The 233,119-nt window shown below is 43.6% G+C and overlaps 3 protein-coding genes across 4 annotated transcripts; 2 read left to right on the plus strand and 1 right to left on the minus strand.

Moving 5' to 3' along the window:
• The first annotated feature begins 41,247 nt into the window (after nt 1–41,247).
• LOC139372589 (proton-coupled zinc antiporter SLC30A8-like) lies at nt 41,248–51,503 on the plus strand. 2 transcript variants are annotated; one of them, XM_071112332.1, is made up of 8 exons: nt 41,248–41,321; nt 44,333–44,499; nt 44,997–45,143; nt 45,848–46,001; nt 46,822–47,173; nt 50,057–50,162; nt 50,407–50,541; nt 50,798–51,133. In XM_071112332.1, the coding sequence occupies exons 1-8, from the start codon at nt 41,248–41,250 to the stop codon at nt 50,941–50,943; spliced, it is 1,281 nt and encodes a 426-aa protein (XP_070968433.1). In that variant the 3' UTR covers nt 50,944–51,133. The 2 variants fall into 2 exon arrangements, with proteins under 2 accessions (XP_070968433.1, XP_070968434.1); XM_071112333.1 differs by lacking the exon at nt 41,248–41,321 and adding an exon at nt 41,794–41,937 and having other exon boundaries at nt 50,798–51,503.
• Nucleotides 51,504–58,120: 6,617 nt separating this feature from the next.
• Nucleotides 58,121–89,724, plus strand: LOC139373382 (mediator complex subunit 30). Its single transcript, XM_071113829.1, has 5 exons — nt 58,121–58,223; nt 60,963–61,184; nt 62,591–62,749; nt 68,289–68,396; nt 85,162–89,724. Exons 2-5 carry the CDS (start codon nt 61,032–61,034, stop codon nt 85,255–85,257), a joined length of 516 nt encoding a protein of 171 aa, XP_070969930.1. The 5' UTR covers nt 58,121–58,223; nt 60,963–61,031; the 3' UTR covers nt 85,258–89,724.
• Nucleotides 88,473–200,717, minus strand: LOC139373381 (exostosin-1b). Its single transcript, XM_071113828.1, has 11 exons — nt 198,873–200,717; nt 134,405–134,498; nt 130,192–130,299; nt 129,568–129,687; nt 125,319–125,451; nt 123,584–123,702; nt 117,100–117,195; nt 111,665–111,754; nt 102,711–102,871; nt 101,783–101,954; nt 88,473–92,761 (listed from the first exon to the last, which is right to left on the minus strand). Exons 1-11 carry the CDS (start codon nt 199,814–199,816, stop codon nt 92,576–92,578), a joined length of 2,223 nt encoding a protein of 740 aa, XP_070969929.1. The 5' UTR covers nt 199,817–200,717; the 3' UTR covers nt 88,473–92,575.
• Between the last annotated feature and the right edge of the window lie 32,402 nt (nt 200,718–233,119).

Genomic DNA, 233,119 nt, shown 5'->3' on the forward strand with positions numbered 1-233,119 from the left:
TGCAGTACTAGCTAGCTGTAGCTTATGCTTTCAGTACTAGATTCATTCTCTGGTCCTTTGATTGGGTGGACAACATGTCAGTTCATGCTACAAGATAGGTTGGAGGACTTCCTCCGGAAGTTGTCATAATTTCTGTGTAAGTCTATGGAAGGGGGTGAGAACCATGAGCCTCCTAGGTTTTGTATTGAAGGCAATGTACCAAGAGGAGGATGGAAGCTACATACAGAGTGCTTTTGCTGTAGACTACTGTAGACCTTTGCAAAATAATGTTTTGTCATGACTGTCACCCACAGAGTGGGGAGGAGGAAACTGCTGGAGGTTAACACCTCACACCCTGTTGCAAATCAAGGAGAGAACACTCAGAAATCCCTCTACAAATTCACCCATGTGTTTTGTTTTAAGAATACTTTTCTCGCTGAAACTCTAACACGTTTAAATATGACTACTGGAACAATATTTATTGGGGAATGTTCAGAGACGACCTAAAAGAACACTAATGTCGTTTTGGGTGTCATTTTGTGAGGTCATTAAAAATGCTATTAAGGAAATACTGTAACTTGAAAAATATACACACTACATGTACAAAGTTTCCATTCTCTGGTATGTGCATGCTATATGGAAAAATTATGAAAGTATTTTTTTGAGAGAGGGATGTTATTTTAGAAACTATAAGAGGAAATTGTTTATATAACTGTGCACAGTAAGTAATCATCGCCCCCTTGCGCAACGATGTGCGCTGAGAGTCGGGAAGCAAGTTCAGGGAATAAGTGTTTTAGTAAAATAAACTGAATTTAATACAAAACAAAAAACACTAACAGTACACAGACATGAAACTGAAACAGAAACAATACGCCTGGGGAAGGAACCAAAGGGAGTGACAATAGGGAATGTAATCAGGGAAGTGACAGAGTCCAGATGAGTCTGATGACACGCAGGTGCGCGTAATGATGGTGACAGGTGTGCGCCATAACGAGCAGCCTGGTGACCTAGAGGCTGGAGAGGGAGCATACGTGACAGTACCTCCTCCCCGACGCGCGGCTCCAGCCGCAGGACGCCGATGAAAATGACAATCCCGGGGATCAGGAGCGGACCGGTCACCTCTACTGAGGCGTGAGAAAATCTGTCAGTCCGGGTGAGACGTGGGAGCATGGCGACCTAGAATGCCGGAGAGAGTGCATACGTGACGGTACCCTATCCCCAGCGCGTTCGGCTCAAGCCACAGGACACCAGCCAAAGGGACGATCCCGGGGTTCAGGAGTGGACCAGTCACCCCTGCTGATACTCGGGAACCTGTTGCCGGCTGGAGTGCGGGAACCTGACAGACCGGCTGAGGCAGGGGAACCTGGCGATCCGGCTGAGGCATGAGAGCCTGACGATCTGTCTGACGCATGAGAGCCTGTAGCGGCTCCCAGACCCAACGTCGTTCCCACCAACAACAAAAAACACTCCCTGATGCTTCCCTTAGGTGAGGTGTCATTCTGTAACGATGTGCGCTGAGAGTCGGGAAGCAAGTTCAGGGAGTGAGTGTTTTAGTAAAATAAACCGAACATAATACAAAACAAGAAACACTAACAGCACACAGACATGAAACAGAAACAATAACGCCTGGGGGATGAACCAAAGGGAGTGACATATAGGGAAGGTAATCAGGGAAGTGACGGAGTCCAGATGAGTCTGATGACACGCAGGTGCGCATAACGATGGTGAAAGGTGTGCATCATAATGAGCAGCCTGGTGACCTAGAGGCCGGAGAGGGAGCACACGTGACACTTTCAGTGAGGTCAGAGAGCGTGTCAGCCTGATGGAACCACCCCTTATGAACAAACTGTATAAAATGATAGGTTAAGAATTAACATATTAGACCAGAGGGATGTAGAGTTGCAGCTCACGTTTAAAGTAGTTTGAACTCTGAATCTCAACACAAGGTAGAGACGATAAAGTCACCTCCTGGACAATCACTGGTACGGCTGATTAGCTGTCCTAAGTAGTATCTAAGAATGTGAATTTAAGTGGAACCATTCTATTTCCGTTTCAAACCATCATATTACGCTACTCTGCTGGCTAGCCTATCTTCAAAGAAGCAATTACATTAATTGCTATTCATTTCATGGAAGTAGAATAAACTCTGTAGTTCTGTTCAGGACTACACAACAAAACCACGGATACCGGACGACTGCAGAGGAGAACAACAGAGGAACCCCTTTTGGACATTCAAAGCCTATGTGTAGTACTGAATCACAAGTAAGGCTCAGGTTTTTGCAGATACAAGGAGGTTACGTGTCACGTTCGTTGAATGGAGGAGACCAAGGCGTAGCGTGATGTGAATACATTCTTCTATTTATTAACGAAGAAACACTAAACAAACTATACAAAACAACAAAACGAACGTGACACTTTATATAAACAAGTGCAGACACAGGCAACTAACCATAGACAATAACCCATGAAATACCCAAGGAATATGGCTGCCTAAATATGGTTCCCAATCAGAGACAACGATAAACAGCTGCCTCTAATTGAGAACCAATCTAGGCAACCATAGACATACATAAAACCTAGACTAGTAAACACCCATAGACATACAAAGCCCCTAGACAGGAACAAAAACACATACATCACCCATGTCACACCCTGACCTCAGCAAAATTATAAAGAAAATAAAGAATACTAAGGTCAGGGCGTGACATTACGACTGTTCAGAATGATGATATGATACAAGGTTATGATTAATAAGTTGACTGTTTATGGATGTGATAGGTAAAGACCTTTAGAGTTTAATTCAGGAGATGGTAACTCTTTAAATAACCTCTCTCATGGTGCCCCAGATCCCAATTAGTTCATTGTTACATGATTAATTTAATTGGGAAACAATTAAACATATTTAGGTTGAATAGATAAATAACAGTCTTCAAATTAATGTTAGAAGTCAAGTCACAACAGAGTTTTAATCAATTATTTGGTGACTTGATTATATTTAGTGTAGTGTTAGCTAAAAAGCATACATTTTTAAATGTTTACCATTTTAACTTTTATGGAATTCACTGAGGAGGATGTCCTCTTCTTCCTCCTCTGAGGAGCCTCCACGGATACAGTGCCTTGCGAAAGTATTCGGCCCCCTTGAACTTTGCGACCTTTTGCCACATTTCAGGCTTCAAACATAAAGATATAAAACTGTATTTTTTTGTGAAGAATCAACAACAAGTGGGACACAATCATGAAGTGGAACGACATTTATTGGATATTTCAAACTTTTTTAACAAATCAAAAACTGAAAAATTGGGCGTGCAAAATTATTCAGCCCCTTTACTTTCAGTGCAGCAAACTCTCTCCAGAAGTTCAGTGAGGATCTCTGAATGATCCAATGTTGACCTAAATGACTAATGATGATAAATACAATCCACCTGTGTGTAATCAAGTCTCCGTATAAATGCACCTGCACTGTGATAGTCTCAGAGGTCCGTCAAAAGCGCAGAGAGCATCATGAAGAACAAGGAACACACCAGGCAGGTCCGAGATACTGTTGTGAAGAAGTTTAAAGCCGGATTTGGATACAAAAAGATTTCCCAAGCTTTAAACATCCCAAGGAGCACTGTGCAAGCGATAATATTGAAATGGAAGGAGTATCAGACCACTGCAAATCTACCAAGACCTGGCCGTCCCTCTAAACTTTCAGCTCATACAAGGAGAAGACTGATCAAAGATGCAGCCAAGAGGCCCATGATCACTCTGGATGAACTGCAGAGATCTACAGCTGAGGTGGGAGACTCTGTCCATAGGACAACAATCAGTCGTATATTGCACAAATCTGGCCTTTATGGAAGAGTGGCAAGAAGAAAGCCATTTCTTAAAGATATCCATAAAAAGTGTTGTTTAAAGTTTGCCACAAGCCACCTGGGAGACGCACCAAACATGTGGAAGAAGGTGCCCTGGTCAGATGAAACCAATATTGAACTTTTTGGCAACAATGCAAAACGTTATGTTTGGCGTAAAAGCAACACAGCTGAACACACCATCCCCACTGTCAAACATGGTGGTGGCAGCATCATGGTTTGGGCCTGCTTTTCTTCAGCAGGGACAGGGAAGATGGCTAAAATTGATGGGAAGATGGATGGAGCCAAATACAGGACCATTCTGGAAGAAAACCTGATGGAGTCTGCAAAAGACCTGAGACTGGGACGGAGATTTGTCTTCCAACAAGACAATGATCCAAAACATAAAGCAAAATCTACAATGGAATGGTTCAAAAATAAACATATCCAGGTGTTAGAATGGCCAAGTCAAAGTCCAGACCTGAATCCAATCGAGAATCTGTGGAAAGAACTGAAAACTGCTGTTCACAAATGCTATCCATCCAACCTCACTGAGCTCGAGCTGTTTTGCAAGGAGGAATGGGAAAAAATGTCAGTCTCTCGATGTGCAAAACTGATAGAGACATACCCCAAGCGACTTACAGCTGTAATCGCAGCAAAAGGTGGCACTACAAAGTATTAACTTAAGGGGGCTGAATAATTTTGCACGCCCAATTTTTCAGTTTTTGATTTGTTAAAAAAGTTTGAAATATCCAATAAATGTCGTTCCACTTCATGATTGTGTCCCACTTGTTGTTGATTCTTCACAAAAAAATACAGTTTTATATCTTTATGTTTGAAGACTGAAATGTGGCAAAAGGTCGCGAAGTTCAAGGGGGCCGAATACTTTCGCAAGGCACTGTATATATATATTAACTGTAACCTGCTGCTTCTGACTATCAGTATTCCTTCTTAATTCGCTTGATAATGTTATGGAAAAAGAGTTTCATGGATAAATGTGGCAACTCTTCTCTTGCTGCAAATTTTTTGGGGTGCTAGTTTTCAGGCCTTCAGAGGTCATTGGGCTAGAAAATTTAAGCACAGAAGTATACCCGCACCGCTTCAATATCCTCGAGAAGCTAGCTAGATAGCCTCTCCATCTGGGTGCTCTGCTGTCTCCCCACTCGGTTTGGCTTGTGCCATCTCATTTGGGTTTTGTCCTTGTTTTTATTTGTGACAGTGTACTTATCTGGGCGATACTCAGTTTGGTCGAAGGTTTGTTTTTGTTTTGTGTGACTTGTCTCTCTACCGGATCCTTCCCTGTTTTAGCCTTCGGGTTCAGGAACTGCGCCTACACTGCAAGATCGGGAGACTGTGTATGTTTCACTCCTGCAGACTTGCAGTTCTCCCCTGAGCTGAGAGTGAGCTAGGTGTCACAAGGCGCACCACATTTTAATTTCTCACAGGTCACAGCCATCTTACCTACACTCTTGTGTATTCCACGGTGAACGAGTTATGCAAAGTAGCTATCTTAACGAGAGGTAAACATCGCAGGATTAAGCACAGTTATAAACACACTTTCCCTTACGTCCTGCCAACCTGAACCCCCACCAGTGGAGGCTCCTCAGAGGAAGAAGGGGAGGACCATCCTCCTCAGTGAATTTCATAAAAATGAAAACATTGAAAAGTTATCCTTTTTAGTTAAAACTATACTAAATATATTCACGTCACCAAATCATTGATTAAAATACACTGTTTTGCAATGAAGGTCTACAGTAGCCTCAACAGCACTCTGTAAGGTATCACCATGGTATATCCAGAGGGCAGCTAGTTTCTGTCCTCCTCTTGGTATATTGACTTCAATACAAAACCTAGGAGGCCATTGGATCTCACCCCCTTCCATAGACTTACACAGTAGTTATGGTTACTTCTGTAGGACATCCTCCAACCTATCAGCACTCTTGCAACATGAACTGACATGTTGTCCACCCAATCAAAGGATCAGAGAATTCATCTAGTACTGAAAACATAAACTGAAGCTAGCTAGCAGTGCAATGCATAAAATGTGGCGAGTAGTTGACTCAGAGAGACAAAGACATTAGTTGAAAAGTTTTCAACAAATTAATTTATTCAAAAATGAAGGAGAAGCAAGAGAGAGAAAGATTTTATCATTTTTTTTCACTTTCAGTTTCACTTACTTAGCTAGCAAAGTCAAGGTAATCTTTTGGTTTTATAAAATGTATTGCCACCAGGGCCTGCCAGTCTAACTGCTTACTGACTATACACTGTAACTTTACTGCATGATTGTAATGGATTTACTAACTTATTAGTTCTATTAGCTATGTTGATTAGGACGTTACTTTAGCTAATATGGGGACAACGATGTAGGCTGTGTCTAGCGGTTATGACACGGTAAGAGATAAAAATAACAAAATTAAATAGCAGCAGTAAAATAACAATTGCGGGGCTATATACAGGGGGTACCGGTACAGAGTCGATGTGCGGGGTGTCGAGGTAATTGAGGTAATATGTACATGTAGGTAGAGTTATTAAAGTGACTATTCAGAGATAATAACAGAGAATAGTAGCAGCATAGAAGATGGAAGGCAGGGGGGGGGGCAATACAAATAGTCTGGATAGTCATTTGATTAGATGTTCAGGAGTCTTATGACTTGAGGGTTGAAGCTGTTTAGAAGCCTCTAGGACCTAGACTTGGCGTTCCGTTACCGCTTGCAGTAGACACCGCCTGGTATAGAGGTCCTGGATGGCAGGAAGCTTGGCCCCAGTGATGTACTGGGCCGTACGCACCACCGTCTGTAGTGCCTTGTGGTCGGAGGCCGAGCAGTTGCCATACCAGGCAATGATGCAACCCGTCAGGATGCTCTCGAAAGTGCAGCTGTAAAATCTTTTGAGGGTCTGAGGAGCTGTGCCAAATATTTTCAGTCTCCTGAGGGGGAATAGGTTTTGTCGTGCCCTCTTTACGACTGTCTTGGTGTGCTTGGACCATGTCAGTTTGTTGGTGATGTGGACGCCAATGAACTTGAAGCTCTCATCCTGCTCCACTACAGCCCCGTCGATGAGAATGGGGGCGTGCTCGGTCCTCCTCCCTATAGGCTGTCTCATCGTTGTCGTGATCAGGCCTGCCACTGTTGGTCATCTGCAAACTTAATGATGGTGTGGGAGTCGTGCCTGAACATGCAGTCATGAGTGAACAGGGAGTACATGTGGGGACTGAGCACGCACCCCTGAGGGGCCTCATGTTGAGGATCAGCGTGGCAGATGTGTTGTTGCCTACCCTTACCACCTGGGAGCAGGAAGTCCAGGATCCAGTTGCAGAGGGAGGTGTTTAGTCCCAGGGTCCTTAGCTTAGTGATGAGCTTTGAGGGCACTATGGTGTTGAACGCTGAGCTGTAGTCAATTAATAGCATTCTTACATAGGTGTTCCTTTTGTCCAGGTGGGAAAGGGCAGTGTGGAGTGCAATAGAGATTACATCATCTGCAGATCTGTTGGGGCGGTATGCAAATTGGAGTGGGTCTAGGGTTTCTGGGAAAATGGTGTTGATTTGAGCATTTCATGGCTGGAGACGTTAGGCAGGTTACCTTAGTGTGCTTGGGCACAGGGACTATGGTGGTCTGCTTGAAACATGTTGGTATTACAGACTCAGACAGGGAGAGGTTGAAAGTGAAGACACTTGCCAGTTGGTCTGCGTATGCTCATAGTACACGTCCTGGTAATCCATCTGGCCTTGTGAATGTTGACCTGTTTAAAGGTCTTACTCACATTGGCTGCGGAGAGCGTGATCACACAGTTGTCCAGAACAGCAGATGCTCTCATGCATGTTTCAGTGTTACTTGCCTCGAAGCAAGCATATAAGTTATTTAGCTCATCTGGTAAGCTTCCGAGTTAGTGTCCCTCTCTTTGAAAGCGGCAGCTTTACCCTTTAGCTCAGTGCGAATGTTGCCTGTATTCCATGGCATCTGGTTGGGGTATGTACGTACAGTCACTGTGGGGACGACGTCATCAATGCACTTATTGATGAAGCCAGTGTACTCCTCAATGCCATCAGAAGAATCCCGGAACATATTCCAGTCTGTGCTAGCAAAATAGTCCTGTAGTTTAGCATCTGCTTCATCTGATCACTTTTTTATCGACCGAGTCACTGGTGCTTCCTGCTTTAATTTTAGCTTGTAAGCAAGAATCAGGAGGATATAATTATGGTCAGATTTGCCAAATGGAGAGTGAGGGAGAGCTTTGTACGCGTCTCTGTGTGTGGAGTAAAGGTGGTCTAGAGTTTTTTTCCCCTCTGGTTGCACATTTAACATGCTGATAGAAATGAGGTAAAACTGATTTAAGTTTCCCTGTATTAAAGTCCCCGGCCACTAGGAGCGCCGCCTCCGGATGAGTGTTTTCCTGTTTGCTTATGGTGGATGCAGCTGATTGAGTGCGGTCTGTGGTGGTATGTAGACAGCTACGGAAAATACAGATTAAAACTCTCTAGGTAGATAGTGTGGTCTACAGCTTATCATGAGATACTCTACCTCAGGTGAGCAAAACCTTGAAACTTCCTTAGATATCGTGCACCAGCTGTTGTTTACATAGGCCGCCGCCCCGTGTTTTACCAGATGCTGCTGTTCTACCCTGCCGATAGAGTGTATAACCCGCCAGCTATATGTTATTAATGTCGTTGTTCAGCCACGACTTGGTGAAACAGAAGATATTACAGTTGGTAGGATATACGTGCTTTCAGTTCATCCCATTTATTTTCCAGCGATTGAACGTTGGCTAACAGTACGGATGGCCAAGACAGATTAGCCACTCATTGCTAGATCCTCACAAGGCACCCCAATCTCTTTCTGCAAAATCTCAGTTTCTTTCTCCTGCAAATGATGGGGATGAGGGCCTGTTCAGGTGTTTGGAGTATATCCTTCCCGTCTGACTCATTAAAGAAAAATTATTTGTCCAATTTGAGGTGAGTAATTGCTGTCTAGAAGCTCTTTTCGGTCATAAGAGACAGTAGCAGCAACATTATGTACAAAATGAGTTACAAACAATGCGAAAAAACAAACAAAATAACACGGTTGGTTAAGAGACGGCAGCCATCCTCTTCTTTACGAATGGCGCTTCACATAGTATATGAGGCTGATACTGTAGGTCCGTATTGATCTATATTATTATACAGTATTGCACAGTGTTTACTATAGACCGGTAGTAGTGTGTTGGTAAAATCACTGGGGGAGCCAGAAAAAAGCCATATTACAACCTATGTATTGTGATAATTGCGTTGTTTGCTCTATAACCTGTTAGTTCATATGCCTTGCGACCATGATATACAGTATAGGCCTAAAGGTCAAGACGATAAGAAGACATAGTGGCAGAATAAATTCAACCACACCTTTGTTTCATCACAAAACCGTAGAGTAACCTCTGTCAGTCCACAAAGCATATATTGAATGTAACAAACAAGCTACATAACCTACAGCATGGTCAAGCAAGTTTCCGACATTTTCGAACCACTAAACATATTGATTTAGAACCACAGAGAGTTAATGCAAGTCGCAAATAAAACAGGAGCTGCCTTCACTATTCCAGCACCATTTCAACTTCAACATTTCAACATCCTCAAATAACCTATGCTTGTGACAACTAAAAGATACAAAGAAAATGATTTTGTCCAATTAACGTAAATTAAATACTGTATGATGTGGCCCTCCATGATTCTGATTTCTGTGTGCTTGTGTATGCGTGCGCGTAGTAGTAGAAAAAGTAGAAAAAACATGTTGACTAAACCCTACTTGTAGAGAAACACCAATGCAATCCTCCTCTCTTTCATGTTGACGAAATGGTCTATCACTCTGTCAAACAAGTACACGCTTTTATTTTTTGTTGTCTTAGGCTACCTGGCTAAAATGCTTGCTCGCTAGCCTAACTTTATTTCAAGGGCAACGTTAGCTAGTTAACATTAGCCTTCTACATCTAGCTACATATTGAAATGTCGTCCTCTCAGGCCAGGGACACAATGTATTAATTAATGGTTGGATCAGAATTGCCGTTATAATCATTGTCCAGTACAGAGAATTAAGTAAAACCACAGGTCCAATTCCCTATCTCTATCCATGGCTAATTTAGGAAAGGGACAATTTTAGCTAGCTAGCTAGCCACCGGAGGACAACCACACAATGAAATGCAACAATTCAAGTTGTTTCTGTCAATGACGTATGCTCTTGATCTGATTTGATAGGGGTGACGCCAAATCCAAACTGTCTTCCCTTGACACTTTTTTTTGGTGCACCAGGACCATTTACAGTTGAGCTCACTCAGTTTAGCTCAATGCTGATTGGCTGTTATTTTTTAAACAATTTTTTTATCAAGAGAGGCCAAATGCTCGCTTCAATGCTATGGGTGGCAACTATTTCATACTCTTTTGGACCAGATAGTATCAGCTAGACTACACATCGCTCTGATGTTTTCTCCGGTGAGATACATTCAGGAAAATTATGAAATACAGAGAAACGAAAGATACGTAATTTTTTTGAGGAAGCCTGGCTTCCCTTGGCATCCATGAATACACACCACTGCCATAGACATAGTATATTACACGGTTGGCTTAATTAATTAAGGAAAAGCTACAGCCATTCATGTCTCCTCTCCTTCATTCAAATAGTGTATGAGACAAAGGCTGATACTGTAAGTCCATAGTATAATCTTTACTATTATATAGCATTGTGCAGTGTTTACTACAGACATTGTATATTACACTGTTGACTTAATTATTTTTCCACAAGGAAAAGCTACAGCCTTTCATGTCTCCTCTCTTTCAGATAGTGTAAGAGACAAAGGCTGATACTGGGTCTGTAGTAATCTTTACTATTATACAGTATTGCGAAGTGTATACTATAGGCACAGTAAGTGAGTTTATGCTAGCCTCACCATAGTGAGATTACACATTTGTTTTTGTTTTCACACAGTTGCTGGGTGGTGATAGTTTTCTGTTACTATTTTACAGTACAGAAAATAACTATCAGTTTCCCATGGAAACTCAAATCTCAGCTCTATAACACTGAGGGTTTCAGTGTGTAGCTGGGTTCACTATAGTTCTGTTGCACTACTTTACAGTACAGACAACAACTATTCCTTACTTGGAAACTGACAGCTCTGTTACTACTGTTCTTTTTCGCAGTGTGTAGCTGGGTTTACTAGTTTTTGTGTGTAGCTGGGTTTACTAGTTTTTGAGTGTAGCTGGGTTTACTAGTTTTTGTGTGTAGCTGGGTTTACTAGTTTTTGTGTGTAGCTGGGTTTACTAGTTTTTGTGTGTAGCTGAGTTTACTAGTTTTTGTGTGTAGCTGGGTTTACTAGTTTTTGTGTGTAGCTGGGTTTACTAGTTTTTGTGTGTAGCTGGGTTTACTAGATTTTGTGTGTAGCTGGGTTTACTAGATTTTGTGTGTAGCTGGGTTTACTAGTTTTTGTGTGTAGCTGGGTTTACTAGATTTTGTGTGTAGCTGGGTTTACTAGTTTTTGTGTGTAGCTGGGTTTACTAGTTTTTGTGTGTAGCTGGGTTTACTAGTTTTTGTGTGTAGCTGGGTTTACTAGTTTTTGTGTGTAGCTGGGTTTACTAGTTTTTGTGTGTAGCTGGGTTTACTAGATTTTGTGTGTAGCTGGGTTTACTAGATTTTCTGTTGCACTACTTAAGGTAACTATGCTAGTTTTCAGTGACTATCCTAGTTTTCCCTTTGAAACTCACTTTTCATTTATTACACTGTGGTCTTGCACAGTGTGTAGCTGGGGTTACTAGTTTTCTGTTGTACATACAGTAAAACAGAAACTATCTTAGTTTCCCTTGGAAACTCACATCTCAGCTCTATTACACTGAGAGTTTCAGTGTGTAGCTGTGTTTACTATAGTTATGTTGCACAGTACAGACAGTAAATATCCTAGTTTCCAATAACTATCCTGGTTTTCCTTGGAAACTTACTTTTCTGCTATATTACACTGCAGTATTGCACTGTGTGTAGCTGGGTTTACTATAGTTCTGTTGCACTAGTTTACAGTACAGACAGTAAATATCCTAGTTTCCAGTAACCATCCTGGTTTTCCTTGGAAAGGTACTTTTCTGCTATATTACACTGCAGTATTGCACTGTGTGTAGCTGGGTTTACTATAGTTCTGTTGCACTAGTTTACAGTACAGACAGTAAATATCCTAGTTTCCAGTAACCATCCTGGTTTTCCTTGGAAAGGTACTTTTCTGCTATATTACACTGCAGTATTGCACTGTGTGTAGCTGGGTTTACTATAGTTCTGTTGCACTAGTTTACAGTACAGACAGTAAATATCCTAGTTTCCAGTAACCATCCTGGTTTTCCTTGGAAAGGTACTTTTCTGCTATATTACACTGCAGTATTGCACTGTGTGTAGCTGGGTTTACTATATTTTTTTTGTTGCACTACTTTACTTGTACAGACAGTAACTATACTAGTTTCCATTGGAAAGTCACATTACAGGTCTATTACACTGCTGTTGTTCACACAGTGCGTAGCTGGGTTGGTGTTCAACAGTTTTTCTGTTACACTACTTTACAGTACATACATTAACTATACTAGCTAATTTCCTTTGTAAACTCACAACTCAGATCTATTACACTGTATAGCATGGCAGCGGTACCGGAATGCCAAGTCTAGGTCCAAAAGGCTCCTTAACAGCTTCTACCCCCAAGCCATAAGACTGCTGAACAGTTAATCAAATGGCTACCCGGACTATTTGCATTGATCCCCCTTTTTTTCTGCTGCTGGTACATTACTCCTACCTACTTGTACAGTTGAAGTTGGAAGTTTACATACACCTTAGCCAAATACATTTAAACTCAATTTTTCACAATTCCTGACATTTAATCCCAGTAAAAATTCCCTGTGTCAGTTAGTATCACCACTTTATTTTAAGAATGTGAAATGTCAGAATAACAGTAGAGAGAATTCTTTATTTCAGCTTTTATTTCTTTCATCACATTCCCAGTGGGTCTGAAGTTTACATACACTCAAGTAGTATTTGGTAGCATTGCCTTTAAATTGTTTAACTTGGGTCAAATGTTTTGGGTAGCCTTCCACAAGCTTCCCAATAAGTTGGGTGAATTTTGGCCCATTCCTCCTGACAGAGCTGGTGTAACTGAGTCAGGTTTGTAGGCCACCTTGCTCGCACACGCTTTTTAAGTTCTGCCCACAACTTTTCTATAGGATTGAGGTCAGAGCTTTGTGATGGCCACTCCAATACCTTGACTTTGTTGTCCTTAAGCCATTTTGCCATAACTTTGGAAGTATGCTTGGCGTCATTGTCCATTTGGAAGACCCATTTGCGACCAAGCTTTAACTTTCTGACTGATGTCTTGAGATGTTGCTTAAATATATCCACATAATTTTCCTACCTCATGATGCCATCTATTTTGTGAAGTGCACCACTCCTGCGACAAAGCACCCCCACAACATGATGCTGCCACCCCTGTGCTTCACGGTTGGGATGGTGTTCTTCAGCTTGCAAGCCTCCCCCTTTTTCCTCCAAACATAACGCTAGTCATTATGGCCAAACAGTTCTATTTTTGTTTCATCAGACCAGAGGACATTTCTCCAAAAAGTACGATCTTTGTCCCCATGTGCAGTTGCAAACCGTAGTCTGGCTTTTTTATGGCGGTTTTGGAGCAGTGGCTTCTTCCTTGCTGAGCGGCCTTTCAGGTTATGTCGGTTATGTCGATATAGGACTCGTTTTACTGTGGATATAGATACTTTTGTACCTGTTTCCTCCAGCATCTTCACAAGGTCCTTTGCTGTTATTCTGGGATTGATTTGCACTTTTCGCACCAAAGTACGTTAATCTCTAGGAGACAGCACGCGTCTCCTTCCTGAGCGGTATGACGGCTTCGTGGTCCTATGGTGTTTACACTTGCGTACTATTGTTTGTATAGATGAACGTGGTACCTTCAAGCGTTTGGAAATTGCTCCCAAGGATGAACCAGACTTGTGGAGGTCTACAATTCTTTTTCTGAGGTCTTGGCTGATTTCTTTTGATATTCCCATGATGTCAAGCAAAGAGGCACTGAGTTTGAAGGTAGGCCTTGAAATACATCCACAGGTACACCTCCAATTGACTCAATGTATGTCAATTAGCCTATCAGAAGCTTCTAAAGCATGACATCATTTTCTGGAATTTACCAAGCTGCTTAAAGGGACAGTCAACTTAGCATATGTAAACTTCTGACCCACTGGAATTGTGATACAGTGAATTATAAGTGAAATAATCTGTCTGTAAACAATTGTTGGAAAAATGACTTGTGTCATGCACAAAGTAGATGTCCTAACCGACTTGCCAAAACTATAGTTTCTTAACAAGACATTTGTGGAGTGGTTGAAAAACAAGTTTTAATGACTCCAACCTAAGTGTATGTAAAATTCCGACTTCAACTGTAGATGGAGCCATAACCTGGCTAAGATCTGAACTGGTGAATTATCTGCAGTGTCAAATGTTGTTGTACGGCATTATAGAGTTGAGCATTGTTGGATTGTTTACTGTAGATGTGCAACCCAAGGCTAAGAATGAATTTGTGTTTTATGTATTGTTCCTGTGATTCTGCACAGTTTCAGTCATCTAGCCCTCAGTGAACAAAATACCTGAAATGTCAGTGTTGCAAAGGAGGGATTCCTCACAAAACCAGGACAAAAAAAAAGGACATGCTTTTGGGGATTTTTCATGAGATTTAATCCATAGAAGGATCCTTTGGAGGAAGGTTGACATATATTTGACATAAAAGCCTAATTAAGAAATAATTCATCAAAGTTGGCATATTTATGACATTTTGGTCTTACCCAGGCCTTCTTTAAGACTGTAATGTTTCATCTGTAGGATATAAAAATGTGTCTTATGAAGCTTTACCGCTTGCTCTGTAATATGAGTAGTATTTTGACGTCTTTATCTATTTTATTACATTAATTTATGAATATTGAATAATATAAACAAGATTAAAGAAAATACTGTATATATTGGAAGTGTGTAACGACGTTCGTCTGTAGGAGGAGAAGCGGACCAAAAAGCAGCGTGGTGGTTACTCATGTTCTTTAATGGAAAACTGAACGATACATGAAATAACTCAAATCTACAAAACAACAAACGGAACGTGAAAACCTATACAGCCTATCCTGTGACAACAAACACAGAGACAGGAACAATCACCCACCAACACACAGTGAAACCCAGGCTACCTAAGTATGATTCTCAATCAGAGACAACCAATGACACCTGCCTCTGATTGAGAACCATACTAGGCCGAAACATAGAAAAGCCCCAAAACATAGAAAAACAAACATAGACTGCCCACCCAACTCACGCCCTGACCATACTAAATAAATACAAAACAACGGAAATCAAGGTCAGAACGTGACAGTTCTGGTGCGGACTCCGGCCGCAAAACCTTGAACTATAGGGGAGGGTCTGGGTGGGCGTCTGTCCGCGGTGGCGGCTCTGGCGCGGGACGCGGACTCCACTTCATCATTGTCTTAGTCCGCCTTATTGTCCGCCTCCGTGGCTTTCTCACCATGGCTACCCCTCTCAATGACCCCACTGGACAGAGGGGCTGCTTGGGACAGAGGGGCAGCTCGGGACAGAGGTGAAGCAGCTGCTCGGGACAGAGGGACAACTGCTCGGGACAGAGGGGCAGCTGCTCGGGACAGAGGAGCAGCTGCTCGGGACAGAGGGGCGGCAGCTGCTCGGGACAGAGGGGCAGCTGCTCGGGACAGAGGGGCGGCAGCAGCTTGGGACAGAGGGGCGATAGCAGCTCGGGACAGAGGGGCGGCAACTGCTCTGGACAGAGGGGCAGCTGCTCGGGCGGCCCCTGGCTGACTGGCGGCACTGGCGGCCCCTGGCTGACTGGCGGCACTGGCGGCCCCTGGCTGACTGGCGGCCCCTGGCTGACTGGCGGCACTGGCGGCCCCTGGCTGACTGGCGGCACTGGGGGCCCCTGGCTGACTGGCGGCACTGGCGGCCCCTGGCTGACTGGCGGCACTGGCGGCCCCTGGCTGACTGGCGGCACTGGCGGCCCCTGGCTGACTGGCGGCACTGGCGGCCCCTGGCTGACTGGCGGCACTGGCGGCCCCTGGCTGACTGGCGGCACTGGCGGCCCCTGGCTGACTGGCGGCACTGGCGGCCCCTGGTTGACTGGCGGCACTGGCGGCCCCTGGCTGACTGGCGGCCCCTGGCTGACTGGCGGCACTGGCGGACCCTGGCTGACTGGCGGCACTGGCGGCCCCTGGCAGACGGGCGGCACTGGCGGCTCCTGGCAGACGGGCGGCACTGGCGGCTCCTGGCAGACGGGCGGCACTGGCGGCTCCTGGCAGACGGGCGGCACTGGCGGCGCTGGGCAGACGGGCGGCACTGGCGGCACTGGAGAGGAGGAAGGCTCTGGAAGCGCCGGACTGAGTAGCTCTCGTAGCGCCGAACAGGCGGGAGACTCCGGCAGCGCTGGACAGGGGGAAGGCTCTGGTAGCGCCGGAGAGGCGGGAGACTACGGCAGCGCTGGAGAGGAGGAAGCCCCTGTAAGGATGGGCCGGAGAGACAGCCTGGTGCGGGGAGCTGCCACCGGAGGGCTGGTGCGTGGAGGTGGTGACGGATAGACCGGACCGTGAAGGCGTACTGGAGATCTTGAGAGCAGGGCTGGCACCAACCGCCCTGGCTGGATCTTCACCCTAGCCCGGCAGATGTGGGGAGCTGGGATGTAGCGCACCGGGCTAAGCACGCGTACTGGGGACACTGTGCGAACAACTGCATAACACGGTGCCTGACCAGCACCACGCCCGCCACAGTTAGCACTGCTAGGAGCACTGTAGTGCTGAGATGGCACAGGACGTGCAAGGCTAGGGAGATGCACAGGAGGCCTGGTGCGTGAGGCTGGCACAGTCTTCACCAGACCCCTCGCACCTCAGGATGAGTATGGAGAGCTGACCCCAGGGCCATTAAATCCCTGACACGCTCCGTCGGGCGAATGTCGTGCCTCATGCACCAAGCCAGCAACTCCCTCATATCTCTCTCCTCCAATTTCCCCATTAACTCCTTCACAGTCTCTGCTTCGCTCACCTCCAACACCAGCTCTGGTTCTGAGCTCCTCCTTGGCTCCTCACGATAAACGGGGGGAGTTGGCTCAGATCTGACTCCTGACTCTGCCACACTCCCCCTGTGCCCCCCCCCCCCCCAAGAAATGTTTGGGGCTGACTCTCGGGCTTCCGTCCGCGCCGCCGTGCTTGCTTCGCCAACCTCATTCTCCTGTAACCTTCCGCGCACTGTTCCATCGAATCCCAGGCGGGCTCCGGCACTCTCCCTGGGTCGACCGCCCACCTGTCTATCTCCTCCAAAGTTGTGTAGTCCAGATTCTGCTCCCATGTCCCAAAATCCTGATCTCGCTGTTGCTGTTCCTGCTGCTGCTGCCTCTGTTCCTTCTCCTGCTGCTGCTGTTGCTGTTGCCCGTTACCACGCCGCTTGGTCCTGTTGTGGTGGGTGATTCTGTAACGACGTTCGTCTGTAGGAGGAGAAGCGGACCAAAAAGCAGCGTGGTGGTTACTCATGTTCTTTAATGGAAAACTGAACGATACATGAAATAACTCAAATCTACAAAACAACAAACGGAACGTGAAAACCTATACAGCCTATCCTGTGACAACAAACACAGAGACAGGAACAATCACCCACCAACACACAGTGAAACCCAGGCTACCTAAGTATGATTCTCAATCAGAGACAACCAATGACACCTGCCTCTGATTGAGAACCATACTAGGCCGAAACATAGAAAAGCCCCAAAACATAGAAAAACAAACATAGACTGCCCACCCAACTCACGCCCTGACCATACTAAATAAATACAAAACAACGGAAATCAAGGTCAGAACGTGACAAAGTGTTTCAACATATTGTTGAACATAATATTATCTACGGGCATATCAAAGTTCCAGAGTGGGATCTCTACTACTTTTAGAGTTTGTAAATATTAACAACAGAGTGAATGTGAAAATGGATTCAAAATGGTCGCCTTCTGCTGGTAATTTGTAGGATGTGCAATGATACAGGTAAAAGGAGGACTGTGATTGGCTGCATTGCCTACTATGCCAATTTATTTTTATAAAATGGGCCATAACTTTAAAACTATCAGAGATCCCACTCTGGAACTTTGATATGCCCGTAGAGTACAGTGGGGCAAAAAAGTATTTAGTCAGCCACCAATTGTGAAAGTTCTCCCACTTAAAAAGATGAGAGAGGCCTATAATTTTCATCATAGGTATACTTCAACTATGACAGACAAAATGAGGGAAAAAAAGAAAATCACATTGTAGGATTTTTAATGAATTTATTTGCAAATTATGATGGAAAATAAGTATTTGGTCACCTACAAACAAGCAAGAAATCTGGTTCTCACAGACCTGTAACGTCTTCTTTAAGAGGCTCCTCTGTCCTCCACTCGTTACCTGTATTAATGGCACCTGTTTGAACTTGTTATCAGTATAAAAGACACCTGTCCACAACCTCAAACAATCACACTCCAAACTCCACTATGGCCAAGACCAAAGAGCTGTCAAAGGACACCAGAAACAAAATTATAGACCTGCACCAGGCTGGGAAGACTGAATCTGCAATATGTAAGCAGCTTGGTTTGAAGAAATCAACTGTGGAAGCAATTATTAGGAAATGGAAGACATACAAGACCACTGATAATCTCCCTCGATCTGGGGCTCCACGCAAGATCTCACCCCGTGGGGTCAAAAGGATCACAAGAACGGTGAGCAAAAATCCCAGAACCACACGGAGGGACCTAGTGAATGACCTGCAGAGAGCTGGGACAAAAGTAACAAAGCCTACCATCAGTAACACACTACGCCGCCAGGGACTCAAATCCTGCAGTGCCAGACGTGTCCCCCTGCTTAAGCCAGTACATGTCCAGGCCCGTCTGAAGTTTGCTAGAGAGCATTTGGATGATCCAGAAAAAGATTGGGAGAATGTCATATGGTCAGATGAAACCAAAATATAACTTTTTGGTAAAAACTCAACTCATCGTGTTTGGAGGACAAAGAATGCTGAGTTGCATCCAAAGAACACCATACCTACTGTGAAGCATGGGGGTGGAAACATCATGCTTTGGGGCTGTTTTTCTGCAAAGGGACCAGGACGACTGATCCGTGTAAAGGAAAGAATGAATGGGGCCATGTATCGTGAGATTTTGAGTGAAAACCTCCTTCCATCAGCAAGGGCATTGAAGATGAAATGTGGCTGGGACTTTCAGCATGACAATGATCCCAAACACACCGCCCGGGCAACGAAGGAGTGGCTTCATAAGAAGCATTTCAAGGTCCTGGAGTGGCCTAGCCAGTCTCCAGATCTCAACCCCATAGAAAATCTTTGGAGGGAGTTGAAAGTCCATGTTGCCCATCAACAGCCCCAAAACATCACTGCTCTAGAGGAGATCTGCATGGAGGAATGGGCCAAAATACCAGCAACAGTGTATGAAAACCTTGTGAAGACTTGTGAAAACGTGTGACCTCTGTCATTGCCAACAAAGGGTATATAACAAAGTATTGAGATAAACTTTTGTTATTGACCAAATACTTATTTTCCACCATAATTTGCAAATAGATTAATTAAAAATCCTACAATGTGATTTTCTGGATTTTTTTTTCTCATTTTGTTTGACATAGTTGAAGTGTACCTATGATGAAAATTACAGGCCTCTCATCTTTTTAAGTGGGAGAACTTGCACAATTGGTGGCTGACTAAATACTTTTTTGCCCCACTGTACATTATGTTCAACAATGTAAAGAAAACTCTGCCATATCCAAAATGTGATGTTTAAAAATGTTATGTTTGCAAGAAAATTGTTATTGAAATCAAAATACTACTCATGTTACAGAGCAAGCGGTAAAGCTTCAAATGACGTTGATTTTTTGCTTTTTAGCACCTACAGATGAAACACTATGGGGTCTTAAAGGAGGACTGGGTAAGGCCACATTGTCACTATTATGCCAACTTTGATTAATTCATTCTCAATTATGCTTTTAGATACAAACGTCAAATATATGTCAACAATCCTTCTTCCGAAGTACCATTCTATTGATTAAATCTCATGATTATCCAAACAAATCCTGGTCTTTTTTTGTCTTTGTTTTGTGAGGAATCATTTATAGGCATTATTAAAGTGTACCAATGTAATGTAAATAAAGCAACAACATACCAATGAATCAGTCTGACTATTTTATCTGAATGAACTATTCTTCACCTTCACGTCTGAATATGTGTGTTGGATATGAAAAGCTGATCTGTTCTGCCATCATTACCATGGAGCTTAAGATGTGCTCTCTCGGACCAACAGCTGGCCCAGACCCTGCTGGGACTCATCAATGATATCCAGAGGCGGGAGACTATGTCTGGGGCTCTGGAGCCCGAGGGGGATGAACACCACTAACCATCCCCAACCAGTACACCTTCCTTGGGGGAAACAGAGAGTGAGGGTGGGGGTATGTTGCTGGATGTTCATGGAACCCTGTGTGAACCCATGACCAGACTGTCCTTTGGCATTTCTAAGACAGATACGGGGAAGTGCTATACAAAAGAGACCTTGCTGGATGGAATGAGGATTCCCTTGAAAAGGTCACATTGCATGTTTGATGTTGGCTGTGAGGGACCCAATGGACTGGATATGATGTGATGAGTAATAGTCAAAAGATTGTTTCAAACTCGTGAGGTGGTGTTCAATGTTGCCCGCAAAATTGCACATTTGAAAACCCAATTTTGATGTAAACAATTGGACAAATGGGGTTTGATCTTTTAATATTGCTGTGTGGCTCCAGACCCTGAGGAATGAGGAGCAATGTACTGGATGATCAGCGGTCACTGAAGGGTTTGACACATTGTGATGATGTCCCAGCTTCTGTATGGACCCCAGGAAGAGTAGCTGCTGCTTTTGCAACAGCTAATGGGGATCCTAATAAAATCCTAAATGTACTGTTCAAGGCAGGCTGTGATGTTACAGACACCTATGAAGACTTATATGAAATGCACTTCGTTTGCAAATTAAATTGTAGGCCTACTGAATGTTTGTGCACTGGATAGATCAATGATACACACTGCAGTAAACACTGTTCAATTGTCTATATGGGTCCACACGTTTCAGTGTTAAATTAACACACTGCTAAGTGTAAAACCTTATTTGCATATTTCCCAGAGTGCCTTCCCTTCGAGTGAATTGTAGAGTTAACACCCATTACTGTATTTGCTAGTGATAGAAATGGTTGTTGCATTCATTCATTTTCAGTCCTGTGGCCTCCACTAAGTGAGATCCTGAGTGAATTTGTTATCATTAAAATGTTATTATTTAAGACAATACAATACCTATTTCATAAGACCTTATTTTGAGGGCCTAGTTTTACCCTAATACAGTGGCCTGTAACTTACGCTGGTTTGCAAAGTGATGTGTAATTCCTATTGGAATCCAGCCAGGGTGGGGATATGCAACATTTAGATGTTTTATTCACCCGCAAACTGCATTCAGAATGACTGCCAGTGTTGGGAAGACTAAGGCTGTTAAACACCGAATTGGCTTGGAACAGGTTTTTTTCGAACTCCGGTGCGTTTACCCCCTTAGTTCGATTAGTTTGGACTGGTGTGAACACTATCCGCACTAAACAATGCACCATGGTTCGCTCAAAAAGGGTGGTCTCTGTGCGATTCAATTTGTGCCATGGTGCAGTTCACTGCAGGTAAGAATGCAGTCCGGACCAAACACGCAGTATTATTGGTTGTTTGACAGCAAGCATTTGATGAAATGCACTGCACACAACCTCATAACTTGACATCTCTGAAACATTCTGTGAGTAGCAGCGCATCCGATGCAGATTAAAGGAGATGGGGGCTATACTGGGGATATAGGCCTATTCACGTCGCAGTAGGAGTGGCTATTGTGCTGTTTCCTCCCACATGTTGTTGGAAGACCAAAGCAAATAAGTGATATAAAGATTGGGACACACAAGTGACGCTTCATGATAATCAGAGATGGATTTAACGTAACCAATGTGGAATAGATGTTGAATTTAGGTCTGTGCCCAGGGGGTAGTTTTGTTGATGAATTTCAGTTCATTTGACATTTGGCAATCTGAAACCTAGCGGACCAAATAAATAAAAAATACAATGTAACAAATAATCAAACTCTGATTCGAACTAACCTATGTGTGAAAACACCCTAAGATATGAGACTACCTAAAGCATCTAAACTGTAAAAAAAACATTTCAGTAATGGGTGCAATAAGTAATAGATTGGATTAGTTTAGAAAAATGTATGTAATTTATATTTGAGTAGCATAAGATTAATGAATCAATAAAAAAACATAGATATTGAAACAAACCTGCAATAGAGTATGCTGGGAAATATGATAATGATGGGCGTGGCTTTGCTTTAATGCTGGATATTAACACCAACACTTTTACACCAATGAGTGTTAATTTTACACTTACAGAGTTAATTTAACTGTTTGGACCAAGTTAACAGGTAACTTATTAGATACTTTGTAGTCATGTTGGGCGAGTTGGAACCGGTGTATTTCTGAATCAAACGCGCCAAATAAATTGACATTTTGGGGATATAAAGAAGGACATTATCGAACAAAATGACCATTTGTGATGTTTCTGCGACATTCTGGAGTGCCAACAGAAGAAGATCTTTAAAGGTAAGGCATTTATTATATCGTTATTTCTGACTTTTGTGTCGCCACCTACCTGGTTGAAAATTATTTTCATGTATTTGTATGCGGGTCGCTGTCCTCAGATAATCGCATGGTCTGCTTTCGCCGTAAAGCCTTTTTGAAATCTGACACTGCGGCTGGATTAACAAGAAGTTAAGCTTTATTTTGATGTATTACACTTATATTTTCGGTTATCTTGAATATTGATATTTCTGTCGTTTGAATTTGGCGTTCTGCAAATTCACTGGATGTTGTCAAATCGATCCCGCTAAAGGGATTGGCGCACGAAGGGATCACTAACAGGTTAAACATTATATCCATAATCTTGTTCACTTTGATGCCCTTTGTTCAAAAAAACATTTTACTTGACCCTTCATTGTATTGTATGATTCTGCTGGATCAGCCAACTTGATATTACTCCAATAGGCCAACCTGTGTGTCATCAATGAACACAGACACATAATCTCAATCTAAGGTGCGTTGTCATTCATTATAGTAAGTATATACGCTGTATGTTACTGACATTCATGTTTTAGTCTGTAAACATCGGTGTGCAATTACAGTGTTGTACAACAAATCAATATATACAGCATGTGGGTGGATGATACAAACTGCATATTAATTTGACCTTCTAAAAATACTGTATTTCAGTAACAACAGACCATTTCAAGTAATATGGAAGAGTATTAGACCTTATTGGAATGCAGTCATGAAATTGAAATTGTTGAATTGTTGAGACATTACAGGCAATATGCTACCATAAGTAATGGTTATTCTCTCTTAAATGTACTATGATATCTTTTTGACCTTTGTACAGTGATAGCAGCTGTTGTTGTTTCTTCCATCTAGTTAGAGTTTAAAATTACACAGTTTACTTAAACTCTGCAGTCTGTCATTTGTCTCAGACGTTGCATTATTCTCTCATGCGCATGCGCATAGATGATATTGTGGTATATGCCTGACATTGACTATGTGGTCAGTCCATAAGATAATATTTGTTGTAGTTTTTATTAAGGCACAGAGCTTCTTCTGCTGAAAGTCCTTCTAGGTAGAGATGGTGTCATTCTAGTGGACAGACAGGATATGGAAAAACCCACTTCCCCTGAGCTGGAGTAAACACTACTACCACTGCCCCCTGCCTCGCTCTCAAAGTCCCAGCTCCTATCTTCCTCTGTCTCCTCATCCTCCTTTTCCTTTTCTTCCTACTTCTCCTTCTCCTCCTCTTCTTCCTGGCGGTCCATCAGCTGTTGTATCAAGGCCTGGTCCTGAGATTGCATCTCCATCTGCACAAAAGAGTTAGGATTTTAAACAGAGAGAAAAAAGACACAGACACATCAAATAAAGAAATAAGAATAGACATAAAAGAGAACGACAGACACAGACGTAACATACACTGAAACAGACACAAGCAAATGTAAAATACTGTTAGTCGGCTGTGACATATAGTATTCACAGGCAAATACTAACTATTACAGAGAAAGAAATAGATAGCAGAAACAATTGTCAAGTAGTATAGAAAAATTGTTCAAAAGACAGAACCAAATGTCACGTAACAAAAATAACCAGTGCAGGACACATCTGTAAGCTACTGATTTACAGGCCTACATCTCTCTTTTCGAACAGCGCTGCGGCTTCCTCTAGTCTCTTTTAGCTAATGAAGTTCATGTCCTTTCCCTGACATGAGGCCTGGTTAAACCATTTCAGTTGAGCGCTGCCTCTTTCAGATGCAAATGCCCCCCCCCTCTCTCTCTCTCGTTCTCTCTCTCTCTTCTCTATTCATGAGAGCCAGTCTAATTGCCCTCATTGTGAGAATAGAATATTCGTAATTCCCCTGAATCGCCAAGTCCAAGTTTGTCCCAGGGAGAGGAATGTTCAAACAAAAACCGACCATGATCAGATCTGCATTTCTTTCTCTGTTAATTACAGCATCAGACTGGGATTGGGCTCCGACTGAAAGGATGTGATGTGGCTTTAAACACTTTAGAAAAAGAAACATGAACTTTCCTTTGAGTGAAGTATGAACAGTGGGCTCCCTGTGGGATGATATCCCCCTTGACGTGTGTGTGTTTTCTGTGTTTTGTGGCAGATCAAACTATGCCTAATATCCCATGGAGGATACACAGTAAACAAGCGCTTGTTCCTGCTGGAGTTCTTGCTTTTTCTTTTAAGAGAACCGCTGAATATTGGGCCATAAAACTTGATGAGAGGCGAGGGTTCTAATTGGTGGAGTGTCACTTCTATTTGTGCTGTGTTGCAGCTATGGCACAATGATTGTCTGAATACTGGACACAGGGACTGGAACTGGGCCGGTCCCACTGCATCTGCACAAACCATTGTCTCATGACATCAAAGGCCAGCAATCATTGGTCACTGGGAGGTGGAAGTAATTGGATAGACTTTACGTGGGTGTCTTATGTGTTGGTGGTCTGAAAATGAAAGAGGACGAAGACCTGCAGTGGATCTGACAGTGTAGATGGTTTTATAACATGGTCTCTTTATGTACCAGTGGATCTATATAAAATGTTTTGGCCATTGGGCAGCAGGTAGCCTAGCGATTAAGAGCATTGGGCCAGTAACCAGAAGGTTGATGGTTCAAATCCCAGAGCTGACTAGGTGAACAATCTGCCAATCAATACATTCATATAGTAAATGTTGCTGAGTATATGTTTAGTCATCTAAGCCCATGGAGACGGACTACATGTTTGATCAGTTCTAGAGAGACGTAGTCATTCGGATTTCACAATCTAAGACTTCAGTCAATTGTCCAGTCTTACCAGTTCCCTGTGCAGCCAGGCCAGTGCACTCTCAATGTCCAGTTTGTAGGGTCAGCTGCCCTCTTCTCCGGGAATGCAGCCCTCCATCTGGAGGTCTTCCTCCAGGCAGGGGTCTCTGGTGGTCCGTGGGTCCCTGGACACAACGGGCCCGGTTGACTTACACGCATCAAAGGTGGCGTCCTTAGAGGAGAAATCTCTCAGTCTAGTCAGGACCACTTCCATCATGATAGGCTTCAAGTTCTACAATCTGAGCTAAAAAACCATCAGTGTCCCTATAGAATCTATGTTTGGTCTAAGCTTCTCTCGGCTGTAGCAAGACACAGCGTTTTTTGGAGAATTCTTCTCTTTCTGCTTCACTGCTCTCACTTCCTTGTGTCCTCTCTCATATCAGTGGTAGTTCTGTACTGGACTGGAAACTTAAGAGGTTCTCCTCTGTTTTCCTCCCCCTCCTCTGTGGGACAGTGGAGTGCCGTCAGTCATGTGTTAGTATGATGCAGCAGGAGTGATATCTTTGACCAGAGCTTGTTTATCATTTGACGGTCTCTTTTTAACACACACACTCCACCTATGGAGGAGGAAGAAGGAGGAGGAGGAGAAAAAGGAGGCACGCACGCGCACACACACACACAGACTCTGTCTTAGCTAGCAACCCTTACAAACAAAGCTGCAAATCCAGACAAATTTACAAAAATAGTTTTGACATGTCTGCACCTATACTTAGAATTGCATTCACAACACTTGTAGACCATCAAACAACATAGGCATCTCCAGACTAAAAAAAAGTCAACATTTTCTTGTGAGTAACATGAGGCAGATGTACCGTTGTTCAGATATGAGATGATAGACCATCCCACTCCTGACGGACTGTCAGTCCAACACCTTTTACCCATTACACCAAGAGGCTCCAACCTCTTGATAAGGTTGGTAGGTGTTGTACTAATGTCACTACAATGTGAATGTGAGATCACCAGGGACATATTGTGTAATATGAAGAACTAAGCTATTGCAAGTCACTGAACCATATTGAAACCCACCCTCATGCCCTCAAATGTGTTGCTTAACTCTGTTCTGGACTCTTACAGAACAAATACAGGATATAACAAGATAGCCTACAGTTTTACAGGATACAAGGGATTCTGTTTGATTAAACTAAAGCTGTGGTCCTGCACTGGTGAACAGGATCTATTGAAATGTTAAGACCCTGGTTCTCCCATCTAATCTGACAGAAATTACTAGGATCTTGAGGAGGTGTAGAGTCTAGCTGCAGACAGCAGAACGCTTGCTTGGTGAGAGTACTGAAGAGTTTTATCGCCACCTTTTGGTCATTTCTTGCTTTACACACAGGAAAATATAATTCTGGTTCCATTTCATTCAACAAACTACAATTTATAAAGGCTTTATATACACTGTATGTCCAAATGTCTGTGGACACCCCTTCAAAATAGTGGATTCAGCTATATAAAATCGAGCACACAGCCATGGAATCTCCATAGACAAACATTGGCAGTAGTACTGAAGAGCTCAGTGACTTTCAACGTGGCACAGTCATAGGATGCCACCATTCCAACAAGTCAGTTCATCAAATTTCTGCCCTGTTATAGAGCTGCCCTGGTCAACTGTAAGGGCTGTTTTTGTGAAGTGGAAACGTCTAGGAGCAACAACGGCTCAGCAACAAAGTGGTAGGCCACACAAACTCACAGAACGGGACCACCGAGTGCTGTAGCTCGTAAAAATCGTCTGGCCTCAGTTGCAACACTCAACACTCATCACAGAAACTGTTAGTTGGGAGCAAAATTAAATGGGTTTCCATGGCCGAGCAGCCGCACACAAGCCTAAGATCACCATGCGCAATGCCAAGTGTCGGTGGGAGTGGTGTAAAGCTTGCCGCCATTGGCCTCTGCAGCAGAGGAAACACGTTCTCTGGAGTGACGCTTCACCATCTGGCAGTCAGACGGATGCCAGGAGAACTTTACCTCCCCAAGTGCATAGTGCCAACTGTCAAATTTGGTGGAGGAGGAATAATGGTTTGGGGCTGTTTTTCATGGTTCGGGCTAGGCCCCTTAGTTCCAATGAAGGGAAATTTTAACGCTACAACATAAGATTACATTATAGACAGTTCTGTGCTTCCAACTTTGCTGCAACATTTTGGGGAAGATCCTTTCCTGTTTCAGCATGGCAATTCCCCCGTGCACAAAGCAAGGTCCATGGTTTGTCAAAATCGGTGTGGAAGAACACCTTTGGGATGAATTGGAAAGCCGACTACAAGCCAAGGCCTAATCGCCCACCATCAGTGGCCTGCTTTACTAATGCTCTTGTGGCTGAGTCCCGCAGCAATGTTCCAACATCTAGTGGAAAGCCTTCTCAGAAGAGTAGAGGCAGTTATAGCAGCAATGTTCCAACATCTAGTGGAAAGCCTTCTCAGAAGAGTAGAGGCAGTTATAGCAGCAATGTTCCAACATCTAGTGGAAAGCCTTCTCAGAAGAGTAGAGGCAGTTATAGCAGCACAGGGGGGACCAACTCCATATTAATGCCCATGATTTTGGAATGAGATGTTCGACAAACAGATGTCCACATACTTTTGGTCATTTAGTGTAGCATACATTACCAATAACAGGGGAGGTTATGTCTTGGGGGTATGATCTTTGACCATCTGTAATTTACTCACTCATTAATATTCACAATTCATTCAGGATGATCTGTAGTCATGGTAACATGCTAGCATCCACATTTTCTTACTTACAATGAAAGTGACTCCAAAATGACACAATACATTATTTACCATTCATTTCAATTGGGCACAAAATAATCTGAAACACAACCAAAACGTACTGCAAATGCATCCAAGTGTGTAGCTTCACAAGCTTGATGTAGTTAATGCGTGCTAGGAATATGGGATCAAATACAAAACCTTTTGACTACTTTATTTATAATAATCTTTAGGGCTGTCAATAATTTTGAGCCTTACCTTTTTTGAGAAAAATATTTAGTAATTGTTAAACAAAAACTCTTTCTCTGAGCAATTGTATTAGTATATTTTTGTTGCATACAATATAGCTCAGTATTAGATTTTTTTTTTTACAGTTATTACTGCTCATTTTTTATCAGGGGTATCAATCATTCAGACCCCACAGTATATACAGAAGCTTAGCAAATGATCTATAAGCTTATGTCATACTTTTCTTTTTTTGTAAGGACTCATTATTATTACACTGTATTTACAGCAGTAACCCTAACCGTAGCTTGGTGTCCACATTCCCAGTTCAACTCGAACTGTCACGTTGCATAAGGGTTGGAGACAGGCTCAGGAATACGAAATATATATATATTTTTTTCTCCACCCTAATAAAAGAGCAAAGTGTAAACCTCTAAGTAATACACGGGACGAAACCCGTAAAACAAGTGCACAATAACACGTAGCATGGAAGCGGATACTACATCACAGGTACTCACTAGAACAACGGTCATGGTAACAATAACCGACAAGGACAATGGGGAACAGAGGGCTCATATATACACATACTAATCAGGGGAATGGGAACCAGGTGTGCGTAATGAGACAAGACAGTCTGGGGTTGGTGTTAGTGAATCCAGTTCAGTGACGCCTAGAAGGCCGGTGGCGTAGACCTCCGGAGCTGGTGAATGAATTGAGCAGCAGTACCGTGTAACTGGCAAGGGAAGGAGCTTTCGATAAGGGAGGTGTCTGGGTGTCTTAAACTGGGCACAGCTGGAGCAGAAAGAGACATAAACCTGGCCGTCCCTAGCCAAGGTGGGCCAGTACTTCTCAGTCAGGCAGGCGATGGTACGGCTTATCCAAGGATGAATCGACACACCCGCACAGCTGTGGGCACATAGACACGGTTATCCGGGCACTGTGCAGGTGCGGGTTCCGTGCGCAGGGCCTGTATGTCGGCGTCCACGTCCCACACCACTGGCGTGATGATACGGGACAGAGGGATGATGGGGGTCTCCTCTCCCTCCCTCTCCTCTGCGTCATAGAGGCGAGACAGGGCGTCCGCCTTCACGTTCTTTGAGACTGGCCTATAAGAATGCGTGAATTAGAACCTGGCGAAGAATAGAGGCCACCTGGCCTGTCTCGGGTTTAACCTCTTCGCTGCCCTAATGTACTCCAGGTTGCAGTGGTCCGTCCACACCAGGAAAGGGCTTTTGGACACCTCCAGCCAGTGCCTCCACGCCTTCAGAGCCTTCTTGACCGCCAAGAGTTCCCGGTCCCCTACATAGTAGTTCCTCTGGGAGGGGCTCAGCTGCTTGGAGTAGAAGGCGCAGGGCCGCAGCTTTGGAGTGGTTCCGGTGCTCTGGTACAGTACTGCCCCGACTCCTACTTCGGAGGCATCCACCTCAATGATGAAGTGAAGGGGGTCGGGATGTGCCAGCACGGGAGGAGTGGTGAAGCAGGCCTTCAGCGTCTCCAACGTCCTCTCCGCCTCTGCCGTCCAACGAAGCCGCTGGGGACCTGCTCTCAGCAGGGAGGTAAGAGGCACGACCACCATTACTGAAGCCCCGGATGAACCTCCGGAAATAGTTGGCAAACCCCAGGAATCACTGGACTACTTTCACAGAGTTGGGGAGGGGCCTTGACCTGACTGTGCTGAGGTGTTGCTCCTCCACCTCCACTGCCTCTGTGGATATGATGTAGCCCAGAAAGGACACGGACCACTGGAAAAACAAACACTTCTCTTGTTTAACATATAGATCATGCTCCAACAGTCTTCCTGCACAGACCTGCCTAACAAGACATGCTGGGCGCATTCAGCAGAATAGACCAAAATGTTGTTTATATAAACCATTACGCCCCTTCCCAGCATGTCCCAAAACACTTCGTTAATAAAGGCCTGGAAGACTGAAGGAGCATTAGACAGGCCAAAAGGCCCGTGGTCATGTGTAACCGATGTGAAATGGCTAGCTAGTTAGCGGTTGTGCGCTCTAATAGCGTTTCTGTCGATGACTTCAATCTGAGACCTGAAGTAGTTCCCCTTGCTCTGCAAGGGCCGTGGCTTTTGTGGCGCGGTGGGTAAATATGCTTTGTGGGAGGCAGTTGTTGATGTGTGCAGAAGGTCCCTGGTTCGAGCCCGTGTCGGGGCGAGGGGACAGATGATACAGTTATACTGTTACACATGGAAACTATGCTGTTTTCTATTCGTCGCCTGCACAAATGCGCACCAGACTGTAGGCGCTCCTCAAGTCCAGTTTCATGAAATACTGCGCACTTGTGCATTTGTTCAATGATAGTTGGGATTATTCAGAGTTCCATAATCAATGCAAGTCCCCCATCTTTCTTTTCTTTTTCTTTTTCTATATTTTCTTTTTTCATTTTCCAATTAAGAACATTCAAAACAAAAGTAAAAAGATATTAGACAACAATATGACAAAGTGACAGTAACAGACTAGCATACATTAAAAAAAAATATATATATAATTATATATACAAACATACAATAAATAAGTCATAATAAAGAGTAAAATAAATCATAATAATAATGAGACATTGGATCAAATGGTCACCTGCCGTAAGCTACATATTATACATTACGTGTGAAATGTTATATAAGGATTATGTAGAGATTCAATCAATGTGTAATGAGGGGAGATTTTCCATATAGTCAATAAAAGGTTGCCAAATTCTGTAAAATGTTTCTAACTTATTCCTCAAGCAGTAAGTGATTTTCTCCAATGGGATACAACTATTAACTTCCGATAGCCACATTGCAACTGGCAGGGGGAATCCGATTTCCATTTCAAGGCAGTACATTTCTTGGCAATCGCTAGCAATATTTCTGTTAGCTTTATAGTATGGCTTTGCCTAAGATTGGCGTTAGTACCCATCTTTCTTTTTAACAAAAAGAAGCTTGAGGAGGATGGTGACGTAGAGGGGCGGATAAAACCCTGCTGGAGGCTCTCCTGTACGTAGGTCTCCATGGCCTTGGTCTCCGCATAGAAGGGGATAGACGTGTCTTCTCGGGAGGGCAGCGTCAGACAGTAGGTCAATGGCACAGTCCCAGGGGCGATGAGGAGGCAGGCGTGTAGCCTGGGTCTTAGAGAAAACCTGGTGCAGATCCTGGTATTCCTCTGGTAACTCCACTTGAGGTGTGTGGTCCGGCCTTTCCACCGTAGTTGTGTTGACAGACACTGCGAGACACCACCCCTGACACTCCTGCGACCAACCCAGCAGTCTCCTCTCAGACCAAGAAATAACGGGGTTATGCCAACTCAACCAGGGGAGACCTAAAACAATGGGGTGCGTGGGGGTGTCTATAATCAAAAAGGTGATCTGTCATAAATGGGTGTCATGGGTCAGCAGAGAAATGGGAATAGTGATGTGATGTTTGAGCCCTGTCCCTATTGGACCGGAATGGGTGACTGTAGGGGAACGAAAGGAATTGCGTAATGCAGTGGCCAGTGCACTATCTAACAGATTCCCGGCAGCTCTGGAATAAATCAGCGCTAACGGAAGTGAGGGGCTAGGGTATTCTGGGAATTTAATGGGAAAACACACTGGTTGAGTTGACAGAAAAGGAAGGGAAATCTTACATCCTAACTTGGCTGGAGCAGGAGAATTCCCTAGCTTGTCACCTCCTCGTCTATTAGTAGATAGAGGGCAGGTCAGAGAGAAATGACCCCTTTCTCCACAATAGGAGCAGAGGCCCAGATGTCTCCTTCTCCTATGCTCTGCCTCTGGCAAACATGCAGAGCCCACCTCCATCGGCTCTGGCCACGGAGAAGGTGTAGCCATGGGCTCCGGATTCCGCGCAGGTCTTCATCGGGACAGCAGGAGGTTGTCCAAACGAATCGCCATGCTGATGAGCTGATCGAGTGACAGGTTGTCATCATGACAGGTTAACCCCATCTGTGCCTCCTCCCGCAGTCCACTGCGGGAACACGGTGACCAGAGCTGACTCATTCCATCCGGGGGGAGGCCGCAATGGTCTGGAACTCCAGGGCGAACTCCAAGGCAGTCCTTGATCTCTGGCGTAGTCATAGTAGGTGCTCACCCCCCTCTCGGCCCTCCACAGGATGTTCAAACGCAGAGCGGAAAAGGAGAGGGAAGCGCTGGTAGGACTCTACCTCGGGTCTGCCCGTTTCCCAGACCACGGCACCCCAGTCCAGGGCCCGTCCAGTCAGTGCCGAGATGACGGTGGCAACCCTGTCTCTCCGTTGCTGTTGTCGTAGCAAGCGAGGTACAGGTCACATTGCAGAAGGAATCCCTTGCATCTCGCTGGCGCTCAGTCAAAGCGCTCCAGGAGGGCCAGGGGTATTCCGCGGACCGGCTCAGATGGGATGGAGGCAGGTAGTGGTGTGGGGGCTGGTGCCGGAACCGGTGCTGGAGACCGGAGGGACTGCACATTCCCCTCCAAACACAGGATGGTTGCCAACACACTGTCCATGGCGCTGCCGAGTCTGGAGAGACAGTCCAATTGATGCTGGACTGTCTCTACGATGGTCAACAGCTCGGTCTTTCCTGCTGTCTACATTTACCATTTAGTGGGTTGGTTATTTTGCCACGTTGTATAATGATTGGAGACAGGCGCAGGAATATGATATAGTTTTTTTTATTTTCTCCACCCAAATAAAAAAGAGAGGTGTAAAACCTCTAAATAATACACTGGACGAGACCTGGAAATCAAGTGCACAATAACACGTAGTATGGAAGCCGATACAACAGCACAGGTACTCACTAGAACAACGGTCATGGTAACAATAACCGACAAGGACAATGGGGAACTGAGGGCATATATAAAACAGACGGGATTGGTGGTAATGAATCCAGTTCAGTGATGGCTAGAAGGCCGGTGACGTAGACCAACCTTACCTTCATGCCCACATCCCGGTTTAACTCTCACTCAAACTAACACTATCTCTAACCATACTGTAGCTTCATGTCCACATCCTTGTGCAACCATAACCCAAGCATTAACCACAACCCAAACCCTAGCTTCATGTCCATATCACAGTTCAACCCTCACCATGGGGAAATTCTCAATTGGGCAAAAGTCCGTCCTCTCCTCTCTTCAGTGACCTTGAATCTGATAAGTGGTTGCCATATGTAGGAGAGCGTCAATTTGTTAATATGCATACGGAGCCATACCATGACATGCATTGGAATTGTGCCATAAATGCATTTGGAAACTAAACAAAACCCAAGCATGTGTTACAGGTCCCAGGTGGTGAGGACTAATGTATAAATCATTTTGTGTTTTCTGTTTAACACAAGAAATAAAATGGAGACAGGAGGAAATGGTTCAAATTGTCACAGACGTCTTTCCCTAGTGTTTATAATTTTTTCATTTGATAAAGCACTCAATCATATTTTCTTTACAAAAAAATCACGTGTACAAATTACTATTCCAATATTCTAATACAAATTCACATATACTGTATGAAAAACCACAATGAAATACATTCAACTTGTCTGTTTTCCTTTTAGAAACTCATGAGACCTTCATCAATGTAAAAACTAGAAAGTACCGTAAGTGCAGAAATATAATACATCCTCCATATTTAAAATAGGCCTACTAAAACAGTGACTTGTGTTATAAAATAAAATAAAATAAAACATGCACTAAGTTTAAATAAAAATTCATCTAAAAATAAGCAAGTCTGTTTTTAACCTTTAAGTAGCTAGCCTTTAGAAAGTATTCATACCCCTCAACTTACTCCACATTTTGTTGTGTTACAGCCTGAATTCAAAATGGATTCAATATTTTGAAAACGAAATACAGAAATATAAATTGACATAAGTACTCACACCCCTGAGTCAATACAGATTAGAATCACCTTTGGCAGTGATTACGACCCTATTTTGATATCTGAAAATTCTGGTGACCCCAACCATGTAAAAAATGATTATGTAATTAACAGCCAATGTTTACTTTTGTAATTGGCAGTACATTTCAAAACATTATAACAGTATTTCTGAACTCACAATCAAATACTTTTAAATGTGGGGCTATGACACTCAATTGAAAATGAGTCTGATATAATTTCTCTTATCTCACCACCACTGAGTGGCTGTTACCCAGCAGTCAAGAGTCCACTTGACTAAGGTAATTAGGCTTCTCCAAGCTCTGATGCTGCTGATGGTCATTAGTAGCCTATCAAACGTGCCAACTGCCTGGTACTCAGCACTCTATTGTCCTTCTAATCACTCTGATAGCAATGCAAATGTGATCGTCAAATCTAATCAAACACTTAATGAGAGCCCATGAGCTCATGCCCAACATTTTTATAGGCTATGCAATTGCGTGAGAAAACAGAATGATTGCTTCTATTAAAAAGAGGAGGATCCCATCAGCTTTCTATAGGTTAGGCCTACTATATTTATTTATCAAACTTCCTAATATTAAGCACATTGTTTGTCTTTACAACAGGAGTACTGCCTACCCGGCTGTCATAAAAATAAACCGCGGGAAAAGCATCCTCCATTTGCTATTTAAGTGCATATTTATTTTACCTTTATTTAACTAGGCAAGTCAGTTAAGAACAAATTTGAACTTGCAACCTTCCGGTTACTAGTCCAATGCTCTAACTAGGCTACCCTGCCGCCCCATATACAATGGGGCAAAAAAGTATTTAGTCAGCCACCAATTGTGCAAGTTCTCCCACTTAAAAAGATGAGAGAGGCCTGTAATTTTCATCATAGGTACACTTCAACTATGACAGACAAAATGAGAAAAAAATTCCAGAAAATCACATTGTAGGATTTTTAATGAATTTATTTGCAAATTATGCCCCTGTTTCGAGACAGGTGCATGATAATGGTCCATTCTAAACCAAAACAAATAAAGAATGATGGAGGCCACTGTGTTCTTGGGGACCTTCAGTGCTACAGACATTTTTTGGTATCTTTCCCCAGGTCTGTGCCTGGACACAATCCTGTCTCAGAGCTTTACGGACAATCCCTTCGACCTCATGGCTTGGCTTTTGCACTGACATGCAATGTCAGCTGTGGGATCTTATATACACTACATGTCAAAAGTTTTTGAACACCCACTCATTCAAGGGTTTTTTTGTCATTTTTGCTATTTTCTCATTGTAGAATAATAGTGAAGACATCAAAACTATGAAATAACACATGGAATCATGTCGTAACGAAAAAGTGTTAAACAAATCTAAATATATGTTATATTTGAGATTCTTCAAATAGCCACCCCTTTACCTTGATGACAGCTTTGCACACTCTTGGCATTCTCTCAACCATCTTTACCTGGAATTGTAGTGGAAATTTCCTGTATTACCAAATCATGAGAGCAAACCACTCACAAGTCAGAGTTATCATAAAGTCCATCTTTAATTATATGAGCTCCATCACAACCCTGTGACTCTCAGATTAATTCAGTGTCTATAAATTAATTCTCTGAGAGTGCTTACACATTGCAACTGAGATCCTTTATAACAAAGACACACATAGCCAGACAGCATTGGCTATAAATTATCGTTCAGCTTTGTCTCCTAAACTATGTTCTTATCTCGCTCTTGGTACCACTCAGGACCAAAAACAAAACCTCATCCACTAGCATATATCAAATACACCCCTCCTGGACAAGATCACAGAGACACAGTGACTGGCACACAGACATTGTGGAGCCAAGAAATAATTGGTTCCCCCTCAATCACCCCTTCACATGGTTTAAAAGATATGTTTACATATGAAGACAAGCTTGACCTCTCCCCTCTCCGCTGCCCAAGTAACTGAACCCAGGACAGAGAAAGGATAACTGCAAATGGCCACCACTATAGTACAACAAGATACATTCTAAATGAGAAGTAACTCACAAGCATATAATGAAAATAAAACATCTTATCTATGTTACCCATCTATTCGGATTCATCCCCAACAGAATGCTTTTCCAACAGTCTTGAAGGAGTTCCCACATATGCTGAGCACCTGTTGGCTGCTTTTCCTTCACTCTGTGGTCCGACTCATCCCAAAATATCCCAAATTCCTAATGAGTTAATTGTTACATGATTAATTTAATCGGGTAACTATTAAACATAGTTAGTTGATTCGATAAATAACAGTCATCAGATTAATGAAAGTAAACTCATGACAGATGATCAATGGAAACAGGATGCACCTGAGCTCAATTTCGAGTCTCATAGCAAAGGGTCTGAATTTTTATGTAAAGAAGGTATTTCTGTTTTTAATAAAAAAATATGGGGTATTGTGTGTAGATAGGAAAAAACGGAATCCATTTTAGAATAAGGCTGTAATGTAACAAAATGTGGAAAAAGTCAACGGGTCGTAATACTTTCCGAATGCACTGTAGTTAAATAGTTAACCAATAGGTACCCAGACGAACTATTTAGCAGTCATATGGCTTGGGGGTAGAAGCCGGTCAGGGTTCTGTTGGTTCTAGACTTGGTGCATCGGTACCGCTTGCCATGTGGTAGCAGAGAACAGTCTGACTCGGGTGGCTCGAGTAGGGCCTTCCTCTGACACTGCCTGGTAATAGAGGTCCTGGATGGCAGGGAACTTGGTCCCAGTGATGTACTGGGACGTACGCTCTACCCTATGTAGCACTTTGCGGGCGGATTCCAAGCAGTTGCCATCAATAGTGCAGCTGATGAAGTTTTTGAGGATCTGAGGGCCCATGCCAAATCTTTTCAACCTCCTGAGGGGGAATAGATGCTGTGCTGCCTTCTTCATGACTCTGTTGGTGTGTGTGGACCAAGATAATGCCTTGGTGATGTGGACATGATTGTGGGGACGCCTACCACCTGGTGCGGATACAAGAGGGGGACGAGTGGAAGACCACCTTCAACATGGCCAGCGTCCACCACGAGCATCTGGTCATGCATTTTGGCCTCACCAACGCCCCTGCTGTGTTCCAGGCTCTGGTAAATTATGCTCTCCACGACACGTTGAACTGGTTCATCTTTGTCTACATTGATGACATTCTCCCCCCAAGAACACGTGCTCCACGTCCTGGCAGGTTCTTCAACGCCTTCTGGAGAATCAGCTGTTTGTGAAGGCGGAGAAGTACGAGTTCCATCGCTCCACCATCCCCTTTCTGGGTTACATCATCTCTGCTGGGAGTGTCCAGATGGATCCCGGGAAGGTGAGAGCGGTGGTGGATTGGCCTCAGCCTATGTCCAGGGTGCAGCTGCAACGTTTCCTGGGGTTCACCAACTTTTATCGCCACTTTATCCAGGGTTACAGCACCCTGGCTTCCCCCATGTCTACACTCACCTCAACCAAGGTTCCGTTCATGTGGTCCTCTGCCGCTGACCAGGCGTTCCAGGACCTGAAACACCGCTTCACCACTGCTACTTTCTTGGTTCATCCTGACCCTTCCTGTCAGTTTGTGATGGAGGCAGATGCTTCGGATTTTGGAGTGGGGGCTGCCCTGGGATGCAGCTTAAGGTCCAGGGTAGAACGTTCTACCATGGACCTTAAGCTGCATCCCTGTGCCTTCTTCTCCCACCGCCTCAATGCCATGGTGAAGATGGCATTGGAGGAATGGAGGCACTGGCTGGAAGGGGCGGAACATCTGTTCATTGTGTGGACCGACCACAAAAACCTGGAGCATCTTCGCACTGCCATGCGCCGCAACTCCAGGCAAGCGAGGTGGGCTCTGCTGTTTACCGGGTTCAACTTTTCCCTCTCTTACCGGCCGGGGTCCAAGAATGTCAACTTGGATGCCCTGTCTCACCGATATAGCCCCACGGTTACCACCCCAGAGTCCGAGACAGTCCTTCCCACCTCGTACCTGGTGACGGCACTCACCAGGCACGAGCTGGGGTATAGGGAACCAGGTCCGGGAGATGCAGTGGTCCCAGCCGAACCCTGGGTTTCGTATGTTTGTGCCTAATGCTGTCCTCTCCGCGGTCCTGGAGTGGGACCATTCCTCCAGGCTTGCCGTGCACCCAACGCTTTTGGAGGCCTACTATGGTTCCAGATGTCACCGTGTTTGTCACCGCCTGCACGGTCTGTGCTCAGAACAAGACTCATTGGCAAGTTCTGGCTGGTCTTCTGCAACCACTGCCTGTCCCTCATCGTCCCTGGACCCACATATCCCTGGATTTCATCACGGGTCTCCCCCCATCCGAGGGCAACTCTGCCATCCTGACTGTGGTCGACCGGTTTTCCAAAGCCACCCACTTCATTCCTCTCCCCAAACTACCCTCGGCCAAGTAGACGGCACAGCTCATGGTGCAGCACATCTTCTGGATCCATGGACTATCTGTGGACATGGTCTCCTACAGGGGCCCTCAGTTCTCGTCCCGGTTGTGGAAGGCGTTCTGCCAGCCTGTCCTCTGGGTTCCACCCCTGGTTTCGATGGCCAGTCGGAGCGAGCCAACCAGGACCTTGAGACTACTCTGCCCTGCCTGGTCTCCGCCAACCCCACCATCTGGAGCCAGCAGCTTGTGTGGGTGGAATACGCCCGCAACACCCTTCCCTGCTCTGCCTATTGCCATTTGAGTGTTCCCTGGGGTTTCAGGCCCCGCTCTTCCCCGAGCAGGAAGAATTAGAGAGAGCATACTTGAATTCACACAGGACACCGGATAAGACAGGAGAAGTACTCCAGATATAACAAACTGACCCTAGCCCCCGACACATAAACTACCGCAGCATAAATACTGGAGGCTGAGACAGGAGGGTCAGGAGACACTGTGGCCCCATCCGATGATACCCCCGGACAGGGCCAAACAGGAAGGATATAACCCCACCCTCTTTGCCAAAGCACAGCCCCCACACCACTAGAGGGATATCTTCAACCACCAACTTACCATCCTGAGACAAGGCCGAGTATAGCCCACAAAGATCTCTGCCACGGCACAACCCAAGGGGGAGCGCCAACCCAGACAGAAAGATCACATCAGTGACTCAACCCACTCAAGTGACACACCCCTCCTAGGGACGGCATGAAAGAGCACCAGTAAGCCAGTGACTCAGCCCCTGTAATAGGGTTAGAGGCAGAGAATCCCAGTGGAAAGAGGGGAACCAGCCAGACAGGGACAGCAAGGGCTGCATGAGGTTGTACTGACTATCCTACCGATCCTTGAATTCGGCGATGTCATTTACAAAACAGTCTCCAACACTCTACTCAGCAAATTAGAGGTAGTCTATCACAGTGCCATCCGTTTTGTCACCAAATCCCCATATACCACCCACCACTGCAACCTGTATGCACTCGTTGGCTGGCCCTCGCTTCATATTCGTCGCCAAATGTGTTAATGCTAAATTGTAATTATTTCACCACTATGGTCTATTTATTGCCTTACCTCCCTAATCTTACTACATTTGCACACACTGTATATAGATTTTTCTATTGTGTTATTGACTGTACGTTTGTTTATCCCATGTGTGTTGTTGCTTTTGTCGCACTGCTTTGCTTTATCTTGGCCAGGTCGCAGTTGTAAATAAGAACTTGTTCACAACTGGCCTACCTGGTTAAATAAAGGTTAAATAAAATTTAAAAAATAAATAATAATATGTATATCCTTGCTTCAGGGCCTGAGCTACAGGCAGTTAGATTTGGGTATGTAATTTTAGGCAAACATTTTAGAAAAGGGGCCTGATCCTTAATTAAGAGGTTTTAATTAAACCCATGTTACAGCCCTTTGTCTCCTGTTTCCAGGCCTACCCCTCTACCCGTCTCATCGATGGCCAACCGGCATACACAGTGAGGCGTCTCATGAAGGTTCGACCTCAGGGCAAGGGGTTTCCAGTACCTGGTTGACTGGGAGGGTTATGGCCCGAAGGAGAGGTGCTGGGTCCCTGCCAGGGACATCCTGGACACAGGCCACATTACGGAATTCCAACGCCGACACCCCGGTCAACCGGGTATGCGCCCAGGTAGTACGCCAGGTGGCGCCCCTAGAGTGTGTGTGTGTGTGTGTGTGTGGGGGGGGGGGGGGGGTACTGTCACACCCTGATCTGTTTCACCTGTCTTTGTGATTGTCTCCACCCCCCTCCAGGTGTCACCCATCTTCCCCATTATCCCCTGTGTATTTATACCTGTGTTCTCAGTTTGTCTGTTGCCAGTTCGTTTTGTTTCGTCAAGCTGACCAGCATTTTTCCTTCTGTTCCTGTCTCACAATTGTTCCTGTTTTCTAGTTTTCCCGGTTTTGACCTTTTCTGCCTCCCCTGACCCTGAGCCTGCCTGCTGTCCTGTACCTTTGCCCCACCTATCTGGAGTACTGACCTCTGCCTACCCTTAGCCTGCCTGCCGTCCTGTACCTTTGCCCCACCTATCTGGAGAACTGACCTCTGCCTACCCTGAGCCTGCCTGCCGTCCTGTACCTTTGCCCCACCTATCTGGAGTACTGACATCTGCCTACCCTGAGCCTGCCTGCCATCCTGTACCTTTGCCCCACCTATCTGGATTACTGACCCCTGCCTGCCCTTGACCTGTCATTTTGCCTGCCCCTGTCGGATTAATAAACTGTTGTTAATTCGACTCTGTCTGTATCTGGGTCTTACCTTGAAACATGATAGTAATTTTCAATTAAGGTATCTTTACTTTTACTCAAGTATGACAATTTAGTATTTTTTTCCACCACTGCCTATTTTACTGAATCTTACCTTTTCGAAACAGAATATATCTTATTCAAATTCCTACCCTCTCTCCGAATGAGAAACTTTTGCCTAAAGATGTTGCTGCAAGAGGCTACATTTGCACACGGTGCTTGGTCACAAGGCTTCAAATACTAACACTGCTTGCATTGTCACTCAAACAATATTTGAAGATGCATGGAACTTGTTCTCTTTTATGAGGAGATCTAGATGATGATAACACTAGAAATGTGCCTATTTGTTTTACATTAGTCAATTTAAAAAAAGAAAATTACATTTTTATTTTGTCTGTTTTTATTTCTCCATCTAAATATATTGGCTGGGTGTTAATAGTTTAACAAGTTTTATATTGTTTACTGTAACCAGTTGTATATTGTTTGTTGTCGTACCTGAAGCACTCAATCATGTTCAGAAAGGATCCAGAGAAAACTCAACTGGTCACCGAGAAAGGCACCATGTATAGCATCACCATGGAAAGGTAAAGTAGCCCGTTTATTTATTGTCTGAAAGTGTCAGTCTGTTGTTTTCAATTATGTAATTAACATTTATGATATCTGAAAACAAAATGACATCGAAATATGACTGGATAAGGGCGTCTGATAAATAACCAAAATGGAAATGTAAACTTTAGCCTATAATTTGATAAGTAGGGGTTATTTATTTGAATTTGTTCCTCCATTTCCACAGCAACAATTAGTTTATATTTTTTTCACTTGAAGCATATGCACATGATTAGAACGATATGATTGTTGAATTATGCTAATGAGTGATTGGGCCTAGTTCTCACATTTCATACGCTGCAGTCACATTTATTTCACATTTATTTTAGTCTGTTTAATGTGACAGTTTGTTTTATAATGTTTTCTATACAGCAGACAGCCTTGAGATCACCTTATTAGGCGTCATCTGTCCTCAAGCTCAGCCTCGCCTCCTGCAAGGCTGCGTGGGTTATAGCCTACAATATTGTACACACGGGTCTGGTTCTGGCTGGCTGTAGTGTTGCGCAAACTTGGAGGTTCGAGACCGCTTGTGATGTTGTAAAATAAACTTTGGAAGATGTAATTGATGTACGAGGAGGGTGTTGAGCACCCATGGTGAGTTATTTGAATTGGTATTTTCATGTATAGAATTTAAAAAACTTTTTTGAAAATCTTAGACAGCCTAATACTCCAGTCATGCGAGAGAAAAAAGATTTGCGCACGGGTTCTAATTCTGGGTTTGCAATTGCCCCACAGTAAGGATGATAGGAGCTCAGCTGAGAAAACTCAGAAGTGTCTCACCCCACCAGTGCTCTGCTATCGTGGTAATAACGTACTGTCAGTTCACCGTCCTTCTGCCTCCGATGTTAAACGTAGCTTAGACCCAATTGTCATGCTAAAGTGCGCGGTGTCTTTCCTTATTTCATAGCATTCTCACCAAATGTGGTATTAACGCTCTCCCACAGTGTTGGGAAAGCTACTCTGAAAATATAGTTGACCAATTACTTAACACTGGCAGAAGTTAAGCTACACCGAAGCCTCGCTTAAGAAAATATAGTTTACTTAAAGGGGCAATCGGCAGTTGTTACATCCATGTTTGGATTTATAAATGAATGATATATTGATTCTTATAACTTATAAATACCTAATGAGCTCAGTTTAACTGTCATACCCCATCAGAACCCCAAATATAAGCTTGTTTTACTCCAATTTTAGTAAACAAAGTAAATATAAACAAACACTATATAGCCCCAAAACATGGTTAAAACTATAATTTTGATATCATTGATGGTCATTCCCTGCATCCATAGCTCAGCTTTTTACTGAAACAGTATGCTTTGTTATTGTTTCTACTGCTGATCGCCACTTTAACTAACATTACTTTGAAAAGCGAGTTCACTACATCCAAACTACTTTACGATAAATTATCATATCTAAATATGAAATGTCCTAGACTACAAATTGCAAGAACAGACTTCTCTGGAGTCAGATGTTAACAGAATGTGTAAATTGTCCTATTGAACACACAAACTATGTTTCAAGTGAGAATTAGGAAAGAAAGGACATTTCCTACTTCAACCATATTTTAGTGTGTAGTTCCAGTAGTTAGCTACATCACTACATGGGAAAAAAGTCATTAACTCCCACCAAGCTACAAAATGTATTTAATTACTAATTAAACTACTCACTACTCCCCAACACTGCTCTCTCATCACATCCATTATCTGGTCCCTAGTTGGGGATTTGAAGGAAGGATAGCTCTGGAGCTACAAGGTTGAACAAACAGAGACACGTCAGTTAGCCTAACAGATGGAACTGGTTCAGTGTTCAAGGCATGGCCCCAGTGTACCAATGTATGACTCTCATAAGGCCCCTAGCTATGGATATAACCCAAATAATGTAAATTATCAACATTGTAGCTAATAAGGCCCCCTACCAACCTGGTTTTCCTGATAGGTTTCCTTTCATGTACCAAACAGGCTCTGAAATGGAGGTGCTCTGTATATGCTGGTGACTGTATATGGTACAGCAGTATTCTCCCTGGGGTGTTGGAAAGAACACACTGTTGACAAGACACAGTAAAAACACACAGTAAAAACACACTGGGCATACTACAACTTGTAGCCACAACATACAAAATTGTTACAGTTTTAATGACCCTCACTCACTTAAATGCGACAGACACTGGGCATACTACAACTTGTAGCCACAGCATACAACATTGTTACAGTTTTAATGACCCTCACTCACTTAAATGCGACAGACACTGGGCATACTACAACTTGTAGCCACAACATACAACATTGTTACAGTTTTAATGACCCTCACTCACTTAAATGCGACAGACACTGGGCATACTACAACTTGTAGCCACAACATACAACATTGTTACAGTTTTAATGAGCCTCACTCACTTAAATGCGACAGACAAATATAAACATATTACTAAAAAAGATGTATGTCATGCTTAATGCATACAATGTAATTAACATCACAGACAATGTAATTAACATCACAGATGTAGAATTTACATTTTGAGAAAAAAACACCCGCAGTGACATTTTCTTTCTCTCTGCCTCATGGCAACGTGTAGAATTGCAGGAAATTAGCTTTAAAACAGCAACATTTTCTCTTAGCCACATGTACACCTGTGCACAACTCGAGAGGACCATCCTTTCTTACAAACTCTGCTCAGCCTGTCTTTCTCTCTTCTTTCCATTCCCCCTCCTCCCCCTCCCCCTCCTCCTAATTCTTGGATGATTTTCATGACATCCATCTCGCTTGTCTGGTCTTTCTGGGCACAACTTGAGAGGGACAGCCATTCTTACAGGCTCTGCCTCAGTCTTTTCTCTGCCTACTGTCCCCCCTCCTCCTCCTCCTTCTTGGACAAAGTTCATGATGTTCATCTATCTTGTCTTCCCTTTCAGTCTCCTTTTCACCCCCCTCTTCTCCTCCTTTTTGGATAATCCATATGTCTGTTGTCTTCCCTTCCTGCCCCCCCCCCCTACAGTGTGTCCACAGATGAGATAATGCAGATGGAGAAGGACAGAAACATCAATCATTGCCATGACAACAGCCAGGCTACGGAGGACAGGGAGCGGGAGAAGCAGTTGGCCAGGAAGAGGCTCTATGTGGTCTCGGCTGTTTGCTTGGTCTTCATGATCGGAGAGATCCTGGGTGAGGGGTAAAATGACACATGACTATTGGTTAGCCTGTCGATTAGTTAGTCAGGGACTCTATGTGTCTGTCTGTCAGTCAGTCAGTCAGTCAGTCAGTCATTCATTCATTCACTCACTCACTCACTCACTCACTCACTCACTCACTCACTCACTCACTCACTCACTCACACTCTCACTCACTCACACTCTCACTCACTCACTCTCACTCACTCACTCACTCACTCACTCACTCACTCACTCACTCACTCACTCACTCACTCACTCACTCACTCACTCACTCACTCTCACTCACTCACTCACTCACTCACTCACTCACTCACTCTCACTCACTCACTCTCACTCACTCACTCACTCACTCACTCACTCACTCACTCACTCACTCACTCACTCACTCACTCACTCACTCAGTTACTTCTCTCTCTCTCTCTCTCTCTCTCTCTCTCTCTCTCTCTCTCTCTTTCTCTCTCTCTCTCTCACTCCTCTATCTGTCTGTAGGTGGTTACTTTGCGGGGAGTCTGGCGGTGATGACAGACGCCGCCCACCTGCTGGTAGACTTCGCCAGTTTCATCATCAGCCTGGTGTCTCTGTGGCTCTCGTCCAGACCCGCCACACGCACACTCAGCTACGGCTGGCATCGTGCAGGTGAGATCATCATCCTCATCATCATTGTTGTCATCATTGTCATCATTTGTCTTTATTGTCATTATTCATCAACATCATCATCACCTTCATCTTCATCATGATCATCATTATCATCATAATATGCTCATCCTCATCATCACTACCATCTTCATCAATAATCAATACTTGATGTATCCCAATATCATGAGCCAGCGAATGTTGAAAGATACTATAAGCCGTCGATAGTATACTCAATGCGTGTGCTTTATACTCTCACATGCTTTCTGGGACAAATAAGTTGAAGTGGAGGGATTTAGTATGTCTATAGAAGAGCATACCTAATGGTTGTTTTAGCGTTGTGATTGTGTATCTTGGTCTTTTACAATAGGAACCTGACAAATCATACTTTAAAAAAATCACATGCATCAATTCCCTTTCAGGTGAATAGTACCATGGTTCACTTTTCAACGGGAGTTTTGTAAAACTAGGCTACCTGTGTCTCTTATTGGAGACCTTTCCTCTTGGCTCTCACTATGTGGTACGTCTTGTGCCGGGGACTGCTGGCAAGATCAAATGGGTTTTCCTGCATCTCTTTACTATAATATATCTATCTGTCCATGACATTTCTATCATTTCTATCTCTGCCTTTCCCTTGATTTAAACATGATGTGTTCTCTTTTTCTCCTCTCCTGTGTGTGTGTGTGTCCTCTCCCTCTATCCTCTAGAGATCCTGGGCGCTCTCCTCTCGGTGGTGACCATCTGGCTTGTGACAGGTGTGTTGGTCTACCTGGCCGTGCAGCGGCTCATCAGAGATAATTACGAGATCGAGGGGACCATCATGCTCATTACCTCAGGCTGCGCTGTGCTTGCAAACATCATGTGAGTCCACCGACCCAAAACGCAGCCCATTTCTTCACCATTCATGAACTGAAATGTTCGTGGAGACATTCAATTCCATTCATGAATTGACTTCTAATTCATCTTCTGGAATTGACGTGGTTTGCTGTTACCATGACTAATATAGTGTTTACAATTGACGACTACTGATGACAGACAAGCTAAGAAACTGACGTGGATTGCCGTGGGTTTTATTCCTAGTGAATAGTATTTTCGGGTTGTTAACGGTTCCCGCTTAGGACTAGATATTAGTGACTCACAAGAGAAAATCAAACCACAATATGTCACACTTTATTTGGATAGTCTGTATTTTCATACTGTCAACAAACTATCTGTTAATAAGCAACTGCTTGCTAAGGTTACTATTACGGTTAGGGTTAGGTTTAGAATAATGGTTAGGGTAAGGGTTAAGGTTTGGGAAAGGGTTAGGATAAGTGTTAAGGTTAGTGTTAAGGTTAGGGTTAGAGCTACGTTTAGGGTTAATAGATATAGTAATTAGTTGAAATATTACTGGTAGTCTAGATAGTCCATCTATAGATGCTCTACAGACTATCCAAATAAAGTGTTACCCAACAGTAGCAAGTAGATGTGACAGTAGCAAGTAGATGTGACAGTAGCAAGGATATACAAGTATTGTCATGTAAACAGCCTACAGATATCTTCCACAGTATGAAGAGTCAATGTTGCAGTAATGCATCCAGGTATAATGCTTTATAACGTGTTGTAAGCATATATGAACATTTATAATGCCTAATAACAAGGCTTTTAATATGTTATGTCTTTCTGAACGTCCTGTGGGCAGTATGGCTTTCACCTTGCACCAGTCCGGGCATGGGCACAGCCACGGGGGCCTCAGTAGCGGGCACAGCCACGGCAACAACGACAAGGGCAACCACGGTCACAGCCACGTGGTGAGTGATAGGCACTGGCACAGCGGCAAAAGTAACCACTCACACGGTAACGGTAACCAGGAAAACCATTCCCATGGAAACGGCGATTTGGAGCAGCATGGTGGGGTGGACGTTCAGCAGTATGAGTTGTCGGAGTCACGACCTCAGGCCAACGCCAGCGTGCGTGCTGCCTTCGTGCACGTGGTGGGAGACCTGCTCCAGAGCATCAGCGTGCTGGTCAGCGCCATCATCATCTTCTTCAAGGTCAGTGGTGAGAGAACAACTGGGGTGATATGGGAGGTAGTGGTCAACTGGAGTGATGGTGGAGATAGTGGTCAACTGGGGTGATGTGGGAGATAGTTGTCAAGTGGGGTGATGTGGGAGATAGTGGTCAACTGGGGGGATGGGAGGGGTAGTGGTCAACTGGGGTGATGGGAGGGGTAGTGGTCAGCTGGGGTGATGGGGAGATAGGGGTCAACATTGGTGATGGAAGGGGTAGTGATCAACTGGGGTGATGTGGGAGGTAGTGGTCAATGGGGGTGATGGGGGAGATAGTGGTCAACTGGGGTGATGGTGGGGTAGTGGTTAATTGGTTTCATGTGGGAGGTAGTGGTCAACTGGGGTGATGGGGAGAAAGTGGTTAACTGGGGTCATGTGTTAGGCATTGGTCAACCGGGGTGATGGTGGAGATAGTGGTCAACTGGGGTTATGTGGGAGGTAGTGGTCAACTGGGGTCATGTGAGAGGTAGTGGTCAACTGGGTGATGGGGAGAAAGTGGTTAACTGGGGTCATGTGGGAGCAGGGGCGTTCGGTGACATTTAAAAGGAGGGAGGATGATCATTTTTTATTATTATTTCTATTAAAGCATATTGGATGACTGTCATTTATATTCCATTCACCCAGTTCAATGTAACATTGCTAGGTTTAGGCTACTACATGATACTAAAATTTTCCCTATACCCATCATAAGGTTGCTACAACCTAGCTTATGAATAAACATTTACAACTTAGGTTCACAGGTCAAGAGACAGATTTGTGTAATCAAGGTGACATACAGTGACACATTACCGTCTTGCACACTCTTGCCTGCATCTAGCTGATCTAGCGTGTTATCATTAGTCCAACAGTTGCAAACGAGAGTTTCTATTGGACAAATTCAGATATGTTTTGTTCCGTTTGCTTCCATTTAAGACACGTTTTTCAACAGAATCGGAAGAATGAATATACCACTGATCACACGCAAACACAGCTCATTTTCAAAGCAGCCACATGCAAACAGCATGATCATATTGCTCGTTGTATAATTCCTTCTCGCATCTACGCACTCTCCTCCTTTCTCCTTTCTTGGCTTGTGGACAGCACAACAGCTGTCTGTGACCAGGCAAAAAAACCTTTCCAAGCCAAACCTTCATATAATAACCATTAACCGCTACCCACAGCTTACATCATTGTCACCATATTAGCTAACGTCATAGTCAACATAGCTACTAGAACTAACGCGTTAGTAAACCCGCTCCAATCATGGTAGCTAGTACAGTCAGCAAGCAATTTAGCAGTTACATCGGTGGCCACTGTGGCAATAAATTAATAAAAGCAACAAAAAAATAACACAAAATCTCTCTCTCTCTCTTACAGATAAATACATTTGTTCAAAACTGTTGCTCAAAATATGTTATGTAATGCTAGCTTGCTGTAACAAAATTAATGTATCTGATCCTTTGATTGGGTGGACAACAGGCTGCAAGAGCTCTGATAGGTTGGAGGATGTCTTCTGGAAGTTGTCAAAATGACTGTGTAAGTCTATGGTGGGCGGTGAGAACCATGAGCATTCTAGGTTTTGTATTGGAGTCAGTGTACCCAGAGGAGGACGGAAACTAGCTGTCCTCCGGCTACAACATGGTGCTACCCTACAGAGTGCTGTTGAGGCTACCATAGTCGTTCATTGCAAAGCAGTGTGTTTTAATCAATTATTTGGTAACATGTTTAAAAAAAAAAAAATTCACTGAGGAGAATGGTCCTACCCTTCTTCCTCTGAGGAGCCTTCACTTTGTGGGAGGTAGTGGTCAACTGAGGTGGAGAGGGCGATGGGGTGAGGAGATTAGGGCCAAGGGAAAATGGGCAGGCTAGATAAGGATGTTAGTGTTGACTCACTCTCCCTGGCTTTCGTAAGATGTAATTTTGATCTGATCATTTAGATAGCTGAATACTCTGCATTAGAATGAAACACAGTAGTGTCCCAAATAGTGTCATGACAATATTAGGTATTTAGTCTAATTTCATAGATTCAGTTAAAAGTCCTTTTGAATTTGCATAAATTTAGCATAAATACTATTGAAAACTCTCAGCAAAACACAATGATTCAAGCAGTAATTGATGGAAGATCCATATACTGTAACTACTATTTCTAGTTAGCTACGTTTTATTATAAATTGTTGACTATCACCTTCGCGATTTATTAGCCTGCGCAAACAAATTAAGTGTCTCTGCAGTACATAATGTACCACCCGGTCACAGAAGTTTACAGGTTCATTTCACAGTAAACCCAGTGTGACTTTTAGACTCTTCCCCCTCTTCCTTCCTGTGTGTGATAATCTCTCACTATCTTCATGTGCTGAGCATGCACCCCCGTAGGCATTAAAATCTACCGTGTCATGTTCTCAAATGGAACTTTTGAGCATGGTGTATTTTTTTTGACTGACATTGCGGCAATTTTCAATATAATTATCCCTTTTATGATGCTGTACGAGCACAAGCTTTACGTGTTTCAATGTGCGATTGGGATGTCATAGATTTCCTCAAGTATGTCTTGACTAAAGTCAAATATATTGGGGGGAAAGATGTAAAGATAATGTAAGATAATGCTCCCAAGTGGCGCAGCGGTCTAAGGCACTGCATCTCAGTGCTAGAGGTATCACTACAGACACCCTAAATCAAATCCAGGCTGTATCACAAACGGCTGTGATTGGGAGTCCCATAGGGCGGTGTAAATTGGCCCAGCGTCGTCCGGGTTTGACCCTTGTAGGACGTCATTGTAAATAAGAATTTGTTCTAAACTGACTTGCCTAGTTAAATAAAGGCAAAAAAATATATAATATTAAACTATGTAATGATTATGGTCCTTAATCACTCTTTCTCTGATTCCCACAGCCCGAGTATAAGATAGCTGACCCTATCTGTACGTTCCTGTTTTCCATATTTGTCCTGGGAACCACCATCACCATTCTGAGAGACATCCTGATAGTCCTCATGGAAGGTAAAACATGGAATTCCCTCTAACATCCCTGTTTCGGGATTATGTCAAAGTGGCCGTCTTACTATAGACTAGGAATGACTTATATTGACGACAGCCACGAGGATATGTTTTTGCGCAAGAGTTGATGATTGTAACATGTCTAAAAGGGACCTAATTTGTCAAACTTTTGTGACCAGTCCCTCCTCTGTGCGTGTGTGCGTGTAATGAAATCCATATCTTTCCCTCCCTCTCGATCTCTTCCCAGGCACCCCAGCTGGAGTGAAGCACGGTGAGGTGAGGGATCGGCTGCTGGCAGTGAAGGGGGTGAAGTCTATCCATAGCCTCCATATCTGGGCCCTGACTATGAACCAGACGGTGCTGTCAGCACACGTGGCTATAGGTGAGTGTAGCTGGACCAGGCTGTCAGTAATCTACTGTTATGTTACATCTCTCATATATAATAATGATGATGATGATGGCTTTATTGTATTCATTACCATTTATTATTTTTTGCCATATATCAGAGTGTTACACTTTCTGTGGAAATACCACTGCCGTTTCCACTATCTATGACTTGACTTGATCAGACCATAGTGACTTGCAGAATTGTGATTTGGTCAGTGTCATCATACTTGCATTTCCCTTTCCCTCCACAGATGACTTAGTGGATGCCCAGCCAGTTCTAAGGGAGATGACCCAAACTTGCTTCTCCAACTACAACTTCCATTCAGTCACCATACAGCTGGAACAACAGGCCGACCAGAAGCCTGGGTGTAGCCTGTGTGACGACCCCAAAATATAGACGTCTGTTTAAGCCCATGGGAGAGGCCAGGAGCCCAGAGGAATAAGCTACCAAACCAGGATTTAGTTGTAACCTGGACAGGCTTTTGGCCAGTGCTTGACTTGGCCAGGAACATGCTGGAACTGAGTTATAGCACCTCACATATTCTACTGCTTGAGTTCCTGCACCTCTTAGAGAATATTGGCTTAAAATATTCCGTGGTGTAAAGTACTTATTTGAAAATATATTTTAAGTACTTATGTTGTTTTTTGGGGTTATCTGTACTTTACTTTACTATTTATATTTTTGACAACTTTAAGTTTTACTGCACTACATTCCTAAAGAAAATAATGTACTTCTTACGCCTTGCATTTCCCCTGACATCCAAAAGTTCTTGTTACATTTTGAATGCTTAGCAGGAAAGAACAATTGTCTAATTCATGCACTTATCAAGAGAACATCCCTGGTCATCTCTACAGCCTCTGATCTGGCAGAATCACTAAACACAAATGCTTCGTTTGTAACTTCTAAGTGTTGAACTGTGACCCTGGCCATCTGTAAATTAAAAAACCAAGAAAATCGTATTGTCTGGTTTGCTTAAAATAAGACATTTTAAATGATTTATGCTTTTACTTTTGATACATAAGTATATTTAAAACCAAATACTTTTAGACTTTTACTCAAGTAGTATTTTACTGGGTGACTTTTACTTTTACTTGAGTCATTGTCTTTGAAGGTATCTCTGCTTTTACTCAAGTATGAAAATTGGGTACTTTTTCCACCACGGAAAATATTGTGGAGTTCCTGCACCTTAATATAAACAGTACCCAAAATAGGATACAACTTTATTGTCCATGTGTTACAGCAAAAGACATGCAGTGCAGCCCCCCTGGATGTGTACCGGCACCTATTTCAGCCCACTTCAAGCACTGCTTTTGGCGGATCTATCATGGATATTGGACCAGAGGGGTATACTACAAAGCAGGATCATTGAGTTAGCCAGCTATTTTTTAAATGTATTTTTTTTAAATCTTTTTTTAATGTCACCTTTATTTAACCAGGTAGGCCAGTTGAGAACAAGTTCTCATTCACAACTGCAACCTGGCCAAGATAAAGCAAAGCAGTGCGACAAAAAACGACAACAAAGAGTTACACGTGGGATAAACAAAAGCACAGTTGATAACACAATAGAAAAATGTTTTTACAGTGTGTGCAAATGGAGTAAGGAGATAAGGCAATAAATAGCCCATAGTAGAGAAGTATTGCCTAAATAGTAGCTAACTTGCCTAAATATTCTGAAATAACTTTTAGTTTTTAACAAATTCCATGCAATTCTTCTACTCACTGTGTCATGGTTCGGGGATATTTTTATGCCGTTTTACAGCTCGAATTTCCTGCAATACTACACATAGGGTGGAGATAAATGTTTGCAGTTTTAAATATGATATCTGATTGAGAGTGATTACGACAAGTTTAGATAACTGGCTAGACTCATTTACCAATCTAAAAAATATTTGCTGAAATTTGCCGAACCAAATTTCTAAATTGCACCTTGTGTATTATACTATTCTAACTTTCACACAGTAAGTTGAGACACCGACTGAGTTCCCCTCCATCCCTGGTCTAATTGACTCAACAAAAACACATATCTATGTTTCTTAATGAACCAGAAAATCAATAGTTATTTGGGATAGCTGGCTAACTCATTGATCCTGCATTGTAGTTTACCCATCTGTTGTGTGATTAGTTTGTTTATCTCTGAAATCAGAGGTGGTCATTCTACACTCACAAGAAAGTGCCTCTGTGCCAACATTCTCAAAGACGTAAAGATTGAAGAGATCAAGGATGGAGTGCCTTACCCGATTACAGGCTCGAAAAATGTTGCACACACCATATATTATATTTATATACACCACCTGTCAAAAGTTTTAGAACACCCACTCATTCAAGGGTTTTTCTTTATTTTTGACTATTTTCTACATTGTAGAATAATAGTGAAGACATCAAAACTATGAAATAACACATATGGAATCATGTAGTAACCAAAAAAGTGTTAAACAATTCAAAATATATGTTATATTTGAGATTTTTCAAATAGCCACCCTTTGCATTGATGACAGCTTTGCACAGTCATGGCATTCTCTCAACCAGCTTCATGAGGTAGTCACCTGGAATGCATTTCAATTAACAGGTGTGCCTTGTTAAAAGTTAATTTGTGGAAGTTCTTTCCTTCTTAATGCATTTGAGCCAGTCAGTGGTGCAGCGGTCTAAGGCACTGCATCTCAGTGCTAGAGGTGTCACTACAGACACCCTGGTTTGAATCCAGGCTGTATTACAACTGGCCGTGATTGGGAGTCCCATAGAGCAGCGCACAATTGGCCCAGCATCGTCCGGGTTTGGCCGGTGTAGGCCGTCATTGTAAATAAGAATTTGTTCTTAACTGACATGCCTAGTTAAATAAAGGAAAAAATAAAACATCTCAACATCAACTGTTCAGAGGAGACTGTGTGAATCAGGCCTTCATGGTCGAATTGTTGCAAAGAAACCACTACTAAAGGACACCAAGAAGAAGAGACTTGCTTGGGCCAAGAAAGAAACACGAGCAATAAGACTGGTGGAAATTTGTCCTTTGGTCTGGAGTCCAAATTGGAGAATTTTGGTTCCAACCTCAGTGTCATTGTGAGACGCGGTGTTGGTGAACGGACGATCTCTGCATGTGTATTTCCCACCGTAAAGCATGGAGGAGGAGGTGTTATGGTGTGGTGGTGCTTTGCTGGTGACACCGTCTGTGATTTATTTAGAATTCAAGGCACACTTAACCAGCATGGCTACCACAGCATTCTGCAGCAATACGCCATCCCATCTGGTTTGTATCTTTTGTTATCTTTTGTTTTTTGACAGGACAATGACCCAAAATACACCTCCAGGCTGTGTAAGGGCTATTTTATCAAGAAGGAGAGTGATGGAGTGCTGCATCAGATGACCTGGCCTCCACAATCAAATTGAGATGGTTTGGGATGAGTTGGGCGGCAGAGTGAAGGAAAAGCAGCCAACAAGTGCTCAGCATATGTGGGAACTCCTTCAAGACTGTTGGAAAAGCATTCTAGGCGAAGCTGGTTGAGAGAATGCCAAGAGTGTGCAAAGCTGTCATCGAGGCAAAGGGTTGCTATTTGAAGAATCTCAAATATAAAATAAATTTTGATTTGTTCAAAAACTTTTGACCGGTAGTGTATATATTTTTCTCTTATTGTAAGTATACGTTTTAAAATGTAATTTGACTGTTTAATGGTTTAGGTTTCTATATCGTTGTATTTTAAAATACTGATGTGAATAAAATCACTTGTCAACAGTCATGTTTTCCTTTTTCTTTTTGCCATAGCTCCTCACAAGGATAAGGGTTGCTCGGCAACAGGCGCACAATGGATCCATTGTCTCTTTGCACACACTGATCCCTTTTAATAACAGTTTCCCTGTCCCCTCACTGACCTTCAGCCAGTCTGGTGCAGCTGTGGGCCGTCAATGCAATATATCTGCCATCTTGGGTGTCAAGGGTCCCTTAGTGTTACTGACCCAGTAGCATTTACACCTCTCTGGTTTGGCCTCATCCTTCCGTAAAGGACACTTCAATCAGACAATCTTGTGCCCCCATGGTCATGGACTGTCGAAAATCGGACCCTGATGTTAATTTGTCAAATGTAGCCAGAGGGCAGTTTCAGTGTCAGTGTACTGACAGTTATAAGGGGGTATTTGAAACTTGTAAAGAAGTAAATGAAAGAAGAGAAAGTAACGAAGTTTCCATTTTGTTTTGCAGTTCTTTGCTGTTGTTTGTAAGGTTATTAGTTGTTTTGTGAAATTATGATTTCACAGCTAACTTGTTTTGTTGTAGCATACCATTTCAGCTTGGCTATTACAAGCTCTCTAGAACGTGTGTGGATAAACATTTAACCTATGGCTTTGCACTCTGTGGGATGTGTGAGCATGACTCTGCAGATTAGTGCAGTGTGTGTGTGTGTGTGTGTGTGTGTGTGTGTGTGTGTGTGTGTGTGTGTGTGTGTGTGTGTGTGTGTGTGTGTGTGTGTGTGTGTGTGTGTGTGTGTGTGTGTGCGTTTAACATCTGATTGATGGATTGTGCTTCCCTGAATCCAGCTTATCTCAGGCAGCATCCCAGCTCCTGTGCACCCCGTCCTATTTGCACCCTGCTTTAGTCTGCTCTACATTACCCTCAATAACACACACACACACATTCATACACACACACTTTGCACCCCACCCCACTCTACTCAGCTCTCTCTCTCACACACACACACACACTTTGCACCCCACTCTACTCAGCTCACACACACAAACACACACACACACTCACACACACACACACACACACACACACACACACACACACACACACACACACACACACACACACACACACACACACACACACACACACACAAACACACACACACACACACACACACACAAACACACACAGAGAAAGCTAAGCCCTTTATCCGACGGCTGCTGCTCTGGCAGTCACTGTATGGCTGTAATTTACACAGGAATGCACACGAGGCAGAGGGGCACAGAACCATGCGGTTAGACGTCCTCCTGTATTAAAAAGACACACTCCGTCCGTATCTCTCTCTCTGTCTATACCTTGGTCCATTCTCTCCTTTAATCCTCTTCAACGTGAGACACTGTCCTGATTGAAGTGGGAGCTGTGAGATGAGGAATGGACTTTGTATGGTACTCGCAGAGCTGGCTCCTGAACCCAACCCTTGAGGAACAAGATCAGTGTTTTTAATTAAAACACGAAAGGGCTGATTACTGTCGATAATCCAACCTAGAGCGATATCCCTCAGCAGTCATTATACGGTTTACGTTTCCTCTCCCCTCACTGGGAATTTTCCCTTCCTACACTCTGGGGCCTTCAATCAGTCCATTGTGGAGGCTCTCTGCTGGTTTGGGGAAGGTGATACTGCCCAATACTGTACTGTACACCCTGGCATCACACCAAGGTCATCAATGTCAGCCATCTTAAATTTAAGAAGCTTCTAAGTGGTTAGAATATGTATTTCATAGAGCAAGTCTCTCATCTTAAATACAGTAGCCTATTTATTCAATGCTTGTATAATTAATGGTAATTAAGACTGTATTTGAGAAGACATCTTTCAACTATGTTCTTGAGCTCTATCTGTGCTTGAGGGTGTTAAGGTACGGTCATTGGACACATATCAATAATCTGATACGGTATCCTTACTTAATGAGTACTATAATTTGTCTTAATCTTTATGGACTTTGTGTAAGGAACGACACTGGTAGAGGAGAAGCAAGTACAGGGAGTTAACATTTAATTAGCAAAGGACATGGAAGAGGACAGGACAGTGGACATGAACACATAACAACATTAATGCTGACACATGGAACAAACGGGGGAGCAGACAGAAATAGGGAAGGCAAGGGGTCCAGGTGAGTCCAGTGAGCGCTAATGCGCGTCATGATGGTGACAGGTGTGCGTACTGAAGGGCAGCCTGGCGCACTCGAGCTCCAGAGAGGGAGAGCAGGAGCAGGCTTGACACTTTGGATATTTGTAATTTTGATATAGGAGCCATAAACACTACAGACACAAGAGAACCAGAATGATGTCTACATACCACGTGCAAATGCTTCAAATTAGAGCAGGCCTCAGTTATTCGGTATTCATATGTGGGAAACAGATCCTGATGTCCTGGGTCATAATTTAACAAGCTGAGATGAGTCTGATGATCATGGAAACCCTCATTTCCAAATTGGAATGCCTCAATTGGTCTTGCATATGCACACTGGAAGAGCAGCATATGAACTCATTCATTGCGGTGAACTAAACAGCACTCTTTTTTTGCAATTAAGAAGTTGTGGGCAGCCAAGTGAACTGACATGGCGTTTCTGTGTCAGAAGCTTACACAGAGGGCTTTGGAGAGATGAAAAAAATACCTGTCACAAGGTTTACTATTACCCAACTCAGCCTCCCAGACTAGATACATTGAAATTTAAATCCATCCTGTAGCCGTATAACCCCACATTTGAATGAATAATATAAATAAAGTAATAGGCATTCTATTCTAGCTTCAGCTTCACTCAAGCCTGAAGGCAGAAGAAGCCTTTCATTTTTTCAATAAAACCATCTCTTATTCCCCTTGTCGCTCAGAACAGCAATTTAGCACGGCAGGGCGCACAGGATGAGTAAGTATCTATTTCAGGCGCCTCTTGTATTTGATACTTTAATTTAAATTAAGATAGCTCACAAAGCAGTATGTGCCGAGTAATGAATGTTAAAAGGATAGGAAACCTATCAAAAGGTGGTCCTCTCTTTGCAGAGCATTATAGTTTTTGTCCAGTCTATCATTAATGTAGCCTTAGGGGCTCACACAAGTTTGAATGTTGTTGTTTTTTATCCAAAGAGGGAGATTATGATGACACATGACACATTAGGGATGATCCAGCAAACGTTTATACAAATACAGTAAACCACTGTACCAAAAAGTATAAAAAGACCAGAGGGTCCAAAGATAAATATTTCTTGGTACTTTTTCTCGCAAAATGTCCACCAGGTGTCGCTTTCACACAGGTGAACTTGCAGTGGAGCTCGGCTCTACCGTAACATCATGAGTGGGGTCGTATTCAGACGAGTAACACCTATATTTGATGTACATATCTGCTGCTATAAGATAATGAGAAAGTCTTTTTTGTCTTAGAGTTGGTGTTGTATTCATAGTCATGAATCTATTTCAGTACAACCAATGGTAGCAACAATAATACACATTTTTAAAGCTGGAATCCTTAATTGAAACGATAACAAAGTGGTCACCTTGCCTGTGTTTTGATAGAAATCTGAGGGATGTGCCTGGTTAAATGGAACCACTCTCAAATTTAAAGCAAAAGCTATATACGCAAGGACTGACCATCCATGATATCAACATTTTAGTTTATGTCATGTTTTCAGGATATACAGTGTTAGTTACATTTACTTTGGTTACAAACATTGGAGTAAAACAAGCTTATATTTTGGGTTCTGATGAGGTACGACAGTTAAACTACGCCCATGAGGCACTTTTCTAAGTTATATTCTTCAAGAATCAATGTTTAATAGGTAGCTAGCAACTAAGGAGTATAGCTTTAATGAAACGCTCATACTTCATGCTTTACGGTTGAGATAATAATCGGTGTATGGTCTCGCGATGTTTGACGGTTAAGCGCTCCTGCAGAAAAAGGACTTGACACACATGTCAACAAATAAGATAAATTAATACTAGCTAGCAACACAGGTAAGTTTAGGTCTTGCGTGTTTAGTCATTTGGACAATATCAATGGCGCCAAGGTTAACTTTTTGGTTTGTATAGCAAGAGGACAAATGCATACTAAAACAGTTTGAAAGAAAACTATCGTCTCGTTTGCTAACACAGCTAGCTAGCTAATTTTGTATTTTTTTTATTTTTATTTCGCCTTTGTTTAACCAGATTGGCCAGTTGAGAATCATTTCTCATTTACGTCTGCGACCTGGCCAAGATAAAGGAAAGCAGTGCGACAAAAAAAACTAACAACAACAGAGTTACACATAAACACACGTACAGTCAATAACACAATAGAAAAACATCTATGTACAGTGTGTGCAAATGTAGAAGAGTGGGGAGGTAGGCAATACATAGGCATAGAGGCGAAATAATTACAATTTAGCATTAACAATGTTAGCTAGCTAACTTACTGTACAGTAGCAAGCAACGTTAGCTAGCCATCTAGCCACCCGTTTTTACGTTAAATTTGGCATAATCAGTTGGGGTGCAACGTTGCAGATATAATGCATAAAGCTCACATGTGGCTATTACTGTACTGGCAGGTTAAAGTGATGTAAGTGTTCATGCCTTCCAGTACTGTACAGTTCGTGTTATGAAGGTTTGCTACCCATGCATTATTGCGTAATTAAATTTGGCCTATGCCATTTTGGTACTCATGCATTGCATCATAATTCATTTTGGTTTATGATGAAACAAAATATGACGTCACGCTATTGACAGGGTATAATAAGGTCTGAAACAGGGTTTAAATGTGACCTTTTATTTATTTTTTTACAATAAATTCTCTTTTTTTGATGTAAATGGCATGTTATAGAAGGGTCCAGACAATTTTTCTTGTGATTTCAGTTGTTTTTGCAAAACTTAACCCCAAACAGCAAATCACTTCCTCATCCTCCTTGTGTGTAGTATGCCCCCCACAAAAAAATAAGTCCTTTTAGAAACGGCAAAGCTGTCAGTATAGTGATAGGGGAAACGTCTTGAGTTGCACAAAGGGAATATAACGTTGGGGATAAAGTTTGGAATGAAAACATTGCATGTGTACAACATCTAAAGACCTGCATCACTATACTGAGAGCCATGCCTTTTTGGAGTCGCTGTTCATTTTTTTCAGGGCCCCCATACTACACAATGAGGATGAGGAAGTGATTTACTGTTTGGGGTAAGTTTCTCAAAAGCAAGTGAAATCACTAAAACGGTGTCGGGACCCTTCTATGACATGCCATTTACATCAAAAACAGAGATTTAAGTTCATTCAACTTCAGTTGCAACTTGATAGTTATTATTAATCTAATATTCATGATTTACAGTTCACTAGAGCCTTAGCTTGTAGACGATTATGCCATGGACTTATGGTCACTAGTAATAAATTAGGAATGTGATGGGCCTCTTCCACCCCTAGCCAAGTCTGCATGGGGTAAGGACGAGGTAGAGGAGGCTGATCCCTACTCTGGTAATGTAAACTACTGGCCCTTTGCTATTTTCCCCATGTGCGAAATGGTGGTCGCCCTGCATGGAGTAGTTCCTGTATTGCAGACTACCTCCAGCACCATGGGGAGTAACAAAGACAAGGAGCAGACAGCAACTGTGGCTTCCCCCAGAGCGATAACCTTGTTAGCGTTGAAGAGACTGCCTCAAAGCCTGAAGGCTGCGAGGCTTTCGCTGACACAAAGCCAAAGGTCTCAGCCTGGAAGAGGTTTCGCTGCTATCTGAGAAAGAAGATGAGATCCTCCTCAGAGCCCATATTGTGTGTGTGTATGCACACACAGGCTCCCGAGTGGCGCAGCGGTCTAAGGCACTGCATCTCAGTGCTAGAGGCGTCACTACAGACCCTGGTTAGATTCTGGGCTGTATCACAACCAGCTGTGATCGGGAGTCCCATAGGGCGGAACACAATTGGCCCAGCGTCGTCCGGGTTTGGCCAGGGTAGGTCGTCATTGTAAAATTAGAATTTGTTCTTAACTGACTTGCCTAGTTAAATAAAAATACATATATATAGCCACTTTAATTTTGTAAAAATAAATTAATGTTTCATTAATTTATTTAAGGGTTAAATATTAATGTATTTAACCCTTATTTTACCAGGTAAGTTGACTAAGAACGCGTTCTCATTTACAGCATTGACCTGGGGAATAGTTACAGGGAGAGGAGGGGGAATGAATGAGCCAATTGGAAGACAGGGATGATTAGGTGGCCATGATGGCATGAGGACCAGATTGGGAATTTAGCCAGGACACCGGGCTTAACATCCCTACTCTTACGATAATTGCCATGGACACTTTAGTGACCACAGAGAGTCAGGACATCTGTTTAACTTTCCATTCGAAAGACAACAGCACCCTACACAGGGCAATGTCCCCAATCACTGTCCTGGGGCATTGGCATATTTTTTTAGACCAGAGGAAAGAGTGCCTCCTACTGATTTTCCAACACCACTTTCAGCAGCGTCTGGTCTCCCATCCAGGACCAAACCTACTTAGCCTCAGAGGAAAGCCAGCAGAGGGATGCAGGGTGGTATGCTGCTGACCAATACAGGCATTCACATTTCCCTATGGGAAAATAAAGTATTAAACCATCAACACATATTATTGTGAATGTAACATCAAGAAATTAACCAGTCTGTTTCTCTTTCCCTGTCTCCCCTGCTTTCTCTTCCTCCATATTCCTCTATCCCCAACCCTTCCCTTTTCCATCCTTCCAATATCATACAACCAGGCATGCCAAGGTGTGCCAGTGTAGAATAGGCTGACTCCTCGCTGCACCTATAGGTCCTCTGCTGTCTCCATGACCACCCCTCCCATAGTGGCGTTCGCCGGGCAGCAGGCTCAGGCTGCCCGTGATGTCAACACGGCGTCGCTCTGTCGCATCGGCCAGGAGACGGTGCAGGATATCGTCTTACGCACCATGGAGATCTTCCAGCTGTTGAGGAACATGCAGGTAAGTGTTTCTTGTGACTTTTTTGTGTTGGGACGGGTATGAAGGCTGAACAAAGTTCGAAGTCTTGCCTTTTATTATGGATGGTGCTTGTCTGTCAACCACCTTTAATACACGCAAAGCATTGTTTGCATGTGCTCCTCTTCCCTTTTACACACACACACACACACACACACACACACACACACACACACACACACACACGCACACACGATTCAGCCTTATTTGACCCCAGACCGACAGCATTACATAAACTGACAGCACAACATTGATTCATTGTCATCCATTTCCTCACAGTTATATCTAATAACAGTAACACAATATGACATGCATTGTCCCTCTGGTGTGAATGGATGGATATGGGCCTAAGAGCAGAAATCTGGGCCAACTAAGACTGCTTTTATTCTTGCCCAAGGAAGGCATGTCCCATGGTGCAATCCTGTCTCGCGCTTGTTTTTAAACATGGAGGATGATATAATTGGTTGTGAAAAGGCCTTTATTTGATCATTAGATAGTCACCATCTGTTTATACCTCTTCTAGACCTTCTGTTGACACGTTGGAAAGATCAGACTGAGCCCTTAAGATGGGTTCAGGAGAAGTTGTGTGTGTGTGTCCCAAATGGCACCCTATTCCCTATGTAGTTCACTACTTTTGACCAGGACTCATACTAGGACTCTCAAAAGTAGTGCACTATATAGGGAATATGGTGCCATTTAGGACACAACAAGATGTTGTCTTTCTCGGTCTGTGTGTCTCAGAGAAGATCCTTCTGCAGCTCATTAAAACAACAACGGTGTAAGACAAAAGAAGAAGACCGCAAAGCAAGCCGTGCTGCCTCGCTGCAGAATGTACAAACAGCACTGTTGTGACTTGTTTCACAGATCACAGACTCTGTGTGGGGAAAGAAAGATCACTCTGTTTACAGAGTGGTATGCATGTATACAGGTATATGTATACACCCTACCTACCCTCATGCAGGGAATAGTTTCAGGCTGTACAGGATGTTTACTATCAGTTAAAAATGCCTAAAGCTAGTTAGCGTAAAGCTCAGGTGAAACAGTCCGGAGCTTTTCTAAGTCATACACATATCATGTAGTTAGTTATATGTAAGCTTCTCCTCTCAATGGAATGCCATGTAACCGCACATTTAAATAAATACATGTAAAACCGTTTTTTTTGGTCTACATTGCAATAATTCAGTCGTTATTTTACAAACCATCTACACTTCAGTTACCACCATAAACATTTGAGAAATTACACGCTGGCTATTAGTAGTCAAGGAGTAACTGATCAAGGAGGTACTAGTCGCGTAAACAGGAGGCCCTGAAATGACCCATAGCTATTAGTACAATGTTATTACATTACTAGGAAAGAAGTGTTACATACTCTTCTATGTCATCTCCCCCAGCTGCCAAATGGAGTGACGTACCACCCCAGCACCCACCAGGACAGGCTGGGCAAACTGCAGGAGCACCTGCGTATGCTCTCTGTACTCTTCCGCAAGCTGCGCCTCGTCTACGACAAATGTAACGAAAACTGCACCGGTCTGGACCCCGTACCCCCAGAGGTGAGTTGCCACTGTGCCAGGACCACTCTGTGTATCACAATCAATATATAACCAGTGAGCCGGACATAGTGTACTTTACCACAGTTGACGCCATTTTGGCTCGGTGTACAAACCTACACAAACCACTAATGCAGATTTATGGACATTTCGGTTCTTGCCAGAGAGATTGGATTACAGTTTCCTCATACAAAATGTCTGAATGTAGTGAGGGGATCCACCGTGGCTGTGAAGAAAGTTCAGAGGAACCCCTGGTGCCTGCGGGATTCTTATCTCTCCCACTCTATCAGGTCTACCTCGGGACAGACACCCTATTTCCTATATAGTGCACTACTTTTGCGCAGGCCAGTAGTGCACTCTACAGGGAATATGTTTCCATTTGAGACACAACACTCGGCTCAGCTCCACATTCAATTCAATGGCCGCTTTGTGTTTGTCCCGAGGGCCTCCTTAGTGGCTGTTATGGACACCCACCTCTAAATACCCACCACTTTATTTTACTGAGCTACTCGGTTGGCTACTGTTTTAGACCTCGTGCTGGGCGATTCCACTTTTTTATTGGTGGTTTCATTGTTGCAGTCTTTTCTCCTATTGATTTGGAGACAATTGGTTGTAAAATCAGTGTTTTAGAACTGACATTGCATGCACACGTTTATTTAGGCTTTCAAACATACAGTACCAGTCAAAAGTTTGGACACACCTACTCAAGGGTTTTTCTTTATATTTTATTATTTTCTACATTGTAGACTAATAGTGAAGACATCAAAACTGTGAAATAACACATGGAATCGTGTAGTAACCAAAAAAGTCTTAAACAAGTCTAAATATATTTTAGATTTAGATTCTTCAATGTAGCCACCCTTTGGCATTCTCTCAATCATCTTCATACGGAATGCTTTTCCAACATTCTTGAAGGAGTTCCCACATATGCTGAGCACTTGTTGGCTGCTTTTCATTCACTCTGCGGTCCAACTCATCCCGAACCATCTCAATTGGGTTGAGGTCAGGTGATTGTGGAGGCCAGGTCATCTGATGTAGCACTCCATCATTCTCCTTCTTGTTCAAATATCCCTTACACAGCCTGGAGGTGTGTTGGGTCATTGTGTTGTTGAAAAACAAATGTTAGTCCCACTAAGCGCAAACCAGATGGGATGGCGTATCGCTGCAGAATGCTGTGGTAGCCATGCTGGTTAAGTGTGCCTTGAATTCTAAATAAAATCACTGACAGTGTAACCAGCAAAGCACCCACACACCATCCCATCTCCTCTTCCATGCTTCACGGTGGGAACTAGACATGCTGAACAGTGACAATTATGAGACAGCCTATAGGGAGGAGGTCAGAGACCTGGCCGTGTGGTGCCAGGATAATAACCTCTCCCTAAACGTGATCAAGACAAAGGAGATGATTGTGGACTACAGGAAAAGGAGGACCGAGCACGCCCCCATTCTCATCGACAGGGCTGTAGCGGAGCAGGTTGTGAGCTTAAAGTTCCATCACCAACAAACTATCATGGTCCAAACACACCAAGATAGTCGTGAAGAGGGCACGACACAGCCTAATCCCTCTCAGGAGACTGAAAAGATTTGGTATGGGTCCTCAGATCCTCAAAAGGTTCCACAGCTGCACCGTCGAGAGCATGGTTGAATCACTGACTGGTATGGCAACTGCTCGGCCTCCGACCGCAAGGCACTACAGAGTGTGTACGGCCCAGTACATCACAAATTGTCAAAGACTCCAGCCACCCTAGTCATAGACTGTTCTCTGCTACAGCAAGGTACCGGAGTGCCAAGTCTAGGTCCAAAAGGCTTCTTAACAACTTCTACCCCCAAGCCATAAGACTCCTGAACAGCTCATCAAATGGCTAGCCAGACTATTTGCATTGTCCCCCCAACCTCTTTTACACGGCAGCTACTCTGTTTATTATCTATGCAATGTCACTTTACCCCTACCTAACCTGTGCCCCCGCTGTCACGTTCTGACCTTAGTTTCTTTGTTTTTGTCTTTGTTATAGTATGGTCAGGGCGTGAGTTGGGGTGGACAGTCTATGTTTGTTTTTCTATGTTGGTTTTTGAGTTCGGCCTAGTATGGTTCTCAATCAGAGGCAGCTGTCAATTGTTGTCCCTGATTGAGAATCATACTTAGGTAGCCTTTTTTCCACCTGGGTGTTGTGGGTGTTTATTTTCAGTCTAGTGTGTGTTGTCACCTTACAGAACTGTTTCGGTTTCATTGATTCACATTTGTTATTTTGTTCCAGTGTTCAGTTGTGTTTTTTTAATAAATCAATATGGGCAATTACCACGCTGCGTTTTGTTCCGATCCTTACTACTCCTCAGACGAAGAGGAGGAAATCCGTTACACCCGCACATTGACTCTATACCGGTACCCCCTGTTTTTAGCCTCGCTAGTGTTATTTTTCTGCTGCTCTCTAATTATTTGTTATTAAAAATTTTTTTTAAAAAATGAACACTTTATTTTTTCTTAACTGCATTGTTGGTTAAGGGCTTGTAAGTAAGCATTCACTGTAATATCTACACCTGTTGTATTTGGCGCATGTGACAAATACAATTTCATTTGATTTGAAAAGGAAAGCAATTCCACAAATGATCTTTTAACAAGGCACCCTGTTAATTGAAATGCATTCCAGGTGACTACCTCATCAAGCTGGTTGAGAGAATGCCAAGAGTGTGCAAAGCTGTCATCAAGGCAAAGGGTGGCTACTTTGAAGAATCTCAAATATAAAATATATTTTGATTTAACACTTTATTGGTTACTACATGATTCAATATGTGTTATTTCATAGTTTTAATGTCTTCACTATTATTCTACAATGTAGAAAAAAGTAAAAATAAAGAAAAACCCTTGAATGAGTAGGTGTCCAAACTGTTGACTGGTACTGTATACAGTACATTTGTTTTATGTATGGGCCATGGTGACGGAATTACGCTGAGACTCAGATTGTTCACTAAAATGTATACCAAACAAAAACCATAGATTTCAAAGTTTAACAAACCGTGTAACTCTATGCACAATGACTATTTTTAACAATTCCTACTGAACATTTTACAAACACACATTTACAGGAAGAACTGTGCAGATACAAAGTTTGTGAACAGAATGAAACTGAACATCTTCAAAGTTTTTTCAGTAAATGTTAATTTTTGATAATGTACAGTGTATTCATTGTGCATAGAGTGCTATAGTTTGTTAAACTTTGAAATGAATGTTTTTTGTTTGGCATACGTTTTGAAAGTCTCAGTATAATTCAGTTACTGTAGAATTGCCCTTATGGCATATTGGCTTGCTGTATTTCTCTCTCAGGGGGGAAAAGTTACACTTTTATTTGTAATTCTGGTCATATGTAAACCTCACTGTCCATTACACTCCACAGTTGTACCACTTCATTTAAAATGTTTACCTATCCCCCAGAGCAAACTACTTACTGTGCTGATCAACCAATACTTCACTGTAACATGTTGTCTGGAGGGAGTTGATTTTGGCCCACCGAACGCCGCCGTTTATCATCCCCTGAAACTCAAGTGGCTGACAAGCCTGCCGGCCGCAGTCCTGACAATCATGCTATTGGCTGGCCGCTGACCGGGCTTTCCCCAAACAGGAAGTGGAATCAATGACTAAGCCAGCGTGACCTCATCGCGTTCCTATTTAGCAGCAGGCCTGGTAATGAACAACTGGGGAAGGCTTCCCACATAAGCCGTTTTCTGTTTTTTCCCAGAGACTGGGGTTATGACTCACACCCACAGTCACGGAGACAAACACACACTCTTTCTCTCTCGCCCTCTCTTTCTACCCCGCACATTTTCCCCCTTCTGGACTGCCAATAACAGCTCTTACCTTTAAATTCAATATGTGTTTGGCTCATAGCTGGTATTATAGAAGTAGAAAAAAGTTTTTCCGCCCCTAACAATCACAGTTGGCCTAATATAATATCCAGCATGTCTTCTGTCTTCTCTCCAACACAAGTCAGACAGCTTAGGGTTTGGCATCGGTCTCTCTGACTGACTAGAGAGAACTGCCAGAGCTGTCTCTTGTTTTTCTCATGTGATTCTCTCTCTGCCTGTCTTCTGGCCTGGCCCTATCCAGCCCTGCAGTAATGCTTTGGTCACAGCCTGCTTTAATCATTGTCTACACTGGCCTCTGCCAGTTGCTAATCCTCAGGTCATTGACTGCAATGAAATGTGATCAACTACTAGGTTATTTAGAATGTTGAATAGCACTCAGCCTCATATTTGTGTTGGACTTGACTGTGTTTTCACGCCTGCTAAGGCTTTTGGTTGGCTCTTGTACCTAATCTTTATGTATTTATTTATTTAGTTATTTATGAGTTATGAGAAGGATGCTGTAGCCGTTAATGTTGTTTATTTTCTCAAATCATTACCTCGTTCCTACATAACCGTTTAAACAATCTCACCTTACACAGCCATGTATGATAATAGGAATCCAGTAGACGACAAGTGTTAACGCTAGTATAATGGTACCATTTAAGATAAGCCCGTTGATCTTGATGCAGTGCAATAGAGAACAATGTGTTCCATACAGCACTGCTTATTATCCTGCAGACCAGCAGATGTCAGTGTGATTTAAAGCAGAGTAGGCGGTGTAGTGTCAGCCAGACAACGTCAAGCACAGAGAGCGCTTAAAAAGGAAATAAGCACTTGGGTATGGACTGTGGAGAAGTCCTGATTCTGAATTGGTGGTGGTGGTATAGAACTGTTTGTAGATTAGATTATATTTAAAGTGTTTTTGTGATCTACACAAAATCCCTATTTTCTGCTCATGCAGTTCTAATTCAGTATAACGGGAGGGAATGACATAGAAATCTCTTTTATACAAGCTTAGTAGGGAGAGTTTGTGCTCACGCAAGCAGTATAGATAGACCTATTGTAATGGAGGACTTGGTGGACTATATATTCTTAGGTTTTAATATTGCCTAATGCAGGGTTTCCCAAACTCTGTCCTCTAGACCATCAGGGGTGCACTTTTAGTTTTTTTGCCCAAGCAGGACACAGCTGATTCAAATAATCAACGAATCATCAAGCTTTGATCATTTGAACCAGCTGTGTGGTGTTAGGGCAAAAACCCAAAACGTGCACCCCTTGGGGTCCCAAGGACCGAGTTTGGGAAACGCTGGCGTAAGGTGTTCGCTTCCAAGTGTTGAGCTACAGCTCTGTTATGATTAACTACTATGTATCGGTATGATAACGACTGTTTCTTTACAGCATTTCATACACCTATACATAGAGTATGGAGACTTTAGAGAAGGGAGTGAGTCTATATTTGTCACGTTTGTATTTCTTTGTTTGATGAGATATATAAGCCAATTAATGTTTTTTTTCCCTCCTTTTTTAAATAGATCTTTATTTAACCAGGCGACTCCCATTGAAATGGTAATCTCTTTTACAAGGGAGTCAAATGTATTTTCCTATTGCAAACCAAAGCACCAAACTACTTATCAATTTACCATCCCCTCATTGAACGCCTGTGGTCATTGTATTTGTTTATATCCACCACCTCTCCCCCACACAGCAACTCATCCCCTACGTGGAGGACGACAGCTCCAAACACGATGAACGCTTGGCCAGCCAGGCCCGTCCGGCAACAGAGGAGAGGAGAGAAATCCTGGAGGTTAACAAGGTGAGCTGCCCACTGGGGATTTATAGATATAAATGTACAGTATGCTGGGCTTTAGAGAGCACAGCCCTTTATATAAAAAGTAACCCAAATAGAGATTCCAGGAGGAGAGAGGCCAAAAGAGAGAGAGAACAGATGCTACAAAGAGAAAAAAAGATCTATGACAAAATATATTGTGAAGACATAAGCTACATGTTGTACACAATACTCCCAGTACTCTTGTGTACTGTATCTTACTTAAAGTATTAATAGCCTGTCTATGACTGTTGAAAAACGTTTTTGGTAAAAACACAACATGCATTATTTGGTAGCGTTGCAGCTTTTATTAGCCCCTGGTCATTGTGTGTGTGTGTATGTATGTATGTATGTAAGTATGTATGTATGTGTGTGTGTGTGTGTGTGTGTGTTCCTCTGTGCATGCTTGCCTGTCTGAGTGTGCTGAATCATAATGGAGTTCACAGAAGTCACAGATGAGTATTGGTTATTTTTAAGAGCTCTATCTCCCTCACTGCTCTCAAAGGTAACCACTACAGTAAAACATGGGCTGAACACTGAGCTTAACTAAACTTAGGTGCATGCCAAACAAATGGTGTATCCGCTGCATGCACACAAACCATAAGCATCAATATCAGCATTCTAGCTGACCCGTGTTGCTATGAAACATACCACCACTGAAAGGAGAGTAGCCACGCACATCCAAACAAAACAGGCCCAAGACACATTGAACGCAGAGTAACTACGAACATCCAAACGTAGCCTAGGAGCTGGACAAAAATATAGCAATGAAAACAATAAAAATACTCATTTTAAATGTGGGAGCACTGAGCACTGCAGCAGCCATCCCCTCCACTTCACACTGCTCCACTTGGAGCCCAAATTCCCAGCTGCATATTAAAGCTACAATGAGGAGAACATATTTTGGGGAGTTAAAGGGGTTACCTCATCAGGAGGGGAGTGATGTGGCAGAATGCGGAAAGCAGATGTTTAGGAGGCCCGGCTGCATCTGCTGCAGCGAACCGAGCCAGATAGATCGAGCCAGGTTAACATGTAACCGGATGGGATAAATGGGAAGATTTTAGTGTGAAGACATGCCACATATTGAACCAAATACCAGATTCCACAGGACGAGAGAGAAAAGAGGGAGAAGAGAAGCTACAGAGAAAGAGGAAAAATGGATGGATTACTGGACCGGATGGATAAAGGAGATTTTAGTGTGAAGACATATTGAGACATAGGATTCCAGTCATTCCAGAGGAGGAGAGATGGAGGGAAAAGAGGGAACACTGAGAGAGAGAAAAAAAAGAGCGAGAAGACAGATGACTGGATGAACCGATATGTAGACAAAGGGAAGATGTCAGAGGGAAGTTCTGCATATCGAGCCAGAGAAGATTCTCCAGTAGAAGAGAGAGAGAAAAAGAAGAGACACTTGAAGGAAAGAGAGAAGACCGATAGATGGAAGTCTACAACAGACAGATAGACGGATAGATAGATATGTAGACAGTTGGAATGATACTGGCTTCTAAAAGAGAGCAAAGACTGATGGAATTTCTCTAGAAGACAAATACAATGACATATACTGCACTGTAAATCAATGACAAACACAATATAAGATTGAGAAATACGATTATAAAAAGAAAATAGATTGATGTCGAACTGAATTGATAGATATGTCCCCAGAAGGGAAAGTAAAACAAAAGGGTAATTGACACCTGTATACAGTAATATCCCCATAGAACAAACAGATGGGAAGGCAAACAACTATAGCCTGGTCCCAGATCTGTTTATGCTGCCTTGACAACTCGTATGGCCAAACAGATGTAGGACCAGGCTAGCCCTGTCGTTTGTCTTTTGCTCCAACCCAGCAGGAAAGGTAGGTAAAGAGTAGAGTATGCTAGGTTAAAGGAGGTTCACTGGAGGAGCTCCAAGATAAATGACTCCTCCATGGTAATGTCTTGCTGCTTTATGGGCCGCCCTGTGTGTGAGTGATAGCCTGTTCTCGTTATCTGTCGATTTGGGTAATTGCTGTTTGTCGGAGGCGCGTTGACTGATGGTGATGCAATCTGTCGAGGGAGGGAGAGAAGAAGGGAGAGAGAGATGGTGTGCATGCAGCCGATAGTGTGTGCTTTGGTGTAAGTATGAGTGAAATATGTGTGTGTGAGTTAATTTGAGCATGTAACCTCTGTATGAGCAAGTATGGTGTTTGCATAAATGTTTAAGATGCATCAGCTATAATTTATTGCCACCTAATGGTCTGAGATTGCTCTGAGCTGCAGACCGATTGTGCATATCAATTTCCCTTTCCTCACTTTCTCCTCTGCTCTAACGAGAAACACAAACTCTGAAGCGCCCAAGTGACCCCAAATTAGAGCCTTAATGAATGCCTCGCATTAGTGGTCACACACCAATTAATGGGAGGAAACAATGAAAATGACAAACCGACAACCTGATTCCCTTTTATCGAATTGAAATTCTGAAGATGTTTTGCTGATAAGCATTTTCGTCCCATCTGTGTCGCCTTTTACGTCCAAGAAGGACCCCTGACTGACTGTGTTTTCTGCAGAACGCATGATGATGATGATGATGATTTCACTGGGCTCTCAAGAGTATTTGATAATCATTCCATCTGGGATATGAAGCTTCTGCATTGTCATCTCCCCATCACTCTTTCTCTTCCCTACTTCACCCTCCTTCCTTTCCTCCATCCTTCCTTCTCTTCTTACCCTCTTGGGTCTTAACTGATGACCAGCTCCTTCGGGAGTGTCACAGGCAGTACCTTCCCCGTGATACCGGAGGGGACCTGGGACCATCCCGAGTGCTTCTCCGTTGCAGCCCTGCCATCAACACTCGGCCAGCGTTTGATTTAATACCAGCCTAAGTGAGAATAAATTCCTGTCATAGCCCATTAAGGAGGCCTTGGAGAGATCTGGCCTGTTATTAATTCTCCACAGCTCCTCTCTTCCTCTCTCCGTCTCTCCTCTCTCTCCTCCCCCTCCCCTCATTCCCTCCCTCGCACACACTCCCTTGCTTTTTTAATATCCTGTTAATTACCGCGTCTGTCCTCTTTATTCAAATGAAAAAGTGAGAAATTAAAAGCAAAGGCAGTTTGTAATTTCAAATCGGGGAAATGTGTGTGTGGGGGGGGGGGGGGTGCCTCTCCAATGGCGGTGCAGTCGTGGATAATGAATTGCAGTGACATTGGCCGGTTAGCAGTGTTCTCTGACGAGCAGGCCGGGGTCTGTGGAGGCCTAATGATAAACAAACAGAGACCCAGATGATAATGAGACTCACTCGGAGAGAGGGATACGGATGGCTTTATGTAGCGCTCTCTCTCTCTTCCTCCCTCAACTACTCCCTCTCTTTCTCCCCCTCTGCCTCTTTCTCCCCCTCTGCCTCGTTCTCTCTCCCCCTCCCTCTCTCTTTCTCCCCCTCCCTCTCTCTTTCTCCCCCTCCCTCTCTCTCTCTCTCCCCCTCCCTCTCTCCCTACACACTCCAGCATTAGCAGGCTGTTCACAGGAGGCGCACAAACCTCCATGTTATTATCAGGCTCATATGTAGCCCATTAGACCAGTGTGTTGGCCAGGAGCTTTTTAATTGGTGAGCAGGAGGTCAGAGGGGAAATGCAGCACAACTCATGTTGTTGGAAGATCAGGGGGCTGTTTTTAGAATGAGAACGTATTTCGAGTGAATTCTCTGATATATTTTCTATTTTGTATATGTTATATTTAGGAATATGTAACCATTTAGACTAGAGTGTTTTTACATTTTCAAAATGTTTTTTTAAATTCTCAAAATGGATTCGTTAACTACATCAAGGCAGGCTGAAAGTCTTACTGGCTTGAAAGAGGAAGGATTAGGTGTACAGCAGTATGTCTATTGTGACCATGGTGACGCCACCAGGTTGACGGGTTCGCTGTGAATCCCACCTGTTTAGAAATGGATCCCATGAACTTGAGATATGTTGGTGTGTAGGGCTGTTACGGTGACTGTATTACCACCACACCGGTGGTCACAAGTCATGACCGCAGTCAAATTCCACGTGACCGTTTAGTCAAGTTATCTAGTCTTTTCCGAGCTTTTTTTTTTGGTAACCTTTTATTTAACTAGGCAAGTCAGTTAAGAACACATTTTTATTTACCATGACGGCCTACTCCGGCCAAACCCTAACCCGGACGACACTGGGCCAATTTTGCACCACCCTATGGGACTCTCACGTCTAGTTGTGATACAGCCCAGGGTCGAACCAGGGTCTGTAGGGATGCCTCTAGCACTGAGATGCAGTGCCTTGTGCCACTCGGGAGCCCCCAAACACACTAATTAAACACTTAATTAGAGCCCATGAGTTCATGTTGCGCAACATTTCTATAGGCTATGCAATTGTGTGAGAAAAAAAAGAGTTTTGATGGTCTCAATTAAAACGTTGATTCCATCAGCTTTCTATAGGCTAGACCTACTATATTTATTTATCAACCTTCCTAACACTAAGCACATTGCTTGTCTTTACAACAGGAGTATAGCCTACCGGGCTGGCATGAAAATGACTTGAGGCTGTAATTGCTGCCAAAGGTGCTTCAACAAAGTACTGAGTAAAGGTTCTGACAATTTCTAAACCTGTTTTTTGTCTTCATGGGGTATAGTGATGATTGATGAGGGAAAAAATGGTTTTAATCCATTTTAGAATAAGGCTGTAACGTAACAACAACGTAACAAAGTCAAGGGGTCTGAGTACTTTCCGAATGCACTGTATATTATTTAGAATATTTAAAGGCAAGATTTAAATAAGAATAGTCTGATGGGTGACAATATTAGCTTATCACTTGTGAATGATATATCATCACTTGTGAATTATGTATCATCACTTGTGAATTATATATCATTATTAATACAGTAAGGCATGAAAGAGAGCATGCCTTTTGTTGTTGACTTTAAAAAAATCATAGTTGCACACACATGTAGCCCATAGGCCAACATGTTTTGATAAGGTTTGTATCACTACTAAAGTGGCCAAATAACTTCTTAAAATGAAGCACATTCATCCGCTTTACAAGGGGTGTAGAGCCTAACTGGCATACATAAGCAACGCGTGAGCTTCAAGTTTGGGGAAGATAATTTTCACCATAAAAATGCACCAATTGCATTTGCAGTCACTTTTGATAATGGTGTTTTCCCACTAATGGCATTTTGGAACATTCGCGCTTATAGCCTACTGCCGTGAGCACATTGCTGCGCTTATAATATGAAGAAATAGCCTAATAGTTTATCAACATTCCGATCTGTTGAATTCAGCCTCGTTGCTTTTAAAAGGTTTTTTGATGCTAGTGGTTGTATTAATTTGGAATCTATTGCATCCCACAATTGTCCCAGACTATGTTTGGAATATTTATTTCTCACACAGAAGGACAAGTTGACCAGTAGAATAAGTCGACATAAACTAGTGCTTTTGCTGTTTGTTAGGCCTACTCATCTTGTTGGCTGATGAAAAGTACATTTGGACAGTTCTTCCAATATGTGCCTCTGAATTCAATTTTAAAGGTATAAGCGCAGTTGTGTCCCCGATGTGTCTCTTTATTTGTAGCTTGTGAGGACCTGAGATGCTGTGAGAAGGACCCGATCACGTGACGGGCATTGGCTAATAAGAATTACGTTTTTCTGAGAGAGCCATGAGAGTGGGGAATTCTAATTATTATATTCAGCCCAAGAGCACAACGGCGACTGACCAGGGGGCATTACGGCCACACAAATGCCGCTGGGAAATTCGAGTCATTATCAAGTGCTTGTCAAATTGTGAGAGACTGATGAAGTGTGTGCAGACTGTGCAAATTAACAATGCAGATGCAATACCTTTAAAATAAAATGAGAATTTCTAAGCAAATCTTTTCTGCTAAATTAACTAGTGTAGCCCACAGCCATATGTCATAGCCAGATCAGGACTATGATCAGGGCTAACATAAAGATAACTCAAGAGTATGCTATTCTGTTCTTCTAAAATAGACCACATATCATGTTTCTTTAGACCTGTCTAAAATAAATATTGGATTTATTGTGATGGTGTAGGCTATATTAAATGGATTTATTAGACTATTTAAAATGTAGATGTTCCAAAGGTCTGCATCAGTGGCTTGTAGGAAGCCAGGAGATGCTAAATGTGTTTATGTTAATTAACGGTCAATTACCGTGAGACCGACAGTTATTTGCTTGACAATCACCAGCTGACAAAATTTCATTACCGCTTACAGCCCTATTGGTGTGAAGAGTAAATCAGGCCGACGACTGGAATCTGCTGCACCAACAAAACAAGTGACACTTTGCCACTCTCCCCAAACACCAAACCTTGTTCTTGCTCCCCTCGTGTAAAAAGAGCAAAAATAACATCTCCAATCGGTGGAGACTTTAGTGGAATTACACCGCCTTTCATCTTCCCAGATATCTATCTGCCTGCCTCATTTTCTCTCCACGGTTGCATATGAGATCTGGGCTGGACCCATATGCTCTAATCCCCTGACAGCTGAGGCAGAGATGAAAGAGCCCTTCTCGTTGGCCCTGAGATAGAGAGGGAGGCATCACCGAGCAAATGCAGTCTAAAGCCCCCTATACCTCACACTACACCCGAGTTCTCCAAGCTAACCTTCTCTACTGCACCCTTTCTCTCTAAACTACCCCTCCACCATTACACCCTATACACTCTCTCTCCCAAGTTAACCATCCCCACACCCTCACTCTCCAAGCTGCCCCTCCAAAACACCTTACACTTTCTCTTTACAAGCTACCCCACCACCTCCCACCCTCTCACTCACTCTCTCCAAGTTAACCTCCAAGTTAACATCATTACAAGTCTTCCCTTCCCTCACCTCGTCTGCTTCCTCATGTCTCCATTGTCCCTTTTATCTATACTGAACAAAAATATAAAAGCAACATGTAAAATGTTGGTCCCATGTTTCATGAGCTGAAATAAAAGATCCCAGAAATGTTCCATATGCACAAAAAGCTTATTTCTATCAAATGTGCACAAATTTGTTTACATACGTGTTAGTGAGAAATTCTCCTTTGCCAAGATAATTCATCCACCTGACGGGTGTGGCATATCAAGAAGTTGATTAAACAGTATGATCATTACACAGGTGCACCTTGTACTGGGGACAATAAAAGGCCACTCTAAAATGTGCAGTTTTGTCACACAACACAATGTCATAGATGTCTCAAGTTTTGAGGGAGCGTGCAATTGGCATGCTGACAGCCGGAATGTCCACCAGAGCTGTTGGCAGAGAATTAGTTAATTTCTCTACCATAAGCCGCCTCAAACTTCATTTTAGAGAATTTGGCAGTACGTCCAACTGGCCTCACAATCACAGACCATGTGTAATCACGCTAGCCCAGGTACCCACATCTGGCTTCTTCACCTGCGGGATCATCTGAGACCAGCTACCTGGACAGCTGATGAAACTGAGTCTTTCTGTCTGTAATAAAGCCCTTTTGTGGGGAAAACGAATGCTGATTGGCTGAGCCTGGCTCCCCAGTGGTTCCCACTGTCGTGACTTGACTTAAACATTAATCTGAAGACGGTTATTTATCTAATTACCTAACTATGTTTAATTATTACCCAATTCAATGAATCATGTAACAATTAACTCATTAGGATCTGGGGCACCACGAGAGAGTTTCTTTAAAGAGTTACCATCTCCCGAATTAAATTTATCACATTCATAAACAGTCAACTTATTAATCAGAACCTCATATCATATCCTCATTCGGAACTGTCATAATCTCCTTGCATCTGCAAAAAAAAACAGCCTTATGATTCAGTACTACACAAATTGTTTTACTTATTTATTTACTAGCTAATTAAATTGGAACACTGGATAAACATACACACTTGCATTTGTTATTGACTGGGGACTTAATATGCTGAAAACAGGTCCCTAGAGAAATGACAACAACATGGCTGCTTATTAAATAAGAGACAGAGAGGGAGAGAGAGGGACAGAGACACTTAATATTGGTACATTCAGATTTTTTTTGCTGATTGTCTGAAATGGTTCCGACAAGTCTTCTACGGTTGTCCTTCTCTGTAGTTGTACGGTATCTGGTGACTTGTCGTGTAGTCCTGAACAACTACACAGGTGACTTTCCTTCCATTCACTCTTGAAGATGCTTCTTTGAAGATAGGCTAGACAGCCGTTTTGATGGTTTGAGTAGAGTAACAGGATGGTCCTACTTAAATTAGCTTTCGAAGATACTTTACTTAGGACAGCTAATCAGCCATACCAGTGATTGTCCGGGAGGTGAGTTTCTCATCTCTACCTCGTGTTTAGATTCAAAGCTCAAACCACTTTAAACGTGCAGCTGCAGCTTCACTTCTTTCTAGTCTGATAAGTTAATTTCTTAACCCATCATTTATTCAGTTTGTTCGAAAGGGGCGGTTCCGTCAAGCTGACACGCTCTCTGACCTCACTTCGGGGCGGTGACTACTCACGGTGTAAAGTTATGTAAAACAATGATCTTTTATAGCTCCTCAAATTACATCCCTCACTTATCAAAAACACTCATAATTTTTCAAATTGCATTCACAACACATAGTATGGACACTTCATACATGTAGTGGGTATACTTTCCAAGTTACAGTATTTCCTTTATAACGTTTTTATTGACATTATAAAATCAGAAACAAAATGATATTAGTGTTTTATAGATCGCCTCTGGTCATTCCCCATGGTCAATATTAGAAATGTTGTTCCAGTATTTGCTTTTGAACTTGTTAAGAGTTTCGGCGGGAAAAGTATATTTGCAACAAAGAACATTCCTTTTGGGTAATCTTGGGGAGGGAGACCTGAATCTTCTCCCCTTGATTTATAACAGGATGTGAGTTATTAATCCTCACAAGTTCTTTCCTCCCCCTCAACGGGTGAGAGGGGGTCTGTTTGAAGTTATTCATTGCAAACCTGATCTATTTGGATCCTCGTGGACAGTCATGTGAAATCCATAGATTAGTGTCTAATGAGTTTATTTCAATTGACTGATTTCCTTACATAAACTGTAATTTAATAAAATTGTTGAATGTTGTGTTTATTTTTGTTCAGTATACTTTCTAAACTGCCTGGTCACTGTGCAGAAGCTTTTATTTCAGGGAACTTGTTGTGAACCCACAACTTTGGGGTTACACCTAGTTTCCTAGCACAATTCTCCAACCAATTGCGCCCTCTGAACCCTACATACAAGCTAATCCTCTCAAAGACCCCAATTGCAACAGGACAGGTTTATTTTTGTGCTTCTAATTTAATTCTTGCTTATCAATTCCCATGTCACCACGCCCCCATGCCAAAGCCAACACTACCCTCATCAGCATACTCTAGCTTTAAATCCTAAACGGCGCTTTCAAGATGGGATGAACTTTTAAACTCTGGGATTACAGATTTACTGTACTGAAAACTTGTGCCTCCTTGACTGTAAAGCAACTTACATGCGAGAGGGGATCCCCTGGTGTTAAAGCTAATGTTTAGTGTTTGCCAAAGGACGCATTCATCGTCCAAGTGCTTAGGACAGATGAAATAGGCCTACTCACCTCTGTTATGTGGTGCACACGTTATCCAGCACAAAACGGGTTCTACAAGGAATATTGAATACATTGAACACCTTCCTAATATTGAGTTGCACCCCCCCCCCCCCTTAGAACAACCTACATTTTTCGGGGGATAGACACAAGGTGTCTAAAGCGATCATGTTGACTCCAATTCTTCCCACAGTTGTCAAGTTCACTGGATGTCCTTTTGGTGGTGGACCATTCTTGATACACGCAGGAAACATTTGAGCGTGAAAAACTCTGCAGTTGTTGACACAAACCGGTATGCCTGTCACCTTGTTCAAAGGCACTTAAATATTTTGTATTACCCATTCACGCTTTGAATGGCACACATACACAATCTATGTCTCAATTGCCTCAAGGCTTAAAAATCCTTATTTAACCTGTCTCCTCACCTTTATCTACACTTATTGAAGTGGATTTAGCAAGTGACATCAATAACAGATCATAGCTTTCACCTGGATTCACCTGATCAGTCTATGTCATGGAAAGAGTTCTTAATGTTTTGTATACTCATTGTTTGGCCCAACCATTGGTTTTAAAGAGAGGGTGTGAAATGGCAGTTTAGCCTCTGTGCCCCTTTATATATAATCACTGTGAACAAAATCCCAAAGCAGAGCCCAATCAACTCCGTTACCTGGCTGCAAGTCAAGTGCTGAAGAGGGCTGGGCAGGGAGAAGATGGAAAAAAAGCACCAGCAGCACTGCTACTTGTAAAGCAGCAGAATCAATGGGAACTGTTCTGCAACAGTTGGCTGCACTGCAAGCTTTCCAGCTCAGTGCTGAGGACATATTGAAAGGCGGGGTGTATGCAGAGGATGACAACATGTCTATTGTATTTCTGCCAGTGAGCGGTGGAAGGCTTTATCTCCCTCACCAAACTTTGGGCCTTTGTTCTCCTGGGAGGCCCATGTCAACTAGTTGGGCAGTTAAATTCTCCCTTTAAAAAAGCCATAAAGTTTATAAAGTCAATTAAGGCTATTAAAGCAATGTCAGACAAATTAAGGTTGCTTCGCCGAGCTCCCCAAAGGCCGCTGTCAACTGCAAAGCCCACTTAGCATCAGAAGGCTCCTCAAGCAGGTCGCAGTGCTGGCTTATCACCTCAGTTCAGTTAGCACTGTGCTTACTGAGGAGGGAACTTGCCCGGTGACCAACCCGAACAATAGACTTCTACAAAAAAATCAACCAGCCACTATGGTGGCACTAGATAGTCTGCACTCGTCATATAACATAGTATACAGATATGCTACATGATGCATGCCATTGAGAGAGTGCCTTTTCTTGACCAACCCCTCTCTTGACGAGGGCATGCCCACCATAACAGAACACCAAATACAGTGCATTCGGGAAGTATTCAGACCCCTTCCCCTTTTCCACATTTTGTTACATTGCAATCTCATTCTAAAATGGATTAAATAGAAATTGTTCCTCATCAATCTACACAAAATACCCCACAATGACAAAGCAAAAACATTTTTTTTTAAATGTTTGCAAATGTATAAAAAATAAAACAAATACCTTATGTACATAAGGATTCAAACCCTTTGCTATGAGACTTGAAATTGAGCATCCTGTTTCCATTGATCATCCTTGAGATATTTCTACAACTTGATTGGAGTCCACCTGTGGTAAATTCAATTGATTGAACATGATTTGGAAAGGCACACACCTGTCCAACAGTTGACAGTGCATGCCAGAGTAAAAACCAAGCCATGAAGTTGAAGGAATTGTCTGTAGAGCTCCGAAACAGGATTGTGTCGAGGCACAGATCTGGGGAAGGGTACCAAAAAATGTCTGCAGCATTGAAGATCCCCAAGAACACAGTGGCCTCCATCATTCTTAAATGGAAGAAGTTTGGAATCACCAAGAATCTTTCTTGAGCTGGCCGCCTAGCCATACTGAGTAATCGGGGAACAAGGGCCTAGGTGACCAAGAACCCGGTGGTCACTCTGACAGAGCTCCAGAGTTCCTCTGTGGAGATGGTTGTCCTTCTGGAAGGTTCTCCCAGCTCTGCAGCTCTTCACCGATCAGGCCTTTATGGTGGAGTGGCCATACGGAGGCCACTCTTCAGTAAAATGCACATGACAGCCCGCTTTGGAGTTTGCCAAAAGGCACCTAAAGAAACAAGATTCTCTGGTCTGATGAAACCAATATTGAACTATTTTAGCCTGAATGCCAAGAGTCACGTCTGGAGGAAACCTGGTACCATCCCTATGGTGAATCATGGTGGTGACAGCATCATGCTCTGGGGATGTTTTTCAGCGGCAGGGACTGGATGACTAGTCGGGATCGAGGGAAAGATGAATGGAGCAAAGTACAGAGAGATCCTTGCTCCAGAGCAGGACCTCAGACTGGGGTGAAGGTTCACCTTCCAACAGGACAATGACCCTAAGCACATAGCCAAGACAACGCAGGAGTGGCTTCGGAACAAGTCTCTGAATGTCCTTGAGCGGCCCAGCCAGAGCCCAAACTTGAACCTGATCGAATATCTCTGGAGAGACCTGAATATAGCTGTGCAGCAACGCTCCCCATTCAACCTGACAGAGCTTGGGAGGATCTGCAGAGAAGAATGGGTGAAACTCCACAAATACAGGTGTGCCAAGCTTGTAATGTCTTACCCAAGAATACTCAAGGCTGTAATTGCTGTCAAAGGTGCTTCAAGAAAGTACTGAGTAAAGGGTCTGAATACTTTTGTAAATGTGATTATTATAATTTTTTTTAAATTAAATTTGAGAGAAAAAAGTCTAATCTTGTTTTTGCTTTGTCATTATATGTTATTGTGTGTAGATCCATGAGGGGGAAAAAACATTTGATTACATTTTAGAATAAGGCTGTAATGTAACAATGTGTAAAAAGTCAAGGGGTCTGAATAGTTCCCAAATGCACTCAAGATTGTGAGTTTGGGGATGTGAGAGCATTTGAATGTATTTTGGACAATGGACAAGGCCCACTCAGTCATGACACTCCAAATCTTTATCTTCATGATGGACAGACCATTCTCTTCTCACGAAGACAAGTTTCAGAACCGACGACTCCTCGGCTGCCAATGACAGCGAGGTGGCACCGATAGATTATGGAGAAGAGTGCTATCGCAGCAATACGAGTTCTTTCTCTTCTCCTTTTCTCTCCTCCTCTCAATCTCCCTAATCCCCTCGCCTCACTCACTTACACTTGTAATTCCCAGCCAGATCCACCGGAGTGAAAGCAGCGACAGGGCGGATAAGCCGAACGGAATCCTGAGTGAAGGCACATTTTTTTGCACGACTTGCTATTCTCGACTTTGGCTGGCAACTTTAAATCACGGTGAAGCCGTTCGCCAGTTATCGTCGAAATCCGCTCAATGAAAAAGCAACCGGGCTCCGGAAACGATTGTTGATGGAATGTCAAAAAGGATGAAAAGGAGTAATCTCTTGTCTATTTATATCATATCAAGATTAGTTTTGTTTTAGTTTTGTCTAATTAATCAAAATCCTGAATGTTTCTAATGGGGCAAAATAATAAATTAACACAGAAATGTCAATTGTTTAAGATAATAGACTGTCTGCTGTTTGTACTTTCGGGACTATACCAGGCTGTTTGAAAATAATAGAAATTACAGTGTGAGGGTGGCTGAGATGTTCCCTCCAAATGTGATAGGGTTTGCTCTTAGCACGTCGTCACTCAGCCAAGAGAGAAATATTTGAATGAAACTGAATTTTAAAAATAAGAGGTTTTGATCTAAAATTCCGTCTCTCGCCCCATTATTGAGGACGGCTCCTTTTTATCTCACTTTGAGATGAGGGTTGAAGAGAATCAGATGAAGGGAGTGGAGAGAGCGGGAGAAGAAAAAGTGTGAGAGAGAGAGAGAGAGCCCAGCCCCAACGCTTCCGGCTCAACGTTCACTCAGTTCACACTCAGGTGTTCTGTATGATAAACCATCACCACTCAGATATCAAAGTTCTCTCACTTCCAATTGTTCTCCTTTAAAGACGCGACTAATGACAAAGTTATTCTGTTCAAAGTCTCCTCCTGTAAATCTAACCGCCCTTCAGATATGCATAACCACTTTGTCTAATCTTTGCTATTTTAACACACTGATTTGACTTGAGAGGAACCCTTTAAAGTCAGACTAAGAAAGGCGAAGATGACTGAAGCTGTCAAGATAAAACTTCTGGGGTATTAATGAGTCATTGGTATCATATTGAATTGCTCGTCTTCTATCACTAAGTGGCCCGAAACTATAGTGCTGTCTTTTAGATAATTTGAAAGGACAAAGAGAACGTACATAGGAAAGGAGATATGCTGACATGAGGATTGCCGATGCCCTGGAGCACTCCAACATCTGCCTGGGCAAAACTGCCTCTGTCCTGCCCAGGTGTGCCATGAAAGCACCTTAGAGAGAAAGGCAGGATCCTCAGCGGTTGGCTGGCCATATCAAATGAAGCTTTATTTGTACAGCACATTTCAGACATGGAATGCAAGTCAATGTGCTTAAAAAAACAAATAAAAGCTGAAATATTTACTACACAACAAACACAAGATAAAAAAAAACCTAAAGAATGACAAAAACTGAATGACTAAAAAGCAACCTGAGGAAAAGCTAAGCTAAAAAGTTGTTTTAAGATCTCTTTTAAATATGTCCACAGTTTTGACACCCCTCAGGTTCTCCGGCAGGCTATTCCAGAGGCTGGGAGCATAATAACTAAAGGCTGCTTCTCCATGCCTCTTGGTCCTAGGCTTTGGGATAGTTAAAAGGCCAGTGCCAGAGGACCTGAGGGACCTACTGGGTACATAACTTAAAAGCATGTCCGACATGTATTGGGGTGCACAATCGTAAATTGATTTAAAAACCAATAGAATAATCTTAAAATGAATTCTAAAACTAACAGGGAGCCATTGCAGAGACCTTAAATCCGGTGTAATGCGTGCTCTCCGTCTGGTCTTGGTCAGTACCCATGCTGCAGCATTCTGTATGCTTTGCTGTTGACCAATGGCTTTCGTGGGTAAACCAGAACGTAGACCATTACAGTAGTCAAGGTTGCTTGTAATAAAAGCATGGATGAGTCTCTATCAGTCTGAGAGAGAAACGGCCGCACCTTGGCAATGTTTCTCAGGTGGTAAAAAGCTTTTTTGGTCACATTCCTAATGTGTGATTTGAAATTTAGTTCCGAATCTAAAACAAAACCTAGGTTTTTTACCTGGTATTTTATCTTTATTGTCTGTGAATTAAAATGTGCGGCCATATTCTCTCTCTGTGCTTTGGCTCCAACAATAAGTACCTCGGTCTTGTCTTGATTTAGCTGGAGGAAGTTGTGAGCCATCCAAGTATATAAATCACTATTACAGTTTAATAATTTATCAGTGGAGCTAAAATACTCTGGTACCTTGTCACGTTCACCTCACACCCTGAAAATGCTTTCATCCCCCAACTGAATCCTGCATGCACGTACACACGGATGCACACACACACACCTCTGTCAGTCCACTGTAGTGTACTGTATTAAGCTGTGTCTATGCTCAGGTAGCCATTTTCTCCCCCACAAACCTGCTTATTGTCTGCGGGAGGCCTCTACAGACGGAAACTCAAACCCCAATTCTTTGTTTACTTTCACGATTTGTTGAACAGCCTACCTGCTATGCCCTACACAATGTCAGACCGTGTCAAAGGGAACAAACGTTGACGAAAACGGTCTTGAGTGGCAGGCGAGGAAATGAGAGAGTGCATCCCCATGATCCCTGAAGAGAAAGAGTGAGTGAGGGAGGGAGTCGGACCCTTCAGCGGCATGCAGGCTAAGCTTGTCAGAGGTGCGGAAGGCAAAGCAGTTCTCTCAGGTTTGGCCGACCAGTCAGAACTGTCAGAGCCATCACTTTCCATCAGCATTGGGATCGTTCATAGACCTGCAGCTCTGAAATATGAGTGTTAAAAACACATTCCACTGTCTTCTCTTCTGTTTCTCTCCCAACGGTATTGAAATGTTACGCCACAAGCATTTCGTTACACCCGCAATAACATCTGCTAAATATGTGTGTGTGACCAATACGATTGGATTTGAATGTTGGAGTAGCAGTTAATTCATTCAACTGAGTTTTTTTTTTTAAAGAAGGATTTCAGATTTGTTTGTTGGTATTTGTTATCTCAGAAAAAAATCCATATATGTAGAGTATATAGAGGGACCACTGCACGTTTGTGACATTTCATTGTGTGCAACAGTACTTATGTATGACTCAACAGTATATCAGAGGCTGAACTGAAATTCCAAAGATTGGCTGATAGATCTCTCAGCTCATGAATAGAAAGATAAAGGACGTCTTTATTTAAAGAGTCGCTGGTGGGGTTCATGAGGTGCATCCTGTATAGTACAGTACACGCTCCTCCCTCCCGGTGACTCAAAATGAAACCCTGGTGGCAAAAGAGAGAGAAGAACCCCCTAGACACACAATGGAACTGTTCCAAATGTTCCAATCCGGAATATCTTCAAGGACAATCAGCTAAATAGTTTACATTAAGAGGGGCTGTGTGAAATCGATTGCTGAAGGTGTTATCTGCGATCGCAAAAATGGCTGGTAATTAGTCACGGCTAAAGGAGCATTAGTGAGAGAGCAAGATGGATTTAATCTTTAATACATTTTCTCTGCACTGCAGATACAGTAGCCTCATGAGTGTCTGTCTCTCCCTCTTCCTCTACATGCTATATTCAGCTAGCTAGTCAGACCACTATCTTAAGGCATACCTAGCTAGACTTCTCTAACACTGGTGCTAGGCCTGGGCCTGACTGAAGTCCTATAAGGACACTGTTAGCAGGTGTGCTTTTGGAGCAGCTTAGGCTCTGCCATTATTTGTTTGTGCATAAACCTCAGCAATAAGGCACTTGAGTAAACTGCAGCTGTTGACTTTGAGTTTGGACTTGTGTGTTCAAAGGTAATCTGCAGGCAAACTGGCTGTGAGTGGCCGATTCTGTCCAGATGTGTGTGTGTTTAGAGATTAAACTACTGCAGGGATTGATAATGTCAGCCAATCAGCTCTGCTTGTTCAAAAACAAAAGGAAAATCCTCACATGGAAAAACTACTGTGTTCTTTCAGTTGAGGCTCTTGAACCTAATGCCCCTTTCAAAGCTTTTCAAAGGCATCTTATCAACCAACCACCACTGTTTAAATACTTGTATGTCTACGGCTTGTTTGATGGGCTCTGACAATGTGATTCCATGTGCTTTATTACAGAAGCTCAAACAGAAGAACCAACAGCTGAAGCAGATAATGGACCAGCTCAGAAACCTCATCTGGGAGATAAACTCCATGCTGGCTGTTAGGAGTTGAACGGCAAACACGGCGACACAGAGAGAGAGACACACAGGCGCAGGCGCGCATACATACACACACACACACACACCACAGACTGGAAGACATGGTTGTTAACTGGATATCTGACAGGGTCCCTCTGAGGCTGATGCTGACGCTGCACTTTAGAAATGCAGGCTTTTGCAATATACAACCCTCAGTCCCAGAAAAAGAGGGTGAAGAAAGCAAAGAAGAACAAAGAGAAGTTTTGCGATGGAGAAATGCTGATATACACTCACCGTACAGTTTATTAGGTACACCCATTTAGTAACAGGTCGGACCCTCCTTTGTCTCCAGAACAACCTGAATTCTTTGGCGTATTCTACAAGTTGTCTGGAAACGTTCCACAGGGATTTTAGTACATGCTGACGCGATGGCATCATGCAGTTGCTGCTGATTGAATGGCGGTACATTCATTGTACATAATAAACTGTCCGATGAGTGTAGTTGTCGCTTACAACATGGTTATTAAGAGGACTTTAAGAGTTATAGTTTATTTAATATCCTAAGATATTTGACAAATACTACATTTACCCATTTAGAGTGGTTTTGAAGTTCGATTTCCTTCAAGATGTGTTTATACATTCCTAAACCATTTTAACTCAAATGATATACATGATGACATGTTTGTGGTGAAGAAGAGCACAGATCTGTGCAAAAATACCATAAAACAAATCATAAGGCACATTGCTGAAAAAAGGTTTTAAATGAAATCACTGCTAGCTAGATCTGTTCTCTTTTGCACCATGAACATGGTACAGTGTAGTGAAACGAAAGAGTTTTGTGCTTCTGCTTTTCATGTGTGGTTGGCTGCTTGATGTTGACGTGTCAATGCAGTATCTTCTGGACTTTATGATTATCACAATGTCTGGTTAACTTTAGGAATTCTATGGCACTATAAATCCTGCTGTGATTTAGACCACTGTTTCTTTCTGTTCTATTTTCATATCTGTGGGGCTCACTGCTCACGAGAACAGCCAGATCCAAGTAGGGACGTCCGTGGTCTTTGTGGTCTTTTTGGATTGTCCCCAGGCTTGAAACACTTGTTTTTATTACAGGCAGAAACAGTGACAGCCCAGCCAATAAGAGACATAAGCAGCTGATTAGGGCCCCGCGGTTGCTAGGGGCCCCCGACCCTTGGATTGAATGCCAGTGTTATGATACTGATGATTTGACGGGACAGATGGTTTGTTTACAAAGCTGATGGTTTCGACGGTTGTGGCTAGATGGAATAGGTGAAGCTCCGCCTCAAGGGCAGAACTAACTTGACTGGTTGGATGAAAGCTCAGGGGGTGGAGTTTTCAGGGGGGAAATCCTGTTGCCATTTCAAATACCGATTGCGACTTTTGTTTTCCAACCTTACCTAAAGTTCTTAACTAATGATATTTCTAATCTATTGACTTAAAGCGGTTCAGTCAGACACTTAAATACGTGAAAATACCAGAGCAGTGGATTGGGCAATGGGGTAGGGACCAGAAGGTCATAGGTTTGAATCTTTCCAATCAAATGGCCTTTTCTCAAAGATTTATTGTTGCCTTTCCCTAGTAGGGAATTCTCACCCTCAACACCCAAACCATGTTTCAACTGGTTGGAGAATATTCTCTAATGTTTTCGATTGGGATTTCAATTTGATGGGTGAATCTCATTTGTTGCTCTCCGATTCCTATCTCCTTGCCTCCTCAAAATGCACTAGAGGAGAATATACAAGGGCAGGAACTGCAGATATTCAAGGAAATACAATGAGATTCACGCCGACCCGTTCCCAAAATATTGTTGTTCAAGTTAATATCGCAAACATACCAAATCAAAAATATAAACCGTATAATCAAGGAGATTTGATGAGCCAAAGAAATGAATAACCCAGTGTGCTAGTGCATGGTGCCTGCTACATCAGGGATGTGGCTTTGATTCCTATAAGAGACGCATAAATGCAAGGACATAGCCAAAGGTTGACCACACAAATGAACCATGAATAGGCAAGGAGATCACAATTCAAAGGTTCAGGAGGCAGGTTTCAGGCAAAATAAAGGCTTTTAATTATTAACAGTACTGACAAACTCCGTGTCGGAGAGCTCTCAGTGCAGGCCAGGTGCTGCCTATTTAAACCATAATTAGAACAGGTACCCTGAAGAGCAGGGGGTTCTGGGCCTTGTAGTCTTTACCATGATGGCCATCTTAAGGCAGACCCCCTGTGGATCCCGGATAGCACGGACCATCGGTGGAAGGGCTTGTCACATCACGTAAGTGTGGTAGTGCATCAATATGAGACAGGGGCTATAAGCAATTAAAATAGTACTTTAATAAGAATGTTACAGGGAATAGAAACCGTAAAAAGCATGACAAAAACTCATCAGGAATGTGGGATAGGTAGCCCAGGTAGTCTTCTTAAAGTCACAATAAACCCGTCACATTTTTTAGATGGCTGTCTAGACTAACTTGCCTAGCAATCTAAACATTATGGCCAAATTACCAACTAGGTAAGCAGGGAACGTGCCCAGGAGCCTTGACCTCCAGGAGGCCTTCATTGATTTTGTTAGTCATGCAGATGGCATAAGTCACGGCAAAATGTATAGAATTGCAGGAAATTGGCTTGTAAAACGGCAAACTTTTCTATCAAACCCATGGCAAAACTGCACATTTTCTCTCCACCGCCAAGAGGGCAGCACTAAAAAGTTGCCAGCAAGGTTGTTTTGTTTTGCCCATAAGGCTAGGGACGGCCCTGGGCGGAAAAGAGGAGACTGGAGCCGACAACAGAGAAAGGGCATGCCGCGGGCTATCAGGTCTCGGGTATTTATATCAATATCAGCTTCAGATACGATTCCGATTAATAATTTAGAAGCTGGTTTGGGTCCTATCCAAGTCGTGTTATGAGGTTATTGTCCACAGGGAGATGGTAGAGGACATAGGATGCATCCCAAATGGCACCCTGTTCCCGATATAGTGCACTACTTTTGACCAGAGCCTATGGGTCTCCGGTCAAAAACAGTGCATTATGTAGGGAATATGGTGCCATTTGGGATGTGCACATAGCGAGAAAAGCAAAGATGCTCTTCCACAAAGTAAAAATCAATCGCTGGATAGTGGATCATAATTTCTCTTCAATGGTATAATTCCAACCTGGTTATGGTTGAGGACAATGGTGAAGGACTATCATTGTATGGTACACAAGGAATACATTCTCATTCGGTTGAAAGTACAGTATATTGATTTGTCTGTTTATTGTAATAATGGGCCTCCTTGTTTCTGCACCACTCAAAACAAATCATTTGCCGACATTACTATGCTTATGTTAAACAGAAGGATACACCTCGCATCAAAGCAAATGAAGACACACTCACGCATCTATGATCAAATGTTTTTTTTTTATATAAATCATTCTTACAAAATCTTCATTTTTCTATTTCATTTATTACCCCTATAAAATTAATTTGTTAATTACAAGGTAGGAGGGAGGAAGGCATCAGGACAGCTGGAAATTAAGTCATTAAAAATAGCTTGTCTGTTTGTGATACAGTTAAGTACTGATAAATAATTCCATAGAAAAAGTGGTCATGCAGGCGCGTTGTTGGCCGTCAACACAGTTTGGTATCCAACAGAGAACAGAGGTGTCGTGGATGAAACAAAGTGGTGATGAAACTCCAGTGTATGTCGAGATTAACGAGACCCTTATATGGTGCTCCTCTTCTGACTAATGGTCAAAATGGCAGTGTGTGTGTTATCATGAGCTAACAAACCAACATTTTTTTTTATTTAAAGGCACAATCAAGGACAGTAACCATCCTGCACATCCAACCAACCACACTGATAGAGGCCATGCATTGCTAAACCATTAGAATGTCTGGTATCTTATTGTATTAATGGAAGGATTGGTTTAACTGAGACAATCTAGTGTTGTATTACAAGGTCTATTTCATTCAACATTACCATTTTGAGTAGACTATATTTGTACCAGATATGGTCAGAGAGTTGCCAGTTTCCCCAGAAGCATCAATGAGTATGCAGACGTGGACAGTGACACACATTACAGTGAATCTGAGAAGACACATATTACAGCAACAAAAGAAAATCCTTGATCAGACATGAGACCCAGCTGCATATTGCAATACAGTTCACAGAATCTAAATGCTCACAGCAAATCTAATTCTAGATGATTGGTATCATCTCATCTCCTTGGTGATTCTGAATTAAATTACATGGAAACTTTATTTCTATAATGGTTGCAATTGCTCTACATAGGGATGTTTTTATTCAGTGGAAATGAAAAAATATATATTGACAACAATGTGGGAAAAAATAAATGTACAACTTACAAAATCAGAATCTTTTTGCTCATCAACTGTTCCCTCAGCCAAGAAATCCTGTTTATTTCCCCCTGTCTATTTCATACTATACACTGTCTGGTTTTGTTCACATATGAAAATAAATATACATGTTTATGTACAGAAATGAGTTAAGATCTCCTGAAATGTCTCTGGTTTCACCTATGAAGTCAATGTGCAAGGCTGGGTGACTTTCTCTTTTGAGATGATAACAAGTTCAGACAATCCTAAGAAGGCTTGACATGAATTCAAACAAAGATGGCTTACTGAACTTCAAAACGGGGACCAACGCTTTTCATAATCATTGAGATGCATGTCTAGTGCCAAGAGATCCAAGTCAGCACCAAATACAACGTAAATCTCTCTTGGCCAATATCAAATCATACAAGTTCATTCCAAACTCCTTCTCCCAGAGTACATTTCCTGAAAGAAAATACAAACATATGCAAAAATGTAGTGAAAAAACTATATGCTGACAATATACCAGCTACTAAATCTAATCTGTACTGGAGTATTACATGTTGATGATGATAATATCATATATGACATTGTGAGAACCGCAAGAGTAGATAGCCCAGGCCCACCGATGACAATATCAACTCATTGGCCATGTATAAACCTGGTGGACACTGACCTTCATTGATTGTATCCCGATATGAAAACGAAATCAAATGTGAAGGAGTCAATAACGACCTCAATAAGAAATGACAGAGATACAACGAAGGGTTGAAGAAAATGTATAGTTGAGCTTTGGCTCACAGCTGACACACTATTGTCTGGTTTCCCTGAGCCAGCTCCAGCATAGTCCTGAACTAACATTACTTTCGATGGAACATCATTGAGAAAATGTTTGTTTTTTGTGCCCAGGACTAGGTTTAATCTGTGTCTGGGAAACAGGCCCTTTAAGTTCAGTCACCTTCACAATAAAAAGGTCACTAAAGCACACTACACTACTTCAAGTCTTCAGACATTCAAGTACCTGTTCAAGTTGACTGGCAGGGCTCTGGCGTGGCACACAGGCAAAAGCCTCTTCACAATAGGATATCACTCTACAAGCCATGAACTTCCACATTTCTTGAAGCCATTTCCTTGAAATCGCTCAATAAAATATACAGTTGTTTTTTCCTATTTGACCACAATACACCTGTTACCAATGACTGGCAAAAACAAATGGTCAGGACAAATGTAGTTGAGCTGGGATGAGTTAGTATTGTGAGTACAACAGCATCACAGGAAGACTTGGCGCAACAGAAATGATGAACAAGGAGGGTAGTGAAAAACATTACAACGACAAGGCTAGGTGAGGGGGAGCTGGTTGTCTTTTCTCTGTACACCTGGAGCCAAAGGGTCAAGGTTGTGGGTCACTGCATCCAGAGCAGAGTCAGACATGATTGGAAATATAGAGACAGAAGGTTTCATCAAGGGCTGCTCCCCAGGGAAACCCAACACTTCAAATGAAATGGCTTTCTCTAATTGAACACAAAACATATGTCCCCTGACGAATGGTGTAGGAGACGGCTATGTCTATCGAATGGCTTTGGGGCTTATATTTCAACCAGCATCATTATGATGTGGTGAATCTAGGAAGAATAACAAATATTACAGAGGGCATTTCAACTATATCGTATCTTCTACTGCTTTTGATATCGATTTATGGGAAATATGTGCAATAAGCAGTTTAAAAAAGGCAGCACTAATGTGAATTTCGGGGACATGGCACAACAGACATGTTTCACATTCACATCTCCAAAATCTCTTAACACTACTGTGGAAATGACGCAGGCAACTAAAGAACTGGTTAGGTTCTAAATTTAGCATACACTCCTTCTGCCACGGTAGTGCTCGTAAGCAATAAAGGGGAAATAAATGGGTGAAAAGGGTTAGGTTTAGAAGGCAGTGTTCTGCTCCATTTCATCGAGAAATGTTCATTTTGCTCATTCCGACGGAGGGAAAGTACTCTGTTTGGGCTTATGGTTGGATGAGCTTACTTTTAGCCTCTGTACACACACTGGAGCTGAACTTTTGAGGAGAAAATAAACACACGAGAAGAAAAGTAACACTGCTTTTGAGAGTTTTGAAGGAAAAAAAGGCTTATCATTGCGATAAATCTGACAGAAATAGAATCAGAATCAGAAATTCAAGGAATGAGCATAGAGTTCATGTTTCTGTGGGTTTTGTGACTGCCGCATGGCAATACGAGTGGCACCATTTCAAAATGGCCGCTTTTAATCTGTCCTTCCAGTAAAAGGATAACAAAACTCTACTTTCTCGACCTTGACCGCCAAATGCTGAATTTGATTAAATCACGGAACAGTTCTTAGGAAGATAAGACGCCCCCAACGCTTCAAACCCCAGCGAACACATGGGAGGGAAGTATGGATCGAAAAATAAGGAAAGAAATAGTTAAGGTTTTCCCAGGGTCCAGAGAAGGGGCTGGTGGTGAATGCGTCAGGGGTTCTGATGCAGACATAGGGAGGTCATGAAGGGGTCAAGGTGAGGTTAGGAAGGGTTGCATTGAGTCTAGGTTACCAGTCCGTGGCGGATATGATCTGTGGTTGGGTTGTCATGTTGGACACCTTCCTTCCTCTACCATCCTGCACATGAGTCACAGGAAAGTCTGTCATCATTCGCTCCTTTGTGGCATTCATACAAAAAAAATATTATATCTAAGAGTCTCATTGTCAGTAGTTTTGTGTGTTTATGTGAACATACTATAGATCTGTATATCCTTTGTGTGTGTGTATGCGCATAGTTCTCCAGAGACCGCAATTTCCCTTGTTTCACTTGTCAAGTCCTGTGGTCATTGGCAATGTGCTGATTGGAAGACAGAGCTGTAGCGCCCCCTAGGATCAGGCTCCAGGTTGGCTGACTGTCCTACTGCCACTGTCGTGGTCCTCCTACGGCTGCTCTCCAGCGAGTCTGTCTGTTACTACCGCTAACGCCTCCCCCGGCCTCTCCAGCAGGGGGCGCACGTCCTGTCAGAGCCTCTCGATGTCCCTGTATTTTTTGCGCAGGATGGAGACCTGGTCCTTGAACAGCACCGGGTCCAGCCTCATTTGGGAGTGGACCAGGGGCATGCCGCCAAACCAGCTGGCGAACTTGTTCATGCACGTCTGCCGCTGGGCGAAGTGGTCCGGGTCAGCCCAGCGTGACGCCCGCGACGACTGCATGGCGGGAGGAGGGAGAAAGACAAAGGAAAGATAAGTTATTGTATGATCATAGCAGCACGTCATGACACTAAATCATATCAGGGTTTCTCAAAATGCTGGATGGGGTCTAGTGCTGGGCGATATGACCAAAAATCCATAGTGATAAACTGACCCATTTCTTTTTGTTTTAATGATATTTCAGCGATAAATACATATTTGGGATGGTGCGAGAGCTGGGCAATATGGACAAAAGGTAATATTGGCCATGAATGTAACTATTTCTATATCCTTCTTTTTTTATGGACAGTTAATTTACATTAGCGGCAGGGCTCTAGACAATTATTTTTCTGTGCCAAGTAAGACAACTGAGATTGTAGCCATGATTGATATGCAACCTGCCAAAATAGGATCCAGAATTATTAGATTTATTTTTTGGGCTGATCAGAGAATTTGCCGACATCTTATTAGCCTTTAGGCTATATTATTCACCACATGAGGAGAGTGGGAACTCAAAACACTTAGCTAGATTACTAACTGTAAATATGATGGCTGCTAGTGCGCTAATTGATAATATATTAGTAACATTTAGGCTAATGTCCTACAAAAACTGTCACAACCATACTAACTACAGCCTACTCTGGTTTTAAAGTGATTTTCAAAACCGGCAGTGACTTTCGAGCCCAAGGCAGGGGCATTTTCTTGGACCCCAAGGCACCGCAAATCTAGGTGTTTATAATGTTTCAACTTTTAAAGATATCATAGTTTTAACTTGATATATTTTTTTTCTACAAAACGTATATGCTGACACTGGTATTGTGCTGGAGATGATGAAAATGAGTGTTGAAAAGTGGTGGAGTTGAACCCTTGAACTTTTCCTAACCAAACCATCAGTCCTAGCTTGCTATAATGAAAAATTTATTCAACAACGCCAATAAAGTTTCCAATTCGATCTTTGCTTTCAAAAGCAGCTCAAACATGTAAGAATGAACTTCATAGCCATCTAATTATTCTGCGAATCAGGGGCACAACTTTCACTGGGGAAGGGCGGAACCCACATTCTGAAATGGCATTTTTGTCCCTCTCAGTTTTATTATTGGAATGTGACACAAAACGAGGCACCAGTGTGCTTTAGGACCACGCAGACGCCTCCCGAGCGTTAGGCTAGGCTGTTTGGCGTATTTAGACGGACTGGATTTAGGACCCCCACCGACACCACAGAGCGGGCTGACAAGGCGTGTGAAGGCAAAGCCTCTGGAAGGCTGGTTGTACCTGCACGGGAGAGTTGATTAGAGTTCAGCAGTTACCTTTCCAGCTACACCACCGAGTTCTAACAGGAATAGAAACTGGCTACTCTTTAGTTGCGTGATGTAGCTGGCAAGGTAACTGCTGTTTAACATTTAAAAAAAGCTAGTATTGTAACCGACATGTAACGTTAGCTAATGTTTCATCCCCTCTCAAGTGAGGTGAATGAATAAGCTACGCTAGTGAGTAACGTTAGCTAATGTTTCATCCCCTCTCAAGTGAGGTGAATGAATAAGCTACGCTAGTGAGTAACGTTAGCTAATGTTTCATCCCCTCTCAAGTGAGGTGAATGAATACGCTACGCTAGTGAGTAACGTTAGCTACCACAGCCAGGTCAGCTCTGAGCCCCTAGTTATCTGTCAGATAGCGATATGAGGTGGCTATTATTACTATCTAGCAGTTGTTTGTATGTACATGTTTTGTAGCCTTTGTTGTGTCACGTTTCAGAAGTAAATTAAACTGGCAAGTTTTTGCCAGTTGATGTACCGTTAGAGAGAGCTGGCCAAAAGTTGGCTTACAGTAGCTATCAAACTAGACCTGAACACAAACGTTGAAACCATCGGCCAAACAATAGAAGATTGATATTCTGAAGTTGTTTCAGTGCAATGGGAGTTGTATTAGTCAGTATGTCAATGTAACGCTATTGATCTATCAGTTTCCCGAGCAAAAGTCCCTACTTTTCACACTGACACAGTCATAAACAACTTTAACGTTACAGGTTTCACTGTCATGGTGCACAGTGGAGGTCTGTGCGGCTTTCTGTCCGACTCCCACCCGCTAACTTACCGCAAGAACTGGTCCCAAACCCAACCACAATGTTACTTTAGGCGTATTTTAGGCATGGCAGCTCACTTGCCAGCCATGGTCCCAGCAATTTGGCACCCCATAGGCAATATAAAAATGAATAAAAATAATTTAAGAAATAGGTTAAATTACCAGAGATTCTCACATGGCCCTTCCATTGTATTACTGGGCTATATCAGCCAATATGCTCGATGTAGTTTGAAGAGAGCATTTGTTGGAGACTTTTGCACTTTCTCTTGAGCTATTTGTATAGCCTACCTTTAAAGGAGTGGGAAGACAGAGAAATATGGGTGATCAATATTTATCCATATTTCTACGCAATGTAGTAAAGTATAGCCTAATCATAGGTCTATTTAGGAAGCCCATTTCCATGGAAAGATAACTGTCCCGTGTTTCTCCGACCATGTATACATAGACGGCTCTATTTAATCGAGACCACAGGCGCACTTGACCTCGCAGATATGGCTACTGAACTGGAGGCAGCAAGAATGATGACTGACACTGATTTGCAGGCAGAGACAAATAAATGATAACTTGTTTAATTGTTTTTATTTTTTAAAGGCAACGCTGGCACATAGTCTAACCTATGTGCGTGCTGTGCTTTTTCCCTTTTCAAATTATGATGACCATTTTTTTTATTACACTTCGACTCACGTTGGTTGAGCGCCCTTCACTTCTTTTCATTATCAATATTTATTTACAGACACTACACTACAGTCTAATCAGATTGAAGTTCATTTCATATTCAAGTTAACTGCCATGTGATTCTCTGCCCATGTGGGCAGCCTACTCTATTTCAATGAGACCACACATACTGTACTAGGGACACTAGAACTCTCACGCCCAACTAGGAGAGGTAGGCTACTGAAGTTGAGGCGGCGAATTCTGAGTGTGAATAATGCACACAAAAAAGTGCTTTTAATACAATAGGTAGGCTAACGCGTACAAAGCAGAAAGAGGGCTGTTTCCAAATAATCTGTGGGACAACAAAAATATTTTCATCCCAAAGTCATCTGTCTGACTGCCAGCAGCATGAAAAATGCCAACCGCATCACAATGATCTCTGTTGGGACCCGCAGGTCCCGCAGGCATCCCGTGGGAATGTTGCTCTCAAGTGCTTATTAGCTGGATCAGATGGTGACAGGGGTCCCAGCAGGGTCAGACAGCCACGGAGGACCAGTCTACGGAGCTCGGGGGAATTTTGCAGTATATTTAGTGAATGATACAAAGTTCTATCTTGAATTGACCTACAGTAGCTACAGGGCAACAGTTTTAAGTTTAAAGCTACAGTCTGGGATCTGGGAATCATGGTTATTTCAATTATTGAACCGTTGATTCTATTCTTGGACAATATAATGTATACATGTACATGGAGGTAATTCTTTGCCGTGCCTCATTTTTAGGAGGATCAGATGGTGACAGGGGTCTCAGCAGAATCAGGCAGCCAGGGAAGACTAGTCTGTGACAGAGGCGAGGTGAATTTTTGAAGACACAACACTTTATTATCTCTGTCCAGCAAACAATGGATGCTATTTTAAGGCAGTCTGACAAACCTCAAAAGTTGATTTCCAAACTGTATCAAAGGGCTTTTCCCGATGACACAAAACATAAATGTGAGGAAGGCCTGGGAGACGATGATGATGAATGATATGTTAGAATGCCCAGTCATGTTCATATAATCACAGACCATTCGTAGAACCTACTATATGCCAGTGAAATGGAATATCATGCACAGGTGTTTATTTAAAAATATATATATATATATATATTTGACCTTTATTTAACTAGGCACGTCGGTTTAAGAACAAATTCTTATTTTCAATGACTGCCTAGGAACAGTGGGTTAAATGCCTTGTTCAGGGGCAGAACGACAGATTTGTACCTTGTCAGCTCAGGGATTCGAACTTGCAAGCTTTCAGTTACTAGTCCAACGCTCTAACCACTAGGCTACGCTGCCGCCCCTATTTGCATATGTTGGGGTCTTGAAGGCTGTCTGAATTCTAGCAAAGAGTATGTTCTTTTATCTAAGCATGTCTTCAGATTCTCCTTCTCCCTGTTTTTGTTTGCTAGGAAATGTTGATACTGGAGACTTATCAGAAGAAACTTGTGTAACCAAGCATTTATAATGGCTAATAAATTCATTGCCATTATTTGGACGGTTGGTTATCCTCCCACAATGTATGGAAGAAATGAAAAGTTATGCACAGTATCACTAGATGTGTTTTAAGATTAAGGGTATACTGTGCAACTTTCATAAGGTCTGGATGCCTTATATGGAATATTTCACGACAAAAGGGAGTCTGTACTGAAAACATGCCTACTTCAGGGGAGATTTAGGCAATCCCTAGCTGCTGGGCTGCACAGTCCTGACCCTGGGGATCTGCTGTACTGTTGTCGCCTTGGCCTAATGAATGAATGTTTCACTAAGATCCTAAAGCTGAGTGGGGTGTGTTGGGTTGGAGCGCTACAGGGCCGTGGACCCCTAGGGACAGAACGGGGTGACCCAGCTATTTTGTGTGCAAGTAAAGAGCTCAACAGTACTATTAGGCCTATGATGTGAATTATATGGAGGGTGTACTGTTTCTATGTGTTAATGTGTAGGTGTATGTGTGTTTTCAAATAGTCATAGTCAATCGATCAATAGTATAACACTCTTTGCAAAATGTTTTTTTTATTTTTATTTACAATATGTAGAATCTATGAGAATAGAATGGTTCAGAACTTTTGTGAAACATCACAGCACAGTCAAAAAATATATGGCAAATAGAAATCCAATATGGATGGTGTTAAGAGGTAGATAGATGGGGGGGGTTGAATGGAGCTGAAGGATGGGACTAAAAACAAAAGACAACTATTGTAAACTATACTGTGTCCGTAAAATGTATATAGTATGTATAAGCTAGAAGTAGTAGCCTAAGTGTTGTTGTCCATTAGTTTACTCCAATTAGGGTTAGGGGAAAATATATATATACACACTACCGCTTAAAAGTTTGTGGTCACCTAGAAATTTCCTTGTTTTTGAAAGAAAAGCAAAAAAATGTGTCCATTAAAATAATATCAAACTGATCAGAAATACAGTGTAGGCATTGTTAATGTTTTAAATGACTATTGTAGCTGGAAATGGCTGATTTTTTAAATGGAATGTCTACATAGGCGTACAGAGGCCCATTATCAGCAACCGTCACTCCTGTGTTCCAATGGCACGTTATGTTAGCTAATCCAAGTTTCTCATTTTAAAAGACTAATTGATCATTAGAAAACCCATTTGCAATTATGTTAGCACAGCTGAAAACTGTTGTTCTGATTAAAGAAGCAATAAAACTGGCCTTCTTTAGACTAGTTGAGTATCTGGAGCATCAGCATTTGTGGGTTCGATGACAGGCTCAAAATGGCCAGAAACAAAGACCTTTATTCTGAAACTCATCAGTCTATTCTTGTTCTGAGGATATTCAACGTGAGAAATTGCCAACAAACTGAAGATCTCGTACAACGCTGTGTACTACTCCCTTCACAGAACAGAGCAAACTGGTTCTAACCAGAAAAGATAGAGGGAGGCCCCAGTGCACAACTGAGCAAGAGGACAAGTACATTAGTGTCTAGTTTGAGAAATAGATGCCTCAAGTCCATAGTTCATAGTACCCGCAAAACACCAACGTCAACAGTGAAGAGGTGACTCCGGGATGCTGGCCATCTAGGCAGAGTTCCTCTGTCCAGTGCCTGTTCTTTTGCCCATCCTAATCTTTTCTTTGTATTGGCCAGTCTGAGATATGGCTTTTTCTTTGCAACTCTTTGCCTAGAAAGCCAGCATCACTGTTCTCTTCACGTTGAGACTGGCGTTTTGCGGGTACTATTTAATGAAGCTGCCAGTTCAGTGTCTAGTTTCTCAAACTAGACACTTGTCCTCTTGCTTGGTTGTGCACCAGGGCCTCCCGCTCCTCTTTCCATTCTGATTAGAGCCAGTTTGCATTCTTCTGTTACCACCTGTTAATGTTAAAATGCCTATTTACTCTGTTCCATCTGACTGTTCCATCACCCCAGCCAGGCAATTTATAAACTTGATCTCCACTAGACATTATCTTACATTTCTTTTCGACTAACATTTAGTTTTCAATAGCGGAGATTTGTATAAAGCTTGCGGTCTGCCTCTGACATTTTCAACATTGTTCCAAGCGGTCCCATAGTAATGAACGTGTCGGGAGTCGGGACGAGACAGACAGGCAGAAATTCTCAGCCATTCAAAATCACGAATCAGCTGGCATCATTTTTATGGCTATATACAAATAAATTATTGGTTCTCGGGCAAACGAACCGATAGAACGAACGACCAGCCGGCTTGGGAAGCAACTCTAGATTTGTGTCGGGACTATATCAGCAAAAAAAGAAACGTCCCTTTTTTAGTACCCTGTCTTTCAAAGATAATTCGTAAAAAATCTAAATAACTTCACAGATCTTCATTGTAAAAGCTCTAAACACTGTTTCCCATGCTTGTTCAATGAACCATAAACAATTAATGAACATGCACCTGTGGAACGGTCGTTAAGACACTAACAGCATACAGACGGTAGGCAATTAAGGTCACAGTTATGAAAACTTAGGACACTAAAAAGGCCTTTCTACTGACTGAAAAACACCAAATGAAAGATGCCTGCTCATCTGTGTGAACGTGCCTTAGTCATGCTGGAAGGAGGCATGAGGACTGCAGATGTGGCCAGGGCAATAAATTGCAATGTCTGTAATGTGAGACGCCTAAGACAGAGCTACAGGGAGACAGGACAGATAGCTGATCGTCCTTGCAGTGGCAGACCACGTGTAACACCTGCACAGGATCGGTACATCCGAACATCACACCTGCGGGACAGGTACAGGATGGCAACAACAACTGCCCGAGTTACACCAGGAACGCACAATCCCTCCATCAGTGCTCAGACTGTCCGCAATAGGCTGAAAGAGGCTGGACTGATGGCTTGCAGGCCTGTTGTAAGGCAGGTCCTGACCAGACATCACCGACAACAACGTCACCTATGGGCACAAACCCACCGTCGCTGGACCAGACAGGACTGGCAAAAAGTGCTCTTCACTGACAAGTCGTGGTTTTTGTCTCACCAGGGGTGATTGTCGGATTCACGTTTATCATCTAAGGAATGAGCGTTACACCAAGGCCTGTTCCCTGGAGCGGGATCGATTTGGAGGTGGAGGGTCTGTCATGGTCTGGGGCGGTGTGTCACAGCATCATCGTACTGAGCTTGTTGTCATTGCAGGCAATCTCAACGCTGTGCGTTACAGGGAAGACATCCTCCTCCCTCATGTGGTACCCTTCCTGCAGGCTCATCCTGACATGACCCTCCAGCATGACAATGCCACCAGCCATAATGCTCGTTCTGTGCGTGATTTCCTGCAAGACAGGAATGTCAGTGTTCTGCCATGGGCAGCAAAGAGCCCGGATCTCAATCCCATTGAGCACGTCTGGGACCTGTTGGATCGGACGGTGAGGGCTAGGGCCATTACCCCCAGAAATGTCCGGGAACTTGCGGACCTTGGCGGAAGAGTGGGGTAACATCTCACAGCAAGAACTGGCAAATCTGGTGCAGTCCATGAGGAGATGCACTGCAGTACTTAATGCAGCTGGTGGCCACACCAGATACTAACTGTTACTTTTGATTTTGACCCCCCCTTTGTTCAGGGACACATTATTCAATTTATGTTAGTCACATGTCTGTGGAACTTGTTCAGTTTCTCAGTTGTGTAAATATTTGCATGAACGTAAGATTCAACATGTTAAGTTTTCTGAAAATAAACATTGCAAGTTCTTTCAGTCACCCATTTTCAGCCTTATTATTTATTTAATCAATTCTAGATAGTGAGAGGATGTTTTTTGTTGTTGCTGAGTTTAGTATGAATAAATTCATCAAAGTAACATTTTTTTATGAAAATATGTCAATCATTATTTGAATATGTTGGTAACCTGTTGTATAAAAGTGACACGTGCCAATATATCCGCCAAACACCGGCTTCGAGGGCATTATCACTTAAATAATGCACGCTCTAGACTACCTTTGAAGCCAATCAGAAATTAGCATTCAACAATGTCATGCTATAACTGAGCAATAAGGCCCAAGGGGTAAATGTGGTAAATGGCCAGTATACCACACAGTGGAGTGTCTGGATACAGCCCTTAGCCGTGGTATATTGGTCATATACAACAAACCCCTGAGGTGCCTTATTGCTGTTATAAACTGGTTACCAATGTAATTAGAGCAGTAAAAAGAAAATGCCTCATACTCGTGGTATACGGTCTGACATACCATTCTGGGCTCGAACCATCCATTTTATAATTAAGCAATAAAGCATGAGGGCGTGTGGTATATGGCCAATATGCCACTGCTAAGGGCTGTTTTTAGGCACGATGCAAGCAAGTTCTGAGCCATGAATGTTGAAAGCCGTGGTATATTAGACCATATGACAAAAACATTTAATTACATCAAATTTTGTTGGTAACCAGTTTATAATTAGAATAACACACAAGGGGTGTGGTATATGGCCAATATACCATGGCTAAGGGCTGTATCCAAGCACTGTGTGTTGTGTCGTGCCTAAGAACAGTCCTTAGCCATGTATATTGGGCCTTATTGCTTAAATATACCACGGCTGAGGGTATATTTTTGTTCTGAGGGTATATTATTGTTCTTACTCACAACGAGAAGCGGAGTGCCCGGATGCAGCCCGTAGCCATATTATATTGGCCATATACCACAAACCCTTGAGATGTCGTATTGCTATTATAAACTGGTCACAAACATAAATTAAACAGCAAACTAGTATTTTTGCGTCATAGTCGTGGTATATTGTCAGATATACACAGCTGAAATGCTGTTTCAGCAATCAGCATCTAGTACCCAAACTACCCAGTCTGTAATGTCGTATAATACATACCTGTCCCATCATGGTCTCTTTGTACTGCTTCTTCTGGGTGACCTTGATGGGCGGCAGCTTGGTGACGGCTGACACCAGGAAGTTCATGAGGATGTCCTCACAGTTAGCCAGCTGGTCCACCATGCCCTTCAGGCTGGCAGGCAGGAAATTGGTGTACAGGAAGTGGTAATATCTGAGGAGGAAGAATAAGTTAGTGAACAGGAAGTGGTAATATTTGGAGAGGGAGAAGAAGAGTTGAGAGGAAGATTTGGAGGTATTTGGAAAGACCTGGGACTCATTCTAAATTAGAGTTTGGATCGATTGATTGATTTGATTGAGTTAAAAGCTAATCAAGCAGTTCAATGTAAGTTTGATAACAGTGCTGACATGAGTCTTTGTTGAACTGAATTAAAAAGAATGCAATGAGGGTTGGGACAGGATCCACGATGCACCACTCAACATGACTGATGTACAGTATGTGGCCTCAAGTCTACTTCCTACAGTAGTGTTCAGTGGAGGTTTATGTCACTTTCAATTGTGTTTGATACCTTGTCCATTACAGCCATTACAATAAGCCCGTCATCCGATTTCTTAATCCACCAGCCTCCACTGGTAGTCAATGCTTGTCTTGGGCACGAGCTCACCAGAAAAGAGTACTGGCACCTCAAATGCTCTACTGCTTGAGTTCCTGCACCTGTTATAGAATATTAGCTCAGAAAGTATTGTGAAGCTCCTGTACCTAAATATAAACACTACCAGCCCCCAAAATAAGTACCGACAACTATTTCAGTCCAAGTACTGCTGGTAGTGTAATACTGTTGAACAGGGTGAAGTTGCACCTATACACTGATCTTGGGTCAGTTTTACATTCTGGGGGGAGGGGAAGCTGATCCTAGATCTGTGCCTAGGGGAAACTTCACCCTGGAGCTTGTACTGTAGCCTACTGTACCTGTGGTAAATGGCAGCTCCGGTCAGCACCATGGAGTAGTCGTTGGTCCACTTGGAAGTGTAGCCCCAGCGCTCTTTGTTGCTGTCCCAGAAGTGGCTACGGGCCGGGTAGCCCACCAACCTCTCTGGGAAGCTCTGCCACACCGTGAAGGCAAAGTCCACCTGAGGAGGAAGACAAAAACCGCTAGCAGACACGCATGGATTCCAGTCATTGCACTAGCGCTAGTTAGCAACTTCCTTCAAACTGCACGCAGACAGAAAAATGGTATCCAAGAGTTCATCTGACTCTGGGGAAGTAGACAAAGGGCCTCATTGTCAAAATCCCAAAGTATCCATTTAATACACATTTTTACACTCACTGAATGCACACTGCCCATGTATTTCTATTTAACTTGGCAAGTCAGTTAAAGAACAAATTATTATTTACAATGCCGGCCTACCCCGGCCAAACCCTCCCCTAACCCGAACGATGCTGGGCCAATTGTGCGCCGCCCTATGGGACCGAGGCATAGACAGATACGCGCCCTCTCTCGAATGCCGCATCACACAAACTTATTACACCAACGTGTTTTCAAAAGCTCTCTGCAGTTGGCTGACCTCTCGTTGGTTGATCAAAGCATTTAAATAAATAATTAGAGAAAACAGACAGGGTCAGCCTGGTTCCGGCAGCAGCCAGACAGAGCCTGCGTTCCAAATAACACATTCCTCCCAATAGAGCACACTGCTTTTGACCAGGCCCCATAGGGGAAAAGCAGTCAAAAGTGGTGCACTATGTAGAGAATAGGGTGCCATTTGGGACACAGACAGCGCCTCCACCAGAAACGGAATTAAGAGTGTGTAATAACAGCCACAGGGTCATCACAAAAACAGCCTTTATGGGCTCCCACTCAAAACCTCGTCTCGGCGACATCTGTGTTCTCACGGTGCTATGCCAAACTGTGTGCCTGGCTCAGCTCGAGGAATGAAGAGAAAAGCCACCCCAGGAAGCAGAAATTAAACCCTTATTAAAACAGTCACAATGGTGGTTTCCTCAATATGCAGGGGATTCGCGACGTGATAAAAGATGCCAATTAAACAGAGAGATGGGGAGAGCAAGAAATTGAGAAAAAGAGTGAACATGAGAAAGGTGTAAGGAGTGGGAGGGATAGAGAAAGAGTATGAGAAATTGCTAGAGATAAAGAGGGCAAAATAAAGGAGAAAGATGGATCCCTAAGTACTATATAAGAGAGGGGGAGAAGAGAAAGTTGCATGCGGGACAACAGTGAGGCAGTGAAAGAGGTAGGTTTGGAGCTCACTATACTTTCACTCTCTTTCTCCCCATTTCTGTACTGTAGGCTTGGTCTCTGTCAGGCGTGTAGTGCTGCCTGGAGCGTGGAGAAGTGGAGCTCCCTCACTTTTTTCAATTTGAGAATACACAAAGCTGGTGAAACTATTTCTGGAATATGTTATAAATTACACTGAACAAAAATATAAAATGCAACATGTAAAGCGCTAGTCCCATGTTTCATGAACTGAAATAAAAGATCCCAGACATTTTCCATAGGCACAAAACATTTATTACTCTCACATTTTGTGCACAAATTTGTTTACATCCCTGTTTGTGAGCATTTCTCCTTTGCCAAGATAATCCATCCACCTGACAGGTGTGGCATATCAAGAAGCTGATTAAACACAGGTGCACCTTGTGCCGTGGACAATAAAAGGCCACTAAAATGTGCTGTTTTGTCACACAACACAAGGCCACAGATGTCTCAAGTTGAGGGAGCGTGCAATTATACTGACAGGAATGTCCACCAGAGCTGTTGACAGATAATTTAATGTTCATTTCTCTACCATAAGTCACCTCAAATGTTGTTTTAAAGAATTTGGCAGTACCTCCAACTAGCCTCTTAAATGCAGACCACATGTATGGCGTTGTGTGGGCGAGCGGTTTGCTGATGTCAACGTTATGAACAGAGTGCCTCATGGTGGCGGTGGGGTTATGGTATGGGCAGGCATAAGCTACGGACAACTAACGCAATTGCATTTTATCGATGGCAATTTGAATGCACAGAAATACCGCGATGAGATCCTGAGGCCCATTGTGAGGCTCATTTTTTAAGGTATCTGTGACGAACAGATGTATATCTGTATTCCCAGTCATGTGTAGGCTGTCATTGTAAATAAGAATTTGTTCTTAACTGACTTACCTAGATAAATAAAACATTTATGTGAAATGCATAGATTAGGGCCTAATGAATTTCTTTCAATTGACTGATTTCCTAATATGAACTGTAACTCAGTAAAATATTTGAAATTGTAGCATGTTGCATTTCTATATTTTCCTCAAGTTATATTTAAATTAGCACAATATAATGACAAACCAAATTAAAATGTATAGCAGCCGAGAGGTATATAAATTGTGGTTTCTTCCCCGTCTTCTCTCTGGTGGTGGCGAGAATGATGAAGAACTATACTGCGTAGTGCGTACTGCAGAGTCCAGTCAGAGGCTTGACCACTTTGGCCAATCAGAACGTTGGATAAAAAAATACAAAAATGTAATCACTGTGTCTGCCTTGACATTCATAAAACTCCACAGACGCCCTCGCCCAGTGGAACCCTGAACGATATATGACCATATGGTTCCAGCAAAACCGCTCTGCGCCGAGGACACCCAAACCAGAGTGGACACAGCAAATCCCATGGAGCCGGACCCTCTCTGAAAGTTTCTGTAGCCCTTCTTGGGATATATTTAGCCTACATTGGCTATTGGTTGAGACGCAGGGCTCGATCTGGCTTGGTATGTCAGGGTGGGCAATTGGAAATGTAAATTTGGGCCAAGTAGGAGGTAATAATGCATTTAGGTTACAGTTTATTGTGATGCATGAATTAATAAGCACTCCAAAATATAGAAAACGAATATTCTGCAATTCTACGTAGTAATGATTTACGTTCACTACTTGGTCAATTGATTTGATAGCATGTTTAATCTACCAAATAAATTCTATGAATTGATAGTTCACCTGTTTTATTTTATTCTGTAATAGGGTATATTGTAACCATGTGTTCAAGCTAAACAAATCAAAGTTTATGATACAGTGTGCAAGCTAGACAAACTGAAATGCCTACTCGCAAAAAAAGCTCTCCTCTCCAACAGTGCAATGATATTCAGCTATGTGTATTTACTAATGTCTACAAATAGCTATACCAAGCAGTCGTAGGCCTATCAGGCAATAGGCCAAATGAAAATGGTTGTTTTTTTGTTCCTGAACTGGCCAAATGGCAGAGGTATCCTTCAGCACCACAAGTTAAAGGTTAAAAAGTTGGTTCAACTTCAACATCACAGTGCAATCCTGGCGCTGTCCTTTCAGCACCACGAAGGACGCTCCAATCGCTTAAAATGACATATCGTCCAGATCTGTTGCCTACGCCTAATAGTCCTACGCATCACTTATAATAATAATAATAAGTGATGCACCGATATGACATTTTTGGCCGATACCGATATCCAATATTTTCCTTGCCAAAAAATGATACAGATAACCAATATAAAAAAATGTTGCAGCCTTTTAAGCATTCTAGTACATAGTTAAACACACACATGGATGCAGCGGTGTAAGGACTGTATCTCAGTGCAAGAGGCGTCACTACAGCCCCTGGTTCGAATCCAGGTGTATCACATCCGGACGTGATTGGGAGTCCCATAGGGCGGTGCACAAATGGCCCAGCGTCGTCCGGGGTAGGCCATCATTGTAAATAAGAATTTGTTCTTAACTGACAATCAACACCTATTTCCTTCACTTACTTGCTGTGCTGTTTCGTTGGTCATTTGTTCAGTCGTTTCATTCTCACCCAGGATTTCTATGGAACACCGTTTGGGTCTTTATGTGTCAAAAAATATACTATTTAACACCATTTGACGTGTCAATTAAGCTTGTTGACCAATCAGGACCTGATTATGACTGCAGGTCACATAATAATTGAATGCGTTCATACATTTTTACGTAGTTATTATACATTGATTACACTATCACTTGTATTTCATATGTCACATGTGTATGCTATGATACTGGTAAAGTTGTCTCGTGCACCTACTGTGCTGGTCATAACAAAAGCTAGCAAGCTCATGGATGCAAACAATGTTCTTCCACAAAAACATAGCAAAACGACAATCTGTTTCAGTGGCTATAATTAGCTAGCTAACTATATAGCTGGGTGTCATCATCTAATATAACCCTAATTTATAAGACAGTTCTTATTTGATTAATGGTGGTCGGACCCATTTATGTGAAGCTAGCCACAATAAGGATTAACCACAACAGTGTACTTTACGGCTAGCCTTCAAAATAAAAGTATGGCATAATTCTACTTTCTGTATTCATTTGCATCACTGTCAATGACATACTTTTATTTTGAAGGCAAACCTCAAATTCCACTATTGTGTCTAATTCTTATGGTTGCTAGCTTCACAACACAACCTGGTCGAGCCTCACTAGCCAGATGAAGCTAGCTGGCTGCTTATAACGTTAGCTTTGGGCAACAGGGTTAAGTCGCTGGCTAGCAATTTATTTTCATGAACTAAAGTTCAATTTCAATAGGCGAACAACAAGTGGAAACCTAGCTAATACTTACTCACAAGGATTCCTAAATCATTGCTAAGAATAATGAAAATGACTGCAGTTTCTACTGCTCATTCTACAGCTCAGGCTGGTTGTATTGGTGTTAGCTAGGTACCAAGCTAAAGCTAGCTACCCCAGAAGTTGCGGTCGAACAAATGATGCCTTATTACCAACGCGGTATTGAAAACACATCGTTCGTGGCCGGTGTTTGCTTGTTTGCAGACTTTTTTGTACAGTTTTGACAGTGCAACTGTATATTTTTTGACACGCAAAGACCCAAAATGCCGTTCCATAGTATGTATGTTGTAAAGCTAATAGCAGTGACTCTATTACTGTGTAACTCCAGTGGGGCAACACCTGTCTTGGCCATTGTGGTCTTGGCCATTGTGGAGAGGTTGGAGTCTGTTTGATTGAGTGTGTGGACAGGTGTATTTTATACAGGTGACGAGTTCAAACAGGTGCAGTTAATACAGGTAATGAGTGGAGAACAGGAGGGCTTCTTAAAGAAAAACTAACAGGTCTGTGAGAGACGGAATTCTTACTGGTTGGTAGGTGATCAAACACTTATGTCATGCAATAAAATGCAAATGAATTACTTAAAAATCATACAATGTGATTTTCTGGATTTTTGGATTCCGTCTCTCACAGTTGAAGTGTACAGTGCCTTGCGAAAGTATTCGGCCCCCTTGAACTTTGCGACCTTTTGCCACATTTCAGGCTTCAAACATAAAGATATAAAACTGTATTTTTTTGTGAAGAATCAACAACAAGTGGGACACAATCATGAAGTGGAACGACATTTATTGGATATTTCAAACTTTTTTAACAAATCAAAAACTGAAAAATTGGGCGTGCAAAATTATTCAGCCCCCTTAAGTTAATACTTTGTAGCGCCACCTTTTGCTGCGATTACAGCTGTAAGTCGCTTGGGGTATGTCTCGATCAGTTTTGCACATCGAGAGACTGACATTTTTTCCCATTCCTCCTTGCAAAACAGCTCGAGCTCAGTGAGGTTGGATGGAGAGCATTTGTGAACAGCAGTTTTCAGTTCTTTCCACAGATTCTCGATTGGATTCAGGTCTGGACTCTGACTTGGCCATTCTAACACCTGGATATGTTTATTTTTGAACCATTCCATTGTAGATTTTGCTTTATGTTTTGGATCATTGTCTTGTTGGAAGACAAATCTCCGTCCCAGTCTCAGGTCTTTTGCAGACTCCATCAGGTTTTCTTCCAGAATGGTCCTGTATTTGGCTCCATCCATCTTCCCATAAATTTTAACCATCTTCCCTGTCCCTGCTGAAGGTTTCATCTGACCAGAGCACCTTCTTCCACATGTTTGGTGTGTCTCCCAGGTGGCTTGTGGCAAACTTTAAACAGCACTTTTTATGGATATCTTTAAGAAATGGCTTTCTTCTTGCCACTCTTCCATAAAGGCCAGATTTGTGCAATATACGACTGATTGTTGTCCTATGGACAGAGTCTCCCACCTCAGCTGTAGATCTCTGCAGTTCATCCAGAGTGATCATGGGCCTCTTGGCTGCATCTCTGATCAGTCTTCTCCTTGTATGAGCTGAAAGTTTAGAGGGACGGCCAGGTCTTGGTAGATTTGCAGTGGTCTGATACTCCTTCCATTTCAATATTATCGCTTGCACAGTGCTCCTTGGGATGTTTAAAGCTTGGGAAATCTTTTTGTATCCAAATCCGGCTTTAAACTTCTTCACAACAGTATCTCGGACCTGCCTGGTGTGTTCCTTGTTCTTCATGATGCTCTCTGCGCTTTTAACGGACCTCTGAGACTATCACAGTGCAGGTGCATTTATACGGAGACTTGATTACACACAGGTGGATTGTATTTATCATCATTAGTCATTTAGGTCAACATTGGATCATTCAGAGATCCTCACTGAACTTCCGGAGAGAGTTTGCTGCACTGAAAGTAAAGGGGCTGAATAATTTTGCACGCCCAATTTTTCAGTTTTTGATTTGTTAAAAAAGTTTGAAATATCCAATAAATGTCGTTCCACTTCATGATTGTGTCCCACTTGTTGTTGATTCTTCACAAAAAAATACAGTTTTATATCTTTATGTTGGAAGCCTGAAATGTGGCAAAAGGTTGCAAAGTTCAAGGGGGCCGAATACTTTCGCAAGGCACTGTACCTATGATAAAAATTACAGACCTCTACATGCTTTGTAAGTAGGAAAACCTGCAAAATCGGCAGTGTATCAAATACTTGTTCTCCCCACTATAGGTATGCACGTCAGTTTTGACATTGGTTTTGCACATCGGCGTTAAACCAGACATTGGCCGCGATTTCACCAATGGTAATTTTAAACCAGTTACAGAGTTAAATGTCTGTGATGGAAAACTGAGGATGGATCGAAATGGTAGTTACTCCACAACACTAACCTAAATTACAGTGTGAAAAGAAGGAAGCCTGTACAGAATAAAAACATTCCGAAACGTGCAGCCTGTTTGCAATAACATGCTGACCAAACCGTATGTCCGCCTGTGCCATCGCGCACAAGTTGATTTTGTTCATCCACACCAGAAGCAATCAGGACACGCAGGTTGAAATATCAAAACAAACTCTGAACCAATTATATTAATTTGGGGAAGATCCATAAACACATTACCAATACTATCATCAGATCTTAGAATGTGCCAATGTTTGTGAATAATTCCCTTCATTTGTTCAGAGCACTCTGAATAGCGGGTAGTTAGAACGCAAGAATGCTTCTTTTTGCGAGACTGACCTTGAAAAAGGTCATATCTCGTTTCGTTTTGAATTCTCTCAATGGCAGTATTAATCTGACAATTTTTGTACCACAACTGAGTACCACTCTTCATATTTTCAAGCATGGTGTGGTTGCATCATGTTATGGGTATGCTTGCCATCGGCAAGGACTAGGCAGTCTTTTAGGATAAAAAGAAACAGAATAGAGCTAAGCACAGGCAAAATCCTAGAGAAAAACAAATTCACCTTTCAGCTGGACACTAAGCTAAAACACAAGGCCAAATATACACTGGAGTTAGTTACCAAGATAACATTGAATGTTCCGGAGTGGCTTAGTTACAGTTTTGACTTAAATAGGCTTGAAAATGTATGGCAAGACTTGAAAATGGCTGTCTAGCAACAACAACAAATGAAAGAGCTTGAAGAATTTTAAAAAGAATGAGCAAATATTCTACAATATATTTGCAATAATCTTAGACTTTACCCAGCAAGACTCACAACGGTAATCGCTGCCAGAAGGTGATTCCAACATGTATTGACTCAAGGGATCGAATACTTATCTAAATATATGTTGTTGTTTATTGAAGTTAGAATTTTTCTTCCACTGAGTATTTTGTGTAGATCATTAAAAAAATGAAGACAATTTAATCCATTTCAATCTTACTTTTGTAAATACAAACTGTGGAAAAAGTCAAGGGGTGTGAAGAATTTCTTAAAAGGCACTGTTATCCTACAAGGCAGGCTAACAGTTTGTTAACGCCATCTGCTCTGATTCGCTCACGAAACTGCCACTCAAGAAGATTCTGAATCCATATTCCAATGAAACTGATTGAGATCAATCAAATGACTGGCATGGAGATGCAGTTTGGACGTTTCACCGGTAAAACGTGAAGAATTATCATTCACGACAAACAGTAATGGCCTATTTTGAAAAGATGTAGCCTACACCTAAACTTGGACTTGGAGGCTATTAAAACATAAAACGTGTTCTTTAGACAATATGTGTGGCAGACGTTGCAATTGGAGGATGCATTTTATGCATATCCTATAAATGATAAGCTATTTCATTGGCTTCATCTGTCAGTATAAACTTTGAGGAAATGATATCGTCATAAAAATAAAAATAAATATTTTTTTAAAAGCGCTCCCTCGCTAAAATAGCACTACACCACTGGTCCCTGTGCTGACACAGCACCACACAAAGCACCGAGGGCCCTGGAGTAATGCCAACACTGACATCATCATTATCCCTCCCATCAGCAGAACAGAGGCCACAGCAGCTTGGTGTGCCACTACACTGACAGGGTGGGAGGGAGGGAAAAGAGGGGAAGGGAAGCGAGAGAGAGAGAGACAGACAGAGCGTTGAGAGATGATCATAGAGATAGGGGGAGAGATACAGAGATACAGCGAGAATGGGGGGGAGGGGGAAAGCTTACATGGGGAGAGAGTGGCCATTAAAAAAAAACAGCATGAGGTGGAGTGTGGTGAGGTTAGAAAAGCAAGGAGTTAAAGGGTAGAGGAAAAGCAGGGGAGCGCACCAGAGCTCGGGAGAGAAAGTAGTCCCCCATTCCAATACAGTAGTAGGCAGTATCCTTAGTGATGTGTGGAGGAACACTAACCTCTGTGGTTGAGAGTACAGTGTCCTCATCCAGGCTGAGCACGGCGTCGGTGACAATGGTCTCGTAGGGCAGGAAGCGACTGCTCATCACCTGCATGGGGAGACAGAGTACACAGGGTCAGTACACTGTCCTCTGTAGCTCAGTTGGTAGATGATGGCGGTTGCACCATCCAAGATAGTGGGCTTGATTCCCGGGACCACCCGTACGTAAAATGTATGCACGCATGACTAAGTTACTTTGAATAAAAGCTTCTGCTAAATGGCATATATTATTATATACTGAACAAAGATCTAAACGTAACCATTTCAACTAATTTACTGAGTTACACTTCATATAAAGAAATCAGTCAATTGAAATAATTCCTTAGGCCCTAATCTATGGATTTCACATGACTGAGCACAGGTGCAGCCATTGGTGGGCCTGGTAGGGCATTAGTCCACCCACTGGGGAGCCAGGCCTAGCCAATCAGAATGAGTTTTTCGCCACAAAAGAGCTTTATTACAGAGAGAAATATTCCTGTTTCATCAGCTGTCCAGGTGGCTGGCCTCAGACGATCCCGCAGGTGAAGAAGCCGGATGTGGAGGTCCTGGGCTGGCGTGATTACACGTGGTCTGAGGTTGTGAGGCCGGTTGGACGTACTGCCAAATTCGCTAAAACAAGGTTGGAGGTGGCTTATGGTAGAGAAAGGAACATTAAATTCTCTGGAAACAGTTCTGGTGGACAATTCCTACAGTCAGTATGCGAATTGCACACTCCCTCAAATCTTGAGACATCTGTGGCATTGTGTTGTGACAAAACTGCACATTTTAGAGTGGCCTTTTATTGTCCCCAGCACACGGTCCACCTGTGTAATGATCACGCTGTTTAATCAGCTTCTTGATATGCCACACCTGTCAGGTGGATGGATTATCTTGGCAAACGAGACATGTTCACTAACAGTGTTACGTTGGCATAAATTATTCTGGAGACAGGCGCAGGAATGCCTAATAGGGTTTTTTATTCAGCCCAAATTACGGCGTGCCGTGTAAAGACACGGGAACGAAGACCGAACAAACACGTAACAAAACACAGGGTAGAAACCCAAAACAAAAGAGCGAGGAGTACCTTGAATAAATAACACATGCAGAATGATTATCACATGGGGCGAGACCCGTAATCATCTGCGCAATCCACAATGGCACGAAAGCCCAAAACACACAGCACAGGTACTCACACGCACCAACGGACATAGTAACAATAATGGACCGGACATTATAACAATAATATGGACCGCCCAATGGAAACCAAAGGGCACAAGTACTAATCAGTGGGAATAGGGGACAGGTGTGCGTAATGAAAGTTCCGGAGTGATCCGTGACAAACAGGGTTGTAAACAAATTTGTGCACAAAATTAACTAAGCTTTTTGTGTGTATGGAAAAATTCTGGGATATATTATTTCAGCTCATAAAACATGGGACCAACACTTTTCAGGTTGAGTTTATATTTTTGTTCAGTATATTTTACAACGGCACAGCACAAGGGTGGGATGCCATAACATCAAGCACTGGAAAAGACATGTCCCAATAGACATGAAGGGGTTTCTTTAGTCTTCTACTCTCCTTTCGTGACCAGCTAGGAATATGGTAACAATATGGCAGAAACCTTACTATAGATTGGATTGAGATTATCTGCTTGAATGTTGTGAAACCCTACAAAACACACACTAGCTGAAGTAGCCCTCGTCTTACACATGACACAATTTCCCCTTTCCTGATTGTGACAAACCCGTATTTTCAATGTCTACCATACCATCCATACCATACCATACCATCCATCCAATCCATCCATACATCTATCCCATACCACCCATACATCTATCCCATACTATACAGCTATCCCATACCATACCATCCATCCCATACCATACCATCCATCCATCCATCCATCCCATCCATCCATCCATACCATACCATCCATCCAATACCATCCATCCATCCATCCATACATACATTTACTGACTGAGCTGAAAGCCAAGGGTGGAGAAACACACACGCAAGTCTGTGTATCATGTATATTCACTAGAAATCAAACCCACTAGAAATCACCCCACAAGTACACACAGCCTCACGCACTCATTCAGCCACGGAACCACACACATGCATGGAACACAGACACTTCACACACCCCCCTCCTTTCAAACACTCCGTATAACAGCCACACACTTCCTTGTAACCTTTTCTCTGGAGACAACACTCAGCTCTGAAGGTCGGGTCATTGCAGGAATCCCTGTTCTTTCGAAAAGCTACTGCTTACATTAAAGAATGTGTGTGTGTGTGTGTGTGTGTATGTATACTGCATAAAGCATTTGGTAGAGAGACTAGAGAACAGAGGCTGATTAGTCAAAACAACACTTCGTACCCGCCGACCTCTGCCACAAAGTGCCCTAAATGGAACACATCTTGAATGACTCAGATTGCCGAGAAGTGCGACAAAAACAACTAACAAATAACACAAATGACTCCAAATGTCTACAATTCCCAGCCACGTTTTAGTCGCTCAGAGAGAGCGATTTGCACATCACAACAACACTATACATAATGATATTTGCAATGCCTATTATTTTGGAACTTCTGTGAGTGTAACGTTTACTGTTAATTTGTATTGTTCATTTCACTTTTGTTTATTACCTACTTCACTTGCATTGGCAATGTTAACATGTTTCCCATGCCAATAAAGCCCTTAAATTGAGAGAGAGGGGGAGGATAAGATGAGGGGGGGATAAGATGAGGATGCGATTTCATTCCCCATCACAGATGGTTTTAATGTTAGAAGTGTGACATGTTTACCTGGGGGGGAGGGGCTTGTACGCGCTAGGAATGTGAGCTCTTAGAGAAGGAATCAGCCTCCCACATTCCTCAGAGAGGGAGGAAGAGAGAAACAGGAAAAAAAGAGAGAGGGAGAGAGAGAAACAGTGAAGTATAGCGAGAGAGGGTAAAGAAAGACTGTGCAAGAGAAAGAGACACACAAAGACAGAGAGCGAGAGCCAACAAAATGTGTGGTGCAGACCACAATAACACTGTTGGGTGACCCAGCGGGAGAACCTGGGTCTCGAGCCCCCCCCCCCCCCCCCCTTCAAAGTAATGAGCAGTCATTCTGAGTGCAACAATCTAACAGTGTAATTAATACATTTCATAATCATCCCCCCCCACAACAACAAAAAATTAAGTGTTGAATAAACCATTTTTGTGGAATGCCTTTGTTACAACTATGAAGCAAAAGTGTTGGAACACGGTAACAGCTTCTTTTTATAACGATAATGAGAAGACAAAATATACACCAACCACCAAGACCAGAGGTCAAATGGTGAAAACCGTAGCCTAAACATCATTATAAGCGCCAAGTGGACTTAGTCACGATCAGCACAAAAAAAGGAATTATAGTGTATACAAGTGTTGATATGACTGCAGTAAAAAAGATATATATTGTCAGCTCGTGCTTATGTTGTGTGCGTCTTCACGCAAATGGCATCGGTTGGATTTTGTTTAGCTGTTACTCCTTGTCCCAACAGTTAACGCAAATCTTCATAACACTCACTTGGCTTGACACACAAACATACTTTTGTCTGGTTGTAAGTGCGTAGTAGTCGCCCGTTTTCTCTTGGTTGTGTTCCCGTGGTCTTGTCATTCTTCAGCCCGTGTTGTGGAGTACAACAGCTGTGCAGGTGCCTTATTTTGTGCAGAGGGAGGGAGCTCCCGTCTCACTTTGTTCATGGTGCCGGCCAGACTTGTTTTCTTTGCAAGCAACTTGTTCGCCAATGACAGTGAAGAAATAGTCCACGGTGACACTGCTCCCATGGCCAACGTAAGGTTCCACAAGCCTCAAGACCACATCTTCTGACACTCGCTCGCTTGTGGCTATTTTCCCAGATATTGAAAGACGTTCAGCGTATACAATAAGGCACGCTCTCACTGTGCAGCCTACTCCAAAGTAGGCCAGAGTAGACTGATATGATACGCTTGGATTCAGTGGATTGATATGGGGTAGATACCATTTTAAGATTAGAATTAGAATGGATCAATACAACAGAATGGCCCGCCCTGTTCTTCATTCACTATTGGCGATGACATAATTATGCATGACATGACCTCCTAAAACTGGTTGTAAACTCCAGTTCTGTTTGTGATATTAAGATTCTAACGACGATACGGTGTTATATAGACTTATTTAGGAAAGGTCAAGGACGGGGGAGCGAGACTTTTAAAAAATGGCAGAGTAAGAAAACAATTAAACTCATGCAGTCAAAATGACTGATTTAGCGGTTCTAGTGTTAAGCTGAAGAGTCGTAAAGCAGTGCCCACATGGCCACCATGCCAGCCCAGAGGCGCCAGAAATAGCGCTCCTCTCCTTCTGTGCCCCCACTACCAACCGCCAGGCTGGTGGCTCAGAGAGGCTCGCCACGTTTGGCTGGGTCCGCCACAGTAAACAACCAGCCAGCCGCAAGCACAACAAACCACAGACCCGGCTGTACTCAACTCTGCCTGTTGTCGCCGACCCACAGCCCAAAACCACGCTCCCTTTGTGATTGACAGCGTAAGAAAACCACTCAGGGATGTGGAGAAAAACCAAAACCTCGCCCACTCTGTTGTGACTGACGAGCGAGAGAAACCACTTGGGTTGATTGACAGCTCAGCAAACGTTTTTGTGGCGTTAGAGTGAAGCAATGCTACAGGCTCTCAAACTACTGCCTCAGATCACGCTTCCTGTGTCAACTTTGACCTCTCACGATGTGAGACACTTTAGTCGAACCCCCTACGGAATACTGACTGACTACAAAGCGTTGCAAAGATGAGGTTATTTCCTTGACAACTTACTTTACCTAAACAGTGGTCTGTGGCATGGAATTGCAAAGTAAGTTGTCAGCTTATGACATATGCTATGTCATGCATATGACAGCGTTACGCAGCTCCAAAGTCAGAAGGTTAAGTCAAAGAAAGTACAGTATGTCAATGCCTAGAAACTGCTTCTCCAATAGAAATCCCTGATCACACTTGAAGGCGATGCCATGGCGACGTTAGCCAGCTAAGCTCATGCCTAGGAACACGTCATTGGGTCTAAGGGTTGTGTCGCGCCGAACTGCACATGTGTAGGCCGTCAAATCATGGGAGTAAACAACATGCTCAGCTACTTAAGACATTAACCCCAAACCTCGTTCTTGTTTGTCGAGTCGGCTTCGCGAAGCGTTCCCGGAAGTATCGCAATGTTGGGCTTCTGGGTTCAGAAATTCTGTGGTCAAGTTGTCAAATGATCAAAGCATAGATATACGCCAAAATGATGGCACTGAACAAGGCTTAGGGGCACAGTAAAGCCAAAATGAAGACATTTTATTTGAGGGTGTGTAGAGAAACCAAAATGGCAGCCCAGCTCTTGAAAGGACATGTGTGCGAGGCAGGCTCACCTTGTTTTCTCCCTCGATGACAATGACGGGCACGGAGGTTGCAGGCCAGCGGTGCTTAGCAGGGAGAGGCTTGTCACAGTTCCACAGCACAATGATCTGAGACAGGAGAGAGACAGAGAGAGACAGAGAGAGTTGGTGAGAAAGGAAGTGACATGGAGACAGAAACGGAAATTGAGATTATAGAAGGGGTGGGGGAGTTAAAGGAGAGAGCAGGAGAAAGAGATCTCATGAGAATCACAGATATGACATTCTAAAATTACACTTCATTTTAATTTACTAACCACATCACATCACATTCCCCCATCGTACGTCTTCAACATTTCATTATCCAATTCAAAACATCTGACATTTAAATCCATCCAACCACCCCACAATTGAGAGCTTAAATAGGATTCATATTATTAATATTTGGTAGCATTGCCTTTAAATTGTTTAATTTGGGTCAATGTTTCGGGAAGCCTTCCACTAGCTTCCTACAATAAGTTGGGTGAATTTTGGGCCATTCCTCCTGACAGAGCTGGTGTAATTGAGTCAGGTTTGTAGGCCTCCTTGCTCGCACACGGTTTCTCAGTTCTGCCTACAATCTATAGGATTGAGGTCAGGGCTTTGTGATGGCCACTCCAATACCTTGACTTTGTTGTCCTTAAGCCATTTTGCCACAACTTTGGAAGTATGCTTGGGGTCATTGTCCATTTGGAAGACCCATTTGCGACCAATTTTTAACTTCATGACTGATGTCTTGAGATGTTGCTTCAATATATCCACATCGTTTTCCTACCTCATGATGCCATCTATTTTGTGAAGTGCACCAGTCCCTCCTGCAGCAAAGCACCCCCACAACATGATGTTGCCACCACCGTGCTTCACCTTGCAGGACTCCCATTTTTCCTCCAAACATAACGATGGTCATTATGGCAAAACAGTTCTATTTTTGTTTCAACAGACCAGAGGACATTTCCCCAAAAAGGCAAATCTTTGTTCCCATGTGCAGTTGCAAACCGTAGTCTGGCTTTTTTAAGGCGGTTTTGGAGCAGTGGCTTTTTCCATGCTGAGCGACCTTCCAGCTTATGTCGATATAGGACTCGTTTTACTGTGAAAATAGATACTTTTGTACCCGTTTCCTCCAGCATCTTCACAAGGTCCTTTGCTGTTGTTCTGGGATTGATTTGCACTTTTCACACTAAAGTAAGTTCATCTCTAAGAGACAGAAAGCGTCTCCTTCCTGAGCGGTATGACGGCTGCGTGGTCCCATGGTGTTTATACTTGCGTACTATTGTTTGTACAGATGAACGTGGTACCTTCAGGCGTTTGGAAATTGCTCCTAAGGATGAACCAGACTTGTGGAGGTCCACCATTTTTTTCTGTAGTCTTGGCTGATTTCTTTAGATTTTCCCATGATGTCGATCAAAGAGGCACTGAGTTTCAAGGTAGGCATCCACAGGTACACCTCCAATTGACTCAAATGATGTCAATTAGCCTATCAGAAGCTTCTAAAGCCATAACATAATTTTCTGGAATTTTCCAAGCTGTTTAAAGGCACAGTCAACTAAGTGTATGTAAATGTCTGACCCACTGCAATTGTGATCCAGTGAATTATAAGTGAAATAATTTGTCTGTAAACAATTGTTGGAAAAATTACTTGTGTCATGCTCAAAGTAGATGTCCTAACCGACTTGCCAAAACTATAGTTTGTTCACAAGAAATATGTAGAGTGGTTGAAAAACAAGTTTTAAAGCCTCCAACCTAAGTGCATGTAAACTTCCGACTTCAAATGTAGATGCATAATGATCTGCATGTCATTGTGGCAGAAAACACTGCATGAAACCCTATACACTTCAGTTAACACAGACACACACTCCCTCACACACTTTCTCTCCCCCTCTCACACAAAACACACACGCCTCTCTCCCAAACGTACACCCTGCTCCCGACTTTAAAGTTAGGCACCAAACAGAATGTAAGGGGCACCAGAAAGAGACCCATTTTTTTTATATATAGTTAGGTCTCTATGAATCCTTTGACGCGTCTCATGAGTAGCAGACCTTTTTCCTTTCTTAATGACTAAAACAACGTTGTTTGTTGTCAAACCAATCATTTGTGGGCCGGGATGAGGTTAAAACGCCCCGCTCACATGGTTTGCGAAATGATATAAAATGCGCGCGGGAAAAAAAAAAAAAAAACACATCTGAGCTAGAGACCAGCCGTTTCCTTTGCTCTAAAGTTGCAAGCATGCCTGTTGCAAAGCTGTTTTTAAACCCTCTGGCACTGCTGCGTGACAGGGAACTTGCAAAGCCTGTACTCAGCTGGCCTGTGCTCTTGGTTATATCAAGGATGAAATGATATACAATGTATTAATGTAGCTCACTCTGCACACTGCTCCAATGTATCAAATGTACAAATGTAACAGAAGACTGATCAAGGCTCCATCCCCGCTCGCCATCAAGGCTAAATTATATTTTAATAGATGTGCAGGAAGAGCGGGTGGAGAGAAGCAGGTGAATGAGGGCTGGTGGGGGATAGTGCCGTGGCAGTCATTCAATCTTGTCAAAACATTGATTGTCAAGCAAATAACTGCCAGCCTCACGGTAATTGACCGTTAATTGACATAAACACATTTAGCATCTCCTGTAGTCCATTTCAGAAGAACAGAATAGCATACTCTGATTTGTACTTATGTTCGGCCCTGATATGGCTATGCCATATGGACGTGGGCTACACTAGTTCATTTAGCAGAATTTAATATTATTTTATCGTATGAAGAATCAAATTGAACATCGTTGAAGAGAAAGGATATTGTCTCCAAACAATTTGAGGAAGTGCGCACCTGCGTTTTTTCCCGTGTTGAGCGGTTAGAGAAACAGGTCCTCCCTATATGCTTAATTTAGAGTTATTTATGCAAATTTAGTTGTGATACAAACGTTGGGCTATATATGTTTTAATACATTCGAAGGCTCCAATGATGATTTGAAAAAAGTCGCATGAAAGGCATGAGCTCTGCTTTGTTGTTTTTTTGTGTGCAGGCTACACACACTTCATTAGTCTCTCATTCACAATTTGACAAGCACTTGAAAATGACTCAAATTTCCCAGCGGCATCCCCTTCGTGGCCGTAAAGCTCCTAAAATAAATCCATGCCTTTTGAGGCCAGTGGCCGTTGTGCTCTTGGGCTGAGTATAATCATTACAATTCCCTTCTCCTGTCAGGGTGCTCCGAAGCACCTCTCACTCACATGGCTCTCTCAAATATCTAAATTCTTATTAGCCAAAGCCCGTCACGTAACTGGGCCCTTCTCACAAGCTACAAGTAAAGACAGACACATTTGGGACGCAACTGCGCGTATTCTTATTCGAATTCCGAGGTGCATAATGAAGACGTTGGAATAACTGTCCACATTTACTTTGGTCAGCCAGCAAGATGAGTAGGCCTGACGGACAACAAAAGCACGAGCCTATGTCAATCTACTATCCCCAATAGTACAACATAGTTTGGGACAGTTGTGGAATGCAATAGATCCCAAATGAATACAAGCATCAAAACACCTTTTGAAAGCGAATGAGGCTGATGTAACAGATCAGAGCATTTAGCTTAAAATGTTGATAACCTATTAAGGCTATTTCTTCACATTAAAACCGCAGCAATGCTAAATGCAATCAATTAGCGGGAAAACACCATTCTCAGAAGTGACCGCAAATGCGATTATGCGTGTAATTATAAAGGTGCATTGTTATGGTGAAAAGGATCTTCCCCAAACTCGAAACTCACGAGCTGCGTACAGTGCCTTTGGAAAGTATTCAGACCCCTTGACTTTCTCCACATTGTTATGTTACATCCTTATTCTAAAATGTATTAAATTGTCTCCCCCCTCATCAATCTACACACAATACCCCATAATGACAAACCAAAAACAGGATTTTTTTTTTTTTTTTTTTAAGTACTCAGACCCTTTACTTTGTTGAAGCACCTTTGTCAGCGATTACAGCCTTGGGTATGAGTTTATTTCATTATTCTCTGTAGATCCTCTCAAGCTCTGTCAGGTTGGATGGCGAGCGTTGCTGCACAGCTATTTTCAGTTCTCTCCAGAGATGTTTGATCGGGTTCAAGTCCGGGCTCTTGCTGGGCCAATCAAGGACATTCAGAGACTTGTACTGAAGCCACTCCTGCGTTGTCTTAGCTGTGTGCTTAGGGTCGTTGTTCTGTTAGAAGGTGAACCTTTTCCCCAGTCTAAGTTCCTGAGCGCTCTGGAGCAGGATTTCATCAAGGATCTCACTGTACCTTGCTTAGTTCGTTTTTCCCTCGATCCTGACTAGTCTCCCAGTCCCTGCCACTGAAAAACATCCCCACAGCATGATGCTGCCACCACCATGCTTCCCTGTAGGGATGGTGCCAGGTTTCCTCCAGACGTGTTGCTTGGCATTCAGGCCAAAGAGGTCAATCTTGGTTTCATCAGACCAGAGAATCTTGTTCCTCATGGTCTGAGAGTCTGTAGGAGCCTTTTGGCAAACTCCAAGCGGGCTGTCATGTGCCTTTTACTGAGATGTGGCTTCCGTCTGGCCACTCTACCATAAAGGCCTGATTGGTGGAGCGCTGCAGAGATGGTTGTCTTTCTGGAAGGTTCACCCATCTCCACAGAGGAACTCCAGAGCTCTGTGAGAGTGACCATCAGGTTCTCGGTCACTTCCCTGACCAAGGCTCTTCTCCCTCGATTTCGCAGTTTGGCCGGGCAGCCAGCTCTAGGAAGAGTCATGTGGTTCCAAACTTCTTCCATTTAAGAATGATGGACGCCACTGTGTTCTTGGGGAACTTCAATGCTGCAGAAATGTTTTAGTACCCTTCCCCAGATCTGTGCCTTGGCACAATCCTGTCAGAGCTCTACGGAGAATTCCTTCGACCTCATGCACTGTCAATTGTGGGACCTTACATAGACAGGTGTGTGCCTGTCCAAATCATGTCCAATCAATTGAATTTACCACAGGTGGACTCCAATCAAGTTGTAGAAACATCTCAAGGATGATCAATGGAAACAGGGTGCACCTGATCTCAACATATTTCAAGTCTCAAAGCAAAGGGTCTGAATAGTTTTTATTTGTCATAAATGTGCAAAATGTCTAAAAACCTGTTTTTGCTTTGTCATCATGGGGTATTGTAACATAACATTGTATGAGTCAAGGGGTCTGAATACTTTCCGAAGGCACTGCCAGTTAGGCTCTGCACCCGGTGCAAAGCAGATTAATGTGCTTAATTTTAAGAAGTCAAATTCATCCCAAAAGTGTTCGATAGGGTTGAGGTCAGGGCTCTTTGCAGGCCAGTCAAGTTCTTCCACACCGCCGGTGTGGTGGTAATACGGTCACCTTAACAGTACGGAATGCAGCTGATATGCACATGAAAGCGAAGTGGACATTATTGGATCGGTGAATATAAGAGACTAGTAGTTGCTGTTGCTTAAAACATTTACTGAATTTATAAACAACTGACTTAATAACCATTTTTTTAAACAGGCGCCAGTGGGTTATTTAGCTCGGTAGGGGCGAAAATGTTGGTAGTATCAAATCATATTTTATTTGTCACATACACAAGCAGATGTTAATGCGAGTGTAGCGAAATGCTTGTGCTTCTAGATCCGACACATGAAATGAAAAAATTCTAACATGTTGGTATCATAAGTTCAGTGTATCGTGTATGTGTGTTTCAGTATGAGTGTGTGTATATGTGTGCCAGTGATGTGAGCGACAGACACAGTTCCTCTGTAAAACTGTGGAACACGCGCACTCACAGCAGGAAGTCCACAATCTCTGCATGCATGTCTCTGCCAGCGCCGTCTCAAAAGCTTTTTTGCTCCCAATTCTCTCCCCACCCTCTCTCTCTCTCTCTCCCCCTTTTCTCTCTTTCATTCTCTCTCTCCCTCCCATTCATTTATTTATATCCCTCTTCTCTACTTCCCGTCCCCCTCAACATGGAAGTCTTTGTGGGCTGAGAGTGAGATGATGTAAATGTTGATACTTTTCTTATGTACCTGGCTCTCCGCTTTGCATAGGGAGCCTGCAATCTAGAATACAAAGCATTTCTATACAGAAAGTAGGGTTGCACACCTCCCTACACAATTAAGATGCATTAGGGGGTGTGTAACACACTATAGTAGACACAGCTATCGAACTTTGGTTTAATTCCCCCAGCCCTGGTTAAAACCAATACCTCTTGTATCCAGCTGGCCCACGGCACTTTCAGACACGCACACAGACAGAGAGAGAGAGAGAGAGAGATGACCAATCGGTACAGATTGTAATTCAATCCACGTGAGTTAACTCTGAGGTGGTAGAGAGAGAGAGGTTGGTTATCCACTGGTGCTTGAGAAGATGTCCTTTTGTCTCGGCAATGATGCTACGAAATCCCTCACAGTTGGGAGTAATATTGGGTTTCGGGAGAGTTCCGACAATTGGAGGACATGAGCAGGAATGTGCACACACACAAACACGTTTGTGGCTTCTTACCTGTGCACAATACGGTGATTTGGCAACAGCCACCAGGAGCTTGAGGATGGGCTGGGATTGGGAGACCAGGGGGGTGACTGCATGGATGACAGCCGTGAACTTGGGGTACGGTTTTATACCTGGAACATAAAACAGGTCAAAACGTACAGTATTACTGGTAAGGTTTGATACCTACAATACAGACAAACATGATATTTGTTAAAGTTGGATGGCTGGAACACAGACAAACAAAGTAGGATATTGACATCACTCGATCTGTAGCTGAACAAAGGGACAAAACTATTGGTGATTCTCAGAAGTTTCGCCTCTAGGTACATTTCTTTTGGCATCGCCAAATCATCAGTTTGTTCAAAGTCATTATCCTCAATTACAGCAGGCATAAAATAAAATACACATTTCTATGAGAAACCATTCGAAACTAGACCTAAAAATGGTTCATTCTCTGTATGTTTTCACATTGTAGTTATTGGTGACGAGGCTTTAGTATTTACTTGTAGGCCATGCTTACACAAACAGCTGATTTATGACGTTATTATTTACGAGATGAAAGGGGACTCCTTATTAAATGATTGATCTCACTAGGTGTCCAATTCATATCCAGAACACCAAATCATTTTTAAGGGGTAGAGGCATTGGCTCCTCATAATAACAGATTGGATTCGGAGTGTCATTACGAGATCGATTCTCCTGTTTTATCGGTCTCATTTAGTCCTCCAACACTCCAACTTGTCTCTTTAAAAACCTCCACATGCTTAATTGGTTGACTCCGTGAAAAACAAATAAAACTCACCGCAGGGTAATCAATGCTCGTCACCCCGCGATAATTGTAATATTTGCGCCTCGCACCGAGGTGCTCGATCAAAAGGGTTGTGTATTGAGGGAGCCGACTACCTGACTTCATCGACGAGATGACAATAGAGTTAGAGGAGAAGAATCCCAAATAGCACCCTATCCCATTTATAGTGCACTAGTTTTGAGCTGGGTCTATAGGGCTCTGGGTCAGAAGTAGTGCACCACATAGGGAATAGGCAGCCATTTGGGACGCACTAAAAAAGGCCTTTGAGGTCACAGATTGTTACAGAGGCGCCGTTTGTGTTGGTGAACCGGCGCAGCGGTATATGCCGTGCTCACTGAGTGAAACGAACGACTGACTGACCATTAGGCGTGTCAGCGGGCCTAATGCGAGCATCAATCAAGGGTCAATCGAGTAACACGTTGTTATAGCCACTGTAACAAGTCAATTGATCTAGTGGGACAGCGTCTTGGCTACGTAGTCATTTAAGACTCTGTCACAGCTGGAATCCAAGGTTCTAAAAACAGACGCTTCTCATTTAAAAAACAACAACATTTGGACGGGGGTTAGCAGTATATCATAGGCTAAGGGAAATGTTCAAGAAGACACAAGGACTCTACCCATAACATAGATAGCATGTACCTACGACTTGACCAAACACACAACAAAATGTGATATTCTGGTGTGGCAAGGTAACTTCCCTTGTGTAGCCCTAGTATATCTATAGCTCAAGACAATCGGTAAAGGACTGCTGTTACACAGATACGGAACGACTGGTGCTACCATGGAGTTTTTCCCGAGCCAAATGTGTTCCTGCTTGGGCTTGCTCTATGGGATCTAGAACAGGTAACTAACTGTAAAATGCACTTTGTGACAACAGCTGGTGTGAAAAGGCCATACAAATACATTTGATTTGAGTGGTCGATTGAGAGGGGGGCTCACCTAGGGTGGCGTAGTAGAAGGGGAAGTCTCCCAAGTGGGCAGAGTACTGTGGTAGGGCGAAGAGCCCCCCGGGGTGGCTGTTCCACATCAAGGTGCTCCTGGACTCCTGCTGCAGCACCCGGTCCTGGATGATCTGGGGGGCAAGAGGAGATGGGCAGAGGTTAAACCTGTCCCTCCAACAGAACATTCATAGACCCTAAAACACCAGTCACTCAAAAACAGATACACTGAGGTTCTGTTATTCATTCATATACCACTATATTATTTGCATTAGGTGTGTGTCCAGTAGAGATAAACATTCTGAACGTCGCAGACAGCTGTATAATGCAATAAACCAGAGCTCCCCAGCCCTCTTCCCGGAGAGCTCACCGTCCTGTAGGTGTTCACGCCGACGCTAATCTAGCGCACCTCATTCTAATAATTGGCTGGTTGATGAAGCTGAATCAGGTTCGTTACAACTGGGGTTGGAGTGAAAACCTACAGGAGGGCAGCTCTCCAGGAACAGGGATGGAGAACCCTATAGTAGACTGACCCTGTTTAGTACTCTTTACATTAGGGTTTCCCAAACGTGGATTTATAGACTTTATTTCTTGACATTATTTCTTGCCTTCATTTATACCCGCAACGCTCAAATGTTTCAGCCACTCGACGAAGCCCCACCAATACAGCGAGACCTCTAACAGGAGCCGCTTACATACGAGACATCCAGATGAACCTGTAACTCGGGACCAGTACGGGCAGCAGTCAGTCATACAAATAGAAGCTGTGTCCAAAACATACTTCACGCACGAAAGAACAAACCAGTTCAGTGGTACATACAGTCAAACACCAGCCACTCCAATGAGGAGTCCACTCATTCATTCCCCTTACAAATAGACCCCAAATAGTCCCTCACACATCCAAACGCCAAACTGGCCATTTTCCCCTGTTGCTTGCTGAGGTGGGGGATGCAATTTTGCTGCTGCTGTGGTATCGAGGCACGACAGAAAGCGATATTACCGCTGCGCTAAATTGCGTCCGTAAAACATGCGCAGGTTTGCAGTCGTGTTTTTAGGCTCTCTATTGAATCCTGCGGTGGCGGAATAGGTGGCGGGGGGTGGGTGACTTGGCCGTTGGCTTGGTAACAACGCGTAACATCTCGGGTGGTTGTGGATGGAAAGCGACGGTGGGCGGCTGGAGAAGGCAGCTAATAACACCGCTGGAGGGGTCTGGCTTTGTTCGTTTAGCTCCCCGTTAGCTTTCGCAGAAGCAACTCGTCCCCAGGGTCCACAAAAAACCTAAACATGACAAGTAACAAAACACTTACCCACCGACAGACGAGGACAGTCACAAATTTGAAATAAAACTACATGCAAACGATACAAAAAAAAATGATACAAACAATAAAACAAAAAGGTGTGTTAAGAGAGTGTGTGTGTGTGTCCCCTCACAGTCCCCCCACTGTTCCATGAGATGTTGCTTAATCTGTTTTTCAAAGGTATTTTGCTGTTTGCTTGAGTAATAGGAGATGGAAGGGAGTTCCATGTGATCATGGCGCTGTAGAATACTTTAATAATATTGACAAAGCAATATAAAAATGAATCTGCAGAGGTGGGGATAAGAAACGAGAGGCAGTTTTCCACTGCTACGGCCCCTCAGGCCAGTCAATAACCATTTGCCTCAGCCCAACAGATTAACTTGGAATCCTTTAGCCTCTCAATAAAAAGCACTCACCACCTTCAAACGAGGGTCTTAAGACCTTCTGAAGGGCTATTTCTCTTGCATGGCTGAACTCCTTCCCCTTGAGCGTCCTAGCTGAGCATGATGGACGACTCAATCTAGCCTCCCAACAGCTAAAATCAGCCAATTAGGAGAATAATAGATAAATCCGCTCTGTTTTGGAAACACACTGTAATTCCGTTTAATAGGTGTGCCGGGAATCGACAGGAACAGAGAAGGCTCCATTGGCTTTGTGATTGGTCAAAACTTCTCAACTTCGTGGCAGGAAACGCAACGTGATTGGTTGGCTTGTTCTCTTGCTTGTTTACTCGCTCGCCAACTCAGCCGCAACGGCATTAACATACACTACACAAAGAAAAGTATGTGGACACCTGCTCGTCGGAACATCTCATTCCAAAATCATGGGCAATAATATGGAGTTGGTCTCCCCTTTGCTGCTATAACAGCCTCCACTTTTCTAGGAAGGCTTTCTACTGGATGTTGGAACATTGCTGCGGGGACTTGCTTCCATTCAGCCACAAGAGCATTAGTGAGGTCAGGCACTGATGTTGGGCAATTAGGCCTGGCTCGCAGTCTGTGTTCCAATTCATCCCAAAGGTGTTCGATGGGGTTGAGGTCAGGGCTCTGTGCTGGAGCATTAAGATTTCCCTTTACTGGAACTAAGGGGCCTAGCCCGAACCATGAAAAAAACAGTTCCAGACCATTTTCCCTCCTCCACCAAACCTTATAGTTGGCACTATGCATTAGGGCAGGTAGTGTTCTCTTGGCATCCAACCAAACCCAGACTCGTCCATGGTGAAGTGTGATTCATCACTCCAGAGAACATGTTTCCACTGCTCCAGTCCAATGGTGGCGAGCTTTACACCACTCCGGCCGACGCTTGGCATTGCGCATGGTGATCTTGGGCTTTGGTGCGCGTGCTCGGCCATGGAAACCCGTTTTATGAAGATCCTGACGAACAGTTGTTGTGCTGACGTTGCTTCCAGAGGCAGTTTGGAACTCGGTAGTGAGTGTTGCAACCGAGGACAGACGATTCTTATGCGCTATGCGCTTCAACACTCGGCGGTCCCGTTCTGTGAATTTGTGCGGCCTACCACTTCGTGGCTGAACCGTTGTTGCTCCTAGACGTTTCCACTTCACAGTAACAGCGCTAACAGTTGACCAGGGCAGCTCTAGCAGGGCAGAAATTTGGCAAACTGACTTGTTGGAAAGGTGGCATCCTATGACGGTGCCACGCTGAAAGTCACTGAGCTCTTCAATAAGGCCATTCTAATGTCAATGTTTGTCTATGGAGATTGCATGGCGGTGTGCTCGATTTTATACACCTCTCGGCAACAGGTGTGGCTGAAATAGCCGAAGCGACTAATTTGAAGGTGTGTTCACATACTTTTGTATATAAACCACAAAACGGTAAGTCACTCGGGCTGTGCCGTGTTACAATGTCCCCCGCCCTCCTCCCCACCTTAGCACAGAGTGACAGCACGTCAGTGGGGTTAAGCCTGGGTGCCACCGCCGAGCTGGTGCCCAAACACTGAGACGGATGGAGACCTGTGTGTGAGATGGCAGCAATCCCAGGTTGAGGCTAGTAGAGATAAAGGTGATTGGCACGACAGACTAAAGATGTCCATCAGGTTGGTGCGGCTAGCATAAATACTCAGATTGACGATATGGATGAGATTGTGGGGCACGAGGCTAGTTTTGCTCCAAGGCTGTGTAGAAAATAGAGATACATTTGAGATTGGTGCCAAGCTATGTCGTAGACCAGGGGGTAGGCAATTAGATTCAGCTGCGGGCTGAATTTGCCCGAGCGGATTGTCGGGGGGGAACGGAGCATAATTATAATCATTTGTACACTGCAAATTGACACCAACTAACCCCAAAAAGAGACTGTAATAACTACCATTTCATACCTTGATTACATTGAGACACAATCACACTTTTTTAAATTCATGGGAATACTTTCATTTTTTTTTGCTGAATTCCTGGTGATTCTAGTCTTTTTTTACCCCCTAAAAAAAATTGCTTGCCGGATGGTTTTGGCATGCTGGCCGCCTGTTGCCGACCCCTGGTGTAGACTGTGCCCTATGAGCGCAAGACGTTGAAAAGACGTTGTAGACGTAAATTAGGTTGAAAAGACATTATTTTTTAATATATTTTTTAAAAGTATTTTCAACGTCTTGTGATCATAGGATGATGCATTTGCAATCGTAGTGTGAGGTGTGCGGATGGCTGGTGGTGTGAGGATGGCTGGTGGTGTGAGGATGGCTGGTAGTGTGTGGATGGCTGGTGGTGTAAGGTCAGTCTAGCATGAAATAGACACTTGGGAATAAACAGAGAGATTGCGGTGAGGCTAGCGTGACATTGGAACTCTGGAAGACAGAGGGAGATTGATAGCCGAGGAGACTGAGAGAGAAAATGAGAAAGAAAGTGTGTGTGTGTTGTGTGAGTGTGAGTTTTCTGTGTATCTGTGTGTGCATGTGTCTGTGTGTGTGTCTGTGTGTGCGCGTGTGTCTGTGTGTGTGTGTCTCACCTCCAGAGTAGTCAGCACAATCTTCTCCATGGAGGAGAAGTAGGCCTCCCACAGGAACTGGGTCTGCTGCCTCAGAGCTAGGATCTTATCCTGATGGATGGAGCGCACCGTGGACGGGATCTGGAGGAGGACAGGAGGGGGACATTGTTAGACAGAGGGGCTGGAGAGAGGAGTGGGGGGGGACAACGCACCATGGTTGGGTCAGAGAGAGGGGGATGGAGGAGGAAGGAGGACAGCAGGGTCAGTCAGAGAGAGGGGAGGGATAGAGGGAGGGAGGAAGACAGCAGGGTCAGTCAGAGAGAGGGGAGGGATAGAGGAGGGAAACGGAGCGAGAAACGACCGTTTGAATTTTCTGTTGCAAAATGTTTTTTTAAGGTGTGTCTAGCCTCTAATGAATACGATCCCGGGCTGAGAGACACAGTCAGTGAGTGGACTCTCTGATTGCGTTAACGCTAGTTATCATTGGCTTGCGAAACTAACTCCAAACTTCCTTCAAACGGCCCGCAGAGACATATAAATGCTATCCTCGAGTTCATCTGACTCTTGGTAAGTAGAATCTGTCAGTGTCCCTTTTAGGGACGGTTAAGGGACGGAGGTGGTGGTTGCGAGGGGTGTGTGTCGTACCTGCAGCAGGAGCCTCTCGTCCCCGATGACGGCCGCCGTGTTCCAGTTGATGATCTCAGAGAAGGGCAGCTCCCAACCGTTACTCAGCATCACAGGCACACAGGCTGCCTAAAGACAGAGATACACAGCCCAGGGAGAGAGAGAAGAATAGATTAGGGACACAGAGAAGCATGGAACAGATATATAATTTTTGTTTTAAACAGACTTGGAAATCGATACAATAAAACAGCACACAGAGAGAGAGAGAGAGAAAAAAGTGGGAGAGGTAACCAAGCGGAGGCTGGCCTTCGGCAGTGGCGAAGTAGTGGAGACTTAATGGAGAGGTAGAGGAATGGCGAGAAGAGGAGAACAGCTGGTGCAGTGTGATGAGAGGTTGACGTAATGACAGCCCTGTCAATCAGGGGTCATAAAAGTATCAGCTAAAACAGCATTGGCCCCCGGGCCCTGCTTTCGCTCTCACACTCTGACTCTCTCCTACAAACACTAATACCAGTGGAGGCTCTTGCATTCACACTCACCAAGGTAGTCAGATTCTCTCTCTCTCTCTCTCTCTCTCTCTCTCTCTCTCTCTCTCTCTCTCTCTCTCTCTCTCTCTCTCTCTCTCTCTCTCTCTCTCTCTCTCTCTCTCTCTCTCTCTCTCTCTCTCTCTCTCTCTCTCTCTCTCTCTCTCTCTCTCTCTCTCTCTCTCTCTCTCTCTCTCTCTCTCTCTCTCTCTCTCTCTCTCTCTCTCTCTCTTTTCTGTGGAGAAGTGTGCACTAACATTAGAGGTGCTGAGTGTGGGAGATGCACAGGTGTGCGACAGGTGTGAGAGGTATAGGTTATGAAGTTGCACCGGTTGGCTCGACTCTGACAAGTGGATACGCTGTACAGTGCCTTGCGAAAGTATTCGGCCCCCTTGAACTTTGCGACCTTTTGCCACATTTCAGGCTTCAAACAAAGATATAAAACTGTATTTTTTTTGTGAAGAATCAACAACAAGTGGGACACAATTATGAAGTGGAACGACATTTATTGGATATTTCAAACTTTTTTAACAAATCAAAAACTGAAAAATTGGGCGTGCAAAATTATTCAGCCCCTTTACTTTCAGTGCAGCAAACTCTCTCCAGAAGTTCAGTGAGGATCTCTGAATGATCCAATGTTTACCTAAATGACTAATGATGATAAATACAATCCACCTGTGTGTAATCAAGTCTCCGTATAAATGCACCTGCACTGTGATAGTCTCAGAGGTCCGTTAAAAGCGCAGAGAGCATCATGAAGAACAAGGAAAACACCAGGCAGGTCCGATATACTGTTGTGAAGAAGTTTAAAGCCGGATTTAGATACAAAAAGATTTCCCAAGCTTTAAACATCCCAAGGAGCACTGTGCAAGCGATAATATTGAAATGGAAGGAGTATCAGACCACTGCAAATCTACCAAGACCTGGCCGTCCCTCTAAACTTTCAGCTCATACAAGGAGAAGACTGATCAGAGATGCAGCCAAGAGGCCCATGATCACTCTGGATGAACTGCAGAGATCTACAGCTGAGGTGGGAGACTCTGTCCATAGGACAACAATCAGTCGTATATTGCACAAATCTGGCCTTTATGGAAGAGTGGCAAGAAGAAAGCCATTTCTTAAAGATATCCATAAAAAGTGTTGTTTAAAGTTTGCCACAAGCCACCTGGGAGACACACCAAACATGTGGAAGAAGGTGCTCTGGTCAGATGAAACCAAAATTGAACTTTTTGGCAACAATGCAAAACGTTATGTTTGGCGTAAAAGCAACACAGCTCATCACCCTGAACACACCATCCCCACTGTCAAACATGGTGGTGGCAGCATCATGGTTTGGGCCTGCTTTTCTTCAGCAGGGACAGGGAAGATGGTTAAAATTGATGGGAAGATGGATGGAGCCAAATACAGGATCATTCTGGAAGAAAACCTGATGGAGTCTGCAAAAGACCTGAGACTGGGACGGAGATTTGTCTTCCAACAAGACAATGATCCAAAACATAAAGCAAAATCTACAATGGAATGGTTCAAAAATAAACATATCCAGGTGTTAGAATGGCCAAGTCAAAGTCCAGACCTGAATCCAATTGAGAATCTGTGGAAAGAACTGAAAACTGCTGTTCACAAATGCTCTCCATCCAACCTCACTGAGCTCGAGCTGTTTTGCAAGGAGGAATGGGAAAACATTTCAGTCTCTCGATGTGCAAAACTGATAGAGACATACCCCAAGCGACTTACAGCTGTAATCGCAGCAAAAGGTGGCGCTACAAAGTATTAACTTAAGGGGGCTGAATAATTTTGCACGCCCAATTTTTCAGTTTTTGATTTGTTAAAAAAGTTTGAAATATCCAATAAATGTCGTTCCACTTCATGATTGTGTCCCACTTGTTGTTGATTCTTCACAAAAAAATACAGTTTTATATCTTTATGTTTGAAGCCTGAAATGTCGCAAAGTTCAAGGGGGCCGAATACTTTCGCAAGACACTGTAGGTTGGGATTGAAGGGCACAGGTATGCAGCTGTTGAGTGGTCCCTGGAAAGGTGCTTCAAAGGTGTGTGGTAAGCGTGTGGTAAGCGTGTGGTAAGCGTGTGGTACAGGAGAGGTTATGAGCGTTCTGGGGTTGGGCAATACATTGAGGAGACGTATGGAGTGGGAGTACGTAACGAAGACTATATATAGAGAGTGTAAGGGTTCTGTGATACTTGGAGGAGATTAAATGGAGTGGGTAGGACAGAGGGAGTAGAAATGCATTTGCTGTGTAAAGAGTGAAGTTGCGGTGTATGGGGTTTCACTGTGTGAGAAAGACTGCGTGGGAACGAAACTCATGCATAACACAGTGACGGGTGGAGGAAAACAATGTGATAGTTACATACCACAATATCATATACATATATAGATACTTTGACTCCACCTATAGATTTGTAAAGTGGCATTAGCTTGAGCTAGTCTGCTGTACACACGTCACAAATTCCAGGATTTTTTTTCATCATATAGCTCGTTCTCCATCTTCTTTTTAAATAGCGAGCCAACATGTTGTCAGCACTTTCATTTCCATGACTGATCACAACAAATATTTTTTTTTAACTTCAATATCGTATTCAGACGCTTTGCTCGGTACTTTGTTGAAGCACCTTTTGGCAGTGATTACAGCCTAGAGTCTTCTTGGATATGACGCTACAAGCTTGGCACACCTGTATTTTGGGGAGTTTCTCTCATTCTTCTCTGCAGATCCTCTCAAGCTCTGTCAGGTTGGATGGGGAGTCCGGACTCTGGTCGGGCCACTCAAGGACAGTAAGAGACTTATCTCGAAGCCACTCCTGTGTTGTCTTGGCTGTGTGCTTAGGGCCGTTGTCCTGTTGGAAGGTGAACTTTTACCCCCAGCCTGAGGTCTTGAGTGCACTGGAGCAGGTATTCATCAAGGAGCTCTACTTTGCTCCGTTCATCTTTGCCTCGATCCTGACTAGTCTCCCAGTCCCTGCCGCTGAAAAACATCCCCAAAGCATGATTCTGCCACCACCATGCTTCACCGTAGGGATAGTTCCAGGTTTCTCCAAATTGGGACGTTTGGCATTCAGGTCAAAGAGTTCAATTTTGGTTTCATCAGACCAGAGAATCTTGTTTCTCATGGTCAGAGTCTTTAGGTGCCTTTTGGCAAACTCAAAGCGGGCTGTCATGTACCTTTCACGGAGAAAAGGCCCTCTACCATAAAGGCCTAATTGACGGAGTGCTCAGGGCTTGGTTTTTGCTCTGACATGCACTGTCAACTGTGGGACCTTATATAGACAGCTGCCTTTCCAAATCATGTCCAATCAATTGAATTTACCACCAGTGGCCTCCAATCAAGTTATAGAAACATCTCAAGGATGAATAATGGAAACAGGATGCACCTGAACTACATTTTTAGTCTCATAGCAAAGGGTCTGAACACTTATGTAAATATGATATGTTTTTAGTTTTTAATACATTTACAAACATTTTTTAAAAAAAATCTGTTTTCGCTTCGTCATTATGGGGTATTGCGTGTAGATTCATGAGGAGACTGTTTAATTTAATCCATTTTTGAATGTAACAAAATGTGGAAAAAGGTCAAGGGGTCTGAATACTTTCCGACGGCACTGTCGGCGTGTGTCGAAGCCCACTCAACTGCAGTGCCTCCGGGAATCTTAAGGAGTCAATCTCTGTGCGTGTGTGCCTGTGTGTATGGGCCCACTCACTTGCAGTGCCTCCAGGAAGCGAAAGGATCCCAGGCGTCTGCCCCGAGGCACCAGGCAGAAAGTGGAGTTGTGCAGCATCTCTCTGTAGTCATATCTGTGGAGAAACACACATCATCATTACATGTCACACACACACACACACACACACACACACACACACACACACAAAGTAGAGGCTGTCAGGTTTCTCTCCTATAATCATACACCCTCAGGACCACATGTATACACAGTGCTAGCTATGCTCACCTTCCGGAACACACTCACATAACAGATCGCAGCCCAGTATACAGTAAGTCCCTCAGCTGCATCATGTAACATCATTCATAGACAGGTACGGACAGAAGACAAATCTATTTCTCCATCACAAGCACACAATTTTCTAGGGTTTCTCACTGCAGTGCAATTCCTCATCTCCCTCTCCCGCTTGCTTGCTCTCTCCATGCCACTCTCTCCCCCTCCCAGTGAGGTGTGCCTTATTGCCATCCAAACGGAATGATCAACCCTGCCAGGGGTAACGAGCTGTGAGTGACACCTGCTACCAAGAGGCAAGCTCCTGCTGTGGTGGGTGTGTGTGGTTAAATCAGCCACAGAAGGGGGGGGGGGGGGGGGGGGGGGGGGGGGGGGGGGGGGGGTTGTGTACACACTACAGGACTGTCTGTGTCTGTCCGCACGCTCTTAATCATGCCCAGACAGAGGGAGTAGTGTACACACTACAGGTGAAGTCACACAGGGTAGCAGAGAGTAGGTAACACAGATGGGATGAGAATATGAAGCTGTTTTCCCATTTCACACAGACAGCCGTTTACTGGGGCTTTAACCTCTACTAGGCCCAGGAGAAAGACTTTCTGCCCATCTTTCTCTCTCTCCTCTCCTGTCATTGGGAGAATCTCAATTGCATTTCCGTGACTCCACTTCTCTCCACTCTGACCTTCTCATCCAATAGGTTTTGAGGAGGCGGAGAGAGAGAGAGCTCGCGAGGGATCAAGGAAATGCAATCGAGTTTCTTCCATTGCCTTTCAGTCCAATTCGCTCTTAATCACATTCATAAAGCCCTTTTTTTACATCTTCAGTTGTCACAGAGTGCTTTTCAACTCTCTTTTCTATTCTCTTTCTCCCCCTTCTCTCCCACTGACCCTCCTAACTCACTCCCCCCTCCCCTCTCCCTTCCATTCTAGCCACTACTGCAGAGCTTGCAAGGGAGAGTCAGCTAAAGACAGGTCCTTTAGGTTAGGAGGTTAAAAGAGTGGAGGCGGTACATCATCTCATTTAGGTCTATATGGTGTGAAGGTGAAAGGGCAGTCATTCTCTATCCCGGTCTCTCTCTCTCTCCATGGTGTATGCAGAGGGCTGCTGCTGTTTACCGACACTAACGGAAGGGTGTGTGTGTTTTTGCGTACTCAATCCGCACATAGGCTCACGTAACATTGGAGGGCAATAGCCGGGACACGTCTACCGCTAGGATTCAAAGCACAAACGGGTACACACACACACACACACAGTCACTCTCGCACACGGCAACAACTAATAAAATGGCCTGCGCGCCGCACTAGTCGGTGCTGAAAGTCACATATGTAATATATAGTTAGAACACAACTTGCATCACACACACACACACACCTCGGTGGCCACGTTTGCAGGGGACATACATATTTCTGCACCAGCTGTCTCCCAGTGCAGCGCGGACACCCTCGTGTCCCTCCTTGCCTTAATGCCACAGAATATCAAATGAGACAGACTGCCCTAAGTAGCTGTAGCATCTCCCTCCCGAGCACATCTGGTGTTTGGGTTAATGCTCAAGACAAGATGTGCCCTTGGCATCAGGGCGTGCTCAGAGAAAGCAATGCCTCAGTAGAGCAAGGACGTGCTGCTCCATATGACAGGCTGGTCAGTTTTCCATACATCCTGAAATGTATGACAGTGTATTCTTATTTTGTGCGTGACGGGCGGGTGCTGCTGGGAGTGAGTGGGGCGCGGGGAACGGAAATGCAAAACAAGTGCATGAGAACCGGAGGAAACTCCGAGGAGGGGACTTGATTCATTTTATGGATACGTCCAAAGTCCATGCACACTATAGCTTAGCTAACCCTTTACAGGCGGTAGACTGCAAACGGTTGCAACATACTCCATTTAACCGTTTAACAAGGCTTAGTTCATTGGTTTAGCTCATTTCTGTGCACTATACAGGGCGAAGGACGTAAGTGAAGCTCCTCCGCTGGATCTCTAAAAATATCCACATGACAACTGTGGTTGGCGCCTTGGCTGGAGGAATTGTTGCATTTCCATTGCGTTCAGTAACATCTATGAACAACATTGTTAGGAATAGTATTGACGTCAAAACGGGAGAACCAAGGACACGGGCGGTTCCTAATGCTGTGGGATTCTCGCTAGTGTTTACAGAACACGATTAGGATAAGGACCTGCGATTGTAACAGCAAGCAAATAACAAAAATAGATGACCGCAGTGTAGCCGTAATTATGAGTACATGTTGCATGGATGGATAAGTCATAAGAATATAAAAATGTGCATTTGTTCTTAGAAATGTATGTAGATCTGTACCTGTCTATTCATGCTATGTGTTGTCTTTTCTTTATGTTTATTTAGTAAATGTAGTTCTGTACCTGTCCATTAAATGTTATGCATGCCGTTTTACATAATTATGTCCTTCAGCTGTAATTGTCTATGAGTGGCTACGGATACAGAGTTTGTATCCCAATTAGCGCAGGTTAAAAATACGGATATATCCCCCCCATCCTCATTGCAAACGTTAGCTAAACTGCGCAGGAGGCAGACAGGCAGTCAACTTATGTTATTTTTCCCCCCCCAGGAACTATGATATGGCAGCAACTATAAAGATTAGCCTCCGCCATCAGACAAAATATGTCCAAAGTGTAGGGACAGCGTCCTGGCTTGTGCAACATCCCGTTAAAACAGACAGAAGATTGTGGCCTTCATAATGTGTGTTTTGGGAATGTTCTCTCAAATCGCCGCAGGCTTTTCGTTTCAGCTGTTCAGAAATATGAGGCAGCTATACAGCATCATGGTTCAGAAGAGGGTCAGTAAAGCGCGAAACGTGAAGGGAGTGGGAGTTTGAGCAGCGGCTTCGTTAGAAAAACAAATGTGTGCGAAAAAAATAACACGTGCAGTACGTGATCCGGATCCTTCGCTTCAAGAAAGAGGTTCCTGGAGGGTCGCGCAAGGTGTGGGCGGAAAACGCTGTATCCGTAGCCACGGCCTTAATGTTATGTATTATGTCATGTTTTAGGCTTTGTGTGGACGCCAGGATGAGTAGCTGCAGCTCTGACAGTAGCTAAATGGGGATCCTAATAAAATACTAATTCTAGACACAGCTAGATAGACATACCTACAGCAGACAGCCGATTAGTGAAAAATCTCGCGATGTTCCCTAGAGCAAGGCACTTAACCATAATTGCTCCTGTAAATCGCTCTGGATAAGAGCGTCTCCTAAATGACTCAAATGTAAAACGTTTCAATTTTTTAAAAAAACTGTCATGACAGCTAGTGTCAGCTTATGACAACTGATTTATGGATCTATGTATGGTGATAATGGTTAGATTACACAACATGATTACAGACCTGTGCAAACAGTAGGTGCATGTCTAATTCCATCTAAATCAATACATTACCACCCTTGTACCATCTTGATATACGTACCAGTCAAGTTTGGACACACCGACTCATTCAAGAGTTTTCCTTTATTTTGACTATTTTCTACATTGTATTTAATAGTGAAGACATCAATACTATGAAATAACACATATGGAATCATGTAGTAACCAAAAAAGTGTTAAATAAAAACATTTTATATTTGAGATTCTTCAAAGTAGCCACCCTTTGCCTTGATGACAGCTTTGCACACTCTTGGCATTCTCTCAACCAGCTTCATGAGGTAGTTGGAATGCCTTTCAATGGAATGCCTTTCAATTAACAGATGTGCCGTGTTAAAAGTCCATGAGTACTTTATGACACAAAGGTCAGTCAATATGGACCATTTCAAGAACTTTGAAAGTTTGAAAGTTCATTAGAGTTACCAGCCTCAGATTGCAGCCCAAATAAATTCACAGAGTTCAAGTAACAGACACATCTCAACATCAACTGTTCAGAGGACACCGTGTCAGGCCTTCATGGTCGAATTGCTGCGAAGAAACCACTACTAAAGGACACCAATAAGAAGAAGAGACTTGCTTGGGCAAAGGAACACAAGCAATGGACATTAGACTGGTGAAAATCTGCCCTTTGGTCTGATGAGTCCAAATTTGCCAAGTGTGCAAAGCTGTCATCAAGGCAAAGGGTGGCTACTTTGAATAATCTCAAATAGTTTGACTTGATTCCATGTGTTATTTCATGGTTTTGATGTCTTCACTATATTGTTCTACAATGTAGAAAACAGTAAAATAAAATAAGAAAAACCCCTGAATGAGTAGGTGTCCAAACTTTTGACTGGTACTGTACGTGTCATCTGTATGCATGGACCCACTCTGACTTTAATACAAGAACAGGGTAAAATACTAAGTTCTAGGATATAAAGGGTTTTACCCTCTGTCTCTTCTACTGTCTCATTGAGAGCCAGAGGATGGGCCCTGACCCCTGACTTGTCCACTGCTTGCCCCTTCAGTCTGCTAGCTGGGGCACTTAGAAGGGTCACTGGTCCCCGGCTGAGGGATACAGTAGAGATCACTCTCCTTTCTCCATCTCTCGTTTTTTCCCTCTCCTCCTCTCCATTTTCATTTCTCTCAAACAGCAGAGCTCTGTCTTCCTGCTGACCTTGAGCTGCCGAGGAGGAAACCAACAGCTGAGCGAACCGAGGAGCCCACAGGCGGTGTGAGTGTGTGTTGTTTTGGTGTGTGTGTGTGAAAGTGTTTATGTGTGAGGGATAGATAGATAAATAAAGAGAAAGACCGTGAGAGAGGGAGAAAGAGTAGGCTATTGTAAAGAATGCCGTGCTTTGAGTGAAAACATTGGAAAATGAAGTCAACATAGCATAATGCTGAGGAAATATAATTCAGATGAGATGGACTGAGAATTAGGCCTTTTATGAAATAAATTGTGTCTTTTACAGGTCTGATGCAATTAGGTGACCCTCTCAACCAGACCCACCGGCAACAACTTTCAGTTGCCATTGCAACACCCTTTTAGTGCCTCCGCTAAGAAGAGTGACTTAATTACATCCAGATGGATTTTTTATATTTTTAAAATCTACTTTCTTTTAATATTTATTTTTATTTTTAGGAAACTCTCAGAATCAAAGCTCTTTCCTTAGTCCCCCTTAGCCAGGTTTCTCAGAGGGAGGAGGTGGGACTTTCCTGGGCAAGGAGCCAGCAGTGCACTGCCGTCAGGCTTGATGCAGTATGGGTATCTGACAGACGCTAGCTAGAGCAAACCCTCCCTCCGGGCCCGCTCGTTCTAAAGTGATGAAAACACAAAACCGCAAACAACCTCGATGTTCTCCAAAAACACAGAAAGTGATCAAAGTTAGGACTTTGATGAGGTTGTCACATTAGCCCAAGAGATCTCTTGTCTCTCCCAGTGTGTGTGTGTGTGTGTGTGTGTGTGTGTGTGTGTGTTATTACCGTGTATGTATTGCCTGAAGAGGGCCAAGATGTGCTTTCGTCTGTCTGAAGACGCAAAGACGGTGAGGACCGGAGCTGTGTGGATTACCCGTAACAAAGGAGACGGGATGGAAGGAACACCGTACCACGGAGGATTAGGGCCACTGTGATACTGTCATGCCTGGGAGCTAGCTGTATGCTACAGTCAGAACTGCATGACTCAAGGCCATGGGAGGTGTACGCGCGCCTGCATGCATGCGAGAAAGAGAGCGCGCGCGCACGAGAGAGAGAGTGTGATAGTGAATTAATAAAGAGCGATTAAGACTGAGCGTATGGTAAGAGTAGGGCTGTTGCGGTGACCGTATTACCTGCCACACCTGCAGTCAAGACGACAGTAAAATGCCACGTGACTGTTGAGTCATGGTAATCTCCTTTTATGCACTCTAGACGTGTGTTGTTGGTAGTACCCAATGGCCTGGTACTCAGGGCTCTATTGTCCCTCTAACCACTCTGACATCAATGCAAATGCTATCGAAAATCACATCAAAACATATCAAAACTGTAGTGTGCTTTTAAAAGAAAGAAGTTCAACAACAGGTTGAAACTGAGTGGAAAATATGGTTGTTGTGCATGTCGTTTCAAAGCCTAACACAACGACTGGGTTACCTTATGCTACGCTCCAAATGTTCTATCCATGAGTCTGGGAGAGAATATATAGGCCTAGGTGATGCTGTTGATTCAGTGCAGGGCAGCTTACAGAGTTAGTTTACAATTATAGTGAATCTTTGTATTTGATTTTGAATAGCCTAGTAATAGGGCATTTTTTATATTTTCATACGTAAATTAGGCTGACATTACTTTCAGCTACATCTCTCCACCATGTTTCCATCTCCTCCTCTTTCTCCCTTATTCCTTTCTCGAGGGCACAGAGAGAGGGGCTGTCAACAGTTTAATGAAATAGGTTTTTGTTGTGAAAACATGTTACTATCGATGTTCCTGAACAGATTTCACTTGGTTTCCCAAATTAAGCTCTGGGTAGCTGCAGGAACAGGGTTGGAGAGCCCATGTCATTTGGACGGAATAGGACCTGTTGCGCAGCGAGGCTGCATTCTCCTCAAACAGTGGATGGAGCCTGGAGTGAAATAACCGGAGTAGCCTACCCAGGATATAACTGAAAAAGAATAGGCAGCCTACACTATTCCAGTGCATACTTGCGCAAGCTTTCTTTAGTGACTTTCTCAAATCAAATAGCCTGTAGTCACAGATTAATCTAACGTATCCCTTTTACGCTAAACAGAACCATTAAAAAAAGAGAAAATTGAAAAATAAGTGTCTATTATTTATATTTAGGGGGTAGATCAGCTGCCATAATCAACATTCACCTCTTCGGGGCCACTGTGCTGTGATGTGTAAAAAAAAAGTTCTGAACCTTTTTATTCTCATTGTTCCTACAGATTGTAAATTTAAAATCAACATTTTTTTCTAAAAGTATTATTATATTATTGATCGGTTGACTATGACTTATCAGATCGCCCAGTAGTGCTATCTGCAGGGTTAGCTCCAGGTAAATATTTGAATTCTTCAGCCATTCCTGAACCTGTGACCAAAAACAAGCTACATATGGACAGTACCAAAGCAAATGATCTAATGATTCTGCCTCTTCGCAGTAAAATGCAGAGCTAGTATGGTTGTACCCCATATAAATAACAATCTGTTGGTTGCAAGAATTCTATAGAATAATTTAAATGGAAAAATTAAAAGTTTTGAATCCAGCGTAATTTTGCGTGTCAATTCATAAACCATGTGACATCGAATCAATACGTCAAAAATATCTTTCTTTATCCAATTATGGTCTTTAATGGAGGGCCGACAGACAAGTTCCTTACTTTAACCCCCTTCCACTTCTTCCAGTTTTGTGGTAATGCTGCAATTCGTTGGTTGTAATTTGGTGTAGAGCAGACATTTCCATATGTTTTTGTTAGCTGCATGTATTGACATAACTCCACCAGTCCTATATATGATATTTACGAAGATTATAATTTTTTGAATTTAAAATTTTTATTTTTTATCAATTAGTACATTTGAATTAAACCACAATATTTGTTGTATTAGTTCTGTATTTTCTGGTCGATTAAATTGAAATCGCAACCAACTTTCTATGGCTTGTTTTAAAAATAGCGATATTTGGGAGAGGATTTCCTTTTTGAATAACAAAGTGAGAGGTTGTAATCTGAATAAAGGGAAAAGGGCCTTTCGTGAACATGTTAGAGAACCAGTTCGGATTTAAGTATAACTTTTGTATGACTGACACCTTTAGTGAGAGGTCTAATGCTATAATATTTAGTCATTTCTGCCCTCCGAATTAATATTAATTATAGAAATAGGCCCATTTAATTTTGTCTGGCTTGCCATTCCAAATAAAAGAAAATACATTACTCATATAATAACAAAAAAAACTGTTCACTAGGTGAGGCAAGACTATAAGCAAATAGGTAAACTGGGATATGACTAGAGTTAATCAGGGTGATTTTTCCACAAATAGACAGGTATCGTCCTTTCCATGGTAGCAAGATCTTATCTATTTTTGTTAACTTTCTATAAAAATTTATTGGAGAGATAATTTATTATTTTGGGATATGTATACAGAGTATGTCCACATCACCGTCAGACCACGTTATTGGTAAACTACACAGGATGGGAAAGTTGTATACGCAATACTTATAGTACACTCATAATTTAGTTGTATGCCAGAGAGGTTAGAAAAATTATCTAGATCCTCTATGAGGCTGTGGAGGGATACAAGTTGTGGATTTAAAAGAAAACACGAATCAGTGTACAATGACACCTTTGTTTTTTAGACTAGTATTTCTAATCCCTTGATATTATTGTTGGATCTGATTTTAATAACTAACATTTTGATGGCCATAAGAAATAGATATGCAGATAGTGGACAACCTTGTTTTACTCCTCTTGACAGTTTAAAACCTTGAGAAGTAGCCATTATTTACTATTTTACACCTAGGGTTACTATACATTATTTTAACCAATTTTATAAGAGATTCTCCAAAATTGAAATGTTCCAGGCATTTACAGTGCCTTGCGAAAGTATTCGGCCCCCTTGAACTTTGCGACCTTTTGCCATATTTCAAGCTTCAAACATAAAGATATAAAACTGTATTTTTTTGTGAAGAATCAACAACAAGTGGGACACAATCATGAAGTGGAACGACATTTATTGGATATTTCAAACTTTTTTAACAAATCAAAAACTGAAAAATTGGGTGTGCAAAATTATTCAGCCCCCTTAAGTTAATACTTTGTAGCGCCACCTTTTGCTGCGATTACAGCTGTAAGTCGCTTGGGGTATGTCTCTATCAGTTTTGCACATCGAGAGACTGACATTTTTTCCCATTCCTCCTTGCAAAACAGCTCGAGCTCAGTGAGGTTGGATGGAGAGCATTTGTGAACAGCAGTTTTCAGTTCTTTCCACAGATTCTCGATTGGATTCAGGTCTGGATTCTAACACCTGGATATGTTTATTTTTGAACCATTCCATTGTAGATTTTGCTTTATGTTTTGGATCATTGTCTTGTTGGAAGACAAATCTCCGTCCCAGTCTCAGGTCTTTTGCAGACTCCATCAGGTTCTTCCAGAATGGTCCTGTATTTGGCTCCATCCATCTTCCCATCAATTTTAACCATCTTCCCTGTCCCTGCTGAAGAAAAGCAGGCCCAAACCATGATGCTGCCACCACCGTGTTTGACAGTGGGGATGGTGTGTTCATGGTGATGAGCTGTGTTGCTTTTACGCCAAACATAACGTTTTGCATTGTTGCCAAAAAGTTCAATTTTGGTTTCATCTGACCAGAGCACCTTCTTCCACATGTTTGGTGTGTCTCCCAGGTGGCTTGTGGCAAACTTTAAACAACACTTTTTATGGATATCTTTAAGAAATGGCTTTCTTCTTGCCACTCTTCCATAAAGGCCAGATTTGTGCAATATACGACTAATTGTTGTCCTATGGACAGAGTCTCCCACCTCAGCTGTAGATCTCTGCAGTTCATCCAGAGTGATCATGGGCCTCTTGGCTGCATCTCTGATCAGTCTTCTCCTTGTATGAGCTGAAAGTTTAGAGGGACGGCCAGGTCTTGGTAGATTTGCAGTGGTCTGATACTCCTTCCATTTCAATATTATCGCTTGCACAGTGCTCCTTGGGATGTTTAAAGCTTGGGAAATATTTTTGTATCCAAATCCGGCTTTAAACTTCTTCACAACAGTATATCGGACCTGCCTGGTGTTTTCCTTGTTCTTCATGATGCTCTCTGCGCTTTTAACGGACCTCTGAGACTATCACAGTGCAGGTGCATTTATACGGAGACTTGATTACACACAGGTGGATTGTATTTATCATCATTAGTCATTTAGGTAAACATTGGATCATTCAGAGATCCTCACTGAACTTCTGGAGAGAGTTTGCTGCACTGAAAGTAAAGGGGCTGAATAATTTTGCACGCCCAATTTTTCAGTTTTTGATTTGTTAAAAAAGTTTGAAATATCCAATAAATGTCGTTCCACTTCATGATTGTGTCCCACTTGTTGTTGATTCTTCACAAAAAAATACAGTTTTATATCTTTATGTTTGAAGCCTGAAATGTGGCAAAAGGTCGCAAAGTTCAAGGGGGCCGAATACTTTCGCAAGGCACTGTATATATAAACTGCAGTCGTACTTTATCAAAAGCCTTTTCAAAGTACGCTATGAATAGCAGGCCTGGTTTCCCAGATATTTCATGGTGTTCTATTGTTTCCAGTACTTGTCTGATATTATCTCCAATGTATCGTCTATGTAAAAAAAATCTGTCTGATTAGAATGAATGTCTGACAATATTTTTATAATTATGTTTTCCCAGACTTAAAGGCTTTAACTGCATCAATAAGTTCCTCCTCTAATTTCACCTTCACATGAGTCTCTGTATGGCTGTTCATTTGACACTATTATTTTTAGAAATCCATACAATTAGCTTCGGTGAGAGGAGACAAACGAAAACATATGTTTAAAGTACTTTGCTTCCTTTTTCAAAATATCATTTGGTGAATCATAGATGACTCTGAGCCACTTATGTGCATCCGCTTCGGAATGGGAAAAATATCCTTTCTATTTTATTATATTCTCCTTACTATAAAATCATATAATAAAAATAACGACACAGCTACTTAAGCATACCTTGTCTGCTAAGTGAACAAGCCTACAGCCTATGGCATAGCGCATAGCCAGATAACATACAGTAAAGAAAACTCATTCTGGTCTGAAATACATTTTATTCATATCATGTTTCTTTAGACCTGGCAAAAATAAATAATGGATTTATGGTTCATATTAAATTGATTTATTAAGGAAAAAAGGACGATGTTCCAAAAGGCGAGCATCAGTGGCTTGTATGCATGGAGGCCTGGAGATGCTAAACGTGTTTATGTTAATTAACGGTCATTTACCGTGAGACCGGCAGTCTTTTGCATGACAATAACCTGCTGACAAAATGTCATGACCGCCACAGCCCTAGTGTGTGAGTGAATGCCTATGAGTGAGTCAGACGTGCTGCATGGTACAGTTTGACTGATTAACACAGGCAGTGTACTTGTGTGCTGTAAATCAGGAACATATGTTATTGTGTATTTGCATGGGAACGATTATCTGTGCGCACATGCGTGTGGCTGTAAATATGAGGGACTGACAAGCAGTGAGGTGTGACTGACTAGTGTGTGTGTGTGTGTGTGTGTGCACGTGCATGCGTGGCCCCGTAACCATCACCCCTTGTACTCCCCACCCATCATCCCTGCGGCTGGATGCCCTGCCCCTGTGGTGTGTGTCCGGTCTTCTCTAACTCCTCGCTCACCGAGCCTGCACGCTCTCCTTCACAACTAATTAATTACCCTAATAGGGCCTCATTAGCTAGCTTATGCTAGTTCCAATTAGCATCCTAGCATAACGGAACCCTTAGGTCCGCTTCCCCAAACAAACACACAGGCTGTGTGCAGGATCCCATGACGGCCATGAGGAACGGCTACACATGCAGGAATCCGATTACGGTCACTTGCTGTCCAGAATCCAGTATTAGACCAACACTCCACTTACAAACCAACTGGCTTTCAGAGAGGTGTCCCTTCCTAAATAGGCTAAAACGTATTTAACTGAGACAAGACAGTTCGCTCTTGTTATCAGACGGCACCTAGATCTTGACAAAAAGGTGTGGTACACGTTTTGAGTTATTCTGATTCCATCAAGAGATACAGGGTTGTCTTTAGGAAAAGGTAATAAAGTTCTGGTTATTCTTAGTATTCAAGGATCAAAGTGGAGCAAAAGGTGATAGTATAGCATTAGCTTGTTTTGACTGGATAGGCTGAGTAACTCCAAACAAGGACTCAAAACCACAACAGGTACCTCAGGACAGTCTTGTCAAGGTGCTAGCTAGATTAGCATAACTTTATAAGGCTCTACTACCATAAAGAAAAACACTCAAGCTAAGAGCAGTGAAGTGAGCGACACAGCCGTATGGCATGCTAACTTCTAGACAGCCCAATGAATCAGCTTCCCAGTCATACCTCGTAGCTCCCCCCCAGCACTTTCTCCTAGCCTACTATCCCCCTGTCACGTCTAAGCCCGAATATTTTAGAAATACCCAGATAACAAGGGTCCCTTCTGCCGAGATACTAATTCGCTGTGATGGCTTTATCTAATGCAATCTTTTCAATTTGTCCTCTACGATTTCTTTCTCGCTGTTTTCCACAGCAAGGTAGATTGAGTCCATTGTTTCTGTTACATTTAGCGTCTGCACAGAACTCGGATTCCCTGATGCCTACTGTAACTCTCCCTCCAGAGGACAAGGGTAGACCTTTAGAGGGACTCTCAACTCCCCCAGACGTACTTGTGTACACAGTCACGCACACATGCACGATATAGTCGCATAGCACCAAGGCAGTTCACGTGTACTGTCTTACACACACTTCAGAGCCCGTGTGATTGGCTCCCTGTTCCACGCCTCGAGTCAGGTCAGAGGTCCAGAACGTACACACACACACTGGAGACCAGCTGTGTCTCATACGGCAGTGCACTTCATTTCCAGATGGCCCTCACGATAATGCAGTGTTGTATGTGTGTTGGGGTGCATGTGTGCCATCCGAGTGTGAGTATACGTGTGTGTGATAGTGAGTGTCTCGGAGTTTGACATGTCAGCACGTGCTTTGCTGCTGCCTCCTTTAAAACTCATACATTTGTCATCAGAGCTGCTGGAATAGATGGCACAGAGCAGACCATATTTATCCATTGAGCCATGGCCATTTATCTGCAGCACACAACAACCATACCAATATGGAAAAGCTTGGGCCGCCGAGAAATTAACTAACTGAGCGTTTGCAATGCGCATGCACATAACTAATGTGCAGAACATGGGTAGCTAGTAAAATCCCAATGCATATGGCCCTGGTCCCATCTGCCTCCCAGGCCCAGCTCAGCCCCTCAGGCCCTCCACTCCTCCAAAAAGTGACTGGAAACCTAATGAACTCAAATAACTTGCAAACATATTCTAATTTATTCCCTCTAAAAGGCTAAAACCACAATAAACTCAGGGCCATATGGGTCCCAGGTCGCAGCACAGCATGAGATAAAGTACAATAAAACACAGACTGACAAATAAAAAGATAAATGGGCGAATTAATAAAGATGGCCTGGTTCGAATGGGGATGTGGTGGGAGGCTGATCGCTAAAGGTTTCAGGGAGTGGGATGATTCCCTAGCTCACACAGTCACAGTACAGTATTTAGACTCTCTGCTCGCTCTTCAAACACACACACAAACCAACACAAATAATTTCTCACCTCACACCAACCCTAGCAATCAAGCTCAGCGCGAGTCTGACATATCCAAAAGGCGAAGCAGCAAACCCTCACATCACATGACAAGAGGAGAGCTGCACAGGGGATAATGCCTGGCCAGATAGAGATTTTGATGGAACAGCTGCAGTGAGGGTGAATGAGAGCGGAGTGCTGTGTGTGTGTGTGTGTGTGTGTGTGTGTGTGTGTGTGCGCGCCCGTCCGTACACTTGAGAGGCTAACAAGGAAACAAAAACACAGGAGCAGCATGAATCAGAAAACAAGAGGGGGGGAAAAGACGTCAGTACGACAATAATGCAATTATTGTTCAATTAAGAATGATTACTAAAAATCTAATTCTATACAAAATGAACCAACTGTTTTTTATAAATGGTAGGGGGTCCACCCACTCTGCCCAGGGTTGGTGAAAAGACAGTTGGTGATGAAATGTCACTCGTTATAAAATGCATAGAAAATCTTTATAAAAAAATTAATGTTCTGAATCGTTTAGTGGGGTCTAACATATCATAAACATTTGATTTTGAAAAAGATCTTAAGGAAAGACAAGAACCAAACTTATAGAGCGGTGTGAGTCGTGATGATTTTACATGTTGTGATGGTCATCTGCAAAATTGTTTCGAAGGGGTCTAAAAAAAAATATAAATTTAACACGAGCTGAATTAAATGTAAAGGGCTTTGAAAATAAAACGCTTGACATTTCGCAGAGATAAGCTTGTTCTTGTCAGAACAGGAATTTCACATTTATATGAAAGTGTATACTAAAATACTACATGTCGTGTCTCAAAATTGATATCCATCTTACCTCTTACATTGTTTTATGTCCTCCGGATTAGAGAAGAAAGAGGAGTTCAACGGTGAGCCTGTCAGTTAGCCGCCGTTTTCGCACAGCATCCTGCCTAGCTGACGCAATGCTATTTTAATGATTGTTCTTTCTCTGGCCTCCATTGAATTATTCACCCTAATTTTGGCCATCTTCATTGGGTAAAAACTCCAATAACCTTTGAACAGACGTGAGGTTTGGACCATTGCTTTTTTTTAGAGTACATCTACACGATTAACATACTATTTTACCCATTGTGTTTTTGATTGGACTCTCTATAAAGGGCTTAATCCTGATGTGAAAATGTACTTTTGCATAGGCCTGAATGAATCATGCATTGACATCAGAGAGAAGATTTATGGAAAAATGTGAGTGATTCACACAGACCTCAAGCTAGATCTTAGAGTTTGACCCTAAGAGGAAGGGGTCATTGTTTCTATGCATTGTTTCTTGTCTTTTGGCGTGACTAATGCCACTAGAGAATGTGGGCCTTTGGCTACAACCAATACATCTTAGTTATATGACACACCTTAGCCTGGTTAGCCGTCCAGTCTCATATGACCCATCTTAAGGCTAAAGCCTGGGTGGAACCTTGGGTCGGGTCAGTGGGGTCAAAGGGTACTCTGGTCCCCACCCCAACAAAGGGCAGGGGATGGTGGTAGTCTTTGAAGGGGGTTGTTGTTGGGCTTCGCTTTGTGGCTGTGGGGTATCTAGTGTGTGTGTGTGTATGTGTGTGTGTGTGTGTGTGTGTGTGTGTGTGTGTAATCCCCCCTTTAAGCCCGAGGTGAGTGGAGCCGTCTGAGAGGACGAGAGCTGTACGGGGAACAGCTGTTCCTGAGCGCTCGGCGGCGTGGTCAGGGAGAAAGGCGGCCGAGCTGCAGCTGTGCCCTCAGGACGGCTGGGACCCAGAGAGAAGAGGGGCTGTTCACTTACAGACAGGGCCAGGAGAAGAGAGGGAGACGGTCACACACAGGGAGACAACAGAGAGATGGCAGATACAAGAAATACCTTCCACACAGAAACCACAAAGAAAATGAACAAATACGTAATTGCTCGGAAAGTCTGCCAGAAGCCCTTTGACTTCTTTACAGGAGTCTAGACTCAAGACGCCGAAGAACTGTATGTCCGACCTTGTGTCAGACAAATCTACTCAGTACAAGATGAAAGTGAAGGTAGCGGTGGACCCTTCTCAGAACTAAGAGGGCACATTTTGGACTGAAGCGATCATTAAATCCCAATAAGGATCGGAACAGAACAATAATTGATCGTGGGTAGAGAAGGAATGTGTTTAAAATTGAATAAGGTGAGTTTGAATGCTAGCCTGCGAGATGGAAGAAAAGACGGGGGGGGGGGGGGGGGGGGGAATCATAAGTCAATAATAGAAGTGGGCTAAGTGGTCTCCTAGCAACCCGTTCCCGATGGAGCACTGCAGCTTATTTTGTCTCAGCTACAGACAGAGGGGAGTGTGAGACAGGCAGCCCCATCCCAAATTGACCCCTGACTTCTCGCCGCTTTGTTCTTCGGTACATCTGAGAGGATCAGAAAGGTAGGCCTAAGCAAAATGGTAATAACTCCACCTTGCTCTCTGATCGGCTAGGTGGAATTGCCACATACATTGCGTCCCTCTCAGATCTCCACAAATGCATAGGGGGTAAGGGCTGGGGCTCAAATTGGTATTAAGCAAGAGATGAGGACAACAGATGTTTGACAATTTACACACACATATAGTAGATAAGCACTAAAGTAACAGGCCAGAGGTTTAACATGGCACAGTAATAGAATGGGATCTATTGAGCGCGAATCTACACTCCTGAGGTTGGGTTCCGATCTCACAGTTGGTTGGCGCATGATGCCAACGACACCAAAGTTGTGGCTGCACAGGTCGCAACTACTGAACATCTGTGACTGAACCGTAAGTCGCTTTGAATAAAAGCACCAGCTAAATGACCGTATTGTAGTTTCAATTCCTGAAGCCGGGTCTAATCCCATTGCGGTGTTGCAAAGGAATCTGTTGGGAACCCCGGCTCCTAAACCCAGTAACGGTGCGTACTAAAGTCTCCTTCAGGACTGCGTGACATTCCACCTTTCATTATCCCCAGTCAGAATGTCAGAAAGAATCCACAACAGAGGGATATTGTTGCCAGAGAGCCATGACTTCAGTCACTAAGAATGTCCACCTCTTCATTTCAAAGGGAGACGATGAAGGTGAGTTGTCAGGAAAAGAGGGGGGGGGGGGGGGGGGGGGGGGGGGTGATGGAGTAAAGGGAGGGGTGAGAGAACGAAGCATTAACAGTGCCAATTACACCGCGACTATCTGTTTGCAAGCAGCCCATGCATGCTCAAAGAATGTTTGACAAGCAAGGACGCCTATACATACGAATCTCTCCCTATGGGGTACACACACAGATACACTCTTAGCTCTTAGAATCACTCGTCTTGAATGCATAATCTTGACCCCCCCCCCCCCCCCCCCACTGTGGTGAGGAAGAGTAATCTAGTGCTTTGAACCGTCTCAGTGAAGAGCTGTCGACTCCTATCCAACCATGTAATTCCCTCCAAATGAGGTGTTTTGAGGAGCCGCCATTGTTATCCACCCCCTCTGACAATCTACCTCCGGAAGTCATAGCAATCTCACTAAGGCTTTAACCATCTCTGACTAAGAGCTCAGTAATTTTCATCGACAAAGTTAACTTTGTCGATGAAAATTACTGAGCTCTTAGTCAGAGATGGTTAAAGCCTTAGTGAGATTGAAAGCCACTCTCAAACATGGAGAAACAACTCAGAAGAGCAAGTAAACCGTTGCCTCTCATAATAGGCCTGGCTAACTGCTTCGGCTCCAACAGTGACTGCAATTACTATTGCAATAACGGCTAATGGTAATGCTAATCATAACAATAGCGCAGCGTGAAGAGAAAATGATGCTTGCATGCCCAGATGCAGTGTAGGGCACTTAGGCGAAGGAAATGAACTGGGGCCCGGCCGCCTTTGGTCGATTCCATCTGTTATCTGGCCCACCTCTTTCTGCCTTCACCGCCTTGGGGTTTGAAGTCAAAAACACAACAAACACAGCCCCTGACGTCTGAGGAGAATCCGTTGTGAATGACTGACGTGGAACTGACACAGCTGGACAGATGGCTGAGAGAACAGCAAGCCATGATGACATGAGACGGTGACGGCTGAACCTCTGGTGGAAGGGTGAAACGCCAAGGAGAGAATTACTCTTCTACGAAGCATTTTCAGGTTTCCGTAGAATCTGAACAGTTTGGGCTAAAAACGCTAACGATGGGCAACGAAAGCAACAGGTCAACAAGTATTAGCAGCAACACGGAGACCTTGCACCCTCCATTTTAACTGGCTTTTCTATCGAAGAAAAAAAAGGCAGCGCAAGTGCCAGGAGCCCCCCGGTGCAATGCTAACGCACTCCCCTTCAGCTGGAGCAGTTCAAAAGGAACTCAATAAAACATTTACCGCACCGAGAAGGCTTCTTCTCCCTCCATTTATATCCCTCTCACTCTCGCTCTCGTTCCCGCTCTCTGCTACGAATGACCTTGGGTTAAACGCATTTAATTAGAGCTCACAGGATCTGCAAGCCCCCCCCTTCTGCTCTCCGAGCTCAAAGCCCTCCGGACAGCAGTCTCCCACATGCGAACCGGAGCTTTCAACTGTCAGACCACACAAGCTTTCTTCTCTTCAGGCTTCGCAACTGAACATAACAGGGCCTCGATCGACGGGCCAAGGTTTTGAGTCGAAGAAGTGTTCCCCACACACACACACACACAAAAACACACACGCACACGGACAAAATTGGCATACTTCAATACATGCACATGGCGCAGAGGAGTGAACAAAGGCCGATGCATCCCACTCCCTTAGACCTTCTTCATACAAGATGGCACATCTGAGGCATTGCAAGCCATAGCATTGAAAAGGTACCTGTATCTTGGAGAAGCCAGAGCTACATATTTCACATATGGGCCACTTGGGTGAGTAACATCCCCGTAGTGCTCTTTAACGTTGGATCTCCAAACTTGAGAATAACCAACAGCCATGATTGTCAAGACACACCGAGCCATAAAAATAAATATCTAAACATGACAAGCTTTGAGGTACCTGTGAGTATCGCTATTAGACACACGTACCGCAGGCAACCTTTTACACATCATGACGACTGCAGGTTCTCTAAAGATAGGCTACGAAAATATTTAGACAACTAGACTTATTCCACATTTTGATCCGTTACAGCCTTATTCAAAAAAATGTAAATAGTTTTTGTTCCCTCAATCTACACACAATAACCCATAATGACAAAGCAAAAACAGGTTATACATTTTGGGTTCTTGGTCACCTTGCTCAGAGGCTTGGTGGTTCCAAACGTCTTCCATTTAAGAACTATGGAGGCCACTGTGTACTTGGGGGCCTTCAATGCTGCAGATATTTTTGGAGGTTCCTTCCCCAGATCTGTGCATCGACACAATCCTGTCTTGGAGCTCAATTCCTTCGACGACATGGCTTGGTTTTTGCTCCTACATGCACTGTCAACTGTGGGACCTTAAATAGGCCGGTGTGTGCCTTTCCAAATCATGTCCAATCAATTGAATTTATTACAGGTGGACTCCAAACAAGTTGTAGAAACATCTCAGAGATGATCAATGGAAACAGGATGCACCTGAGCTCAATTTTGAGTCTCATAGCAAAGGGGCTGAATACTTTTTTATACATTTGCACACATTTCTAAAAACCTGTTTTCGCTTTATCATTTATCATTATGTGTAGATTAAATAAATAAATACAAATCATGTGGAAAAGGGGAAATGTGGAAAAGGGGGAGGTGTCTGAGTACTTTCCGAATGCACTGCATGTGCCCAGACAAAAAGCCAGCGTAGCAGAGAAACCACCACTAAGCATTACATTGAAAAAGGGACATTTAAAAGAAAATGGAGAAAAAAAAACAGACAGTTAGTAAAACCGAAGCCAGACAATTTCCAATGCAACATCTGGGAAATAAAAGGTATTTCTTTCTTTTCACAGAGCAGCTGATCTGACATTGGAGTTGTGAAAAACTGCACGGAAAAGGCAGAACCAGAACCTGGCTCTGTCTTCCTGAGGCGGCAAAGAGAGATCTCATTAGTCTCTTTATGAATATTTGCGTTGGAAAGTTTCATGGTGATGGATTCTCCACTCAGAGCCCCGATCAGATAATATTCACACCCTCCTATCATTAGCACCAAAAGGCATAACAAAAATATATAATAATGCCACAGGAAGTAGACTCGGGAGAAAGCAAAGGCGTACAGGAAAATACAGGCCTAATTAAAGGCTGAGAAAACTCTTTGGTTAGCTGCAAGGCCTATATTCCCTTCCACTTGAGGTATTTTCTGCATCCCTCGAGTAGGCACTAAGCAGTGCAAGAACATGATAAATGCTCGTTTCTAGCGGGGCTCCGTTTTTTGTGCCGAATTTGAATTCCAACTCTTAACCTGGCAAATGAGGAGTAACGATTCACCTTTAAAAACTCAAAAGGGGATGTGGATCTCGCTCACCTCCGGGCGAGGGACGCTTCAAACTGATATCCGTCAACAGCTGTTAGCTGCGCTGCACTGGACAACATGGAATGAAATTAGGCTACTCACGACTTCTGTCTGGGAGTTTCACTCCGTGGGGGGAAAAAAATGTCACGAATCGGTGATTTCAATTGTAGGCCTATTCATAAATTTTTTGACACGCGAAGAAGAAAATACTTCTGCATTTCCTGCTGTGTAAACACATTGACTCTCACTGCAAATGGGCTCAAAATAACTCCAGATAAACTTGGGTAGCTGCTATGTAGATCTTAAATCGTCAAAATGATTGGTCTTAAGCCTGGATCAAGAATCAGGATTAGGCTAATAAAGCCAATGCAACGGTCTGGTTTCTCAAAGCTATGACATGGATGGGCAGCCATAAAATGGCATTGCGGGTCGACACTGTCGGCTACACAATTCTAGTTTTGAAGAGGGCAGAAAAGTATTTGGTCTTACCTAGGGCAGCAAGATGGCCAAGACCGGGGCTGACTGTCAAATCACCATCTGGCTGCTGTCCATTACAGGAATGCAGTTTTTCCCCCACATAGGTATTCTTTCACACACCAGTAACCATGCATTGTGGGGTAATATGAGGGCTGAGGATAAATTATTTCAGTGATTCAACAGTTTTTCCTAGTACGTGGATTGTGGATGAGAACTAGGTCAATGCTCAAATGACGATTTGAACATGTTTATTCCATTACTCTAGCAAGGAAAATGTAGCTTGACTGTGAGCGTATGATTTGTATAGGTGAGTGGATCGTATGTTGTGTGATGAGGTTGTGTGTGAGTGACTTTACAGCAGCCCGTAGGCAAATAGGTTAAATTCAGGTGAGCAGGTCACAGAGTTTAGCCAGTGTGTGTCTGTGTGTGTAGGCCACAGACTTTAGTTTTGTGTCTTTGTGTGAGTGTTCATGTCTGATTCTTCGCCTCTATGAGTACTGCAAAAAAAATAAAATAAAATGTGGTCTGGACTTAAACAGTGATCCCAGTCAGTTTTTCCAGGCGTACTTTCAACATCCTGGTGAGCTGTCTGGTTCATGACTCCCAGTGTTTTGACAATAACAATGCCTTTTGGTTCGTAAAAAAAAATAAAAAAAATAAAAAAAACTTGTCAGATGTCTAATCCAAAGTTCTACAAAATGGTAAACAATGTGAGCTCATCTTTAAAAAGAAACTTCACAGTGAGTTACGCTACACTCGAGGAAGAATTACCCTTTTCATTTGAAGTTTCAAAAACCAGCCACTCAAGCTGAACTTAATTGGCTCATCACTCTAGCTTTAAGCCCAGCCACCACAAACCCCAGTCATGGGTACTCATAGTTAGCCAGCCAAGTATAACCCTTGCCATCAAGACAACAGTCTGCATTCATGGTCATGCCTGTCGAAAAGTACAAATTGCTTAACTGTGATGGTAATTGCCAAAAATAATCACCAGGAAAGCTCATCAATTCCAGGAATGTTCTGTATGCAAATAATGAGGTTGAACAAACCTGACAGGGCATTCACAAACAATGCTCGTTGTTCAAATAATACGCCAGAGTCAGATTCCAAGATGACTTGCAATCGCCCTGCAAGACCCTTAATTCAAAAAACAGCCATAACAAATCTCTCCCTTCAAAGCACCAGACTCAGACGGGCCCAACACACCTCTCCACCGCTGTAGCCCTGAGAAGATGGACAGCTCATAAAGCAGTGTTGTCGGACTGCCATCTTGCGAGGCAAGAGAAGAAGCCATGCTCTCTCTTGGCTCCTGGGCCCCCCTATAGTACCGTCTCAGATATCCATCAGCCTAGCGGCTCGCTGTTTGACAGAGTCTACAGAGGGCTCATTCTAAAGCAAAATCCTTTCTCTCTCACCACACACCGCTGGCACAGCTCCAAATAAAGCCGGTCTGAGGGGCTCCCCTTGAACCAGAGCCTTCTATGGAGAACGGGAAGGCTTTTGTAGGGAGGGGCGGCAGGGAGGCGGCAGTCAAGGAGACTGAGGGGAGAGAGGAAATAAACAAACTAGACACCACACACACACACACACACCATAGGGGGTATATACTGGGTCTGGGGACCTTTAATAAGATATCTGTCCGATAGACATTTGTGCCACGTTTTGAATTGGCTTTTGAAAAGGGTGATACGGACACACGGAGCGATGTGATTGGATTCCTTAATAGGCCTAAGCCGGTCTTCGCATTGATAATTGAAGAGAGAGAGAAAAACCTCCAACTGTGATTTGATTATCAATGAGGACCGCTAGCTGCTGTTAGTAATGTTGAGCGATGCTCAGGTTCCTCAACATGAAGAAGAAGAAAAAAAACCTAGCTGTGTTGTTGTTGTTAAGGCTGACAGAAAGGTGCTCCTCCACGGTTACTAAAGAACAGCACTATAGATCCCCAGCGGTGATTTGGTTACTTAATACGGGACACCAGAGCACCGAAAGTCAGAGCTACGCCCTACGGCGAGAGAAAATCCACCGGCTTTTTTTATTCATGAGTCCCTTGAGAGGTTACTTATCGGTGGGCTCACACCCCTGTCAGAAGAGCACTCCATCGTGCACGGCTTGAAAAGGGGAGCAGCGAGAGCCTCTGCAAGGGTCTAATATGTACTGAGGGCATACATGATGACTCCACTTCAGCTGGCTAAATGCGGCGCCAATGCACACATCTGTGTGAATGCTCTGCTCGGAGCGTGAAGGGCAGACACGCTCCCCTTGAGTCCATTTTCTTTCTCAAGGAGAGTGACATTCTGGCTTGTTGTTTGCGGAAGTGAAATGAATGCCGAGTGTTTAATCAGCATGTAAAGCCCTAATTCAAGGCTGTAGCTTGTCCCACACTGGACGATACGGCAAAACGATGCAGCTTGGAACAGAAAAAAACGTTACATAAAACTAGGGCTGTGGCGGTTACAACATTTTGTCAGCCAGTGATTGTCAAGCGAATAACTGGTCGGTCTCGTGGTAATTGACCGTTAATTAACAAACATATTAAGCATCTCCTGGCTTCCTACAAGACACTGATGCAGACCTTTGGAACATCTACATTTTAAATAGTCTAATAAATCCATGTAATATAGCCTACACCATCACAATAAATCCATTATTTATTTTTAGTCATGTCTAAAGAAACATGATATGAAGAAAATGTATATTTCAGAAGAACAGAATAGCATACTCTGAGTTGTCCTTATGTTAGGTCCTGATCTGGCTATGCCATATGGCTGTGGGCTACACTAGTTAATTTAGCAGACAAGATTTGCTTAGAATTCAGTGGTATCATTTTGTAGTATGAGGAATACAATTGAACATAGCTGAATAAAATAAAAAGGATATATCTCCAAACGATTTGAGGGAGTGCGCACATGCGGCTATTCTGTGTTGAGCGGTTAACAAAGAAATAGGTACTCCTACAGTGTTGACCAAATACTTATTTTCCACCATCATTTGCAAATAAATTCATTAAAAATCCGATCTGATTTTGTCTGTCATAGTTGAAGTGTACCTATGACGAAAATTACAGGCCTCTCTCATCTTTTTAAGTGGGAGAACTTGCACAATTGGTGGCTGACTAAATACTTTTTTGCCCCACTGTATATGCTTAATTTTAGAGTTATTCGTGTAACTTTCATTGTTCTACAAACGTTGGGCTATGTTTTGATTTTTAATACATTGTAAGGCTGCATGATGCGACTAATGATGTAGCTTGAAAGGCCTAAGCTCTGCTTAGTTTTTTGCGCATGCTGTACACACTTCATCATTCTCTTATTCACAATTTGACAAGCAGGAAATGCAAGGCATTAACAAGTGGCGGCATCCCCTTTGTGTGGCCGTAACGCACCCTAAAAAAAGTATTGTCTTTACATATACTAAATAACGTGTGTGAAATGTGTTTTGATTTTCATGCCAGCCAGGTAGCTATACTCCTGTTGTAAATACAAGCAATGTGCTTAAATATTAGGAAGGTTGAGAAATAAATATAGGAGGCCTAGCCTATAGAAAGCTGATGGGATCCTCTTTTTATTAGAGGCCATCAATCTGTTTTCTCCCGCAATTTACATAGCCTATAGAAATTTTGCGCAATTTGAGCTTCGTGGGCTCTCAATGAAGTGTTTGATTCGAATTTCAATGATGTTTGCGTCAATGTCAGAGTGATTAGAGGGACAATAGAGTACCGAGTACCAGGCAGTTAAGCAAGTTTGGTCGGCTACTAATGACCATCAGCAGCATCAGAGCTTGGAGAACCTTTATTACCGTGACTAAGCTGTCACGTGGAATATGTCGGCCTTATAAGACTCGTGACCCCGCCGGTGTGGCAATAATACGGTCACCGCAACAGCCCTACGTAAAAATAAAACATACAACTGTGTTCCTTACTGAGGAAGAGTATGTGAAATAGGCTACATGAACTTGTAAGCCATTACGTCGACTACTAGAATACTGTCCTGAAATCTTTCGAGAGACGACGAAGCAAGTAACAATGAAGCCCCTCATCTCCATACTTGTCAAACTGGGCCTAGGCACTTCCAAATAGGATTAGTGGGCTGATGCCGAGACGGTGTAGCCTAGTACTGTGTAGTGGGACAGACCTGACGAGTGCTCAACAATGCTGGACTGACAGGAGTTGACAAGCGCTCTCCTCTCAGCAACACACACAGGAACTGCTGACACTGGAGCAGATAACAACGACAAGCCGCAAACATCAAACGGAATGGAGACTCTTCCGGAGACCGAAATAGCGATAACAGACAGACGCATTGGTGCTTTAAACGCCGTTGTACATAGCAAATTTGAGATGCTCTGTTCCAATATTCACGCTTGAGGTGCATGTTACAGTTTTGAAGTGAAGACAAAAGTGTTAATAAACTGAAACTCGTACTCTCTCACCCCCCCTCTATTCTTAACAAAGGAAAAAACACCTCATGGCACTCGACTATCAAAACAGCCTTAGCTTGACGCTAATACACACTAACCTAGATCTACAAGACAGGTATATCCCAGCTAATAGGGTCAAACACAACCTGTGGAATAATTGTAGACTAGCGCTGAGGGTGAACTTAACACAAGTAAAAGCAGGGAGCGTGTAGCTCTTAGCAGGGTCTCTGAACGATGCTACACCTTCGCCACTTTGGTTGACTGATGACTTCAACAAGCTCATGGTAATAGCCTGTCTCTAACACACCCTTACCCATAAATCTTTACGAAGAAAAATGGGAAAGCAATCAGGTGGGAAGAGGGATGAATCTGTTAGCACCTTTGTGTGTCTGTGAGCCTGTGTGTGTGTGTGTGTGTGCGCGTCTCTGTAAGCCTGTGTGTGTGTGTGTCTGTGAGCCTGTGTGTGTGTGTGCCTGTGTGTGTGTGTGAGCCTGTGTGTGTGTGAGCCTGTGTGTGTGTGTGTGCCTGTGTGTGTGTGTGCCTGTGTGTGTGTGTGCCTGTGTGTGTGTGTGTGTGTGTATCTGTGAGTGAGCCTGTGTGTGCGTGTGTGTATCTGTGAGCCTGTGTGTGTGTCTGTGTGTGTCTGTGAGCCTGTGTGTGTGTGTCTGTGTGTACACGCACGCACGTACGTGTGTGTGTGTGAGACGGTGTGCGTGCGCGTGTCTGTGAGCCGGTGTGCGTGCGCGTGTCTGTGAGCCGGTGTGTGTGTGTGTGTGTGCGCATCTGTGAGCCGGTGTGTGTGTGTGTGTGCGCATCTGTGAGCCGGTGTGTGTGGGAGAGAGGCATTGTGAATGTGTGGGTAAAGAAAAATAACATGTGTGAGCCTGTGTGTGCGCAAGAGAGAGAAAAGAAAAACTGGGGCCATTTTAGTGTGTTTCGTACTGCATCCAAGTTGAAGCCTTGATTCCCACCCACCACTTAATATGATTAAAGAGAGTCAGACAATAAAAAGCTTTTTGCCTTTTCTTAAAGTAATCAAACCATTACGGAGAGCAGCCTGGGAGAGATATTTATTTTGGACTTTTTGGCTGGAGCCGGAGTGAGCGAGGCGCAGGCAGCCAAGTTTTGGGCTTCACCGCGGACCTGCCAGGGGAAATCACTGCTGCAGTTCTGGTGGTGGTGGTGGTGGTGGGGGGGGGGGGGGGTGACTTGATCGACCCACTCGTTTTGACTTTCCTGGCCCTCACTCATCTCACTCTTCCTTTTCGTCATTCAAGAAAAGATCGCTTTGTATATTGCAAGCATTGTATAAGATCTGCTCATCCATTTTAGGTCGTTCACTGAGAACATGCATGGTCCTGGGCCCTTAGCATGCATATTAGGGTTTGTGAGTGTGTGTGTGTGTGTCATCATCGTCACGCACTCTCGGGCAGTGATCGACTAAGACGTAAAAGGCCTAATCAAAAACACAAAGCCGCCAGTGTCCACACCGCGTTGCGTTCAACCACCACCCCCATATAACAGCACGGCAGACCTGCCAACCAGCCTGCTTCCACACTGAGAAAGAATGCATCAGGAATAGGAGAGAAGAGAAAGAGGGGAGGGTTGACAATACGAAAGAGTGCGAGAGATAATATGCGGACAGACGCATAAAGGGCGAGGGGGAGTGAGAGAAGCAGAAGGAGAGAGAGAGAGAGAGAGAAAACATGGGGGAGATGAGTGCACTGATAATCAGCTGTTGTTAATAACCCATCTGCAACTCCCCTGTATGTCCAGGTCAGGGTGCGATGCCTCTTTCAGGGGCACAGCGACCTAACAATTCCCATGGTGGGGGAAAGGGAAACAGAGGAGACCTTCAAAGCGTGTTTGCCTGTAAACAGTCTAACTTTCCATGAAGAGCAGACAAAAGCAACAGGAGGTGGAAATAAACAGAGAAAAGGAGAGGGGGGAGAGAGAGAGAGAGAAAGAGAAACATTTTGCTCTCCAACCAGCTGTATTTTCATTTTTCAGAAATGTGTTCAGCGCCACTGGGATGTGAAATTTAAAATGCCCTTCTGATTACATACTAACTAAACATTACTCCATTTAAACCGGCATCAGTTATTTCAAACAAGTAGGGGTAAGTAATGCATGTGTGTACAACAATGACTATTATTTTGTATGCTTTCAAAAAAGATTTGTATGTTAATTCAACCCCTCTCATTTCCTCTGTGTGCAGATCATTAATCTGTAATAACAGGGGCCCGCACAGTCCCTCCACGGAAAAAAACGCTGCCCACACATATTCTCTACGCACATGCCTACATCTGCATACAGGAACACACGGACATGCACATTTTCCTGCTGCAATCCCATGCCACATTCGGTCTGGGATTTCCCCCGGTAAATCTCAAGAGCAACACTTTACCCAGCACAAGTTAAACGCTTTCAAAAGCAATCAACTTAAACCTTAAAACAATGGAATGCTTTAACACTGCCTTGAATTATTAACTCCGCCAGCTCAAAATGACCCTGAAAACTAGTACTGCCAAGTCAACGGTCATCTACAGAGACCACTTACACAAAAGCCTGTTGGTCAGCCCGGGCTGCTCTAGCCCAGAAAAAGATTAACTCTTCTCTTTTTTTTCTCTCTCTCTTTCATCTGAAATCATCCCTTGCTCTTTGGCGGAGAGGAGGGTGAAAGTGGCCTTTTATTTTGGCAGCTGAAAGAGCGTCTTGAGAGGCGTGACGGTGGGCCTGTGACAGCGGCCCTGCCAAGCCTGCTTGTTTACATGTCCGCTGGGGCGCCATTGACAGTCTGGGCATGCTCGCCGTCCCACAGATGGACGGTTCTCACGCCCCCCCCCCCCCCCCCCCCCCTCCCCTCACAAACGCACCTAGAACAACCATCTCATCCTAGCATAGCACAGCCCCATTTTGCCTGGCATATCTCATATTTTCAGATATCATCCATTGAAATAAATGACAAATGATTAAGAAATGTTTTCTTACCTGAGTTGAGTGGACCATATAGGGAGGTAGGAGCACGGTGGAGGAAAAAAAAGAGAGAGAGAAAGCTTGATTAGTGTTGAGTTCAACAGTGCATAACCTTTCCAAGAGCTGTGCTTAGCTCCCATCTCTTGTTCAGTCTTTATAGGTCTATGTTAAGCACAGAAAGCAGCTCAGTAACAAATCCACTACACTCTTTGGGGCACAACATTCACATTCTCTCCTCCTCTGTGCTAGCTAGCTGCTGTGGCATCCCACATATCACAACCTGCCTTCCTCTCCAAGGTCTGAGCAGCATGCAGACACCACCTGAGGGATGCTGGTAAAGACCACAATTAGGCCAGCCAAATAAGCAGGTGGGTCTTGTCATGACAGCCCAGTCCCGACCCCTCCGTACCCCCGACCCCCATTTTTTTTTGTGTCATTCCACCCGCCCCCCAGGGGGCGTACATCAAACTGCCTCCTGCCAAAGGTCAAACACAGGGGTACCAGGTGGCAGAGCGAGAAAACAGACAGAGACGTTGCGCGCATATATATGAGAGCCATCGCGATCACGCATATATATGAGAGCCATCGCGTATGTATGTATGTATGTGTATATATACATATATATATATATATATATATATATATATATATATGTAAGTGTGTGTGTATGTATGAGTGTGTGTGGGCAAAAAAGTATTTAGTCAGCCACCAATTGTGCAAGTTCTCCCACTTAAAAATATGAGAGAGGCCTGTAATTTTCATCATAGGTACACTTCAACTATGACAGACAAAACGATGGGAAAAAATCCTGAAAATCACATTGTATGATTTTTTATGAATTTATTTGCAGTAGGCATATATATGGGAGCCATCGCGTGCACTTATTTTGTGAAGTGCACCCGTCCCTCCTGCAGCAAAGCACCCCCACAACACGCTGCTGCCACCCCCGTGCTTCACGGTTGGGATGGTGTTCGACTAGCAAGCCTCCCCCTTTTTCCTCCAAACATAACGATGGTCATTATGGCAAAACAGTTATATTTTTGTTTCATCAGATCAGAGGACATTTCTCCAAAAAATACGATCTTTGTCCCCATGTGCAGTTGCAAACCGTAGTCTAGCTTTTTTATTGCGGTTTTGAAGCAGTGTCTTCTTCCTTGCTGAGCGGCCTTTCAGGTTATGTCGATATATAACTTTTGTACCCGTTTCCCCCGGCATCTTCACAAGGTCCTTTGCTGTGGTTCTGGGATTGATTTGCACTTTTCACACCAGAGTACGTTCATCTCTAGGAGACAGAACGCATCTCCTTCCTGAGCGGTATGATGGCTGCATGGTCCCATGGACTTTATACCTGCGTACCATTGTTTGTACAGATGAACGTGGTATCTTCCGGCATTTGGATATTACTCCCAAGGATGAACCAGACTTGTGGAGGTCAACAACAACAACAAAACCTTCTGAGGTCTTGGCTGATTCCTTTGGATTTTCCCATGATGTCAAGCAAAGAGGCACTGAGTTTGAAGGTAGGCCTTGAAATACACCCACAGGTACACCACAGGTACACCTCCAATTAACTCAAATTATGTCAATTAGCCTATCAGAAGCTTCTAAAGCCATGGAATTTTCCGAGCTGTTTAAAGGCACAGTCAACTTAGTGTAAGTAAACTTCTGACCCACTGGAATTGTGATAGTGAACTTTAAGTGAAATAAACAATTGTTGGAAAAACTACTTAGGACATCTACTTTGTGCATGACACAACCGACTTGCCAAAACTAAAGTTTGTTAACAAGAAATTTGTGGAGTGGTTAAAAATTTTAATGACTCCAACCTAAGTGTATGTAAACTTCGAACCATCGCGTGCATATCTGAGAGCCATCGCGCGCATATCTGTGAGCCATCGCGCGCATATCTGTGAGCCATCGCGCGCATATCTGTGAGCCATCGCACGCATATCTGTGAGCCATCGCGCGCATATCTGTGAGCCATCGCGCGCATATCTGTGAGCCATCGCGCGCATATCTGTGAGCCATCGCGCGCATATCTGTGAGCCATCGCGCGCATATCTGTGAGCCATCGCGCGCATATCTGTGAGCCATCGCGCGCATATCTGTGAGCCATCGCGCGCATATCTGTGAGCCATCGCGCACGCTCGCGCATATATGAGAGTCATCGATCATGCGCCATGCCATATATGAGAGCCATTGAGCTCTCAAATGAGAGAGAGCGGGTGCATGAGAGAGCACAAGAGAGAAGGGGAGGAGGGGGAGCAGTGCAAGGGAGAAAAAAAAAAAATGTACAAAGACATCATCCAGGCCATAGTCCCCTCTCCTTCACACTGTTCCTTCGCCAGCTGCCACTGTTCCGGTCTCAGTGTGGGATGGGTCTATGAGAGGTAGTACACCACGTGTGAGATTAGGAGTGTCAGACCGAAGAGGTTGGGGACAAATGTGACAGGTACACGCTGACGCTGCAGTATGTCCAGCACAGACGAGTGACCATGGAGACGGTGTCGGCTTCATTTCAGAAATGTAATGCAGTCTTGGTCAGCAGAAGCTCCATTTTTGCACAGTGCACATCATATAGTTTGATTAGAAGGTTGAGTGGAAAGGACACTGTCACAATGTGAAGGAAGTAGTATATTCTATGGTAGTCTACTTATCCAGCAAGACTATTGTGTTCAATGTCTTGGGGTAATATGACATTGCCATAGAGCACTAAAAGGAAGAAATAAAACCTAAGCCTCACAAGTTAAGGGCACTTAAAAGCCCAATGTCTGAAACCCTCCTTCAAAGCAAGCCAGTCAAGGGGAAGTCCCTGTAGTGTCAAAATACGAAGAAACCTAGAGAGAGAACTAGCAGGCTAAGTCAGAAGGCCTTAAAATGTGAGCTCCACAACTGATCAGACAGCAAGATAATTAGCAGAAACTGTGCCCTGTCTAGCTGCTCTGGTTTCCTCCTTCGAGGAAGTGTGTACCTGTGTGGAGTATTGTGCAAGTGTGTGTGTGTGTGTGTGTGTGTGTGTGTGGGCAGCCACACATCTAACGCTTGACTGGCATTTTCTCAGAAGAGAAAGCCCAGAAACCAGGCTGTGAGCCGCTCTCAGTCAGAGAAGGAGGAGGGACTGACTGGCTGAGGTTTAGGGCACAGTCTCAGTTGACCATCAAAGATTGCGGAGCGAGGCTGTGTGGCAAAGGGGACGGGACTAAGTAAAAAAGACTCCAAGCCCTTGGTCCCAGCATCCGGCTCAAACACACACACAAAATAATAAAAAAAGAAATCGCAGAGAGCAGAATATTTCCAGAGCGATGCTCTCTGAGCAGGGGCTGTTTGCTGGATAAAGCTACCCATAAATCTGAGCTGCTGGGAGCAGCTGTGCCGAGCAGTGAACGATGAACAACTCCCAGTCTCCCTCTTAAGGCTTTTTTCAAATGCTATGGAACCATGTGCTATGCAGGTAGATCATTTGAGAGAATTGAGGGTCTTCAAATAAGCGTTAGTGATGTAATTGTGAGTAAATAGAGGAACTCGTAAAGGCCAAAAGGGCTTTTGAGCACAATTTCGAGGCTTCAGTGGCCTTTATTGTGTTCTGAGGATGCCAGTGAATTCAACCATTCCAATGCTAATGCTAGGTTGTCAGTTACTATTTACTACAAAGTCCATTAACAGTCATTGTCAGCGTGGGTGTAGTGTTGTGTCGAGAAAGGTTGCCATTCTTTAGCCATATTCAGGACCAAGCCTCGTCTGAAATGTACAGGAGACATGCAATACAGGCAGTCTCGTACGAACGGCAACAGACACCCGGCCAGAATGTCTGCCACTACCTCGGGCCTTTTGACATTTTAAGTGAATTTAAAACGTGAAATCCACCCGCCAGAACACAACACCAGCCAGTCTACATGCCGACAGTAGCACCAACAGCAGCCTGACGGTGTCCTCTCAGAAATCCGAAATGGGTAGAACGTGTGTTGGGTTTGCTTCCTCCCACGTCAGTCTAAGAAAGGTTGAGCACAGGTGTCATAACTGCAGGAAATTCTATGTGGGTTGAAGAAAAGATACCCTGTGTGTGCATTCCTTGAGGTAAAATAATCAACAGTCAGTCTTTCAGGCAGTTATAGTTGTATCACACCTCAAAATCACACCAGTCTCAGCCTATAACCTTTCGAAAGGTATTACTGATGAAGACAATAACTGGACAAAGGTGTGAGGAACCCCTAACACCCCCTAACCAAAAGCCCCCCACAAATCTAAACCTCAGTGTGTTGACAGTCTCCTGTGTAGCAGCGGATGTTCTGCTCTCTTGATTAGGTTTTGCAGTGTGGTAAAGTGGCGTTTCGAAACCCAACAACTTCCTCCACAGATAAGGTACTGTAGCCTTGTGGGAGGAAACGAAAGCAGACTTTAGTCACACTAGCGCTATTTTTAGCACACTAACCGCAGATTACCAGTAATTGATAGCACGATTTGAAGTATCTTGCTTTTACAGGGTGAGTGTGTTCTGTCAAACAGTAAGCCCGGACATACAGTGCCTAGCAAAAGCATTCATCCCCCTTGGCGTTTTTTCCTATTTTGTTGCATTACAACCTGTAATTTAAATTGATTTTTGTTTGGATTTCATGTAATGGACATACACAAAATAGGCCAAATTGGTGAGGTGAAAAATAATAATAACTTGTTTAAAAAAATACACACGGAAAAGTGGTGCGTACATATGTATTCACCCCATTTTCCTATGACACCCCTAAATAAGATCTGGTGAAACCAATTGCCTTCAGAAGTCACACAATTCGTTTTTAAAAAGTCCACCTGTGTGCAATCTAAGTGTCACATGATCTGCCACATGATCTCAGTGTATATACACATACACCTGTTCTGAAAGGCCCCAGAGTCTGCAACACCACTAAGCAAGGGACACCACCAAGCAAGCGGCATCATGAAGACCAAGGAGCTCTCCAAACAGGTCAGGGACAAAGCTGTGGAGAACAAGTACAGATCAGGGTTGGGTTATAAAAAAATATCCGAAACTTTGAACATCCCCCACCATTAAATCCATTATTAAAAAAATTGAAAGAATATGGCACCACAACAAACCTGTCAAGAGAGGGCCAACCACCAAAACTCACGAACCAGGCAAGGAGGGCATTAATCAGAGAGATAACAAAGAGACCCAAGCTAACCCTGAAGGAGTTGGAAAGCTCCACTGCGGAGATTGGAGTATTTGTCCATAGGACCACTTTAAGCCGTACACTCCACAGAGCTGGGCTTTACGGAAGAGTGGCCAGAAAAAAAGCCATTGCTTAAAGAAATAAATAAGCAAACAATATAGAAGAAAGTACTCTGGTCAGATTATACTAGAATTTTTATTTTTGGCCATCAAGGAAAATGCTGTCTGGCACAAACACCTCTCATCACCCGAGAACATCGTCCATTGACAGGGACTGGGAAACTGGTCAGAATTGAAGGAATGATGGATGGCACTAAATACAGGGAAATTATTTTCAGTGAAACCTGTTTCAGTCTTCCAGAGATTTGAGACTGGGACAGAGGTTCACCTTCCAGCAGGACAATATTTAGCATACTGCTAAAGCAACATGAGTGGTTTAAGGGGAAACATTTAAATGTCTTGGAATGGCCTAGTCAAAGCCCAGACTTCAATCCAATTTAGAATCTGTGGTATGACTTAAAGATTGCTGTACACCAGCAGGAACCCATCCAACTTGAAGGAGCTGGGGCAGTTTTGCCTTGAAGAATTGGCAAAAATCCCAGTGGCTAGATGTGCCAAGCTTATAGAGACATACCCAAAGAGACTTGCAGCTGTAATTGCTGCCGAAGGTAGATCTAAAGTATTGACTTTAGGGGGAGGGGGGGGGTGAATAGTTAGGCACGCTCAGATTCAGTTGTCTTATTTCTTGTTTGTTTCACAATTTACAAAAATGCATCTTCAAAGTGGTAGGCATGTTGTGTAAATCAAACGATACAAACCCCCACAAAAATCTATTTTAATTACAGCTTGTAAGGCAACAAACTAGGAAAAATGCAAAGGGGTGGGGGGGGGGGGGGGTGGGGTGAATACTTTTCACAAACCACTGTATTGGCCTGTGTATACAGTATGTGGCTGTGTGAGGTCATCATGCTGGAAGAGGGCTGGATATTGTGGAGGCTGCCCTTGAAGGGTAGGTTGAAGTGGTCTAGGAGACAGGAGCATAAAGGTGCCTGCTGACTGCCCATTGCTGCTGGCATAGGACTGACACAACCCAGAAAATCCCTGATTCGGAATTAGGGATGTCCTTACAGAACCTCCGTCTAGGCCACAAAAAGAGTTGGGGCAACTGATTAACATTACAAAGAACATTGCTAATGTCTGAAGGAATTGCGCTGGCATCTGAAATCGGTTTTAAATTGCAAATTGGCTCAGGCCCCGTTGGAATTACAATCAAGTTTGACACTTAATTATTGTGTACTTTACATTAATTTATTTGCTTGTTTCACTATGGTTCTCTCCTTGGTAAGAGTCTGATCGTTATCGCGCATGGCACGATGTGGTGTAGTGGTTTTCTGGTCCCAGTGGATGCAACACTAGCCCCAGACAGGAAGTCACACGGGCACTTCCTGCCTTCAGCCCAATCAGACGCTTCCGTTGGCCTTTGCAGTGTTTGCGCCCTGGCATCCTGTAGGCTAGATTGGACCGTTCCACAGGGAGGGCTATAAAAACATCAAACACCACCGAGCCAGACAAACGTCATAGGAAAGAAAGAAGAAACGCTTCAAGCGCAAAACGTAGGAGTCCCCGAATCAAAGCTTCTCAAAAGTAACACTGAACACCTACCTACACATGCCACCTCTGATATCTGGAAGACAAGCATACTGCCACGTGCGGCTGTCAGATCACCAAGGCAACGACGGGCGGAAGGGTGGCCAATGCATGGCTGCGTCCCAAGTGGCACTACTTTCTATTGACTAAAAGTAATGCACTGTATAGGTACAATGGTGTCATTTGGGACACAGTCTTTACTCCAAGCTGTTTAAGATAACCTGGATATGGGCGTCTGCTGGATAAATAAATAACGATGGCGGCGTTTATGGGGGCGGACTTCAAGGCCCAGCGTGTCTGTATGTATGTGCATAATATCTCTGATGTGTATAGTTGTACTGCATGGCTGGCAATATTTAGGTGGAAAGGGTAAGTGCACGCGTGCGAGGTCACAGTAATTGTGTGAATGTTATATCTCTGTGTGCGTGTGTGTGTGTGTACGTGCGCGCTCATGTGTATGCCTGTGCGGGTGTGTGGCATCTCACTGTGTGTGTGTGTGTGTGTGTACCTTCTGTACCTCGGGGGGCCTTGAGGACGATATTAAATGAAGCGTCTATCTCTCTGCAGAGGGAGCTCCCACAAACCCCCTCTGTGATTAATAACTGCCTCTCTCCCCAGGCAGGCAGCCCACCAACAGCACATGCCGCCTTTGGAAAAACAGTCAACTTCATGAGAACAGTGCATTAGACCATCCGGTTCATAGGGATTCAGTCAGTGTGTCAGCCAGGTCCATTTCCAATCTAACAGGAACCAGAGTGCGTTATCCATTTGGTGTGGCCTCTCGCAGAGGTTGGAATGCTTTTAAGCTTCCTGTGACAAGGACTGAGGAAAAACGGTTGGGTCCAATCACTACATAACACAAGTGCACAGCTACATCTATTTCACTTGCCAGAGGAGATTACAGCTTTGCGGGATTGTTTTCAGTGCGTGTGTGTGTGTGTTGTACTGTACTGTTTGTAAGGTGCTGTAATTGTGTGCGCACAAACACTGTTTCCTCTGGCTCTACTAGCCTTGCTAAGCCACGCTACCTTCATCCATCTTCACTTCCCAAGATGCCAGAGTATAGGCCAGACTAGAGTGTGTGTGTACACTGTGTGTGGCACAGCCTCGATGTGTAAAAGCTGATCAATTAAGAGTGTCTGGTTTTGCTCACTACACACACGCAACACCCAATAGTCTGACCTTTCTGCCCCCCCCCCCCCCCCCATATCCCTCTCCATCCCAGCTCTCTCCTTTCCTCCTCGCCATAGAAGAGGCATTCTACACGCTCCGTTGGAACGGCTGTTCGGCGCATTTCACTTCCTCCTTCTGCTACACTGACTCCCCCTCCCTTAAATAGCCCTGCTGAGGTATCAGCAGCTCGGCCTGGACAACACACTAAACACACAGGCACTACCGCAGTACCACACACTGACAGACAGAGCGGCATCGGCTGCCACACACCAATGGAATCCCAACGTCCAAACAAAAGTGACCCCATCCGCCACACACAAACATTTACTTGAACTGGTTAGACAAACCATAGTCCTCCTTGCAGGTTCAGAGTCTTAACTCTTCCCCTCAGAAAATCCTACTCATTCCATTCAGCATAGCCACATTACAGTGTCAATGTCTTTGGCCACTGTCAGTTGGGTTGTGCAGATGAGGTCTCCTTTGAACCAGGGATGGTGGCATGGCGTCCTGCCTGAGGTGAGAGTCTAGCTAGTCTAGTACTGGGTCGCATTCTCTCACGGTGAAGTATGCCTGCTCCGAGGCGGCCGACCATCAGCCTTATAAATCATTCAGTCACTCCCTTGCAGACTGCAAACACAGAGAAACCTCAGCCACATACCTTAGGTTACCCCTACCTTCAAGTGCCTGAATGGGGCTTTACTATGTTTACCTAACTATGAGAGAACTTTTTCCTGTTGGAACGAGATGTTAATCTTTTAGTGTTCCTCGTGCCTTTCAAAAAGGAGATGGTGGCTATAGTAGCTAAGAGAGGACGTGTGTCCCCTTGTGTGCCCAGAAGGGATGACGAGGACTAGGAATGTGAAGTAAATGAACCAGTGACAGTGATGACAGTTTGTAAAATGTTACAAAATGTTTATGTTGTGGCATTTTCAGACTGCTGCCGTGTGTCTCAGTCACACCTGTTTTGTCCCTGCGGTAAACTTGTAAAAATAACGCTGCACTGATCTTCAGGGGACCGCCATTTTGGCTCTGATTTAGAAGACAGAGGAACGCTGGAATGTCTCTGGCACTCTGCCAGCAGCCTTTTCCTGGCCTGCCCTTTGACCTCTGCACTGGGGGAGGGGGCTGGGGTCACCTTGGCTAAACTCGGCGCGACCACCTGCTCTCTCTGATCTTGTGACCTCGCCTCCCAACGACCGGCTGACGGGCCAGCACACAAACATGATGGGCGGAAAGAGGGAGGGAGGGGGGACCAAGGCCTCTTCTATATACATACACAGAGTAGGCCTGAGTCAAGGACAAAGTCGCACACACACGTCTGTGTACAAATATCCATGTCCTGTGCCCAAGGATAAACACACACTAAAAGGGCTAATCGAACAGGTCAACACGAAGAGGTGACCTGTTCCAGCATGGGCACACACACACACACACACACACACGCCAAACGCAATCCCACACACACGTCCAAATGACACCTCTGTATTTCCATCGTTTGACTGCCATCAGTGTGTGTATACATGTGTGTGTATATGTATCTATAGAGCATTTCCATGCAATAGACTCATGAGGCACGGGTTACACCAATGGAATGTAGATCAAATGAAGGAATGCATGGAAGCATTTCAAAAATCTATGGAAAGTCGTAAATCAGCATGAACGCTGAGCCGAGGGCATGACCAGAAAAACTCTGGGAGCATAACCGACTTAATCAGTCGGAAAGGGCCTTTTATACACCCCCCCCCCCCATCCTGAAAACAGACAGACAGTGTGTGAGGGGGTTAGGAGGAGGGACCGAAAGAGGGAGGGGAGGGAGGGAGAAGAAATGGGGAAAGATGTGTTTGACAGGGGAACGAGTGGTGGGGGTTAACGGAGAGAGGTGGAGACGGCGAAAGGGGAACGAGAGATGATGATACTGTAGTTCTTCCGACCCAATTGGGGAGAGCGAGAGGGAGCCTGGGAGTAAGACTATATGGAGAGATCATGTGTCGACAGACGTGTTCCCTGGGACCGAAGAGACTGAGCCTAGCGAATAGCGGCAACATTTCGGCTGCACCCAATCCCCTTACATAAAAGCAGACCATATCCAATGACAAAAACTGGGTATTCCCTCATCACCCTGGATTTTCTGTCCATGGAAGCAAAACGGGAAGTCTCAGAAAAAGAGAAAATGACAGATCTCGCTTGCGAGTCTGCTTAATGTCATGAAAACAGAGTCCCGGCATAAGCGTTAGCGACCGCGGCCGCTTCAAAGAGCTGGGAGACATGGGATTAAGTGCATGTGAACTGCTTCACGCAATTACTTCATGGGGAGAGAAAGGGGGATCATTTTCAATGACTGATATAAAGCCAATGACAGCAGAGCACAAAATGCCAGTGTGGTCCCAGTACGCTGGACCATACTGTTGCTCTGGTCACCATCAACAGGAAGGAACTGCTTCGCCCTCGGTCATGTCAGTCATTTCAGCCTGGACTGAGGCTGAAACACATGCCGCAGCTTTAATTCTATTGGGCAGGGCAATGGGCATAGTGAAGTCCGAGAGAGCCGTAGTGACAGTGCAGATTGACAGTAATCCAACGCAGCGTCGGTGACACCAGGCACGAGTCCTGAACGCTTAGTTATCAACAAGGCAGTCACAAAAAGGCTCATAGTAACACAGGGCAGTCAGAGTGTCATTGAGACCAAGGTCGCCGTGACACATGGTGCCATCACAACCGACACTCTTCAAGTGGGTGAACGTGTCAGCACGTTCTTCCTCGTCACAAGTCGATAACAGTCCAAGACACAGGATAGAAAGACCATACAACTTTTCTCTCAACCTTTGTTGCGAGGCAGTTGACGGTTGATGCTTGTAAAGGGGGCTTTAGTGGGTCTGTTGATCAAAAGGCAGATGCACTCAACACCAGGCAGGTAAGAGGGATCTGAGCTGTGTGGGAAGACTCAGGGAAAACCCTTTAATATGGATCTATCCGTTTTTACATGAGACACCTCGACATGAGAAAACGTCAGAGCAAACCAGAGCTGTCAGCACTAAGTCACTGCGGTATAGGCAGACACTGACACCGTCTAACATCTATAGCAACACAAAGGGACAGCCAACGCTAGGGCACGGAGAGGAGATCGCTTCAAATAACATCTGACAGAGTCTCTGCGGACATGGGGTTTATGCAGGGTGGAGAGAAGGAGCCCTCAAAGCAGGAACAGAGAGCGTTTTTTTTATTTTATTTTTTTAAGCATCAATCCCTCGCTGGGTGTTGGGAAGCCTGCGACAGAATATACACTGACACGCGTCACGGAGTACACAAAACACATGCATGTAGACTATACACACATTCCAAGTCTGTGCCCTTTTGCCCAATTCCCAGAAACTGACTGGGAGGCATGGTGGCCAGGGTGTTTGCAACATGGCCCATTTCATTTCCTCTGGGGATACTAGGGAGGAATGTGGTCTCACACACACACACACACACACACACACACACACACACACACACACACACACACACACTTATAGGGGGTCTTCTAAGGCAGGAGCCAGGACACATGCAGACATATGGCGGCTCCATGCTGCTCTAGTGCCATGCTTGTAGGCAGTCTTTCAGTCCATCAGACCGCTAACAACGAACCACTCTTCCCCATCTCTCCTTGTTTTCCTCATCAGCTACCTACATAGGTACCACTTCCTTCTATTCTCGTAGCTCCTAACCTAAAGCCTGAAGCTCTGACAGAGATGGATGGCTTTGACCGCCTCTATTGTGGTCACCAGGTTTTGAACTCGATACCCCCCCCCCCCCCCCCACTGAAGATTGACTACAATATTTGCAGCGAGGTTCATCTAAATGGAGCGTTCAGAAGCGCAGTGACGTGTCTGGCATTTAATGTGTGTTATCAGCCCCCCCCCCACCCCCACAAAAAAATGTGGCAAGGCTGATTTCTGTGACTCATCTTCACACAAACACACCACAGAAGAATCTAGCATCCCGTACGATAAAAGCATGGTTTATGCTCTTACCAACCCGAGCCCCATTTGCACCTCCCGCTTCTCTCGCTGGTAAAGCTTGTCATGCCTCGTATCGGGCTCCGAGGCATGTGTTTGATCTCCTCTCCCCTTAAAGAAGTGCCAGTCTGGTGATTGTAAAGCACAGGGAGATCTAGCAGCACGGACAGGCACCGGGGAATACCCCACCGCGCCATACAAGTCATCTGATCATAGCTTCAAACAGGGGGGGGGGGACAATGGAGCTAGATCTCCACTGATCGCGAGAGGAGGAGGAGGGATTGAGAAACACGAGATTGACAATGGGGAAAGGAGTGGGTATAGGAGGGAGAGAGAGAGGACAATGGTCTGTTTATCCTCTTTAGCCTACCTCTTCCCATGACTAACAGTTGCCATGAAAAAAAAAAGGGTCTGCTCATCACTTGATTGTATCCAGACATTCCCACCCTCCCGATACTTATGGAGCTTCCTGCTCTGCCCCCCCCCCCCCTCCCCTCATCGTTCGTCCTCTTCCTCCCTGCCATACCCTAATGAGGCACTGAGGGAATGCTACTGCTTTCCTCTCCCTGTAGTGTGGAAAGTCCTGCTAAGACTCTGGTATAGCATTCTTTCCAGATGGCACGCCGGTCACACAGGAAAGCAATGCCTACTGCCAGGCATACCGCCGCACTAGGGCCCAGTTCTGCGCAGGATAACCATAGCTGGCACAGCATTGTGGGGCCAAATGTACAGAAGAAAAATCATACGTTTGATGCAAAAGCTAGAAAATGATTTCTTATTATAGTTGTATAGTTGTGGTAACATGTTTAAGTGGTATGAGTCTGAGTAAGCAGGACAAAGAGGAGAACAAGAAGCTGTGCGCGGAGATATTGGAGAGCCCCATGGTGGGTTTGTCAGCCTTGCTCTTTGGACTCTCTCTGAGTCACGCAGTTAGCTAACAGACTTGTCTGTTTCTGCCGTCTCTATTTCTGGAGGCAATACTGCGGAGAAGAAAAATAAGGGAGACAAAAACATATATATATTTTTTAAAATATGAATTTTCTTCAAGCTTAAGGATCTAGAAAACCTAACCGTTTAAATGTTTAAAAAAAAAAATATATATATATATATATATACAGTCTGTCATGGACCCACACCAATTTTGAATGAACTGTGACTAAAACACAGTACGCAGATGGGTAACCACTCCGTTATAGAACGCCAGGGCAGTTTCCTGCAGCGCGATCAATAACCCAACCTGAACTTGACTACTTAAACAGACACTGAAACTGAGCTCTAACCGACAGGTGGCATTACATGAGGCTCTGAGCACAGTGCCATGGGCATCATCTGATACGACATCAAGTCCTCTTCCCTGCATGGATTTTAACCTCAGTAAAAAATGTTTTTTTTAAAGAAGTCATTATGTGATTAATGTATTTTTCCTCTTGTAGGGATCAAGTCCTCTTCCCTTTCCCACTGTGAAGCTGTGATAAATCCTGATGATGTATCATCACTTCCGTGATATCAACCCTGGCCCGCCAGGATCAGATGCTCCCCCGTTACAGGCCACTAATTTATTTTTTTTCATTTCACGCAGGTCAAGGTAAGTTCAGCCCAGCTGTATCCTTGTGATTTTTCTATGGCTAGTTATAGCCCTTGGAGTGAGTTCCACAAACGCCTTTAAAAAAAATAAAAAAGAAGAAGGTTAGGTTAGGTTCACGCAAAAAAAAAAAAAAACACGGCAACTCCGTGAGTTATGATTTACCAAGTTCGGTAGGATCCAAAATAAAAGATAGTTGGACCTTTTCAACTAACAAACAAACAAATGTATATCAACCAGCAACATTTTGTCTCTGAAGTCAAAGGCAGTCACTGTTGCTCACGAAACCATGCAGCAGAATGCAGCCTATTCTTTCGGTGGGCTTTGAACCCTGACAGAGTCGGATTTTCCAGCACAGTGAGTGACAGACGGGGAAGGGCTTGGAATGGCAGAGAGTGACTACGGGAAGGTTTTGAGGAGGTGAAGAAGAAAAAAAATACAAATCTCCTTTTTTTTCCTTCCCCCGGAGTCATTCTTTTCTTGGCAACAGCCAGACGAAAGCTTTTCAACACAATACAACGCAGAAAGGAAAGGCAGCTAAAAAGAAACCTGACTGAAGTTTTTGGAGACTTTTGCATTTTGCCTGGACTTTGCCAAGGAGAAAAGGTTCCGGACAAGCAGAGGACAATGGCAGTGACATGGTGTGGCTAATTGATACGAGTTGCTCTGACTTTTGAACGGGGCCAGGCTGTGATAGGCCATTTCATGTCTATCATATAGCTTCTGTTCAACCCTTTGGCACAATCCTCCTCCACACCCTTTAGAATTGCCCTCAGCCTAAGAAGATCCTATTAAATGCTTAGCAATCAACTTTTCACTTTGTTATTTCCCTGAAACAAATGACTCATTTTCCTGGCACAAGCAGGCTTCTGTCCATTCTGCTCTTTCCAGGATGTGAAGAGTGTCAATACAAAAATCGGGACAGTGTGACAGACAGCAGTAAGCGCTAACAAGTGAGGCAGTTTTTGGTCAAAACTTCAAAATCCCAAGTGGGACGATGTTGCGCAATGCTAAATATGGCAGGGGTCACCGCACACCACAGTAACCGAGGGCAGCTGTCTGCCTATTCTCTGTTGTAAAAGTTGAACGCAGCTCCGACAGTCCGCGCGGTCTGTTAAGACACGTGTTCCCTGTTTATGTTCTGGTTAAGTCTTCATGTGGTCGGTCTGAGTTTACGAGGCGAACACATGAACCGTCTCTGGGATGTGGTGCGTTTTGACTTGTGTCCCAAACACGTGTGGTCTGTTTGTGTTCGGGTCAGGCTTTCCCCCATGCTCCGTTTGGGTTAGGGTCAAGCGCATGTATGGTAATTGTTTGGGTACGTCTGTGTTAGGGTCAGGTGCAGAGGTCTAGTCTGATGACAGCCAAATAGACCACTATAGTTGCGAGTTTAGTGGCCAGTCCGACTGAAAACACAGGCAGCGTCTGCACGGACTCGGCAGACCCTGACCGCTACAATAACCCCCGCAGCGGAGGCACCCATGTGCTAAATTACTGTCACAAAATGCTCTCCTTCGGGCCCGGCAGTCTCATCCAGGCCATTCAGCCCTCTCTAGCACCGCCAGTCCTCTTTTTCCACCACATAATTGCACTCGGCTTGCCCAGCCGCTTCCGTATCAACTTAGGTCTCGGTTGGAAATTGATGGCGTGTGAAGAAAATAAAAGAAAAAGAGGCTCATCATTGTGGAACAGGTGCTGCGCTGACAGCGTCATTAGAGGGGAGGGTGGTGAACCTGACCGCTACTCTGGCGCTTCCCATAATGAAGTTCTGCAAGTCGCTGTGTGTACACTGACTGTCTTACACTGAGGCGCATGATTAAGTTCCGCTGTTGGAAACGGAAAAGCCAGACAGGGAGACTGTTGGAGACTAGTTAGTTTCCCTCCCTGGCTCGCTCTGTGTTAACTCAATGGAATGTGACATGTAGGGAGGGGGACTTCCCCTTCGTGAGTGATTCGACTTCCGCAAGTCCAGGCACTACCAAAGCTTGGTCCTGAAAAATACTCTAATGAACAGAAGCACACACACACACACACACTAACGCATGCACACAAACAGATTGCACAGGAATGGGTCTGTCCAAAAGGTCTTTCACAGTACAGTGGACATTGACCTGAATGCGATTTGATCCCTAGCCAAACCACACCTAGAGCGGCTAAGACAAAACAGTCAAAAGGCTTAAATCACATTCACAGCACCGCACAACACCGAGGGAGCCTGTGGCCCCAAGGCTAAACGATACCGCAATTCACAAATCAAAAGACCTGCACAGTGTCAACGTGGTATGTAATCGCATGAATTACCATAGAGCAATGAGAGAGTGCCACCCTGATTAAGACAAAGCTCTTCCTGCTGTGTGCCTGTGTGAATCACTATCTGAGAGGAGAGAATTCCACCTGCCAACGGGGAGACAATAGCCCCAATATATTTCCATCTGCTTATTTCAAAACCGGTACAACACCACGATCCAGCAATAGACATACAGCACCTATTCATTTGCAATGGTGACTAGTCACTTCATAAAAGTGTCGGAGCTGTGTGTAGTCGGCCTCGACAAGGCGCTGGAGTGACAGCGGAACAAGGACAGCTATGATAAGGGAATGTAGAGCCCTGTCAATCATTAACCAGCAGGGTGACGGTGGCAATCTGCCCCAGGGCAGAACTCATTCACTCCAAACGCCTATTCCCCCCCCACACACACACACACACACACGCTATTCACCACCACTACACATCCAGACGGCACGTCATAACTATATTTTACAACAGGGATGGGCAACTGGCGGGCCCCTGGCTACAGGAGCAACACTTGCATGTCGGCTAGGCCTACATTCATGACAAATCTATGAATTAACGTAATCCAACAATGTGTTAGGTTGGACGACGTTGCCCCAGCCAGTGGGGACATTTAGGCAATCCAGTGAGAGAGATAAAGTGCTCCCTTAATCCAGAGAGGACAGGAGAGCTGGGCGACATTGAAGCGATTAGTTAGCCAGAGGCAGTGCTGATCCTAACTCTCCTCTTACGCCGGGATTAGGAGGGAAGGTGTAGCGCTGCTGATGCTGAACGGACAAGGGACCTTTATAACTGGCTTTATAATCGCAGAATACGTGACCAGCATAAGCTTCCTCAAGAGACCTTAACCAGCCTCCTTACAGAACAAGGGGAGTTCACCAGGGCCACATTCAGTAGCCGAATGTTGCAGATAGAATTGCAGATAGAGCAGACGTGATTCCCTATTCTACATGTGAGAGACGCATATTTTGTTCTACATTACTATCTAAACGTTCAAAAACATTGCGACTTGCTGAACTCACCCCTGCTCCCACAAAATGGTTCCTGCGACCTCAACAACTAGGATAGGTTGGCCTCACCTGGGCGATAATTCAGGGAATATGGCAAGGCATTAGATATGTAGCAGGATTTTAAGAAAGTAAAGTAAGAAAGTGGTTTATATTAGTCAAATGATCTTTCTGCAAATCAAGCCAACGTGCCTGTGTAAAGAATGCACCACCACCAACCCAATAGACAGGCTGTGAGAAATACAGAACAACGCATCTTTTTTTTAGATGTATTCTGTAGTCTGAAACGTTGTGGCTTTAAAAAAATGTTTTTTAAGGTTATCGGCATCCCAAGATGCCAGTGGCTTAGAGACCATGCAGCCTCAGTCCATATTCAGCTTTAAAAACGCAATCGAATAATGTATTCCTGAATTTTTAGACCATTAAAACTCAGCAAATGTACTCTCCACAAAATAGGGCTTTAAGGTTAGTTTCTTATCCGAGATGAAATTCTAATGAAAAGGTCTTAAGTCTGAGATAATACAAGGACCCACAGCTTTCATGGCGCTGAATAAACATGAAAATCCCGAGGCTACCTGCTAAAAGGGATGAGCAGTAGCGCTGTATGTGTAGACACACAACAAAAATGACGAGTAAATATACATGAATAAAAATCCTGCTGATAAATTATTCATACGTGTAGCTTCCGGGGTTCCGCATGAGTGGTCACAGTTAAAGGGGCTCCAGCACTCGTCCAAACAAGATGCACCAGGGAAGCAAAGTGCCAAAGGACTAAAGAATACACACAGGGGGAAGAGGAGTCTGGAACGCACTACTGATTCAGTACAACTTAGACTAGAGGATACACACTGTACTGTACACCTACTGCCCAGACTACAGGGCAAACCTAGTACATGCTTGCTTAGGCTGCTAAAACAGCATTCCCTCTCCTCTAACTGCACAATGGACAGACTCGGCCAGAGAGAGTGCAAACCCCAACCATCTGAAACTAAACAAATACTAACCGCACATGCTTTCTGACTACAACACACACGCATCAGCACACGGTCTCAGACTACGGCTCATATAGGCTAGCCGAATGACAGTGCTCTCTCGGGCTCTGTTTAAGTCTACTCCTCTCAGGCCTTCTGGGTGGCGCAGTGGTATAAGGCTGTGCCACCAGAGATTCTGGGTTCGAGCCCAGGCTCTGTCGCAGCCGGCCGCGACCGGGAGGTGCATGGGGCGACGCACAATTGACCCAGCGTCGTCCGGGTTAGGGAGGGTTTGGCAGGGGTATTCTGGTCTCATCGCGCACTAGCGACTCCTGTGGCGGGCCGGGCGCAGTGCACGCTGACCAGGTCGCCAGGTGTACGGTGTTTCCTCCGACACATTGGTGCGGCTGGCTTCCGGGTTGGATGCGCGCTGTGTTAAGAAGCAGTGCAGCTTGGTTGGGTTGTGTTTCGGAGGACGCATGGCTCTCGACCTTCGCCTCTCCCGAGTCCGTATGGGAGTTGCAGCGATGAGACAAGACTAAATACTACCAATTGGATACCACGAAATTGGAGAAAAAAGGGGTTACATTTTTTTAAATATATAAATAAATTAAAAGGTCTACGCCTCTCAGTGTGTGTTTACAGGTGCAAATACGTTGCCTGGTCACATGATACCCCAAGTACCACAGACCTGCCCATTGGGGGGGGGGGGTCGGGGGGGGGAGATAACGTTACAGCCTTATTCTAAAATTGATTTTAAAAAATGCAATCTACACAAAATACCCCATGATAAAGTGAAAACGGGTGTTTAGAAATGTTTGCCAATGTATTAAAAATTAAAAAACAAACACCTTATTAAAAAAGTATTCAGACCCTTTGCTATGAGATTCGAAATTGAGCTCAGGTGCATCCTGTTTCCATTGATCATGTGTGAGAGTCCCCCTGTGGTAAATTCAAATGATTGGACATAATTTGAAAAGGCACACCTGTCTATATAAGGTCCCACAGTTGACAGTGCATGCCAGAACAAAAACCAAGCCACAAGGTCAAGGGGATTTTCCATAGCACGCCGAGGCACGATTGAGTCGAGGCACAGATCTGGGGAAGAACATCAAAGAAATCTGGAGCATTGAAGGTCCCCAAGAACACTGTGACCTCCATGATTCATAAAATGGAAGAAGTTTGGAAACACCGAGCAGGCGGCCAAACGCCGGCGGCCAAACTGAGCAATCAGGGGAGAAGGGCCTTGGTGAGCGAAGTGACCAAGAACCCGGTTGTCACTGAAGGAGCTCTAGAGTTCCTCTGTGGAGATGGGAGATCCTTCCAGGACAACCATCTCTGCAGCACTCCACCAATTAGGTCTTTATGGCAGTGGCCAGACGGAAGCCACTCCTCAGTAAAAGGCACATGACAGCCCACTTGGAGTTCACCAAAAGGCACCCAAAGACTTTCAGACCATGAGAAACAAGATCCTCTGATCTGATGAGACCAAGATTTAACTCCTTGGCCTGAATGCCAAGCATTCCGTCTGGACTGGAGGACACATGGCACCATCCCTACGCTGAAGCATGGTGGTGGCAGCATCCTGCTGTGGGGATGTTTTTCAGCGGCAGGGACTGGGAGACTAGTCGGGATTGAGACGAAGATGAACGGAGAAAAGTACAGAGAGATCCTTGATGAAAACCTGCTCCAGAGCACTCAGGACCTCAGACTGGGGGCGAAGGTTCACCTTCCAACAGGACAACGACCCTAAGCACACAGCCAAGACACAGGGGTGGCTTCGGGACAAGTCTCAATGTCCTTGAGTGGCCCAGCCAGAGCACGGAATTGAACCTGATCGAACATCTCTGGAGAGACTTCTGCAGAGAATAATGGGAGAAACTTCCCAAATACAGGTGTGCCAAGCTTGTAGCGTCATACCAAAGACCCGAGCCTGCAATCACTGCTTCAAAGTACTGAGTCTGAATACTTATGTAAATGTTACATTTCAGTTTTTTATTTCTATAAAATGTGAAAAATACTAAAAACCTGTTTTTGCTTTGTCATTATGGGATATTGTTTGTAGATTGATAAGGGGGGGAAAAACAATGTCATACATTTTAAAATAAAAACAGAAAGGGGGATACCTAGTCAGTTGTCCAACTGAGTGCATTCAACTGAAATGTGTCTTCCACATTTAACCCAACCCCTCTGAATAAAAGTTGTAAAGTAACAAAATGTGGAAAAAGTCAAGGGACCTGAATACTTTTTGAATGCACTGTACCTACTCCGAGGCAGGAGAATTTACTCTCACCTCAGCAACACATTGACATTAAATATACCTTGATAAATATATATTAAACACAACCATAGGTCAAGAGCCAAAACAGGATACATCAAACACGCCTATCAAACGCCAGTGAAAACTCGAGATACACAAACACTCCACACTCTCCTACGCGTGATTGTGTGTCAAATACTAACACACACCCATGAACATAAAAAGCAAGTGGAGGGGTGACAAACATGCATGAAAAACGGTGGGATTTGATTCAAATGGCATCAAAAGAAGTGAGACACCGACTCAGGGAATGAACGCTGTTTGAAAGGTGGGAGGTTAGTCACAGTTTTGCTACGAGTCTAAATGGCATAAAATTTTAAAAAAAAGGTGCACTGCTGCATTAAAAGGCTTCTCTAATCCTCAGCCCTGGCAACCCCCAGATAAACGTGCAGCTTCTTCAGAAGATAGCTCGTCACATTCCGGTGTCACTGTGCCACATTGCTGCCCCCCCCCCCCCCCCTCTCTCTCACCTTGAGGGAACGTTATGTCTAGCAAGCGAACTGCGCGACAAGAAAGCAGACGCTTTGAAAACAAAGCGCTGTCCCGTAAAAACATACTGCGGGGACATAAAACATTTCAACCTTAGAATAAACACCCCTGTCAAGCAGCTAACGGGAGTAAGACCCGCAAGCTCCAATTTCCCAGCACGGGGCTCTCCTCTGCGCTTTTAAGTCACTTTGATGCCGAGGATGCGGTTGGCTAGACACCGCAAACCAGGATGCAGGTTCAAAACACCGTACAGCAACTGCAGAAAAAGAATCATGGCCTTCCGCCTCCTGACAGATGACAAACCGCAACAACAAAAAAACTGAGCTTAGCTTGTAGGAAACGGTCCTCTCAGGCTGTGGACCACCTATGACTCACAGGTCAGAAATGCAACCTTAAAATGACTTTCACAAAGAATCCTAAACGGAAGAAATGGCTTCATTCCTTACCTATGTAGGCCTATAGCTTACTACTGCGTTTGCACTAACTGGCAAATGGCCAAGCCAGACTCATTAAACTTTGCAGGCAAAGGTTTCATAGAATTTTCATCGTGCTTTCCACCCATTCCATTTGTATAGCACATTTAGCTTGCGGAGCTATAGCATAATTTAAAATGCCTTTTTCTTATTTATTTTTTTATACATTCCCATTTTAGTTCCCGGGGGGGCATTTGCTGAGTACAACAGTACCACCAGCTGCACCGTGTCCTACCTTCTCCACAACCAAACATGCACCCCTTTCCCTTATCTGAAAGAGAGGCCCTTTAGGAAATCATAAATAAATAGACGAGAGACAGCAGAAAAAAACTAACTGCAAATTAAAAACTGCCCTGATAACCAAATGAATGAAATGTTCTCCCCATCCATGCTTTGGCATAGTCTCCTCGCTAGGACCAAATTCCGACCCCTACCTCCACCCCAGCCCTTCACCCCCTCAGTGTTGGCTTGGCCGGTGATCCGTGAAGTGCAATGGAATCCGCCAAATTAGGGGTCTCTGAACTGTCTCAGCAGCCATTGTTGCCAGCATCTAGGGTTCAAAAGCAACAACAAAACAAAAGAGACGAGACAGCAGCCTTGGGTAATGATTGGCTAAGAGGAGAGATTGGGGGGGGGGGGGGGGGGCTTTCACACTTCAGAGCCTTGGAGGAGAGGTTGTTTGGGGGCTGTGGTGTCAAGGCACCAGGCAGCGGCTAAAGAGCCAGAGAAAACGTTAACACAAAAGGGCCCCTCTGAGTGCCTAGGGCAGCCGAGCCTTTACACCCACAGAGGGGACGTCCAACTAACGCATACAGCATGAACGAGGTGTGCAAGCCATCCAATCCTCTGCCGCCACTTCAATAAAACACTGATGGCCAGGCCCCTACTGTCTCCCAAGCACGTTGACACGCTTGAAAAAGGCGTCGCCAGTCGCTGAAGTAACACCCCTTTCGCCCTGTTGCAAATTACTATTTGAATATCAATACAGTGGAGAGAAGTGTTTGTTTTTGCTCACGTGGTGGTGAGACGTGAATGAGGTCAGTGTATTGAGGACAGCATGTGACGTAAACAACATGTCGTTCCATTGAAGTACAGGCCTGAGGAGTTGTTCAATTGTTCCTGGGGCCATAAAATCTGCCATTTGGGTTTGGCCGGGGTAGGCCCCCATTGTAAATAAGAATTTGTTTTTAACTGACTTGCCTAGTTAAATAAAAGGTTAAAAAATAAAAAAGTCCTCCATGACCCACTCCAGGACAGTCTTGTCAAGGTGCTAGCTAGATTAGCATAACTTTATAAGGCTCTACTACCATAAAGAAAAACACTCAAGCTAAGAGCAGTGAAGTGAGTGACACAGCCGTATGGCATGCTAACTTCTAGACAGCCCAATGAATCAGCTTCCCAGTCATACCTCGTAGCTCCCCCAAGCACTTTCTCCTAGCCTACCATCCCCCTGTCACGTGTAAGCCTGAATATTTTAGAAAAGCCCAGATAACAAGGGTCCCTCCTGCCAAGATACGTATTCACTGTGATGGCTTTATCCAATGCAATCTTTTCAATTTGTCCTCCACCATTTCTTTCTCGCTGTTTTCCACAGCAAGCAGATGGAGGCAATTTTTGTGTTACATTTAGGGTCTGCACAGAACTCGGTAGAGCCATTGAGTCCACGTACAGTGCCTTCAGAAAGTATTCATACCCTTCTACTTACAACACAATTGTTGTGTTACAACCCGATTTCTAAATGGATTAAATAGATCTCTCACCAATCTACACACAATACCTCATAATAAGTATTCACACCCCTGAGTCAAGATATGATAGAATCACCTTTAGAATCACCGTTTTAAAATTCTTCAAGCTCTGTCGAGTTGGTTGTTGATCATTGATAGACAGCCATTTAAGACACACCATAGATTTTCAAGCTGATTTAAGTCAAAACTGTAACTGGGCCACCCAGGAACATGTTGTCTTGGTAAGCAACGCCAGTGTATATTTGGCCTTGTGTTTTAGGTTAGTGTCCTGCTGAAAGGTGAATTTGTCTCCCAGTGTCTGTTGGAAAGCAGCCTGAACCAGGTTTCACTCTAGGATTTTCCCTGTTCCCTCTTTTCATAAACTCCCTAGTCCTTGCCGATGACAAGCATACCCATAACATGATGCAGCCACCACCATGCCTGATAATATGAAGAGTGGTACTCAGCGATGTGTGTTGGAGTTGTTGACCATCCTCAGTTCGCTCCCATCACAGGCATTAAACTCTGTTTTAAAGTCACCATTGGCCTCATGGTGAAATCCCTGAGTGATTTCCTTCCTCTCCGGCAAACGAGTTAGGAAGGGCGCCTGTATTGATACACCACCCAAAGTGTAATTAATAACTTCACCATTCTCAAAGGGATATTCAATGTCTGCTCAAGTTTTTACCCCATCTACCAATTGGTGCCCTTCTATGTGAGGCATTGGAAAACCTCCTTGGTCTTTGCGGTTGAGTCTGTATTTGAAATTCATTGCTTGACTGAGGGACCTTACAGAGGAACTCTACGGACAGTTCCTTCAACCTCATGGCTTTGGTTTTTGCTCTGACATGCACTGTCAACTGTTGGACCTTATGTAGGCAGGTGTGTGCCTTTCCAAATCAGTTCAATCAATTGAATTTACCACAGGTGGACTCCAATCAAGTTGTAGCAACATCTCAAGAATGATCAGTGGTATGTGTGGGGTACAGAAATTAGGTAGTCATTCAAAAGTCATGCTACACACTATTATTGCACACAGTGAGTACATGCAACTTGTGACATGCACATTTTTACTGCTGAACGTATATAGACTTACCATAACAGGGTTGAATACTTACAGAGCATACTGAAAGTATTCAGACCCTTCACTTTTCCACATTTTGTTTCCGTTACAGGCTTATTCTAAAATTGATGAAATATTCGTTTTTCCTCAATCTACACACAATTCCCCATATCGACAAAGCAAAACAGTTGAGACATTTTTGTAAAGTTATTAAAATAAAACCAGGAATATCTTACTTAAGTATTCAGACCCTTTGCTATGAGACTCGAAATTGAGCTCAGGTGCATCCTGTTTCCATTGATCATCCTTGAGATGAGTCCACCTGTGGTAAATTCAATTGATTGAACTTGATTTGGAAAGGCACACACATGCCTACATAATGTCCAACAGTTGACAGTGCATGTCAGAGCAAAAACCAAGCCATGAGGTTGAAGGAATTGTCCGTAGAGCCCCGAGACATGATTGTGTTGAGGCACAGATCTGAGGAAGGGTACCAAAAATTATGCAGCATTGAAGGTCCCCAAGAACACAGTGGAACCACCAAGACTCTTCCTAGAGCTGGCCGCCCGACCAAACTGAGCATTCGGGGAGAAGGGGCTTGATCAGGGAGGTGACCAAGAACCCGATGGTCCCTCTGACAGAGCTCTAGACTTCCTCTGTGGAGATGGGAGAAACTTCCAGAAGGACAACCATCTCTGCATCACTCCACCAATCAGGCCTTTATGGCAGTGGCCAGTCGGAAGCCACGCCTTAGTAAAAGGCACATGACAGCCCGCTTGGAGTTTGCCAAAAGGCATCTAAAGGACTCTGAGAAACAACATTCTCTGGTCTGATGAAACCAAGATTGAACTTTGTCATTTGCGTTGTCATTATGGGGTATTGTAAAAAATTGCAAAAAAACATAATTCCACTTTGACATTATGGGGTAGTGTGTGTAGGCCAGTGACACAAAATCTCCATTTAATCCATTTTAAAATTCAGGCTGTAACAACAAAATACTGTCTGGAGGCGGGAACAGGATAACAAGCATGCAACCACAGCATATTCACAGCGACCGTAAAGCCTGTGCCAACTGGGCTACTTTGAGCAGCCTAACAGTGGGAGCTCCCCAGAAGACAATAAAACAACAGATTACAGGAAGTACCTTACGGGAAAAAAAATTACACCGATGACCCACAGGCTTCATCAGTTGTGAATGGATTCGTAAAGTAAGCTAAATCTAATTCCAAGCAATTACAGTCAACAGACACCCAGAGAAACAAACAAAAAAAGCAGGCTGTGTTTTAGAATGTTGGCTATGTAGGCTACAAACTGAGATTAACAGCCCAAGGTGGTGAAAGAGTTGAGGAAAATATGACCCCAGAAGAATGAGAATTAAAAGTAAATAGTCCGTGCCACGTAGTAGAGAATACCAAGACGTAAGGCTTTCATCCACTAAACGAGACAGATGTCAGAACAACAACAAAAAATTATTCTGCTTCCATAATGTAGATGCAATGTCTTCCTACCGCCTCCGAGCAAAATTGTAATGGGCAACCAATCACACGCCTGTCTCATTCATTTTTTACATGGAACCAGTCAGCTACCCGTCTCACTCGATTGACTTCAAAGAGCCAACCAGCTGTCTCACTTGCTTCCGTAGTACCTTCTAAACTGAGCATGTGAACTTACCTGCCTAACTCATCACTTTAAGAGCGAGAGAGACAGTGAGCGAGAGAGAGAGAGAGAGAGACAGTGAGCGAGAGAGAGAGAGAGAGAGAGAGAGAGAGAGAGAGAGACAGTGAGCGAGAGAGAGAGAGAGAGAGAGAGAGAGAGAGAGAGAGAGAGAGAGAGAGAGAGAGAGAGAGAGAGAGAGAGAGAGAGAGAGAGAGAGAGAGAGAGAGAGAGAGAGAGAGAGAGAGAGAGAGAGAGAGAGAGAGAGAGAGGCTTTTATCAACTGTACCCTTCCCACTTACTCATTCATGCCTCAAGCATTCCATGACAGTCCAGGATGAAAATACTTTCGTTTTTTCACCTTGCAGCGATCAATTTTTCATTCTGGGTGAAACACTCCCAATTGATCAATCCCTCTCCACCACTAGCCAAGCGGAGATTGCTGTACTGGGACTGAGCTAGTAAAGCCTCAGGTCGGTCAGTCTCGTCCAGCTTGGTCTCTCAGCTACCACAGACCAGCCAGCAGCCACGTCATCATGGCAATCCCTCTGGTGACTGTGGGTCACTAAGAGCAGCCTCACCTTCATCACTCAGCCAGGCACACACACAGAGAGGTCATGACCCATCCTCTCGCCGGTGCACACACACCACCCCCCCCCCCAACCCCCAACAGGAGATAGCTAAAAACACAGACCTATCAGCATGATCAGGAGCAAGCGCCACACTGGAACTGGAGCAAGCACCACACTGAAACTGGAGCAAGCACCAAGCATTATGACCACGACCTCGACATCTGCGACTGCTAGGAAGGAAGAGAAGGCCACGTTGCTCTCACAATCAGAAAGAGCACCAATGCTACACCATGTCTCCTCGTCTCAGAAGGTCACAGCTGTCTCACTAGCATCCGACAAGACAAGCACTCTGCATGAGGTGCGAATAACTAGAACACAATTCCACGGACTTCAAATAAAAAGGTACATAAACGCGGCGAGAAAGAGGGGAGATTGACAGAAGATAAAAAAAAAAAACCATGCCAGTGTAGGCTAGACTACATCTTCCCCAGAAACAATCAAACCGCGCTAATTGAGGCAAACTAGCATTCCACGATAATTTCCTACAGATCATTCGCATATTTTGGCGCGATCATGGCCCCGCGCTTTATTTAAGTGAGAGGACGATGAAATATTCATGACGTATTAATATGACAAGAGAAAACAAAACGGCGACCCAGGAAGCAGGCGACCCCCCCTCGCCATTGACATTTCCGAAAATGGAACTCATAATGCTACTTTAACACAAGACAGGGATGTGGTCTTTGCTTTGCCGGGTTTCTAGTCAATCTTTGGCACTGTGTCAACAAAATGCCAAGCTCCACATCATAAAGGAGGAAAGGAAAATATGGCATTTCGGTGTTTCCATATCATTCATGCTGACGTCAGTTATGAAAATGCACCATTTCTCCTATCCAGCGGCCCGGTATTGCAGCCTTGGGCTTTGCAAAGTCATAGACAGCAGCTACTTATCCTGGTGTTCGGCAAAATTAAGGCAGTTCTACAATTTTAAAAAAACATTACATTCAATAAGTGTACCCTCAGGCCCCTACTCCACTACCACATATCTACAACACAAAATCCATGTGTACGTGTGTGTGTATAGTGCGTATGTTATGTCTGTGTATGCATGTGCCTGTTCCTGTTTGTGTTGCTTCACTGTCCCCGCTGTTCCATAAAATGTATTTCATATTTATTTATTTTTTATTCTACTGCTTGCATCAGTAACCTGATGTGGAATAGAGTTCCATGTAGTCATGGCTCTATGTAGTACTATGCGCCTCCCATAGTCTGTTCTGGACTTGGGGACTGTGAACAGACCTCTGGTGGCATGTCTTGTGGGGTATGCATGGGTGTCTGAGCTGTGTGCTAGTCGTTTAAAAACCAGACAGCTCGGTGCTGTCGACATGTCAATACCTCTCACAAACGCAAGTAGTGACGAAGTCAATCTCTCCTCCACTTTGAGCCAGGAGAGATTGACATGCATATTAACATTTACTCTCTCTGTGGATATCCAAGGGTCAGCCGCGCTGCCCTGTTCTGAGCCAATCGCAAGTCCCGCTTTGTGGCACCTGACCACACGACTGAACAGTAGTCAAGGTGCAACAAAACTAGAGCATGTAGGACCTGCTTTGTTGATAGTGGTGTCAGGAAGGCAGAGTAGCGCTTTATTATGGACAGACAGACTTCTCACCATCTTAGCTACTGTTGTATCAATATGTTTTGACCATGGCAGGTCACAATCCAGGGTCACTCCAAGCAATTTAGTCACCGCAACTTTCTCAATTTCCACATTATTTATTACAAGATTTAGGGTTAAGTGAATGATTTGTCCCAAATACAATGCCTTTAGTTTGAAATATTTAGGACTAACTTATTCCTTGCCACCCATTCTGAAACAAACTGCAGCTCTTTGTTAAGTGTTGCAGTCATTTCAGTCACTGTAGTAGCTGAGGTGTATAGTGTTGAGTCATCCGCATACATAGACACACTGGCTTTACAGGCTGATTTACTGGCTCAAATAGCCGACCAGGGGGGCTTTACTATTCTTAGGTAGCGGAATGACTTTTGCTTCCCTCCAGGCCCGAGGGCACACACTTTCTAGTAGGCTGAAATTAAAGATATGACAAATAGGAGTGGGCAATATCATCCGCTATTATCCTCAGTAATTTTCCATCCAAGCTGTCAGACCCCGGTAGCTTGTCATTGTTGATAGACAATGTGTAATGTCAGCTTTTGTTCCTGATCTTGCCAATGAAAGTTTGCTAATCTTGTCAATGGAAAAAAAAATTATAATTAAAAGCAGTTGGCAATATCAGTTGGTTGTGATGAAAGAGCCATCTGATTCAATGAATGATAGAGCGGAGTTTGCCTTTTGCCAAAATTTCATTAAAAGGGTGCTCCAAAGCTTTATTTTTTTACTATCAACCTTTATGTAATTTATCTTTGTTTCATAGTTTTTTCTTTTTCTTCAGTTTTAGTCGCATGATTTCTCAATTTGCAGTACTTTTGCCAGGTTGTTCAGCTAGACTTATTTGCCATTCCCTTCTGCCTCATCCCTCTCAACCATACAATTCTTAAATTCCTCATCAATCCACGAGAATGTAACAGTTTTTACAGTCATTTTCTGAATGGGTGCATACTTGTTAGTAGCTGGGATAAGCAATTTCATAAGTGTCAAGCGCAGTGTCTGTTTGCTCCTCATTACACACCACGGAGCAACAATTATTCTTTACATCAACATAGAAGTCACTACAAAACGTATTGTATGACCTCTTATACACTATATTAGGCCCAGCCTTTGGAACTTAGGTTTTCCTAGATATGGATACTATATTGCAAACACTACATCCAATGGATACCGCTTTCAAGCACATTTCTGCAGCATTAGTAATCATTAGTGATCAATACATGTTCATGATTTCATTCCTATGCTGTTGATTTTGGACTACAGGAAATGGAGGACCGAGCACGCGCCCATTCTCATCGACGGGGCTGTAGTGGAGCAGGTTGAGAGCTTCAAGTTCCTTGGTGTCTACATCACCAACAAGTTGTGAAGAGGGCACGACAAAGTCTATTCCCCCTCAGGAGACTGAAAAGATTTTGCATGAGTCCTCAGATCCTCAAAAGGTTCTACAGCTGCACCATCGAGAGCATGGTTGCATCACAGCCTGGTACGGCAACGGCCCGGCCGCCGACCGCAAGGCCCTACAGAGGGTAGTGCGTACGGCCCAGTCTATCAGCGGGGCCAAGCTTCCTGCCATCTAGGACCTCTATACTAGGCGGTGTTAGAGGAAGGCCCTAAAAATTGGCAAAGATACCAGCCACCCTAGTCATAGACTGTTCTCTCTGCTACCGCACGGCAAGTGGTACCGGAGCACCAATTATAGGTCCAAAAGGCTTCTAAACAGCTTCTACCCCCAAGCCATAAGACTACTGAACAGCTAATCAAATGGCTAGCCAGACTATTTGCATTGTCCCCCCAAGCTCTTTTACACTGCTGCTACTCTATTATTAGCTATGCATAACTCTACCCACATGCATATATTAACTTGACTCAATTACGCTACTGCTACTCTCTGTTCATCATATATGCATAGTCACTTTAACCATATCTACATGTACATACTACCTCAATCAGCACGACTTTCCGATGCCTGTATGTAGCCTCGCTACTTTTAAAGCCTCACTACTGTATATAGCCTGTCTTTTTACTGTTGTTTTATTTCTTTACTTAACTATTGTTCACCTCACACCTTTTTTTGCACGGTTGGTTAAAGCCTGTATGTAAGCATTTCACTGTATTCGGCGCACGTGACAAATAAACTTTGATTTGATTTAACCGGTACCCCAGCACCAGTACACCTTGTATATAGCCTCGATATTGTTATTTTACTGCTGCTCTTTAATTATTTGATACTTTTATTTCTTTTCTGCAGGGTATTTTTCTTAAAACCGCATTGTTGGATAAGGGCTCGTAAGTAAGCATTTCACTGTAAGGTTGTATTCGGCTGTACCGGTTGTATGCAGCGCATGTGATATCTGTTGCGATCACATAAATTATCAAGCATTTCACACGCTATCCAGATGCTGACTGTTAGCACTTAGTAGTCTATAGCAGCTTCCCACAAGAATGGGCTTTAGGTGAGGCAGATGAACCGTAGTCATTTTACTTCAACAGTATTTAACATGAGATCCTCTCTAAGCTTTACATGAATGTGGTTCTGAATATAAACAGCAACACCTCCACCACTGGCATTTCTGTAAATGTTAAAACCTTGTATTGCTACCACTACATCAAAAGGTATTGTCTTAAGTGAGTTTCAGCAAGTCAGAATATGAATGCCATCTATTACTAGAAAGTTATTCCATGAACCTTGTTTCTTAAGCTCTTATGATAACGTGGGCTATTTTGAGCACTTTTCTGGGATTGATTGTTTTCATCGCTTTACTGGAAAGCTTAGCAGAAGTAGATATTCTCACATTATTTATGTTAGTGCAGGGTGAGCTGAACACAGAGGACTTCCTATTAGGTCACACCGCTTCAGTGCTAACAGCATAAATCTGGTTCATAGGGACATGATTGCTGCATACAATAACTGTAGGCTCAGCAGAGGTATTCAGGGCAGTTAGTGGGACATAAATTAGGTTACTTACATTGTGTCTACCAATGCCACTGGTATATTGTACATTTGCTAAAGCATGATGATGACTCAACAGCAGAAATGGTAGGGATTAACTGAGCTGGGCTTGGGTCATTGATAAGTCATTGTCTCAACGCAGCCTTATAATCCAGTGAAAGGATCCAGAAACCCAAACGATTTGGGTGGATCACATCCTCTTTATAAAACATGTAGTTTCCAAAAGGTATCAAAATGGTCAACAAAAGTTACACCCATTGATCTGCAGTAATCATGTAGCCAGTTGTGAAGACAAAGAATCATGATAAAGTGTTCAATGCCACGATTAAGAGGACACTGGGCCAGATATGGTATTTTATTAGTGTCTAGCAGAGTCAATCAGCTCTTTGAAATCCAGTTAACTGTTCAGAGCTGCCCGTAACGTCAACCTCTTACTTCTACCCCCTCCTTTTTCGAACATTCTGTTAAAAATCGCGCAACTTTTCAGCGTCCTGCTACTCATGCCAGGAATATAGTATATGCATATGATTAGTATGTGTGGATAGAAAACACTCTGAAGTTTCTAAAACTGGTTAAATCACGGCTGTGACTATAACAGATCGTGTGTTTCATTGAAAAACGCAAGAAAAACTGCTCTCTGAAAGCTAAAAATAATTTCCATAAGTCACTTTCATGGGTTGTTAAAAGAGGACAAAATTTAATATCGACCTGCATGCAATTCATACAAATTCCACACGATGTCGCCATTGTCGTCATTTTCAATTGAATTTTTTGTTGGAAAATCCAAGTATCTGGCATCCGTTTCTTCCAGTCTCCACCAGGACGCTGTAAATGTGGACAATGGCAGCCATTGATTTGAAGACGAGGAGCTATTGAATATACATCGCCCTGTAATCATTTTGATAGATTATAAACGTTTACTAATACCTAAAGTTGGATTACAAAAGGATTTCGAAGTGTTTTGTGAAAGTTTATCGTCGACTTTTTTAATTTAAAAAAATGATGCAGCGTTAAAAAACAATGTTTTTTTCTGAATGACACAGCTTCCATAGAAAGCTATTTTGGGTATATATGGACCGATTTAAACGAAAAAAAGACCCAATAGTGATGTTTATGGGGCATATAGGAGTGCCAAGAAAGAAGCTCGTCAAAGGTAATGAATGTTTTATATTTTATTTCTGCGTTTTGTGCTGCGTCGGATAAGCAGAGTCTTTGTTTACGTCGCATTCAGGCATTTTCAGGTGGTGCATGCTATCAGATAATACCTTCTCATGCTTTCGCCGAAAAGCATTTTAAAAATCTGACTTGTTGGCTAGGTTCACAACGAGTGTAGCTTTAATTCAATACCCTGCTTGTGAATTTTGATCAAGGTTTGAGTTTTAACGAGTACATTTAGCATTTAGCGTAGCGCATTTGCATTTCCAGGTGCCTACTTGAGACATATGCGTCTCAAGTAGAATCAAGAAGTTAAAGCCCACATTGACTACGATAGAATCGATGTCCATGTCCTGGCATAGTACATTCGGGTGCAGCTAAGTAAGGTCATTTACTCAAGCTCCAGGATGGGCCATTGTTTTAGCACCAGGAACAGTCACATATCTAACCATGGAACTGCCCAAAATCACAGCTGGCGAGAAGGACGAGGAAATCCGCCTACTCCCACACTTCACAGGATGGTGCAGGCCTCCAACAGATGGAGAAGCCCCGCTCGATCCAGAGCAGGGACGGAAGGTTGCCGGCGTCGACTTTGAAAACTAAGGGGAAGGAGTAGGCACAGCAGCTGCAGACACAGTTACCCCCGGAGAAGGTGCAGGAAGATCAGGCTCCAGGGCGGCAAAACTATTTGTTGTTTGTATCCTCTCTCTGCCTCTCACGGCTCATGACATGCGACAATCGTTGATTGCCATGCTACTGTTGCGGTGCTCCTTCGACTCCGCTATCAGAGGAGGGGCCGGAGAAGGCTCCCCTGGCGAACAAACTCCAGACAGTTGAATAATGGCAAACGACAAGACGGAGATGCATCCAATATGCACGAACGCCGGCCAGCCATTGGCGTAGAAAAGGTAAACATTCCACTCTGCGTTTTCCCCTATTAATTACATAGGCTGGCAACCTGCGTGATCAAGGAAGCCACCTCAAGCCTACAGTGCCTTGCAAAAGTATTCATCCCCCTTGGCATTTTTCCTATTTTGTTGCATTAAAACCTATAATTTAAATTGATTTTTATTTGGATTTCATGTAATGGACATACAAAATGTGCAAAATTACTTGTTTTAAAAAATTCTAAACGGAAAAGTGGTGCGTGCATATGTATTCACCCCTTTGCTGTGAAGCCCCTAAATAAGATCTGGTGCAAACAATTACCTTCAGAAGTCACATAATTAGTTAAATAAAGTATGCCTGTGTGCAATCTAAGTGTCACATGATCTCAGTATATATATATATATATATATATATATATATGCATGCGTGCACTTGTTTTGTCGGCCCTGCATCAAAGACCAGAAATCAGATTTTGTTCAAAAAATGTGCACAGATTCGTTTACATCCATGTTAGTAAGCAATTCTTCTTTGCCAAGATAATCCATCCACCTCACAGGTGTGGCATATCAAGAAGCTGATTAAACCGCATGATCATTACAATCATTATTGTTGGGGCCAATAAAAGGCCCCTCTAAAATGTGCAATTTTGTCATAACACAATCCCACAGATGTCTGAAGTTGAGGGAGCATGCAATTTGCACGCTGACTGCAGGAATGTCCACCAGAGCGGTTGCCAGATAATAAGCCGCCTTCAGCATCATTTTTGTGAATTTGGCAGCATGTCCAAATCGGCCTCATACCACAGACCACGTGTATGGCGTCGTGTGGGCGAGCGGTTTGCTGATGTCAACGTTGTGAACAGAGTGCCTCATGGTGGCGTTGGGGTTATGGTATGGGTAGGCATAAGCTACAAGACACAATTGCATTTTATCAATGGCAACTTGAATGCACACAGATACTGTGACGAGATTCATTTATTTCATTTGTCCGATTTCCTCATATGAACTGTAAGTCAAATCTTTGAAATTGTTGCGTTTATTTTTGTTCAGTATGACAATAGAAAGGTTCATAATTTGTGCGAAACCTCACAGCACAGTGAAAAAATAAGGCAAATAGGAATCAAAACTGGATGGTCTTCAAAGATGGGATGTACTGTGTCTGTAAAATGTATATTCTATGTATACTGGACATTTACTCCAATTGGTGGAAGCTTTAGGGGGAAATAAGGAAAATATATAAGAATAAAAACAATATACATATTCACCCAAAAATATAATGGGGGATTGGAATTGATGGAAGCTACAATCTAACCCCCCCCCCCCCCCAAAAAAAATGTGAATACACACACACTGGCCAACTCTTACACACGTACAGTGCAATCCCACATACACACAGACTCCCCATTCAACTGAGTGGAGGAGTCCCTGGAGTGACCTTGAGAAGTGGCAGCCTGTAGTGAAGAAGCTAAAGTACAAAGTCAATACTGGCCAACAGACCTGGTTAACTATTAAATGGGGTGGGGGGGGGGGGTCCCTGATCCAGCCGTCTGCTGGGTAACTCATGGGGGAGGAGCAAACAAGCAATACACAGACGTCGCCAAAACACACAGAGAGGAGACGGTTTGGAAAGTTGGGACAGATGAACTAGTTTATGATAGAGTATTCAGATATAGCCCGTGGCATGCTATAACTAACAGCACATAAACACATGGGCAGCAGATAGGATTGTGATGAACCAAAGTATTGAACACCTTGTAAATTGTCATTGAATAGTCCCCCCCCCCCCCCCCGGCCCCCCACTGACTGTCCCAGACTCTATAGTCAGCAGCTCATAAAGCTCATTGGATAATGTATCAATGAATGGCATCCATTATTGATGCTTGCCCATGGATGGAAGTGGAACCAGTGATTCAGAATGGAAGTGATTGCAACTCTCAGAAAATTAATTGTGCGCGTGTGTGTGTGTGCCTGTGTGTCTAAGCTACCAGGCACTGCCTGTGTTTAACAGCCTTCCAATATCCGCTGCTCCTGCCACATTCCTCTTAGAGGCGGAAAGGTCATGATGGGAAAGGGGGGTGGGGGGGTGAGGCACCATGTGGAAACAGTTCCATGGACAGAATTGAGAATATATATAAATAAAATATGCCATTTACCAGGCGCTTTTATCCAGAGTGACTTAAATTATGAGTGCATAGGCTACATTTTAGTATGCCTGACCCCATAGGGGAATCGAACCCACAACCCCGGCTTTGCTAGCACCACGCTCTTAGAAACTGAGCCCCACAGGACCAAGGAGAGGGTCGCAGTTGATACTGTTGCCATCCCAAAGCCAAAGTGCAGTGAAATGCATCCAGGTATGCTGCAGTGTTTTCACCTTGGCACCGTTCCCTCATTACCCCAAACAGCTGTTCCAACACGTGTGTGCATTCCAGCATTCTCACCATCGTTTCTGAATGTGAGAGACTCCCTGGCTGTGAACGCAGCGCATAGAGTACGCACTGGCCCGGGCCAGGCCATGTCGGTGCTAACCGGGCCAAGCCATGTCGGTGCTAACCGGGCCAAGCCATGTCGGTGCTAACCGGACCAAAGGAAAGGCGAGCAGTCGAGTGAATGATGCCTGGAATCCAGATAACGGATGACACATTTCTCCAGGTGACACGAGCCAAAGACATCTCTCTGGGAGAAGAGCAGATCTCACGGGGAGATAGAGAGGAGAGGGATGACAAATGGACAAGCACTTACTTGTGGGGATGGTGTTGCAGCATATTTGGAATTGGCGCTGTGTCATAGGGCAGTGTGTCCTGGTCTCAAGTGAGTTTCAGTCAGTCAATGAAAAGTTCTGTTCAAGTTAGACTTCCCTTTGACCAAACTAAGCCCATGGAGCGAGTGTCCCCAAAATGGCACCCCATTCCCCATTTTGAGCATTACTTTTGGTCCGGGTCAAAACAAAGTAGAGCACTATATAGGGAATAGGGTGCCATTTGGGATGTAGTACTAGTCATGGCCCCTCTCCTGCTTTTACAAGTGACTGGAAATATTTAGTCTTCAATGGAGTACTGTGGGAGCCAATATGTCCCTTCACTAAACGTTTTAACTAACATCGGGCCAGAAGTATAAGTTGAGTTCACATATCCCAAGTTTACCGAGGATTTAGAGAGATATTCAATCAGGAGGCAACTCGGCCTAAAATAAACCAGTCTCACTCTCGGAGAAGTAGACTCGGCAACGCTCAGTGCAAACTTTAATGACAAAGTTTCCTACCATGGTTACAATTTGACTTGACTTACTCTGGCATCATTGCAACCAAAGACGAGTTGTGGTATCCACAATCAGTGATAACACGCAAAGCACAAGCTTAGCCTACTATCAAACCTAATATGGACACTATGAGGAAAATGATTGTGGATGTAGCTCTAGCTACTTGATATAGGCTGGGCCTTATTGAATTAACAGCAATACACAAAATTATTCCAACTAAACATGATTTGGCGGTTAAGTCTAGGCCTAATAAGTGTTGTACTTATTCATTATAATGTGGAGTTTATAGCAGTGTGATAGCAAGGTCACACTCCCACACCACTCTTACATTGCTTTATTCCCTTAAAGTATAGAGCAAATAAAACGTGTCAGTGCATATCCTCGTTTGGCTGCAATATCAGTGAAGTTGGTGGAGGGTGATTTATTCAAACCGGAAAGGTAATTGACTGGCTGGCGAGGTTTTCGTTCACGCTAGAACAGTAAGAGAACCATATAAACCATTTCAGTCCCCGAGAACGGCAGTCAATGGCATTGTATGCCAATAAAATATGAGTTCACAATCTGCTCGCAAAACACACCAGGCCGAGCGCAACGGAGAACCTCAAGGATGCGCGCGATGGTGCCTGTTTTGGAATGGTACAGAAGGACAAAGGTGACCACTTTTCTTTTACAGTGGTAATATGACCCACATAACACATGTATAACAGCTTTCATGTACAGTCCTTTTTAATCTGTCAACACGTCATAACTTACTTGTCATATTCTGCATTGTCCTTGTCGCAGCGTGCGTCCTTGTGTTTCTGCCAATCCTTGCCGTGTTTGCAGGTGGTGAGGAGCACCACGTCCTCCTGATTATGGACATGATATAAGGCATTCCTCGTGTCTGACCCAATACCTGTAAGGTATCGTTTCCCCTTAAACACAAGCATGTATTTCCTGAAAGGTGGAATGGAGTTGTACTTTAGGTACCCCCTGTCCCCTCCGGTCCTAGGGTGCTCCTTGGAGAACAGCGGGATGGACACGTCAAAGTTGGGCCTGAAATTCTCGGTACTGATGCTGGCCTTGGCCAACATGGCCTGGCCTATGTCGAAACCTAGGTCTTCCGTGTAGTCCGGCCATGTCCCAGAGTACAAGTTAAATATGAGATGGTTTCTGCCGTTGTTCCAGAGATGAAGGTTCTGGACCTTGGTTTTGAGATTGTGCACGTACTGTGGCGAGAGCGAGTCCCGGTCCAGGGTGTCCAAGCTCAGGATGAATAGACAAGCTTGTCCCGGGTCAGTGGTGTAGAACCTGGATCCCTCAATGGTCGATAAAATATTCTGGTAACTTTCTGAGATTTTCTCCCCCTTCTGCTGGGGGTAGACATACACTTTGAAATCGTTCTTTTTACATGCAGAGAAATCAAAGCACGAATCCATGCGACATCTTTTGCCTTTGTACACGCTTGTATTAACGTCCCTCTTCTGCCTCGGCGATATGTGAATGTTGTACTCCTCAGTGTCCAGTTGATCCCAGGGTAGGAACTGTTGTAAAGGGTCAGAGAAGTGTGGCCACGGCTGGTCGGGGCGATATCCATTGTGGCTCCGGTCATGCCGGTTTCTGCCCGACGCTGGAAGTTGTACCCCTCCAAAGTAGAACAGTAGAACTAGACATGCACCGGCGGAGAGCAGGAATAAATATCGTTTTTTGGCCTGCATGTGTCCTACGAATAGGGGCAAGTTTTTTTACAAATAAAATTGAAGTGTCCCGAAGTTAGGCTCTCACCACCTCCAACTACACCGCTCCGCCATCTTCCAGCCTGCAAAGATTTCAAACTCGCGTCTTCCCCCTTCTTCGTATTCCGTTCCCCAATCCAGCGATTGATCCAGCGCATGTGGGCGATTTTAAATGCGTTCTCTCTCTCTATCTAGTTTGTCCATTTCACAATATAGTGTCTCTGGGCAACAAAAATCCCCCTCGACCAAGCAAAAGCATTCATATACTCCCTTTGCCCCTCTCTCCCTCTCCTTCATTCAGCCAATCTGTATTCAAATGTAAAACTGCGCCCGGTTAGAGATGCCCGAAGCGTTTTACCAACTCTTTCCCCTGTAGAGTAGCGGCAGGGGTTCATGTGGTTTCCTGCCTTGGCCAACACAGAAAATGTATCCCACGGTTAAGATTGGTTAACACGCTGTCTGTGGTTTAAAGCCTTCGGTGAGGTCGGCTTTTAGATCCAGATGCCTCGGGAGTATAATTCGGCGATATTTCACTCCATGGTTCAATGAACGAACGAGGAAACCGTCGTAGAACAAGAGCAGTTCATCAGTGCAACTGTAGCCTCACGAATCCCTGCATTTCTCTTATGTTTTAATCTCCCGACAGACCTCATACACGCAAAAATAATCTCATCGGAGATAGGCGTATGCCTAAACGAATAAATTGACGCAACGACCTCAAACAGTATTTCCAGTTACCATGTGACTTTGCAAATACATTGGAATTGTTATAAAAACGGGATTAGTTGATTCTAGTGTCCAATTACCAAATGCTCAAATGTTTCGATTGTTACTCTGTAACATTCCAATCCCGACACGATGGCAGCTGACGTAACGTCCCATCACTGTGCATACGCGTTTCTCATTGGTCTATTATTGGGACCGGAAAAGGCGGTGCTTCAAATGCACCCATTCACAACCGGAGCCCTCTCAGCGAATAATTTAAAGCACGAGTAAAATACCGAAAAATGTAGAATACCTATGCGTAAGTATTTTATACAGATTGTATTGCACGTAATGATTATACACTGTCACCACTGTCTTGAAATAACTCGTTTAATGTAATTTCCTTTATTAGTAGAGGTGACAGTGTGGCCAAAAACCAGAGTTGCTCTCTAGTGTGCAAACAAAATCACAGCAACCAAAGTTGAATGCCCTACGGTAACATTTACACCGCACGAATTGATGGTTCATCAGGAGTGAGTGGAAGTTTAGGCCTATAGGCTGTGTGTTACTGCATCTATTCAATTAAGATTTTCACAAATATAAAAATAATTTGTTTTAAACTATAAAAGTGGAGATCTGAAAAAGTTTAGTCTTTCACACAAACCAAAGTGAAGTGCACTGTATGACTAATGACAGAGATTAATAGCACCCACCATGCGAGAAGAAGTCCCACCATGCCTCATATAATCCACACAGCTGCCATTTTCTGCACAACGCTCAGGCTGGGTGAAGGGGCCATCCTTGTTTTTTATCGACCAATTAGTATAGGGAGGGTAATTATAGATGTCCCCACTGAGAGGGACCGACTGGGAGCTGAGACAGAATGATGGGGGTTAGCCAGCCTCACTATTACCGTTGTCACACTATCGTGCCCAAGTCTGACCTGAACCGTATCATGCTGGCTCTGATATGTTATTTGCCTGAGTCACACTATCGGGCCAACCTGAACCATACTGTGCTGGCTTGGATATTTCCTCATCTTCATTCCAGCTTGGAAGTGTGGATCTGTACCTAGGCCAGGTCCGCTTGGTTCGACTCAGCTCAATTAAAATAAAAGGGTATTTGTCACATGCGCCGAATACAACAGGCGTAGTAGACCTTACATTGAAATGCTTACTTACAAGCCCTTAACCAACAATGCACTTTTAAGAAAATGTAGTTAAAAAAAATATTTACTAAATAAACTAAAGCGTAAACAAATTATTATAAAAAAGTAACAATAAAATAACAATAATGAGGCTATATACAGGGGGTACCGGTACTGAGTCAATGTGTGGGGGTACAGGTTAGTAGAGGTCATTTGTACATGTAGGTAGGCGTAAAGTGAATATGCAAAGATAATAAACAGCGAGTAGCAACAGTGTAAAAACAAATGGGGGGGGGGGTCAATGCAAATAGTCCAGGTGGCCATTTGATTAATTGTTCAGCAGTCTTATGGCTTGTGGTTAGAAGCTGTTAAGGAGCCTTTTGGACCTAGACTTGGCGCCCCGGTACCGCTGGCCATGCAGCAGCAGAGAGAACAGTCCATGACTTGGGGGACAGGAGTCTTTGGCAATTTTTTGGCCACTTCGTCTGACACCACACAGTATATAGGTCCTGGATGGCAAGAAGTTTGGCACCAGTGAGTACTGGACCGTATGCACTACCCTCTGTAGCACCTTACGTATGCTGAGCAGTTGCCCTACCAGGCAGTGATGAAATCGGTCAGGATGCTCTTGATGGTGCAGCTGTAAAACTTTTTGAGGACGTGGGGACCCATGACAAATATAGTGTGAATAGTGTATTAGTGTGCTGTTGAGACAAAGCCTCCTTTAGGCCCCCAACACCAGCCACCGTTAGGTCCACAGGGACCCCGTCATTCACTTTTGAAACCAATTGTGCCCCTCATTCAGATGTATGCATAGGAGATACCTACACTGCTGTTCAAGGCAATTGTTCGCTGGCAATGGCAGAGATATCCCATTTAATTTAATCACCAATTAATTGCGGTTATATTTTATACCTAATTAGACCCACTTTTCTTGCACAGTGTTACATGAGTTAAACGAACCAACTCCAAACAGGGCACCTCTGGTTGGTTGAGAATAGCTGGATTATCTGAAGGATTGCTATTGTTCCCCTGGTATACAGATACACGGTGTGTGAAGCAGAACTTCCTCCCCGTGTCAGCAGGCAACCGTGATAAAGGCCACGGTAAATTCGGGCTGTGGTAAACAAATAGCCACGGCTGGGAAGGTAATCCCAGGGTTTAGAGGGTTCCTGGCAGACGGAAGACAAAACAGGCTTTGAGAGTCCTCTAGCCGCTGCAGATCGGGCACAGATAACTCCCCTTAGGATGATGTAATGTTCTTGAGCGCTCCTGGAGGCTGGAGAAGCAGCTAGGCCTGGCTAAAAGATGTGTGTGTGTGGTGGGAGCACAGAGTGTGTGTGTGGGAGCACGGAGTGTGTGGGAGCACGGAGAGTGTGTGTGTGTGTGGGAGTACGGACTGTGTGTGTGTGTGGGAGTATGGAGTGTGTGTGTGTGTGTGTGAGTACAGTGTGTGTGTGTGTGTGTGAGCACAGTGTGTGTGTGTGTGAGTGTGAGAACAGAGTGTGTGTGTGTGTGTGTGTGTGTGAGCATGGAGTATGTGTGTGTGAGCACGGAGTATGTGTGTGTGAGCACGGAGTGTGTGTGTGTGTGTGTGTGTGTATGTGTAGGAGAAGCTCAGAGGAGAAGCCACACACACACACATAACAGGGTCATGTAACCCAACCACAAAGCCCCAAGACACCCTCATGGGAAACTGAAACACAGCAGGTCAGGATTTGTTATGGGGTGACAATAAAGGGTTTGCAAACCTAATAGAGGTCACTTTGTACTCACAGGGAGACTGAGAGGTTTAATAAAAACATGGAATTGAGTTAAATTGATGTAATCTCCTGTTCATGGTCTCCTTGGGAGTGTGTTCTACTGTACACAATTTTTATCTGTGACGTTGTGATGGATTTAGGATACATTACACCTGTTCAAATATTCACTCCATAACCATTGTCTTGTCACCGACGTGTTCTAATCATTTCTCAAGGATGATATCTGCAAACTCTGAGAGGTGAAACATTTTTGGAGGATAAGTATAAAATGTATCTAATAGAATTCAAATCCTTGAGGGCTCAACATCCCAATGCAATAAACATTTGTGGTAGACTTTCCCAAAGACAAAATAAATCTGACAATGACTAAAAAGGCCATAGGTATTTACACAAGTACAGTAGTAATGTACAGGCATAAGTACAGCAGTATTGTACCGTACAGGCACAATGTGACTAATGTAGATATGGCTACTGAGTGGGAGTTAGTGTGGTCGTGGAAGTTCTGTTCTTCTACTCGCACGCTCATGGAATACCCCCAGGCGAATGAATGTTAAGTTGGGGTTCCTAGCCTTTTCAAATGCCGCTCAGAGCTTGGTGTGTGGGATGCTATTGCAATCTTCCTTCCTTTATTTATTTATTTCAAATGACCTTTACACTGCAGGAGCAGGGATTGCTTTAGGCAAAGTGAGGGTTTAAATGTTCTGGGATGTGGGAGGAGGACGGCCATCGTTTGCAGGGCTCAAAGCGAGCTAGAGCCAAAACTCTGAATTTTCAACGAGAATTCTATTGGGACGCCAAGGCAGCAAATGAACTGGAGGTTAGATATGGTGATAGGTTTTTGTCCTCATTAAAAATCTCTGCCGCTGACTCCTGAACCACTCATTTGTATTCCACTGCAATTCATCTAAGGTGGATTTTGATTTGGTATTTGGATGATGTTGAAGCCGGGAGAATAAAAACAATTCTAATTCTCGCAGAGTTTCTCGTCAAAAAGCCTGCAGGAGGAACTTTACATATGGCATTGTTTTAAACTTCATGATTAAATAAAGAGTCTCTTCTGTTTGGTTGAGTGTTGTTTGGCAAAGAAGAAACAACCGACACTCAAAGAGTTTGGAGATCCTTAGATGAAGAGTGTCAAATAACAACCCAAATTAGACTTACCACATTAAATATGACTATCACACAAGTAACTGCAGAACTGAAACATAACAAGTGTCGGTATCATTAAAACTCTCTCTACTATTTATTAACGTGAACAACAGCACGGATTTCAACACTTTAAAATATGCTGATGTTGCAGAAGTGGATGGGTACTACAGTGCATGATTATTTGATTTATGTGCATTCAAAGCAAAGTAGCTAATTCCCATTAGGGATTCCCACTGCATGCTAATCCACTTAATGTACAATTATCCACGCAAACCACACTCGTATAGAATAATAAATGGGCCGTAGTAATCCTACTGATACTGGAAGGAAATCATATCGATCACAGATTATGTCTGCACACTATTCATAGGGACACGCAATGACACGCACACACACAAGCCCTTGCGTTCACACACACACACACACACACACACACACACACACACTGTATTTACCATCTACATACACACAATCTCTACCTCTCTTTCTCTTTGAAGAGATGATGGGGCAAAGCCCTCCATTGCAGGTTGAATATTAATGCATTAACTCCATTGCCAAAAGATCCGAGTGGCTTTCCTCACCCCTTTGAACTCCCTCTTGCCCGATCCTCCATTTCCCTCTTCCAATCTGCTTGGATGGGAGCAGAGAGCTGGATGCAGTCCTTACCATGATTCTTTGCTGGAGAGATGCTCCGAACATTGTGAGGGGAAAAGTCCCTCTTTCTCTGTCTCTCACCCTTTTCCTTGTTTACCCATTTTAATTACTCCTCGTTCTAATTTTAGACTTAGCTTCAGAGAGAACAAGGTATAGTGTCAAAGAGAAGTGAGAAAGATGGAGTCAATGAGTAAGAGAGAATTTATATTAAGTGCTTTTATGCCATCAGCATATAGCAGATACCTCTGATTACCCACAGTCAAACAGACATGGCTTAATTTCTCACCACGGATGTAAAATGATTCAATTAATCAGAAATCCCCTTTAACAAAGCATATACAGTACATAAATACATTTCCAAAACGGAGTAAGAGAACCATTTTCTCCCCAAGTCTTTGAGACTTTGTGAAACACTGCGAGGATAGATCAATGACCCACCCGTCATAGGGGAACGAGGGATGCAGGCAGCTGGCTTGATGGAGGAGAAAATGACACACACGAAAGGTCAAAATGACAAGTGAGGACATGTCAGACCATTCACATGACTTGACAGCAGTGGGCTTAATTATGAACGTCCTATTGTGTTAGTCTTTTCGCTACACAAAGTAACACGGACTACTGAGGACTGGGAGACGGTTAGCACTGTGCAATATAGAGCAGTAATGCATTCTTATCCAGTGTTACTACCAGGCGTTTTACCGGGCAGCAGGAGTTCTACCGTGTAGGGATTTACGATGCTGATGGTGTTGAAGTAGAAAACAGTGTTAAAAACAGTGTTCAAAATTAATTATACTTTGTTCCACCAATCGCAACAAACCAATCTAACCACGGATAAGTTTTATATCGTGACTGAACTATAATGAATTGGTCAACAATATATCATCGAGCTACCTTGTATGGTAAAAACACAAATTGCTCTCCATATTCCATGTAGTAGAAAACACTTAAAATGACACTAGACACTCGATCCACTTTGACTGCTGTTCCCCGAAATATAATAGATTAGTCAACAAAATTATTTGTCTATCTACCTTGCATGGTAAAAACATCATCTTTTCTCAATATTCCATGTTTACCATTCATTTTGACTATCGATTGAAAGTCCCCGAGCAAACATTTACTATCTGCTGACAGCTTGTATTGTATTGACCTCTCATTCTTCAAGCTGTCTTTCTTTGCTGTCCTGGATTTACCGCAGAACATTCGGTGCCTTGCTGCTCTCGCCTGTTGTTGTTGTTGCTGCTGATTCATGTACTCTTCATTGTCTGGATGCTGCAATTAACTTGGTCAGGCAAACAATGCTGGAGGATGTCTTTGGAGGAACACTGTTTAGAGGTACGGATTGGAATGTAGACTGAAGACTGATGAAACAAAGCAGAAATCTCCCGTCGATACAGTCGTGACGTGTCGATCTATGAAGACCCGTCAATATGAATGTACATTGTTTGCCTGGTTATTTGGAACATCATGACTTATGATTATGGCCAAGTGTATTTTCTGGTCATGTGGTCAGGGAAAACTCCTGGCTTTACCTACAGTAGGACGAAAAAAGGCCAACACATTCCGGTTCCATTTTCAGCCCTTGTTTTCTGAGACACATTTCTTGACCATTTATAGGCCTAATCTCTCTCCTAGTCTTCTGCTTGTCATCTGTTGGCTCTCCCTCTCCCTTCCTCTCCTCTTCCTCCCCTTCCCTCTGGTATGCCTCATCACCCATCTCTCCTCCCTCCTCATTTGCCTCCTAATTTGTTTAGTCCGGAGGAAAAAATATGGATGAAAATGAAAGTCAGCTATGCGTGGGTGCCGAGAAGGAAGTGTGGGTGGGGATGAGGAGGCAGGCCGGGTATTTATTCTTGAAAATCAGGTTTGTTTTAAATAAGTTTGTCGGTTATGGGGAGTTCCTTTATTTGTTTTAATGTTGAAGCGGGTGTGGTGACTGAGGCAGGGACAGAATGCCGGAGGCGAACATGAAGATTATAGAACAACATTTGCTATTCTGTATGATTAGGCAAAGTCCCTTCAAAGATTTTCCAGAATGGCAAATTACTGAGTTCCCACAGGAGTTTCAGTAATTTCATACAGCTTGTTTGTTTCAGTTTGTTTTAGGATCAATACAAACCCAGTCTAAAGCAATATCTAAGTCATAAGGATATAGTGAGCTTGGAGGACAGACTGAATGGACTTCAGTGTATCTGCTCTTTACATTATGACTGGTGATATGTACACCAAACGAAATATGTGTAAACCATTAGGTTTATATGACTCTAGTGCTTCTGTCAAGGGGACCACATTAAATCTGTTTGTTATTGTACCCCTCTAACATATATTTCTCCCCAAATGTACAGATGTACACACACACACACACACACACACACACATACACTGCGTGTACAAAACAAGAACACATTTCTAATATTGCGCTGCACCCACTTTTGCCCTCAGAACAGCCTCAACTTGTCGGGGCATGGACTCTACAAGGTCTCAAAAGTGTTCCACGGGGATTCTGGCCCATGTTGACGCCAATGCTTCCCACAGTTGTGTCAAGTTACCTGGATGTTCTTTGGGTGGTGGACCATTCTTGATACACACGGGAAACTGTCGGGCCTCAAAGGCACTTCAATATTTAGTCTTGTCCATTCACCCTCTGAATGGCACACATGCACAAGCCATGTCTCAATTGTCTCCAAGCTTAAAAATCCTTCTTTAACCTGTCTCCTCCCCTTCATCTACACTGATTGAAGTGGATTTAACAAGGGACATCAATAAGGGATCATAGCGTTCACCTGGATTCACCTGGTCAGTCTGTCATGGAAAGAGCAAGTGTTCCTAATGTTTTGTACACTCAGTGTACATGTGCATGCATAACCAAGCACACATATGCGCGCAAACACAAACCCTTTCATTGACAAAGACCATCATTAGTAACACAACTGCAGATGTGTGTCATTACAGTAACACAGTATTTACACACAAAAAAGACCACAGGAGAGACCGGAACTCTCTCTCTCTCATGTCACTACGCTCTCATGAAAAGGCCCTAAAATGAGCAGTGTTGAAACGAGCATCGCCACCTCCAACTGCTTCTTCCACCCCTCCTACAAGAGGGGGGTCTTTGTCATAAATAACCTCTCCTAGATATAAATCATCTCTCCTGTATCCACCCTAAACCCTCTGAAATTGGGGAATTTCTAAACCTGAACTTTTGGCTTCGCCTTGTGTCAACAACCCAGACGGTGGGAGGGAAATAGAGCAGAGGGAGAGCATCGCTCCAATGGCGCACATGGCACACCGAAGACGAAGATTCATATCCTGTAAGTCAGGCCTCAACCGGCACCGGACATGATGGGCTTGGGTGTAAACAAAGGAGGCTACCCAGGCAGAGAATGGAGAAACATGAGAGAACCAAGTGGGCCTTGGACGTTGCGATAATATAGGGCCACAGTGAGTTCAGGCAGGAGTTGGCAGGTTTGTACAGCCGCCGCTACACACTGAGTACACACTGAGTACACATTGAGTACACACTGACAGCTGGTTCGGAGCTTGAGAAGACACAGTTCAACGCTCTGCCATTTCTGAGAAATACAGTCCAAGTGTCAAGACTGTGTCAGGGCCGGCTCTTGGAAAGGTGCTCTCTGTTTCTCTCTCTCTCTCTCTCTCTCTCTCTCTCTCTCTCTCTCTCTCTCTCTCTTTCTCTCTCTGGTGCTGCAACCTGTTTTTCTCTCCGTGTGTCTCTCTCTGCCTCTCATCTGTCTGTAAGATTATTTAATGGTTGTCTGCTGTATTTAAATGTGCCAATTCATGCCAGATAAAATGTCTCTTTCTGTCTATTTCTCTCTCTCGTCTGGGTTTGGGATTGCCTGTACAGCTTGGAGTGTCACTATCAGACATTCCATTCACTGTACTATAGCTAAAAACCTAGAGGACTCATATAAGTATAAAATGTGGAACAAATTCTTTATCTCTGCAGAGAGAAACAGCATACTGTAAAACTGCATAAGGTAAAATAGAGCCTCCAGGTGAACTGAGAGAAATGAGGGTTAGTGTGTCCCAAGACAGTCTGGGCTGTATCTGTATCTGCTAGTAAATAGACTATGCATAAAATTCACATATTTCACTAGGGGATGGATGGGGGGAAGGTGGGTTTATCATGTGAATTGGAGGTGGTTCAGTGAACTGGACTTGCGTAATGACCCACTAGGCACACATTTCAATGAAATTACGTTGAACCAACGTTGAATAGATTGACGTCTGTGCCCAGTGGGGAGCAACCATGGCTGAGACTTGAAAGCTTGTGCTGGGGACAAGAGAAAACATTTGCTTTGGCTTTAGCTCAGAGGGATAATGTGGGCTTGAGATGCATAGACAACCTTCACAGAATACTCCCTTCACAGAACAGCGCAAACTGGCTCTAACCAGAATAGAAAGAGGATTGGGAGGCCCCGGTGCACAACGTCAGCAGTGAAGAGGCGACTCCGGGATGCTGGCCTTCTAGGCAGAGTTGCAAAGAAAAAGCCATATCTCAGACTGGCCAATAAAAAGCAAAGATTAAGATGGGCAAAAGAACAGACACTGGACAGAGGAACTCTGCCTAGAAGGCCAGCATCCCGGAGTTGCCTCTTCACTGTTGACGTTGTCACAAATGCTGGCGCTCCAGATACTCAACTAGTCTAAAGAAGGCCAGTTTTATTGCTTCTTTAATCAGGGCAATAGTTTTCAACTGTGCTAACATAATTGCAAATGGCTTTTCTAATGATCAATTAGCCTTTTAAAATGATAAACTTGGATTAGCTAACACAATGTGCCATTGGAACACAGGAGTGATGGTTGCTGATAATGGGCCTCTGTACGCCTATGTAGATATTCCATAAAAAATCATCCATTTCCAGCTACAATAGTCATTTACAACATTAACAATGTCTACACTATTTCTGACCAGTTTGATGTTATTTTAATGGACAAAAAATGTGCTTTTCTTTCAACAACAAGGACATTTCTATGTGACCCCAAACATTTGAATGATAGTGTACATTTTTTTGCCAAAGTCTTTGCTTTAATTTTGGGCATATCAGGGTTCATTGTCAACACACAGTACAACCTGACCCACATGCAAGAAATAGACCACTCCAGCAACGTTACTCAGGCAATTAATCACGATGAGGCCTTACAAAGTGCTGCCATCCCACGTAGTTAGTGGGGGAAGGCATGGGCAATTATGACAGGAGGCGGGGGGGGGCAGGGTTTGGCTGCATCCCGCTCCCTTTTCAATGCATCAGCACACAGTGGGAAGATAAAGAGGCTTTGAGTGTCTGGGCCCCTCCTGTGGGCCAGATCATAAGCGCCGTATTATGAGAGACCAGTAATTCATTCACAGACAGAGGTGTTTGTGTGTGTAGTGAATTCACAGACAGACGTGTGTGTTTGTGAATATTATTATGTGATTGCATGTGTGTGTGTGTGTGTTGTGTGTGTATATTTGAGTGTATGGGTGTTTCTCAATATGCATAATACCGTGCTCCTCACTCTCATGCCCCGAGTGCATTCTCCAACGCCGTTCTCTTGAGTACGAGTGTGGAGAATGCATAAAACAATACATTTGAGAAGCACTCACACTCCCCATACTGCATTAACCCACCTCCCCATTCACCGAACAGTCTTCCAGCCAGGACAATGGCAATAGAGACCAAATAAGATATACACAAAGCAACCGTTTTACCTCATTTTATGTAGCTAAAGTTGAACTATAGTTTAACAGGCAAACTTACCTAAAACTAATATTATGCAAGATAGATGTCAATTCCTTGGAGTAGCTAGCCAGTTAGCCCTATTGACCTATTATGGTCTTGCGATCTATGGTACGTAGGCAGGTAAACATGACAAAATTAACACAGCATGTATTTATTAACATATCAAGATAACATATTCAGGCAACATATGAGATGCGAATAGGCAACATTTCATTCCAAGGGCCTCCCAAGTGGGGCAGTGGTCTAAGGCACTGCATTGCAGTGCTATCTGTGCCACTAGAGATTCTGAGTTGGAGTCCAGACACTGTCGCAGCCAGCCACGACCGGGAGATCCTTGGGGCAGCGCACAATTGGCCCAGTGTCATCCGGGTTAGGGGAGGGTTTGGCCGACAGGGATGTCCTTGTCCCTTCTCGCACTAGTGACTCCTGTGGCAGGCCGGGCGCAGTGCACGCTGACACGGTCGCCAGGTACACAGTGTTTCCTCCGACACATTGGTGCGGCTGGTTTCCGGGTTAAGTGGGCATTGTTTCAAGAAGCAGTGAGGCTTGGTTGGGTTGTGTTTCGAAGGACGCACAGCTCTCGACCTTCGCCTCTCCCGAGTCCGTACGGGAGTTGCAACGATAAGACAAGACTGTAACTACCAATTGGATACCATGAAATTGGGGAGTAAAAGGTGTAAAAGTACAAAAATAAACAAATAAAATGTTTTAACTAAAATGTCATTCCCAAATTAGGAATGTATTTTCTCTCGCTTCAGCTCAAATAATGGCCCCCACTGAATTCCAAAAAGTTGCATTGTTTTTCACGTGGTTGCGTCATATTTCTTGCATACTTTCCGTTGAAGCTTGCATTGACTCGTGCTTCAAACACTTTACAAACGGAGTACGCATTCAAGAATTGCCCACCTTGCTCCGTTTTGCATACTTTGATTTGGATATACTCCGACCCTTCCATGCTCGGAGCACGGTAGTATGCATTCTGAGAAACACCCTATGTGTGTATGTATGTCTGTGGCAGAGCAATCACTAAAGCCATGTGATTGTGTATTTTATCTCTGCGTATGTGGGAATGGGGATTTTATGCAAGTGGGAGTGAATGCCATGCCATTTGCATGAATACCATTGCAGGTCTGTCTTTTCACCACACACTTGGAGCACATACTTGGAGCTGACTGCGATCTGACCTAGCGTTTCATTCCATACTCAAAGGGGTTTAATATTGAGGCAGTTGGAATTGTCAAAGCACATCAGAGTGATCATGCACATTTCAGTGAGCTTGGCTAGCTGGGTGGGATATTCAACCCACTTTATGAGACACATATCTCAGTGACAGTGAAGATATCCACTTTCATGCATAGATTTGCCCATATCGTATGGTCTATAAAATAAAGTGCATAATGAAACTGATCTCAGTGCGGGGCAAATCCTAACTCGACTTAAGTTGAATTTTCTCTTAGTCATTCATTGATGTCAATGGGAAACTAAGTGAAAAGTTGACTTTAGTGAAAATTACGATTCACCCCTAACTTGTGACATTTTTCTTGGTGCACAGTTCAGTGAATTGCATGCAACACATTCAGTTGATCTTTATCTTTAGTCAATTCTATTTTTTGAAACGCTTTCTGCCGTAGTCTTTTGAGCTGAACAGGCAAACAGAGGGAAACCACAGTTTCTACTGTACCTGTACTTCTGCACTTCTGCTATTGGCCCCCATTAACCCTTCCTTCCCCCTTCCCGTGCTCCTATTGGCTCTCATTGACCCCCAAATTCACTTATGCCGCCATACTATTGGCTCTCGTCAACTTTCACTGCCTCTCTTCCCCACTGACTCTTTGAGTTGGCACAGGGGAGACCTGTGCCGCTGTCTTGGTTGGCACGATGGTCTCAGATGTCGCAATGCGTGGCTGTACCAAGCCGGATGCCCACGGAGCCCAGCCGAGCCAGAGGCTGCCCTCGTGCCAGCTGGCCTGCTAGGCTGAGTCCCCCATCCCCAACTAACCCCCACCCTCCCCTCTCCTCCCACCACACAGATACACAGTCGATGGGCACGCGCCCCAGCCCTCACATGTTGGAGTGTCAACATCATCACACGGCCACGACATAATCCTTATCCCTCGGGTCTAGTTTGATCAATAAATCAATCCTCTTATTCAATGTAATGTCTTAAGCTGGTGAGGGGTCACGATTAATTGCACAGGGGGGAGGTGAAATAATCCTTAATTCGTGACAATTTAAATGCAGAGACAATTTAAGAACTAGGACAATTGGCTGATTTGATAGAGATACACAATCGTCACAAACTATCCATCCCAAGAGTGCAACAACAGATCATTGACATAACAAACATTGACAAACAAGTCATTTTTGAGATGACTTGTTTGTCTGGGATATACAGTGAGGGAAAAAAGTATTTGATCCCCTGCTGATTTTGTACGTTTGCCCACTGACAAAGAAATGATCAGTCTATCATTTTAATGGTAGGTTTATTTGAACAGTGAGAGACAGAATAACAACAAAAAAATCCCGAAAAATGCATGTAAAAAATGTTATAAATTGCAAAACATGACTTAGTACTTGGTGGCAAAACCCTTGTTGGCAATCACAGAGATTGGCTAGGCCACTCCAGGACCTTAATTGTGATTCTTCTTGAGCCACTCCTTTGTTGCCTTGGCCGTGTGTTTTGGGTCATTGTTATGCTGGAATACCCATCCATGACCCATTTTCAATGCCCTGGCTGAGGGAAGGAGATTCTCACCCAAGATTTGACGGTACATGGCCCCGTCCATTGTCCCTTTGATGCGGTGAAGTTGTCCTGTCCCCTTAGCAGAAAAACACCACCAAAGCATAATGTTTTCACCTCCATGTTTGATGGTGGGGATGGTGTTCTTGGGGTTATAGGCAGCATTCCTCCTTCTCCAAACACGGCGAGTTGAGTTGATGCCAAAGAGCTCCATTTTGGTCTCATCTGACCACAACACTTTCACCCAGTTGTCCTCTGAATCATTCAGATGTTCATTGGCAAACTTCATTTGTGCTTTCTTGAGCAGGGGGACCTTGCGGGCGCTGCAGGATTTCAGTCCTTCACGGCGCAGTGTGTTACCAATTGTTTTCTTGGTGACTATGGTCCCAGCTGCCTTGAGATCATTGACAAGATCCTCCCGTGTAGTTCTGGGCTGATTCCTCACCGCTCTCATGATCATTGCAACTCCACAAGCTGAGATCTTGCATGGAGCCCCAGGCCGAGGGAGATTGACAGTTCTTTTGTGTTTCTTCCATTTGCATATAATCGTGCCAACTGTTGTCACTTTCTCACCAAGCTGCTTGGCGATGGTCTTGTAGCCCATTCCAGCCTTGTGTAGATCTACAATCTTGTTCCTGACATCCTTGGAGAGCTCTTTGGTCTTGGCCATGGTGGAGTGTTTGGAATCTGATTGATTGATTGCTTCTGTGGACAGGTGTCTTTTATACAGGTAACAAGCTGAGATTAGGAGCACTCCCTTTAAGTGTGCTCCTAATCTCAGCCCCGTTACCTGTATAAAAGACAACTGGGGGCCAGAAATCTTTCTGATTGAGAGGGGGTCAAATACTTATTTCCCACATTAAAATGCCAATCAATTTATAACATTTCTGACATGCGTTTTTCTGGATTTTGTTTTTTGTTATTCTGTCTCTCACTGTTCAAATAAACCTACCATTAAAATGATAGACTGATAATTTCTTTGTCAGTGGGCAAACGTACAAAATCAGCAGGGGATCAAATACTTTTTTCCCTCACTGTAGCATATCCTCTAAGTTTTCTGAGGTGTAGAGAGAGTAGACAGTGAACTGTGCCCTCCCCATTGTTCAGAGGCTGTGAGAAAGGGGTACTTGCCATTTACACACACACGCACACACGCACGCACACACACACACACACACACACACACACACACACACACACACACACACACACACACACACACACACACACACACACACACACACACACACACACACACACTAACACACATGTGTTAGTAACTCACCTGATCCTTGTGGTAGTACACACCTACACACCTACACTCCACACCCTTTCAAGTAAACTACAGTATAAGAAGAAGCCATGATTCACACCACTTCCTGTAAATGACATCATCACATCAGACCACTAATATGACTGTTGGTACAGGGGAAAAACCTGACTGCACAATGATCACTGGGAAGGTTGACAGCAGTTAATGGAAAAGCAAGTTTGGAAAATTAAAGGCATAGAAACCATAAATGACTTGGTAACAGGAAATACATTAATTTCCATGACAGAATTAAAAATACATTTTGGACTGACCAATGTAGATAGTTTCAAATATATGCAACTTAAATGTTACATATCATGACATTTTGATTTGAAATCTTTCAGACATCAGAGCAACCTTGAGGGAACCTTATTTTTATTGATGTATTTTATTTGATTTAACCTTTACTTAACTAGGCAAGTCAATTAAGAACAAATTCTTATTTACAATGACAGCCTACCCCGGCCAAACCCGGACGGCGCTGGGTCAATTGTGCACCGCCCTATGGGACTCCCAATCATGGCCGGATGTGATACAGCCTGGATTTGAGTCAGAAAAGGATGTTTATATCATAGGTAAGACAAACAAAACCTTTCAGAGAGCATATCCAACTAACAATCGCTTAGAAAAATGTTTAACTATTGGAACCAAGATTGAAAAAGAACTGATGTTGGCACAAGATGCAGGGAAAGTTGGAGCATAAGTAACAAAATTACAGTTAACGATTATGTACTCTTAATCAAATCAAATTATATTGGTCACATACACGTATTTAATAGATGTTATTGCGGGTGTAGCGAAATGCCTGTAAGAACTAGAAGTGAGGCAGCCATCTCTGTTGGCACCATCTTGCCAATCCAGTATAAACTAATGTATAGAATTTATTATACAAGAGACAAAATTCATAAATTCTACAGCACATTGGCAGTCGTGTCTTAAGTGTAAAACTAATAATGATTCAATAATCCATGTTTTCTAGGAATGCTATAAAGTCCCAAATTTATGGACGGAGCTAGAAAGTTGGCTGTCAGTATTCCAACGTAAACTTAATTTTAATCCGTCTGTCTGCATATTTCAAGACATGGCATATAGGGATGTAGTGAGATACTCAATGGGCTGGACAATTCTCTTCTCATATCAACTCCTGTAGAAATGCCACTATCGTTATTGTGAGTAACCTAATTCATGTACCTTTAACTCTGCCTTCTAGCGAGTTTATACAAACTGTCATCTCCTACCATTCTGATAGATTGGAGACTGTCGGAAAATGCGGTTGTAACATTAATAATTTGGTTGTTATTCCATTGGTGGAGATGTGGCCAGTGGCCTCGAGGCAGTGGCAGTGGCCCACACTCATTGAATATGGCACTTTTAAATGTTAGAGCAATCACAAGTAAAGCCTTTCTCGTGAATGACCTCATTACTGAGCAGAAAGTTGATTGCATGTTTCTCACTGAAACATGGCTGTCAGAGTGTAGTGCAGCTATTATTGATGCCTCCCACCGGACTACAGCTTTCCATGCTCTATCAGAAAAGGGAAAAGTGCTGGCCATATCCCTGTATAGGGCACCAAAGCACTGTCCCACTTTCTTTACCGAACTATTGTAACTACTATCTGAACTATTGTCTATTGTCCTTGAGAACTATGATGAAATCATTGTGTTGGGTGATTTTAATATTCATGTTGACAAAGAGACTGACTCCAAGGTCATTTAATTTATTCATCTTAATCCAACATGTTACTGGGCCCACCAATAACCGCGGCCATACTCTGGACCTGGTTATTGCCAAGGGGCTTTATATTGGCATACCCTCTATTGTTGATATTGCTTTATCTGATCACCACTGTGTATTGTTTACTACCTTGTTGTCCTTAGCATAGAGTAATACATAACACATTATTAAAAACGATTTAGTTGATTACTTTAATAGCAAATGAAGGGCAATACCATAGCTCCAGTAAAATTGAAAAAGGCCACATTCAAATGGAGGGCCCCTTGGATGAGTGAGGAGACTAATCAACTAAAGAGCAATTGTAGAAAGGCAGAGCGGAAGTGGAGAAAGTCAAAGTTGCAAATCCATTATGATATTCTGAGGGAGCAACTTGGCATATACAGTGCCTTGCGAAAGTATTCGCCCCCCTTGAACTTTGCGACCTTTTGCCACATTTCAGGCTTCAAACATAAAGATATAAAACTGTATTTTTTTGTGAAGAATCAACGACAAGTGGGACACAATCATGAAGTGGAACGACATTTATTGGATATTTCAAACTTTTTTAACAAATCAAAAACTGAAAAATTGGGCGTGCAAAATTATTCAGCCCCTTTACTTTCAGTGCAGCAAACTCTCTCCAGAAGTTCAGTGAGGATCTCTGAATGATCCAATGTTGACCTAAATGACTAATGATGATAAATGCAATCCACCTGTGTGTAATCAAGTCTCCGTATACATGCACCTGCACTGTGATAGTCTCAGAGGTCCGTTAAATGCGCAGAGAGCATCATGAAGAACAAGGAACACACCAGGCAGGTCCGAGATACTGTTGTGAAGAAGTTTAAAGCCGAATTTGGATACAAAAATATTTCCCAAGCTTTAAACATCCCAAGGAGCACTGTGCAAGCGATAATATTGAAATGGAAGGAGTATCAGACCACTGCAAATCTACCAAGACCTGGCCGTCCCTCTAAACTTTCAGCTCCTACAAGGAGAAGACTGATCAGAGATGCAGCCAAGAGGCCCATGATCACTCTGGATGAACTGCAGAGATCTACAGCTGAGGTGGGAGACTCTGTCCATAGGACAACAATCAGTCGTATATTGCACAAATCTGGCCTTTATGGAAGAGTGACAAGAAGAAAGCCATTTCTTAAAGATATCCATAAAAAGTGTCGTTTAAAGTTTGCCACAAGCCACCTGGGAGACACACCAAACAGTGGAAGAAGGTGCTCTGGTCAGATGAAACCAAAATTGAACTTTTTGGCAACAATGCAAAACGCTATGTTTGCAACACAGCTGAACACACCATCCCCACTGTCAAACATGGTGGTGGCAGCATCATGGTTTGGGCCTGCTTTTCTTCAGCAGGGACAGGGAAGATGGTTAAAATGGATGGGAAGATGGATGTAGCCAAATACAGGACCATTCTGGAAGAAAACCTGATGGAGTCTGCAAAAGACCTGAGACTGGGACGGAGATTTGTCTTCCAACAAGACAATGATCCAAAACATAAAGCAAAATCTACAATGGAATGGTTCAAAAATAAACATATCCAGGTGTTAGAATGGCCAAGTCAAAGTCCAGACCTGAATCCAATCGAGAATCTGTGGAAAGAACTGAAAACTGCTGTTCACAAATGCTCTCCATCCAACCTCACTGAGCTCGAGCTGTTTTGCAAGGAGGAATGGGAAAACATTTCAGTCTCTCGATGTGCAAAACTGATAGAGACATACCCCAAGCGACTTACAGCTGTAATCGCAGCAAAAGGTGGCGCTACAAAGTATTAACTTAAGGGGGCTGAATAATTTTGCACGCCCAACTTTTCAGTTTTTGATTTGTTAAAAAAAATTGAAATATCCAATAAATGTCGTTCCACTTCATGACTGTGTCCCACTTGTTGTTGATTCTTCACAAAAAATACAGTTTTATATCTTTATGTTTGAAGCCTGAAATGTGGCAAAAGGTCGCAAAGTTCAAGGGGGCCGAATACTTTCGCAAGGCACTGTATAACAAGGAAATTAGAAATGCCAGATCGGCTCAGTTTTCTAAAGTGATTACTATTAATCAGAATAATTTGAGAGTGCTCTTCTCGACCATTGACGGCCTGATAAATCCTACCCCCGCAAACCTAAACCTATGTGAACTTAATGTGATGAGTTTGTGGCATATTTCAGAGGTGAGATAAGCAACATTAGGCTGGGTATCAGTCAAGCAAGACCTGTTGAGAAGTATGATGATATGTGCCCTAGCCTACCACGCAAAGGCCCTATGGATTTATTTTCCCTGGTTGACACAGACATAATCAGGAAAGTGATTTCACAACTTATGCAAAACAGTTTTAAATTGCATATCTGAAGAAGTTCAAGTTACTGTTAATCACTCCCTGTTCACAGGCACTTTCCCCACTGCACCAAAAACTGCTATGGTGAAACCCCTTTCTGAAGAAAAGTAATCTAGATTCTTCTTTAGCAATTTTCAGCCAATCTCAAACTTTCCATTCTTAAGCAATATTCTGGAGAAATTGGTTTTCAAACAGCTAAATAATTTTTTAAGTGCCCCAAAAAATTCCAATGTGGTTTTTGTGCCCCGCACAGCCCAGACACAGCCTTAGTTAAAGTGTTAAATGATCTTAGAGCCAAAACAGATGCCAAACAACTCTCTGTACTCTCTGTACTTAGACTTAAGTGCCTCATTTGACACTGGTGACCATGATGTCCTTCTGGACAGACTGGAGAAGTGGTTGGCCTCTCCGGTCCAGTTCTAAATTGGGTAAGGATCTATTTAACGGGTCAAAAGTTTGTCACCCTTGGTGAACATAACTCAGAGAAATACATGTCACCTGTGGCGTTCCACAAGGTTCGATTTTGGGTCCGGTACTGTTCATTTTACAGTGCATTTCGGAAAGTATTCAGACCCCTTGACCTTTGTAACATAATAAAATGTGGAAACCTTATTATAAAATGGCTTAAAATGTTTTGTTATTATTTAACAAAAACTGAAATATCACATTTGTTACTCGTTTCAGGAAACTAGGTCACTACTTCACAGGAGAGCCATTTGAACGTAAACATAAAACAATAATCTAAATGCGTTTTCTGGCAGAATTGCCTTCTGGAACATGTGAACTTGTATGTGCCTTAACAACAGACTTGTATGCCATCTGTAAATACAAATGTTAAATTACGAGCCTAGATGTTTCAGATTCAGAAAAAGTCAGCAACCTTCCTGCTATCCATGATTGGCTGATATATTGAGTGGGCTGGACATGCCGAGAGATGAGTTCAGATTGGTCTGCCATATGGTCATCTGGTCATTAATTAAGCTGGTCAGTATGTGCGGGTAATCCTGTCTAACACTGCTTTAATTTTTATTGCGTAGTATAACTGGATGTGTTGCTCTCCACTTTCTCGAGGATAGCGTTTTGAAATCATTGCAATTAGCGTATGATAGCTAAGGAGATGGAGAAAACATGCCATGGTTTTCCTTAGTTAGAATTACATCTTCAAACTAAGGTAAACTAAGGTAAACCAAGGTAAACCATGGCATCCGTAACAGGGGGAGGCGTCCATCCATGATGTATTTGGGTAAGATAGTCTAACTAGCTACATTTTCAGATATTACACATTTTATTTTACATTTTCACAGAAGGTGGTTAAAGTTAAAGTGTACTGTTAGCTAGCTAATGATAGCTGGCTGGATCGCTAGCTAACGTTACGTGTATGATCTTATTATTCGTATCTCAGAGCAATTTGCTTTGCTAGTTATAGCCTAATGTCAGCTAGAAAACATTGAACCTGGTTAGTCATTTATCTGCAGTGTGCCAGAACGAACACTCAACACCCGTTGAATATGGCCGGTGTCTGTAAACATTGGCAACTAAGCGTAAATTGTTGCCAGCAGCACAGTTGCAGTCACCAACGCTCTGGATAACATAAAAACAGCCTAACCAGCTCTGCCATAGTGAGTAAAATGGTCAGTGAACAGTTCTCTCATGTTAGCTTGAGTGCTTGACTGTTGTTTTTAGGACAGAATGCTTGGATCAGCCCTTGAAAAGATGGGTGGGCTTAAGAGGGTGCTGAATGGGTGTAGACAAAGAAGAGCTCTCCAGTAGGTACCAAAACATTCAAAGGCCATTTTCTCAAAAGTGAAGTTACAAGTTTTTCAACTTCAAAGCATAATTACTTTCCCATTGTCCTTCAAATGCAGTGTATTATATACAATTTGTAGCTCTGTATCTCTGCTTTTATCCAATGTAAAAAACACTATTTCAAATTTTGCTACATCCAAATCAAGGCGGTCTGTCACATTTACATAATTATGCAGACCCTTTACTCAGTACTTTGTTGAAGCACCTTCGGAGCGATTACAGCCCCGAGTCTTCTTGGGTATGACGCTACAAGCTTGGCACACTGGTATTTGGGGAGTTTCTCCCATTCTTCTGTGCAGATCCTCTCAAGCTCAGTCAGGTTGGATGGGGAGTTTTCAGGTCTCTCCAGAGACGTTCAATCGGGTTCAAGTCCGGGCTCTGGCTGGGCCAATCAATGACATTTAGAGATTTGTCCCGAAGCCACTGCTGCGTTGTTTTGGCTGTGTGCTTAGGGTCATTGTCCTGTTGGAAAGTGAACCTTCGCCCCAGTCTGAGGTCCTGAACAGTCTGGAGCAGGTTTTCATCAAGGATCTCTCTGTACTTTGTTCTGTTCATCTTTGCCTCGATCCTGACTAGTCTCCCTGGGACTGCCCCTGAAAAACATCCCCACAGCATGATGTTGCCACCAACATGCTCCACCGTAGGGATAGTGCCAGGTTTCCTCCAGAAGTGATTCTTGGCATTCAGGCCAAAGAGTTCAATCTTGGTTTTATCAGACCAGAGAATCTTGTTTCTCATGGTCTGAGAGTCGTTTAGGTGCCTTTTGGCAAACTTAAAGCGTGCTATCATGTGCCTTTTACTGAGTAGAGGCTTCCGTCTGGCCACTTTACCATAAAGGCCTGATTGATGGAAAGGTAAAGGGAAAGGGGGATACCTAGTTATTTAACCCAACCCCTCTGAATCAGAGAGGTGCGAGGGGCTGCCTTAATCGACATCCACATCTTCGGCGCCCGGGGAACAATGGGTTAACTGCCTTGAGTGCTGCAGATCAATCAATCAAATGTATTTATAAAGCCCTCCTGTCACAAAGTGCTGTACAGAAACCCAGCCTAAAACCCCAAACAGCAAGCAATGCAGGTGAACTTGCACGGTGGCTAGAAAGGCCAGAACCTAGGAAGAAACCTAGAGAAGAACCAGGCTTTGAGGGGTGGCCAGTCCTCTTCTGGCTGTGCCGAGTGGAGATTATAACAGTACATGGCCAAGATGTTCAAATGTTCATAGATGACCAGCAGGGTCAAATAATAATAATAATAATAATAGAGGGTGCAGCAAGTCAGCACCTCAGGAGTAAATGTCAGTTGGCTTTTCATAGCCGATCATTCAGAGTATCTCTACCACTCCTGCTGTCTCTAGCGAGTTGAAAACAGCAGGTCTGGGACAGGTAGCACGTCTGGTGAACAGGTCAGGGTTCCATAGCCAAACAGTTGAAACTGGAGCAGCAGCACGACCAGGTGGACTGGGGACAGCAAGGAGTAATCAGGCCAGGTAGTAGGGCTCAGGTCTAGGGCTCAGGTCCTCCGAGAGAGAGAAATAAAGAAATAAAGAGAGAAAAAGAGAGAGATAATTAAAGAGAGCATACTTAAATTCACACAGGACACCGGATAAGACAGGAGAAATACTCCAGATATAACCGACTGACCCTAGCCCCCCGACACATAAACTATTGCAGCATAAATATTGGAGGCTGAGACAGGAGCGGTAGGGAGACACTGTGGCCCCATCCGATGATACCACTGGACAGGGCCAAACAGGCAGGATATAACCCCACCCACTTTGCCAAAGCACAGCCCCCACACCACTAGAGGGACAACTTCAACCACCAACTTACCATCCTGAGACAAGGCCGAGTATAGCCCACGAAGATCTCCGCCACAGCACAACCCAAAAGGGTGCCAACCCGGACAGGAAGATCACATAAGTGACTCAACATACTCAAGTGACGCGCCCCTCCCAATGATGGCATGGAAGAGCACCAGTAAGCCAGTGACTCAGCCCCTGTAATAGGGTTAGAGGCAGAGAGTCCCAGTGCAGAGAGGGGAACTGGCCAGGCAGAGACAGCAAGGGCGGTTCGTTGCTCCATTGCCTTTCCGTTCACCTTCACACTCCTGGGCCAGACTACACTCAATCATATGACCTACTGAAGAGATTAGTCTTCAATAAAGACTTAAAGGTTGAGACCGAGTCTGCGTCTCTCACAAGGATAGGCAGACCATTCCATGAAAATGGAGCTCTATAGGAGAAAACCCTGCCTCCAGCTGTTTGCTTAGAAATTCTAGGGACAGTAAGGAGGCCTGCGTCTTGTGATCGTAGTGTACGTGTAGGTATGTATGGCAGGACCACATCGGAAAGATAGGTAGGAGCAAGCCCCTGTAATATTTTGTAGGTTAGCAGTAAAACCTTGAAATCAGCCCTTGCCTTAACAGGAAGCCAGTGTAGAGAGACTAGCACTGGAGTAATATGATCACATTTTTTGGTACTAGTCAAGATTCTAGCAGCCGTGTTTAGCACTAACTGAAGTTTATTTAATGTTTTATCCGGGTAGCTGGAAAGTAGAGCATTGCAGTAGTCTAACCTAGAAGTGACAAAAGCATGGATTCATTTTTCTGCATCATTTTTGGACAGAAAGTTTCTGATTTTTGCAATGTTACATAGATGGAAAAAAGCTGTCCTTGAAACAGTCTTGATATGTTCGTCAAAAGAGAGATCAGGGTCCAGGGTAATGCCGAGGTCTTTCACAGTTTTATTTGAGACGACTGTACAACCATCAAGATTAATTGTCAGATTTAACAGAAGATCTCTTTGTTTCTTGGGACCAAAAACTAGCATCTCTGGCCTCCCGGGTGGCGCAGTGGTTAAGGGCGCTGTACTGCAGCGCCAGCTGTGCCATCAGAGTCCTGGGTTCGCGCCCAGGCTCTGTCGTAACCGGCCGCGACCGGGAGGTCCGTGGGGCGACGCACAATTGGCCTAGCGTCGCCCGGGTTAGGGAGGGCTTGGTCGGTAGGGGTGTCCTTGTCTCATCGCGCACCAGCGACTCCTGTGGCGGGCTGGGCGCAGTGTACGCTAGCCAAGGTGGCCAGGTGCACGGTGTTTCCTCCGGCGCATTGGTGCGGCTGGCTTCCGGGTTGGATGTGCGCTGTGTTAAAGAAGCAGCGGCTTGGTTGGTTGTGTATCGGAGGACGCATGACTTTCAACCTTCGTCTCTCCCGAGCCCGTACGGTAGTTGTAGCGATGAGACAAGATAGTAGCTACTACAACAATTGGATACTACGAAATTGGGGAGAAAAAGGGGTAAAATTTATTTAAAAAAAAAAAAAAAAAACTAGCATCTCTGTTTAAAAGTATGTCCTTATGTCTGAAACACAGGCTTCCATGGAGGGCAATTTTGGGGCTTCACCATGTTTCATCTAAATGTACAGCTGTGTGTCATCTGCATAGCAGTGAAAGTTAACCTTATGCTTCCGGCTCACCAAGAGGTAAAATATATAGTAAAAACAATAGAGGTCCTAAAACGGAGCCTTGAGAAACACCGACATTTAAGAATGATGGATGCCACTGTGATCTTGGGGACCTTCAATGCTGCAGAAATGTTTTGGTATCCTTCCCCAGGTCTGTGCCGCGACACAATCCTGTCTCGGAGCTCTACGGACAATCCCTTCGACCTCATTGCTTGGTTTTTGCTCTGACATGCACTGTCAACTGTGGGACCTTATATATACAGGTGTGCCCCTTTCCAAATCATGTCCAATCAATTGACTTTAGCATAGAGGACTCCAATGAAGTTGTCGAAACATCTCAAGTATGATCAATGGAAACAGGATGCACTTGAGCTCAATTTCAAGTCTTATAGCAAAGGGTCTGAATACTTATGTAAATAAGGTATTTGTTTTTTATTTGTAATACGTTTCTAAAAATCTGTTTTCGCTTTGTCATTATGGGGTATTGTGTGTGGATTGATGAGGAACATTTTTAATTTAATCCATTTTAGAATAAGGTTGTAATGTAACATTAGGGGTCTGAATACTTTCCGAATGCACTGTATATATGTTACCCCTTGGCAGAGTTATCAGAAAGCACAGTATTGACTTTCACTGCTACGCAAACGATACACAACTTTGAATTCCTGTGTCACCAGAGGATTTTAGCTCCACGGATAAATGATTAAACTGTGTAAGTGATTTCAATACTTGGATGGCTCACAACTTCCTCCAGCTAAATCAAAACAAGATCAAGTTACTTATTGTTGGAGCCAAAACACAGAGAGAGAATCTAGCTGCACATTTGAATTAACAGGCAATGAAGATAACACCTAGGTTTTTTACCTGGTGTTATATTTTAGATTCTGAACTCAATTTCGAATCACACATTAGGAATGTGACCAAAATAGCTTTTTACCACCTGAGGAACATTGCCAAGGTGCGGCCGTTTCTCTCTCAGTCTGATACAGAAACACTCCTCCATGTAATGCTCATCCTGTAATGCTCTCCTGCTCTCCTGTTTGGTCTACCCAAGAAAGCCATTGGTCAACTGCAAAACATACAGAATGCTGCAGCATGGGTATTGACCAAGACCAGACGGAGAGCACACATTACACCGGATTTAAAGCACTGTCTGCTTGTGCGTTTTAGAATACATTTTAAGATTCTTCTATTGGTTTTTGAAACCAATCCATGATTGTGCACCCCAATACATGTCGGACATGCTTTTAAGTTATGTACCCAGTAGGTCCCTCAGGTTCTCTGGCACTGGCCTTTTAACTATCCCAAATCCTAGGACCAAGAGACATGGAGAAGCAGCCTTTAGTTATTATGCTCCCAGCCTCTGGAATAGCCTGCCAGAGAACCTGAAGGGTCCCGGGAACTGTGGACATATTTAAAATAGATCTTTTTAGTTTTGATTTTCCTTAGGGTGCTTGTTAGTCATTCAGTTTGTGTCATTCTTTAGTTTAAAAAGATCTTATGTCTGTTTGTGTGGTAAATATTTCAGCTTTTATTTTCATTGTTTTTTTTGTTGTTTTTTTCCCACCGTAAAGCACATGCATTCCATGTCTGAAATGTGCTGTATCAATAAAGCTTTATTTGTTTTGATCACTTATCTTGAAAAACCTCATACTTAAAAACGTGGAAATCAATGAATCCACCATCGTTAACACAATGGAAAAATCAAATGATTTATTATTTATATATTGAAATAGCATGGGCGACCGAGATAAATTGTGCCAATTTTGTTTAGAGCCAAGTGGCAACCAATAATGCAGGCACTAGGGATGGGGGTGTGGTTATGTGGGTCTGGGCAAATGAGATATAGTCATTGTTTGTGTGTCTGTAAGTTGTTTTTCGTATGTGTATTTGGAGTAAAAAAACAAACAAAACAAAACAAACAAAAAATAAGGAAAAGCAAGCTTGTCCAATTGTACAAAATTACCAGGACCCAACATATTGCACAACAAGACGATTATGGCTTCATATTCCCCAGTTGCTTAGTGCCCAAGGGTAAGTTTTGTTGGTGTCCTCTATTGGCCTTGAACCTGGAAGAACAAATAATGAACATGATTTTCTTGGACCAATGAAAAATTGGGGGAATTTTATCACTGGAAGAGGACTGTGAAGGTAAACGATTAATGTGGAAAAACACTGACATAAAATAACACTCATCCAGGTGGGAAATGGGACTCAAATGCAGTTTAAATTAATATTGACTCATACATTGTAGATGAAAGGGGTCATCAAAGCTCAATGTTTTGCCCCCTCAGGGTCCTGTACTTTCCAAGGGAAATGAAATGCGAGAAGATTGAGGATTACCCACCAAAGGCTACATGTTACATCATCTCACAACTCCGCCTCATCAGGGAGTAAGTATTGCCAGTCCCCTAGTTCCCTGAACTCGACCCAGTAGTGGGAAGTGTGAGGGAAATTGAGAGCCCATTTTGTGCCAAGCTCTGTGCCTCATTAGGAGGTAGTGACAGAGACTCCAGGGTCCAGGACTCTTCACCGAGGGACGGGGGGGGGGGAGAAAGTGCCGGCGGATATCATTAGGGCTGAGCATGCTCACGGCACCTCTTCATCCTCAGTGGCACCTGCAGGCTGGATGCCCCCAGGTTCCAGTTCCCCACTGTGCTGGATTTGGCCTGTTCCACTAGCTATTGAAGGTGGGGGGAGGAGAGAGGTGTTGTTGGTAGGGGGAATTATTGTTTCTGGCATACTCCAGCACATTAACAGTGGCGCGGGACACATTCACACACACACACACACACACACACACACACACACACACACACACACACACACACACACACACATATGCGCTCTCAGAATCACATGAACATACAAACACAGCCTCTGGGAAGAAAGAAAGCTTTTACCGTGCTGCTCTCTCTTTTTTTCTCCCTCCTTGTCATTGACATAATTGACTCTCCCTGACACTCAAACGCAGCGGTAGGCTAATAACACTGACTCTCCCCTTGATGTCGAAAGGTGGCAGGCAGGACGCAGCTGCGAGAGACAACGGGAAAGTCGCCGGGCTTTACCGTTACACCCGTCAATCGTTCGGCTTTCAGAACGCCCCCTGAAACGGGAAGCTGACCAGAAAAACCTTTCCCGCTACCGCGGACGTTGAAAAAGGGCCACGCTCTGTCGGAATCCATCAGTGTGGAACCCATCAAGTCAGTCTAGGGCTTCCTATCAGAAAAGTTACTTGTAATTCCCCAGGCACAGGGAAGCCTGTCAGTGATAAAGAGAGAGCGAGAAGAGAGAGAGAGGCTCGACACAGTCAGTACTGATTCATTAGGAGCAATGTTGTGGTTCCTCTGAAGTGCTCACACAGGCCCCGAGCAGAGGAGATAAACATGAGAAGTGGTTTAAAGTGAGCTCAACCAGGTGAAGGGTGTGTGTGCGTGTGTGTGTGTGTGTGTGTGTGTGTGTGTGTGGATGGGTGCAAATTTGATCTAGATCCTGCTGTAATAACTGATGGTGGAAAGAGGCTTAACTCTTGGCTGCTGAAGTGGGTTATTTGACACACACCACCTGGAGTGATGATTGGACTGAAACTGAGACTAGCAGCCATGGATAGGATAGATATTTCTCTACCTAAATGTACATATTACCTCAATTACCTCGACTAACCTCTGTACCGGTCCCCCCTGTATATAGCCAAGCTACTGTTATTTTATTGTTGCTCTTTAATTGTTATTTTATATTTTCTTATTTTTTTTATTTAAATGTTGTATTTATGTTTTACTTCAGTTTATTTTAGTAAATACTTTTTTTAAACGTATTTTTCTTAAAACTGCATGGTTGGTTAAAGGCTTGTTTCACGGTAATACCTGTTGTATTCAGCGCATGTGACAAATTATATTTGATTTGAGATATTGTTCAACTCATTTCAATCAATTCCAATTGTATTTGTCACATGCGCTGAATAGAACAGGTGAAAGGCTTACTTTACAAGCCCTTAACCAACAATGTAGTTCAAGAAATAGAGTTAAGAAAATATTCACTAAATAAAACTTAAGTAAAAAATAAAATAACCCAAAAGCCTTATACTGGAGAGAGGGAGGCAGATGGAGAAGAGAAAGAGAGAGAGATTTTGTAAGTGTAATGTTTACTGTTAATTTTTGATTGTTTATTTCACTTGTTTATTGTCTATTTCATTTCCTTTGGCAATATAAACATATGTTTCCCGTACCGATGAAGCCTTTTGAATTGAATTGATATGGAGAGAGAAAGGGAGGGGAAAGAGAGAGAGCGTGAGCATGAGAGAAAGTCCCCACATTTCAATACTAAAAAAATAACAGTGATAGGGGAGAATTGACTGAGTACAACAAGAAAGAGAAAGCAAAAACACTTACTTGCGACATCATGAAAGAAAAACTGTTAAAACAAACATTGGGTGCTGCAAAGTTCAACGCGATGAGTGACGACAGAGATAAGAGAACAAGAAAACATTTCCACTGTGCTTATATATAGTGGGGCAAAAAAAGTTTTTAGTCAGCCACCAATTGTGCAAGTTCTCCCACTTAAAAAGATGAGAGAGGCCTGTAATTTTCATCATAGGTACACTTCAACTATGACAGACAAAATGAAAAAAAAATCCAGAAAATCACATTGTATAGATTTTTAATGAATTTATTTGCAAATTATGGTGGAAAATAAGTATTTGGTTACCTACAAACAAGCAAGATTTCTGGCTCTCACAGACCTGTAACTTCTTTTTTAAGAGGCTCCTCTGTCCTCCACTCGTTACCTGTATTAGTGGCACCTGTTTGAACTTGTTATCAGTATAGAAGACACCTGTCCACAACCTCAAACACTCACACTCCAAACTCCACTATGGCCAAGACCAAAGAGCTGTCAAAGGACACCAGAAACAAAATTGTAGACCTGCACCAGGCTGGGAAGACTGAATCTGCAATAGGTAAGCAGCTTGGTTTGAAGAAATCAACTGTGGGAGCAATTATTAGGAAATGGAAGACATACAAGACCACTGATAATCTCCCTCGATCTGGGGCTCCACGCAAGATCTCACCCCGTGGGGTCAAAATGATCACAAGAACGGTGAGAAAAAATCCCAGAACCACACGTGGGGACCTAGTGAATGACCTGCAGAGAGCTGGGACCAAAGTAACAAAGCCTACCATCAGCAAGGGCATTGAAGATGAAATGTGGCTGGGTCTTTCAGCATGACAATGATCCCAAACACACCGCCCGGGCAACGAAGGAGTGGCTTCGTAAGAAGCATTTCAAGGTCCTGGAGGGGCCTAGCCAGTCTCCAGATCTCAAACCCATAGAAAATCTTTGGAGGGAGTTGAAAGTCCGTGTTGCCCAGCAACAGCCCCAAAACATCACTGCTCTAGTGAAGATCTGCATGGAGGAATGGGCCAAAATACCAGCAACAGTGTGTGAAATCCTTGTGAAGACTTACAGAAAACGTTTGACCTCTGTCATTGCCAACAAAGGGTATATAACAAAGTATTGAGATAAACTTTTGTTATTGACCAAATACTTATTTTCCACCATTATTTGCAAATAAATTCATTCAAAATCCTACAATGTGATTTTCTTGATTTTTAATCCTCATTTTGTCTGTCATAGTTGAAGTCTACCTATGATGAAAATTACAGGCCTCTCTCATCTTTTTAAGTGGGAGAACTTGCACAATTGGTGACTACTTGCACAATTGGTGACTAAATACTTTTTTGCCCCACTATATATATATGTATATAAACTTGCACTCTCCGCTGTGGCCAGAGCACCCCTGTGTTCTAATGTTTAGTTTGACACGCCAAAAGGGATGAGCAGCTTAGTGTCCAACATGTTTAAATCATAGGACAGCCTGTGTGTTCAACACGCCTGAAAGAGGGGATGCAGAGAGAAGAGAGAGAGAGCAGAGATACAAAAGAGGTTGGAGGGGGAAAAGAGATAAGGTAACGAGAGAACAAGGGTTCAATAGACCAAAGGGAAGAAATGAGAGGAGAGGGAGACAGATTAAAAAGATTGTGTCCATCTTTCTATCTCGGCCCTGACTCAGAGATGTGTAGAGGGACAGCAGAAGCGATGGATATAATTGGATTGCTTGGAGAGAGAGAGAAAGAGAGACAGGAAAAGAGACAGAGAGAGATAGTGAGAGAGAGAAAACCGGGCAGATTTAATCTAAACAGCCTAACACGCTGAGTGTCTCCTGCATGTCTTGTGGGCCCTAGTGATTTACTGTCATCTCTCACTCCTCCCCCTTTCCGCTGCATGGCCCAGGGTAAGTGAGTTTTAGTATTGACACCAGCGCGCTGCTCCACGGCGCTGCTTTCACCACCGGCATTTGTGTGTGAAGCTGCTCTCGTGTGTGTGTGTGTGTGTGTGTGAGCAGATTTGTTCTCAGTCATTTCTATTCATCCAGGACCCAGAGGGAGTACGGAGGCTGGAGCGTGATAACCAGGAGAGATTGTCTACATGCTATAGTATTGTTTAACCACAGTACCACTGATACATCATCTATCTTCAGGATCTGTGTATTCACTCTTTATTCAGCACTGAAGAAAGGTATTCAGTCCCTGTCTGCTGTATTAGTCTACACATAACACAATATAGTGTGTAAAGAAAATGTGGTATATGTAAAAAAAACAATATGCAGTGAGGTATGCTCAGTAATGTACACTACAGTATAAAGGTTAATAGATTTATTAATATATTATAATATTTCATTGATATCCATGATTAGGCACCCTATATGTAGATTGTGGTGGGGCTGAAGACCTGGTCTGCATGCCTGTTTGATACAAAAAAACCACCATAAAGTTAAAAAAAAACATGCTGTCAAACTGGCCAAAAATCATACATTCGTTTTTCTCAATCGGTTTCAAGCATTTTTTGGAACAATGTTGTCAATTTTCAAAACAGTGGTCACCAGACACAGAACTCCGTGGACTTTTGGAAAAGAGTCAAATGCCTTTTCAAAAATGTAGTTGCCTTCTCAAAACATAAAATACATTCATCAAAATGATATTATAGCCTACCATCAACATTGCTAATAGATTCATCAAAAGAACACCACTACCTACAGAAAGATGAACGCAACCAAACTTCTCTTTTGAGTCCGAGCAGACAAAACAGGAAGTTAGTCTGGCTTTTACAAATCCCAGTAGATCAATACATTTTATTTACAGTCACAAAATCATGATGATCAAAAGTAGAAGTACAACTATCCAAAGGTGCAGAGTTATGGGCAATTCCTGTCCTTTTATGCATATTTCACCAAACAATTTCATACTCATCAAATAGTCCTGATAAAAAAAAGCACATTGTGTGCACACGATTCATTCATCAATATCATCACAATCCAATTCCATGTACTCAATACAAAGGCTGGTTTGTTCATTGTTCTGTAGACTTTCCATTGGTTCACAGAAAAACCATACGCAATAGAAATATGGTAAGGTGGAGGAACACAAACTGATATGAATAGGCCACATGATTACTTAATTATGTGCATCTCTGAATGTCTGCAATATTGTCAAAAATAATGTCATAACAACTAGACAGTCCAAACAGTCACCTAGACCTTTCCATATATTTTAGGGCTACATAATATGACACTGATGGGGTGATTTAGAAATGTGTGCAGTGTACGGATTGCCGGAAACAGTGAACACAATCGCACAAAGTTCTCTCCTGATTTAAGCTTTTCGTTGCCATGCCACCAGCGTTGTGTCACAGCGCGTTGTTTTGAGAGCATCTTCATTATATTTTCCCCAAATGTACAGTTCCGTATTCATCAATTATGCCTAAGTACAATATCTTTTGTCCAGTTTTTCAGAAGTACTGATTAAGTTGTTCCTATTAGTTGTATTAAATGATTCTCTGTTCTCTAATTACGGAAGTTGCTTTTGTTTACATTGTGAACGTAAAATAACCCGTGGGGTAGTCAAAGCCATATGCAACCAAAAGCAACTTTATTTCTCATTATTTCAATTCACAAGATGGAATGAACTCGCGCATCAGCCATCGACAATTTAACCATGGCGATTCTTGAGTTTGGGCGCTGCTGCCATTGGGCGTGATGCAACACTGACAGTAAGGTAGCTTTCTTCGATTTCAAAGGAAGCCTTTTCTCAACAGCTGATGGCAACGCCAGACGCCCGATGGCTATAGTGTAGCAGGGCCGTAATTGTGTTATATTATGTGAACAGAACACGTAACAGTACATTTTGTAGTCACTGATGACATTTGAATTTAAACGTTTTGCAAATGGTGATCTAAGAAATGCAAGTCAGGTATTAAGACAAGAAAATGACCAGAAGTTCTGTAAATGTATTTGAGCATTTCATCATTGCGGTTTTCTGCTATAGATGTTCCAACACAGACACAAAAACTGCTTGTACGCGATTGAGGAAAACTGTAAAGGGATAGGTTGTAGTCTTTGCCCTAAACTAGTTAGAGGTAGTTTCACGAGCCAATGCTAACTTCCTTTATAGTGGACTCGGAAACATAATCCCAAACTATCCCTTTAACAGTTGTATTAGTTTAAGTGTGTTAACGTGTATGTGTCCTATGTGTGTTTGTGTTTGCGCGTGCATAATATAGGCATATGTATTTATATACACCTGTGAATGTAATGTCTGACTGTGTAGTCGCATAATTCCTTGTAAGTCTGCTCCCATTTGCATGTATGTGTGGGTGATGTACTAAGGTTTGTCTTGTGCAATAAGAAAGTAAGGTTT

Source organism: Oncorhynchus clarkii, chromosome 18, assembly GCF_045791955.1.
Source record: "Oncorhynchus clarkii lewisi isolate Uvic-CL-2024 chromosome 18, UVic_Ocla_1.0, whole genome shotgun sequence".
Lineage (NCBI taxonomy): Eukaryota > Metazoa > Chordata > Actinopteri > Salmoniformes > Salmonidae > Oncorhynchus > Oncorhynchus clarkii.

Coding starts and splice junctions, on each gene's coding strand:
- LOC139372589 (XM_071112332.1), top strand. CDS start 41,248: ATGTTCAGAAAGGATCCAGAGAAAACTCAACTGGTCACCGAGAAAGGC. Junction 45,144..45,847: donor CTACGGCTGGCATCGTGCAG/GTGAGATCATCA, acceptor TCTATCCTCTAG/AGATCCTGGGCGCTCTCCTC. Junction 50,163..50,406: donor CCTGATAGTCCTCATGGAAG/GTAAAACATGGA, acceptor ATCTCTTCCCAG/GCACCCCAGCTGGAGTGAAG.
- LOC139373382 (XM_071113829.1), top strand. CDS start 61,032: ATGACCACCCCTCCCATAGTGGCGTTCGCCGGGCAGCAGGCTCAGGCT. Junction 62,750..68,288: donor TGGACCCCGTACCCCCAGAG/GTGAGTTGCCAC, acceptor TCCCCCACACAG/CAACTCATCCCCTACGTGGA. Junction 68,397..85,161: donor AAATCCTGGAGGTTAACAAG/GTGAGCTGCCCA, acceptor GCTTTATTACAG/AAGCTCAAACAGAAGAACCA.
- LOC139373381 (XM_071113828.1), bottom strand. CDS start 199,816: ATGCAGGCCAAAAAACGATATTTATTCCTGCTCTCCGCCGGTGCATGT. Junction 134,499..198,872: donor GACAATGCAGAATATGACAA/GTAAGTTATGAC, acceptor GTTTCTCCACAG/ATATGACTACAGAGAGATGC. Junction 123,703..125,318: donor CTTCTACTACGCCACCCTAG/GTGAGCCCCCCT, acceptor TTTATGTTCCAG/GTATAAAACCGTACCCCAAG.